Source organism: Falco cherrug, chromosome 10, assembly GCF_023634085.1.
Source record: "Falco cherrug isolate bFalChe1 chromosome 10, bFalChe1.pri, whole genome shotgun sequence".
NCBI classification, from domain to species: Eukaryota; Metazoa; Chordata; class Aves; order Falconiformes; family Falconidae; genus Falco; species Falco cherrug.
The window spans coordinates 1795179-2082500 of record NC_073706.1 but is presented as its reverse complement, the minus strand read 5'-3'; the positions used below and the strand labels follow the sequence as shown (position 1 = coordinate 2082500).

At 47.7% G+C, this 287322-nt stretch overlaps 2 protein-coding genes across 4 annotated transcripts; one reads left to right on the top strand and one right to left on the bottom strand.

Annotated features, from left to right (window-relative positions):
* Positions 1-129987: 129987 nt before the first annotated feature.
* RALY (RALY heterogeneous nuclear ribonucleoprotein) lies at positions 129988-254331 on the top strand. Of its 3 annotated transcripts, none has more exons than XM_055722818.1 (10): positions 129988-130147; positions 175259-175349; positions 236718-236982; positions 240269-240341; positions 246905-246952; positions 247207-247367; positions 247969-248082; positions 248624-248769; positions 253852-253900; positions 254156-254331. In XM_055722818.1, exons 3-9 carry the CDS (start codon positions 236727-236729, stop codon positions 253894-253896), a joined length of 843 nt encoding a protein of 280 aa, XP_055578793.1. In that variant the 5' UTR covers positions 129988-130147; positions 175259-175349; positions 236718-236726; the 3' UTR covers positions 253897-253900; positions 254156-254331. The 3 variants fall into 3 exon arrangements, with proteins under 3 accessions (XP_055578793.1, XP_055578792.1, XP_005433902.1); XM_055722817.1 differs by lacking the exon at positions 129988-130147 and adding an exon at positions 130727-130856; XM_005433845.4 differs by lacking the exon at positions 129988-130147 and adding an exon at positions 131748-131832.
* A 10552-nt stretch (positions 254332-264883) lies between these two features.
* EIF2S2 (eukaryotic translation initiation factor 2 subunit beta) lies at positions 264884-276342 on the bottom strand. The gene is made up of 9 exons (XM_055722573.1): positions 276184-276342; positions 271379-271559; positions 270347-270450; positions 269167-269302; positions 268760-268860; positions 268177-268325; positions 267223-267279; positions 266094-266179; positions 264884-265356 (listed from the first exon to the last, which is right to left on the bottom strand). The coding sequence occupies exons 1-9, from the start codon at positions 276196-276198 to the stop codon at positions 265181-265183; spliced, it is 1005 nt and encodes a 334-aa protein (XP_055578548.1). The 5' UTR covers positions 276199-276342; the 3' UTR covers positions 264884-265180.
* Positions 276343-287322: the final 10980 nt, after the last annotated feature.

The following is a 287322-nucleotide window of genomic DNA, read 5'->3' as shown; positions in this document are numbered from 1 at the left end:
TAAAATAAGAAGGCATCATGGCTTGCATTGGCACAAGCTGCTTAGATCTCAAGGCAAATAAATATTTAGCCAATAAATCTGATTCTTTTTGGTTACAAAATGCATCCTTGTACTTTATCTGCTTATTTGTGTTTTTAATTGCAGTTAAGACACACTAGGATCTCAGACATTAACTCAACCTCTTCTGTAGCGGGACATCCAATGTCTTTGCAGGAACTCACAAGAAAGCCTTTAAACTCAAGATTTCTCTACAGTAGAATAATTAGTCTGTAGCTATCGCCTCCAGAGCTGCCTGTCCTTATGTACATATATATATCCTCATGTATATATACAGTCCTTTTTGCTGTAAGTGGGACCTGCTGCCACAAGTAAGGTTTATGGACCGGGACACCTCATTTATTTTTCAATTCCCTCAGAGGAATTCCACCCTCTTCCATTACAGATCAGCATCATTTACAAGCTTCACTCTATGATAAAGATGATCTGATTAAAACCTTTTATTATCTGGATGTACTTACCAGAAAAGAGTGTGTAGAGGTGCTTACCAGATGTGGTAGCAGAGCAGCAGGGAGGCAAGGCGGCAGGAGGCAGGCACCAGACCTGCTGTGGGACCCCCAGACGGTTCATTTAGCTCTTCTGGTCCTGTTTCTCCAGTGTATTGTGAGAAGGTAAAACAGTCAAGCCAAGAGTGGGGTGGGAGCCTTAAGAAGCAATTAACTAATGAGCAATTAACTAATGTCACGCAGGTGGTGGAGGATCGAGTTTCACTGAGTGACACAGGTGCTGGCAGTTAATCCAGGTTCGTGGCAGGCTGAGCCGGTGTGATGCTTTGCCTTCAGAATCCCACTCAGCCCATGTGGGAAGGTAGCCACAGCCAAGCACTGGGTAGGCTTTGCAAGGAGATAAAAACAGCTGTACCGGTGTCCTGGCTCTGGCCGTGACCAGAGGCTATGGGAAGAAGGGTGGCACACACTGTACTGCCAGCCAGTTTCGTTTCAGGGTCTGCCGGAGCTGGAGCTGTGGGAAGTCCCTGGTCAGCTGTGCAGAAGGGAGAGACAATCCACCTTCGAGCAACCTGAGAGCAGGGACTAGTTGCTGATGTCCTGTTTCAGGGGTCAGATGTCCAGGCACGGGGGTGCAGCTCTGCGGTGTAGCCCTGAGGCACAGGGATGTTTCGGCATCGTTGCTGGCTGTGACTCAAGGATGAACCTTCTGCCATGGGTGGCTTCTGCTGTGCCCATTCAAGCCTCTGTTCCCTGCACTGAGAGGGGCTGGGAGGGTAAAAATAGTTGGGGGAAAGCAACTTTTTCACAACGACATACAAAGCCACTCGCAAATTCATGTCATGGCTCTGGGGTGTCTGCTGCCATACAAAAGCTTCTCTTTCTCTGCTCTTTGTGTAGCTCACAGGGAATGTATTATCAGGAGGATGCATTGTGACATTTTTGCAATACTATCCTCTGTTACATATTCCAGAGCATCTCCCTGACAGTGAATTTCCTTCACGTGTGGCTCCTGTTATTAGTGCTGTGTGCGCTTCCCAGAGAGGCATTCTCAGGAGTGATGGGTTTGAAAAGCAGTGACAACATGCAAGTTATAAAGGGGGACAAGAGGTTGTGCAGTAGTCTTAATGGATTTCAGTAGAGACAGGGTTGAAAGCACCGCAAGTCTCCATTACTGGGAACACATAGCCCTAGAATTCAGACTTTGTCTGTGCACTTCCACTTTTTTACATGCTGTTTCTTCTCATTGCTGTCATTTACTCTGAAAGTAAACTTAGTTACAAGGTAGATTGGACAGGATCTTTCTGTTTGTCTATATTTCACGCTTGTTTTTCTTCCAAGTAAGATGAGATAATACAAATATTCAATTTCCTTTTTGAAAGTATTGTAGAAAAGTCAGGCACACACAAACTCTGAAAGGAAAGCTGATGCAAACTCCTTGATTGCATATAGAAATATCAAATTGATAGGGAACCCTAGAATGGAAAAGATCCTCACTTTTATGCATCTCTGGTCAATTCTCTCATAAGAACTTCTCTTGGCCTGGGACATTGCCTTGTGTTTGTGAACAAGTGTGGGCATCAGAATGTGGTTTTATAAGTGGTTTAAGACACAAAGAAGAAGAAGAAAAAATAATCTTAAACATCGGTGGAAAATAGCGGATCACTGAGTCCAGTGTAGCTGAGAACTATCCACAAGAGGATGACAGAAGAGGGCTTGATTCTTTGTTTTGGTCCCAGCATCTTGGCTCCCGTTTTGAAGCGTTAAAGGATTGGACAGTGCATGTATTTGGAGGCCATCCACCTCTGCAAGGGTGCATATAAATGGCGGGTTCAAGCTTTGCAAGTGGCTGTCAGTACCTGCAAAAGGATTAGAGCTTAGCAGTTGTCGACTTGCCAAAATCAAACACTGAAAAAAAAACTAACTCCATTTTTTTAGGGCTGCTGAAAAAACACAGTATTTGTCTTATTCTTAAAGTGTTTTTCTATTTGAATCTTTTTATTATGAATTTTAAAATGAAACCTGCAAAGAGCACAGCCTGAAAAACTGTTCACTAGCCTTGAAGCTGGCCAGACAAAACAGGGTTTTTGGCCACCAAGCAAGCAGTACACACTGCCTCCTGCCCTGCCCACAGGTAAACAAGAAGCCTATGGGAATTAGGTACTCTGGAAAAGCAAAGGTTATTGACTGGGGCAAGTGAAGAGACATGAAAGGGTTCCTTGGGATAATGTAAAGGAAAGAGGGTGCACATTGTTGAATGGGAGCAGCGGGAACACAAAACAAGGGGTGGGCACTCTCTCTCAGCATTTCCTCTACAACCACCCCAGCCCAGCCACAAGCACATCATTGCTCAGTAAAATCTGAGATGCAAGGAGGTGGGGGGGGGAAGGCAAAAAAAACCCAAAAAAAAAAAGCTTGTCCAAGACTTGAGGATTCTAAAAGTCACCAACTACAAAAAAACCCCAAGCAAATCCATCATAGGATATGGAAGAGAACTAATCTCCAGCACTTTTCAGGAGAGCCAGGTACCCTGACCTGCCCCATCCCAGTGCAGCTAGGCACCTAATTGTTTTCAGTGTTCTATGTTTGTACAGCATCAATGGTAATGACTGGGTAAAGAGATGAGCTATTTTGTCATATTGGAATTCAGTTTCCTTTGCATTGCCATGGCAATGCAAGAAAAATTTTGATCACTAGCTGAGACACTTCAGTATATATTAATGCAGCTTTTGCCAAGGAGAGAGCTGAATGACAGCTATGTTTGTAAGTTTGATTTGAACCTTCTGCTTTTAATGCTATAGCCAAAGCCATGCACCGAGGGAAAGTTGGAAGGGAAAAAAAATAGATCTTACTTAGGGCAACTTAAGAGAAATGCCTGAAGTTGAGAGACTATGTTTAATTCTTACTAAAATGGCATCAACATCTTTAGCTGACTGCAAGGCAAGAAAGTCCAAACTCCCTTGAGGCAGGAAGTTCTAAAATAACCTTCTACTGCGGCACTTTGCTGTCAGAAGTTCTAACTCGTGTTTCTACTCATGTCTCCCTAACGTCTTCATGCTCACTGGGGCAGGAACTGCTATTTTATCCCTTAGTTCTATCAGGTGTGACATAATAAGTACACCAGACCCATGCCTGAGGCCCCTCAGGTCGAGAGAAGTGCTAATCGCCCCAATTTGTATTTCTAATGGATTAAATGTTCCTTATTCCTACTGGGGAAAAAAAAAAAGTTCATTATATCCCTAATGAATGTTTTAGGTCTGAGCAGAGAACGCAGGTGCCCGTGACAGCATTCAGCTGTGGAAGGAAGCAGAGGGTGGCAGGAACCCAGGTGAAGTGGGTCCTCTAAGCACCACGCTCTCAGGAGCCAAGGGTCACAGCCCTGCGCTCTGCACGCCAGCTCAGCCTACATTTGCCTCCCTGTCACGAGGGGAAGAGGACAAGCCAGGAGTGGGGTCCCATTCCCAGTTCCCACCCACTCCTTAGAAGCTGGCCTGGGGGCACATATTATCCCAGGGTCTGTATGCACTTTGTCCACGACGACCAGGAGGCAGTGGGGGTGAGCAGGGGCAGCATCCACTATGGCTGAGAAGCACCACAAGCAGCCAAGGAGCTCAAGTGGGCTCAGCAACCTGAGCTTGAGCGTAACAGTGCCGAGGAAAGCTCCCACCACAACACAAAATTTCACTGCCCCAATTATTCTGGAATAATCAAGGTTGGCTCAACCACTGGAGGCAAACTCCTCTGACAGTAAGATAAATGCTTTCCAAAGCCTTGCAAAGTCCAGAGTATGGTAAAGCCAACAATTCAGGTTGACAACGGTGTGGGATGCAACATTCGTACCCATGGAGCTTTCCCTGCGGTCATAAGAGCCGGGGCTAACACGACAGCTGTGACAGAGGTTTTGCCAGCAAAAACATCTCAACAGTTTGAACTGGAGCCGTTTGATTCAGTGCCTCCATGAAGATGTGCTCCTTGTCATCTGTCAGACTAGCCTGACACTGACACCACCCTACTTCCTGCTAACATCTTTGGGTTCTCCAGGCAGAGCCCCTAATGGTTAACGCACCAGGGTCTGCGATCCAGTTTGCTCATCTGGAACAAAGCCACAGCGTGTCCAGCCCATAGCTTAGCAGCTGTGACAGTGCTTGAAAGCCAGACTGACATCTCTCTAACTCAGATACACATTCATGTCAGCTCTTGTAAAGTCCACACACCGGGAGCTTGCTTTACACAGATGACTCCTAAGGGCACGTAGACTTTTGCCTGCAGACTCCTGCCAGGCTGGGGAGGGGGAAAAAGAAGTTAATTTTGTTCTCTAGATATGATTTCCTTCTTTTTCCCTACTTAGCACCTTATTGCAACAGAAAATGTTCCGTAAGGCCACCAGCCTCATTAAGAAGGTAGAGTCTAGATGCTGTTCTGAAGTATGTGCATTTAGTAGTTAACTGTACATGCAAAATAGAAATACATGCATATGTATATCTACAACCATTTTCCTGTTTTTGGCTGAGTGAGCACATTTTCTGGGATCAAGTTAGATTCTGATCTCTAACTAATTAGTGTGAAGGACTAGTATTTTCCAAGGGGGTTTAGCTGTGAAAAATGTATGTTTAACTGCACATTCAGTTTGCAAGTACACTCTTTGCACTGCCACGTGCTGATCAGGAATTGTGCAGAAAAAAGTCTTTGTCCATTTGCATTAGTGGTTTTTTGATTTACCAGCACAACCATTCATGCAAGCTAGACACTTGGCTGAATTTAGATTTTGTGCATGCATGTGTATAGCAAAGTCCCTTGAAAAATCTAGGTCAAACACTGTAGACAACATTTGGGCTGACTTCTGTATCCACACACTCCTTGCTCTGTAAGAAATTGATTCTAAGCACATTAGAGAAGGGAAGTGGCAAGAGAAAGTTCTGATCAAACAAAATGGATTTGAATCACCCAGTCTCCCCAAAATACAGCTATTGAGACTTTCTTAAGAGAAGCACTTCCCATTTTGTTCAGCTCTATTAAAATGGAATCAAGCAGTGCCACCACTGTAGCACAGTAACACAGCCCTGCAGTTTGATGGGCTTCCTGCTGTTTCTCTTAGAGGTTCAGACCTGAGGTTGAGCTTGCTTGGGGATTGATGTAGTTTTCCAGCTTTGCTTTTCTAAAGAAGTGCCTGGGTACTTATGCCCTTAATTCACACTTGCTCTTATCCTTTATTCTCTAGAAAGTTCCTCAGATTTACTTGGTAGGAAAACAAATAGACACTGCCAGAGAGTACCTGATGGCAGCTGAAGCCATCACCCCACGCTCAAGCATGAACTGAGTCTTTATGCCAAAGCTCAGCTTGAACAGGTTTGGTGGGGGAAAAAAATTGTTTCTCTTTTTTCACATGCCTGTCAGAGTTTGAGGTCTTTGATAAAATGACAGATCAAACCATCTACTTTTGCTCAGCCCACCAAACATGTCAGCATCATTACAGCAATTTGTAAAGCTAATTGACTGATGAATGTAAAGGAAGCTCTTGTTTGAAAATATAAATGGTTCGTAGGTATCTTTGGCTTAGTCCAAGTTGGTAATGTCTAGAAGACAGGCAATGTTCTCTCCCTCATGTTTGTTCGAGAGTGATCACTGCCAATCTTAGCTAAAATGACTTAAGCTTTTCTGTGACGAGACCCTGCTTGTCACTGCTTGTAGCTCTGCATAAAGTAAATTAAGTGGAGCGCCACAAACATAAAGACTAAGCCAATGGATACAGAGATTGACATGTTTGGAAAGAGCTGCCAGCATCACCTCGGTACAGCAATCCCAAGCAATCATGGTGTTGACCACTACTGCTACCAGATCCAGAGCCCTTCCTCTCCATACCTTCCCACCACTCTACAGAATGTCCTTCAGGAAACTCAAGACTCCCACTAAAAAGGTCAGCGGCAGAACCCCCTGAAGGCAAGAGTGCTGGGCATGTCTTACCCTGCTGAAAGACACAGGGAGAACTTCTCGCTTCCTCTGCTTCTTGTATCAACATGTCACACAGTTATTGCAAAATTCCAGGAATAAATAGGTAGTGGTCAGGATGCATTTGCCTAATCATTATTTCTGATGGCTTACGAGACATTAGCTAGCTGAGAAGAGGAAAACTCTGCCAGTAAGAAAGGGGCTGTTGGATAGATAACAGAAGTAATGAACATTTGCCTTGGTTTTCTTGGACCATATTTCTATGACAGCACAGGTGTTGGGAGAAACATGACTGTCCAAAGGGAAAAGCAGTTAGAAATGGCAAATATCAATAGCAAGTAGTTCCTGCTTGAGAGACCTGAAAAAATGTCCTGACTTCATTTCTGCTAGTGCAAAGCTGGGGTATGAAAAAGTCACTGAGCACCACAGGGGAACAAAGGCTCCCAGGGGACCAGGAGCCACCAGTGCTGAGGAAGGACCAAGGGAGAGGCTGGATCTGTGGCCAGGGAGAAGGGCTTTTCCACAGAAATGCCAGCTCTGAAATGGCCTGAATGAACACGCTGTGACAGCTGGATCTGAACTAAATTACAGTTTTATATTAATAGTAAGCATGCTTATTAGACCTCGTATTTTGCAAAAGGAATCTTGCTTCTTCCTTCCCAGTCTACGCCAGCCAGGAGGAACTTGAGGTCTGCCTGCAGCCACAGAGCTGTCATGTCACTGAGATCAGAGAGAGGTGGTGGGATAGCTCACACGACCGAAGTGCTGCTGGGGGTGGACACAGGTTTTTTAGCAGGAACAGGCTGGGAAGACAAAGAGAGTGCGGGAGAACATAAGCAGAACCGTGGGATGGGCTGCTGGTGGTGGAGGGACCGCCTGGCCCCCAAAGCCAAGTCACATAGATTTAGTGTGCCCAGAAGGAATAGAAATCCCTGTGACCATATTGAAATTCTCAGGTCAAAATACTCTGCAAACTCAAGCATGCAGTTTGTGAACAAAGTCCTCCACAAAATATGACATATATATATAATGTACATGTGTGTGAGTGTATGAAGAGTCCATTGGTGACATCATCCTTCTTTGCCCCATGCCCATTGTCTACCATACAGAACGCAGCCCCAGGGAAGCAACCCACGGTCGCCCTGTCCAACAGGCGCCTCAAAGAGGCCAAGACAAAATGAGCAGGGAGGCTGCAAACCCAGCATTTCCCTGAAGGCTGGTGGCGCTTGCTTCCTCCCACCCCTGGGTCCAGCTGGGGCGCCTGGCAGAAGGCAGGACAGGAGTCTGCAGGGATAAATAGCAGACCTTTGGCTACACGTCTTTCATTCCAGCAATAAAACCCACATTGGCAATTAATCAGGTGGCAAGCAAATGTGTCAATAGATCCTGCCAAGTAATTTTAAACTGCAGTTGTTGGGTCTTTTCTGTAACATTTTGATGTATATATTTGGCCCATTAGAAAGATAACTTCATTTTCAACCACAGTTTCTATAATGGAACAATTCCCTACTTCACTGCAAATCTCTCTAGGCTAAATAGCGCACGATGCTTGGCTCAGGTTGGAGGAGTAAACAAGCTGGCATCGCACAAAACTCCACATCTCAGAAGCCTGGCAAGACAGCTCGGACTCCTCCAAAGGGCAGCAGCAGCTACGAGGGCCAGTAAGTGGAGACAGCAAATGCAGCACCAGCATCCAGACCTGACCTACTGAAGCGTGGATCCAGGTTTCTGTGGAAACAGACTGGCCAAGCCCTCGGGGATGGGGACAGCAGGACACAGCACAGAGCACGCCTGCATGCGAGGGCAGCTACAGCCAGAGGTGCTCAGCTCCAGGTTGCTCACTCTGCTCCCAAGGCCCAGCCAGTCCCCCAGCCTTAGTACTCACCAAGATGATGTGCTGGAGGAACTAGTGCCCAGAAGCTGCAGAAGGGCTTCCTGACTGCATGGAGCATGTTACAACACCCTAGCAGGGACACCGCTCCACCGGTAAACCAATGCTCAATTCACGCCCTGTGGTAGCACAAATGCATCCTGCCTTGGGGTTGCACCAGCAAACACACACCCTCCGCTCCCAGGAGCAGGCTTGCTGTGAGATTCACGGATGAGCAGTGCCCACCCTCCCTTCTCTTCAGTCACAGCATCTACGGGATTGCCCCCTCCCCAGCCCTGGTGGCCAAACCCAGACCTTGAGCTGTGTGACGCCCCTCAGTGTAGGGGCTGCAGCCTGTGCCTGCCTGGTGGTCACCCTGGCCTAACCTGCATGGGTGAAGCCATTGTGGGATGCTTGTCTGGAGAGATGCAGACGGGATGCTCGTCTGGAATGATGCAGGCACCGCTGAGTCCGGGAGCCTTCCAGTGTAACTGCCCACTTCGTGAGAACACCGCAGATATAAAAGTAGGAGTAGCACCAAAAAACCTGAGGCAAAACTGAACTTAAAGACAAGTACTGAAAGCATGAAATATCTGGAAAGTCATTCCAGGCACAGCCACTGTATCTGGGAGCCCCTTCAGCAAAATGCAATCGCTTCCCTTCCCTCCCAGCCTCTCTAACATGGCCTTGGGAGATGCTGCTTAACATTTTTCAAGCCTAGGACAAGGCAAAGAATCATTTGGTTGAAAAATGGCCTTTAGTAGAACATGAAAGATTTTATGAAAAACTATTGGCTTTTTAGAAGTGTTTCCCCTTTTTTGATTTTTTTTGTGACATCCTCTATCGGTCTTTTTTACTGCAGGGTGCAATGTAAACTAGCCTTTGGTTTCTTTTCTGGAATTATTCCTATATTAAGATACTTTTTCAATCAAAAAACTATCAAAACAGTTCATCTACAGGAAATGTGCTTTTGGGAAGATGAGGTCTGCATTTTCTGGCGGCAGTCACATAGAGCACGGTCATTTAATTCTGCTTATTCCAGCTTGCAGCACAGGTCCGAGGCAGCCTGCTCCCAGCCTGCCCCATGCAGGCTCTGCAGGGTCCTACCCAGACCCTTCTTGTCCTGCTACCGGCTGCCAAGTCACCCCACTGCAAGCTGATCCTCTCGTTTCACCAAATTCCTTGTTCTTTCTCTGCTTGGGAATTCCGAATGCAGCCAGTGCAGCCTGCTCTCCTATGAGTTTCCAAGCCACGTGCACTGCTTGCTTGTTGCTGCCTCCCTCCCCAAACCTCCCCAGAGCTTTGGGCAAAGCCAGGTTCCGTGCAGGATCCCCAGCAGCCTGGAGAGCTGGCAGGGGCCGGCCAGTCACACCACAAAAGGCCTCGTTGTGCTAATCTCATCGAACGCTCTGCAGTTGATATTTTAGGAGCAATATCTGAGAAGAGATTTGAAGAACTGCTTATGTGATGGTTTTGTTAACAGCGGTGAGAACATGCACAGGGAAGCGTATTGATTCCCTTTATTGGGCAAAATTTGCTTCCTAGAATTTAGAGTTAGAGTCAGGCCAAGACTGCAATGCCGAACGGCTGCCTGGGCAGCAGCTCCGACCCCCCCAGGGAGGGTCAGGAGAAGCAGGAGGGGGGAACAGAGAATGAAACCAGAGCCATAGAAGATGGAGGGTTTGTGGAAGGTGCCTGTGGCATTCTGTGTGTGGAGGAATTGCCACCCTGCCCGCCGGCCTTGGGAGAACCGCTGCCCTTTGGTGTGCTCCACTGCTGTGATCCATGGAGGCATGGGATGTTTGCAACGTGCAGGGCCATAGCAATAAAACAAGTTAAATTTAAAAAAAAAAGAAATTAATTTAAGAACATAACATAGCCCGTCATATTATTATAGGCATGCACTGGCTTTACATTTGTGGCACAGTACTTATATTTTAATCCTTTCAAAGTTAGTTACAACTGTGTTAATGTTGAACTGAATCATTTCAAGGTAAAAATGATTTCTGAGCTGTTGTAAACATCTCCCAGGTTAGTAGTGAAAAGCCAAGAAACACAAGACCAGGAATGAAAACCGAACATGTGTGTTTCTTCTTCACTGCACTCACAGTGGCCATATCTCTGTCCACCTACCACCTGAGAGTAAATTAGTAAAATGTGAAAACAGAAACAAAACTAACTATGGCTTCTTTAAAACTCTTAGTTCAGTCTGTAGGAATAAACATCACCATGCCTTAATCAAAACTGAGTGCCCCAACACGGGGGAACTTACTAGGGCTTACAGTCCTAATAATCTGGATGAGACATATTTTTCTATTTTCCTTACGTTTAAACTTAACTCCTGAGTTTCTAACGCTTATTTGTGCAGTAATTGCAGCACTCCATGACGTTGCGTTAACTTTAGTTACAGATATGTGCTATCATCCTTAACTTCTCCATGGTGTTTTTGCAGAAATAAACATCACTTTGGTCCCAGCGCTGTCCTGTCTGCCAGTCCGGTTTCCACAGATGCTCTCCGTTTCTGCTCCGCAGTGGCACCCTCTGTCATGCGGCGTGTGCACAGCAGTCACGGCCAAATGCTTTCCAGCTGTGGGTTACATCTTCCAAGGGGATAGTATCTTAGGAAAAAAAACAACTTGCCCCCTTTCCTGCTCCGAATGGAGTCACACCAGCTTTCCTCTGCGGTGACCTGTCCCCAGGGACGGCCCAGGAGCCTAGCCCTCCCGTGCCCTCTGATGCAGAGGCAATTTCAGCCCTAGTGTGTTAAACCCAGTAATTTGTCATTAACCATTTCCAGCTGTCCCTGTGATGCTGTCACAGGGGAGGCCCAGCAGCTTAATGATATCAGCTGGGATTGAATATGGCTCCAGCACAGTTTCAGCAGCTTTGGTTTATGATGTTGAACATCTGGATGAAGATATTTAAAGCACGTGTACGGTTGCCCCACATACAGAGCTGCGTCACCTTCATATCTGAAAATGCTGCTGTCACCATACATGTCCCCTACCTAAGTCTGATTTCACAGGCTACATTCTTAATGTGATTGTGGATAATCTGGAGTGTCCCCAGACCAGATCCTTCTGCAACAGCAGTAAAAAGCATGCTTGATACTAATACTGTTTCATTATTACTCCTCAGAGACCGCGCGGTCTGTGTTGTGGCTGGACCATGCCAGGCACTCAGCTGCAGCAGTGGCCATTTCCACTGTGCAGGCAAACAGCAAGAGGAAAAAGCCAGTAGCTGCCAGGCGCTGCAACATTAGATGTCACCAGAACTTTCCTGCTATATTGCAAACCTGAATCTTTCCATCAGACGCACCTCCAGAGCTTACAGTTCATCCTTCATGGTCATCCTCTGCCACCTACGACTGCAATGAAGCAACTACCATCAGAGATATGGGTAGGAAATACATGCTTCTCTGGATAAAAGCCCTGTCAAGAAGTCTGTAAAGGGAACTCTGTGCAGAGTTGCCAGCTGACTGGTTGGGTGTGAACCAAAATAAGAGATTACCTCTGAGCTAGCTCTCCTCCAGGTGTGCTCCTCAGGGTATTTGCATTTCTATGACTTTTAATCAATCAGTAACTGAAGTTACTGATTCAGTTACTGATTTCACTCCAGTGAAACCAGACACAGATACCACGGTAATGTGACATGGCCCTCCGGCAGGCAGGCTGTGTGCCATGGGCATCACATTGCTGGATGCAGCCAAGTCCCAGGTGCTCACGAAGCCACACCAGCCTTTGAAAGCTTTAGATCAGGGATATGCAGAAGGAAGCACCAAGCAACACATGCTCCTACGCAGACACCTTGCAGGAGCGGCTCAAAATAATTCTCTTTTTTCACGCTTGAACCCTCAGCTCTTGGGTGTTTGCCTTTGTCAAGCAGTGTCAGCAAAAGATTGCTGAGCATTTAAGTACTCTTCAAGAAATAAAGGCCAGTAAATAACAATTGCCTTTGCATTTTCATCTCCCTTTCTCATCCTCCCTTTGCGTGGAGGCAACCTTGTCAGTTCCCAGGCATACGCTTAGGCCAGCTTTAACCTCCCATATCTCCATTTAACCATCCACCTTGCTCTGTCTCAGCTGACACGCAACTTCCCAAGTGACCCTTGGCACCCTACGCTTCACACACCCACCACAGACCTATTTGGGGCTGCAAAGATGGGGCACGGCACGCTGCGGTGGGACGGGTGCAGGCGGGCAGCTGGGCTGTCACAGAGCAAGGGTCGGCCAGGAGCTCAGCAGCGAGCACCGCAGCCACGAGCACCACAGCCACGAGCACTGCAGCCGCAAGCACCACCTGCAGTGCTGGTGCGGGGGGCTACAGAATTGCAGGTGCCAACAGCTGAGGGACAACCTGACCGAGGGGTCAGGACGGGCAGGAGCTGCAGCAGCAGAACGGAGCAAAGGCTCTGGGCTGCAGGGCTGCAAAGTACGGTGCCAGCCTGGCAAACCCTGCGCGCCGGCTCAGGCACAGCTGCTGGCATGCTGCAGCTGCAGCAAGGTCACAAGCTTCTCGTAGCAGCCAAAGCAAACTTGTGTTGGCTTTGAACACTCCTTGTGTTCACTTTCCTTTCCTCTGGGTGTGTTTTTCCTTTATTGTTAAAGGCTGGGCTCATGTTACTTCATTTTCATGGAATTGTTTTAGTTTTCTTTTTAAAAATCCAACTTTTCATGTTATCTTTTTACCCCCACAAGCTGAAAAATTGAAACCCTGTCTTCTCCTCCTTCCACTCCCAGGTTTGAAATCTTTATTTTGTGGGTAAAAAGAATTCCATACAGTAAATATTTACAGCATTTCAAACCCAATACTTGAACATTTTGCCTAAAAAAAAAATAATAAATTCCCCTATTCATGTTTTTCTGAAGGAGAAAACAAGACGCTTGCAGCCACATGGAAAACGTTCTCATTTGGGTCAGACTGCTATTTTGAGCACAGGACTGATAACCATCTGCAATTATCATCCACAGACAATTGGATGAATGTTCCCCTGCAGCCTGAAAGGGCAGGTCACTCACAGCATATCCTACTCATTAAAAGTAAAGAATAACATGACGATATGTCACTGGTACCCTCAGCAGGAGTGGCACACTGAACCTTCCCCCTGCACTGGGGCTGTGCAGGTAGTGACTTCTGTCAAAGAAAAGCCCTAGAGGAGGTATAATTAACAATTCCATCTTCATCTCATAAATAATAGGATTCCGGGATGATGGATGAAGAACCAGAAGCTGCAATACATCTTCACCTAAAAGCATTGCAGTGCTTTGTCTCTGCTGCTCCTTGCTGACTTCATTAGAGCAGCAGTGAGCTCAGAGTTCAGCCGAATACTCCCGAGGGTTTGGGGAGGCACGGCTGTGGTCTGAACGCCATGCCCACGCAAGGGGCTGCTGGAGGAGAGGGTGGGGGGCAACTTGGAGCAGCCCCCAATCCTCTTACTGGCTTTTGGGCTGTCTCGATGGAGAGCTGCAGTTTGCTCAAGTTTACCTGCCTGTTCACTGGACCTGGCATTTGCAGTCACCTGTACGCCCACAGAAAGCAAAAGGACTGCGTCCCCTCAGCCTGCCCTGCTGCCTGGGTCATCACGAGCCATACACTGAGGTCCTTCCTTGGGCAAATACCCCGCTGCGGTCAAAGGGACACTGCCAGCGTAATGGATGGGCAGCGCCAAGGCGGGACTGAGCAGGATGGGTGCCTTGGGAGCACGCAGAAGTGCCTTCATGCTCATAAATACAGAATTGATGGTGCTTTGTCCGTATCTTGCAAACTCTGCAAGTGCCTTCAGAGAGGCCCCTTGAAAATGCATCCCAGGTGGATAAACTCAGGGAGATGGGAATTTCTGCCTCCTTTCCTGCCGTGAACTTCTCTGGGTATGTCATCCTCATTACTTTCCCGAGATTCGCAGTTGTACGCGCCCACATAGCTACATATACAAATGTATAAACACACGCTTACACACACCTACATGCACCTGCACACCTCATATACATGTATTTTTCTTCTCCCTGCCGTTTAGGAATTATCGTCAACTTCTTCGTAATACATTATTATTCCATTAGGATCACTTCAGCTAACAAACATTCAAGGTAGAACCGCCCCGAGGTCTCCCAGTGTGGTGTGCATTAAAGTTTAACGCTCTATCGATGTGTGCATTGTGCTCCCTATGAGCCGAGCTGCGCCATTACCTATGCGCACAGGGCTATGAAGTTATAACTTTTATCTCTACGGATGCACCAGATTACTTTTTCCTGTTGCATGCCTCCAAGGCTAAACATCTAGTCCTCGATTTACGTAGAGCTGTTAAAATTTTTAAATCTTTGTAAATTATGAACAGTTTATCAATGTAACTGCATTTTTGTCAGACCTGGCCGGGGAGGATACAGAAATATTGGCAATTTTCCAATGGTCATTTATTATTATTTTTTTTCCTCCTTTTAAAGCATGAGTTGGGCAGAAACAATATCCATTATTAATAGATAAATGTTTTATTAAAAATATAAAGACCACAAAGATTTGTAACTTTAATAATCTAGTTTCTTATTTTAAATTCTGTAACATTATTATTTATTGAACAACTGGGGATACTCCTTACAGGATCACAGTTAGGCAGAAGCACAGCAAAATGGACAACTCATCACTATCTGGGGGAAAATATTCTGGCTGACTTAAGAGCTTCCCGACAAGATTTTTTTTTAATAATTTTTAAAATAAATTTGTCACTGGCTGTTTACAATAAGGCCTATAAAGTTTCAAAGGGAAGTCTTTTTTTCTTAACTCTACATCTACTGTTGTACATGCTGGAGTGTCCCTACAACACTGACCACATATTCTGCATTCCTGTGTTAAGCTAATTTTTTTTTTTTTTAGCCTTTGCTGTGCCACAGCAGAGTGGTAACTGCATTTTCTCTTCCCTGCAGGGTGGCCTGTTGCTCTCAGGTGACTGACGGAATTGAAAGAGGAAAAGGAATGTAATTTTTGTACTGTATTTCGCTCTCCCTCCTTGGATTTCACTTCATGGGCTTTTTTTCACATGTTGTTCTTGTGCTTATTAGACATCATGCTGGCCATGTAAATAATTGATTTCCTAAGAGTTAGGTCTGGCAGCTCAGAAAATTCAAAATAATGAAATAAAGTTATTTGGACTAATCTGATACATTTTTTAAAAAATTGCAGAATAAAAAATTAATGGTTATGTTTGAGCACTCTAAAAGAGTGGAAGGGTTTTGCAAATAAATGAGTTGAAAGAAGAAAATTAGTTAATAATAATAGCCATGCTCAACCATAGCAGACAATAAATAATTTTGCTACTAAAATCTCAAAACTTGCACTCTCCACCTCCAGTAGAAGTTGCAGGGCTTTTCCAAAAAGTAAGTGCCTTTTTTTCTGAAGTTTTGTTTTCTGGGCTTATCTAACTGCTTTCAAGCCCGGACAAAACCAGAACAAAACGTGACCCTGCAACAGTCAGCATTCCACATGTGACCAAACAGCATGAAACACCTGAAACTTAAAAGGTCAGAACGTTTTTGCTCGATTCAGCCCAGAAACCTGAGTATGAGATTCCTAAATCCCACATTAAAGCTCTTAAGACAAAATACTTTGCAATTTCAGGCTGCTCCTCCCTGCATGCTCATGTCTGACACAGAACTATGTCAGCAAAACTTTTTTTGTTGTTTGCCAGTTTAATTTTGGCTGTGAAATATTCCTGACCAGACGAGCAGCCTTCTGATGTAATATTCCATTATCTGAGATGTGTACATCTATGCACACTTACACTTCTGAATCTGTATACAGTCTATATTCAAAACTCAAATCACAGAGAATTTATTGTTATAAAAAAAAAAGTTTTGTTTACCATTTCCTACTGGAGATCTAACTGGACCTGTCTGAGGGTTTTGCATTAAATCTTTTCCACTGAATAAATACCAGCGACTGAAACCAAAACTGTTCAAGGGAGAGGGACATTTAGAATTAGTTTTTTCAATCACGTTTACCATAATAAAGTGTGAAATTACTGAAATATTGCATTTCAGTATTTTCTAAGCAAAACTATCTGCTTTTACTTTCTGAACATGATGATTTTTCAAAGGCTGCAGTTACAAAGAACTATTAAAACCCATCCATCTAAGCATTTATTAACCATTAATTTAACCATCTATGTAACCATTTAATCATCTAATTAATCAACTATTTTAAAACATTTCAACAGACCTGAGTGAAGAGGTCTTCTCAAGCACCAGCTTGCAGGAAAGCTGAAGATTTTGGATGTTACTCGTGATTCAGAGATGGAAATTTGGCCTTTTTGAAACTGCAGAAAATCCCATGAGATAACATGTCCCAGACAGCTCTGGCAGTTACTGGGAAGGAATTCTAGATCTTGCAGACATCATCTCATGTTCCTCCTCTCACTCCAACAAGTAAAACGAACCACTGTACAGACAGGACCGATAACAACTACTCCCTGACTCTGAACAAACACTACTGACGTGGCACTTGACCTACCAGGAAATTATCTGAGATAGGTATCAGACTCATTCTACACATTGCATTTGGCCAAATGCTACCCCAAAAATTGTCTTTGGATGCTGACTGTGAACAGAGGCTCGGGTGTGTGGGCACAGCCGGTGCGCAGCGGCACCAAGAGCCCCACCGGGGGACCCAGCCCCTGCCTTCTCCCACCCCACATATGAAGGGACAAGCAGCGTCTGTGGCCAGTGACATCTGCCACTTGTTTATATCCCGCATTACATGTGTAATTGGGCATCCTGGTCAGGTCTCGAAGCTCCCTCTGGACAGAAAACTACAGGTCATCCTCAACCTGTTTTGCTGACCCATAAGACAAATTGCGTTTCTATTAAATCAAGCCTTCAGGGAACATCTTCCCTGACTTGACAGTGACTAGTGAGTCTGGCTTGCAGCAGATAATTGTGGAGCGACAGGCAGCTGACAGTGATTTCTCAATGCCTGGGCTGCAGTTTTCTCCTCTTTTCCTTGGCAGGTCGCAGAGCAGCAACAGGATTTTGGTGTGTGCTTCAGGGAGGGAGTTTCTGATTTCTCTCCTAGCTTTTCCTAGGAGAACATTTCTCGACAGCAGAACTACCAGGTGTGGAAAAAAGCAGACCTTGGCTACATCAAACGTCACTTCAGATTCAAAGAAGGAGAAAAAGCTGCCTGCTCTGCATGGCATGGCAAGAAGGTTTGATTAGCAAATAATATTAGGAAACTTGATCCATTTACAAAATATACGTGAAGAAATGCTTGAGTAATTAATGCATTCAGTAGGTGAACATAAAACTTCAGTGGAAGGTGGGCATTCTCCGAGCTTTCTCTGGTGGCCCTGTAACTCCAGACCACTTAAAAGCAAATGAACCAGCAAGGAAACAGGCTGATGCTTTGATGGAAAAGTGCTGCACTGAGGCCAGTAATAGAAGTTATGTTAGTTCTGCCTCTTGACTCCTGCTCGGGAACATCTGCAATTTTCCATAATAATTTTTAAGATGGCAATCTAAACAAAAGTAATTTTTTATAAATTTTATATTTTTATATATATATTTATATATATATTTATAATATAAAATAAAATTAATTAGGCCCCCTCTACTACTGGACTAACCCAATGTTGATGGTTCTGTGTCTGCTACCATTGCTAATGGTAAATTTTGCAACATGCTGCCTGGTAGGTTTGGTCACGCTAATAAATGTTGGTTCAAGTGGGAATGCCCTGGTCCTGGGGGCTGGAGGACCCCACACCACGGTCAGTGATTTCAGTCTGGGGTTCCTAGCTGTCTGGTAAAACATTGGGCAAGTTGCTCAGGAAAGCCTTTTGCTTCGAAGGTAAAAAGCACTGAGGTCATCTGCTGGAAGATGCTGCAGGCTTGTGCAGTGTAATCTGGTACCTAACCACAGGGAGTTATTTCATAATCTAAATAGATCTTTGCAGGTAGAAGGATTTAGCTTCCTTTATAGTGAAGAAGTCTTTCAAGACCTCAAGAGATGCTTTTAGTAATCTTAGTAAAGGTCGAGCACTGGCATATCTTAAACAACTACTTCATACACTAAGGCAGCAGGCAAAGGAAGGCAGAAGCCAGAAAGCCAGTAGGAAACTAAGGTGAGGTCAGGGAAGACCTGGAGCTTGTTTCTGGAGAGAGAGAGCTAGGACTGCTGTAAAAGAGCAGCAAGGCTGCAGCAGGTGAAATAGTCCCCCCCTCTGCCAGTACCACCTGTTGCTGGGGTCCTGGCACCGGCAGGATAGTGGGGGGCTGGGAATCATGGAGCCTCTGCTGTCGCTGAAGGTTTCCTGTCCCAGTGAGCCCCCAGTACGAGAGAAATCGCAGTTTTTCACATTGGGATGCAGGGAAAAGGAGGAGAAACAAAAAAAAAAAAAAAAAAAGGATGGGGCTGGTAAAGCTTGCTTAGGTGTCATGAAACAGAAGTGATGAAAGAGCCAGGGATGAAAACAGGATGGTGGTGGGCTGGTGTTCAGGTGTGTGATTCTTCCCTCCCTTTCTCCACCTCGCTGCTGCTGTGAGAGTGAAGGATGCTCCAGTTCCCATGTGCTGAAAGTGCAGGCACTGCTGCCGTCAATCACATCTCATCAAGGAAAGACACCCCTCCACATCAGCTCAAATGCAAAGCCTTTGCTGGGGGTACAGGGATGAAGAGCAGGGACTCTGCAAAACTGCTGTCCCGAGACCTCACCTGGGGGTCTGAAGAAGGCAGCTCTAGCAAATTAAAGACCCAGAGCCTCCCCCCACATTAAGAACTCAAGCTTACTTAAGGAATTCAACAGCAGTGATGCTGGATAGCCTGGAAACAGTGGGGTTCCAGAGGATGCAGGTCTGCCAGACATAGCCCCCTCCAAGTAGCACCTCTCCTAGGTAACCTTTATCCCTTGTGTTCACAGTACTGGCAGCCCCAGGCAATCAAAATCTCTTCACCGGGATGTCACTCAGCTTTGCTGTCCCTCAGATGCTTCTTTTTACTTACCTTCTTTGTTGCTTATCCCATCAGTAATGACTCCAAGCCATTGCAACAAGCTCCAAGTGCAGATGCTGTTCCCATGCACGATGTGCCTGAAACAGAGAGATGAACCAATTAATGACCAGTCTTCAAGAAGTCTTTTACATCTTCCTCCTCTCTCTGGGTCATCAGACCCACCAGCTGTGCTTGCTTTCAAGGTCAAACACCTGGGAGACACGGTACCGTAGGAGACAGGAGAACCCCAGGGTAATCCCTTCAGGTTTTCAGCTGCTGACAGGGTTGGGGACCTTGCTGGTGTTTCCACAAGTTTATGACACCGGTAGCACTAGCCAGAAATTTCCTCTTGTGGGACCAAGTACTGACAGATTCTTTGCATCCTGGGGGTACAAAAACAGTTAACACCTCATCCTGGCAAGAGCTGTAGCTCTAACTCCATTTTCTGCTAGGATCAGTAGGATGTAATTCCAGCTATGACATCCATGGAGGACAGAGCAGGAACAGGGAAAAAAAAAAAAAAAAAAAAAAAAAAAGAGTGCTTAAGGCACTCTCTTGATTGTTATCATAAGATTCATTTCCATTTCAGTTCAAAACAGAACTGCTTAGAGCCAAGTCTTCACAGTATCAGGATCCATGGACTAGCAGGGACTGGGAAAGAATAGTGCTTATGCTGGAACTGCATAACATACCCAAGACATGCCTTGTGGCCATAGCCCAGCATGGGGACATCAGCACTTCGTCCACAACCACCCCAACAGTATGGCTGGGCTGCCCAGTACAGCTCCCAAGGGGAAGAGGCAATAAAGTCAACACCGAAGGAGGTTGAAGAGGGTTTGTCATGCTGAGCAAGTGCTATAAAGGTTTTTATTGCCACTTGTTGGGGACGTGCCTCACTCTTGACAGTGATGGAATCCTTCTGAGCTGAAGGTATTTATCCACAGGGATAAATCAGGACTGATTTTACTGAAGAGCTGGGGCCTGATCTCAGAGCACAAAGCCACCAAGTGTTTGTCCCCAGGGTTCCTCTCATGCCAGCTAAAACCCCCCTCAGCCCCCAGCAAAGCGGGTCTGCAGGGCAGCAACGCGACGGCGGGGGCCTCGTGCTTGCCAGGCTCTGGGGGCAGGAGCGCTGCCCTCGCGCCAGAATGGGGCAAAGACCGGAACACTTCGCACCACAGCAGCTGCCTGCCCATCACTTGCTCTTTAGTTATCGCTAATGTAAAGCACTCAGAAGCCTCCAACCTGAGCAAGAGGAGGAGGAAGCAAGCTGGTCCCATCAAGCCTGTCAGTCCCACTGAGGCAGACTGGCGTCCATCCCCACCACCACCACCACCCCCACCTCTGCTCTTTAGACAAGGTTTAGGGGCAAGGTGAGGAACCAGGGGCCAGAGCTGCTGTGGAGTCTGAGGCTGCTTTTGCTTGAGAGCACTGACACCGAGTTGTACATCTTAACACGTAGGTAAGCCCAGGATCAGGCCAGTGGGGCTCTGTCCTCCTCTTCGCTCCCTCCTTTTGCCCCATCTTGGGGCCGATACAAACGTGCTGAAAGGCAGCAAGTGGCAAATGCAGAAGTGCTGAATTGCAGTTTGAAAAACAACAGGGAGTGATTAGTGCTGTCCAGAAGAGAGGGATTCATACATCAGCCCAATGTGAGACTCTTATTTCGGGCAAAGTATTTTCATACAGGCAAGAATCTACATCAGTTTTCCCAGCTACTTGATTCACAGAAAATCCATGCTGGAGAAACAAGGGGGAAAATGGAAAATAAAGGCTCAGAGGGTATTTTATCAGTTGTTATATTAATGTGTGGCAAAGTACCCGTGGCAGGAAGAAGCTGATTCTCAGGGTGTGTTAATAAAAAGGATCAGGACGATGCAGAGGGTCTGTTCCTTATTTTCCCCTTTCTAAACTGCCTCTCCTCAGAGCGTCAGGAAAGGTGAGGGATCCAGCCCACCACTCTACCTAATGGGAAAAGGGGAGAAAAGGTCTGTGAAAGCTTGGATGGTGTGCTGCTACTCAGCCAGAGTGAGCGTGATGGATGGGGTGGTTGCTCAGCATCAGGCAGGGTGCAAAAGGGCCTCAGTAACATCTATTAAAGCAATCCATTTTCCAGGCTCATCTGGCACTCACTCTTTGTCACCATACTTGTTACCTTTTCCTGATGGTAAATGCTGAGGAACTTGAAGGTATTTGAACAGTCAGAGACGACAAATCCCTACTAAGAAGAAAGTGTAAAACAGCAGGAGAAACATGTTGGCTTCATCCTGAGCGAACATTAAATACACTTCACATTTGTCTAAGGAGACAGTTAATGGGGAAACGGGCTCTTTAATTGAACAGGCTGAGAGTTTCACACAGCTGCATATAACAAACGCGCAGGAGAAAGCCATTTTTCCATGCAGGGATCCTAGCCTGGGTGAGGCAGGAGGCAGCATTTCTTCCAGAGAATTAACAGCAAATGCAAGTGGCTGGCAAGGACGACCCAACGCGGTGCTGTTCCCAGCACAGCTCTATTTGAAGGAACAGAAAGGGGCCTTGGATCAGGCGTTCAGCCCAAAACTGGCCTAAGGCAACATAAAAGCAGCAGGTTATTTTTGTCATGCTTTACAGTCGCCTTGAAGCCCAGGGCATGCCAACTGGTATATTCAACTTGTCTAGGTCACTGGAGCCCTCTGCAGAGCGGGTTTTTTCTCACTGAGTGACTCACTGACAGCATTGCTCACCAGGAAGCTGATCTATCTCTGCAACATGCACTTACGTCGGCAGTGCACCTTCTGCGAGTCCCAGCGCACTTGGCAAGAAGCAGTTCATTTGATTTCATGACCCCTGTAAGGGAGAGCTCGGTATTACGGGGTGCCACACTACTCCCTCCACATCTGCAGCTGGCCCCACAGCTGGACTGGTCCCTCTTGGATCAGTATTCCTCAGCAGCCTCCGAAGTACAAGGTATCAACAACTGTTGCAATAAGGTGCCAGACACAGTAGCCCAGGAAATACTCAAATATAGTGTATGAGCTGTATAAACTGTATTTTCCCTGGCACATGATGCGTGCTGCACATGTCCATTGGCAGTTACATCAATCTTCCCGTCCCCCCTTGAATCTTCCCTCCCTGTGCACAATACTTCAAACTCGCTCTCCTGCAGCACAACCACTTCACAGTCTAAAGAGCATCTAAGATCCATGGATTAACCTGAATGTTATTTTCCTTTTACTAGAAATATTGTTCAGACATGGAAATCTATTCCTTCTCCAGGGTGTCCAGCGGGGATGGGGGCAGGGGGACCAGCGACACAGACAGCGACTTCATCCTTAACATAAGACTGCGCATCTTGTTCCCACTAATAGAGAAAGAAGAACAATTAGTCTTAGAGAGTATTAACGTGTTGGATGTGCAATGTAATATGGATTTGTAAGGCAAATCGCCTTATAAGACTCCAGTGAAGTGAGACCGGGTTTTCCAAGGTATTTGCAATGCTAATGCTTGGCAGTGCCACATATCTGGTGATACTGCATGACAGGGAGGGCTATGGGCGCTATGTTAATCAAGGGAAGAAGAGTTATTAAATATGAAGTAAGGTACATAGCAAATCAGTAATTTGCAAATACATACGAGATGTAAATGGTTCAGGAATTTAAGAAAAGGTTTTCCTAAATGGTGAGATGTTCTCCTGGGAAGACATCTCTGGCCTCTCTTACTTATCTTCTTTCTACTAAGTCGAAGGGGTTGTGAGTTTGATAATAAGCTCTCAGAATTTTCCTGTTACAAGATATGATACTAATAAAAAAAGAGAATTAAATGTGTGCCTTGTTGCTTTTGCTGTAGAGGGACTAAAACATTTCCTTAACCGTTCTGTGACTGTTTGGAAGGAAGGACCTTGTTGAGGAACAGGTATTTCAATATCTCTTCTTTACACAACAGTTCATGCTCCACCACAGTTCAAAATTCACTGGTTTGTGATGTTTCATGGTCTATGTGCAACAGGACAGAAAGTGCCAATCCAGGACCTGTCAGACAGGTGCCCACACAGTGCAGCTCATGACAAACTCCAGCGGTTGTGGGAAGCCGTGGGGAAGGACTTGATCGATGAAGCTCCAAACTGCTGCTCATGGTGAACAGAACTTGCAAATTTTAAAGCCAGCTGGGAGTTTTCCAACAGACCACATCTTCAGTGGAAAAGGTCAGTTATTCAGCACTGAAACACACTGCATGAACATGCAGATGTTGATAAAATTCTAATGGAAAACTGTGCTATTTTCACTTGTGGTAAGCTGGCAGGGAGCGCAGACTTCCCTGTAACAAACCAGCTCAACAGCTGTATTTTCCAGGGCTGACAGGTTTGTATCCCCTCGGCAGATTATGCTGGTGGCTAGAATCTGTGGGCCCTGGGAGACCTGGCTTCAGACACTGATTTCTGGGTCTTCTCTCAGTCTGTTCAGCACTGGGCTCTCTCTCCAGGAGACTGTCCTGGAGCTGGATCTACCAGAGCTTCTAGACCAAGCAGGATGCCAGAAACCCCAGATTTGCCTCCCAGGTTGCCTCCTCTGCTCCCCTCACAAGATCCTGGGCTCCAGGAAAGTTGGGGAGCCTCAAGAAATGCTTTAAAAAGTAAAAAATGAAATGTCTGATTTATATTTGTAAAACCATCCAAAAAAAGGTTTCTGCCTTCTCAGATGACTGCAGGTTCCTTTCCACATTATAACACATATCTTTTAAGTTATTTCAGAAAAGTAATTCCCATCTCCAGTTAGCCATAGTGGTTGTAAAGGTGTTAGTCTCAATGGGCTTTCCCTGGCAATTCTTACCAGCACTAGTTTCCAGAAATCAGCTCAAACCCCACTGAAATCAAATGGCATTCAGTTTAATACACTTTTGATCTTTCCTTAAAGAGGAAATTAAGTTTTACAATTACCAGGAAAAGCCATCTCTTTCCATCCCACTATTTACTTCCCTCTTGTCCTTCCACGCACAGAACTGGAGTCATCCAGGAGGTGCTAATTATTTATGTATTCCCTTAGCCCTTCCCTGTGTTAGTGGGAAATTGTATTTAAATGGCGTTTTCTTCAGCGCTGTTATCACAAATGCACTGTAAAGCAATTTGGCATGCCCTGTTTCCAGAGGCATTCTGAGAAACAATTTATGACTCCACGCTAGTGACTGGTACCATGGCTCTGTTCATGCCTTACTAAACTGATGTCTGCAGCTAAAACAGAAAAGAACCCGCACCAACAGACATCCCCAGCTGGTCACGTTCACAGATCTGGAGATTCATGAACCAGCGAACGCTCTCAATTTGCCAAGCAGATGAATTTGAACGAGTGTGCAGAAGTTCACCCTATAAACCGGGTAATGGGAGCCAGTTATTGTGCTTCATGCAGTAAATGCCCCCAATTATGGTGCCACATGGAAATAGCTCGAACCTGTGCCGAAGAATACAGTTGTGTGTACTCCAGTCACTGGTGACACACAGGTTTTTGTCCATATGTGGCCTCTTCGCAGCTTCCTACCGGTGACTCCAACCACCAGCTTCGCTGGTGTTTTCAGCTCCCGACAATCTGTACCTGCCCGAGCTCCCTGCTCGCCGCCAATGTTGAGATACAAAGATGCTGCGGCAAATACAGATAATGGCACTCAAAATTTGAGGTCCTATTTCTCTTCAGAAGAGTCCTTTTTTCTTCATGTGGGATGTAAAATTAGAAAATTATGCTCTCCAAGCATCCTTCTCCAAGGCATATAGGAACAGCCTGGGCAGTTTCTGAATGTAGCTGATAACCTTTGGATCCTTCCTCTCATTTTGCCAGCACAAAATATTTGTAGTTCCTGTCCCAAACCACTGTGTAGGAAGACAAAATAGAGTTAAGAGCTGTAATTTTCAAGAATATGGGCTCTTCAGAGCCCTTCAGTACAGGGGACAGCAGAATCTCCCTGGAAAGGAAGAAGGCATCAAAAACCAGTGACACTTTGTATTTTCTTCCAGCTTGCAGGGATGCATGACAGCCAAGAACGGTGGGTTGCACTGGCTTGGCCTCACATCCCAGACTTGGCAGTATTTCTTAGATGTGCTGCTTGCAGGAGTGCAGCTAGACTCTACTTTTAATTAACAAACAAACAACAAAAAAAAATGGTCCACAAGATTGCTTTTGAAAATGGTCTTCAGTGGCTGCAGAATTTCAGCTCCCTCTGATTCATGAAGCAACCCTGGCTCACTGATGTCTACCCATTAAAAACTGGCTGGATTCAGGCAGTTGTGGTACAGAAAAAATAGAAAGCAAGACGCAGAAGAGAGAAATAAATCCAGACAGATCCACCTTAGTCCCGCTCTTAGCATTATTTGCTCCTATCTGTAATATGTTTCATCAGGCAGGCTTGACAATAGACCACTGAGACAAAGTCATGTTTCATGGTGCATCCCTGATGCTGAAAGGTGGAAGGAAACAGATAAATATAGGTGGATGGGAAGCAAAGGCAGAGACAGAAGAAGGGAGGACAGGAGAGCTTGGCTTGGTGTGTGAAGGGAAAATGGATAAAGAAAATGTTTTCTCTCCCTGAATAACAAGCAGTAGAGTTTTGGACCAGTCATTTGCTCCTTTTTACCATCTAAGCTGCACTTTAGAAAAGCCTGCTGACATGATTTCTCACACCAGCACACTGGAGGCTGGCTCAAGGGTGCCCGAGTGCGCACAGAAAGAAAACCGGGAATAAAGGTGGCGCTTGGAGTGTTGACAGCTCCAGTACACCACGCTTGCCCTGGTCACCTCGGTATGCTCCTCCTGCCTCCAGCCAGCCAAAGGTGGGCAAGATCTTCTGAGGTCCTTCCTCAAACTGCTGGGTGCCACCAGGGAAGATGGGTTTCCCGGGCAGCCTGTGATCAGCTGTTTGTAAGGATAGGGTGGATGTGTAGAGCTGCTCATGGGCACACAGTGAACATCAAACCTCTGTCTTGTCCTGAAAGCAGATTTCAACGACCCAAGTTGTCAAAACCAGCTTTTCCAGGTGGAAACCAGTTCATAACATGCCCCTGCTGTGGTCAGGTCTCTGTGCAGAGGACGTGCCAGGCTGCCTGCGCAGGCAGAGGGCTGCCACGGGCACAGGAGCAGAGGTGTATGCTTGAGCTGCCTTTTCACATCACTGGCAGGTCTGAGGAATCAGCATCCAGACTGGTCTAGGGAGAATTCTTTTTTTTTTTTTTTTTTTTTTCCCAAAAGAGCCAGCTAGATTTATTTGAATGACATGTTTCATTCAATCTGGAGTGAAACATTTCATTTTGATCTTTGAAGATGCAGGGTGATGAAAGAGGAGAAACTTTAAAAATGAAAATTATTTTCAAAGGGAAAAATATAAAATCTTTGAACCTGAAAACACATAAATGACATTTCCATCTTGGGAGATTTCCCTTGCCCCTCTTTGTTTTCCTGGGAACATACATTTTATAAAGCCTGAAATTACATCACAGAATATTTCAGTATTGCCAAATTTGCATTATTTGTTGGGAAAACATTTCTAATGATGAAGGAAGGGTTCTCCAGGTGAGACACGTCCTGGTCTCTTGCAATGTTTCTTGGCAAAACAGGTCCCTTGCTCCCGCTGCTGAACGCACCCGCTTTGCCATCAGCAATGGAAACACACAGAAAAACTCACCCCCTCCCACCCCTCAGATGCCATCACCTACAGACCATGCTGCGGCTCTGCGGGTGGGTGACGGCTGAGGTGAGATCCTGGTTCTCTGCACTCCGTGGTAGAAAAGCCAGTTAATGCAAACCGGCGTTCACTATTTCTCCCACTGCAAAGGTACATATGCAAGACAACTTTCCTTTTAAAAACAAATGAACAAACAAATAAAAATAGGTTTCTAGGCCAGATGATAGGCTATACAGAACATTTCTCAGTATGACAAGTATGATGTCAGCCAACACCAAGGCTATGCATTTTTTACCGTGGCGCCTCAGGAATTTTTCCAAGGTCTGCTCAGCATCCTCTCTGCACAAGAGAACAGGAGCAGCCCACCACAGCTCATCCCAAAGAAATGAGGACAGCAAAAAGAAACACGGGAAATAGCTAAGAAGCCTAGAAAAAAAGGTAGTAACAGGTGATTTTGAAACCCCTTCATACAAGGGCTGCGCTGTGGCCTGCATAGTAACAGTCCATTAATCCTTTAGAAAGGACTTGATTATTTGCCATCAGACTTTGGGCTGAGTTTTCCAATGAGCTCTGCACATTAGCTCCACATGCCTCAGCTCCGACCTATGGGTATTGACCACTATAATTTACCATCAAGATCTTGAGATTTTAAACCTACACTACCAAAAAAGAAACACACCTCCATTTATCTCCCTGCAGGCTCTAGCCCCATTACATCATTCTGACAGTACTAATTAGTCAGAAACATGGTTTAAGTGGTGTGTTATAAGGTTACATATAGAAATTTCTGTCCCGGGCTGAACACTTAGTAAATGCATTTTGTGGTGCTCGGAGTCTTGCCCTTTCTCTTAATATCCGTGGTCACTATGAATTGGTACAACTTTTGTACATGTTTTCAGCCTACAATAAAAATACTCTCAAAGTAGAATGTGTTCCCTTTCCACACAGAATGTTTCCTTTGTGACAGCAGGTACATTTTCATTATTATCCATAATTTGCAGCAAACTTATCATTTTCATAAAAGCTCAGCAAGAATATAAATGTGCACAGGGCACAAATACAGATGCATCGTTATTCAAAATGTTCCTGCTTGCAGTTCTCATATGCCTGCCTGGTTCTATTTCCAAACTTGCTATTTGTTTTCTTCCTTGTTTGCTTCTTTGGGATATTTCAACATAACATGCCAGCTTGAACCCAGATACTCAAAAATAACCCCAAAATGATCAATAATTTTTGGAGGAGAAAGTGATGGGGGGAAAAAACCCCACCAAACGCACAAGGCAAGTTCAGAGTTTAAACTTCAGTGACAAATCAAGGGTTTTTTACTTTATGAAAATAAATTGTAACACGACTAATTTGAATGAATTTTATATTCAGGGCTTGTTTTAAAGGCTTTTCAGTGGATGCTGCATCTTTGTTAAAAATCTGGGAACGTAAAAACACAAGCGCCACTGCAAAGATAAGGGTGGTGAGTAGAGACTGCTTTATTTTCCCTGAAATAACCACCTGTGTCCTTCTCCCACATTTTCTCTGCCTGGAGTTCCCACCAACACTTTTCCTTTTTCCAACTGCTACTGACACAATTGGTCCCTCAAATTTTCTTTTCAAGAAGACAGGCTATCATGGTCAGAAGCAGAAGTCATGCCAGCAGTGCTTGCTGCCTCGCTGCCTCCCCACGGGTGCAGAAGCCATTTCTCCACACCTTTCAAAGTCAGTTATTTCCACTTGCAGAATTCCCAGCAGCCTGGGAGGATGACGCGAAGACAACGACAGCCACAGTTCAAAAGCATCTTGATTTCCTACGTTCCTCTGTGCATCCAGCAGGGAGGACTTTGGTCACACCTTAAGCTGATGCTGTGCAGTACCCAGCGCACTGTTAGCCCTTCCACAGAAACAGCTCATAGTGATGGTTTTTAAAACAATTTTGCAAGAAATTAACTCCACGTAACTCCTACACATAATTTCTGCACCCTCTCTGGCAGTGTGCACCTTCCTGAGAGCACTAGCAAATCCTCCCAAAAGCCCAGCAAGCAGGTCTTGGCAGGTCACCTCCTTCCCGTGAGGACTGGAGGTGGCAGGGGGGTGGGGGTGATTTAATAGATTCCGTTTGGGAAATCTCTTTTTTCCTTGCTGTATTTGAGATGGCCCTGTGTAGCCTGAGCACAGTGGGAAGCCTCTGCCTTCCTCCTTGCTACAATTACTCCTTTCTTCCCAGTTGCTCCATCTCAATCCTGTCTCATTTCAAAACAGAAGCTGGATGGAATCGATTCTGAAGTATTAGCTTCAGAAGCCGTCTGGGATATTCAAAGCAAGTCACAAAGCACTAGGGAGTCATTGCTGCGTATGCCGAAGGGCCAGATCAGAGAGCAAGCAAGGACCTCGGCATCCCAGAAGGTCCCTGAGGCGTGTGTTCCAGCACCACCTGCTCTGCTCCCTCTCTGGCCACCAGCGCCTGCCTGGAGCTTCCCAGGCCAGCCCCGCACATCGCCCGATGGAGGCCAGCACAGCGGGCTACAGCCTAGCCCCGTCCCGTTGCTCGGGCCACTTGCTTTTCACAAAATCCCACTGGCAAAGGAGAGATGTGTTTGCTGATGGATAGCTTTTCCCAGGGCTCTCATCACCATGGCAACAGAGCAGTTCACCAGCATTACTAGCACTGGCCTTAGCAGGGAGAGAGCAGTGCCAGAAGCTTCCAACACGGGGCAGCCAGCAGCTGTGTAACAAGTGGGACAAGCTCCTGCCCCGGGGTGGCCCCAGGCAGGTGCCTGCAGCCCAGGGCCACCCTGGGGCTCGGGGACATCTCCACACAGGGGAGCATCGCCACACAGCAGCAGAGGCTGCCTCCCGCCTGCCTCCATCCCTGCTGCCACTCACCCTGCCTTTGCCCCTGCCCTCCGTCGCAGCCATCCCCCTTCTAACCCAGCCGTACCCTAACGTGACAACCAGTTAAGAATGAGAAGCTGATTAACGTGTGGTGTCAACTACCATACTCAGCCTCTAAAATACCTTCAACTTTCTGCAGGGCTCTGCCCTCCAGGCTACCACAGAAACGACAGCAGTGGTGGGCATTGCCAGGGGAAGCATCCCAGGCAGACCCGTACAGACAAGCCCAGGAGTCTGCAGAGAGATCAGTTTGCTGGGCTGCATTGAGGTGGCTGGAGGGAGGCACCTGCTTTCTGCAAGGGAACATCAACCTTGACCAGGACTACTGAAATGCATCCCTAAGAAAGCTCTTCCCTTGCAGAAACTGAAATAAATAAATGTATAAAGCAAATGCTTTCAGCTGCAAAGAAAAAAATGAATTGTGACAAAAAAAAACAATAAAGCAAGCAGTTAAAAAGCACGCAGAATGCATTATCGCATGGACTTGCCAAGTGGCCACAGTAATTTTCATGTTTTTTAAACATTCAGGCCCATCATTTCAGGACCCACAGGCTGGCTGGACAATCACCGGCAGAACGGGTTACGGGGCAGCGAGGCGCAGACGCACCATTTCCCTGCCTGGGCGAGGGGACCACAAGGCCCCGCCACCCCTGCCCATGCTGCTGTCCCTGCTGGCACCACTCAGCCTCAGCACACATCCAGGCCAGGCCACTACGTAAGATGCTACGAGCTTGTGTTTGGTGTCCAGAACACACAGGACATGTCCCCCAGCTCTGCAGTGCCACAGGTCCTGTCCCACACGCACAGTGGGTGATGCATTAGCTGCCTGGACCTTCAAGCCACCTACCAGTTATCACACAACCATTCCTATCACACATCTTCTGGGAAGGACCTGCAAGTGCAGACCTGGCACTTAAAATTACAGTCTCTCCTTAAGGCTCCCTCAGGACCAGTTCTGCACCAGGCTGTGCAGCGTGGTGGCGGCAGCAACCTGCAATGCCCCTTGGTGGTGACCTAATCTGGGGACACTTGCAGGGTAAAGTTTCCTCTGCAGTTCATATACTAATAGCTAATAACTGCAGAATTAGCAGTGGAGCTCCTTTCAAGAGGAAATCTTATATTATAAGGGGTGTGACCACAGCACTTTGACTGTCAATTCCACAGAAAGATTTTAAGCAACAATTACTTTACAGTGATGCTATCTATATACAGGGCTGGAAAGCACCTGGTCATTGGTTTATAGCAGGAGGAAAGAACTGAGAAGCAAATTTCCATCCAGCCTACTGCCCAATCTTATATCAAAGGTATTCCTGGCTGCATACGAGGACTGCAGGTTGAGAAATTTAAGCTTTATGCTGCAGATATCTCCTTGCAATGCTTCTGCCAGTCCCAGCCACAGAGCTCTCTAGCTGGCAGAGCGCTCCCAAGAAGGCTCTGTGCTTCTGGAGGATGCTTATTTAAAGTTACTTGAATTTCGTAGTTTTCTAGACACTCAGTTCTGTGGAGCAATAGGGAAATGCTTCTCAGAGGCAAGACCTTCCCTGGGAGCAGCAGTTTGGCAGCAGAGATGCACCGCAGCGGCCACTGACACGCTCCAAGCACAGAAGGTCTGACCTGAGTGCCAGGGGCCAGGTAAAGAATTCAAACGCCTCATAAACAAACGCTTAGGCACGCTTTGTGTGGCAGTAACTTGATTTAGGTGGTTTGAATTGTAATTCATAATCCAAGTCCCTTGCAAATCAAGTAAACTCAGGGAGTGGCACAAAGACCATGCTGAACTGCACCGCTGTGCTGAATTACCCTCTGTTGCAAGACAGTACAGCAGAAGCATCACAAGAGCTTTATCTTTAGCAAGGTCACATTAGTATAATAGGAAATTCTTTTGTTACATTAACAAATTACAGTAATCTTGCCCAGCATCCCTTTAAGTAAGGCTCATATAGCAGCTTTATATATCAATAAATAATAATAAGCATCTTCAAGCATTAGTGGACAAGTCCACTTTATTGAAAAGTGATATTAGCTGCCTAATGCAATCCTAATAATGTCTCATTTCACAGCAGGAAAATCTGCCTCAAAAGCAGCTAGTCATACTTGGCCCCTAGTGATGATTTTTCTCCTTGTTTCAGAATAAGGGCCCCTTCCAAGTTTTCCAACTTCCTCATTTATTTATTTTTTTGGTCTCTCTTTGTTGGACATCTGCAGAAGCTAGCATCAGTTCAGGAAGAGGGTCCCACCAGGACTTTTACAGTAAATTAAAAGAAACCGGTCATTTAGTGCAGCAACCGTAACTGGGTCCTCTGACCCATCCTCCAGAGCAACCTGAGCTTAGTGAGCCCCGAGGTGGGCATCAGCTGCTGGGACCACATCTCCCAGGTGCTGGGCTGAGGAACCGAGCGGTGGTGGCTCTGGAGAAGACCTCTTTGCTTGCAGAAGAGTGACAGCCTGGCGTGGTGGCACGGAGAGACAGGAGCTGTGGTCCAGCAGCAAGGGACATCAAGAGGAAGCTCTGAAGACCTGAATTCATCTCCCTGAAGGCACCATGCTGAGTGCTGGTAACTGCTGGCAATCTGTCCTCACCCCATCTCTTTCAAAAGACACCCATGAGAGCGAGAGCCGTAGCCCTTCCTATAGTCCCCAAGGCCAAGCACGTCTGAGTCTGCTGAGTACGGGAGTGGCAAGGCAAAGTGCTGGCTGGAAGGCAGCTGCATTTCCACCCATCACTTTTAAGAACCACAGGGCTGCCCAGTCTTCACAGCTCATTCACTTGTTGGGTCTTCTGCCAGGAGTGCCAGGTGTGACACTGCTTTCCCTGTCCCCAGCTCATTTCAGCCAGGCTCTGCACGGCACGGTGGGGACTGCAGCCACCACTGGCCAGGGAGCAGTTCCATACTCCATTGCCAATGCCCTCTGCTCCATGCTTCCAAGTGCCTTGGTAGGACTATGTTACCAGCCTGAGGACAGCTACCCACGAACAACCTTTAGAAGCTGTCCACAGAATGAGATGAGAAAACACAGGATCATCAAGCCAACAAGGAGGCATCTCAGCAACAGGTTTGCTCTACCTTAGCAGAGCAAACACAATAAAACATTTCTGCCAAATAAATTTTCTGATCTCTTTATCACTACCTTAAAATAAGCATCAGTGTTGTTCAGGTTTGGGGTTTTGGTCATTTGTGGGGGTTTTGGGTGTTTTTTTTTTGCAAAGGCTGTAATCAGCTGTATTTAAATTGGTTTGGTCTTTTGCCTTGTGGCATCACCTTGGAACTTGTTCTGTAATGTGGAGGATGATTTTATGAGAGATGTACAGGCAGACACCTTGGATTCCTTCAGTTTTCATTAATTTGATTCCTTCCAGGCAAGAAAAGGCTGTAATAACATGACAAAATGAGGGAAGTAGTGACATTTAATATCATAAAAGAGCATAGAGGGGGGTCTGCTGTTTTTAAGTGTCACTAGCACACTTTTTGGAGACAGCCTGGCCCTGGGAATCAGAACACTGAAATAATTTAATCCGTGCATGATAAAAGGAATTGCTAGAAATAATTCACTCCTTGTCTTATTGCATATAGACTAATTTGGGAGCTCATTATTTATTTGGCAAGTATTTAGCATAACAAATCAATTTCTAGTGACACCTCAGATGAGGTAATTTATACTGAAAGTCAAAAGAAGATGAAAAAAAGGAAGATTAAACTTTGTTATTTTATAAGCAGGCTGTTTGGGTGTCAGCACACTCTCCAGTGCGGGCGGCAGGAAGGACGGGGGAGGCTGTGGCGCTGCCCGGGGTGGTCTGTGCCCCGCACCGAGGCAGGGACCGGGACCCCGTCTGTGCTCCAGGGTACAGGGAGCTGGCGTGGATGCAAGGTACAGTGAGGCATTACGTGAGTTGAGCTATACATCCTCTTAAGAAGACTTGACTTTCTTATTTGGACACAGTTCTTTTCACACCTGCTGTCACAAGCAACGAGACAAAACCATCTGAAGAAGCCTGCCCGGGAAGGAGCAGAGATACAACAGCTCCTGGGAAGATGACTGTGTGCACAACCTGCATCGTTGTGCACGTCCTTTCCTGTTCCTGCTTGTAGGAATCAGATGAACAAAAATGCTCTTCCACAATCATAATGTTGGTTTAAGAAAATTTTAATGGAGTCTAAAAGGCTCTGCCTTAGGCAAAATTCAGATGTCTTCCAACTATGTCTCAATAATGCAGGAGAGGAGTGATTTCTTAAGCACAAATCCCCACTAGATTTTTGTATAAGCTTGCACAGAGCCGCAGCAAAGGGAAGCAAGACAGTGGGACAGTGACTTCCCTGAAAGCAGTGGCAAATATATTTGAGATTCATCAGCTGCTGCTGCCAGCCCAACAAGGGAGCACAAACCCATGGTGCACTGGCTAGAAGGAGCCTGAGAAAACTGGGAAAGAAGGAGGAAGGAAGGAGTCTGGAGAAAGCAAGGGACACTCAAAAATTTGCTCAAGTAGTAGATACCCTGCAAGCTGGGAGGGGTGGGATGTATCCTGAGTGTCCTGACACAGCTTTGGGTTTGTGCATCTGCTTCTGTGTTTTTCATTGCAAACAGTCCTGAGCAGCTGCAAGCAGGTGATACTGGAGCACATGGAATCACGTATTCCCCATCTGTCCTTGCCGCGTGAGCCTGGTTGAGTGCACAGAGAAGGGCTCAGATCCTTGGCCAAAGCACCGCATCAGAGAGGACCAATTCAGCCACCCATCCTGCTGTGATATTATAGTCAGGAGTCAGCAATGTGGGTTTTTTGCCCAGTTACAGTCAATTCAATGAAAGTCAGGTTTTCAAAAGGCTCAGTGCCATTTGGATTTGCATTGTATTGGCAAAACAAGACAAAATGTTTGAAAGTAAAACTTTTCAGGCCAATTTTTTCTAGTGGAAACTTCTTCCTGGTTGTTTTGGGTTGATATTTTCAAATTAAAAAGAGGAACACTACAAAATAAGACAAAAGTTCTTATCAAGGAGACACAGAACACTTAAGGGTGACAAAAAAACCCACCCCAAACCAACAGCTTTTCAGAATTCAGTGGCAGCTGCTTAGTTTTTAATTACTAAAATAAACAGGATCATTTTTTGGTTTTTTTGTCCTGAATTTTTTTTTTCTCTAATGTTTCAGTTTGGATGAAGGAGAAAAAACAAGCAGTATTTATCTAGCTTTTGGCACACCTGGGAATTCACCGCCAACCTCGAGGTGCCCTTTGCCCAAAGTTGCTCGCAGAATAATATTCTTAGGGAGCAAAGAGCACATACCACGTGCCCCCACATGGCCCTGCTCCCTGCCCACACAACATGCCCTGCACCACTGAGTTACAAGTTAACAACAACCGGGAAATGTTCTGTCATGAAAAACCTCTGCATTGATTTCCCTGTCCTGTTCGTAACCTCACAGCATCAGTGCAGAGCTACATCTACCACTGCCTATTTCAGTATCCTGATGCATTATAAAAAAAAAAAAAAAAAAAAAAAGGCAACTTTCTGCAACCATCTGACAGAACATCCAAATGTGAGGTCAAAGCAGCCACAAGTGATCCAAGTAAGTGGAAAAGGGGCTAGTTTTATGGAAACACGTTATTGAATTCTGGTGAGTCCAGCTGAAACAAGTAAGTGGAAGACTACATTGGTCATTGATTTAATTGGGTGGTAAACCCTAAAATTAATTGCTATAGCCAGAATATGTTTTGTGTTAGTTTTCCCATACAGGTTAACTTTAAAAGTGAAAGAAGCACCAAGCGGTGCTGGCAGCTGGCACCCACCCCTTCTAGGAGGGCTGCTGGGTTCACCCGACTCAGAGAGCATCCGTGGTCCCCTCTGTAAAACCCAGCAGCATTTTCTGTTTTGATGAAACATCCCAAGGGTGTCACAGACATTTTATTTCCACAGTTGTATATTTTTTTCTTGTAAAGTCTCAAAACAATACACTGAAGGATCCCCAAACCATGCCAGGGAGGCAGAAATGGTGCCATCCAAGGCAATGCTGACTTTACAATCCCTCTCTAAAGGGTATTTCTGAATTGGGACCAAACATCAGTGTGAACCACTCTGAATTTGGCTTAGCTTGGTTCCTGTGCCAGGAATAGGGTTTGGCCCTTGCTTTATCAAATAAAAATGCTCTCCTGATTAATCAACCCCTCAGCTTCCCACAAACTCCACTGCTGTGCCTCGATGTCCAGCCCATTTCAGGGATCCTGGCCAGAAGTTTGCTTGGGTCCAGATTTCCCTGGGTATCTCTGTGGATGACAGCACGTTCCCCAGCAGCAGGACCCCGCTGCCACCAGCGGCCCATGGGAACGAGCCCCTTGGGGCAGGCACAGCCATCACCCTTTGTCAGAGGGACATCACCGGGTCCTGTAGGATGGCACGGGGAGGGGGGTATGAGTGTGCACCCACAGCATGTGCGTTCCCCCCTTCTACATATTTGCATCCAGTTGTTAATTAACAGTCATAAAAGCTCTGCAAACATTTAAACAGACTTTAAATAGCCATGAAAACAACTGCAACGTAAAGCATGCCCACCTAATTAATGTAATTAAAGTATCAATTCCAGAGTGTACACAGTGGCACACTGCAGCCCCCCCGGGCCCAAAGCCCCCCCGGTATAAGCACAGTTCAATCCTCCTGTGACAGTTTTTGAGGGATGGCTCAGTGGTGGCAGCAGCCCCGGGCTGCCGGTGGGGGATTACCACACCGGTGGCTCTTCTGCTCTGCCAGGGAAACAAGCAGGCAGGGCTCAGGCAGGGGTGCATCTGCTGCTCCCACTCCCGCTGGCTGCTGCCCTTCCAGTTCCCCACTCCTTGCCCCCATGTTGCCTCCTCCTGAACCAGGAGCTGGTGATTGCCTGTTCCTGGCCTCCTTGGTAAGAATTCGGGGCTGCTCCCCAGGGCTTTGAAGCACCAAAATCCTGGGGGAAAAAAATAATCACCAGATCACTGGCTTAGAGCTCAAGTGATCTCTTTTTAAATGGGGATGACTTACAGATGCCTCCAATTTCTGCATCTGTAGCATATGTGAAGGGAAGGTTCAAGATTTTTCCGAGAAATCTTGGGCAAAAAAATACTCTGCATTTCTTTAAAAAAGGAGAGATTCTCCAGGTCAGAGAATGCAGAGTTGAGATGGGAGAAGCATGCCAACCCCTGTGTGCTGGGAGAAACCCCAGAGTTAGGCTGCCTGCTCCTGCAACGATAGCACACATTTAACCTCAGAGCAGGTAGCATTACTCAGACCCTCCTTTTTGAAGGCAAAAGCAAGGAGTAAAAACAAATGCAAAATGCTGATTTGACTGTACCCTTGAGGGACATTTTGCTGTACAGCCGTTGAGCCAGTGTAACACTAACAGCAGCAGTAAAAGCTTTTCCAACAGCACATCCCCCTGTGCGGGAACAGCTGACCCCAGCGCTCCCCGTTATATCAGGCATTGTTTTGATTCAGACCGCCTGCTTGCCAAGACCACTTCATGTGAGGTCGCTAAACATTCCCTCACAGGAAAAAACTGGGCTCGTCACTGACTTGGATTAAGTTCAGACAGAAAACCCAGGAGACAAAAGCATCAGCTTTAACTACCTCCAGTGAAATAAATTCAACCTTAAGTCTCATTGTTAGTCATCTGGATCATCCAATTCCCCCCAGCTCTGCAAACGAATCAATCACCAAAAAACCCACGTAACCTCCAGCAGGGAAGGGCAAGGGGTCTGGAGAGCCACTCCTGTGCCACTATCCCTTTGAATCTCTTCGGGATTAATGAGCCTCTCTGGTAATACTTCGGAGCGCCCTGCCTCTGGATTAAGCTCTGTGCTATTTTCTCACATGTGTTGATTCATTTAGTCCTCTAAATTCAGAACACAGACTCTGCCTTGGCCCATCCGCTCTGTCCCCATCCCTGGGACACGGCCACGATGACAACGTCCTGCAGAGGAACAGAGCCAGAAGCTCTCCCTAGGTTCCATCCCCCACCTACAGCTGACTGCTGCGGTAAAAGCAAGTGTTTAACAAAAAACAGCTCCTGCGCCCAGGGTGCCATATTTCCTGATAAAGCCAAGAAACAGCTCCCAGTGGTCTGTTCCGATGCCAGAATTTCTCTTCTTCCACATGGAGCACTGGGAACCCCAAAACCTGCATTCCCCACGTTACCTCCCCACCGCCTCCTGCTAGCGCCCGTCACCCAGGGCGGCTGCTTGGTACCGGGGCCGGCGCAGCACAGGCAGAAGGGAGCAAGGCTTTAGACCCAAGCTCAGCTGTACACTCATCAGTCTGTGTGTGCATGATAATCACACCAGGTATGAATAATTAAGAATAACTAATTGCATGTCTCCTGGCAGATAAGCATGCATACTCTCAAGGTCTGGCTATGCCTCCCCTACATCATAGCAGCTATACTGCCATTCACAACGCTACTCCAGACATAATCCTAGTCTTCCCAATGCAAGAAACAAGCAGGTTCTCCACAAGCTTCTACTCACCTTTGGATAAATCTCCTGTATTTCTTACTGGCACTGAGCTGGCAGCACCGCCGTGCCTTACCCCCCACTCTGCCCTTGCAGCTCGGAGTGCTGGTGTGCCACACTGGGGCCGCGGGGAAAACCCCACACCAGTCAGGGTTAATTAGGTGAAAGAGCAACATGCAGAGGGTTGCCTCATTACATCTTTAGTTGTTTACGTAGTTAATAATGTAAAATGATAGCTCATTAGCTTTTGAGGAGGGAAAGAATAGGTGCAGATGTCTAACTATTAATGGGAGATAACAAGGAGCAACAGCATTTCGGAAGGCAGCAGTATTTATCACAATCTATTTGAAGCTGAACTATCTGAAATGTGCAATGTTGTTTTATAAGACTCCAGATGAGTGTTCTTGCAATTGTAAAACACATCAGGATCTTTGTGCTGCCTTTAATCTGTCAGTTCACCTTGAAGAATTTAATGAACTCGTCTACGTTACAAAATGTTTTATTCAAGACAAAGTCTGATATTATCATTTAAGATGTAAATCCTAAACTAATAGAAGATGAAGTTGATAATAAAATAGCAATTAATCCACGTTGAGAGTAACAAAAATTAACAAACTGCTGTTCAAATATTTATAGCAGGAAAGTTCTGTTCCTTGTTCATTGATGCAGTTTTGAAGACTGACTTTGAAAGTACAAAATCCAGCGTAACATGGAGCAGAAGGTTCTCTGGTAAGGAGCTGCCCTGCGTTTGCTGCAACAGAAGCAGCCCCAGCGGCAGCAACACCTACCTGCAGGGGGGGACTGTGGGAGCATTCATTTCTAATCTTCCCGATTTTCCTCCTGCTGTTTGGTGTCCTGAATATTTAACCTCTTCTCCATTATAGATGGAGAGCCGGGGCAGGAGGCACAGGGAGATGATTCACTGGAGAGCTGTAATTCTGCAGCTGGTGGGTACCACATGCACTTCACTGCACTTGCCTGGTCTGATTTAAAAGTTTGATATGCAATATATCCAGAGAAGCTTTCTAACCTTGGCAATAGACTTTTCTCTCTTAGGTTTTGCAGACTCAGTGGAAAGAAAAACCAGCAAACACAAACCAAGGAAATGATGTATGTCTCTATACAGCAAGGAGCTGATCTGTAGAACCCACAGCCACATCAAATTGTTAAAGGAGAGGCGTCAGTAACAGATGCAGATATAGATGATGTGGAGGTATATTAAGACCACCAGAAACTGGCAGGGCTAGAAAGGATCCCACCTCTGTCTGCAAGGCAGACGCTGTCAGGGACCAAGAAGAACCTTCCTGTATGGAGCAGTTATCCCATTTCTGACCCATGTGCAGTTTTCCTCTGGAAACACTTGAGGCAAAGCACTGGCCTGGAAATAGCTTCTTGGGTTGCAGAGGTGGGCTGTGAAGTCTCACAGCTGCTTTTCAAACACACAGCATTGGCAAGACATACTGCACCATTAATGGGAAGGAGAGAGGGAGAAGAGAGCATCGCTCCTACAACCCTACCCAACAAGTATGTCCCGACTAGATGGAGCACCAGCCTCAGCTGCTGCATTTATTCCTCGGCGTCTCTTTCTGGATTACAGACTGTTTAATCCAAATCTCCAAAGCATTAAAAAAAAAATAATAAATTAACTGCGCACTCCCAGCCCTTTCCACAATCTCTCTGCTGGAGTCAAGCACCCAAAAAAAGAGAAAGAGGGGGAAAAGAAGGTATGCGCAAACATTTGCAGGTGGCTGCTCACCAATGCATGCACTCATTTTCATCCCAACCAGTTCTCCCAAGCCAAAGTAAAAATTAAAGTTGGCATGTCACTCTGCAGGCAGATGTGTTTCATAATGCATGGGCAGGATATCTTTTATTAATTCTGTTTTTTTGTAGATCTCTGTTTGCATAAGTTTCATCCTTCCATGAAGCTGCTTGGCTCTGTGGGTTGTGTGTTTTTTTAATTTCTTTTTTTTTTCCCCCCCTCTGGGATGCCGTTACAGGCTGATATGGGGATCTGAACAGGTCCCGCAGTGCTCTCTGCAGGTGGGACAGAAGCGGGAGGGTCCTTGAGACAGGGGAAAAACGTCCCAGCCTCAAGAATCAGGTGCTGAAGGTTGTTGCTCTTAGAGTTGTGGAAGGCTTTTAGGTACAGAGTCACCTCTACTAAACAGCCGGTTTACAGTGCTCTCTTGATACTAACCTAAAATCCATTTCAGGGCATTTAATATTTTCCTTCAATAAGCCTTTTGGAAGTATCATTTGCTTATAGGATCTAACTGCTGAAGGGGAAACAAAAAAGCATGGAGATTTCAGTGCTGGGTGGTCCCAGCTCTCCCTGTTGACAGATGTGTGATAAAACCCCATTTCCTATGAGGCTGTGCTACTCTCCCCATCGCCCCTGCAAAACACATTCATTATATTTAGGTAGCTGGCAGTGTATCAAACTTCAAGACAGTAGAAAAGCAGCCAGAAGGATGTAGAAAAACTGGTGGGGTCAAGGGAGAGGCTTTGGACTGTGCTTCAGCCCTGCACACCCCACGTCTGCTGCTCCTTGCATTGCGGCGCAGCGCGCTGGTGCTGCCACAGCACGCCAGCCTGACTCTGATGCCAGCACCCAAACCGAGATCCCATCCTGTTCCCAGTGAAGCGCCATGCTGTTTTTCTGGTTCTCACACATTTTTTCTGAACTCTTTCAAGCAGTTTCCTCCACTCTGGTTTGCCCCCAGCCTTACCCCAGGGATGGAGGCCTGTGATGGAGCGTGCCCACCCCCTCATGGAGGCCCTTCCAGAGCACTGCAGGGGGGGCTATTGCCCCAGCCAGGAGCACCAGTGCAAACATCTTCCCCAGATGCCAAAAGCGACAGTGGAGCAACCTGGATCTTTTCCTCTCCTACCTCCCACGTCAGCAGAGCAGCTGGCTCGTGGGTACCTGGGCAGGCAGCTCTTCCCTTCTGAACCCACCACTTCCACTGCCACTTATTCTTTTTTTCCCCTACAGGTAAAAGCCGCACAAGGTTTGGGGGCAGGCAAAAGCACAAGTGAATAGTGTACTAGCCATTTGGAAGCAAGTCGAGCACGAGACCATCTGCAAATGGTACCACCTGGGGACCAGCACCGATTTTACATAAAGCATTTCGGGGCCAGGCTTTTGTGAGCTGAGCCTACCTGGGGGCATAGCACAACTGGTTATTTCTGGAGCAGCATTTCCAGGCTGGCTTTGTTAGGTGGGATTTTGTTGTTGGGGGAAATAACCTACCCAAAATACCCTCCCTTTTCTCTTCCAAAAATCTTTTCGACTATTTTTCAATAGTTTCAACACTCAAAAGCGTGGGCTGAACAGCACAGCGTTCAGTTATTCTTTCAGTCATGAAACTGCACCATTTCACAAGGTCAGCCTGCAGAAAGTGTAGAGAAATCTTCATGCTCTCCCTTTAGGGACGTTTTGCACCAAACAAAGGTACTATCATTCTCCTTCTCTTAAGAAAGGCACGCAGTAAGGAACACGTGGCATCTGGGAATGTGAACAGGCTCAGATAATGGCAAAGCTGTGCTAGGGTGCCAGGATCAGGGAGCCACAAGCTTCCTTTTAGACCTGCAAGATGCGTTTGGGGCTGGCTTTTTAAAGTATTTCTAGAAGAAACTGAAAGCTATTTCTAGAAAAAAAAGAGCGTCAAACTGAAATCATTGGTGTCTTATTTTGAAATGTCAAATCAAATCCGTATTTTTGTCCTCCATTTTTGCTGTTTGCTAACTCAAATTAGCAAAACATCCTAAGTAATGGAAGTTGATTCTTTTTGCCAGGAAAGGTTTTGCCGCCAAAATTAGAATCTACTTTGAATTCTGCTTTTTCCCCCCCAAGTCCTAACAGGAAAGATGGAAAATTACCACTACACACCCAATTCACCATAAATCTCCTTTATGGTGTTGAATGATTCAGATCCAAAATATATGGGCAGAGTGGAAAAGAAAAAAAATAATTTTAAGGGCATGATAAATAAATAAAGCAACGCAAATACAGATAGAAAGTTCATATAGAAAATGTATCTATTTCCCTCTACACGACATACAACACATAGAAGGAGACTTGAAAATGGAGTTCCTGGAACAAACTCCGTACAAAACTCAGTGCTTACTGCTAAAATAACTTCAGAAAACATGCTGGAGGAGACGCAGGGCTGAGGAGCACGATGGCTGCAGTATTGCAGACTGAACAGATACGATATTCTTACACTGACCCCTCAAACACAAGTGTAGGGAGCCAGGAGCGATTTCAAGCCAATGGCAGCAATAAATAAAGTAGCTTGATCACAATGTTAATTAAATCTTCAGACAACTTCATACATTGAAATCAACGTCTACTGTGCAGACAGACTTCATCTGAGCAAGAACAGTGAAGCGACAAAGGTTACAGAGATCTGTAATCCTCCATCCATCCTGTCCTTCCCCTTGAAGGCGCTTGTAGTGGCTGGGAAGTGAAAGCATCCCTGAACCTGCACTGAGCCCCTCGATGAGGTAGGGTAGGGAAGAGCCCCTTTTTGTCAGAACACCATTAAATTCTGGCCCATTAAATTCAGCAGACAAAAGCTGCTTTCATGTTTGTTTCACTAGTGTTGCTGTTTCACACTATGTTTTAAATGCAATTGGAATAGCCAGGCAACAGAATCAAGACAAGGCAAAGCAGAACTCCATCCTTCATTGTTATGAGCAGCACGCTGCTTTGAACAATGTGTACATTTTCAAAATGGAGAAAACATTTTCCTAATTTTTTTTAAATACAAGAAACTACTGACTATGCTATTATTTCATATAAAAAAGTCTGAGGCTCACTCAGGCCAAGATCTTTTCTGATTTCCAGTGCTGTCTGTCTGTATTCCTTTAGTTAGTACATTTCTGATTAAAAATATACTAGTAACCAAGTATTAGGATCAAGAGGCCATTATTTTTGAAAGACAGAACAACAAACAAACCAATAAGTAAAATTTCCAAGATAAAATTCTGAGTAAATATAATTAAAGGGTAAATTAACAGTCAGGATTCTGGACTTGCAGATAAACTTAACTTCACCCCAGGAAACAACAAAGTAAGAAAAACCCTGAACTGCTTTTGCACAGCTCCATGCCAAAAGACCATCAAGAAAACAGTTCTATTTGTTCAGAATTCAGCCATTTTTTTTGCTATTGCATCATGTACAAAAAAACCCCAAAACACTGGGGTTTTTTTTTAAAGCTCTTGTTCTGACAAATCCTGTGGTGCAAGCAGGTTGTTCACAAAGACTGAGATTTACCCCAACCAGCCCCTTGAATTCCATTTATACGCTTAAATAAGAAATTACCTCAACTGTGCACTGCCCCACTATTCTTCACACTGTTCTCAGCACAAGTTGAATCAGTACCTTGGCATTTAACCTGCCTTTTATTGTTACCCGGTAGCAAAGGTGACCTTTCTTCACAAAAACCAGGTGTAGATGGAAACATCCACTTTCCACAGACAGATTTAGCTGATCTGTCAGCCACCTGCATATGCTATTAACAAACAGATTTAATTTACTGCAAGAGATATTTGTCAGGTGGAACAGGAATTAGCCAGCTCAACAGGACTATTTATGTGGTGATAAATGAGAAATATTGATCAGTGTGGAGTTCCCTTCACATCTTTCTGTTTTTCCTGATCTTGTTAAACTTTCAGCTGTGACAGCCCGGGTGAGCTGCTCTGCTGGTGGAGCCCAAGGGGAGCACACATGCTGGTGGTGATTCACAGTGTTTCACACGAGTTGAGGAGCTGATGTTCAGATAATTTCAAAATTTCAAAAGGAGAAAGAACATCCTCCTTCTCTCCTCTGTTCTCTTCATCTGACTGTTTCCTGCAAAACACAGGCTTGACCCTGCTTCTCTTGGCTACTTATTAAATATGATACCATTAGTATCCGTGGTGTTAGGAAATGAGGAATGGGTGTGGGGCAAGGAGGAGCTATCTATGCCCATTTGCAACAGGAGCTCCCCTTCCTGGCTAACACATTCTGCTCGACTTACAGAAGTTAAACAATGTGCAGACAGACATTGATGGGTAGCGACTGAAGGTGAGTGTTAGCACCACACGAGCAATAGCATCTTCGTGTCCTCACTCTGCCTTTGAGCAGTTTTCGTAGTGGGGCAACTGCTGGGAGGGAAAATAGCCTTCTCCAGACCACTCACTCTTATTTTCTGATGGCAGCAATTGCATCCAGTCAGCTTCATGCTCAATTTGGCATTATTTAAATGACTGCAAGAGAAATAAAATGCTTGGAAATATGGATTTTCATGCACTCATTTGCTAATAGACTGTGCTGATCTGACTGCTGCAAACAAAAGGCAGATCTTTATTACACAAGTTCAAGCTCCAGGATACTCTTTACTTATTTCCAGTCCCTTTGATTTAATTACTTTATTTCAGTTTATTCAACAGCAAAGCTGCAGAAAAGCAGTTCCTAAAGAGAGAGTTTTATCCTCAACCTACAACTCCTGTTTTCCTTGACTGTCCCTATAAATCTGTGCCCTTTCCTAGATTCGCTGGGGTTTCTCTTACCTGGTGAAGTGCAGGAGGAAGCTGTGTGAACTCGCCTAGTAACTGCAAACACAAATAACAAGTTACACACCCAAGTAGGGGTTTGTGCAGAGCAGTCGGGGCACTTTCCTGCACAATTACAATAATTGCATGCACTGAATTAAAGGACATCTGCACATGTAACCCCCCTGTGATGGGGCCCCTCTGCCTGTCTCCTTCAGTCTCTATCTGTGGTCATTTCCCAGGAAAGCCTTGATTGGTATGTGATGTAGGTTTAGGGAGAACTAAAGCCTCCTGCAGAGGAGTTAACAGTATTCAGTTCAGAAAAATTGACTTCTTGCCTGAAATTTCCTTTCCCTCTAGAAGTGCTGCATGCAATTTTTTTTATGGCAGGTACCTGTGCTGACGAGATGATGGGGAGTAACACAATTTTGGTAAAATGGTGAGAATGTCCTGCACCATTATGGTCCTTCTCAGCATCATGGCTTTTGGAACCACAGAAATGTGAACCCATCTTATTACACTGAGACACTGTGCCAGAATTACTGCAAAGAAAACCACAAGAACTTATCCTGTTAGGGTCCTTATGGCTGAAAAAATGGAAACTTCCTTGTAACCATGGATAATGTTTCCTAATTCAACACCTACTGACTCATTCTAAGGAGGGTTTATACACATAACAGAGAAAAGAGACAGCATCAAAATTAGATTAAACCCTACACCTCCCCACCACCCCAGCAGCAGTTTCTGGGGTGCGGAGGGTCCACATGAGGACACGGACCCTCTTCACAAGCAGCACAAGAGTTTCCAGTATTAGGGTGTGAAGGTCAGAGCCTGAAAAGCAGGGGAAGACAAAGGACGTGGAATATGTGTCTTATGCATGCAGAAAAAAGTGCTGAAAAGAACCATGTGAGCTGAGAGTATGTTTAATTCTCAATGTCACACATATTCTTCCAACAGCTAAAATAAGAAACTATTAGCAAGGCTGCCAGAATTGGTGAAGGGAGTGAAGCGGGGAGTGAGGGGCGGCTTGCAGGAGCTGCTCGTAGGTGGAAACACCTCATGAGTGAGGAACAGCTAAGAAACACATCACTGCTGTGTTGTTCAGCCCAACGGGACCTTGCTGTCCTGCAGGACTTAATTCTCTTAAGCTGGAAGTGAAGGTCACTGCAGGAGGGCAAAAGCACAGTCCAGCTCAGCAACCAGCTCTCTGGGAGAGAAGACTATAGACTGCTTTGCTCAAATTCAGATGCTGGGGATTGTTATCCTTTATACCTTCCTTCTGGACTTTTCTCCCTTTAATAGAAATATGTTTGTTTAGTCATTTGGTTCTTTTTTGGCAAAAGAGGAAAACACATTCAGTGACCACAGGAAAATTAGGCACACTTTTGCCAGGTTTCGGGGTGGGTGCATGGGAACTTAGTCCTCATTAACAGCAATCATGTCCGAAAGAAAAAATCTCACAAGGAGCATCTGCAGCCCAGGCTTGTCATTGACTTCCCTACTCAGCCCGTGTTTCATCTCATTGTTTTCTCACACCTGAAATACTGCGTGAGGAGAAGTACATAAATTTCTTTCCCTGGAATCAGAAGAATTGCTCCCACAGCCCTGGAGAAGGAGACTCGGACTACACACAATATCCAAAGGTAAGGACAGACTTCAGAATTGTACTTTTTCCCCCCCCCCATTCACCTGCAAATGGAAGAATTGTCCAAAGTGGTAAAATGGGAACTTATTTGGCATTTTCAGAGAGGCCTCCCTTGGATGCTTGTGGACTCCTGTGGCCAAATGCATGCTCCACAGCTGCAGTCCAAAGTGGGTGACGGACAATATCAGCCTTTGCTTAAGCATTTTGAGGTTGCTGATACCCAGCATGTGAGAAGCTGTTTGCTTCAGTCTGAAAGATAACCTTGTCCCCTTGCACGTACCAAGTAATCAAAGCTTTGGATAATCTTTTGCTCTCACACTGGGGAATTTTGGTACCCTGCTGGTTGTGTAACCCCAAAACAAGGTCAGCTGGACATCCTTAAAGCCCTGTGATAACAGAAGGAAGTCCCTGACCACTCATTGCTCTTATTCCAGCTACTGCTTGGAGGGAGATGATGGTGACACAGCCCCTGGGGAAAAAAAAGCTGGGAGCAACCAACTCAGGTGATGGGATATGGCATCCCATAGCAATGGAGCATCCTTCTTGTGTGGCAGAAGACCTCTTCCCTTCAGCTGTGTAAACTACAGCCTCAAGGACCACTTAAAGCTAAAGTGAGTATGAGTCTATCACTTCTGCCAGCCCATCTGCCAGGTCACATGGATGCTACAGCCCATGGAGGGCACCAAAGCCTTCCCGAACAGGGGTTTGCACCTTCATGCTCATGTTATTCAAGGCCTTCACCGTCTGAGGAGGAAGACTGCTCTCCAGAGGAATCGGGAGGTGGCATGGGCTCCTAGCACCAGTCACAGGGCTACCTCCAGAAAAACCACTGATATTTTTATCTGGTTCCTCTTTGAGAAAGAGCGCCTGAATCCTGCTGCAGAAGGGCTGTGAAAGGTACCTCCAGAGACTAGACAGAGCCCTGCTCACAGCATGAGTAGTTTTATGGCCGCTCCTCTCTGGCAGCAGCATTTCTTCCATCTCACAGGTAGGTATTATCCTGATCATCCCACCAGGGCTCCCTATAGTCTTTGTCCCATCGGTGAAGTCCACCTGGCCCACATCTGACATGTCCCCCAGGTGAAGGAGTGCTACTCACAGGTGGCAGCAAGGGCAGACCCCAGCCCTAGAAAATGGCAATGTCCCTCTGAATGGCTCTGGAGTGTGGCTGGGCAGTAACCAACAGAACCAGGGTTCTCACATGTGGGAAAAGTGTTTGGGCTTTCCCTCTGGGGAGGCAGTGAGCAGGAAAGGTCCTTTCTCCTGAAGAAGCTGCAGATATTAAATGTAATGCCAGAAGCAGAGGTGGGACATGTCCCAGCTTTCATCAGCTCCACAGAAAAGTTTTGGCTACAAGCTGCAAGAAGCAAGGCAGAGCACGTTTTGCCACAGGATTCCTAATAATAAAATAAAATAATTAAAAAAAAAAGGCAAAGCAATTTCCATGACAACATGATATGATAAGAGAGGAAATCCTTATTTTCATGGAGAATGGTGGGGAAAAAAACCATTAAGATATTATGATAAGAAAGCCCCTATTGAAACAGAAATACCTCTTTCAGAAGGAGCAGAGATTGGGAAACTCAGCAATTGCTTCCCCACCACCACACAGCCATTCACATCCTGAGCCTGAGCACCTCCTTTGCAGAAACATAATTAGACCATATATCCACCAGTGGAAAGCACTGGAATGAATGAGGGTGCTATGGCAAGTGCATGGAACAATTCATTCCTCCCACAAAAGTGACAAATAAGTATAATTCCACCTCATTTCTGAGATGACTTTTTGGCCTGGCTGCAATAAAACTGTAACAATTGTAATAGCATGGGCACACAAATTATCTTTCGTGGAATTACAAACCTCTGAGGAATTAGGCACTTCCCTGCATATCTCTGCCGGGGCTGGGTTTCGGGGCACTGCGTGCGGTACAGGTCAGCCAGCCGCTTGCCAGGCAGCACACACAAACCAAGTGAGAGCAGCCACGTTGTCAAGAGCAATCGACACAGTGGGAAAAGGGACCGGGACCACAATTCAGCCTTTATTGATGGTAATGTCAATCCTCCTGCCCTGGGAAGGATTTGCGATAAGGTTAAAGATACCTCAGACTGTTCTTGCCTTCCCCTCACATAAATTTACAACCCCAAGAACACCTGTTAGGACGAGTGGAGATAAGAAAGGACAGTCATATTTCCTTATCTGGAGCGCTCTGCTTTATAGCACTTCGCTTTACAGTGCAGAAGTGGTTATATTCCCAGAGAGAAAGTCCCCATGAACTTCATGAACAGCTTTCTAAGCACTCAATAGCCTCCTGAGAAGATAGCAACTGTGATTCACACCTTTAAGAAATGGACTCCTACCCGGCAGAAACACAGATGTGGCAGCAAAGCCATGAGAGTGCATCCAGTCCAGCTCCGACTCAAGACAGGGTTTTTTCCCATCACGTATAAATACTCCAGGCTTGTTTTGATCTCGGATACCATCAAAACCCCAATTGCCCATCCAGGCTCTGGTGGAGGCTTCTGTGTGGGACACAGAGCGTCAGGAGTTTCGCTGTGAGATTTAGCAAAATGAGTCCAACAACAAGCTAAAAGGTCCTGCAGAGCCTGTTGCTGCATAAAATAGTCACGGTAATAGGAGCAACATCCATGGAGCACATAAAGCCACATGAGTTCCAGCAGGGACCTACATAAACTGCCACCTCTTTGTCTGGAATTTGAAACACCACCTATTTGCACGGCTGTTTGACACTGTGGTAAATACATAGTTAATATATCCCTTCACTATAACTGTACTTTATATATAAATTTTCCTATATAAACCTTACAACGATTCAGTCTATCCCTAAACTTCTCTGACTTTTGCTCAACTTGGGGTTGGGGTGCAATCTAGAATTAGTACTTAAGCAAGGCTTGACAAATACTGGAACTTTAAAATTAGATGGCACAAAAGCTGTGTTTGTGGTGATAATACCAAACAAAATATCGGAAAGGCTGAGATTGTATTCAAAACTTCTTAAAGGTTTTTCTTCTATCCAAGTAATTTATTTTTCCTTGCAACAATAGATACATAATTAGAATTGTTTCCTATGCTCAAAAGCACAAGGTCCATTGCTAGGCGTCATGTCCTGCTCTCACAGAAGGTACGCTAGATATGTCAGGGATGGCTCTCAGGGACTTTGCTCAATCCATGAGGAAGAGGAAGTGCCTTCAGCAGGCACTGCAGATTTTGGGTGGACTTTCTGTGACTCACTGGAGAAGCTTTCCCGTCCAGGGACTATGGCAGAGATGTCTCAGGTGAGATGAATTATTTGCTAAAAGGAGCTGAGCAGTCTCCTTTAGATGTGAGGGTGATTAAAGCTTGATGAGACCAATCCTGCTTTTAAGGTGACTGTGCGCATGTCTCTTGGACTCCTGATACTGTGTATGCTGTGGTTCTGTAGCCCTTGGTCATGTCAGTATTGTGCCTTGTGTACCAAGTCCTTGAATTCAGCCAACAACTCTCCTGTGGGCCCTAAGCATCAAGAGATGTGGAAGAAAAATAGAGCCCATCATGGTCTGCACTTGGAGTAATTTTAATGCAAGTGCTGGCGAAATTCCCAAATAAAAGAATATTGAACTGACTCCATCAAATAACAACAGTGATTGTTGATAGTTTGATAACAACAGCAAACAAAAGCACTCTGCAGACTCCCAGCAAAGCTGAATAGAGCCTTGACTTGTGACAACCCTGCAGCAGGGCTTTCACTCGTCCCCACTGGACGCTGTTAGAGAGATACTGTTCCTCTACCTGGCATGCGCAGTATCCCGGGCTTTCTCCCACACCTTGGGGAGAAAAAGGGCTCCAAGCTGAGAGTAAACTGCCCCTGGAGAGAAACTGCTGCCGCAAGCAACCGAATAACTCCATAAACCCCAATCCCCCACATGCAAAATGCATGGACAAGAACCCAGTTTTGACAGTTCCCAACACATGACATTCTGTTGGCTGAAATCCCCTGGCAGATGCAAACCGGGACTCATATCCTCTGAGGACAGATCCACCATAGGACACCTGATGTACCTCTATATGTACATCTGGCTGCTAATTCTACAGCAGACATTGTGTCATCAGCAGGTCCTGAGCTGCTTAACCCCAGACTTTGCACAGAATAGGTTAGCTTCCATGGGACGCCCATGCTGAACAGCTTCTGAAACCCAGGATGAAATTTCTGATCAAAACTGGAGCAAGACTGGCCCTAGCTAGACATATAAAACACAGATTTAACTCCCATTCTGGCTAATTATTCTTTCTTATTCCAGCTGAGGTTTCTTTATTCCTTCCAGTGCCACCTGAGTTACTGCTGCCAAACCCTGGGTTAAGGCTGCCCTACGCCTCTGGGCATCCGACAAGAATATCTGAAGTATATTCTAGTTGTGAGAGAAACTGAATGGATGTTTCAGGAAAAAGGGGGTTATAGTAAAGGCAGTGACCTTAACCCAGATCTCCCTGTGTTTTAGCACTGGACTGATGACCATTGCAAAATTTCTTGCTTGTGTAGGTCTCAATGTTTGGAAATAATATTTTGTGTAATTTCTGCTTCAGATCATGCTCCCAACTCACCAATTTACTCATAGGCATTGCCAAGTCATTGTAAGCCTGAGAATTAAGTTCTTTTTAAGACACTGTATTGTTTTTACAGATCCTGAGCAAACTCACTCCAAAACTCAGCTAATTTACACTGTCCCTGGGAACCCTTCCCAGGACAAAGCTGTCTGAAAAGCAGGTAAAAGCGACTCCCAGATCTGCAAAGCTCTGCTTCCAGGAGATCTAATTTCCATAACAGTGTGTTTGCAGGTAAATGTTGTTACAACATCTTGTACGATTGTTGTAAGACAGCAGACCCATGCCCTCCACACGTGGAGCCTTTGCCGTCCCACTGTGCTGGCTGAGCCTCCACCGCTGCAGAGGCTCTAAGCCCACCCTGCCTCACACAGCTCAACTGCTTCCAGCTTGCCCGTGTTTCAGGCGAAAAGGGTTTGGATCAGGTTTGTAATATCGGAACAGGAGGAGGAAGAAGGAAGGGAAAAGATAAAGGGGAAATCTCTGCTATTTGATCTGCTGAAATGAAAATATCTAAGAGCTCTTCCTTGAAGTGCACAAGGATGAAAGGAACAGAAGCACAATTTGGTGTGCGTGTTTGCTTGCATTTTAGACTAAAACTGCAAAGAATGGCAATAAAAGAAAACTCCTTTTGCTTCATTTTATCTGAGGACAGAACGCAGACAGCAGGGTCTATATTTACTTCTCATTTAGATTCAACAGATGTGTCCTGTGAATTCATTTTTAGAAACTATTTTTCTTAAAGAATCCATTCTTTATTAGTTGTTATTGCTCAATTTGTGCTGTTTTTTAAAGAACCCACGTGGCTTGTAGGGACAGGTGAAGAGGAATGATTCATGACTCATTGCAAAGATCTCAGTTTTTATCGAGCCCCATCAGTCAGCCATCTCGCAGGTTTTTAAGCCCAGGTGAACACACTGGCTCAGTTGTGGCTGGTCCGGGAATGCGCTGGGAGCAGACAGGGGGATACTTGACCAGACCTGGCTAAGTGCAGGAGAATCAGGCTGGAGGCTGGTAGAGACGGTCACACCAGCACGACACCACTGCAGACATCCACAGCTGTGCAAACCCTTGAGTCCCTTCAACCCCAACCCCAGTGGAGCTTTCCTTCCCCTGCTCCTCCGTTCCCCCTCCATTCCCACCACCATAGCTCGTCTGCTTACAGGGCAAACTTAATCAGGTGTCGATATTTCACTAGCTCATCCAAAGGGTCATTTGAGGGACAACACTTTTCCACAGCAGAACGTGTTTTACCATTAATATCTGAACAGCAAGGCTAAGCTGGAAACACCAGAGAAAAAAAGCAGAGAAAGTGTGTTCAGCTCCCCGATGCGCTCGGAATCAGGACATTTCAGGCTGTACAGGATCTTTGAATTTCTCCTTCAGTGATAATAACACAGTCACACTGATGCATAAGCAGATGCTCTGCAATGCATATTCTCCATACAAATATATTTTCTGTGTAGGGCTATATGTGAAAAATATTCTTGTGGGAAATACATCTCTCTCCATCTAAAGATAACATTCTGAATCGCAGAGCCATTTTCTTGGTCATGCTAAATGACTTACCACTGAAATAAATCTTTAAATTAAAAAATTCCATTTTCTTTTCCCATTATCCACTGGAGGGGGGGGGGGTGTGGAGCTGGGGGGAAAGAAAAACAAGTGAATAGAACAACTAAAAGGAAACAGAAAAGAAAGCAACTCCTGTTCTATCTACTCCTACTTCACCACCACCTGGAGGACTTTTTTCTCCTCCAAGTATTTTTGCGTCCTGCGCTCCGTGAAAGGTTTCATTGAGGGGGAATGACAACCTGGGAGCAGAGGGAAGACGTGCTGCAGAGTGCAGCCACCATCCCCTTCCCCACAGCCACCGGCCAGAGCCCAGCGGGGATGTGGGAGCTGGGGGATTCAGGCAGGAGCAAGCAGAGGATTGCTGCTGTTTCTCCCAGCCTCTGAATTACAAAACTGAGAAACACATCTTTTCTTTCCTTTTTTTTCCCCCTCTAAAATAATCACCCAAACCTACAGATAGTTCTCATGTACTAGATTGCCTCCCTTTCCTGTTCACCTTACTTGTAGAGCATTAAACAAATTGCATCGGAGGAATGTTCTTTTGTTATCCTTTGAATTCATTTGTATAGGGGTGTAAATGTCCTTTCATTTTTTTTCTGGAGGAAAATATAACCAAAAAGAGCATTTAGAAAAACATGAACTTGTAGAACATGAACTGCCCTACATGAGGAAGACTGTAAAATATTCATTTTTTCAAAAAAAAAGAACAAGGAGGATATGGCTTGTTGCAGAATTCTGTTACCAAGAAGTGCATATGCTCAATTAATTTCCTTTTTTAAAAAGACTTATATGGTGTTATAATTAAGGAACTTTTAGAGGTAGGCGCACATTTTAATTGTTAGATAATCAATGAAAAGCAACCACACTGTACCATGATGATTGAAAGACTGAGAGGTGGATGAATTTGGGGCGGGGGCGTGTAATGATGTTATATTATTTCAGAGAAGATGCAATAGGAAAAATGAAGGCTGAACCTGGCAATGTCTGATTTTTGTGTGCAGCCACATAGTCCATAAGGAACGAGGCTCAGCAGGAGCAGTGATGGGGCAGGGGGCAGAAGGATGAACCAAGAGACAACGTCCATTGCACAGACAATACCATTGCAGCTTCCCTGCCTGTTTAGGGAAGCTGGTGAAGCAGTTACACCCATCAATTCTTCTCACAATCAACAAATGTAGAGGCTGCGGGTGCCTGGCCAAGCAGGGGTTGTATTTTATCAGCTCCGTGGTACTCCAGTCAATTCCCGTGAGTATACGTGGAAGCTTATTCCTCTAGTCACTGCAAACACACTGAAAATTTTTCAAGTGACAAGAGCTCTTTTCAGTAGCAATGTCATCAGCAAAACAACCTTAGTAACAGATAAATACTGTGACAATGTCACTTTATAAGACAGAAGGGGCCTAGATCACCCTCCTGCCTGGGCTCTCAGAACCCTGGAAGGGGACCACACATTTCTATAAATTCTCATGGCTTCACTTAGGCCAAGGGAAGCCGGACGCTCCCCAGCAGTGAAAGACTTGCCCTCCAATGTTCAGCACTTGGTAAGAGCAAGTGAAAACATTTAACTTATAGGTCAAGTTTGCTGCAGCTCCATTCCCTGAAATATGCAGACAGCAACACGGTAGAACCAGAGAGAATTTCACTCTAAACGCTGCGTCTGCAGTTAGGTGCATGAGCAAAGCTCCCACAAGTGGGAATAAGAGCAGATATTTTCTAAATTGCGCTACACCACCCAATGGCAGGAAATCAGCTGAGGGTGCTGTCACTTGGAAACGAAAATGCAGCCTATGGAAACGGCTTTCCCTTCACCTTGAGCTCCTTAAACAAAGCTGATTGAAAGAATAAAGCCTATTCTGTAAAGTAAGAAGGGAAATGATGCTCTCCCATATCCCATGTCACTCACTTTTCTCCAAAATATATGAAGAGTCAGTGGCAAGTCACAGCAAATCAAGGTGATCAGCCCATCGAGGGTGAGAATGGATGTGGAGCCACACTGGGTTTTCAGGTGTTGCGCTCCAGCTCTGTACCAAGTTATTGCTCATCTCAAGCCCAGAAAGGTGAGGGTCTACAGCATTTGTTGGATATAAAATAATTCCAGTAAGGATTCCTTGTACAGCCCAAAGTGTGGGCTATAAAATGATCCTGAAATATGCTGTGGCTGATTGCCCTTTTTACGCTTGAGCTCTTGTGATTAAAACCAAGCAGGAAGCTGACAATATTTGCTCATCGCAGAGTTGAGATTGTGATTTTCTCCATGGATGCTTTTCTCCACAGATGCACAGCACAGCTCTGCTTAACCCCAGGCTCTGTCAAAGGCCAAGTCTGCCCAAACCTTGCATTTCTGTTCTCTTTGTGTCCTATTATCTTCTTTCTGTGACTCTGAGTCCTAGCTCTTCATTTGAGCTGGATGGAGGCCTATTCAGTGACATTATCATGCAACTGCCCTGAACAAATGTTCCTCAGTTCATTTTTCTTTATGCATCATATCACTTGCAGCCATGCTCATATACTTGAATTGTGGATGCTTTAATGAACGCATGCCATCAGTGATGCTCTTAGTTAGCTGTCCAGAAAAAGGCTGCTATGTATATGGCCTCAAAGTGGCTCTCCAGAACCACTTCCTCGTTAAGAAAGATTGTAATTCTGATGTCCACTGAACATCATTTTATACCAGTGCACCAGTGACCCATGATCAAACCTTCCAGCTCAACGGTCCCTGCCAGAAGACTCTATACCTGGTAAATCCCGTGAGAGCTTTTGATACAGGGTTACAAAGTGCTTGTACCAGCTCTGGCCTTTCTACCTGAATGACTAATGCATCACTGCTGCCAGACGGCTATGGCCCCAGCTACCTGGGGGAGGGCAGGGGGTGCAAGGGCAGGTAGCTAGGGCTCTCAGGCAGACAAACATGCGCTGTTGGTACTGGCAGAAACTCCAGAAGGGCTTCAGCTGGATGAAACATGAGGAGTAGTCATCTGTGGTCTCCTCTGAGCATTTCAAACATGGAGATGATCAGGTCCCCACCAGGAAACACATGGACAAGGATGGTGGATGCAGTGAACCTGGCAGAAACCCAGATGACAGCCCACGAATGGTAATCTTAGCCAGCCTCACAAGGCAGAGCAGCAGTCAGCAGCACTCTTCCTAATGCGAGATGATGGTCCCAGAAGCTCCTAACGAATTTTCTGATGTTGCTCCACGCTTGTACCCTGCAGGCTACATCTTCAGATAAGATAAAATATGCTTTACATAGTTTAAGTTTGCCCCGAGACAAGGCAAACCAAGAAAAGAAGCCAAGGTAAGCTCTCCTGTTCCCCATAAATGACAGAACTAGACTGTCTTGAGGCACAGAAGTTACATGAGCTTTTTTCTTGCCAAGGTAGAGTTTAACTTTCCATAAGAAAGTTGCTGAGAAACATTTCTGGGAAGATGTAGTGGGTGAAGGATTTATAAAGCTACATTTTTTCTGCCTCAGTTGCTGAATGCCTCCCCACCAACCTCTTAACCTCTTTGCTTTCCTCCGTGTCCAGCTCTCCAGCTTTACGAGGAGCTCCAGTGCTAAGTCAGTATCTATATGCAGCAGCAGAGATAAGCATGAATTTGACAAGACAGAGGATGAAAACAGGTACATTTACTATTACTGGCATCATGGCCTAAAGAGGGATGGAGACAAGTGCTGTGCAGAGTGAGAACCTTTTGAAATGTTCTCTTCTGTGTTGCCATGTATTTCAGGAGTCCTTGTTGTGCAGCACAGTAACCAAACAGCACAGCAAGTGAGTTGCAGTGTTTGGAAAGCCAAGATGCCTTATGTGGAGTTAGATAATTTCTCCTCACTTATCCCTGTATAGCTGTTATATTTAACATGTATAATTTATAAACCTGTCTCTGTCCTTCAAGGACCCAGAGTGCCAGGCTCTCTGGTAGCTTCTTGGTCTGTTGTATTAAAACTTCTTCAATAGGTACAAATATTGCACAAAAGAATAAAAGGTTCTACCTGGCAGGAGCTTGTGCTGGCTGTAATGGGAATTCTTAGAGAAAGTGTCCACACGGACATTAAGCTCTACACACTTCGGGGGCTGAATCAAAGAAACAGTGGCAGAAGCTTAAACTTGGATATAGTTTAAAATAAAAGAAACTCATATGAAGAAACTAAAAACCCTGCTAAAACACTGCATTTTCAGAAAAAGAGTTGCAAGATTGACCTTTTAAGTTACTTCCACATGGCAGGTTTTATTTTGAATCTTCCTGTCTCAAGCCTTCTTGACCCGTTCCCACCATTTCACTAAAAGATCATCCAGGCTCTTCCTATAAATTTTTCCTGTATTCCTTCCATTGTCATCTGGCTCACAGTCAAGGATCTTGATCATTTCAGCTTTTCTGTAATCTGCATTTGTTAATTAAGCAGAATAACAGTTTATTCCAGGGTGCCCTCTTCCAACTGCCAACTTTCCACACTCCCACCAGTGCCACAGAGCTGATACAAGATGGGACTTCATCTGTCAGGTTCCTTGAAATCACGGCAACAAGTACAGCTGCAAAGAACCCTCCAGGCAGAGAGGTTAGACCAGGGGTCCTCAAACTTTTTAAACAGGGGGCCGGTGCACAGATGAAGTGGCAGGCAGCCATCTGCGGCTGCTTGGTTTCCTCCCCCCAACCCCTGGCGGGGGGTGGGGGGTGGTGGTGGAGGGGAGCGGGGGGGTTCAGTAAATACCAGGGGCCGAACTGAGGACCCTGGGGGGCTGTATCCAGCCTGCGGGCTGTAGTTTGAGGACCCCTGGGTTAGACTATCTGGAAACAGGGAGTCCAGAAATCACATTCCTCTCTTCCGTTGTGTAACATTTCAATGTATCAATTATGTGCTAAGCTATGGATTCTCCAGTTGTTTGGGGTTTTTTATTATTTTATGCATCACACTTCTTTTTAGCTGGTTGTTTGGGGTTTTTTATTATTTTATGCATCACACTTCTTTTTAACTGTTTATTTGCTCTATTTTCATGCTAAGTGTAAGAGGAAACCCCATTCATATGTTATACTAACTGTGCAATTAATCATATCACCATCGCACGTAGACTGTATCATTCCAGACACCATACTCAGACATATCCTGGTCCATCTTCACTGTGCAAATGCCCGTCTGATGCATCAGACCATAAACCTTCTCTTTCCAACAGTTTACACTGCACGTGCCTTTCTCCCCCATCCAACGCTCCTCCGTCTCCAGCAGTTATTTACACATCTCAGCTCCTTTTTCAGAGGGCATACACACCTCTCAGCTCTCAAGGAGAGAGATCACTATCAGGTCGGGGAGAGCTAAATAGATACCACAACCTGCACAGCTGCACCACTCGATCATTTTAGTGGGTCTCAGTCTTGCCTAAAAGCACTTTGTCGCCTACATCTGGCATCCCCTGGGAAAGGGGAGCTCATGCAAACACAGCCGGCTCCAGAGAGGCGGTGCAGAGAAGCCACTCCGGTTTTCCCTTTAATGTAACTGGCGCAGGTAAACCCCAGTGGTAGATACAAAGCTGACAGAAATGAACGGTGCCCTAAACACGATTTGACTGATGAGGAAGCCCAACTCACTTTTCTTGTCCTTAAATGCCTTCCTCTCTCCTCTCCCACACAAAGAGCATTTCCAGGAGAACTGAGCTCCCGGGATGTCTCTTTCTAGTCAGCTTCCAGGACAGCTTGGAATTTCAACACATGCCTCTGAGGACCAAAAGGAAAGGTCACTAGGAGCGGACTTTCCTTGCTTTTTTTACAAATAATATCTGGCTTTTTCATTTGCGAAGCCCTTATCGTAACATTTGGGGAACTGAAAAAGTGGAAGGCAGAGAAGACATCAAAGTCTTCATCAGATTAGTCCTGAAATCTCAGAATTGTATTATAAATAAAAAGAAATCATTTCTCCTTTCTCAGGTGTGCAGGTTTGAAAGACTGAATAAACATTTCTACTTTTCATAAAACATTTCTTTTCTAGTCTTATGGTAGCACAGAGAATTTGGAAGCAGAGAAAAATTCAAAGCAGTCAACTTCAAGGTTAGATCAGGCCATTCAGCACCTTGTCCAGCTGTGTTCTGAAGACCTCTAAGAATGTACACACAACCCCCATGGTCAACCTGTTCTGGAGCTCCACAGCGCTAGGGGTTGAACAGCTTCATCCACGACTATATAACAGGTTCAGAAACCTGCAGGTAACCAAACAGAAATTGCAGAATAAATTGCTTTACAACAACCCTACGATTAAGGGAGCCTTCATCAAGTGTAAAGAGAGATGGCGAGCCAGTTCAAACTGGTTCAGTTTTCCTCTATTTATAGCCTGCCACAAATGGCTCCAAAAAGATAAATACCTGGTTACCTCACCAATTAATGTGCTTTAATGATTGGCTTTCTACAGTGTTTCATTTTCTTTTCAGCCCATCTCATCACTACATGTTTAAGTGGACACCTTGCCATGAATGCCTTTTGAATACCCTCAAACATACCCTCACATTTGAAGAAGCACAGAGAACGGTACGAGGGTGCAGCTTTATTCTGAGAGGTCTTTATGTGTCTATCCATCACCACAGGGCAGTCCCATCCAAAGACAAAAGGTATCTGCTGAAAGGCTCTACTGGCCTGAGAGATCTCTGAGAAAGCTGCACTAGATATCATCTTGCTGGCAGCCATTCCATACTGCAATGCCACGCTCCAACTCCAAAGTCTTTTTTGATGCTCTTATTAATGACTTTGTTCTTTCACTTCTCAAGCTGACAGTTCATTTTCCCTCCTACAGGTTCCTGCCGTTGCACAAGAGAATATTTACAGCCGTCTATACGCTGTGCCCATGCATTCTGCCAGGCAGCTGGCTCAGGGGATATGCGCTCTCACTGAAAGGTGAGGCAGAGAAATGTAATTTGAATTGAGGATGAGACTACCAGGGTGCAGTCTCCTTATGGTTCCCTTAATTTGGTCCCAACCTCTCCAAGTGTATTGAAAAGAGAGATCCCACATTAACAGAGTTCAAAAGCTGTTATTTAGAAAAGCACCCCACAAGGTGTCTGGCTGCTTTAGTCAACAGCCAGCTGTGCTGGCATCAGGCTGGCAGGAACGAGCTGTGAGGGCCCTTGGTGGAGCCACCCACTTTGCTCAAGCCCTCGCCTTCGGTCCCTGCTTGGGCTAAGCTACAGGCGAGCCTGCACCTGGCCTCCCATCTTGCTGATCCTGACCGGGCTTCCTGGCTGGGCCAAGGGTCTGTCACTGAGAACCTCTCTGGAAATGACTGGCCGTCCCTCGTGGCTGCTGCCAGACCCACTCTTCTTGGCCAGGTCCTGGGGGACCGTGGCAGGACGCTGCCCCACGCCTGCCTTCTTGTCACGCTTCCTTCCTGGCCTGCCACCCCAACCATGGGCAGCCCACTGCTGCTGCTCCTGCAATCTAGAGCTGACTGTACGGGTTGGAAAGCACGATGCAGAACAGGGGAGAAACGTGGGAGAGGGTGTCCCCTCCTCTCATTACAAAGCAGAGGAGAGTTCTTTCTGGGTTTGCAGGGCTTGCTGCTAATACTTTACTTCCTGTGCTTTTCCCTTAGGCTCTTCTATTTAATCCAAAAATTTCATCCATTTTATTGGCAAGGAGCCAACTGCTGGGTGAATCGTGCCTGCAGATTCACACTTAAGTCTGTCTGTCACTGTTGTTGTCCTTCTAACTTGGTAATTGGGACGTGCTATTTCTAATGCAAGGCAGTCTTGGAAAACGCCTGTTCTGCTTGCAGCAGCGACGGGTGCTGGCGTACAACATACTTCTCAGTTGTCAAGACACCACAGCCCATACCCCAACCTCTCTGTTTCTGCAGATAGGAAGACTGAACTGATGCTTTGTGCAAATAGAACATTAATTTTGCTGACAGGGTAATAATAAGGCTACTAAATCAGTACTAGGATTTTTACGTTACATACACTATTTAAATTACATGTCATCTTTACAAACTGTAAACTAGATAAATGACTAGTCAAATGTTTACATGTGTGACTTGCAATTGAGACTTTCTAGCCACAAAGTGACATTACTGAATAAAAATGTGCTGGACAGCGGTAGTCCTCAAGATTCAACAGTGGGGCAATAGGATAATTCACTCATGCTGAATAGGAACTGTCTTTTCTGAAGTGCATTAATGCTAAGATCAAAATATGATCTCCTAAGCCACAGTTTAACCTACCTCAAAAGATGAAAATTAGGAAATATGCTTGGGGATCCTAATTTTTTGCACCTTGATATTTCTCCTGGTGCACTTGGAGGGCATTAGATGAAAGCTTTACATGGGCAACACAAAGTCCTTTGCAATCAAGTGAGTTTTGTATCTATTTAAGCTGAGCCAGGTATTCCAGGAGGAGGTTTGCTTGAAAGAAAGAAACATTTCTTTCAAGCCTCCCATCTTAAGCCATATGAAAGCAGCAAATGTAGTGAAAAGAATGACCTGCCCCAACAAGCATGTGTTTGGTAACAAGGTCCTGAGTTCAAACAGTTCTGGCAGGGCACGACCATGACCTGTGGCTGGCAGGTCCCTCTCACATCCTGCCCAATAACTGTGATTTCAAGATCCTCATGTAGATAACACCTACTGCTCAGTTTAAAACACTTAGGGCTGTCACAGAGACTGGAGGGAATCACTTCTGGGACTAGAAGTTACTTGGAAATAATTTCTTAGCCCTGCTGAAAGGAGAAAGATTTAGAGCACATGGCTGGATGTGTTCCATGAAACATGTCTCCACTGGAAATGCCTGGGAGACCAGAAGACTTTGCTCCAGGCACCGTGATGGGACTAAGGTGGACAGAACTGTTCACCTTATACAGATAAGGTAGCACAGATATAAGTAGCAAGGACATAGGTATAGATGAGGCAGGAGACAGGGACTTCCCCTGTTCGCCCTTCCCCTCCCTGTCCTTGCAATTGGAAGCAGCCTGCTGGCTCATTGCTTTTGGGACAGACCGATGGGAGTGGAGTCTTCTCTAGTTTCTTGCCTTGTTCTGCCACTCTCCTGTGTTGACCATGCCAGGGCCACTGTCCTTTCCTGTGCCTTCAGATCCCCTTTCCCATCGTATGCGCCATATAGACTGTTCACTCACTGAGCAAGGACTGGCTCAAATACACAGCCATGGGGACTTAGACTTATGAGGTATAGTCCTTGGCTGCACACAGGCAAATAATTCCAATGGGAATCACTTGACGGCCCCTCTCTTTGCCAGATCCTTATACAGCTGCCTCTTTTGAGGGAGAGGAAACCGCAAAAGTAAGTAATGCTGTAAATTCATATGGACTCCGCAGCTGAGACCTAACTGTTTTGCTCTCCATTTAAACTTTGTCTCTATATTAAGCTGCACGTCTTTGATTCACCAGCCTTCCTGGGAGGTTTCCAAGGCTCCTTGCTTCTAGACTCGTGCTATGGCAGCGTTCCTGTTGCCAGCCAGAAAGATTTTTGAGTTCAAACCAAGGTGAAGTCACACAACCTGTATTAAAATAACACAGCAACAAGGTTCTACTTTTTCAGTCTCAAAGATAACCACTCTGTTCACTTCCAGGAGAAAGTCTTCCTTGAGTTTTCTGGCTGCATGAGCCTGAGTCCCTGGTTTTAATCACCAGCCCTCTCCAATCATGGATTCCAGCTCCTTGCTATGCCTGGCAGTTTGCACAGTAAAGCAGCAGTGATTTTTCATGACCACTCAACTGCTGTGCTCAAGTTCCCTGAAAAAGTATGTTGCACTGACTGGGACATGAGCCGACTTCTTCACATGAGTGTGCCGCTGCAGAGTGGTCCCAGTGCGGCAGCCATGAGCAGCACACTGAGCTGCCACGGGCATTGCGCTGCCTTAGCCGTGCAGCACATCAGGCACAGGCTCGGTCCAAGGGGAACGCTTTCCTCCCAGTAAACCACAGGGAAGCTGAAATGCTTCACAAAAAAAATAACACACTAAAAAAGAAGCAAGATTCATCTTGCTGCTCTTCCACAAAAACAATGCAGTCTCCACACAAAACAGCCACGAGTATCCACTGCGTTGAACAAAAGATCTCGCTTTCTTTTCTTCATTTTTTTCTTTCTTCTTTTTGTTTCTCGTGCGTGCAGCTGTTTCACTTAAAAAACTCTGCACAGCTTGTGCCTTTCAAAGCACCCAGCTCAGCCCAGCTTGCTCTTTGGTGGCATTTCTCAGCCCTCCCTCCGTTGCCAGCTGCTCCCTGTACACAGACCAACACATTCCCCAGAACTGCAGGAAGAATTGGGCTGTTACTTACGTGAGCATCATGTTACAAGCATTTGCGATGGGACTACTGGCACCTCAGCTGTTGCTGGCTTAAAATAAGCAGAGTTGCTAGGTCTGATGGTTCTGCATCTTGCTGCGACAGTGGCACATTAAAGAAAATGTCCCAACAAGGTTTTGATTCTGCTCTCAGCAAAACACTGCAGAAGAGCTAAACTTAGATACCATTTAACCACAGCTTTATAGACCTCTTAAAGCACCATGAAAGAAATACTTTCCATAGTCAAGGTACTGCATTTTATTATGCTCTTCTAACAGCATAACCTTAGCTTAACTCTAGGTTAATGGAACTTATGGTAGCACTGAAAGAAAGAAAATTGCCAGTGGACAGAAAGAATCCTAAATCTATATTTTTCAGAAGCTGGTGAAAGTTGTACAACCCTAGATGTGACCTCAGGAACAGAGTTGCAAAAGCCATCTGGCCTATAAGCTTCTCTGGAGAGCCCCAAAATCATGCTGAGTGCAGTGGGTGTTCCTGGGCACAGCTTTGTCTTCTACTGTGTAATAGAGTTCCCAATGAAAAGTGCATTTCCTTTCTTCTGCATCACAGTGGCGGGCAACAATTGCCCACCAAGCATGGAGCAGATTTCTAGTGCGCAAGTTAAATACATTCACCATTAAAATATGCCAGAAAGACTTTTCTCAATAAATGCTTTCATACGTTTTTCATAAACAACGCTTTTTTAAATGACTCAGGTTCATGGGAGCCATAAATTGCTGCAACAGCTGACAAGTTTGGAGAAATCTGCTTGTTCTTGGCTGGACCACGTGGTGACCTGAAGACTTTTGTAGTTAAAGGCATGAAATCACAAGGCTTAACATCCTTTCTGTGTCTCTCTCGCCATTGCAAAGCATGTACCTACCCAGGCACACCTGGAGCCCTGTGCCAGAATGCTCAGAGCAACGGAATTTGCAGAAGCAAAATAGAGGCACACAGCACAGGAGAAGCAGTCCTTACCTGCATACTGAATCCTGGTTTGGTACTGAGACACAGAAGTGTCCCCACAGCCCCATGCCTCTCCATCCCAGTTCCTCCAGAAACCTCCATCTCAGAGATTCAAGACTGTGGAGCCCTCAGCTCCCACATCCTCCACTCTCACATAATCCTCTCCTTGGCCACTAAAAACTCCAGAATCTGTCACTCAAATTATCCAAACCACCACAGATCCATCCCAGAGCTACTCCTGTCCTTCCACTCTATCCCAGATAACACCACTGTTTCCAGCATCTAGACCCAAATACACACGTGACCAAGCAAATGAAGCTCCAGCCACCCAGCCTGAGACACCAGCACCGGCTCAGCATCACAGCTACATCCTCCTCTTAGGAGCAGAATGGTCATGGTCTCCTTTATGTTAGGCCATAAGGACAGCCTGTATAAGAAGGGACTTGAATTTTAGCGTACTTGGCTTGCAACTAATGTCTCCAGCCCTGTGGCTTGCTGAGAATGAGTATCACTTGGCTTTCCCCTACCATGACATTTATTGAGCACTGCAGGAATGCATGGCAGACCTCTGGGTTCAGCTACACTCATCAGGCTGGGCAGGAGGTGTGAGAAGATGTTTCTGATTATGGATTCCTGCAGAATATGGAAGGGAAGGGAGGAAAGCAGGGAGAGACAAGCGTTCCTGCCCAGTTCCTAGGCAGCGGTGCAAATGTGGTCACAGCTTTGGCTTTACCTGATGACAAGCACTGTGGAGCAGAAAAGGAATCCAGCCCTGACATGAAGGATGCTGCGCTAAGCTCTGTCATGCTGCCTATGTAAGCAAAAGCCATTTACAGACCAGGGGACGCCTGCAGGAATCCTTCTTTCTAAGTCGTACTAATATCTTTGGTTTTTCCCTGCCAGTACAACCCCCTACAACCAGACTAACTACAACCCTCTTTGGGTGTTTAGGTTTTTTTGGGTTTGGGTTTTTTTCTGTAGTGGGTAAATATAAGCCATCCAAGCCCTTCTATTCAGGATGCGTGATCTGCTCAGTGATTAGTAAACACTGCCTGGCAGAGCAGAGGTTTGGGCTGTTGCAGCCACCTGGCCTCCTGGCAGGCAGCGATTTTACACCACCGGGCTGTGCTCCCGGGGTCCCAAGGAGAGCACGGGCCAGCCACCCTAGCGCAGGTCAAGGCCTGGGGAACACAAGGAGGGCCCTGATAGCACTTTTGTTTCCACAAAATATACAGAAAACAGGTAAAGGGAAATGTTTGCGTGAGCATGATCATTCCTGCAGGTTGGTAGCATCTGTGAGCAGAAGCCAAACCATAGCTATGAAGAACAGAAGCGCCTGACCACTTTCTCTTCTTGGTTTTAATTGTTTGAATTGTTTTTCCAGACAGTGGGAATCAGCTTTACTTTGTCACATGCATGAGCAGCATAAAATTTGAAGGATGATGCTTGCCACCCAGCTGAGTTCCTGTATCTGTGGGGTGGTCAGGAGCCATGTGCACCCTCAAATTACAGAACGCCAACCAAAATCAGAGCTTTGTCATGCCAATAGTAAGAAACAAATTTTATCATGCAGAGTTTACAACTAGTATGTGAGAAAGAGTGCATTTACCGTTTTATAGACTGGAATCAGAGATCGTAAGAGCCTATTTAAAGCATATTTAAGCTCCAGGAAAGACTCTCCTTGACTTCCCCAGATTTTGGACCATGCTTAGGGAAATTAAGCGAGTTGCCAAAACTCACACAGTGTCTGTAGAAAAGCCAGAACCCAAAAGCTAGATTTGCCCAGCTCCAGCATTCGTGCTCAAGCCAGCCTGCTGCTGGAGGTGCTGGAATGGCAACAACAATCTGCTCAAGTGTGAAATTCTGGCTGCCAACCTGGCAATGCTTTTATTTCTCTGACCTATTCCATTGCTCAGATCCAGGATTTTACTTGAGCAGAAAAGAAATACAGAGAAGGCTGGCATCATCACTGGACAGGCACTAACATGTCCATGGTAATTCATTAGACACAGAGGAAAAAGTAAAGAAACTCATTTTCGGGAATCGAGGCATACATTTGGGTCACCAGGGTGCTTACTGATGAACCAAGGACGCAGCTTTATGCAGGTCAGGTATCCAGCTTCCTGGGCTGCGAGCTCTGTGATGGTTTTGCCTTCCTGAAGGCTGCATCCCGAGGATGTTTGCTTTTGGGCTTGACAGCCACAGGGATACCTAGTCTTAAGTGGTCAGAGGCCACTCTGCCCGCTCTGGTCACTCACATCCCCACCCACAGCGTGAGAGAATAAGTTTATGGACATCGCCCAGAAAATATATTAAATTCATCAAACGAATTAAGCCCCAAGATTTTCCTCCTCTTTCATCTACAAGTGAGTTTGGCACTGTTTTGTTTGTTCGTTAAGCTCCACATTCTAGCTAAGGGGCTTCCCATAAAGAAAAATAGTTACTGCTGTGGACAATGGATTATTTGGAATCACTTCATATATCAACAAAGTGCAGCCTTCTCTGCAGGGAAATGCAGCAGCAATTTAACAGCAGTGGCCAGGAATGAAGACAACTGCACCCAGTGAAAACGGCAAAGAAAACTGTATATACATATGTGCATACAGAGGTTTGATTTTGCCTAAGGTATAACCGTCAGTTGTTAGAAAAGCATCACCAAAGGTTTTCTTACTAAATGTCCTTTAGTTTTGGATCTGATAAAAGCATCTTCTGGAGAGAAGGCAAGGTGCTGAATCTATTTGAAACAGCAAATTTGAAAACAGGGTATTGTGAGGGGTTTTATTTAAAGATCTTGCCACTCTTCTAGGCTCTGAATATCTATTTTTATGCCTTTGTTTTCATTTGAAAGGGAACACATTATTCCAACTGCCCCATGACTAGCAAAGATGATTATGAAAAAGAAAAGAAATGTGCATTTCCTTCTCCTCTTAGCCAAGGAATTTGCATGTTATAATAATGGATGCAAGTTTAACAGATTTTAACAAAGCAGAAAGCTCAGGCATCTGCTGAATGTGGTGGTATCTCCCCCCCACCTCCCCCCAGCCCTGCCTCGTATGGAGGATGCAAGAGATCAATGGGAGAACTTGAGAAAGGGCATGTATTTGTGGAGTGCATGTTGAGATTCCGAAACAGTAAATGCTTCAGAATCCCAGCCCTGCTTCATCATTATGGGTCTTAAATCCTGATTTTATAAATATCTGGGCCACCTTATAGGTTTCAACCACTGCTCAGAGCCCTGCCGTGCCAAGCTCTAGGGTTGTCAATATTTTTGTTTGAATGTGGCAGCCCAATGGAGAGTTATATTTAAGACATGGCTTTAAAATCAGTCATTTGTATGGTGTGTACCATATATGTGTTTTTTTCTACAGAGTCCAATCCTATATTACATGATTTATTTTAAAATTTCATATTTTTGGCTCTATGGCCAGCAGGAACCATATGTAATAGCATATGTAATGAATGGCAAAGATTACTAAGCAGTACAATGCTCCTACAAAAACCAGCATCTTAACCTCGTCAGGAACGGCCTGCTGACCACCAAGCCCCACAGAACAGCTAGCACAGGCTTGGCAGAGATTCACAGAGCAGTAATGGGAGTGACTTTTTCTCTTCTCCTACAGAGGCAGAACAAAACCATGAATTTACCTTAGAAAGGGAACAAGCAGCAGGTTAATCTGAGTCCTGGAAAAGCTAGGAAATGGAGAGAAAAAACTTGCCTTTCTGTTTCCCAACACAGGAACCAATTCAAAAAATCAGCAAAATACTAAGTGTCAAACTCAGGAGGAAACTGTCCCCCCCAAATGATGGATTCAGCCTGAGCTGGGTACGGGGAGGATGATGGAGCAGCTCACCTCAGTGCCACCGCAGCATGTGCGGGACAGCCCAGGGATCAGCCGGCCAGCATGGGCTCATGGAAGGCACGTCCTGCCTGAGGAACCTGAGCTCCTTCTATGACAAGGCGACCTGCTCAGCGGATGAGGGAATGGCTGTGGATGGTGTGGACCTTGGTGAAGCCTTTGACACCATCTCCCACAGCATTCCCTGGAGAAACAGGCTGCTCATGGCTGGGGTGGGTGTGCTCTGTGCTGGGTAAAAGCATGGCTGGGCTCAGCTATTAAAACGGAGGGTTGAGGACTTGGTTTAGACCCTCACACATTCTGTGAGGGATCCTTCAACTTTGCTCTTTTACATAAGAAAAAGATGAAGCTGAAGATGCCTCAGGAGTTACCAGATAGGGCCAAACCCATTTCTGGCAAAACCAGGCAAGAGCCAGATAAGGAAATAAGATGTGAAGCCGCTGAGCAGAATCAAGATTGGTGCAGCACCATGATTACATGGCTGCTTGGCATCAGCACATGACCTCTTTTAAATGTGTTTTGTTTCATGGGGAGTAAATCAGTCTAATAAAGTATCTCAATGAAGAAAATGTGATAGCCAGTAATGTATGAGTCAGTGTGAGCTTGTCACCAAGAGATGCAAACAAAGAAGAAGGGTTAGTGTTTGGGAAGAAATAATTTTCTCCCCAAACTTGCTGTTTTAGAATAATCAAACCCGCATGGGCTTCCACTGCGTCAGCAGCAAGCCCTGTAAGAAAAAGAGAAGGGAGATGGATGGGTTGATGTTACATTTCAAGTTTTTCTAGATTAAACATTTTGATTTTTCTAAAGTGGTTCAAAAAATGTTCTTACATTTGACAGACAGTGTCTGAAAAAAAGTACTGTGCCTGCTCCAATTTGAAATGTATGCTGTCAGTAAGGCAAGCGAGGAATAGATTCTGTTTGCCTCCATTTAAAACACTCAGGTTTTGGACCACAGGGTTAAAATGCCAGCATCTTCACAGATGGTCAGGAAGAATTTTCAGAAGAGTTTAACACTGGCATTACCCTTTCCTAATATTCCCTTGGAGAGCTGACCATCAGTATCACTGAGAGTCACCCAGATTATCCATAAAGTGATATGGCAAAACCAGCCTCCATGCACACACGTTCTTATTCAGTGATGTTCATATGCCTCAATTATCCTTGCACTCAAAAGACCTTGAGGAATAGGCTGTGCCTTTCACATGACTGGGTAGTTTTTATTCAAAAACTGAGCAACAGAAGCCCTGTAAAAAAGCAGAATTCCTCTGTGAGTCTGCCTCACACTTCTCTACAACCTTGGTTATGTCTCAGACACGAATTTGGAAGCTAGAGAATACCACATTCCTCCAAAAGCACCGCCAGCCAACTTCCCATACCAATTCACACTACTCAACATGACTGAGCATGGCAGAAAAATGGTGCTTAATCCTTCTGGCTCTCCCATTTTCTCCCTGCGTGACAGACAGAATTGCATGTGTTTTAACAGGGCAGAGGAAAGCCAAACCACCATGAGTGTGGGTCTTGCTGTAGGTCATAGAAAGGTACATTAGAAGGCAGAGGCAAAAGTTGTTCTGTACACCAGAACAAGCCCAGCCATCCTTGTGCCTCTGAAACGCACCTTTGCAGCTCAGTCCTGAGGCTCTCCAGAGCACAGTTTGACAGGAAACATCATGACTCACCAGCTCCTGCAAAAGGCTGAAACTTTCCCTTGACTTTCAAACAGGCTACTTTCAAAGTAGCAAACTTTTAAAAAGCTGATGAAGCACAACTTAAATGATTCATATCTTCCAGTTCTGCAGGTTGGATTGGGACTTCAAAACGAACCTGCTGCTGGTCCTCTTTCGCTCCTCTCCTGCTAGTTCACAGCTGGATAATGAACAGAAATTAGAGCTCAATGCAGAAATGGGAATGTGATGGTGAAAGAAATCAATCTACATGAAATCTACATGAAATCCAGAAAAGAAAGTTTATTCCCAGAGATGAGAAGAGCAAGGTGCCTTCTCAGGGTAAAGAGAAAACAGGGACTGGTTTAATAAGGCACATAAATCAGAAGCATAGCAGGAAGGAGCCAGAGCAGAATCTCACAGCAAGAGGAGCAGCAAAGGTAACCCTGCGGACTCGGAGACCACCTTCACTCCTGGAGCAGGGCAGCAGTATCAGGCACGCTCAGGGCATGCACCTGTGAGCCTCGCCACATTCTTGCCATGCTCCTTCAGCCACCAGCTCCCATGTGCCAAGCACAGCCCAGGAGGGCAGGCTCTCCAGGGTCACTGTCTACATGCTGGGAGGGGGTTGAGTGTGAAATACAGAATTAAACAAACGCTTCTTGCATTCATGCAGCAATGAGCTCCGCCTTTTCACCAGGCTTTGTCAGGAATCACGCTGTGCTCTTTGCCTTTGTTCCCCTCTACCTTTTCCTGATTGTTCCAGGCTGAGGACATGTGTTTTCTCTTGTGCAGATACACGTGTCCACTTCACATGGAGGAATGGGGAGTTCTTCATTCAATAGCACTCATTTGCTTTTCCCTCTTTCAGTGCTCTTATAGCTCTGCTTCACCATGAGAGAACAGTGTTGAAGGTTCTCTAATTCAGTTTCTGAAGTAGGGGAAAACAAAGACTTTTCAATATTTAGAATAAAGACAGACTATATAGGAGAAAATGAAATAATGTGAATGCCCCAGAGCAGAGGAAGGAGGCTGAAAATTTCAGGAGTCAGAGAAGAACAGACAAGAGAGCAAAATCAGCTGACTCTCTCAAGGAAGCTACCATATCTTTGGACACACAGATGTCTAATTTAATACTACCACTGTAGTAGTCATCCTGGCTCAAAACAGGGACAGCAGAGACTGCAAGAATTCAGAGAACAATAGAAGAGCTAGAAAACACTCATAAAGGTAAGCTTAAAAGGACAGGATCATTGCTCAAAAAGACAGAAATTATTTAATTGTAAGTATTTTTATTTAAAGCAAGGAACTAGTGGGTGCCAGTATATTAGGAAAATTAAGGCGTTCTGCTGATTATTATCCACAAAAGAAAACAGTTCAGCAAGTCAAAGGCAGGAATGCCGAAGGATGCAAAAGGAACCCAAAGACTCTGGCCCCATATCTTGTCCCAAGTGAGTTTGAGCACAATCAGCACTCACCAAGACAGGAGAAACCTTAAGATCTGAGAGCAGTCTTGACATTTAAATTAATGGAGAAGACTCAGAGGTATCAATTACAACATCACTATTGTGGCAGGGCTATTCAGCTTTGTTCATCAGGCCTGAAAAGAATTCTTAATCATTACAGATAGGGAAGATGCGTTGTGTAGGCGAGTTCTCTCATACCTGCTTCCATCTAGTTCTCATGCTTTGCTTTGAAGCAGCTACTTTTAGTTTTAAATGACAATATAAACATAAGCAAGAATGGTCTGACCCAGCCTGGCAATTCTTATGTTCCTTCACTGTGATTCACATTCTAAAGTTGCATCCTTATCCCAGGACAGCTCCTTTAGATACAACCATTAAGCGAATTATCTGTGGCTAGCACTCTGTGAAGAAGTCAGTCTTCAGAGTTGCTTAGTTACATTGCACTCTGTGCACTTCCATTAATAAACATTTGATTTCAGTATTGCCATCTAGTTTGTTTTTAAGAAAAGGGAAGTCTAAAATGGGATGTACAGAGGACTTTCTACCCTGCTTGCCTTTTTTTTATGTTAAAGCAGTTATCCTTCTGTGGTGACCTGCAAGTCATTTAGAAAAGGGCTGGCTTGAAAACCCAGGACAGATGTCAGGCACGGCAGAGGAGAGAGGTGACTGATCTGCTCTGCAGAGCCTCCACGAGCACTGTTGATTTGCTGCGCACACCCAAGCTAGTTCTGTACTCCATCACCGTGGCAGCTTATTGACATCCAGGCATCTTCACAGACACCCTCACAGCATCTTCTCATGACTGCAAATGAGGGGAACAGAGGTGCCAAAAGACATCCTAAGTAGGGGAAAGCACATAAAGGAGCCAATGTAAAGTGGGAAAACATTCAAGGGAGTAGTCAGAATTATCTCAGCACCTACAGCAGAGCTCAACAATGAAAACTGTTGAAAGAAGGTAAGTCCTGAACATGCCATGGGTTCCCTAAATGCAAAAAAATCCAATATTATTCTTCTGTTGCATACATCACAGTCAGATCAGGCATAACTTCCCCAGAGGAGAGCAGTGCAAGAGCTAGTCACAAAGTGACATCTGTCCCATCACATACATGAGCACATTACCTGTGGAGAGCGAACGAGAGAGAGAGATGGTGGCCGGGGAAGGATTCAAGTGCAGCATTTCCTGGCCTTTCCTCAGCACATCTGCTATCAAGAGATGAAGGAGAAAGTGCTGAGCAGAGACATGAAAAAAGAATGAAAAAAGATCTCTCTGCAGGGTCGCTTCTTTTGAACAGTCAGAGACTGCCACAGAAGTTTCCATTCCTAAAAGCACAAGAACTACAGTCTAGAGAAACATTTTCTTTGGTGACACAACAGAAGTCATTTCAGTTGCAGAACTTGATAAGGAAAAGCCAAACAAATCCAGTTGCCTGAGGTTTCAAGCCAAGACTCCCCATTTTCTATCAGACACCAGCTTTATCTTGTCTGCTGCCAACAAAGCCCAGAATTACGAACATAAAGCGACAGGAACGCCTCAGAATGCTGCCCCCTTCCCCTCAGTCTGACATCTCCTCTGCTGCTGGATACAGCACAGACAATTCTGAGGTCCTTCAGGAGCTCCCATCAGATCACAGAGACCCCTGCTTGGCCTGCTCAGTTGTGAGAGAGGGTAGCAAAGTTGCAAAGAGGGTTATTCAAATAAAATGTATTCAAATAAAAGCTAGAGAGAAGCAGGCCCTAAGACTGGAAGTCTGCACCATACCTGCCTCTCACTGGTCCCCGACAGAGGTAGCACACCCAAATACTCTGGCCTCCAAGATCAGCAAGCCACAGTAACTTTAACAGCTAGACGGGTTTTGCAACAGTATTGTTCACCTGCTTTTAACCATAGTTATTTTTAGTAGGTCATTTATTTGAGAGCAGGCTCTGGGAATATCTGTTTCCTAGTCAACTGGGCAAATTGGGCTGTTTGCTGTTCACTGAATTTCTGATCAAAAAGCTCTTAGGGGAATGGAGAAACATGAGCAAGGCAAAGGGAATCAGCCTTCCAGGTCTCACTGATACCACAGAGCTCACTGCGATAATGCCATTTTGATCCACTACCCTCCACACCTTCACATGAGTTTTGCATGGCCACTGACAACATGTTGCATCTATGCTGGCATTGCATCTGTTGAGGAAAGATAAGGAAAGCAGCAGGGACCGTCTGCATATTAGCAGAAAGACAGTACATCAGTTACAATGCCTGACCCAAAATCCACTGCTGATTTAGCTTAGAGTTGTTTTTTCCCCAGTATGACTCTTCAACTAGAGCAAAATGGCAGACTTGTAAATATTCTGCACTGTGTCTTGGAGGAGGATCCAACCTAGCTCTGTACGTAAATCATTCCTGTTTTGACAAATTTACATGGTGTACAAAACCAGGGGCACAAAGGGCTGTGCCCACTCTCTGGAGTCCTCCCGACTCTGCTGCTGTTGCTAAGCTATGTACCACGTACACCATCTGCAGCTCTGCACATGCTGCAAGTTACACCAGCTGGTCACAACTGCTTCTTGCTCGAGAAAGTCCAAACCTCAGCATCTGCAGTGCTGGTCCATGGAGGACACCAACCACAGGACCCTTTGAAGGCTCACAGAGTATGGCACAGAGACAAATCCCCATGCTGCAGCTGTACCCTGGGCAGCTCTGAACAAAGCCAAGCTGGGCACAGCTTGAGCACCACTATGGCCAGCACACCCTTGTCTGTAATCATGCTATTTAAGCAACTGCAAAGTAGACCTCCCCTGCCAGCACCCTTTGACGATACATAACAGATTTGCCCCAGTTTCCCATTTGAATGCCACCAGTAACTATCCTGCCTGTTATTTATACAGCACTCCAGCTGCCTCTCCCTTTTGAGGATAGCACTGTGGTGGTCTCTTTTGTCTGAATACCCCCATATACCACCATGCACTATCTCCCTGGGTTCCAGTCCACAAAAGAAAATTCCCATCCACCCCTTACCATTTCCTCTCTCAAACACATCTTCTCCTCTCCAAGCCCTTCCCATCCCCTCTGAAATTCTCATGGACAGTCTAAGAGGTACCCCCATCTCAGCAAGACACCCCTGCATCCCAGGGTTCCTGCCTCCTCCTATGCAGTTGTGCCAGGGCCAGAATGCGGAGGGGTCCCCCACTGCCCCCTGTGCAGCAGGAACCCCAGGACGCATGCTGGGGCAGCCCCCTGTGTGTCAAGGGAGTTATTTCTGCTGATCTCTCAGTCTCCTGAATTCTGTTTTGCAGCTTATTAGTGTAGGTAATGAGGTGCATTTGGTGCTGTCTTTCTGAATCTTTGTGGAAGAAAGAAAGAAAGAGGCCCAGATCTAACTATGGCTTTCTGATTCAACACTGAAACCAGAACAGTGGCATGGATGTAAAACTCAAGCCATACTGAGGATCAGTTCTCCATCTTACTCTGCTGTTTCCTCCCCTCTAAAATGACTCAGGTCTGAATGTTGACACCCTGAGTCCCTTTTGGTTGGCAAACACAAGCATTGAATGCCACTGATGCCTCTTGTCTCACTATTATTTCTATATTAGTTGACACAACAATTAGGGGAACACAAATGTTTTCAGACTCGGCTGATGGCAGGAGATGTGAAAGGGAGAAAACCTCCCTGAACCTTCCTGAGGCAGAGTCTGCTCCTTGGACACCGCAAGCCTTTACTTTGTCTCACTTGTCTTTCATGCTAAAATTTTCCAGGGTCAGCGACATGTTGAAAAGAAGGGTCAGGTGCCATGTATGCCAAGTCCCTGCCACTCACCTCCAGACATTTCCCACCCTTACCCCAACAGAAAATATTTAAGGCAAGCTTTCAAACAGCCTGTGTGAATAAAACACAATGATCTTTCTTGCTTTTATCATTGCCCACTTTGTTCCTTGCTGCGTGGCATAGACAGCAGGCAGAAGGGTGAGCTGAGCACCTTGATGCTCACAGACCAAGAGGCATCACCTGAGTGAGCAATCTATCCTGCGTGACATCTACCTACCCTCAGTGCCCAGAAATCTTTAAAAAGTCACCCGGGGGGGTGTGGGTGGGGGGGCGTGCAGGGAGTAATGTAGAGTTTGCAAGTTCAAATCTCAAACCAAAGTGCAACCAAGAGGACTAGAAAGTGACTTGGAGGAAAGAGAAAATGAAGAGGAAAAACTGGAATTCATACTTAATCACACTTCCAAGAGATGCGATGTGAAAAGAGAAGAACAAGTTCTGTAAAGAGATGAACAGGGACAATGACACTCCTACAAAGGTTGTATTTCACGTATCTTTTGGAATATGTCGTGTGGACCCCGGTACATTTTGGTCTCCAGTACTCCTGCAGCACGGCCTGCAGTAAACTGCATTACCGAGCACCCCAGAAATGCAGCTCCACTATTCTTGCCTCAGCACAGAAGGGAAGACCGGATGCTAACCTGTTTGTTTCAGGAGCTGAGAAAGCCACAGAGCAGGAGCATCGGTCAAGGCAAGCCCATAGGAGCACCTGTACCACTGCGTGGCTCAGCCCGGCAGCTTCCCACTCCCCTCCTGCGTGAGCATGGTACAGAGAGCGCTAATGCAACAAACAGAGTAGCTCGCCCACTCGCTCAGTCGATGACAAAAATACACCAGGAACAAAAAGAACAGGATCAGCAGAAACAGGCCCCTGCAAGAGGAGCAGTGCTGGGAATAAGCAGCAGCCGCAGGGTAGCAAAGCCACCGAGATCCAAAGATAGCAGCTGCTGAGCGGGGCGTGCAGAGGGGCCACCGCGGCAGCTGCGTGGGCAGAGCAGTTTGCAGGCACTGTTTGCCTGCTTGCTACATCTCCAACTGCAGCCAAGCAGTGCTGTGCTCAGAAAATCCCCAGCTTCTCTGTCCGATCCATTCCCTTCCACTTATGGAGGGCAGTACAGAAACTTAAAAAACTCCCACGGCTGTATGGGTGTTGCTGGGGGCACTTGGGTCATACCGAGCGGCGGAGGCAGAAGCAAACTCCTCCAGGCTGGGAAGGGACCCCATGACCACTACATGAGGACAGTCTTTTCTGATTTCGGCATGTAGGCACAAGCTCCTGAGTCAGCCCGTCGGGCAGCAGCACAGACATAGCTAGCACTGGATCCACAACGGCACCACAGCCGCTGTCACCCACAGGAGCACTTACACACAAGAGAACACCCCTTGCCACTGCGCTCACACGCACCAGCCAGCCATGGTACTGAGGAAGCAACTTTTACATGACTGACCCCTGCGCTCCCCCTTCATGCCTGAATCTCTGCACCCACAAGAGACCTGCAGATCCTGCTGGGCACGTACGGATGCATTGTGTCCCTTATAGACTCCTGTGTCCCAGCAGAACAGTGCTGAATGAGCAACTCCCCTTACGTTTAAGTCTTTTGATGAGCAAGATGCTTGTCTGCAGCTGCCTGTCAGTACATCAGGCTCTTCATTATGTTTTAAAATATGAAAAAAAGGAACTGACTGAAATGTCAGGCAGCAGCCCCTTGTCCTGCCTTTCATAAAAGAGTAAGTTTAAAATAATAATAAGTAATAATAAAGCCCTGTCATCTCTGCAGTTCTCTCCATTATGTATGACTGGATGTGAGAAGAATTTACAGAAAGAAAAATCCAGCCAGAGACAGCACGGCCTTACCAATGGCCTTTGGCAAACCTTTCATCCCAGAGGGACCTACCAGTACCCTTCAGCTACCCCTTGCAGAAGGGCAGTTTGCAGAGAATCACAGCTGCACCCCTGGGGCCAGCTCAGATGGGGGCCTGGAGGTTTTGTTCAAGTCCCACAGACCGCTCTGCCTCCGCCAGCAAGCCCAGACCGTGCTCCCAAAACACATCAGGTAACATCAGAGCAAGAGGAACTGCTAATGTCTGGGCAAGATTAGACTGGTGAAACTCCCAGGAGTAGAGATTAGGCAGCACAACATTTACAAATAGCCATGCTAATTACCAACTATTGGGACAGTAAATCAAGTTCACCAGCTCCATATTTCAAAATTTGTACCAATACAGGCTTGGCAGAAGCCCCTTTTCTTTGCTTTTATTTCAGTTTAATGAGATGAAAGTCCAGCCAGAGGGGGCCTGATCCTGTGATGTTGCTCAACAGGAGCATGGGGTGTTTTGTAGAGTGAGGGAACAGTCTGTGGTTTGGACACCTATTCATTCAGACTGAAGCTGTCCTCAATTAACCTTGAAAAAGGAATTAAGGCATTGGAGGTGCTGGGAGCAGATCTGAGGTACCATGAGCACTTCAAGAGCTGCAGATTTAGCACATTAGTCTAGAATTCAAAGCCCTAAATATCCTCAAATCATTTAAATTACCAGAATGTTTAGATCAAAAATCAAAACAGACAGTGGAGAAAATTTAACTTCTTTTACACTTCATTTCAAAGTGCTGGGGTTTTCAAACTGATAAAATTTGACCATTTGAAATTTTAGCTTTATGCAGTACAGCAGAAAGCCATGCCAATTAAAAGATGAAAAAGATTTTTGTCATTTTTCTGAAGATATCAGAATGGCAGCTTTTTAAGGGGAAGATGATCCGAAACAAAAATATCATCAAAACAGCAATGTGGCGAAGCATTACAATTTCAGCAGAACTACCTTTGGCTACAGAAAGCATCAGAGCTCATCCTGGCCAGCGCTGCTTTGGGAAGTTTGCTTTTTTAGAGGAGTTCAACTCCAGACCCAAGGTCTGCAAGGGCAAAGATCTGACTAACAGAGCAGCTTCCCTTTTGAACTGAACGTCAAAAATTTCTGACTCAAGGTAGATGCTGACAAGCATGAAGACTAAAAACAGGGCTTGGAGGCCAATGCTATTAATCAGTGTTTTGTGTAATTGACATCTTTCACAGAAATTCCCTGGGTCTTCTACCTTCAGTGAGAAGATTCAGACTTGCTTCAGTTTAGTTATTTTAACAAGACAACATCCAAGAAAATCAGGAGAACAGAACAGTATTGCTGGCAGTGACAGATGCCTGCACAAAGCCAAGACAAAGAAGCCTGACAACTGGTAAGATGTGGCCAGACATGCCAACGGTCCTGGTACGAAGGAAAGGAATGGCTGAAAACAGAGGGAAAAACACTAACTTAAAATTGATGATTTGCAGCACCACGCGTGAAGCTTAAAAAAAAAAAAAAAAGCAGTTTGCTACTAGACTCATTTGAAAGCAGGGAAGCTGTCAATGCAAGAAAACATCTCTTTCATTGGAGTTATCTAGCACTGGTTGGGCATTAACAAAGGGGGAAACATTTTCTTCCCCAACTGTATACATGTCCTATGATTTATGTTCTTTACAGCATTTTTATGAGCTTCTTTAGCACATCATCCAGTGTAATAACAGCATGGTAATTGTGTTGGCTGCATGTCCTGGCACTTAATTATAATCCTGTCATTGTCATTTCCCAGCTTGTCTAACAGAATAACCTTGCCATGTGGCTGACATCCAGTTAAGAAAAAGGAGGCAGAAGGAAAGAAAAAAATATACAAATATGTTATCAATATAAAAGATGCTTGATGGCTTTGTGATAAAGTCCCTATGTTACAATTCTGCACAACAGTGTCCACTTTCATCTGCAGGATTTTCACACAGGTTTTGTGTATACAAGAAGGACCTCCTGCAATTCAAGGACTTGGTTTTCTTGAAAATGACTCTTCTTCCTTCTGGACCAGCACAAGCCAAACTCCAGCCTAGTTCTGGCAAACATTTGTTGTCCTCACATGAATGGAGATTTCCCCCTTCGCTAAGTGCAGGTACAGCCCCAGCTCCAGGCCTAAAATAACTGTCTGAAAACAGCTGGTGGAAGATTCAGAAGGGGAACTATAGGTGAAGAGTGAAGTGACATCTCAGAGAAGTTTAAAACTCAGTCAGAAGGCAGTAATAAACGCATCCTTAGTCCTCTGCATTTTCTATCAGAAGTCTATCTGCCCATTCTTGATTCTGTTGGCTAACACAGCTGATGAAGCTGGCACCCTCCTCCAGCGCATCCTTACTCACCAGCTCCCATCCAACATCCAATTGAGAAAATCCGATAAATCCTTTAACAACTCATCTACCACCTCCAGGATACTCAGCATGTTCCAAAACCCAAATCAGTCCTCAAGGCAGTCTCTCTCAATCAAAACATCTGACACACAGAACTATATTTACTTTGGTTATCTTGTCTGTCCTTTCTAGCATGGGTGTCTCAAGGAAGCTTGCTCCAGAATCACTTACACCAGCAAGTTACAAGTAATGGTGCATAGACTGTGCTACTACAACCATCCACATGTACTCTTAGCTAACACATGGGTTCTTAAAACAGCTCAGTTCATTAATGGTAAGTCATTTGTGCTTTGTATGTGAGCTACACAAATCCAGGATGTCCTCTTTAGCACAGATGGACACAATTTTTCATACCATCGTAACCAGGCATTAAGGGCTTATGTACATTAGTAAATGATCCTTATCTTATCCCATGGCTGAGCATCACAAGAGCTCAGGAGACACTGCAGCTGCTTCACAGCTGTAGGAATTCCAGACCTAGAGGCCTCAGTGAATGCAAGATTGCTGTGTACATGATGTCCTTTTCCACACTGATCATTCATGTAACTAGGATTAATAGAGAAACCAAAAAGCTCTTGACAAATAATATACCTGTAAAATAATAAACCGTAGTGCTCTAAGACACTAGGATTCCTCACTGCTGAGCACTTACTTATACAGGATCTGGCCCTAAGAAATTTCCATAGCTTTTCAGAAGAAAATTTCCTCTTCCCATACTTCTTTCCTATTTGAGCAAGGGATGCACAGTGATGCCACCTTTCACGTGGTCCTCTTGATTTTGTTTTATCCCTGAACCTGCAAACTTTCAGCAGTGCTGCACCCCAGGGACTGCCAGGCTCTCAGACACAGGCAGAGAAGTAAGCAGCAAGAGCAATGTGGCACTGCAAATCACAGTTTAAAGGTTTAATAATTTGCTGTGGCTGTGTTTATTATACCCAGACTGCTTTGTCTGATTAAGAACAAAAAAAAAACAAACCCAAAGAAAAACAAGAATTGAAGTAAAAGTGAGAACCAAAGGGTTTGGGGTAGGCTTTCACCCAGCATACTCATTGCATTCGTCAGCCAAGTAGAGTCTCTGCAGGTGGGAGCAGGAGCAAACAAGTGTCCTTTTTTCCTTCTTTCCATGATTGATCACAGATTTCTTCTGAGTTTTGAAGCATTTGCTTCTCTCCCCAAGGAGCCATAAGAAGTCATGCAGCCTGCAGAGTAGGTGGGCTGAGGCAACTGAGAAGGAAACTCCACTCATGAAGGTTTAAGTTAATGAAGCGTGGCAGAGAGAAGAAAGGCTTGTTTTCTCCCTTCCCATTCAGAAAAACTCATGAGGATAAAATCGCTGAATCAAAGCTGGATTTACAAGAGGCTTGAGGTGAAAGCACTAAGATTTGGGGAAGAAAGGTAATCTGCAGCTGGCTCCGCTCAAGGCAAAGCTGACATGGTCACACCTGGCAAGAAGGGATTAACACCTTATTGCAGCTTGTGGTGTGTTAAAACAAGGTGGGACACAGCGGGATGCTTTGGGGCACTGACCAAGAGGAGACCTGCAGCAGCAGCAGCTCCGTTTCTCTGCTGAGGAAGGCAGGACCCCTTAACTACCTGCTGCAAACAGTTCCTCTCCATGAGGTTTCCGCAGCCGTCCAGGGCCCACCTCTGCTCCTCTAGGTTTCAGTGGCAGTGCCAGCCCTTGCATAGCCCAGTGCCTGGGCTTGCCCTTCCAGCTCCCACTGCACACAGCTCCCCTCCCTTGCAAGACCCATCTCCGCTCATGATTCCACATTGGGTAACCATATCAGCAGCTACAGCACAACAAAGAGGCCAGTGCTGGAGCAATGTGCCACATGCCAGGGAATCTGGGTCACTAAGAATTCTTTCCTCTTGGGTTTTGTTTTTGTGTAAAAGGAAGTCTGGTTAAGTGGTTGTTGGGGTTTTTTTTTGTTTGTGGGTTTTTTTGGCTGGGAGGGGCAAGAATTGTGCTGCTTTAATGCAGATTTCACTAACATGGTACAACTTGCATTTAAATTGATTTATGAGTACGCACACTGAGGTCCACACAAGCTTAACCAAGGCAATTAAAAACCTGATGTTAGCTTAATTGGTTCGAGGTTTACAACAAGCAAAGCTTAAATGCTGAGGTGGTTCTCCAGAAGAATGGCACACTGAGTTACTTGTCTGGTGTTTTTAGGCACATGCCCATGGTAATGTCCTTTGTCCTTGCTGAGCAAATCACTACAGCAACCGACCTAGACACCTATGTGATAACTGACAACTCCTCCCAGGGTATTCAATTTCTGTAATGCTGAATTCAACTTTTTCAAGTAAGATCCATGTCCCCAGTTGGAATCAGTTCACCTGTAATGTGATCCTAAGTGCCTGCACTTTCTAGCTATTATAGTAAAACCTCGTTAGCTTCTGCAAATACAAAGCCAGGAGATGGTTAAAATCTGTGTTCATTAATATCCCCAATTGTGAGGTACAGAGGCTTCAATAAAAAACTTTTGATTTAGCCCATCTCACTTGGTACCTTGCTTTTCTTACTCTTAATAGTTATTTCTGTCCTGCAAACAACTTTCTTTTCCCCTAGTGTAACCTAAGTAACTTATTTAAATGGATATGAACTGGACCACATACCTGCTAACAGGGCTGAGCACACCAAGCTGGCACAAATAGTGTCTCCTGCTTCACTGATCTTGGGCTCATTTGAGATCTGAATAGGAGCCAAGTCTTTCACAAACATGCTTTCACTGCTATTTTACAGAAATTGCTACATAGTAACATCCTACATGAAATCACTAAGCAGGCATTTCTCAACTACAACAAAATATTCTTAGCCTTAAAATATTTTTATCTGTGTAGCCAATATACAGTCTACATATAAGACCATCTCCCACCATGAAACACCCTTCTTTGCTAATTAGAGGCATTTTCCTGAAAAAATTATTCTTTGATGCTGAGGTGTGTAGAAAGAAGCTCTTAGTCTTGGTCAAGTAAAACCAAGGCTAAAGAAAATTTATTAAAGACCTAAATTTCATCTGATCTCTTTAAAAATTTGTCCATGACCACTGCCTGATGACTGTTTCCCTTGTATACATTTCCATTTCATAAGAAAATCTCATCTGATTTAATTCTGCTTGGAAAGATAATGATGGTAGCATGCCAGTGAGAACAGGCTTTGCTTACATCCAGGCATGCTAAAAAATGAAAAGCCTTTTAAGGGGCCACTTCTTGAAATACTTTTAAAAGTCTTTACAAATCTCCAGCTCTTGCAAGATTGCCAATCCAAATCGTACAATCTCAAGTAGCTCAGAAAAAGAACTTGCTTTTTCCATATCCTACTTCATGTCTTGATGTGTACCATTAATTTATTTAGACATCTGCTATGCAAACACACAGGCATCCTCTCAGTACTCCTTAAACTGAGCTGTGTATTTGCCATGAGCCAAGACATTTGCCTCAGTTCCATTCATCTTCTAGCAACCAGGAGCGTTAGTTAACACACATGAACACATGCACTTTCCTGGGCCAATTTATGGGCACTGATACCAGAAAGAGGAAAGAGAACTGAAATGACCAAGGAGAAGGACCTGATCACACAGACAAACAAGCAGCCTGTCTGTCCTCAGGCAGGCCAGGTAGGTGAGGATACAACCATTAATGGCCATACACAGAGTGTCAGGAAAGGACAATCTACCTGTCCACAATAAAGATATTTTAGAATTACTTTGTGTTGTCTCATAGAAAAAACAGTATACACAAACAATTATCAAGAGTAATTGATTTTGCTATTATCATTTCAGCTTTTGCACTGAGGTTTGGTCTCACCCAGTAAGCCAGTCCCCCCTCACCTCAATATTCGGAAATCTGTCTTTACCCTAAGCTTGTGTTGAGGATTTATTGTGTTTCTACCCCTTTGATGTTGGAAGCATTACTAGCCCACATCATCCGTTTCTTCATGCTAGTTATTTAAGGGGACTTCTTCCAGCTGACCCAGGCAAAATAGGGTTTCACAAGAACACAATTAAAAATATATCCTCCCAACTATAGTTACATTCTCAGAATTGCAAACAGGTGAGAGAAACAGAATAAGTATCCCCTACACCAGATTCCTGTACGGTGCCTATCCAAGGCTCGGATCCTGCCCCATGTGCAGGCCAGCACACAGAAAAAAACAGGAGAGTTCTGTGGAAAATAAGTGATGGAGATCCCCTCTCCATAACATACTGCACGAACCTTCAATCTCAGATTAGCTGTTGCAGACTCACTTTTCCAAAAATAGAAACCTTTTATTTTGGAAGGCCTGGAGTTCTTTCAGCAACTGCAGAGCCGACAGGAACACAAGAGGTTTGCACATTTTCGGGCACAGCCTAGGTGTGTGCTCAACAACCCTACACGAGTGCTGGCTTGTGGGGTATGCTATAGTCACAAAATCTGCCATGAGATTCTCAATAAGTGCTATTGAAAAAGACTATATCCAGGATGATCGCATGGTATGGCATTCTGCTTACTAGAATTAGTCAGAAAGCTAACCATGTGCTTTATTTTTTAATTTTTAAAATTAAATTGTCTTCTGTTTTAATTTTAATCTAGTTTTGCCTGCTGTTACACCATGTGAGAGCAACTTTGCAAGGAAACCTCTGCATAAGGCAGAGAAAAATCTTATCAGAACTTGCTTATCTCTTTACCCCACAGAATCATGAAGGTCTCCATAATGTACCTCCCTTTGGTAATGATCCATATAGCCAGGAGGCGATTTCCAGGCTGGAGTCCAAGCACAGAAAGCTTAACACTTCTGTATTAACCTTTAGCACAGCTCTTACTATGCTGTACTTCTCAACTCACACAGTTTTCCACTGAGAGTCACAATTCTCCTGGATCAAGGAGAAGGAAAAAGCCAAAAACCTGAGTCCTGGTGCCTTTCAGGCAAAGCCTGGACTCTTCCCATTTAGTTCAAAGGTGGGTTTAGCATCATCTTGAGATTCACAACCAGGATTTTACAGATTTCTTCATCCTTCATGGCTGAGAATGATCTCATGGTAGATTTTCATTTTTCCCTGAAGTAACCAATGAAATACTTTCCACTTTATCCTTAAAAAAGGACTTAGAATTCTTTAATTTTTAAAGCTACTTTTTGATTTTGTTCTGAATGTTTCATCTAGTAGTCAAGCGAAGAGGAGCTCTCAGTATAGATTTTACTTAAAACCTGTCTGCTCAAAAACTTGGTTTATGTGTCCAACTGGACAGCTAAAGCTTGAAAAGCTGCCTTGGCAGCATGCGAATCAGAGGAACTATAGACTGGGAGGTGGGAATAGAAAGAAAACACGCCAGTGTCAATAGTATTCCCTAAATCTGTGACACTTCAAGAGAGACTTTGTCAACGCAGCTTTTGCCAAAGTACACAGTGAAATCCTCTTCAGATGTTTTTTAATAAAAGATAGCTAATCACTGTCCATCAGTGCAGATGTTGCACTGATGAACTGTTAGAGCCGTTCCTGAGACATTTTTAGCCTAGTTTCCTAAGGAAACTGGATCTTTATAGCTATACTGCCTACGTGAGTCCTCCCAGCCCAATTTTCCAAAGAGTTTTCCAAACAGCTGGCTAAGCCTTAACGAAGTTTGACAAAGGAGTAGGTGTTTTGTAGGTATGTTATTTTGTCCTCAGTCTCCTGAAAATCACAAGCAGGACTGAGGAAAGAGACCTAATCTAGCACTTACTGGAAAAACCATTGAACTCCCCATTACCCTTTTTATTACACCAGTTGGCCAGGAAAGGCTTGCTCAAAAGCAGCGTGCAGCCTCTTGCTTTGCTAATAGCTGCAGGATGAAGGACAGTGCTGGAGGTGTCAGGAGGATAAGACTGTAAAGGGACACAGTGCCAGCAGAATTGTGTGGAGACTCAAGAAAACACAGGCTTGATAAGCTCCAGTGTTTCTACTGTCCTGTGGTATGGCCTCTCTTCAATAAACTGAAAGTTTTATAGAGTCACATTGCCTCCAGGACCTGTGAAACATCAGGTATCACAGGGCTCACCAAGACAAATGACAAGCACTGCCTAGGCCTAATGTATTTGCTTATCTGCACTTGTTCTCCTCCTTTTGGGCTTTTAAAAAAAGTTTTTTTTAATGCAGTGGTCTGCCTTGCATCAGCTTCAGGGGAAGAGCTATCAGTTTAACAGCACTGAAATTAACCTTTACAAGTGCTCTCTTCATCAAAGGGCACAAGGCACATAAGGGGGTGGGGTGGGGGGAGTGTCAGGTAGACTTTGACTTGAAAGACTGGCAGTCTAGCCATCAAATTCCCCTCCAAAAATCAAAACACAGATACACATTAGATAACAGGTTGTTTTATTATTTAGTCCTTAAGGACTGCCCATTGGTGTACTGTAACAGCTAATAGCTTGTGAGCATGCCCCAGTTATTTGCTAAACACTCTACAGGAGAAATTGAGCATGGATTAGGAGGATAGTCAACACGTGGGAGCTATGTTTATGTCACTGAATACCCCTGAGCAATTCATGTCACTTCTACATGCCTCAGTTTCCCTACTGGTAACTAGAAGTCAGTGTTTACCTTGAGGAAAGCTGGAGGAAATCTGCTCCAGTTCCCCACAAAAATTTGGTCCTGACTGAAGGGAAGCAGCATACAGACTACAGGCATAAACTTCTATAAACTGGTCAAGGATGGGGCTTGCCACAGTCACCAAACCAGCACGATGCAGGTGTGTCAGTCCAGGAGACAGGTCTTTCCGTTCCCACCCATTTACACACACCACCAGCAAGTATTTCTGTGCTCCCCAGCTCCTGACGGAAGCCCCTTCAATGGGGAGAGCAAAGCCAAAGTACAGACCTCTTCCTTTTTCCTCCAGACTAAGAGAACTTGGACTGGCACTTCTGCTTGTTCATGGGCACTTGCACACATATGCTTTCATGCACAATCTGTTTTCCAGAGGGGAAAAAACAGAAGCTGTTTCTTGAAAATAAAACTTTCACTTTTTGAATGCCACCTCCTGCATTTTGCTGCACTGCTTCTCTGGAGAGGACAGCCATTCCCACAGCCCAGTGCAAGCCATTTGCCATGTTACCATCACAGCACATCAGGAGGGTCCCTGCCCTAGGTCAGCCACTGATGGTCACCAGCTAGCTGAGAACATTGACCTGCAGGAGAAAAGGAGGACACGGGACACCTGAACTACAGCTCCCAGGAGACACATTGTTTGGATCTGGGATGGTTCTAAATCATTCCCACATCCTTCCTCACACTTCAGTTTTCAACTAAATGCCCGCAGCCTGCTCTGCTAGTGCACCCAGTTCTCCCTCATAAAAAAGTGCTTTATGAACATTTTGCATAATCAATACAATTTTCTGTTCCTTTCAAAAAGACTTGACCAACATCACAATGAGAAACTGAGGTCAGATCACTAAGTTCACTATCTATAACAGAAAGGCATCATCTTCAATAAATATTAGTCTACAGTGACTGCTCTGGCAACCTCTGCTGAACTACTATAGAATTTACAGCATATACTTAATTTGCAGGTTTGTCCATTTTCCCGTAAGGCTTTTTAAATAGGTATCTAATATTTATATCTGCATATACAGTACTTTGCTGGAAGCGATTAAGCATTTATAATGAGACAACACTAAAATGCATTTACTTTATTTGGTGTACTAACTATTTCATTTTTAGTGATTTAGTATATATTGTAATTTCTGTTTATAAACACTATTGTCTGCCTAGGAGTTTCCACAAAGGGTTTGCTCATTAGTTATAATGTCATCAGTGGGTGTAAACAGGGAATTCTGAAAATGCTCCCTGTGTGAGGCAAGGAGAGGGAACAAGGTCAAGATGCTGTTGTAGGGCTTCTTTTGGAAAAATTATGCTGGTTTATTAAAGTCATAAGCCATGCTGTGAACTTATATCAGCACAGCTCTTCAGACACACAGCTCTTGAGTAAAAATAAAATGCCCCTTGCCATGAATTCAATACTGCACATACAAACATTTGTGCACATCAGCATTAGAGCAGTTCCAGCCACTTTGGGAGCAGATGTGGAAAATCTTGCCCTGCAAATATTTTTGTTGATAATGTGTTCTCTAAGCAAGAGAACAGCATGAATCATGTGACTCATCAGGTCACTGCAAGAAACTATGACACAAATTGTCCCTATTGCCTGCGATCAATCCATCGAGTAAACATCTGAAAAGAAAAACTACAATAGGAAAATTAATGAACTGGGGGGTGGGGGGGGGGGGAGGATGCAAGTCATTCAGATGCACTGGCTTTAATCACTGGGGTCCTCATCTCATGGCAGAGAAAGATACAAGAAATTAACAGATAAACTAGTAAAGTTCTACACAAATCCTGTTAAAACCCAGCATAATTTAACAAAACGCAGTAATATAATTCTGGGGAAAGATTCTGAAAGTTTATGGGTTGATTTCTTGGTAGATGAAAGGGTATTTCCATATGGGTTTTCTGAGATCCTAGAAATTGGCCCTTTCCCAGGACACCGCTGCTAAAGAAACCCCTTTTCTGGGCACAGATTTCCACAGATCACAAATAATGCCTTGCTCCCAGCACTGCTCAGAGAACCTGGGTGGTCAGGGCATGGACTTTACAGGGGCACAGAATACAACAGCTGATGCTTGTAAATAGATTTTACACTTTTTTTTTTTAGGTCTATACAACATCATATTAAAATTAGTCATTGTTTCTTTAAGAAAGTTCAGGTCAGGATCCTAAAATACAAATTCTCATGATCACAGAACACTTGCAAGTCAAAGCCCTAGGCTTCTGATGTCTGCTCTTGTCTTCAGCCCTTTCCTTTTACTTCTACTCCTCTGGATTCTGGCTTGCCACCAGGAATTTTGCAATACATTCCCTCTTCCACTACCAGCTGTGTCTCTCCTCTTCCTGCTCTGGGACAAGAGGGCAAAGAGCTTGGCACAGCCAGCTCCTACTGAATACTCCTTGTCTTTGTGACAAGCAAGAAATTATAGCCAATGGGCATTATGAAAGTGCCAGGAAGAATGCAGCCTCCTCGCTTGAAGCGGAAGGGATGTAGGACAGCAGGTTTGGTGTATCTGGAGCAAGGAAAGAGCCAGGAGTGAAGAGGTGAGCCAGGAGACCACCGCAAGGCAGGAGCAAGACAGAAGGAAATGTCTTCTGATAGTGACAATCACAGAAATGGTAGAAGAGCATTGGAGAGGAAGAATATTGGCAGCAAAGACAGCTAGAGGAAGGGGTATATTGGTCATGAAAAAAAGAGTAACTTACAGACCTGGAAGCAAATGTTACTCTAGAAGCTAGTACAAGAACCAGGTTTATTTATGCCCTGTGTAGTTTCCTTGCCATTTCCTATGGCATGACAGCATCAGGGAACAGGCATGAGCTGAGCCATGCTTGCACAGCCCACTCCAGTCACACCCCACCAGTAAACGTACCATGTGCAGCTGAACTGCCACTCAGCCTGGGATCTGCTGTGAACCCACCTGGGGACAGTTTTGCCCTTTCCAGTCTCTGACTCATTGTATGGAAACTGCATTATACAAGCGCATGTGAAAACATAGTAACAGCCGCTGCAGTAAGTGCTGATGTGAGATAACCGCTTTGTTCATTTTTTATGAGGATATCTGCCCAGGAGTGCTTATTCTAAATAAAGCACCCTTAGCAGCAAGGCTTCAGAAGCATATGGTCAGTGTAAAGCGTTAGGTGTTTTTTGCTGAAACATGTGTATAATGATAGCCTTCCTCTGTCCCAGAAGCCAGCTTAGCCCAGTTGTTCCTGCCCTGAAAGAAATATTAATTTTAAAATGTACAGCAAGGGAGAAGATTTTTACAGGCAACCTACAGTTAGGTACCAGAATCCCACAACATGTCAGTAGGAGATGCGCTTATGATGCCTCTGTGTAGTCTCTGAATTTGCCTTTATGTGATTTAAAAAACATATACTCTTTCCTAATTACCACTTGGCTTTGTTACTTTTTAAAAGGAGCAGAGCTCACCAAGAATATAGGAAAGGAAATAGTCCCAGTATTTTCTGTACTTTAAGCTTCTGAAGAACAATTTTTAAAGGCACCTTTTTTCATACATTTCAGATTTTCAGAAGACATTTTGCAGATGAACTTTTGCAAAATTACTAGAGAAAAAAACCTCAAAACCCAACAACTTATTGAGTAAAAAAATCCCAAATATGACAAACAACAACAACTGTGTCTTCTACCAAAATCCCCAAAGGAAACTAGAAATGGACAGAAAAAGGAAGGGTGAAAATGATAACATGGACATTTGAGGCACAGAATATGTCTGATATATTTCAGGCACAGCAGAGACCAAAATGTTTAATGAAGATTGGCCACAGAATATACAAACACAGAAATAAGAAAAACTAAGAAGTTATGATGTTCCTTTTTCATTGACCCTTGCAGAAAACCTGTAGGATGTTTGGAAAACGGAATATCCCCCATTTGGTCACTCTGAGGGAAGTGTTACAGGATTCAGCTCCTGGAGTCATGTGATTACAAATGTTATTGCTGCCAACACTGATTTTCTAGTACTTGCAACTGCAAAGAAACCTTCAAAAATAATTTCATTTTTTTTCCAGAATACTATGTCTGCCTCATTGCAAGTCCACAAAGAATTAGAAAAAAACCTGTTCTGTGCCAACAGGTATATATAAATGATGAATGAGTATTTATATATATGTGGTCAGATTTGTCTGGAGCCAGCAAGCAGCCATCCTGCCCACTGAGCTTTGAGATCCTTCCAGATAAGTAATAATGAAGAAGGTACGGTAGCATTATCATTATTTTCCACTTTATTTCTTCAATTTAATTTCATGCTTCACTTTTGTTTTGTTGGTATTTTGTGCACTGGAACATTTGTAAATCATTCATTATTCTGGTTGATAGAGAATGCATAATGTTTTAGGAGTGATATGACATTTACATTCACTTATGAGTTATTAGATGTCTTCTTATAAGTGATGAAGAATGTCAGATCTTGACATCTTGTATTTTGTGTATCAACTAAGTTCCCTTTGCAGCTTCCTCTCAGTTACTCACTATCAGTCCCCACCCTGGGATAGAAGCAATCACACTGACTTCATAACATGATCAGGAATAATAACTAGAGCATCCATCCGATAACTTACATGCTGCATGTACAATACAGATGCAAGACATGATTCTGCATCTTTGTTCATGTGACTGTCTTTAAAGTCAAGGAACCTACTCCTGTGAGAAAGTACTACTCCAGGACTTGAATATGTTGTAAAGTAAAATTATAGTACTATTTAACTATCATTTATAAACTGGAACCTACAGAGTAAAGAAATGGGTAGCTTTCTCACCTAATAAAATATTACTGTCATTACCAACCCTGAAAACTGTTATTAAAAACCTTACGCACCTGCTAGCTGCCTGCAGCCTGCTGCTCACAGCACCTCCACACACAGGGAGAGTCAGTAACCTAGCACACCCTGATACCCTGCTGTGCACTCTTCCGTGAAGGATTAATCCCAGCACAAATCAGTGTCCGGCACTGCACAGATGCTTTGTGGAGACATCAGCCACTTCCTGATTAAGGTACTGTCTCCATTCCTACAAGATCCAGTAATTAGGGATTAGAGAGTCCTACAGATATTTGCATGCCAACCTCCCATCCCAAAGTCTCAGAAGTGGCACTGGAGTCTCTCTAGGTGGCATCTTTTATGTCCCCCAAGAAACCTACTTCTGAAAGACATTAAGATTTCTGTCTCGGTCCCATGTGCTTTCAATTGTGCAAGAAGCCGCACTGAAAACAATTTCCTATGACCTGTCTATATAGCCTCTCCCTTCTCCTGTGGGTTAATGCATAAATTTTTCATCAGAAGCACTTAAACACATAGTGGCAGGAGGTAAAACTGCACGCAAACGGGACACACTGTTCCCTTTATCTCTTTCTGTACCTGAATGTTGCATGGAAGAAGAAGCAGCGTTTCAAGTCTAATTGTGTATTACCACTGACTCTTAGCGAGACTGATAAACCAGCTCAATATACATCCTCACTCTAGAGTGCCAGAAGACAAGCAACACTTAGACACAAGTCATTTTTCTATGTCAAGCAATTTTCTACAACCTGCTCAGCTGCTAACACGTCTTTGATTTAAGCCACTGCTCCTCCTCAAAGAAGCATCAGAGCATCCTTTCTCAAGGCTGTGGGATGCTGTAAGCAGTTTCATGTTGCATTCATCATAGATACAAACATGACAAACAACGGTATGAAAACTGTTAGTGAAAACAACGGGCAAATAAAGAACTGACAGAAGGAAGGATCGCACAAAGGAGGAAGAAAGAAAAGCAGCTACATGGCATAACATTCTTGTCAAGCAGGTTACATCCAAGTAATGCCTTTTCACTGCCATTTATTTGTTGACAAGACTTTTCTCCCCAAGTCAATATTGGCAGCTCTCCCTAATTTTGTACCAAAAGGTGGCAGCACTCTAACCACCTTTAATTTCATTGTTTCTGTTCCTGTTTCTATTTCCCAGGGCACTGTAGAGGGAATGACCTATGAACACAGCTTTCGGAGTCAAGCAAATATTTCCAAATGTTCCCATAAATTTACACCCCATTAAATTAACTTCTCCCCTTTCATAGGTTTGTTGGGAGTTTTATTATTGTTGTTGTTATTATTTAGGAGCACTTTACAAGCAACTTTGTTCAACCAGATGTTACATCACACCCACAGCGAATTTGGAGCCTGTAGGTTCAGAGAATACAAGAAGGGTGGGCCATTCAATGAAGGAACAGAAGCAGTAATACAGATAAACTATTAGCACTCTTTCAAAGTGAAATTAAATGAAACAGTTTCAAGCACTTTGTCATTCAGTATGAAAAAGAGGTGAAGGGCAAACATCATTTAAAAAAAAAAACAAACAACCAACCACACCTTATTTTGAAAAATACACTCCAATGGAACATACACCAAACCAAAACTAGAGCAGCCCAAGCTGGTTAAGCAGAAATCTTGCTAAAAATTCATCTCTAATTCAGATTTAGTTGGAAACTCAAGAGCAACCATGTGCAATACCAAAACTTAGGATAAAAGGATTAAATACCACACAGTTTAATAGTACATGCACTAACAGCACCTCAGCATCAGGATGATCACCCCACTGATGATGGGGGAGAAGGAGGGGGGATGAAACAGAAATCACAACATCTTGGTCAGGCCACCTGAGATTACATGTATTCATGCAAAACAGGAAAACAATTCTGAATTCTAAATATTTGATTTTTGTACCTACATTAGTATCTCTCTCTCCCCATTTGGAGACTCATTGCTTTGCCCCATTCATTGTCAGTTAATTCTTTACTTGAAAGCAGCAGAAGCAGCAGTCCCAGGCCCAAGCATGAAATTCTGCGCAGTTGTTCAGTCACAGGATTAACTTCTAAATTCAGCTGGTTTGTTCACGAGTTGTGCTTGAACGGTTTAAGGTGAAAACCTGACATTGTTGAAGTCAGTATGTGTTTTCCCCACTGCCTGCCCTAACAGCCTAGTAAAATATATGTATATTTATTTCTGAACTAAATGTGGTAGGCAAAAGAGATCTAAGCCGAGATTTCTCCAGAGTTCATTCAGTTTGAATATTTAGCTATTCACTGCCTGTAGGGTTTGATCAGACATGTGATGCTATATTTGCACCCATACTTGTTACTAGAGATGTTGCAAAACTGTGCAAAATCAATCAAGATCACACAATGGGCACCCATACAGATTTTGCACACACAGTTGCATGTCATTTCTTGTAATTCCCATTAATATTCATATGCTCCTTTTCTCGGAGAAGTTCTCACAAACAATATCTCCTTCTATGAATGTTGATGAGGAATGGACAGAAAGGATCAAAAATAACTTGCCAGAAAATTTGTTATTTTGATTGGAATGAGTGTTCACACACATTTCTTCTCTTTCTTCATTCAGGCATACACTTGCAGAAGTCATCCTTTTTTATTATTAATTGGGTTTAGTTTCCTGTATTTACAGAAACTACCTTTTTACCTAGCAGTACAAGAAGCAAGTCAACATGACACCATCAGGAATAATTACATCTCAGTTTCTGCACAGAAATAACTTATTACTCTGGCAGCTGAAGCAAAATACGTCAGTCACAGATAGTTTTACATCCAAGACACTGCAACTTCCCTCATCAAAAGCATAACAGGCAGGATCTGATTGCTGCTTGCAGCCTGACTGGCAAGGGATTCGTGTTGGCACTTTAGCAGCAACTGATGATACAGATACACTGCAAAATATCTTAACCTGTTTTACATCCCTCTGAGATCATCACCCAGCCACGCCAAAGCAAGTCACTCCTCTCAGGTTGCTAACACACCATCAAAAGCCTCTGAGAGATCATGCAGGAATAAAAGAACCTGTGCAGCAGTATCATTACATCGCAAGAAACTGGAAGGAAGAAATTAGAGGCTGATTAGGAAAGTCATCAGCACTTGTGGGCAGAGACCTAACCTGTGTGCTGGGCAGGCTTACATTACATGTGCTGTTGTGACAGATGCTTTTCGATCATATCTTGAATAAATGTGATTTATATCAACTATTTTACTCACACTGGAGATTGTTAAGTTACTTACATCCAATTCTGACCTAACCTGGGACATGATTCCAAAAACATTTCAGCACATGCTGGGATAGTTGCCAGTCAAGGACAGGTATCTTGAATCCCAGTTAATCAGCCGTGTAATCTCCTATTTCCCAGCTATGAAGAAAGTAGGTAACCAAACACCTGCAGGGGCTATGCTGGCAGGAGCACAAGGAGGCAGCAAAAGCAGGTACAGGTCAGCTCTTGCATGCACATGAACAGTTCATTAAAATTAATTGCATCATGCATCATCGGAGAGGTGAATTTAGGATGTATAGGCAGTGCCTAACTTTTGAGATCTTGATTTTGCCAACTTACTGATGCTCTCAGCTCATGGATTCTTAAAAAAATTAAAAGCTGAGAAGAAAAAACATCCTATAGTCCAGCAGTACTGATCTCTCATCTATTTAATAAGCAGGATTTAGATGTTCAGATCCACAGCAAGTCCTTCAGTTAACCTATAATGAGGAGCAGTAGAAACCTGTTAAAGCTCTCATGGACCTCCAGTACAGAGGGATGGAGATGGTGATTATCAGCTGTTTATGAGACAGCAGATATAAATGCCTGATTAATGGCTCCGGCTCCTCATGCATCTGATACATTTTGCCATCTCCAGCCTCTCTCTAAAGTCCTCTTCAGGTCCTGCCCATCTCTTCTGTCACTTATCAGCTCCTTCCCAGGCTACCTCCCACCTCCAATACCTGCTTTTTCACCCACAGTTCTTACCTATTCTCTCTTTTTCTCTACTCTTCCTCACCAATCAAACCCCAAGACACAGATTTTTTTTTGGCAGCTTCCTCCAATATCTGGAACAAAGGTGTTTCCAGCCACCCAGAAGCTCTAAGTCTAAAATGGTTTTCCTAAATATACATTTAATCTATTCCTTGTGCTTTCTATAATGCAAATATAGCCCCTTTTGAGAACGTATTTGTTCTCACGCACCTGTCACATTTAAGTTGCTTTATCCTTGTGCTAAGCACAAGCTTCCACACAGTTCATGCTGCATTTTAATGCTGTATTTGGACATTTCCCAGTCTGCACATTCTCCTCCTGTACCACCCCAGGGGTCTTGTACCAACATCCACTAGGCCTTTGATGGAGAGCAGCCAGACTGCTCATTAGCCCGTTATGAAGCTGCTCATCAGTCCCACTCCCAAGCTCCCCATTACTTTGGTGGTGTAGTGGCAGTAATTGGGCTGCATATTTTCAGGGTCAGATTAGCACTGCTTCAGCCAAATGCTAATGGCCCATCCTGTGGCGTATCCCACCACATCTCCTCAATGCCAATGCAGTTGCGGTTTTGTCACCGCTTTCAGGTCCATCCTGTTTATTTGTGAGGCAAACAGAAGAGCTTTAACGGCAGGCCCGGTGACCTTTGTTCTCAGGGCTGCCTCTTGCCTCGCCTGGGCTGGACGAGAACAGGGGTAACGTCCTGCTCTAGGAACAGCACCCGGTAGCTCCTTCAGATCTCAGGCAATGACTTCAGAGGATTAGAAGCAAGGTTCAAACTTGGCCAGCAAATACCTAAAAGCTTCAAGCACCATTTATAAAACCAGTTTCATGTTAATGAGGACGGCATGGTGGGGATCCTGCCATTTAAAGCAGCTGCTTCTCTGTGCTTGTGCCCACACAGCCCCGGGGCTGGGGACTCCACACACTGCCTGCTCCCCCAGCCCACCGAGCGCTTTGTCAGCATCGGAGCCACCTTCCATTCCAAAGCAGCTGGGATCCATGGAGCGGGCGAGGCTCAGGAGATGGAAAGGAAACATGGTGCGGTGGTGGCAGGTGGCTCTGCCAGGCGGCTCCCCTGGCTGTGCAGCTCCTCCACCCCATGTGCCCCCGGCACAGGCCCGAGCCCACCCTAGCAGGGACAGGCCTGTCACAGGCACCCCCAGCCCAGCACGGTGCTGGGGCCAGAGCCAGCATGGAGGCCTGGGGGGAGCCCTGGGGAGGCTGCCCAGGGCCGCAGGGGCTGGGGCGCCCACACTGTACCTTTCCAAAGGGGAATGGGCAGTGGCCAGGTGCTGTTCACAGTGTCACTGGCCCAGCAAACAGGGTCCCTCGTCCCTGTGTCTCCACTGCAATAACCTGTATTTGATATTTCTGGGAGACTGGAGAGCAAGCTTAGGCTGCCCAGACTGGCCCACACCCTGGCAAGTGCACTGTGGGCCAGGAAAGCAGCCTCTTCTAAAACCAGTAAAACCAGAGGTAACAACCCTCACCTCCAGGCCATTTTGTGCTTAAGCTGGGAGCCCACCGTACCCTGCAAAAAACCTACACGGTCATTTCTGTCTGCAGACTGTCAACAAGAAGATGGAAGCAACTTGCTTCTGGCTGGTTTGACAAGAGCAGCTGTGGCTTGCAGTGGGATCCAGCACCGTGAGCCTGCGACCACAGGGGTGCAGCTGGACTCTTCATTCAGGACACTTTTGAGTTGGCCAACCTTTGTTACAGACAAAAAAACCAATCTTCCACAAATGATTGAAAGGAGCTGGACAAGCTCTGAAGCCCAGCTCTAGGAATATGCAGAGCTGGTTCAAAAGAATATTTGTGAGTAGTTTCTTTATACCTCAGATACCCGGGTCTAAAACTTACAAGTGGAATTCAGCCAAGTATCTTTCTGCGTGGTGAGGAGAAGCAGCAAATGCTTTTGTACTCCGTGAGCTCAGGTGTGCTGGAGGGTCACAAACTCTGAACCACTGAAAATTAAATTCTAAACCCCATCAAGCTAAAATAAAATTCCTTGCAGGGGTGCTGGAGGGCTTGTTACAAGCAAAGATCAGGGCAGCAGAGTTTGCCATTTCCCCTACAACTGCACTAACAATAGGTCAGAAAAGGAGGAAATAACTTCCAGCTCCTGTTCCATAATATTTTTGTCACTCTGAATACCCTCTGGGCTTTCAACCTTTGACTCAGCTTCTCAGCTGCTCAGGGCTGCTTGGGCTTGTCAGCTGCACCGGTGCCAAGACAGAGAGCTCAAACCTGCCTTCAGAGAAAACTTCCCTAGAGTATCCAACAGCATGGTGAGAAAGACAAGAAAGCAGCCACTGAGTACGACAGACCTGTACCTGCCATGGGCCTAAGAAGCTGAGTAGAAAAATTGAAGTTCTTAGGTCTAGTCCCCACTGAGCAAGTTGGACTTCTTTATTTGCTAGGAAATATGCTGATTGCACTGCAGTTTCTCAAAATACAGAGTGAAACTGGGTTTGTCGAGGTGGGACTCTGCTGAAGGCAGGTATGTAGGAACATGACAAATGTATCAGAAATACTTTCTATATATATTTGGTCAAAAAATCCCTGCACTTCTCAGCCCATTCTTTACTGTCATGCAAGCAATGTTAGCATATGGAGGGCTCAGAGGGCAGGATGCAGAGATAAGAAGATGTCTATGGAGCAAAACTGTGCCCAGGAAGCAGCACTGACAGAGCTGGTACAATGCAAAGTCATCAGGGTTCTGGAAGGGCTCGGTAGGTTGGCATGCTACACCTTCACAACATTATTGATTCAGACCACATCAACAGCACAGGCACTTTTACACTGCAGCTACTCTAACAAGTTCTTATGGGCTGCAGTCTGGTCTGCGTAGCTTTGCATGGGTGTTGGAAGCCCACCATTCCTTCCCTGCTTTGTTCTTGGCACAGTGCTGGACCAGTCCTGAATCCCTGAGCACATACCTGTTCCACAACTAGGAAAAGAGACATTCCCTGCTCTGGGCTGCCGGCTTCCCAGCATACCTCATGTGCCACACCAGCACATCTAAGCACACTCCCCTGAAAGTCTCTGTAAGCCCCCAAGACTCTTCCAAACTGCAGAAATAGCCTATCGCTGCTATTGCCATCACACCCTCTTTTCCCACTGAAACCAAGCTGTGCAGCTGACCATGTTTATACATGATACAAAGCGTGCTTCAGTCATGGGGTAAAACTTTCAGAGTCCATTTGTGACAACCTTTCCAAGAGTTGTTTGCCTACCTCGATTTGTGGTAAGATGTTCAGATCTTATCTAAAACACTGGAAAATCTCTATTTCCTTTAGGATTTAGTATTTTGAGTACTGACAGAGTAAAGAAGGAACTGTTCTCATAATTTTGTACATCGATGCCAAAATTGGTATGTACTTCCAGACTATGTAAATAAGGCCATTCATACCATATACATTCACTTGGTCATGGTGATGCCAGAGGTGAAAGAAAGGGTTTTGGTTCCTTCTGCATGAACTTTGCAGAGATGTAGAGAGCATGCATGATTTCCTCACTGTTCCCTCCTGATGCACCAAGTACCATTTGCTACTACAGTGGTTATGGTGAAATCTTCTTGGAAAGAAGTCCTGAATTGTTTTGTGTTTGCCATATTTTCCCTTGCACTTCAATAGCTCTTTTACTTCTTTGGCCTTCATCCATTGTTCAAAATGCTGCCAGGCAGTGGCTGGCCACATCCTGCATATACATTTGTAACCAAACAGATTTCCTTGCTTATGTCTAAGCTCCTGCTAAACAGGACCTTTGGGTGCTCCTACAGAAATGAGCTCTTAATGAACAAAGTGAAACATCCCTTTTGTCCTGGAGCTCGGTGATGCTGCATGCATGCACAGCATAACACAATCTCCTACAACTCCAATTACATTTTCAGACTTCTCTATACACACCTGCTGTAGATTGGTTATCTCAAGTCTGCTCTGTGGATTGTACAGGTGAACTTGCTTAAAGCCATTGATTTAGCTGGAGATCAATGTACTGAAAATGGAACTATCAGTTTCTGCAAAATGTGACATACAGTGGCATTTAAGGCAGAGCTAAGTAGAAATCCTTCCATTGCATTGCATACAATACTAACAGGAATTGATTTCACCCTGTGAAGGTCTGTGTTTGTTTATTCAATGGCTAAGCAGTTTGCTGGTGGTTGTTCCCGATTCTGAATACTTTGCCTAATCCCATGTTTGAAGCAGATGAAAGGGAGATTCAGAACACCCTATGGAAAATCAAGCGAAGACTGCATGGGCAAGGAGGATTCAGCTCCAAAAGCAGTCTTAGAAGCTGGAGCCCAAAGCAACTTCTACATTTTATGTCCTCCTTTGCCAGCTCAGTGCTCTCTAAAGTGAGAGCTGCTCCAGTCAGATGTACAACGCAGGAGGACAGCCCTGTTTTATGAGCATATCTCAGAACAACATACTAGAAGAATACATGCTCTAGACAAGCTTCTCATAAAACTGCCTACCTGGCGCTGCATGTCTCAGGGATTGTGCTGGTCTCTCAAAGCTCCTTGTGTGAGGTAGCACTTTCATCCTCACCACTCAGAAAATTTTCCTTCCAGGGTGCTACCAGCAGAGTCTGACAAGAAAAGCCCATATAAAACCTGTCTGAGATCAATCAATCAACCAATCAAGGAAGAGGATAAATGGCTGCAAATGAGAGATGCTACTGTATTAATAACACAAATTACACGTTCAGAAAATGACCAAACTATTAGTAGTTACTGGGCTCAGAGAACTAAGACTGAGAAAGGAACTTTTCAGCTTTTCCACCTCTGCTCAGTTCTCGCCTGGGTCAGCAAGGGTCTGAGCCTGCAGAGTACCCCCTGAGCACTGCTCGGGGCCCACAGGTCATACTGAAGTGTTACAGAATGCATCTGTCTGAGTTAAGACCCCCAAAATCTGATCCAGTGTCTACTGGGGTTAGTGGAAAAGCTCCCAGTGACTCTGCAGAGTGTTCCCTGACCACAAGCCCAGATCACTTGCTGGCTGCTCAACAGGCATGCACTGAAGTCACCAACATAGAGCGGTGCTCTTAGTATTCCTTACATGACAAATAAGTATCATGATCTGCCTGACATCCCTGATGTCCAGGTTAAAAACTAATTAGGCCCAAGATGCCAAACTCCCATTTTGTTGAGGAAATGGTGCATTTAGGTAACAGCTCAGGCACACAGAAGCAGTCAGAGGAGAGGCTCATAATGCTGCTGCTGTTATCTTATTAACCAAAAAGTGTAACTCCAGCCTCATGGGCAGGGGAAGCAGGTGACTGTGTCTTGAGATATTTTTTCTGCCTCATCTAATAATGATTTGCTCATCCTTTTCTTTTGTTCAGAGAATATTCATTAAATAGGGAACAGAAGCAGGTGGCAGTACTCTAGTTTGATACATGCTGCAATCCAGAAGGGATTCATGTCTTTGCTCGGTAAGGTTTGTCTTTCCCAAGTCATATCTGTTGCACTGTGTCCCTTCGTCCTTTAATGCTGTAGGGGCTCTTGGGCCCATCACTAACTGGGTTCAACAGACAGCTAAGAGTATGTTTAGTCACAGCTTTATCTCATTAATCTGGGGAGTGCTCAGATCTCACATGAGATGGATGTCCCTGTCTGTGATTATGCACACATATTTCTCCTGTACTGTGAGACTAGAGGAAAACATGGCCCATTTTTTGCATCCCCTGAGGCTAGAGTCTCACTTCATTCACACTCACAAAAGCCTAGAGTCACTCCATTAGCTAGAGTAATTCCAGCCTGCCTAAAATCAGAGGGGAGCCACGCACCAAGTGGGCTAGGAGCATACCTCTGCTGTCAACAGTGGGAAAGAAAGAAAGAAAATAATCCACTTCACTGATTACATCTCTAACATGATGCAAGGCAATATTTTGCAATAATCTTGCTCAGAGTGTTTTCCACAGACATTCTGGTGTGAGCTGCTGTGCCAACTCAGCTGCTGTCAAGTATTTCCATAGCTCAGCTCTGCAAAAGAAGAGAGATATTAGTGTCACTGTTGAAAAATTCATACCCAGATTCACTGCTTTAGCTTGCCAGCGATTTTAAGGCCAGAATGGACCATCATGATTATCTAGCCTGATCTTCCTAATAACCCAGGCAAGCAAAGTTCACACCAGGATTTCTACATCAAAGGCAGTTACTGGCAGCAGAACTGGCTGTTTGAAAAGGACGCTGGACCTCAGTTCAAAAGGCTCCATATCCTTCTTTCAGTAACCTGACTCAGTGATTTAAGTACTGCCACTGCCCAAATGCAAACTTTTATTTCTATTTGGATATATCTGGCTTTTATCTACAGCCAAATTCCTGTTGTTTACAGATTTTACAGAGTAACTTCTATTAAGTTAGATAATTTCCTGCAATAACAAATGAACCTACTGCTTTAGCAGTTATGGATCATACCTGCTTGTCAAAAAAGGAAATTAGAAGGCATTTCACCTGACAAAAGATGAGTTAGAGAATGCAGGTCATCCATGCCAAGTGCAAGGACATTGGTACTTAAAGCAGTGGAAAGTGTAGGAGCAGTGCTTCTGTGGTTGTTGTGAAGATCATGATTGATACAGGTGTAATCCAATGAAGGAAAAATGATTGATATGTTTATTATTTGAAGTTCAGTTTCAACCGTTTTGACTCAGCCTTAAATGCGTTAGGCTTTTTTTCCGCTTAAGGGAGACACTGCTCAGCTAATTGCATTTGGAGGCTGTAGGTTCTGACTCTGAATTTAGAGAAGTTCCAGCTCCAAGAAGGATGGAGTACTTCCCAGTAAGAAATTAGTCAGGCTCTATAGCATCACAGTCTGTTTCTGTAATGAATAATGTTCAGGAACATGCAGCAGCAGTTTCCTTCTAAATGGGATATTGTTTCAAGGAAAAATTGAAATAGGAAAATGAAATCTTGTTTTCTACATTTGTAAGACTTTTTATCTGAACAATCCACCACAATCACTATCAAATGTTTTGTCAGATCAAATATGATTTTTCACGACAGAAAAAACAGGCTTGGGTTAAAACAAAAAAAAAAAATCACCCAGCAAGGGTTAAATACCCTTTTAATGTCTCACTGCTGTGCCCTCTGGGCCACTAATCAACACAGTTACCAGCCGACCTTCCCAGATTTTTAAGACAATCCTTTAGGAATTCATGATTAATGCATAATCTTGTTCATGAAGCAGTTCCTGCTGCAACACCAACATACTCACAAAGGTTAGTCAACTAATGAGACTTCATCACAAAACCTGTGAATGACAGGGAGGAGGGAGATGATTTATTTAAGTGGGTAGATGGCTGCAAACAAAAGAAGGCATCTTCAGCAATTCCTTAATTTATTTACTTCTTAAGAAAAAGATGTTCAGTCTCCTATAAGGATGACACATCTCTGACAGGATTTCTTTTTAAATGCTATTTTGTTTAATAAATCATGTAAATTCCAGCATGTAAACTAGAGCATTACAGACAGGCTTGTAAATAATTAACTGCTCGTTTGCATGGAGGGGGAGAAAATACCCAATTCAGCAAATCAGGCAGGAAGCTGATTGTTTATCCTCATAAGAAATGAAGAGTTGGCTCCTAAAATTCTTGTGGGTTTGCTGGTGTGAGAAAAGAGGTGGTTTTTCACTAAAAGTGTCAGTTTGAGATGGGGAATCTAGTGTGTTTCAAACTAGCTAGTAAGTCTCCTTTATATTTAAGATTTGCAAGGGGTTGATCATAAAGCTTTTTTTGTTTGTTTTTCTGCCACCCTTTAGCTCAGCTTTCTGCTTTGGGAATGATGGGGTAGGAGACATGGCCAGCAAGGCGATGGTTCTGGTAAGTGGAAGCTAGTGGTATTAAGAACAAAACAATGTATGTAGGTATTACTAACAAATATATGAACCTGCATAACCATCCTAAAACCAACGAACTCAAATGTGCCTTTTGGGGGCATCTGTCGCTGGCTTTAGAAAATGAATTAGTTATAATTCTCACAGTGGTGGTGCATTTGGCAACAAAAGCGTTCAGGGCTTCAGAGAAATCTGTGTAAGAAAAGCTCCCCAATGTATTTGTCAGTATTTCAAAAAGCACCAAGACCTTTATTAGGCTTGAATTTCAGGAATGATGAGTTTTGGTGTTGTTGAGTGAAGTGTTAAGTCAGTTAATGCTAAAGCTACTAATGTTTTCTGTGATGCTGGATCTTGTTCTCTCCACCTTGAAGCTTCTAGTCTTTGAACCTGTGGTAACTGTAGCCTCTTATTTGAACAATAAAAACAACTACATAGGGAGTTACATAGACTGGAGGGGAAAAAAAAAAACTGCTTTGCCTTTGCAGGGCTTTCTGCGTAAATGCCTCTAGACACATTAAAGTGAAATATACCAGCCAAAGGTGCTACCTTCGCAGTTAAATTGCCGTGATGTGATTTATCTGTCAGAAACACAAGGTTCTATGAAGCCACTTACTGTAACATCTCAGTGAAAATAACAAAATTATCAAGAAGCAAAACTTATTAGAAAGAAAAACTTGCTGTTGCCTAAAAAAGACCTTGGCTGCCCCAGCACTTTCTGACCAAATGCTGTGTAGTTGATGGCTCTGTAATGCATGTGTATATTATTTGTACTGATTGGAAACTGGATGTGGGAATGAATCATAGTATCATGCCAGGCTACCTGTAAAATGTGTTGTTCTTAGGACAAACAGCATCTGCAACATACCTTTAGAGTAAGAGAGTTGTATCTATCGGCATGACAAAGCTTTGCATTTCTGTAGTGCTTAGTAACTAAGGATTTAAAGGCAGTGTCTAAATATTGATTAGTCTGTGGCTAATTATGGAGCAGTCTGGTAGGTCAGTGTTACTAGCTGCTGCCTTTGGAGGACAGAAATAGGCTAGTGAGGTGATATGGGGATAGAGCAAATATCTGGCAGGGCTGTGATAAGAGCTTACACCTGCTGATGCGTGGTATGTAAACTGTCCTCTGCTCTGCTCACCTCTAGCTGGAGGGCTGCAGCCCCTGAAGGGGCTCCTCTGCCTCTGAGGTACCTGTAACATGTCCCTTTAGATAGGCAAGGTGTCACAGCAAAGGAGAGCAGAGTCAGGATCCCTGCGCTGTGCACAGGCAAATCAAGATGCAGAGGTGTGATTTCTGCAGAGTTTGTGTCTCCCTAGCCCCAGCCTACTGCATTCACAGCATCCTCTGCACAGGCTTCCTGGTGAATCCCCTTTCTTTGGGACCTTTGACCAGCTGAAGCCTGGTGCTCTGATTACAGAAATACCCGTATTTGCTTCTCCATAGCATTTTGTGCGGTGTTGTGTTTTTGCTACTCCCTCCTTCCACCTGCTCTTCCAAGGGGACCACAGTCCTGCTAGGGAGATCAGTCTGTTGCTATGGAAATCTTTGTCACAAATGAAGACTTCACAGCAAGGCGGTGGTATTAAAACTAGACATTTACATATGCCTCTGGCTCCAGAGGGATTTGGCTCTCATGAAGTGCAGTGAAAGATGCAGCTGCTTTCCTGTTCCACCTAAGGTGGTGCTGGCCAGCGAGAGACAGGCTGTTGGAGGGACCCTGCACAGGCAGCCAGGCAGACCTCCCCAGTCGTGCTGTGTGCCTCTTGCATCTGTCTGCTGGAATGTGGGTCAGCGACCAGTCCTGCAGCATTAACGCCTCCTCCTCAAAACACACTTGAGCTTTTCCTCTGAAGTGCTGTGTTATAAAGCAGCAATGTCAGCAGCCCACAGAATGAAGTCAGGGAACAACATTGGAAATGGATCTGTAGAGAGGGCAGCTGTTGAACCCAAACGTGTTGGGGGGGCATACAGCCTCCTGAACGTCAAAGTGGGGGATTACATCTGCCCCCTGGGAAGGGGGCTGGGGTAACAGGAGTAATCCAAATATGCCGTCTTCACATTACTTCCCCCTAAGCGTTACTAAGTTTAGCTGCATCGCTTCTGAGAAGAACTGCTCATCTAAATCCCAGGGCCTGGCTTTGAAAATTTCAGCACGTCCCCTGTACTGCAGAATCAAAGCTCCTTCCCTGCTGAATACACCTTTGATCAGAACTGTGAGGAATATTTGCAACCATGTGAAACTTGAATGATTTGGGGTTTCATTACACACTTGAAACTCAGACCATTTTCATCAAAGGCATTGCTAAAGTTCACCAACCCTTTAACAGAACCTTTGATGGTTTATGGCTTGCATTTTGTGTGAAACTCGCAGGTTTGCTAGACTTTTTTTTTTTTTTTTTTTAGTGAAACTAGCTGAAAGTGGCTTTGACTGCATTTTGAGTCATAGAAAGAACAGGCAGCTGAATTTTGTTGTGCTTACAGCTGCTGCATGCTGTAATCTTGCCGTAAAGAGTAATTCTGCTGAGAACCAGTATTCAGGGTTTGTGGTTGTACCTGGATGAGAAGGTGGCAGAGAATAGTGGTATGGCTGTCCTCTGCTCTTGTTCCCTCCGGGTTAGATATCCCACAGCAGCAGCTGGGCTTGGCATTTCTCAGTGCTGATAAGTACCTTGTCCTAGATCAACCTGGGGGGCTGCCCCTAACCTTCCATCAGAACCCTTAGTGAGGTCCCAGCTTCTGGAAGCACAGGACTCCATGGAGTCTAAGCATCCTTGTCCTGACTTTCAGTCCCTAGCAGCATCTTTATCATCCCTAACGGCTCGGTCCCCCAAAGCATCACCCACTCCCTACTCTCTTGCCTCATTACTAATTTTTGTGCCTCCTCTCCCTGCCTGCTGCAGGCACCCTCTGGCCTGTGAGCTGTGACCTGCTGCTGCTTGTTCAGGACTGTGCTCTCTCTCTGTCAGTGAGGTTCCTTCACAGATTGGCAGCCAGGGCTGCCCTTGACTCTGCTCATCCCAGAAACAGTCTTTTCCAGGCAGACTGGGTTTTCCCTGTTCCCCTTTATCACTGGCAGGGAGGAGGGGATCTCTAACTGAGCACAAAATGATCCAACTACAGCATTGCCTAAATGGTGCTAAAACTACTGCTTAAACTCTGCTCTCTTGCTACCCTTGCTAACTAGCAGTGAGAAGCATGAGGGGAAAAGCAGTGACTTATAGTAAAGGGGCAGAACAGATGGATAAATGCTAAATTTGCCATTTGCACCGGCATTCCCTGTGTATGTATTGTATTTGCAAGTCTGTGTTCTCTTCTGTAAATCACTGAAATATTCTGAACAGTGTTTCCTACCTAGAACCATTTGCAGACCTTCAGAAGTCAGAGCAGCCAGAGCCTCTGCTACACGTTTTTATTTCACCTTTTTAACTTAATGGAACTCGGTTCCCTTTGGAAAAGCTGGAGCTTGGTTTTGCTTAACCCTCGGTCCAAAGGCACAAACCTGAGGAAACTGAGATGTTACTATTCTCCTCTGGTTTGGAAGAGAGCTGGGAGAGTTACATTTCCATTACATATGTCTACTTGAGAGGCCTTTGCCTGTTTAGATGCAAACTTCTGATTCAACCAAAATATAAGCCTTGGAAAATCATGTGTGTAACTGCAATACAGCAAATGATGGTACCTGCTGCTGGGAGTGCTGCAAGGGATGCAGAAATGTCCAGTACATTGTACTTTCTGTAATATGTAACTTCTATGTCATGCAACTTGACCTTCATCAAGATTTCCTTATCCTCCACAAGCAAAGTACTAGTGCTTTATTTTAATTATGAGTGTACTTAGCTTGAATCAAAGTATCGTACTTTGAACAGCAGCACTTTTTTCAAATGTGAAATGGTACCTCTCTGGTACTGATAGTTCTGTGAGGACACTGCTTCCTTCTCTACATTCTTCTCCAATTGTTTGACCAGCCCATCCCACCAGGCAGTTGCTTCTTGTCTCAGTTAAAGCGGCAGTGCATTATGGCACAGCTCACAGCACTCTTCTTTGCTGGAGAGCAGAGGTGTAAATAAAGCCCTGGGGAAGCATGGCAGCAGACTGGATCACAAAACAGAGGGGCCTCTTTGATGTGCTCCACATGATGCCTTCTCCTATAGAGAAGAGGCAGCTGTGGCATGGACACGGTGCAGAGCACCTCTGACACAGCAGGCTACCTCTGAGATGCTACCCCAGCATGCAGGCTCTGCACCAAAGGAAGCTATCAGGTTTCAGGGCAAGCTGAAAAAACTTGCACCTGCTCATGGTGCTCTCGTACTCCACAGTTTAGGCTTGCACTGGACCTGTCACTAAACCCTTCTTCTCAGATGTGCCCGAGTGCAGTGAAGCAGGCACACAGATAGCCCAGAGCTACCAACGCTGTCTCTAATGAGGGCATGAGGGACATGACCTCCCTGTTGCTGATGTTAACATACCAAGCAGACAGGAGCAAACCTGATTTGCATCAGCTGAAGTGACGTGAGAGCAAAGTGAAGTCACATGTTCTCATTAGGAAGCTCAACAGACAGGGATGAAAGTCATAAGGGACAGTAAATGCTGCAGGGCTTGTTCAGGTAATATGGTTATAGCCAGCCTCTCCATCTTCTTTGTGCATTTCCTTCTCTCCCATTACAAGAATGCTTTCCTGCTTTATGCCCTTTCCTTGTTTAGTACATCAGAAGGAAAGCTACACTGGTTTACCACGTCTAATCCTCTTAGACTGACTCCTCTCAGCATCATACCTGTGCTGTGAATGACCACTGCTTTGCATAATAGCCAAACGTAACAAATAAATAACAAGTGTGTGGCAAGAGATAGGCTAGGTCTTACACCAAAGTAAATTCAAGGCTGAATTTTTTGAGTCTGCATTGGAGTAGGCAGTCAGGAAATATTGTTTCTATCTTTGTCTACCCAGGGCATTGTATGACTGGTGAGTCTTGAAGTCAGAGGAGGCAGATGGTGCTTGTGGAAGCCAGGCCAATGCTATGTAATGGGGACATGGCCAAAATCTTTTTCTCTGGCAACCTAATGAGATAAAAACTTGGGGGGGGGAATAAAATCACTCTTTAACTGCATCTGAATAAACTCCCCATTGCTCACTTCCACTTAATATTTGAGGATGCTAAGGTGAGGGTTTCACATGCGGGTTGTCCCCAGCGGGTCTGCAAAGCTAGAAAAGCTAGAAAAGCTAGAAAACTGTGGAGGTGCAGCAGCTGGGGGGACATTCATTTCTGTGCATAATGCCCGGAGTGTGCTGAAGTCTTTGCATGCAGTGTTCGTCAAGTGTGGGCTTTGGGAGGTGCAGTCTTTGCAGCCAAGGACTGTTTGCATGAGTGCATTCCTGGCCCATTACAGCCATGCTTTTCTGCCTTGGAGATGTCCCTTCAAGCATGAGGATTTGTTGCATGTGTCTGCACACATACACAAACAGTGCACAAGTATTATTGGGGGGTGAGGGGTGTTTATATGTGGAATTAGGAGTCAGACTAGGAAAAATTGTTCTGCAAATCTAAAAGCACAGGGAAATGCAGGCAGCAAATGTAAAAGTCGAATGAGGGTCAGTTATTGTTCGTCAAGCTAATCTGAAGTGGGTGAGATGAAGAGAGATAGCTTCTGTATTACCACCAGGATGCTCGGCATGCACTGGGATGTGTGAAGGAGGGCATCTTGGCAAGGCAAGCTAGAGATGTGAGGACATTATGGGCTTTTTAACCTGGCAAAAAACACTACAAAAAGCCACAGGACATGGTCTAGCAACTCAAATTAACAGTTCAGTATGGATTCTCAGTTTTTAGAGTACACAGAAGTCACCTCATTACTGTGGATGTTAGCTGAGCTGATGAGATCAAAGCTAGCAAGGGACTGACTGCCGAAACTGCATTCCTGCTAGATCGTTACCCAAAGATGTCATTTGGCCAAGCAAGGGCTCAGCAAATAAGAGAGTGCAGCTGAGGAGCTGTAGAGGAAGGGAGAAGGTCAAGTGTGCAGGAGGGAACTGGTGATGCCAGTGATGATCTCAAGACAGCTGGCGTGCCAGGAAGGGTGCTAAGACTGATTGGAATCAGAATCTGAAAACTGGGGCTAAAAGAATTTGTGATGAAAGTTAATAATCTAGAAAGTGCTAACTAACATTTGCTGTCAAGACTGTGTCCCAGAATAATGGATGTCTATGTCAACAGCAACAAAAGGCCGTGAAAGGACATTGCACAATATTGCATGCATGCAGGATGGAAAATGGAAGAGGGCAGCGAAGCATCTTTTATCTGCTGCTCAAACAGTGCTGTGTAATCCCATATGTGACAGTTTAGGGTGAGGCCACTCTGAATGAAGCATATAGTTTATAGCTGTGCCAGGTTTTGTGTGGGTGTGCACACATAACATGCATCCAGATTAGCTGTGATGCACATGTGTGTGGTTGCTAACTAGTGTGTGCAAACCATATGGCAAATGCGAGCAAGTCAGTGTATGCATTGTCAAGAGGACAGTCAGAGAAAGCAATCCTCCCCTCCCACTGTGAAGAATTTGCACCCTACCTTATGCCAGAGGAAAGAAATTCAGAAGGAGCTACGAGAAAAGCAGCCAGTCCATTGGGAAATGAATGCCTGTCAGATTTGGAGATTAAATGGAAGCACGAAAAATCTGGCTTGTTCCTGCCAAAACCAACTTTGATTACTTTATAATTCAACATGTGTTACCAGCTCCTATTATTAGAAAGCCAAACTTCCTCCACTGTGGGAAGAGGCTGAGATGGAGCTTTCTAGCCTTGTGTAAGTTAATTACAGTACACATGTTAAAAGCAGCATCTGTCTTAGTCAATCTAGTTGATTATTGCAGCACTTTATTTTTAGTTATCATCAAGGTGAAGGATGACACTAATATAAGTGGAGAGCTTCCTGCAGATCTTGCTCAACTATGTATTCTCCAAAACCAGCTATGCCAGGTCTAGTGGGTCTTGTCTTCTGGAGCTAGGCCAGGAGAAGCCGTTGATGGGCTTGTAGCAAAAGAGTCTGCAACATGCGCTTTGACTACAGAGTTACAACAAAGATACTAAGACCTGGCTATTAAAATCAGCTGTGAAAACAGTAGGGTTGTTAGATCTTTGTGGTAGTCCAGTGGCCAAATTTTTTGATGCTCCACTTCTATTCTCAGCTCCCTCTAATGCAAATGTTTCTGGTCTCATGACTGGATGCTTTGATTTATCACTTGATAGTACCCTGTTCTTTCCCTTATGTCTAATTTTGCTGCCTAGTGTTATTTCAACTTCTGGACAGGATCTACAATGTGTGAGTGTCAGGGTGACTGACAAAGCCAACAAAAGCATACCAGATGAGTTTTCATTGCAAATGTGGGAAGCTTCTGAACAACTGAGGTCTTGAGGTCTGGCCTTGGCTAAAAGCTCAAAGTATGGAAACAACTCCTCCCTCCTGCATTATGGCCAGTGGGCTGGTGTGCTGCTGGTGTCCCACGGGAGGTATAGAGTTAGCATTCATGGTATGTTTGAGTGCTCTTGCCTTCCACAGTGCTGATGGAGCTGGGAGGGTGGCACTGACACCATTCCTCATGAGATGCAGGCCTGGGGAAACCTTGGGTTTCTTTCTATTCACAGTACAAATGAAAAGAATCTGTCTCCCTCCTAAACTAAAATACACAGGTAAACAAGAAATGAAAAATCTTGAGCAGAAAAAAACCTTCCCTTTGGGTTTTAAAGCAGCAGCCAGGCAGACCAGCAGCACTCAGCAAGCCCAGTTAGCGAGCAGCTTGGAGAAGCAGCAGTCTGATGGCAGTGACTGTCTCCAGGGATGTTCCTTCTGGACATGGTTTGTGATCTTATGGTCAGGAAACCTAGTTAGGTGGTGATGGGGAATGGAAAGAGCATTGACAGATCCTCACCAAATCTAAAGCAGTAATACTCATGGACCTGGGTTTATTCTTGTAAGAATACTTCTCAGAGGGCTTGGCTTCCTGAGCTCCTATTTATAACAGCCTAACTGCTAGCAACGTATCTTCTGTGTGCAGTTTCAGCAGAGGTATTGCAGGTGCCAGCTGTGGTTTTTGTGTGACAGTCGTGTACACAGACACCTTGTGCAGCAGATCAGGTATCCATTTACCAGATCAAAAGGAAATCTAAACAGGCTGACTAGCTCTGTGTCCTGTAGCAGCATGGTAGGCTGGTGCTGTCTGATAAGAGATCAAACTTCCCTGGGTTTTATGCAAGGACCATTCCATTCTTATGATTCCTGTCTTTTGCTTTGCTGCTTATCTTTCCAGAACTCACAGAACAAAATGTAGCTAGAAAAAAAATGCCTGACTCTTTACTGTAAAGTTGGATTTTAAATGTACAACACAGGGCATCAAAGCGTGGCCATGATTCCAGATGCTTCTTCCCCACCTCATCAGAAGGAAATCCCCACCATCACCACTTCTCCAGAGCAGGAAAACACAGGCCTGGGCACAACCATCAAGTGCCTCTCTGCTTCTCCAGGTCCCCATGCATGGACCAAAGTAAAAGCCATCATGCTCTATGGATGTGGTACTTGCTGGGATGCACTGACTCTCTGTTCACCTCCTTCTAGCTGAGAACCCAGTATGGACCTACAGTTCATGTGATGGGGCATGCAGTTTATAGCAAGAAGTGCCATACCTGATGGTACCATAACTGAACATAGTCTCCAGGTTACTCTGCAAAGATGAGAGGTGTGAGCAAACAGGTCAGGTGCTGAAAGAAGCTCTTTGAGTATTTCTGATTCAGCTGAAACAGTGGCTCTTGAAATACTTTAAGGAGTCAAACACTCTGAAATACTTCGAGATGTAATTGTGAAATACTTTGAGGAGCTACCAGCTGGCCTTCCAGACAAAATGCAGGCAGGTTAGGCTGGTTGGGGGGGAATTAATGTCCCTTGGGACACCAGCAACACGAGATCTCATAGCCCTGTCCCCTTTAGTCTTTCTATTTAAAGTGGGCCTGGACCCCACACAAAGGGTGTCTCCAGGATCAGTACCACAGGAACAGCTGGAGCAAAGCAATCCTCATGAGCAGTGGAGCCATTGTGTCCAACTCCCACTGACTACTGAGGGAATGTGTTCATTATGAAACAATTAATGGTTGTATGATTAGAGAGAACTATTACTCAGTGGAAGATAGCTTCAAAAGGTCACAGTTGCTGTGTGTTTACTCCCAGGAGGTCCGCGGAGCCACTCTGGTATGAGAGATGGAGAATACCACGTCCTTGCTCACTGGGGGGAATGGGCTCCCACAGCCTGCACGGGGCTCATCTTACTGTGTTTCCTCATCCACCTCCAGCCTTGTGCCAGGGTGACCAGAGCATGAAGGGAAGCTCTGTTCTTCCCATGGCTCGGCTGTTCTGTGGTGAGTGGCCATGGTGGGTAGTGCTCCTGTTGGTGCTGTAGCTGCTCAGCACGCCAACCATCCTGGGCAGCCAGGCAGGCAGCTGCTGCTGGCAGAGTGTGTGTGTGTGCACCCGCGCACAGCGGGGGTATTAGACTTGACTTTACTGTTCCTGTAAGCCAGGAGGAGTGACTGACATGGTGAAAATGCCTCTGCTCAGCATGAGTCTTTGTAGTGCTGCAGCCCAGGGATAAAGTGTTCAAACATACACCCCAAAGGGAGCCTTCTCCCAGCTGACATAAGCTGAAGTCATTTGCAGAGGCTCCTCACCTGTGGCTGGATGCCTGCCTTCCTCCTCCACTCCCCATCACAGTGAAGTGGTGCCAGGTAAAAGCAGATAAAAGATTGCTTCTCGTTTGGCAACAAATAACTTCCAAGCGCATCCAAGAGACTTTCAACTTAACTGCTCTCTTCGCTCCTTTCATGTCTTCTCTTTGTTTGCCAAGCACGCTAATGCAAGCTCCAAATAAGCATCTGCACTCATAAGACAGGAACAAATAGGGAAAGGATAATAATATCCAAAGGTTTTACAGGAGAGGTTAAAAACGGAGCCAGACTACAGAGACTGCTGAATAGTGGTTTGCTTGACTGATGCTACAAAGGCAAAAGACAGAAAAATCTTTGGAAAATGCCCCTGAGCAGTGATTGCTTTCTCAGAAAGCCTTGCAATTAGCATGAAAGGAGTCTTTCCAAGCTTCTAAGATGCATTAAAGATGTTATTATGAAATAATTAAGCTACATGGAATAACTTGAGATCCACTCTGTCCCCTGCGCCTCCATCTGTTGAGGTATTTATGCAGAGGCAATGTACCAGGTCTTCGCAGCCTTCAGACCATTTGTATGGTCCTTGCTCCCTGCTGCCCTGTACCAACTGTCTGCAGTACACACTGGCCTGCCTAAACTGGACAGGAAAGGTGAAATGAGCGTTGTGTGTTAATAGCATCATCCTAAGGTACAAGCCTGCATAGCCAAAGCCCTGATATCCTGAGGTCAGAAGCCAGTGCTCTATGACCTCAGGATGCATCAGGGCTGCTTTCCCTTGCACCAGTTAGTCACACTGCACACACAACATCGGGAGCACGCAAGTTCTCCAGGGGGCTTTGTGTAGACTGAGGATTGCTGAACAGAGAAATTACAAGACTGGATTAATCCATTCACTAGTTGATTGATGCCTTCTCCTATTCGTCCTTTCCACATTTACTCTGCTGCTGAGAACTAGAAGCCAGTGTTTTCTCAAGCAAATGTTATGTGTGATTGTGTGTTTCTGGGAAGCTAAGAAAGAAATATTTAGTAGCTTGAAAACCCACAACGGTGTCAGTGTTGAATTTGAGGTATGTAGAGTAAGTCTTTCCTTTTTCCTTCCCCCTTACCGCGTGCTCCATGGAGACCCACTGTCATGTCTCCCTGGAGAGGCACAGGCTGGTCCAGAGCAGCTCCATCGGTGCTGCGTGCCCGTGAGGTGCAAGTGGCTGCAGGCAGCGATGCAAGAGCTGTGCCCCCATATAGGAATGCTGCCCAGAGAGCTGAGATTTATAAGCATGAACGTAGCTGTCTGCACAGCAACATATGGGATCTTTTTACTCCCAGTGGCTATCTGATGTGTTTCCCGCAATGAAACCCTGGCTCGCAAGGAGGAGGATGAGGCAGGGTCAGAGTTATGCCCCTTAGCCAGCCCATGGTCCCAGCCAGCTCTGGCACATGTGCCACAGGGGCGGCTTCCAGCCCTGAGACAGCGGGTGCCCTTTCACAGGCTGCTTGATGCCAGGCACTTCATTTCCCTCTGTGTCCCATCAGGACTGAGCCTGGGGCTGTGCTTTCCGTCTCTCAGATGTGAGTGCTCGAGATGAAACTCAGGGAACTCATTTACTGATGGTGAAGAAGGGAGCCACGCTGCCACTGGTGGAGGGGGTCTGTGTAATCCTTCCCACTGTCCTTTTGTCTGGTCAGGTTTTAAACCCCACACCATCAAACCAGAACCCTGTAAATGGCCTCATTTGTTGGCAAAAGGAATGAGCAATACAATTGCACTACACAGCTATAAAATGAATTATTGAACCTACAGAAGCCCCATAAAACCAGTGAACTAGCAGTTAATATCAATTGACTCCCAATTCCGCTCCAGAAAAGAATTAGGCAGGGCACAATCCTGCTTGGTACAGAAAGCAGGGCCAGCACTGTTCATCCCATGGAGTCCAAGCTCTGGGATTACTCTTGTGACTGCTGCCGCTTCCTAAATCTCCAACCTGTTACAGCCTCTCTTTCTTCTTTCTTCTCCAAGCCAAGTGTCAATGCACTCCTGCTATTTTGTTATCCTTACTTAGTCTGTCTCATATCACAAGAGCTCAAGCCTTTCCACCTCTTGCTAGAGACGCCTGTACAGTGGAAGTCTTTACCGAATGTAGAGATCATCAATATTTACAGTGAGCGTTGCCTTAACTGACACAGCTCTCATGGTCATGCTGTTAGAGATGTCTTGCAGCTATAGCACCTGCTGTAGCAAGTTTTATTTCACACCGTAGCTTCCAACCCTCTCCATTTGTTGTAGGTCTGCTTTTTCTTGGAGACTGGGGTAGTTACCGGAGCCACTTCCATATGATCTATTGTCCCTTGGAAAAGCTATAATCCCCAGTGACTACAAAGTCTCTCCAACTTACCCATTTTTCCAGGAGTTCCTCCCTAGCATAAGGGACTCAGCCCTGCGCAAAATCTTGCACTATTGCCACACATGAGATGCTGGTGTGAACACCCAAGCAGAGCCAGACCTCAGCGCTACATCTCTACTGTTCACCAGCTGAATCCTCCTTGTGCTTGTGTCAGCCAGGTAGGCAAGCACATCTGCTGTGTGTTTGAGGAAGAATTTCTGCATTGCCTCCTCTGCACTCAAATATTCTGCATCTCCACCATGAACTGCACTGGGGTGACAGTCTTTCCCAAGTGCATTCCCATTAAAGTCAGTGGTGCTGAACCCAGAGTCCTTACACAGGGTTTTCACACTCACAAGTTCAGTGGGATGAGTGAAAAAACAGGGTTTGGCACAGAGAATCTTACTTGGGGGTGAGGAAGTTTCTTTCTGGGATTTGCTGCTGAGGTGATATATTACAGACCAAAAGAGTTGTGTATGTTTCCTGTCTGATATTTTCTTCCGTATCTTGAACTCAGTTGAACTGCGTGTACTGTCAAGTATTTCTTTTGTAAATGCATAGATTAATTAGCTACAGGACTTAACATGTGTCATGAGAAAAACACTTTCTGCTTTCTGATGCCGCCTTTAATGTAAAGTCTATTTGACAGGAGGTTTTCAGGAACGTTTGCCTGATGACTCATCTAAAGCACAGAGGGGAGCCTGCATTTCCATTTACCTTGGTGGAGAATGATACCCTCCTGTTAGTGTGTGAGCAGTGTTTGATCACTTTCTTTGAAAAGAAATTTCATCCCTTTAGAAGATTTTAAGTCTCTAGGGCAGGACTTACTGATCTAATCTAGGTCCAGCCTTCTTCAAGTCAGTGGCGATGTTCCCAAGCCCTGCTGATGGGAGCTGGGCATGGCACCTCATGTATTTGTAAAATGCCAGCCCTTGTCACCTTGTGCTTGGCACACTGCGCCCTCCGCTGAGCTGCTCCATGCTGCTGGACCGCTGGCAGGACTCCTCAGTCATGGGTGAGACAGCTGCCTGGTGTAAACCATCCTCTGGGACAGTTCTGCACAGTCTCAGAGGACCTCCTTCTGCATCCTCTAAGAGCAAAAATCTGTCTGCAGAAGGAGAGAAGGCAGGTCCTGGAGGAGATCTATGGGAGAAGAGACATTAATTTTATCTTTAACCCTGCAGAAGTCCAAGCAGAAGGCAGCATTGATGCAGAGAAGCAGATCAATATCCTTCACACATTGGAATGTGATGGAAGTGAGGACCATGCACTGCTCAGCTGAACCTGCTGAGAGTTCGGGGTGCAATTGGGCCACCTGGGACAGAGGCAGTGATGGAGGAGCTGTTCATCCCTGTTGTGTTCGCTCCAGATCATAAAAAGCTGAAAGACAATAGCACAGAGCTCCTAAGTTATTCTGCTTTGTGCTAGCAAACGTCATGAGGCACCTGGAGTGTTGGCAGGCTGTCTCTGGTGTGAACAGCAGCAAGGACTGATGTCCAATCTTGACAACTTGTTATTCCAAGGTCCCAGTCACCAAGGAAAGACATCCCATTTCAGCACAAGTAGCTTGGGAAGGCTTGGTACTACTTTAGATGAAGAAAATTAGGTTTGCCATCAGAAGGGCAAGAAACCTCTTTTTTTCTTTTCTCTTTTTTTTTTTTTTTTTTTAAATGAAAGGCATAACTCTGAAACAAAGAATAAAATCCATGGGGATACGCTAAACCCTCAGAATTTGTGGATTTTCTCCATGCTTGAACATTTCATGTGCTTCTGCCTGTGCAAAATGAAGCAAAGTTTCCAATCCAGCTCCTGGTGGAAAAGTGCTCACATCACAACTGGCACTAATTGGCTCCCTTGTTAGCAGCCTCGGAGAGAAGGCAAGGAGCAAACTGCCAAGTAGCCTGCATCTACTGCAAGCACCAGCAAGACCTGTGCTCCCACCCCAGCACTTTGTGTGATGGGCTGGGAAGTAGGTCCTGATGTTTTGCCTCTTCCCAGGAACATAGCATTAGACTCCGCTTTCTAGGCCTGCCAACTTAGCATTAAATTCTCTTATATTTTGTTTGTGATGGAAGTGTCACCCTGACAGATTAACTGAGCTATAACGTATGCAAAGTAATGGGGAAAAAAAAAATGCAGTTGCATTACCCAGTGTTAATGCCGCAAATAGGCACTGCTACCTGCAGTGCTGACTGTCTTGAATGCTAACGGATTGCAGTCCTGGGTGCAGCAAATGAGGCATTTTAATGGGGAAAAAAACATCATTTGAGGTTCACCTACAGCTAAAGGAAGGGGAACCACATCTGGGAAGTGGTTCTGTGGTGAGTACAGTGGTTCATCTATCAATATTAATAATAACACATAAAACTGTGCCTTGCATATTATCTCCCAATGAGCAGAAGACAGACACTGAGTTCCATGTAATTTAATTTCAATTAGTGCATTGGAGCTTTTTAAAGAATGGACTATATATTCTTCTACAGTTACTTGCAGACTATTAAACACAATGCAGAAAAATTATTATGTAAATGAGAATTATCTTATTGGCTTTAGTATCTTTCTCCCTCTTCCTTCCCCGGGTAATTGGGCAGGTATGTGCTGGAGAAAAAACAGATGATGGGAAATGTGAATAATGAAATCTCTGCAGCACTCTCTCCCCTTAGATGCAGAAGCCCAAAATACATGTGTGTGTCATTTTAATTTAATTTGCTGTTAATTAGCTTAAACAGTAGTCTTACCTTCCTTTGCTTTCACTGCATTTCTGTCTGGGCTCTCATTAGGCAGTGTGATAAAGCAGGTGCTTGTTAAAAATACCATAAATGCCTATTTACATTACAAAGCTATTCCTAGCACTTGTGGTAAAGGAAACTGAAGTCTGGTCCCTGGATACAGCTGGTGGGAGAGGGAAAGCAGCACCCTGTTTTCACGTGTTTAAACCCCAAAACATTAATTCCCAATACTAATAAGACAAGAATTTAAAATACAAGGTGCAAAAGCATCCCGTAAGTAAGTAGGTGTTTAGCTTTCTCCAAAGTGAGGTGGACAGTAGACATTCAGAAGTCTGCCTGGAGGATTTAGGTGTTCAGTTCCCACCAATTTCTAAAGCATGTAAGGAACTATATGAAGATCTCCCTTAAATGAACATAATTCAGAAAGGAAACTCCCAACTATTTAATTCAGACCAACAAAGGAAATATAAAATCTAGGGTGGATTTTTATCAGCATGGATAAAACTGGGAGACTGCAAACTGTGAACAGACAGGGAAGAGAAAGAAGAGGTGGGAAAGAGGCAGCAGGGATGGAAAAGGACATGTAGAAAGAATTCAGCATAGGGTAGCGTGCTTTCAAATATTGATATGGAAAAGGTATAAATAGAAACAAACGCATGCTTGTGGAGCTAATAAAGGTCTTGTTTACAAGTGAGCAGAGCAATTCATTAAGAATGGGAACAAGCACCTGCTCTGAAAATAAGGAAAATACTTAATTAAAGCACTGAGAGACTGGAGAAAGTGATTGGAGTACAAGTGTGCTCAAGAAAGACAGAAGTTCAGCACCTTTCATTGCTCACCTTCAGCATTTCTCTGCAGCGTAGCTGCCCCACAGCAGAGGCCCGTGGGAAAGCCAGCCCCAGTGCTGGGCAGCTGTTTCTCAGGACTTTATTCCAAACACTATGAAGCCCAAGCAAAACCCCCCACCTCAGCTCATTTCTCATTTTCCATTCGGTAGCTTCTCCAGCTCCTTCTTTTCATTTTACTTATCTACAACTAGAGAAAAAATGCAGGCAGGGAGCAAAGTCTGAACTTCCTGGTGAATATCCTGGTTCCACTTGTGGAGCAGACGTTCCCAGCCACACCTCAGGTCTGCAGATGTAGGGAATTAGGTTGTGGTGCTGTCAGATTAAATCCTTCCTTGTCTTCATCTTCGTGAGGACCCAGCTCTTCGGCCATGCCCATGACACCTCTTTACAGAGCCAGATACATTTGATAAGGTTGTGAGACCTCAATGCTGGCTAAGAAGGAAGGAAGATGGTCAAACAACCTCAAAAATAACTGTGGAGGTGAGTGTGGAGGGCAGCAAGAAGGAATGGCTGGCTGTCTCCTCTGACCTCCCTCCAGAAGAGATCTCTGGAGCCTGCCTACTCCTGTCATGATGGGTGTCTCTTTGAGGCTGAGATGGACCCCAGTTCGCTTGGCCTGGACCCTGCTGAGCAGCACCATGGCGCACATGGCTGCACAAATGCAAAGAAGGCGTTTTCCCAGCGCAGGTCTGTCTTACCAAAGCAAGGAGGAATTGCAAGAGGCATTACTCAGTGTGGTAGAGCTGGTTTAATCACCTCCAAGGTGTGCTTTGCCAGAGCTAATGCTAGTCATCTATCTTTCTCCTTCCCAGACAGAGCTGCTATTCATTTTTCTCCTCTTTTGCTTAGTAGGAGTTGGAAAAAACATCTAGAAATTGTCCTGGTAGCATGATGCCATCCTTGCTGTGGGAGCCAGCGTGCCATCCGCCCAGGTGCTCTCTGCCACTTGCTGTCGGGGTGTGTGATAGCTCTGCAGCACTGCTCTTAGCACCCCTATTCCTGTCATCTGGAAAAGGGGGGCTTCTCTTGAGTTCAGTACCAATGGAAGACAAGTATTTTTCCCTGTTACATTGAGAAATCTCCTTTTTCCTCCCTGCCAGTGAGCTCTGCCTGATACAGACTAAGGAAATAATTCAGCTGTGACTCCTGGGAGAGCTGTGGATGCTACTGGAAAAGGGTTGGAAACTGCCAGTTGGCAAACCGGACTTCCCACCAATCCATCTATAACCTAACATTTGGGGTGAGGATAATCAGGCCCCATACCTGGATAGCAGTCCCGAAGCAAGCATTTGCTTTCCATGGGGCACAATTCAGTAACCACTGGTGGCAGGCATTGCGCTGGGAGGCAATATCTGAGTGAGGGGCTGTCGTCTGACCCCTCATTTCTTTGTGCACTGGGGGACAAGGAAGTCCCATGTCCTTTGTTAGCCTCTGCCTGCTTTCTGGCCGAGTTCAGCTGTACTAGCCCATGCTGTTTCCAAAAAGCCTTGAAGATTGTTGGAGCAGATGTATCTATATAGTCAGTTCAGCCCAGGTTTGATCCTGCTCTTGGGACCAGAGCATCAAACCCTGAAGCTCATGCTAAACTCCTGCCTCAGCTGGAGCTCTGCAGGGGTGGAGAAGCCCAAACCTTGATCATGGGAGTTGCACTGACAAGCTGTTGGCAGGGCTGAAAGCTCTCCAGATGTATCTCTTTTGAGCTTGTGCTTCCCCTTCTAGTGCAAATGACCCCAGCCAGGCAAGCACACAGCAGTGGTGGGACTGTCTGCTTCCCCACTCATCTTCTCCTGGGTTTGCTGGGACCATCACAGGGGTGACTGCCCATCTTCAGAGCAGAGCAGCCTTTCCCTGCCCCAGCACTTGGCGCTGGGTATTTACACTCAGGGTGGAGAGGGTCTCTTGCAATAGCTGTGTTGGACACTTCACACAAACTGGTCCCGATGTCCCTGACAGGCAATCACCCCATGTCTGCTCAGCAAAGGGATCATGTTTTCTCAAGCTGTTAGGAGTTGAAGATGGGCTTGGCCTTCCTGTAGGCCGCTATCAGGGATGGGTTTGTAGGGCAGACAGAGACCAAGCTGCCCTGGTCTCCCCTAACATCCCAGTTGTGAGGACAAGGCGTAAAGAGCCCATTTGTTCAGTCTGCCAGTATGATCTGATCTCATACTCTGTCTTTAGCAGAGAAGCCGTTTCCCCTTGAGCAGTGTTATGCACTTTGCAGTTATTTCTTTAAAACTACTTAGTTATACATTTGCTACATGTTATTTTGAATTCTCTTGAAGATCAAGGACGCTACAAAGCCAGCAAGATAAAATTAGCATCTGAGCTGTAGCCTTTGCTTGGTATAAGAAATGCAGATCAGCTTCACTTGCAGTGAATGCTGGAAGGTGAATTTCATTTACGTCTTCCTTTCAGCAGACCTAGTTCTGCCATCCTTGTTTGGTTTGAGTGCCACCACAGCCCGTAAGCTGTCCTGGTAGTTTCTGTAAGGCTGCTTCCACAGAAAAGTATCAGCCAACAGCATGGGTGTTGAATTGAACCTCAAAGTGACAAGAAATCAGTTTGTTCAAAATCAGTTCTTATTTACTCACAATGTGATCACTGGGTGTTCCAACAGGGAGTCAAGGGGGAACAGTCAGGCTGGTTTAAGTTTGTGTACAGCTCTCAGGAACCCTAAGCACAGCACCAAGCCTGGGGTTTTAAAAGGCATTTGAAGGTGAGAGAGTGCGTGGAGAAGAGCTGCTGAAATGACTTGAAGATCGGAGGAGTGCTGTGAGGTGGGGGCTGTAATGGCCTATCAGTTTGGGTTGCGCCAAGGCTCAGGAGGCATCTGATTGTGGTGAGTGCTCTCAGGGGGACAAAGCAGTGGGTCTTGAAGGTCACTTCAGCTTTGCAGAGGTAAGCTGAGCAATCCCTGGAGGAAACAAGACACGTGTGTTAAAAGTGAGCATAACCATCAGGAGGGTTGATCAAAATGGCAGCCTGAAGACTTTGTCTTGATACCTGTTCCTCAAGGCAAATTTCTAAGTTGGGTGCTTTTCAGGGACGTAAGTTTCATAGAATCACAGAATACCTTATGTTGGAAGGGACCAATAAGTATAATCCAATAAGGATCATCTGATAAGGATCATGAAGTCCAACTCCCTGCTCCTTGCAGGATTACCCAGAACTAAACCATGACCGAGAGTGTCATCCAGATGAGCCTTGAATTCTGTCAGACTTGTGTCGTGACCACTTCCCTGGGGAGCCTGTTCCAGGAACTGGCCACCCTCTCAGTGAAGAACCTGTTCCTAATGTCCAATCTGAACTTCCCCTGATGCATCTTCATTCCATTTCCTTGTGTCCTGTCACCAGAGAGGAGATCAGCACCTTCCCCGCTGCTGCCCCACTTGGAGTTTAATCAGTTTTAGCCCTATACAAATTCATAATACAGAAACAAAAGAATAAAAGAATAAAAGCTCATTTCATGTACCAGACATCAAATGAGATAATCTATGGCCTCTTCTACTTCCAAAATGTCTAAGCTTCTGGCTTTCAGTCTCAGTAAGTCAGGTCACTCTATGAGGGCAGGTTCTCCACCAAGTCGACGGTAGGAAGAAACCAAACGCTCCAGCTCTCTTCTCTGATCTGCTCTGGGGCCCTGCTCACTTCTTGCGCACAGCCCTCACCGCATCGCCAGCACAGCCTTGGGTCCCTGCTCAAGTCCAACCTTGCTTCATGCCCCATGGCTGCAAACTAGTGCTGGACAAACTTCAGGAGACAAGGTCAGGGCTGTGTCCCCCAGCCCAGCACCACTCCAGCACAAACCAGCCCCTTCCTTGCATTCAAGTGAGGGCTGGAGCAGACTGGGCCAAGGAATGCTGGGCAGAAAACCAAAGTTTAGGTCCTTACTTTTTTCCTCTGGCCACCATTTAAGCCTTCACCTAATCCATCCTCCTATGGGTCTGCTGGTGACGTACCGTGTTATCTGTTGGTGAACAGGCCTAAAATTGACAGCCTTCACAGCATTGCCTTGGCCCCATTAGGTCTTATAGATGAAACATTATCTTCTCAACCTGGACCAGGAGGTGACTGGAGGTGCACCTATGTGATGGACACCTGAGCTGAACCCTTCAGGTTCCGCAGTCTTCCTGTCCAACAGCTCAGGAGTTAAAGTGTCAACTCCAGAAGCAAAGGCTGTGTTTGAATGTAGTACATTCTCATCTTCTCTTCTTCTGTTCATGGTGGGTCATCCAGGGGGACAAAGAGTCAAAGGAGGAGGAAAAATTAGAACTGCAGCAAAGCTGCCTGGAGATGTAGATGGGGTCTCAGAGGGGACAGTCAGGATTAAAAGACCCATTTTCAAAACTGGTAAATGACTGTGGATGATTTATGTTTACAGATTCTGCATCCAGAAGCTAAGGAGCCCTATATTTCCAGTTGATTAATTCCCACTGAAATAAGGGATGCATTTTCTGTCTCTCTATTTGCAGATGTTTCAGAATATTTCTGAGTTTTTCCACAGATTTTGAGGTGATTTACTGAGTAAGATCTAAGTTGGGTTGTCAGTGAGCATAAACGGGTGTCAGTCCCTTGATCTTCATTGATTTATATCCATTTATGCCAACGCAGGATTATTCTTTCAAGAAGGTAGCTATGAGTCCAAGCTTTAAAGCCTAAGTTGTTTTAATTGGACTCATAGGTAAAGTGTTTCATGTTTCCAAAGTGAATACTCAATAGGATGAATTCAAAGACACTTTCACAAAGTTACCAATACGTGCTTAGAAGTAGGTGTTTCTGGGAATACTGCTGTCATTTACGCTAGTGTATTTACAGCAAGCCAGCAAGAAGCAATGCAAATGCAGTCCATCTGGAACCACTGGCACTAGCATCCATTCAATAATAGCAACCAGGCAGATCTGGATGCTTAAAAAAGATAATGTCATATGCAACCACTTTCTTTGTTAAAAAAGGTAAAGTTGCACATTGACCTAAAGATAGATGGATGCCACAAACATCCTGATCCAGACTTCAGAATCTGGGTCTTCGTATCCAAATATTTTTTGTTTGTTTGTTTGTTTGTTCCATTAGAGAAATATGACTGCCAGTGAATTTTAGTTCTGGAGCCAACTTCTGCAAAATCTGAAGGAGGTGGGAAGCTGGATTCTGTCTACTTTGCTGAACACACCAGAACACTGCCCTCATTCAGAAATCCCTAGACTATAGCTGAAAGAAAATGCTCTGCTTGTGAAACAGTCCTGCATTGCCTTTGGTCACAGGACAATAAAACATTAAAATGAGAGCCCAGAGGAACAGAGCAGGGTGCTGCTCATGGCCCAGCAGAGGCTGGTCACCATTGCTGTGTTTATTAGAGAAGAGAGCACAGCATAAGCTGTCATAGCAGCAGGTCACTGTCCCATCATGGGAGGGACAGGGACAACTGATGAACTGCTGATATTTTAAGGATTTCTGTTGATACAGTCAAGTCCTTTTTTCCTAGGGAAACGAGTAAAGTCCTTAAGGACCATGGATGACCAGGATTCCCAGTAAGTAGTAGCAGCACCCAGTAAGTTTTCTGCCTTACTGGTTTATGGTCAGGTTAATATTCCCAAATAAAAGACAACCAAGGGAGAGGCAGGTCACGTGTCATCTTCCATTGCACAGAGTTTCACTGTGAAATACATAGAAAATTAAGGAGCCTACAGTTTTTGCAAGTAGGTTGCTTGCTTGTCTTCTCTTCCAATGGCCATGGTTAAAAAGAAAGGCCAGGAAGAGAGGGAACGTATTTCCTCTTTCTAGCATCTGTCTGAAACACCCCTGAAATGGTTTGCTTGGTCCCCAAGTCACTCTAACATGAGGTTCACACTTTTCTTTCTGCTGTTATTTTACATTTCATTACTCCAGTGTTTTCAGATGAAAATAGTCCTACTCCAACAGATGACTGGAAGCGTGGTTTCTCTCTGTGGCAAACACATTGTTTCTCTGCTCTTCCTCAGCATTCAGGTGAACCAGGAGCACTCTGCATCCTCCATAATGGTTCCTCCTCAGATGCTGGGACTGATGTGATGGCAATTTCTGTGAGTTCTGTTACCTGTCCTAACACAAAATGCATACATGTGTGCGTACATCCACACACTATTTTTCACTGCCTGCTTCCAAGCTGATGTGGGAGCTGTGGGGAAAAGATGAATGTTATTTGTCAGTTTGGTCTGCTAATTACAGGATGTGTTTTTTGGAGAAAAAAAAAAAATTGTTTTCACTTGCAGTCTTTCCAATCTGTTTTGAATTAGGAGACACTCAGGATTAGAAAGTGTTTTCTCATTAGAACAAATGTCACAGAATTAAAAACCTCTTCATTTAAATTCCTCCTAATGTTCTTTGGCTTGAACAAGTGAGCTCTTAATGTCCATTTTAATTAAAGCATTTCAATGGGATTTCAGCTGGGCACCTAATGACAGCAAATCTCTGAGAAGTGGATGTGGTCCAACTAAGAAGGGGAATTCCAGGGTGGGAACCTCAGCAGAAGCTGTCCTTTTTTGGCTTTTTAGGGAAAAGTGTTAAAGGAAACACAAATTAAGATCTGTCTAGAAAAATGATCTCATGCTTACAGTGGGCAGAAATACTGCATGGTTTGGGAGATGCTGGCTGGGGGTGTTAGGTTTTGCAAAGGTGATGATCTGCTTTTCCCTGAGCCTCTATGAACTTTTCTCTTTTTGCTGCTGTACTGGTTTGTAAGTCATCAGCGTAGGCTCTAGCAGCTAAGCAGGATTGCTGGCCGCAGGCTTTAGCACCCTGCCTCTACTGCCAGATTCCTCCTCTCCCCCACCCACTGACCCCAGATTTCTCATTTCTATTCAGGTAAAAGTTTCATCCTTCCCCCATCTCCCCGGCCAGCTCCCACGATGCTGGATCCATGTGCCAGTCACACCCACAACTGCAAGTGCAAAGGACCTTGTTACCTTTCTCGGGAAAGAAGTCCTTCGAGATGCCCGATGATTTGGGCAAAGGCTGCTGGACAAGTGTCTGGTGGTTACAGGAGGGCGGTACATAAAGTACTGGGGAATAAAGCATCATTCAAGCACGTTCACATTCCTTTCCTAGAGCACAGAAATGGCAGAGGGAAGCACACTGATGGGGAAGTGGATTATCCAGCCCCTCAGTGCTCTTCTTTTCCAGCTACTGCCTGGACAGCACCACTGCCCCTGCTTCTCCCTTTCCCCCAGAAGCAGCTTGGGGCACCACAGAGCGAAGAAGCTGGTCCCTGCCTCTGCTTCACCGTGTGGCCACCGTCCCAGGTGGATCTAAGGGCAGGAGAAGGATCTGAAGGCCAAGAGCCAGCAGGTAGTGAGAGCAGCATGTGGCCAGTGTTTCTCCATAGTCAGTGTATACCTTGGAAGAGAAACAAACTGTAGGATCAGATCTCACTGATGGAAATCTGACAGCTCTATTAAAGTCAGGAACTTCCCCTGGGTTCACACCAGTAGTGTCTGGCTCACCATCTCCCTCCTTGAGTGACAAATAAATCTGGAGACAGTTAATAATGAAAGACTATTAAAATAAGATTTAGCCTTTATTGTTCTTGTGCTTTCACGATTTGTCAGGCACTTGAACCAAACAAAGGAAATGTCAATCTGGGAAACACTGCTCATACCCATATGGTAGCAGATTTATTGGTGTTTGTGCCCAGGCACCACCCAAGGGGGGAGGAGTGCTACCTGGGCACGTGCTGCCACATGTCACTAGCATTTCTGCCCCCTTCCCTCGGGACAATCATTTAAAGCAGTCACCTTGACTTGATAGCTCAGAAACAGTACCGCTATTGGAGCTGGGCATTTCTGGGCCAAAAAGCATCTTGACAGACAATGTATTGTTTTCAGGAAGAAAATGTTGTCAGCTTGATGGTTTAACCTCCAAAATTCAGACAAAGAGGTTCATTTTGAATGATCCTTGGAAGTAATACTCTTTGTTTGCTTCCCCCTCCCTATCATGTTAATCACTTCTATTTCTTTTTAGAGAGAATCCTGTTTGTGCTCTCTCACATTCACAGCTTATGAGCTGCTTCGTATCCTGGGTGAGGTAGAGTGAGTGCTTAAGAACATATCTTTGGTTTTCTTACTTTGACAGCAGTAAGAAAACATGAAAATAAGCACAGGTTTTGTTTTCAGACCATCTTCAGCTGCATGTAGTGTGCAGTTCCTGGAAGAAAAGGTACTTGGATACACACAGCATACACACAGGAACAAAAAACAATGCCAGTATTAATTTTGCATTGTGCAGGAGTTCCTGCACTCGTGGCAGCAGCAGCGTGCAGGAGACTGGCATGAAATGTGCCACCCTTCCCCAGTTGTGGGACAGCAGTTGTATGGATACAGCACAGCCACGTTAGAGGCATCTGGGTTTTGAGATTGTGTTCACTGAGTTTTTCTCCTTCCACATGAAGTTGGAAGAACCCCAGCTCGCCCACTCCAACATCCTTTTATTGTTTTTAGACTGACTTTGACATCGGGTGGAAAAAGAGAATTGACAGAGGTAAGATCCAAGGTCAGAGCTGCTCACCCGTCTCTGTCATCCCGCTGAGCTCATAAATTGGTGTTAATACCTCCTGGAAAAAACAACAAATATAAAAAGAGAACCTTGCTCACACTTGGAAGCATACCCATTACTGGGGCAGCCACTGCGGAGCGTGAGTCCAACAGGACTGCAAGTGCAGACAAAATCCAAAGGCTGTTCAGCGCTGTTCAGTCCAGCTATGGTGCCCAGCCCCTGGCAGCATCCTGCCCATCTCCCAGTGCAAGCAGGAAAAAGCTGCCTTTTTAGCCAGCTTGGTTTCTTTAAACATCATAAAGCACCTATATATTTTTTGTTACTCTGCTATTAGAAATCTACTTTTGCAGAATGACCTTTTTTTCCCACTTGTTCTTTAAACAGCTACTTATAATGGGGCTGCGTGGTGTGGAACGCACAAATGAGTGAGCAGCCTTTGAGATGCACACCCGTGTCCCCTCCACTAATGATTCTCTTGAGTGGGATTCATAAAATCTATTGTTGTTGCTGCAGATTGGCCACGGTGTGACTTTGGAGAAAATTCTTTCTGTGTTGACACTGTTGCTTCATTGTTATTCTTTCTGTATCGGTGGAACAAAATGAAAAATTCATTAAAAACAGAGGAAAAAAGGGAAAGAGAGAAAACCAGCAACATTTCTCTATCTCCCAGCAGAGTGATAGGGGAGAGAGGGGTGAGAGGGTTAAATGTCTGAAGGATTCATAGCCACACAGCAGTGTCCTGGACAAACATGTAATAAAAAGGACCTGTCACTTCCTTTACAGCGTATGCTATCACATTAGGAGCCAGAGAAGGACCTCACAGGAGGACTTGCTTTCTTCAGGATGTTTCAGCAGACAGGAACCCCTCGAAGGAGCTCCAGGAGCTGTGCTTTGGCCACACGGAGCTCCCCAAGCAGTGTGCTCTGCTTTTGGCCCCTCTCTCCAAGCCTGGCAGGTCCCCATGCGCTCTCCTTTCCAGCAGGGCTGGTACCCACGGTCCCCACGTGGTCTCAAGTTCCCAAGGACATCACTTTTTCTCTGGCCTGCCCCTAGCCGAGGAGGTGTGGGAAACAGGCATGGACAGGTTCTGCCAGCAGTGAGACCCAAGGACCAGCTCCCCCACCACACAGATGCTGTTGATGGGCTCCCAGCACCTCATTTTCCAGCAACAGCGCTGGTAACTGGGAGACTCTGCAGGCAGCTGCCCACAGCCCTGTGTTGACTTCTAGGGCCTGACTGAATTTCAGAGTCTGCATTCTCCAGGACACATTTTAAGGGATATCAGCGGTACAGAACCTATTGCTAGGCACAGCCAGAAGAGCTGTGCCATTCCCTGGAGAACTTCCTCACCAGTGGGACCACAGCAAAATTGCTCTGTGTTAGTCCTTCAGCCTTAGGACCAGCACATGGCCTCTGTTCAGGGCAGACTGACCAACAGGCTTGGAACAGCAGATCCTCAGCTCTGAAGATCAGAGTTCCCCCATCCACCCTTTCCTGGGGCGAGGTGGACAAGGAGCATTGTCCTAGTGACAGAGGTGAACAAGAAGTGTTGTGATTCCTTACACGGGATCTCACAAAACGCCATTTACCTTGGTGCTGGTAAGGATTTTGGCAGAGTCTCCCAGAGCATCCTGGTACCCAAGTCAGGACATCACAGTCCAGACGGTGGCTTTGTAAAGCAGCAAAAGGCTGGCTGAATAGCCAGGCTCCAGGGAGGTTTGGGGTGGGTTGTACTCTGCCTGGAGATCAGTTACAAGGGGCAAGACCACCTCTTACAAAGGGAAAGACCCCTCAGTGGTCTTTCCTGGGACCTATTCTAATAGCCCTAGCAATGGCCTGCAGAGGGACAAAATGCACCCTCAAGTTTGCAGATGGCACCAAATATGCAGTCAACGTGTGAGGGCAGGGCTGCCACCGGGCAAGGGCTGCATGGGCTGGTGGAACGGGCCTACGGGGATCTTACAAAACCCAGCGAGGACAAGTGTGAAGCCCTGGACGCAGGATGGACTGTCCCCTTGCCTTGGGTTGGGAACTGACTGGCAGGAGAGCAGCTCTGCTGCAAAGGCCCTGGGGCGCCACTGGGCAGCAAGTGAAGCTTGAGGAGCAGCGCACCCAGCAGTGAGGAATGGTCAGTTTACAGCGGGTGATGCCTGCTCCCTCTCCTCCGCACGCACCAATCACATCTGGAACAGCACATGCAGTTGGGCCACCTCCAGGACAAGAAATGTGGTGCTAAACTGGAGTAAGTCCTGCAGAATCCCAGGAGATCAGGTGAGATCGCCAAGGTCCCTTCCAACCTGAGCTCTCCTGGAATTTTGTAGCACCTCAGTCCTCTTCCCAAACGTGCTGCAGGTCTGCTCTGTAGCTGCAGCTTTTTATTCTCATGACAGGTCTCAGTCTCCATGATTATCACTATGTTACTTTTCCATCCGACAAAAGTGACATCCCAAAACCCAATTATGTAAATATTTTTTAAAAATAAAAATGATAAAACATTTCCCAGGATCCCTGCTTAGGAATTTCACAGGGAAAGAATAATTCTTTTTGTGATCAAGAGACTTAACTTCAAAACACCCAAACTGTAGGTCTCCATGGGGCACCTTTCTGCAGGGTTATTAATAAGAAATAATTGTTTTAAGTGCAGAAAAGTATGTGTACTTTCTATTCCCTTCCACAAGCCCTGCATCACTTGTCCTTAATGAATAATGAAAAACGCTTTTGTACTCTATTGCTTCTCACCCATAGATCTTAACGTGCTTGTTAAGCAGTTACAAATAGGACCTTAAAGAAAATCAGGTTTTGATGAAACCTTAATTCTGGACTAATAGGAGACACACCTACTTTTGCAGAAGTTTACAGATGTCACTGGGGCTTTTATGGGTTGAGAATTTTGGTCAAAAAGCCGAATGCCTCAACACTGGAAAAATATCACTAAATTATTCTGAAATGCTATTGCATAGCTCCATAGGAATTATAATGTCATACCCCTTGATCCTCCTTCTGGAAGGAACAGGAGACTGCCTTGCCCCAGACACGCACTCTGAACGCAGGACCGCCCTGATTCTCTGCCTCCCCTCGCTCTCAGGGGGTGACTTGTCATGGGAAGCAAAACGTGAGGAGACTGTTTTCCGAGGAGAGAGGGAGCGCAATGTCCCATGACAGACTAAGGTATTTGGATTCCAGTGGAAAATCCAATGAATTCCACTGAGAAGCTGACGTACTTTTGCCTTTCAACCCTTCTATAGGAAGCCCACTCTGCAGGTGAAAAACTGAAGCTTGGAAGAGATGTGTGAGTTGCCCGAGAAAAATTAAGCTGAAAGGACAGTTAATTCTTCACGTTTGGGTTGGTAGGTGCCCAGAGAACTCACCTCCAGCCCACAGGCAGACAGGTCTTGGTGCTGGCAAGAGCATTCACCTTGTGAAGGGGTCTTCCACCACCGAAGAACCCAGCCTTCAGAGGTGTCTCCTGGGCACCTCATCACTCCCACCAGCCTCAGCAGCAGCAAGCATCGTGCTGGGTCGTTTTGTGTGAGCGAGTTACGGAAGTGCCGCCGTAGTTACGCTGGCATCGGTGGCAAATACTTCAGGGGGGACGTGTCTGCGCCTGGATTGCCAATTAACACCCGTGCCGCGGCGCCGGGCCAGAGAGGTGGGTCGCGCCTGCAGGCGGGCCCTGGCCCTCCGGCAGCGCCGGGGGGGGCTGTGCCGGGGGCGACCCGCGGGGCGTCCCACCGAGCGGGAGCCGCTTCCCGCGGGCCGGGGCCACGCGCCCCCACGGTGCCGCCGGCGCGTCGCTGCTCCCGCGCGCCCCGGGGATGACACGGGGACATCCGTTCCGGTAAGCACATCTGGTCCCGCGGGAATCGGGTTTGTCTTGCTGGGGAGCGCGAGGAGCAAGCGAACACCGGGCGGAGAAGCCGGGCTGAGGGTCGGTCTGCACGGCGGGCGCCGGGGAAGCGCGGCGGGGCCGCAGCCCAGCTCCCGGCGTGCCCGCGGGCTGCCCGGGGCCGGTGCGCGGGCGGGCGGACACACGCGGTCTGCGGCTCCCAGCCTCGGCCGCCGCTGCGGGCACCCGGCCTCAGGGGCGAAGAGCGAGCGGCGCCGGGGGAGCGCGGCCCGGGCTGCGCCGGAGGTCGAGCCGCGGGGCCGGGACCCGCCGCCCGCACCGGCCCCGGTCCCCCGGCTCCCGCGGACTCTTCCACCGCGCCGGCTGTCGGGGGGGTGCGGGGCGGCGCGGGGCGGCGGCGCTCCCTGCGGGCCAGGCCCGGTGGCGCGGCTCAGCGCAGCGCAGCCCCGCCGGGCAGGGCCCGCCGCGGCGGCACCGGGGACGGGCGGCGGCCCCGCCGGGGTGGGCAGCGACCCTCAGCACTCCCGGTACCCCCCCCCCCCGCCCCCCCCCCCCCCCGGCGCGGTGCCGTGGTACGGTCGGCGGGAAGGAGCCGGGGCGGCGGGGCGGCGCGCAGCACTGTGCCGGCGGCTCCCGCGGGGCGAGGGCGGGCTGCTCCGCGCCTCGTCCCTCCCCGTCCTCCTTGGCGCCGTCCCGCTCGGTGAGTGCTGCCGCCGCTCCTTCCCGGCCGCTGCCCCGCGGCGGGGTGCCCCCCCCCCCCCCCCCCATCCGCCCCGGCTGCCCCCCGGGCCGGAGGTGCTGTCCCGGGGGCTGCGCTGGCGGCTGGCTGCCAACGAGTTATTGCCGCCTTTATTTTTTTTTCCCTTTACTTTTCTCCTTTCCCTGCGCCTCACTGTTTCTCCTGTGTTTTGCGGGGTTTCGTGGTTTGCTTCCCCCCCTCCCCGTCTCTCCTGTTTAACGGGAGGGAAGCGCGCAGGTGCCGGCACCCGCGGGATGGGGAACTCCGGCGTTTGAACCGGCGGCTCCGGGACGCCCGTGGCGCTGGTCCGGCGTGGGGCTGGGCGGGGCCGTGCCCGCGGACCGCCCGGGGCTGTGCCCGGTTCCTTGGCCCCTGGCAGGAGCGGGCGGTGGGAGCCCCCCGCCCCCACCAGCCGCGGAGCCGTTCCGCACCCCCCGCATCAGCGCGGCGCCCCAGCGCCGCAGGGCAGCTCGGTGGCGTTCTGAGCGCGGTCGGTGCCGGCAGCCGCGGGGTGGCGGGTCCCCTGCGGGGTCGAGGCGATGCGTGGGCTCCCGGTTGCGCCCCGGCCGGGACGCGCGGCTGCCCCTGCCCCCCGCGGCGCGTTCGGCTGCGCCTCTGGCCGGGGGGGGGCTGTAGAGCCGGGGGGGCTGGGATAGCCGCCTGCATGGAGAGCGGTGCGGGTGCGCAGCTTCGTTTCCCCGCCTGTGATTCAGCGCGTGATTCTGCAGTTCGCTTTGTGGCAGGGGGCAGCCCTGGGCGGGCGGGGGGCGAGGGCAGCGAGATTCTGCAGTTCGCTTTGTGGCAGGGGGCAGCCCTGGGCGGGCGGGGGGCGAGGGCAGCGAGCTGGGCTGGGCTGCGGGCAACCGGGGCTTCCCCGCATCCCAGCGCCGCTCTGCGCCCCGCCGCCTCTGCTGCTCGGGCTCTGGCAAGGACTGAGGTTAGTAGCATCGCGGGTGACTTTAGCTTACTACTTTCGCGGCCAGGAGAAAAAAAAACCCAAACAACGAAGTAACGCTCTTATTTCATAGGAAGAAGGGATTGTTGGCTTTCCGCTGGAAATGAAAGCCGTGAGGTGATGGATAGCTGGTGCCAGCGCCCGCAGGGCTGCCGCGGGAGCTGGTGTGGACAGCGGCTGCGGGTCCCGCTCCCTGAGCTGGGCGAGCTCTCGGGCCGGTGCTTGCGGTGGACCCTGGTGTCCAGGCTGAGCCTGTCACCTGGCTCTGGGCATCGCTGGCTGTCACTTCAGGTGAGCGGTGGCGTGTGCAGGCAGTGTCGCAGGACCGCGGGGTTATCCCTGCTGGGGGGAGCGTGCCTGCACTCTTCTACAGGTGCTCCCACTCCGGCTCCGCTTCCTCAGCCGAGGAGGGACAAGGTGGCATTTCCACTTGCCCTTGTCCTTTGTTCTGATTCGGGCTCTTTGCATTATTTTCATCTGACGTTAAGAGTAGGGAAGGAGTTTGTTTTCTAGGCAAGGCCAGCGGCAGAGCCCCTGGGTGAGCAGCCTGTGCTGACTCGGTGTGCAGGGAAGGGCTGCTCTCTCCTCACCCTCACGGGTGACCGGGGGGGTGGGGAGCCTCTGTCACCAATTAAGCCCAGCACTGTGGCTCTGTAGCATCCTTCATGGGCTGCTTACCCTCAGTGACGATTTGTGACGAGGTTTATCGCTCACATTCCTGGAAGCCTTTTCCTGACTCCTGTTTTTGGTGAGCGGCATTCCCCTTGGCTGTGTGTGATACTTGTCTTCAGGAGGTGTGGATGTTTTACCATGCCGTGCCCGTGAAGGACTGCTGGTATTTTACTTCTCTCAAGTTCATGTTGTAGATGGATTTCAGGGGAATGGCAAAGCAGAACATGGGTTTCTTAAGAACCACTTTCTTTAGAAAAGGCAGATAATAAGCGATGAGTTTTGGAAGGATGTTTTATTTAGGGATTGTAAAGAGAGGATTAAAGCTCTTGACAGAGAACTGTTTATGTGGAATAAGTGATGGGACTTGATCATTCAGAAAAATAAGACTTTAACACGTTCATATCACCAAGAGAGCTTTCAGCTGTTCCTTGTCCCAAATCATTCAATAAAAGCAACAGAACTTACTTTGATTGGAGTTCTTTATTGATGGCTGCGTAAGTAGTTTTCAGACCTAGAAGTAAACTTGCATCTATTCAAAGAAAATGGTTTATGGATATTAAATCCTTGGTATGCTAAAGGTACTGTAGAGTTCTCAAGTATGTTAATTACAGGTATTAGAAATAGCAGTGTCTGTCTTGAAGAGAGCTGCAGCTTTTCCTTCCTTGCCCCCTCCCACGAAGTTGCTGCCTTGCTGGCGCGGTGCTGTGCTCCTGTGCTGGTAGAAGCACAAAGGCATCGCCTGCGGGATTACCGAGGTGGGGAGGGGTTGTGGAGGGGAGAAGAACCAAGGATCTAATTTTTCGGCCCAAGTTTTCATTCCAAAATGGGTTGCTTGTTCTTTTCACAGCTTGTGGTTTGTAAGGGAAAGGTTGAAAACACCCAGAGAGAAAAACATCCTAGGAAAAAAAAATAATCTGAAATAAGTGAAACAGAGTGTGGAACTGCCCGGACTGTCATTGGGGTGGTCATAAACCTACTGAGAAAAGGGAGGGAGGAACCATTCAGATCAATAACAAGGTCTTTTTTTTTTTATGTAACTGTAGAGCTTTCATTATATAGTTTAAAAAAAATAAATTCTAAATGTGTGCTTTTTATAACTGTGTTGGTAGCCGAGGCTAAATCTGCAGAGTTGGTGCTGATCTGGGTAATCTGAATCAAGCTGAATGGTAAAGAGGCTCTTAAGAGAATCTGAAACCCAGGAGGCATTTTTCAGACCTGAGTTATGTCACTTTTTTTAGAGGTGCCTCAGGCAACTGCATTTTAAGAAGACAAAGCTTTTGTTTTCAAGCTGGCCTAGAAAAATGCCAAGGATGAATCCAAAGTAAAGGCTTTCAGAAGTTGTCATTTGTGATTAAGTTGAATTTGCTGTTGTGCACAAGAATGCGGCTGCCTTCCTTGGTGTGATGTGAACAGTGTCTATTTTTATTTTTACCATGAGTCCTAGTGTACCTGTGTAATTCAAGTGAGTAATAATACATGGTGGTTCTCACCTTAAAGTGTATATTTAATTAGAAGGTCAGATGTCTGCTGGCTCCATCTCCAATATAAAATTAATTGTATGTGCTTTACGGAAGGCAGAACTGAGGTGATGCCAGGGCAGAGATTGACTCTGAACCATGTTCTGCAGAATTAACATCTGCTTATATCTAGTTTTGCATTTAAGATGCTGGAAATGTCAAAGCGAAGGCTTGTAACAATGACCAAAGACTCTTCTTTTACATGTCATAGGAAATCCTCAGCTTGCGTGGAGACGAGTATGCATGCAAATAGTGAATCTAAAGGTTTTTCTTATGACTTCTCTTGTTTCTTGCAGCTTAAAACAATCAGAAATAGTATCCTGTTGTTGCCAGGCTGTAAGCAAACAAGAGGAGCTGCTTCTGTGGTGCCTGAGATGGGGGATAGTGTGCACGACATAAGAAATGATGCTGAAGTGTATACGTGGAAAAGTACGTCGCCTGCTATCTGTGGGTTTGTAAGCTCCCAGTGAGGCCCTTTCTTCTTTAAGAAAGGGGAAATAACGGGGAGTATTGTAATGAGTTCCTTTCCTTAAATAAAATGAGAACAGTTTCTGTCTTAAAATACAACCATCTTCAAGCAGCTTTGGCCTTACTAACAGTGTCTGAAGCGGTGCCGCCAGGGCAGGAGGAGGTATCCCTGGAGTTAGCCTCACCCTGAGAGACAACTGCTTTCTGTAGCTGTGCCTGGCTCTGTTCTGGATATCCAGGGAAAGGCTATAAGGGCAGCGTGAGTCATCTTTTTGACTCTTTAACGCTGTTTAACGCAAACAATCCTGTTTGTTCTGCTTACTGAGGTCTCTTGTGCGTCCAACCTGAGCGGACCTAGAGGTGGATGTACCCCCCTTCAGGGGGGACCTGCTGAGCTGCCGCTGCTGTTGTTGCAGCGGGTGGATCCTGCATCTGGCACTTGGGCACCTAATAATGATATTTTTTTTAAGAGCAAGCCTTGAGAATATGAAACCAAATACCGACATAGAGCAAGATGTGCTGGGGAGCAGTTCCCAAGGCAAGAGGTGGCCTTGCCTGTGCAGGGAAGGTCCCCCAACTGATATAAGGGCTTTTGAGATTTTGCTTCTACCCTGACACTGGAGCTGAATGGCAGGATGCTGAGCTCTGTTTCCGTAGCATTTCTGCACCTGCAGCAGAGTATTTCCTTTACTGAACACTCATTTGTATACTGCCAGTAAAGTTGCATAGCTGTCAATTATTTTTTGGGGTAACAAAATAAGTGAGTTTTTAGAATAGAGAACATAATGCCAGTTTTTTCTTTCCCCCTTTAAGAAAATGAGGTAAATAGCATGAGCACCTCTGGGCTATGTCCGTGTGAAATCAGTGATTCCCAGGTGAAGTCTGCAGCATCATCTGAATGTGGTGTGTGATGGTACTGAACAATAGGCACTGAAAAGTGCTGTAGCTTTATCTGATGCTTTTGTAAGCAGCTTATATTTCGACAAATACAGCCACAGTGGAAATGAATGTGAACTCATCTTCTGATTGATACTACAAGCAGAATAAGAATGGACTGGCTAAATGTATGAGCAAGATCCATCAGTGAGGCAGTGCAGCTCCAGATCCTCCTGTGTCAGGATTAGGTAGCTTCTGCTGGGTCCCACCATCCTTGGAGGGGGAATGTCCTTCCACGTAGGGTGTCTGCCTGCTAGTGAGAATACCTAAACATGGAAATAGGGCTGACAGTTTCTGCCAGAGAAAGTATTGTGGAAATGGTGGCAATGGACGCTTGTTCTGGAAGCTGGGAGTAGATCAATGCTATTACTAATTTTAATGTATGAATTCCTGTGTTCAGGACTAGGCTGGCGAAGGACACAGGATGGACGGAGGAGGTGGTTGCAGAGCTTCCTTTCCCACGTGGGCTCTTGATGTCTTTATTAGTTGAAATCTCATGCCTTTCTTCTGCCTTTAGCAGTTTTTTTTTTTTGAAAACAGTCTTGGGAGAGTTTGCGAGGAAAATCCTTCTAAAAGAAGGACATGGGGACCACTGGTTCTGTGTAGCACAGGGAGAAGGTACCTCTGCTTGGAGGTGGGAGGCTTGTTTGAACCGAATGTGTAGATGAAGCTTGCTGTCTTGAAGAAACAAGAACAATCTGGTGCTCCAATGAAGAGGTTTGGACCTTGACAACATGGGGCTGCATGGAAGCAACGGCTGCTGTGGATATCGTGTGACAGTCAACTGGCAGGCAGTGCTGCTGGCGTTCATGTCACCTTTTGCCTGGCCTTTGCTCTCAGTCGCATCTTGGATTTGCCAGGACTTCAAGGTGACTCTCCTGGTCTGAGATATGGCCCCTGTGTAGAAGATGGTGCTCAAACGTTTTTGGTTGGGGTTTTTTTTGATAGATTTGAGAAGCTCTGTGGTCACTGTGGGACATGATGTTGCAGAGCTGATGGTGCTGTGTGGCCTGACTGAGCGTGTTCCTGCTGGGAGGGCAGTGTTGTGATGATTTGGTGGTTTGACAGCTCCTGGTGTCTGTCCCTGGAGCTGTATCTGCTTGTAAAACAGGTATTGCCTGTGACTGTTGATTCTGCAGCAATGTGCAATGCTTAGAGCTCTACCAGCCCCCAAAACTCTTCTGGGAGTTGGTAAGAACTGTAAGCGCTGCAAAAATCCTCTTAAGCTCCTCTAGTAACTCAGGCTTAATTTTTTTAAGTTTAGAGTACAGCTCTTTTTTGTGCTCCTGTGTTTCAACAGGCCAGTAAAACTTTGCCTTGCATGTGTACTGCCCACATCTGTGATGGATTTGAGAGGTCCCGTACATTCTCACCCAGGCTGGTACCCAAGCCCGGGGCAGACCTCCTCGCATCGCTGCAGGCAGTGCATCCGTGCAGACACAGGCATGGGTTGCTGTAGATCATGTCCCGGGGATGGGGACCTAGACCATGGAACTAGCTTTGAAATTTCAGTGTTTATAAAACTGTTGAAAAATCCTTGGTACAGCTAATCTCAGGCAGCCAGTGTTGGTTCTTTACCTCCACTAGCATCCTGGCACTCAGAGCACAGGTGATGGTGGAGAGAAACATGTCTTGGTAAATTCCACTGGAAGGATGCCCTGTGAAGCTAATGGTGTTGAACAGCTTCACGAGCACATGGGGAATGACTGCTGCCACTGATACACATCAAAGGTGGGCTTTGTGGGTTTTTTCCTCTTAATTAGGAGTGGAGTGCTTTCCTGCAGATGGGCTCCCCAGCCATTTGATCGCAGTATAAACAGCATTTTCAGGGAGGGCATGTTAATAAGACAGAGTTTGCTAATACCTCCTGTGAGCAGAACCACACCTCATGGCAGGAGAGAGGCAGGAAGGGCTTAGATGATTTTAATTAAAGTTGTTGTGAGGAAGAAATTAAATTTGGTCTCTTGCCCTGCTCGTATTACAAGGGGAGAGAGCTCAGCATCTCTGAACTGAGCTATTAGCTGCCTTCTGTTTGCCTAGGAAAAAAAGTAATTTCTTTGTCAGCTTTTACCCTGGCTCCTGGGCCCTGATTGCTTGTTTATCTTCAGCAGCTCCCCAAATCACTTTGAAGATGGGCTTAAACATTGATCATTTCTTACAGTCCTTCATCTTTGTTCTGCCAGCAGATATTACAAAAGGTATTTTAAGTTATCTCTTCTGCAAGTGAATGGGCTGTGTGTATGTGGTCCAGGAGAATAAAGCTCTTTCAGCTCAAGTATAAATCAGCTGATGTCTCAGCTCCCATGTTTGCTCCTAGTTCTTCTGAACTCGCTGCCCAGCCCAGCCTAGCCTGGAAAGCAGCAAGGATCCCAGGAGAGAAAAAATGCCAGTGCTACTTAATTTTGAGGCAAAAGCTACCAGTGTTCTGTTGGGTGAGCAAGATCCTGTTGAAACATGACTTGCTATTATTACAACGGTGGGATCTTTTCTTTTCTTGCTGCACCCTGAAGAAGGGATGGGAAGGCCCTGCAGGGTGATGCTGTGCAGCTGGTGGGATGCAGCAGTGAGATGATGCCTGGCACTGGTAGCTGCTGGCAGGGTAGTATGGGGAAGAAACTTTGGATCTCTTCCTTTCCCGTTTGAGCACTGAGACCTGTCAGGGCTGGGAAAAAATATCCCACAACAGCAAAACATTTATTCTGTATAAAACGGGCAGGAGAGAGTAGAGGTCACTAGTTCAGTGTGGAAAAGCCCAGGAGCTACAGTTGAACAGGAAGCAAGATTTGCTAAACCATTTAGTAGCATGTTTCTGATGGCTACTTTATGTATGCAGATACTTTGAGGTTTTTTGTTAGCACTGGAACGGTAACAGCTTATACCCGCCTCTTTCCTGGTGTTAGCCTGCAAGGGAGTGCACCACTGCCTTTAGAGGCATGATAACCTTGTTCCTGTGCGTGTTCCAAAACGATGGTGAGAGGAGCTGCGGGGGGGGGGGGGGGGGGGGGGGAGGGGCTCAGGCTGTGGAGGGGTTTGCCCAGCAGCAGGGTGCTGAGCAAACAGGTGGCCCAGCAGCCTGAGCCGCGGGGGAAGAGGCGATGCGCGTACTTGGGCTGTGTTCGTTCCTTTTATTATCGTTTCCTTCTGCAGTTCAATTTGCAGATGCTGTATCACCATCCTATTTTGTGTGCTTCTAGCTGATGATGTATGCCTGTTCAAATACTGATTTGCAAGAGGAGGAAAAACACAGTGCTTGTGACCTCAGAATTAATAAATTTTTAGCCATATATGTAGCATAAACATCTATATTTTATAGTGGGTTGGGAGGTATTGGTGCATGGATTCCAGCTTGGCAGGTCATAGGCTTTTACCCGTTAAGCCGTGTGAGTGATTTATGGCTAGCCCCAAGTCTTCACAGCTGGGTTGCCAAGCTGTAGCATGTGTGGGGAGTAAATAGTGTGTGTTTACACAAAGCCTTTTCTCTGGAAGTCCCACAGAGGAGGATGAACTCTGTGCTTCAACAGGCTGCTCAGGCTGAAAAGTTGCCGTGTCTTGGGGCAGAGCACAGTTAGACAATACAGCCCAGCAATGTCTATATTATATAGAAACTTTTTTCTTTCTTCTCTTGGCTGTAACAGAAGGGGAGCGTTACCAAGCATCTCCTCAACTTGCAATGACGTGACAGTGATTTGAGTGAGAAGACTTCGTGCAACAATGGAAAACGGCCTTTAGAACCCACTGCGTTACGCTTTGAGAAAAGAAAGTGCTTTTGGAAGCTGGTGCCCTCTGCCACACTGGACTCTGCTGTCCTTGTCTCTAAGAAACAGGCTGATGCTGACGAGGTGCACGTGATTATAGAGACCTGGGGACTTCTCCTAGTGACTGGCTTTAAAATTTTCAGCTAAGACTGGGCAGTATGTTTGGAATTATTTTCTTACTCTGAAGTTTGTCAACTTTTTATTTCACTTTCAGCTCCTCAAGTCATGAGCAAGGGGAGTTTCTAGCAAGTAGGCTGAAGACTAGCTGATAAAATAATGTAAACCAATTAATTTGCTTTATTCTTGTTGATTCCTTGAATTCTGTTTGTTTGAAGTTTTCTAGTAAGAATAAAAGAGAGTAGGAAGTATTGAGAAGGCTTCCCACCTTCTAGAATTGCCACCATCCTGGTTCTTGTTCCTTGCCTGGAAAAAAAACCCCAGGCAATCTTTGACATCTTTCCTTACAGTAAGGTAGTATCTGAAGCTCTGTGCATATAGCTAGTGAGAAGCAGTCGTGGCTCTGGCGTTTATGCTCTAAATATATAAAAGGTAGGAGGGCATGTGACTTGGCCTGACCTTGGGTGGTAGCAGAGCTGGGAAGGAAGCCAGGTCTCTTTGCTCCCAGTTCACACTCTTCAAAGTTACTTACACTGCTCTGTTGTCTCTCCTCCCCCAAAACCTGCCTGCAAAATCCTCACTCGCAGCTGAAGGAGTCGACAGGGTCTTGCGTGCCTGAGCCAAGCCTGCTGCCTCTCCCTGTGATCCCCATTCCTAGGGGCTTTACCCTGTCACAGCTGATTTCCTCGCAGAGGGGACCAGGCTTTGGGAAATACATGCCGTGCGGTGTTTAGCTCGGTGCAGGAGCATAGCAGTCATTTTTGCAAGGCTTAATGTTGGCTTGCAAGGAGGTAAACCGCTGCTAGGCTCCTTCCTTGCTGGGAGCCTGGCAGATCTGGCTGGAGTGCCTCAATTTTGTTTCATATTGCTGCATCTACTTATTTTACCACTCTTTTGTCTCAAGAGTAAACTCTGGGATCTCCTGTGACAACAGACACCTAATGATCTGTTGAAAAGTGTATGTAAAAAAAAGCGGACGTGGTGATACAGAGTTCCAGTCTGAAGCCTGGTGCAACACACTGGTGTACAGCTGGCTTTTGTTCCTGCACACTTCCAGGCAAAGCAGGTGGTGTTTAATTTTTTTGCATTAAAAAAAAATAATCTATGGAGTGCTATGTGAGGCTACTCACATCTGTGCACTCTATGTAGGTCAGATGTGTGTTCACTTCTTTATGAAGACTAAACTTGACAGCCTTTCCTTTTGGCAGCCAGGGAGGGAGAATCACAAAATTCGCATGCCAGCTCTGTAAGGAATGTCCTTAAGGGAAGATCCCAAAGGGGATGCGTGTGCAGGTGAAGTATGTTAGTGTTACCATGTGCTTCAGGTTTGTGACAATGAGCTTTATAGATGAAAGATTTATCTAAGCTGTGTATCCAGCGTTGATGGAGCGTCATATCAGATTAGCCTTACAGCTCACAATACTAAATGCTTCTATGCCGTGCTTCCAGCAGATGCCTTTTGCTTTGCTCTGACTAAAAAGCCTGTCTCCTGATCTCTGAAGCCTGTGTTTCATTGCTGTATTGCTTAAAATGCAGCTCACTTGCTCTCCTCCTTCCCCCCAGCCAACCCTGTTCTGACTCTGGCTGTGGTGAAGGATAAAGTGAGTTGGAAGCAGACAGCCTGTCTTGCCCGGAAGCATGTTAGGAATCGGATCTAGCACCCTTTCAAACGGCTGAGAGTCTCCCTTTGCTGTATGAACACAGCCTCAGATCCAGAAGTGTTTGGTTGTGTGGAAGATTCACTGCAAGGGTCAAAGTGGTAGGGACCAAGGATATGGCCCCTACTAATGTAGCTACTGGAGCACGGTCCTCTGATCTCCTCCTCCAGTCCATGGAGTAGGGGACCTAAACCCATCTGGCTGGTTTCTACAGGTTGGAGTTTGTTTTCAGTCCTGAAGCTGTGTGATGATGTAGGAACTTTGCTTCTCACAGAAGGAAGCTGCCAGCTTTGTGGAAGAAAAACTTGAAAATGTGACACCATGGGCCCCTAAGCATCCAGTAAAAATGGATAGAAGTGTATTTTAAAGCTGCAGAGGGAACTTAGTCTGCTACCCAAATTATTTTTCCTCAGCTGAGATGACCTTGCAAGTGACCACGATTGAAATGGTGGCAGAGGAGGACTGGAGTAGATGCAGATGGATATATGGATGTCCTTATGCCACCCAGTGCAGCGTGGAAGATATTTCTAGTGTTAAAGCTGATCTGCCTGCTCTGCAAGTCTATCAAGAAATGTTTGAAATAAAAGAAGGGCTGCACCTGTCACCTCCTCCTCCAGCAAACCACTAGGATCTGCAAGCAAATGGTTATCTGTAGCTCTTCCTTTTGGCAAATGAATGATCATCTACAAGCACCGCCAGCCTCCTGGGAGACTTAAAATGGGATGTGAAGTTCTGTACTCTCAGGCAGCTGGATGAGTAGCTAGTACTTCGTGACCTTGTGGCAGGGTCACCTGGACAGTAGAGAGCAGTAGGTGGTCCACCCAAAGCTGCGTTGTCTGTGATGGATACATGGATTTAGGAGCGTTGATCTTGGAAACTGGGTGGGGGTTGTAGAAGGCCTCCCGTGTGGGGGAGTGGACTCTACTTTTCATGGGAATTGCTCAGAGCTGCTCAGAAAAGAGCAGTATTGGAGCACTTGAAGGGAAGTTGGAGTAAAGCTTTTGTCTGTCCTATTCTGCAAGATTTCTAGCTGGAATCCTGGTTCTGGGTGTGTAAATAGATGAAGTGAGTGTGTGAGGACATCTTGGAACAGACGTCTCCCTGGAGAGACCACCTTGGTAATAGCTCCGTTGCTGTGCTCAGCGGGAAACCAAGGGACGAGATGTTTCTGATGACTGCTCTTCTTCTTAACGAAGATGAACAGCACATTGTTCGGGAAGCTCCTGAGTGCAACCAATCTCTTACATCCCTGCTGACCAACTGAAACCAAGAGGAAACTAATGAAATCCCCATTGTCACAACATACATTGTTGACCTTTTAAAAGGAGAATGTGCTGGTGAGTCAGGAGACCCACTGGGAAATCTGTTCAGCTTGTTTTGGGCAGAAGGTGAGCTCAGATGCGGCGGTGACTGTGGTGGTTTAAATGCAGAGATTAGAGCTGTGTATGAATCTACCGTGCTGTTGTCGCTGGTTTATGCATGAGCACAGAAGTGGAGTCCCTGGAGCTGTCAGGTGTCTCTCGGCTATTCCGGTTATGAAACAAACAGAAGCTGAAGTGTTTGGCAGTTTTGTTCTGACATGATTTTAAAACCAGGGTGTGAACTCCTTATTTTCAGAGGATAAAAGAGGGAGGGAGGAAGAATGCTGTTTCTTGCCCTCCACTCACGTAAGTGAAATGACTGTTTTGGTCAAAAAAAGTGATGTTGAGCATTTTTGTGGCAGTAAGTTGTTCTGAGAAAGGTTTGGATGAAGTTTGTGCTTTGAGGGGAGTGAGCCCAGCTGAGCCTTGCAGCAGCTTGGCAAAGCCTTTATTACTTTTGTGTAGAGTTAGATGGGAGAGGATGGGATAAGGCTGGGCTCAGACGCTGCTGAGAGCCTCACAGTTTGGAGGAGAAAAGGATTTTGGTAGGCTCATGCATTCATTAGGACCTCTAGACATGGATAAGTGACTGTTGCTTTACCTAGCTTGTAAAGAATTGACTCGCCTCTCAAATGTTGGGGCTGTTTTCTCTTAGCAAAGTCCTTTGCCTTGAAGGTCCCACTTGCCAAATGTGCTAAAGCTCCGGTGTGGGGAGCACAGCCTCTGGTCTACAGGCACTTTCAACGCATCTGTCCCTTACTGTGGTTGTGGCTGCTGCTTTGGCACCGCTCTGGATCCAGCAGAGTGAGTGAGGCTCAGCCCCGTGCTGTCACCAGTTCTGTGGTGATGCATGCAAGCTGTGGGTGCCCTTGGGGTGGTGGGCACGGTTGTGCCTAGAGGAGCCCAGTAACCAGAGAGCCTCTCCCAGCTCAGAGACTGGGCATGGCTGGTCTAGGCAGCCGGTCCTGCAGTGACAGGAAAGCTGTGTTTGTGTGGCACACGTGGAGGCAAATGGCCCTGCATCCAGTGTACTTGCAGTTACTGGGTGGGGTGGCCTCCAGAACGAGGGTGCTTTTCAAGCAGCCCATTCGTTCTCTCCATCCTTATAACTAGAAGGAAGTAAGTCCTGCACTTGAGATGTTGTCATATTTGGTTTTCAGGGAAATTATTGCATCTCAGGTAGAGCAACAAGGGCTGTGGAGGTCCTAGGACTGTCAGAAGTCTACCACACTGTTCCTGATCCCACCAGCCATGCTATGCATCTCCAGCCCTTCATTGTGAGAGGAATCTATTAACCTTTTGCAGCTATTTTCTGTCCAGCTGCTCCCTGTCCAAAGTAGCCAAGGCAGTGCAAGGCTGTGTAGGAATGGGGGTGAGGCTGCCCCTGCCCTCGGGGTCTCTTTGGGGCTGGGCTCCGCACCCTGCCTAGCTACAGAGCCTTTGCATGGGCAGCCTCTCCATTGGAGCTCCATGTGTCCCTGTGGCTGATCCAGGAGCAAACCATCACGGTCAGAGTTCAGGAGGCGTTTTGTGGCTCCCACACTTCACTGAGGCTGTCCCCACTAGCGGGTAGCATTAAAAGGAAGTAAAGGTTGCAGTGTGGTGCTGGGCTGGGGGAGTCCTGGCTGCCAGCATTGTCCTGCTGCCAGCCCTTCTGCTGGTGCACAAAGAAGTGACAAGGGCTTACTTTGATTTGCCTCTGTGCACACACAGATTATTTTGATCTTAAATCATATGGGAATGCCACAAGAGCTGGGAATCCTGCATCCCCTGCTTGCTGCAGTTTATTAAAATAACATATTCATAAACAAGAACTCTTCAAAGCAGTGTGCTCCAGAAGCTGCAGCGCTGGTTCATGTATAAAACATGACCCTGCGAAAACCAGCCAGTTCCTCTGTGGGCAACTTGTAGCCCTGGCCATCCTGGAGATAATGTTCAGAACAAGGTGTCTCCTGCCCATGTAGCTGCAAGCGACTGGGGTGACCTCTGTGTCCCAAGTTTGTGGGGAGATGAGCTTTGTTACCTGGATTTGAATGGAGAGGCTGATCCCAGCTGGGTGACAGGTTGGTGACTCCCAGGGCCGATGCACCGAGCCCTGCAGGCAGGCGCTTCTGCAGGCTCAGCACCCCGCAGCTTGGCAGGGTGCGCGCACGTGCTGCTGCGAGAGCGTTGTTTGTTGTTGTAATGCTGCCTGGTCTCTGCTCAGAGGGACCCATCCTGCGTGATGTTGCACCAGCAGTGGCAATGGCACTTCCCAAGCCTTTAGTTTGCAGGATTACTTAATTGCTTGTTGTGAATGCACTGGAAGTGTGTGAGCCTCTCCGAACCAAAGCTATTGAAGCCTTTGGAAAGTCTCACTGTTCTTGGATGTGATTCTAGCTGTGTATGGAAAATTCGAGGATAGCCTGCCAAGCCAGTGCACGTTGGCCTGAAGTCTGTAACCAGATGTTGTAAGCCTCTCTGCAGCATCCATGAAAAAGGCAGGACAAACCGTACCAATGGGGTCTGAAATGTGCTGTGTTTTCCAGGTGCTTCCTCTTCTCTTTGGTATCTTGGATGTTCTCCATAGTAAAGAGGGGCTACCCTTAGCGCCAGCAGCTTTCTGATGAGCAGAATCTCTGGAATGTGAAATTCAAGAATTAAATCCCTCTACATCCACATTAGCAGATGCTTCTGCTGTCCGTCCAGGCCAGCTCTGGTCAAAGCCGTGTCGCTTCTGCTCTTGCTAATGTGTAATGCTGAAAATTCTGAGCTATTTTTGCAACTACAATTAATCAAGGAAGAATACCTGATTATTTTTTAATCCAGTATTCCCCCACATCTTTAGGGAGGAGAAGGTTTAGTGAAACTTCATTTCCCTGGGTGTCTTTGTCCTGTGGTTGATAATGATTTTTAAACTGCCCATCATGTGGCGAGTTGGGTAGTTGTAGTTTTTTGCAGTTGTCAGAGTGTCAATTCTAATGAAAGTCTCCACAGACATGCTGTACCTAAATGATTTAAGCCTTTAGGCTAAGCAGGCTGCTGATAGTGTTTTCAGATGAGTCAGAAGGATGTGTGTGTGGGTTTTCTGTTATATTTTTGTTTGGTTGGAATGTCTTCATCAAAATTGGTTGTTGAAGCTTTTTTTTTTTCCTTTTTGAAGGCTAAGCTGCTGCCTGTCAGCTCACCACAGAGCTGTTTGGAATTCAGCATCTTACACAGCAGCTACATTGGGGAAAAAGAAAGTGCCTGTGTAATAACAATAATTGAAAATTAATAGTAGATTAAATTAATACATAATTAGAAAACACTAATGCTCCCTGTGAACAAAGGCTGATTCCTGTAGGAGCCTTATGAATTGAAGAGGAAATGTATATGACTCTTTCCCTGGGCCCTGTCTATTCCAGCCTGCAGATCATTAAAACAATTATAATTTCACAGAGGTTTGATCTGGAATTGATTTCTTTGTGATAATTCAATTTAGAGGCTTGCCTCCTCCAGGGTAGAAAATGACAGAAGATGAAGTGTATAAATCCTTCGCGCTGTCTGCCAGCACGTGCGCAGGCTGGCGCCCGGCCAGCGAGGGCTTGCTCTGGAGAGTGTGGGCTTCCTCGGCGGGCCTGGCTGGGGAGCTGGGCCCCTTGGTGCTGAGCTCGGGAGGGGCTGGTGTCGGCTCGTGTCCGGATGGGTTGCGGCGGGGGGCGGCTGTGCTGGGGTCAGCTCCCTTTGGCCTTGCTGGGGAGTTATCGGGGTAGTCTCTGGCCGTCCGCTCCACAGCGCGTGGTGGGATGCTGGAAGGTGGTTCATCAGGCTGGTCTATCGCTGAGCAAAACTTGGTGTCTCCCAGCCTGCTGGCTGCTTTGGGCATCACCTTGTCTGTGGGTGCTAAAGCAGGATGGCTTGCCCCGGTGATGCCGGCTTAGCTCTACTCATGCACAAGGTGGATCTTCAGCTCCTCCAGAGCTGGACCACTGATTCAGCCTGGCTTCCCCTTGCCCTTCAAGGTGCTTCTTCACTGTGTTTAGCAGAAATTCCCTGCTGGCTGCCTCCAGCTGGTGCCTGGGTGGGACAGGCATGCCCTGCTACCCTTCCCGGGAGGTCCACTACGTGCCCTGCCTCCTTGCTGGAGGCTCAGTGCCCAAAGCCCCTTTAGGTGTGCTTGGAGGGACTGCTGGTCTCCTGCTTCCACGTGGCTCGTCACAGGACTGCTAAGGTGGAAGTGCCTGGTATTTTCAGGCACAAGAGGAGGGAGTTCTGTCGGTGACAGTCTGCTGCAGCCCTGGCAGACTGTCCCAAGCAGCTCAGTGCCAGAGATGTGCACGACGGAACAAGAGAAGCCATGCCGGGAATTAGTGTTACACAGACCATGCTGGAGTGCCAAGTGGTGACGCACTGGTGGCTGTGCCACTCAGAGCATGCTCCCACGGTGGGGTGTGCCTGCCATATGCACTGGTGCACATATAGTCTGATCGGGTAGCTAGTGCGTGTATCTTATGCCTTAATCCTCTGCTGGACTTGGACCTTGACCATCTTTAGATCATCTGCTCTTGCCGTAAAACAGGCATGTGTAGGGTGCCTCTTTCCAGATGTGCAAAGCCATCAGCCCTGTGGCTTGGCGGAGGCTGTGGCAGAGGGGGCTGCCCAGTCTGCCGTCCCGCGTGCCCTGGAGCAGCCGTGCTGTCCTGCTGCTGCACCCCAAGCAGAGCAACCTGCTTGCTGCTCCCAGTAGTCACGGGCTTGCAAAGGCTTTTTTTTTTTTTTTTAATGGTAGCCAGACCTGAGTGTTGTGATAAAATGAGTAGAGAGAGATGAGGAGGAAGAGAGGAAAGAAAATAAAGCAGAGGACAGCAAAATACACCGAGGCACAGTGAATCCAATGTAGCAGGGAAAATTGGGACCTCATGAAAAATAATGATAAAGTTTGCTAAGCAACTGCTGTGCTACATGCCTCCCCTCCCAATTAGACTGCATTAGCGGCTTGTGGGAAGTAACGCAGCCAGCTGAAACTAGTACAGGCAGAAAGAAAAATCCCCTTGTTAATTTGCTTTCTTCTTGGCCCAACACAACATTTAATTTTTTTTGCAGCTTTGTGCACAAACACCCTCCATTTCCCTGATCTCTGAGGCTGTGTGTTTGGGAATCCCGGTGGAACAGTAATTCGGGCTGGGGTTTTGTTCCTGTATATCATATTGTATTTGTTAAAGTTGTGACTTCAGTCACTGTTCCATTTAAGGGTGCTTTGTTTTTGTTTTTAAAAAAAAAAAAAGGAACCTGTGCAGAAGTAGGGAAAGAAATTAAGAGACTTCTAGCTTTAATTGCATTTGTTAGGCTTGGTGGTGATCCTAAAAGGAATGTCAGGGGAAGATGAATAAAAAAATCCATTATTTCAATCACAGGTAGGCAGGAGGGGTTCATGGTCAGTTTAAGTAACGCTTCTTCACCATGGCGAGCACTTATTCAATTAGTGCATTTATTTTGATCTTACCTCTGCATTTAGTGAGGGGGAAAAGCAGTCGCAGCCCTGCAGGCGCTGTACCTTCCAGCTCTCTGCCAGGGCAGCACAGAGGTGATATCCCGGTTAGGTCCCACGTGGTGGGTGCTGTTGATGTAGGGAGCTGGGGGGTGCCCCGCTCTGCTGGGTGCTCCCCCAGTGCGATTCCCAGGAGTGAAGAAGATGCTTCCAGTCTTGGGGTGGTGTGGGAAGCCCTGAGAGAGGATTTCAAGCACCCAAGCCCTGTGATTAGGGGATGTTGCTGCTCCCAGGTAGCAGGTGAATGTGGAGAGGTGACGTGACGGCCCGTGGGCCCCCCTTGTGTGGGACCTTGCTGGGGTCCAGCAGCAGGGCTGGGGGCTGCCTCTCCATGAGTCAGAAGTGCAGTGCCCCACTCGCAAAGAAACCAAACCAGCTGGAGCTGCAGCAAGGGATTCGAAGGCTGAATGCCCTCTGGTGTAGAGGTGGACTTTTTTCTTCATCTCTTCTGGATCCCTTTGAAGGAGTCTCCTTCCCCTGCACGCCACGGGCTGTAGTGCAGAGCAGCGTGCTGCCCTGTGGGGTCTGACGGGCAGCACCCCACTGCTGGCTGGCTGCAGGTTCGAGTTCAGCTGTAAGAGTAAGTAACACTTCAGTATCTGACACTTTGACAAGAACATCTGTCATACTGAATGTTGTAGTCACAGAATAAAACCAAGTTTGGAGAATTTGATGTTTTCCGCTTCCGTATTGGGTGTTGCAGTACCATTCTGGAACATGTTGCTGGGAATGTCAATAAAATAACACCTAAACATGGGCTTATTTTGATGTCTTGAAATAATGGTTCAGAAAAAGCAAACCTTTTTTGCTTTCACATAGCTCACTGGAAAATAATGTGTTTGTACATTTTTCTTTCAGGAAAATGGAAACGGCTTTATTGAAGAGTCTGTCATTTTTGTAAAAACCCCAGTTGTTGGGGGTTGCTGCACACCTGGGTGGGGTTTCTTGGTCCCTCTCCGACCTGTGTCGTTCAGCTGCATTTGTGACTTGTTTGGCAGAACCTGCATCATCCCTGGCTTTGCTCTGTCTGCTCTCTCCCAGGAAACCGCTTTCCTGTTCCCGCAGTTTCTTCCTCAACTACTAATCTTTTCTCGCTTCTGGGATAAGCTTACTCTTTTAAGAGCTTCCTGCTTTTAAAGAGAAGAGGTTAACATGATACAGCTAACATCTGTACCTTACATGCCTAAATATTTTGATTGTTCCTGGTGACTCATATTGGAGTTGTTGGGATCTGAATGCGTGGTGTGAGGTCGTCTGCTCGCGCTGTAGATGTTACTGCTGCTGAGCAGTTGCCCCTTGATAATGAAAAACTATTTCAGCTTTGGCATTTTTGCACACTTTTTGCCGTAGCCTTCCCTGTTTCTCTTCCTTTTGTTCTTCCAGTGAAAATGGGCAGAGTAGGACCATTTCTTTCTGCAGGTGAAGTTTGTGTCCAGAAAAGGAATTTTGCTCAAATCCCAATTATGCTGTCGGTTTTAACCTGTCTGGGCAGCGGCAGCTTCGTGGCTGCCCTTGCTAGGGTTGGGCTCTCAGCATGTAAAGGACATTATTAAACTCAGGTTGTGTCCTGACCCATTATACTGGAGTGGGCAGGACAGAAAGGAGTGGTGAGGGTCTGTATGCTTTTCCATCAACCAGCAGTGGAGAGCCAGAGGCTGTTCCTGGCTGGAGGATCTCCTGACTCCTGAGCTGTAAACGCAAGGCTGGTCTCTCCTCTTCAGCTGTCTATAGCTGTGCATGTTGTCACCCACAGAAAGGATGAAAATACATCCTGAAGGGTCACGGAGGCACACCTGGAAAAGCTGCTCCAAGATAGATTATTTTTTTTACCCAGTGCCGCGATGAACTTGTATGATAACACGCTCCAACATTTTAGAAGAATGTTGCTTAAAGCATCTGGGTCAAATTGAGCTAATTAGATCTAACCTCACTAATTCAATACCTCAATTAATAGGCCGTGCTCTGAAGAAACCTGTGGGAGGACTGTGCTTTTCTGTTCTCTGGTGTAGGGCGCAGCCCAGCATTTGACTGTGGAAAAGCAGCCAGACGTTTGGCAAGGACTTTGGGACCAAAATGAGTGATGGCCTTTATACATATAGCTGCCTGGGGCTGCAAAGTAACTACATCAAACATGCTGTTGCATGGAAGGGAAAGTAGTGGTGGCTGTTTGCTCAGAGGCTTGGATCTTGGCGCTCTCATCAGCTGTTAACTCAAGACTGGACCCTCCCCAAACTGGAAATGGGATAAGCACAGAACTGCCCCAAATACTGTCTTAAGCTATTCCAGATTTTTCAGCCTATAAAGTTGCTGGGAAAAGAAACAGTCATTGTGCAGCAGAATGGTTCTGAGACTGCGGAGGGGCTCTTGTTTACGAGAACCAGTGTTCCTAAGTGGGAGCCCCCAGAGCGCTCTTGGAAACGCAGGTGCGCGGGTGCAGCCCCTTGCTTTGGGGCACCACCGTGTGCCTTGAATACCGCAGCTGAATCCCAGTCGAGCTGTGTGTGTGCAGATCCTTTCCAGTGCCGCCTCAAGCCCTGCAAGCCACGTGCCCCCAGACCCTTTCCCCCGGCACCCCTTGTGTGCGCCCCGCTGCGCCGACCAGCGGGTAAGCTGGTGGGAATATGCCCTTTGCTGTTGTGTTCACAAGCTTTGCTTCCCGCTCTGTGTGTGCTGGGGGGTGCTGAATCAAAATGAGATATCGTGCTGCTGGGGGCAAGGTTTGAATTTCATTCCTGCGCCATTTAGTAAAACTAGAGGGCAGCGTGTTTATGGAGAGATCCCCAGGTGAATGCCCTGCACCCAGCTTCTCGGGGGAGCAGAAGTTCCTGGCTTTACTGACATGCTTGCCTTGCTTTGACCCCTTGGTAAGGCACAGCGTGGTTATGTTAAGTGATCTGAAGAAAATTGTTTAAAGACAAGGAGAATTGAAAGTTTGTAGGTTTAGGGGCTGGATCCGCCTCTGGCTGGGTGTGAGGCAGCTGAGCTTACAGAGCTTGGGGTGGGTTAAGAGCAGCAGCTTGAGGACCTCACAGGGATGCTCAGGTCTCTGCTTGTCACAAGCACTGGGTTGGGAGAGGAGGAGGTAGAGCCTGTAGATCTCAGCTGCTGCCTGCCCTCTGATAAGGGGAAGGGAAAGTCTCGATCGCCTCCCTTCTGTGTGCAGATCTGTCCCCTTGGACCAGTCTGGATCACTTGGACAAAACTCAGTCACAATTCACTGTGACCTTGGGAAGTGGTTGCTTTAGAGGGTTGTTTATAAAAGCAGCAGCCTCTTGGGGTGCCGGACGTGCTCTGCCTCTGCAGGGCAGGGAGCGGAGATGGCTGCGGCGAGGGAGCACTTGCGTCTGCTCTGCCTTTTCTGCATGCTCTTCTCCATTGCCTCTGCCTGCCAGCTTTTCTGCCCCCCAGAAACCTGCTTCTTGAGCACTCTTCTTGCTTTATGATGGGCACTTTTATGTTTGCAGCCAGGGAGGTGGCTTTGCTAGTCACAGGGATCTCTGACTTAAAACGTGGGTACGAATGTACCCATGGCTCAGCAAGTTGTTGCCCCATTACCTGGCAGGGATCGGTCTGAGCCCCTCAGAAGCCTTTTTCTGGTGTCACAGAGGACTTGCAGGCTCCTGGTGTAAGGGAATTGCTCATCTGCGCAACTCTATTTCTGGCATGGTGGAAAAATACACGTTGGAGACTGCTGAGCTAATAGACTGGAGTGACAATGATACAGATATGTCTGGCATCTCTGCAGCACTTCTGCATCACTGATGAGACAGGCAGAAGATCACAGGAAGGTTTGAACGAGACTGGCACAAAAATCCTCAGGAAGCATGCTGCTCTGCTGCAGATATTAAGGAGACGTTACAGCCACAGTTTGGGTGAAAAGAAAGCTTCATGTTGGATGATCTTTAGGATCCAGGGCGAATTTAGCTACATCTTATTGTAAAGAGGTAAGGTGGACAGCATCTTTCCTATGAATGGGAAGAAATAGGGAAAATTTTCAGGTGTCATCAAGCTGTTAGGGTTGCTGTGGATCTCCCTGGGTTGCAGAGGAGGCATGGTACAGCAGCCAGAGAATGCATCGAGTATTTTATCTGATTTTTTTTTTCTGCTTCTGTGAGCCCTGTGACTCCATGCCTGGCCTTTGGGAGCTTGGCTGTGCGCAGCAGTACCAATCCATTCATAGTCTTCTCTGTCTAACACTGTCTAATCCACGTAGCAGCCCAGCACAGAAGAATGTCTAATGCACTTTGGGGGTTCATCCAATTTGAACTGGCACCATGGTTTATAAAGACTAAAAGTTGATTTGTGGTATCAGAAAGATAAAAATCTTGCAGGTCCACATGCAAGGGTGGGTACTGATGCCGAAGAACTATCATGTTTTATATGACGTGACTTGAGCATGGCCAGTAACATGGCATTTAAACCAGAAAAGGGGGAAGCACTTCTAGTGATTTAAAATATTTCCATTGTCCCAGTGCTTCATCTTTAAACTAAATGAAACTTAACACCCACATGCACTAGAAATACTGCAGGTTTTGGATTTTATGTGGGTTTTATTAGAGTAGGAAATAGCTGCGTGTCAATAGTTGTTATTCCTTCTGTCCATACACCCCGGGAGGGAAGCCAGCCTTGAACTGCTATGGTGGTTGTATGTGAAAAAAGACTCTGTGCCTAGTGAAGGGATGAGTCGAGAAAATTGGTTGAGTGTGATGTCTCAGAAACTTTTTCTTGTTGAAAGATAATGCTTTTTTTTCAAGAGGGGGGCAGCAGGGAAGTAGGGCACCAGGTGGGTGACAGGGATGCTGTCATGGTGGCACCTCTTGTGTGATTCTGGGGAAGGTCGGTGCTGAACTGTGGCGGGGAGGTGCTGAATAACAGCCATTCTTAGTCCAGGTATGCCTCTGCAGGTACAGATGGGCAACGTACATCATGCTTGCAAAGTGCTTTGGGCTCCCTTGAAAGGAGAGGCACAATAGGAAGGTAAGATTGTGTTTAATATGCTATGTTTAATGGTAGGTATTGCAGTGGAGCCCAAGTATCTCGCTGGCTTGCATCTCACTTGCCTCTTAATGAATTCCAAGGGTATTTGATCACCTGCCTTCCCTAGGTGTTTTTGAAAAGCCAAGCCTAACAGCAGGAGGGAACGCAGAAGCATAAGCAATGTGTAATGCCAGCAGTAAATATAGGTGCTGAGCCCTATATAGAGATATTTATCATATAAAGATAGGTGGCTCTCTCTCTCCTCTAATGTATTCTGCAGTATGTTTCATATGATGTAGCTTTAGTACCAAGAAAGTCTGTTTTAAATTGGATTCTGGGAAGCAGGCAGAAAGGCAAACATAGCAAGAACCTGCCCTTTGAGTCGTGCAGTCCTCTCCTGGCTGGGAGCAGGCATGGTAACTCATGGTTAAAACTGGCCGTGGTCCTGCCTTCCTCTTGAAAGCATGGGGGGCACTAGAGGAAAAATTCCTTCCCCATGCACAGAAGTAGGAGTCCCGGGTTGCTGCCTCAACAAGACCATTACGTTTTTTAAATGGCATGGATCTGCTTAGCTGCATGAATTGGAAATACTCTTCCAATCTGTTGTCCTCTTCTCTTAAGCCGGTGGGAATGGGAAATCAATTTAGGACAAATTGGGCTAAATCAAACCAGGGATGATGCTCTTCGAAATCAGGGAATTGCTGATTTAAACCAGGTGGCTGAGGACTTGTGTAAAATTGCCAGGACCATCATGAGGTACTTTGCAAGAGGATGCTTAGGAACAGCACGCTGCCTGTGCTGCCAGTGCCTGTCGGCTCCTGCCCCTGGAGCATACTCGCTGCCTGGGCAGGCCAGCAGGGAGGCATTGACCCTTTGGTAGGGGTCTCTAACAGTGTCTGGGTGGGCTCAGCTGTGTTTTTCTAGGTACAGCCAGGCACAAGGTAGTACAATTTTGCTAGAACTGAGCTTCTGCTAATGAGCCCTTGGGACAGACTGTGTGTTAGTGTGAGGCCAGCACATCCCTCTGTGTCCCCTGCCTCTGTCCTGGCATCGCTCTGGGCAAGTGGAAATCCTCAGTGTGTCTCACCAGGCAGCTGCAGCCCCGCTGAGGAGGGAAGTGCTGGGGCTGTTCTGCTAGCTGGGCTGGTGTTAGGAGCTGCTTTGGCAAAGGGAAGAGCTCAGGACCCGAGTTAGGTCTTTCAAAGTGGTGGTAGGTAGGTACTTCACAGAGGAGAGAAGCTCGTGTTGGGTGCTGCCTGAGCAGGACCCTCTCCAGAACATTTGGGTGCGTGACTGACACTGTGCCCTCTGTCCACCCAGCTGCCTCTATCTGTCTTGGCAAGGAGAAGCCGTGTGTGTATGTCAGTAAAGTGAGCCAGGAGAAGAACCCAGCTGAGAGCTGCTGAGCAAGCAGGGGACAGCGTTAGTTGCCCGATGGCTTTGCTGACCCCAGCTGAACCATCCAGCCCCCTCGCACATGGCTGGTGCGCAGCAGAGCACCTTCACATGCAGCACTGTCCCGGTGCGGAGCCCAGTTTGGAGCCACGGAGCCGCTGCTGCCGCGCGATGGGGGTTCGTGCCGGCTCCCTGAATGTTAACCATCTGCACAATCTGCCACGTAGTTAGCAGGCTTTGTAAGCAGCTCGTATTTTGGATTTTGTGAACGTTCTGAGTTGCTCTGTGGGCAGTGCACCATGCAGAACTGGGAGGGGGGTGGGGGGCAGCAGGCAGCGGTTCCTGCAGCAGGGCTTGTGTTACACGGAACACACATGGTGGGCTGAGAGAGGGGCTGAGGCTTCCTCCAGAGCTCTGGCATTCCCACTGCTTCCAGCAGGATATTCAGGTGGCAGGGGACACCTTGTTGTCCTTCAGAAAAGCCATTCACACTTATTGCCAAACAGGTACAGTTCCCCGCTGGTTTGCTGGTTCTCCTGCAGCCCCAGGACTGCTGTCCTTCAGGCATCTCCTGTGGCCAAGAGGGAAGTGCTGACGTCCTGATACAGTTCCCCAAATCTCTGCAATGGAGCAGTTTAGGTAGGAAGGGACCTTTGGGAGGTCTGAGTTGCGGCAGAAGCTGAAAGAGATGTGTCTGGACTCAGCCGAGATCTGGGAATGGTGGTCTCTGTCAGGCTTCCCAGCTTGGAAGGACTGGGGTTTCACAGCATGCTAGCAGAGGGCTGCCTCGTGCTTGATCCGCGGGGTTCCTCCTTATCAAGCCTCTCTGTCTCGATGGTCGCTTTCCAAGGATCTACCCTCCCTCTGATCTCTTCTCCCCTTTTCATCCTTTAGAGTGTAGTAACCTCCCCACCACACATCCCTGCGGGCAGTGAACGTCCAGAGCTCCGAGGCTTTTTGTCACTGCGCTGTATGTACCTTCGGAAAGCAGCGCTGGGTTTGCTCGTCCCGTTGTTCAGCAGCTCCATCGCTCTGGAGCTGTGCCAGCACACCCTGTCTGTGCCATGGGCTGCCTTTGGCCAAGTGCAGGGTAAGGCTTGCACACAAGCTGGGTCTTGCAACTGGAAAAAAGACACAAATGTGAGGGGTGAAGCTGTTCTGTGTCACCTCAGAGCAGCGAGCGCTCTCCCAGCAGCCATGGGAATTGCTGGGGATGGGATGGTATGTTTCCAGCAGTTAGCAACAAAAAGAAGAAAAAGGAAAAATCAAAAAATGAAGAAACAAAAAAAAAATCTGAGTGCATTGAAACAATAAATAAGATCACTTTACTGGGCAGGGAAACAGACAGGGAGAGACCTATTCTGGTGGCCCTGTGGCCCTGTCATCATATGCCATGTGGGATGTGCTGCTGGGAGCATGCATTTCTCCCAGAGTGTGTCAAAAGCTGTCCTCTTCTAATCACCACCCACTTAGCACTGTTAGGTAAATCAATACTTACTCATCACTGTAGGATCGTTTTGCGCAATCAGTCAAGAAGAAATCCTGAACAAGGAGATCTTTTTCATAAATTTTTTTTTCATCAAACTTAAAATGTTTGGAAAAATATAGATGTGCCAGGAGAAATGTTCCATTCAAAAGTCTTTGAAACTCCTTTGTCTCAAACTTCAGCTTGTGATGAAGTCTTTTCTTAATGTTTCTTCCTATTATTAGGACATCATGGTGAATCCAAGAAATGTGTGAAAGTCACCCTTATTTCAGTCCTGGTCAGTAAAAAACCCATACTTTGTACCAGAGGAAAAGCAGAAGATAAGCTGAACACCAGAGAGACAGTTTGGGAAGTTTGAGCATCTGAATAATCAATATGCATTCCTGGGTGTAACAGATACATTAAGTTCAAGGTCTCTCAGCTGCACAGGTCAGATTTCTGCTGGGATTGATTACTCAGCAGTGATTTGGGGTTTTTTCCAAATTTCTATTTTCTTCCTTTCAAAACTAGTCACCTCGCATTTTGTAGAGACTGGTTTGATGCATAGTTTTGGACTACTACTAAAGCAGTTCTGCTTTTAAGTGAAGTGAAGATGACCTTCCACGCTAAGCCAGTTTGCCCCTGTACTTTGCTGGCAGAATTCCTTCCTCCCGCCGCATGTGTTGGGTGCCCCTCGCCTGGGGTTCAACGCAGCGAGGCAGGTGCTGTCCCTGCCGTGAGCGGGAGCTTGTCCCCTTCACATCTCCAACTCGGCTGCTGCTGCTTGTCCTCGTAGCTCTGAAGGTCGGCGGTCCCATCCTGCCCACCCCAGGCAATGGGGTCCTCTCCCAGCAGCGGGTGCCGGGGGGAGTTGCTGTCCCAGGCTCAGCTAGGGCACCTGGCTTCTCATCGCCTCTCGGGAGATTCACTTTGTGGAGCATCCTGAGGATGGTGTAGGTGGTGTTATTTGGAAGAAGACTGACTTGAAACAGCTCAACTCGTTGATGGCTGACAAGGGTTTTGGTGCTGCCTTGAAGGTCGGTTCTCAGGAGGGAGATGTGATGCGCAGAGCAGCTGCCGTGCATATTTCGAAGCCGTCGCTCCTGGGGGATGCAGCTTCCTCCGCCACTCCAGGTGTGAGGCTTCTCCCAAACTTGTTCAAGTGGCTTTGATGAAGAGCTCTCAGAGTTGTTCAGCTCCAGAAAGTGTTTGAAATTCAAGCTGCGCCGCTTATTTGCAATTGGACTGAGAAGTGAGAGAGTCACTCAGGGCTGTGATTGCAATAAGCAAACAAGCACTTCTACCCTGGCAGCCTGCAAGTGGGAGGGAAAAGTTTCATTCCCACAAATAGGACCGGGAGAGATCTGAGTAGCAGGGACTGTGTGTCTAAGGGAAGGCTGTGAAACAGGAGGAAAACAAGGTTTTGCTTCGTAATTTGACTCTCACCTGGTTGTGCAAATAAACATTTTGTTTAAATTAGCTCCAGACATGACAGCAAACATATATTAGTGGTCCTTCAAATGTTTGTGAAGGACTTTCTTTAAAGTGTTCCTTAATCAAATACTCTCATTGCGAGTTGTTTGCATAATTGTTTCCCCCTTTTCCCACCTGCCAGCACTGCTGCTTGAGAAGCAGTTTAATGGAAAAACTCCGAAGGAGAAGGCTACGATTTTAGGAGCTTTGTCATCTCTGCTGGTTAGAGCTGCCTTTTGCTATCTCTTCCAGCTTTTTTTCAAATTCTGCCATAACTTGTGGCAGCTGGAGCCAAGCCAGAGTATACATGTTCTCTTCTCAGCGGCTCTGGGCTGTTTGGCCATCCGCAGCCCAACAGGAGAAGGGGTGGGCTGTCCCCTCGGGCTGGCCTTGCCATGCTGGCCATGCTATGCTATCCCTGCTGAAGTGGGAGAAGTTACTTAAGGAGCAAATATTGCTTGAGTAGTAAGGCAGCCGTGTGTAAATATGATAGTAAAGCTGGCTGTTCTCTTGCCAGTAACTAACTCCATGGCTGGGAGCCATTTCTTGTCTCTGCTTCATTTCCCCAGCTGTAAAAATAGTCTAATGGGAAAACCTCAGGCTCAAGTCTCACAGGAGAGCGTTTTCCTGTTGCTTTCCCGAATGCTTTGTGCTTTTGATATTTTCCTCTAGGGTGCAGAGAGCACTCAGCCCATTACAGGTGCCTGGTGCAGGTGTGCCAACAGCTATCGTGGCGGAAGGAGCTCGGGGAGCTTTTCTAAGCAGTGATGGGATGTGTCCAGATTCTGCTCCTGGTTGTGCCACAAGATGCTTTTCTGCCGTGGGGTGAATTACAATGACTTCGGGTTTGTGTCCCCACCTGGCTGGAGCGCTAACTGCATCTGTGTTACAGAACTTGTGGGCAAGGTCTAGGAAGACCATGTGCTGGCTCTGAAAAATGGACTGGTGATGTGGCACTCCTCTCCAGGAGTGAACTGGAGAGGTGGTACCCAGGTGCCTGATAGAGCTACCAGGTTTGCTGGGCAGGGCTGCCGCGTGGTGTCCCGCTGGTATGTCCTGGCTGCTGCCCCTCATTATGGACAATGTGCATACTTGGATTTGGGGTACTCCTGCCCCTGCCGGGAAGGAGCAGTTGATGCTCAGGTGGGCAGAAGACCTGTGGCTGTTTCAGTAGGAGGGGGTGAGCACCTGGCTTAGAGATGTCACATGTTTCAGGGGTTGGGGGCATGAGACTGAAGGCAGCCGAAGCCTTGGTGAATGTTTTTGAGTCACCAGTAAACATGGGGTCAGGTCCTTTTCAAGTGTGTTTGAGGCTAGTGTTGCTCACTATAGTGCTGTTACATGATGCACATTAAAACAGAGGGGGGGGGGGGAATGTTGAATTTACGCTTTCCTGCATCTTCAGCTGATGCTTCCCCTGCTGCTTCACCCTTTTCTCCTTAGCTCGTGCAGTGTACCATTGGTGACCCAGTTAAGCCTGTTTGAGAGTCAGTGGGGTATTTTTCGAGGGTGGGTGTGAAGGATGGCCACCAAAGGTCCCTGCATTTGCTCACCAAACAGATTGACAGGGGATGAGCAAAGAAGCAGGGGGTACCGCCTTGGTCTTCCCTCCGTGTTTTTGGCCAAGCACAGCGGTGTTTGCAGTGAAACACTGTTTCAGTGGTGGCAGGAGATCAAAGCTCTTGGCAGTCATTCAGAGGGTGACTTGTAGCATCACCCAGCTCTTCTGCAGGGGCACTCACCCACATCTGTGTGTGAGAAGATGTGGGGGCAAGATATATTTGAGTTACACAGCTTTGCTGTTGGTACAAGGCTAGGTGAAGTCTTTTCCAAATTTAAAAATATACCTTCAAGAAAGAGTGGATTTAGGGAAATGCTCTATATTCAGGTATGTCCAAAGAAGAATGATCAGATAAACTTCATAACATAAAAAGTTTTACAGTTTACTGTGAGCTGTTAACAGCTTCTTTGTGAGGTGGGGAGGGGCAGCATCTTGAATTAATAAACTCATCTCCTACAAAGCCTGCAGTTATCTGGGGATCCATATGAGACAGAGGAGGATATTGCTATGAAGAAGTGGTTGTTTCTGAAAGGACAGTGCTGAGATGAAGTGTAGTGAAATGTTTCTGACAGGAGGTCATGGGGGAACTCTCTCTTGTGTGTGCACACACACCCAGGCTCCAAGATACAGAGAGAACAGCTATATTTATGTATATAAATATAACTGGACCCTAAGCAAATACCATATTTGTTGGAAAAAAATATCGGGAAAAAGTCCTCTTTCTTCCATCTTGGTGATAGGATTTGATGGAAGGACAGAAGGTGCAAATGACCTCAGAGAATTTTTTTTCTTTTGATTACTATTGCCATGACAGTAAAAAACAAAAACCCAAAACCCCCATAATTTTTTTTTTTTCCATCTGTCTGAAACCTCTGGCTGGTCAGGCTAACTTACTTGTGTAGCAGTAGCAATGCCAATGGCTGCAGCTGCTTGTTTTAAGCTCGATCCATTTCAGGGCACCTGAATGTTGGTCTGAAGTGAGTCAAAAGTATTTCTTCTTATATGGCAGCCTCGTGCCTGTTGCATCCTGTGGTCAGGACAAGTGTGGTGACACTTAAACTCCAAGATGTTTGTCTTCCAGCTGGATGTTCATCATGACAGTCAGGAGAAGGTAAAAGCTACCTCTGAAGACTAAAGCCACTAACCAAAGCAAGCGTGGCTGGGCCAGCCCCTTGCGCTGGTGCACACTGGACTCTGGCTTAAAGACTGCAAGGGAGCACCCAGCCTGGGGAGCCTTTTTTTTGTTCTGACTCGTAACTGCTCGTGAATAACCCCAAACATAAAAACCTGGGCTTTTTTCTTACAAGTGGCTTTGTCTTGGGAGAAGAGATGGGGAGCTGGCATGGCCCCTCTGTGCTGTAGCTTAGGGCTTTATTGCTCAAGTCTGTTCGCAGCCAGCTTGTGGCCATCTCCCCATGTGGCAGTCTGTCCTTTAGCTCAAGTGATTTTCCATCTGGCCTGATGCTTGACTCTGTGGAAGGCAGCTGTATTGCCTCTCAGCTTTCGTTTGCTAGGATAAACAAGCCAAAAATGGGGAACCGACTTGTTTCATGCTTCCCAGCTGGTGCAGCAGTGGAGCTGGATCTGAGTTGCATGGGTCTGCACCTCCATCTGCCTGTCTGGTCTTTTCAAAAGCCTTCTGATCCACTAGGCTTTTTCAAAATTACTTTCTCTGCATTTCTATATAAATGTCGCAGTGGTTACTTAGGGACATTCCCTCCTCCTGGCCCCATCCATCACAGTGGACCCAGCCAGGTATTTGGGGCTGGAGCCTCTGGTGCAGCACGAGGGGCTGCAGCATCAACCTCCTGGTTACCCTGGTTTGGGTGGGTGAATTTCTTGGCAGGAGAAGAAATTACCAGTAGGAACTGATTGTGGTATTTGCCACTTGCTTTTGCCTAATTTCTACCTCTTAGCCACCCAAAATCTGCCAGAGGTTAGGTGTTACGCGCACCTGGTGAAGGTCTTAAAATCAAAGATGTCATTTCTTTTGGAATATCAGTCAGCTCTGGGAGCTCCAGAGAAATCTGTCGATGCCTTACATAACCCCATCCAAGCAATATTTTTTCCACTGCGTGAAATAACTCAGTGAATTTCTAATTACACAGATCTAATTAAAGGCTGAATGTAATGACTATGCCTAATCATAATGATACACCCATTTCATTAAAAAAAAGAAATTGCTTGTGTACAACAAACCACCTAATTTAGTACAGAATTAATAATCAGCCTCTCCGGCTATAGCTGTGCAGGCACTGGCTTGTGTGGGCATCCCTGGGAGGTCCGTGTGGCCACGCTGGGTCTTGGGCGGCTGCATTGGAAACGTTGCTCTTTTGTAAGTAGGTTTTCAAGAGGGGTCTGTGTAAGATGCGGGTGAGAAAGGACCCTCCTGGCTGGCCAGAGCTTGCAGGGACTGTGTTCTGTGCGCCGTGACCAAGTGTCCGGGTTTAGTGGATTCTGTGCCTGAAGCTCCACGGTGGTAGAGCAGCAGAGATGCCTTTGCTTCATTCTCATGTCAGCTCTACTCTATCGTTTGGTCTGCTCGCAGAGACCAGAGCTGCACAAAAAATTGTTTATCCCACATTGGAGATCTTTCCTTCTGTGGTTTTCACTGCGCTGCACCAAAGCCTGGGACAGGCGGCACCAGTCTGAGGGAAGCCTGTTTTGTGAAATGTCTCAGACTTGCTTTTGCTGTGAGGTGCATCTGCTGTCAGCAGCGAGATAAAAGTGCATAACCACTGCAGCGGGCAGAAAACCAAACCAGCTGTGTGTCTGAGTGCCATGCAGCTTGTCAGGGCTCTGCAAACTGGTGTGCTGGTCTATCAATCCGTCCTTTCAGCTCCAATGCAGGGCCTGCATTTGCAGCAGCTCCAGCAGCATTCCTATCAGGAGGAGATGGTGTCTTACAGCAAGGTACAGACCTTAATCCATGCAATCGAGTGCAAGTTGCAGAGGGAATGGTCACACTTAACAGGTCTGGAGTTTTCTATTAGTATTTTTGCAGTAGCTTATAGCTGAGATCACTCTTGCAATAGGAACCGTAGCGTTATCCTTGCCTTGCCTTGGTGAATGCAGGGGGAGTTCATCCTGCAGCATGGACACTGCGCCCAAATGTCGGGTAAGCCTGCAAGAATTGAGATACCGGAGGGGAGCCAAATACAGGACAGAGGGAATAATTACCAGGGCAGTGAGGTCAGATAGAGACATAACTGATATTTTTTGTCGGTGCTGGTCTTGGGTGTAAAACCATTGAGGTTAACGGAGTAAGGCAAGTGCCCTGTGTGGAAGCTTAGCCTGGTATATAGCTGGCTTCAGAGGCTCCTCTCGGTGTTTTTAATGCTGCATCTTGGTGTCAGCATTTTGCTCCTTTACACCAACTGAGAGGAGCTGAACTCTGATGGCTGCAACCATCTTAGCTTGCAACCAAGAAAGCAAACTTCCTATCTTTTTTCTTTACTTCAATACCATGGATATGTGTGTTCACTGGGGTTTGTTTGTGGTGACCTGCAGTTACATGGACCTCTGGGTCGCTTGCCCTGGTGGTGTTGCAAAGCCCCTCCTGGCTGGAGGCGGCACAGCCCTGAGCCTGCTGCACTGGGGCTGGGTTTGTGCAGTTCCCTGGGAAGCCTTCCAGGGCATCGTGGTCAGTAGGATCTTTTGGCTGAGGTGTCAAATATTTGTCACAGAAGCACGCGTGGCATTTTGGCAAGTGTTAGCTCTGGAACCCGGATTAAATTCTGATAGAGGATTGTTGTATCCTGCCAGCCCTCCCCTGAGCTGACCTGGTGGGGGTGTTGGACTTTCCAGCCTGAGCAGGTGGGTTGTGGATGCGTGCTGATGGCAGCCACGCAGCTTGGGTGGGATGGGATGAGAAGGGATGCCTGGCAGGCTCTGGATTGAGAAGCCCATCGGGATTTGGGTGGGAGGTGATACACAGGCGGGTACAAGGTGGGTTTGCTTGGAGGATCCAGCCATAGCTTTGGCAGCAGAGATGCTCTCCCTGCCAGAAGGGCTGATGCCCCAGCTCACAGCGCTGGGATCGTGTCATGCCATGCCTCTTGCTCCAGGCAGGGAGGAGTCCCAGCTCTTGGAGATGGCACCAACACGAGCTGTGACCTCTGGGCCAGAGCTCTCTTGGCCCCCACTCTTGCACCCCTTGCATCCTGGCCAAGCATTGCCCCAGCCGGACTGGCCTCGCTGCATACTGTAATGCCCGCAGCCTTCTGCAGAGGATGCTTCACTCTGGAGGTACAACATGTTGATTGTGCCTGGGTTTCCAACAGAGGCGGCCCAAGAGAAGGGGCTGACGTTATGTCTCCTCAGACCATAGAGTTTTCTCTCCTGCTGGCCTCAAATCTTGTGGGAAGGACATGTGTCTCATCACAGAAGCAGGTCTGAGGGTTCAGTCACCAGCAGAAGGTCACCTGTCCTTTGCACCACTTATGCCTGGCTGTTGTCAAATTGTGTCTGTCACAGGTAATAGATCATACCCGTTCCATTCCCTGGCTGTTGATGCATTGCTCCGTACAGCTAATTCAGCAGGACCTTTTGCTGCTCGTGGCCAGACTTCTGAAAGCTTCTGGAGTCCACTTAGCTCAAGATTCGCTGTTCTAAATTATGCTGACAGCGAGCAGGATGCCTCTGTCTTCCCCGCAGCCCCCCAGCTGCTGCTTCCCGACACCCGCCAGGCTCAGGCACGGCACTGTTTAACCTTGATAAACGAAACTTCGCAGGTGTTACTGGAGAAAAGGACTCTGCCGAGCAGCTCTCCCCAGGGTCTCATCCATGCTTCTGTTCCTGGGCTTTCCTTGTGCTTACCCAGACGCCTCTAAGAGCAACACAGGAGCAAGATCAGGCTAAGAAAACCTTAAGCTTACCGTGGCGTTTTGCAACATTTTTCTCAAGCTTGGAGACCTTTGGGAAGAACAGAAGAAAGCTTTTCAGACCACAACTTCCATCCCAGTTAAACTTCAAGTAAGGTCAGCCCTGGTTCTCCCAGTATGAACTGGGATGCACTGGTATACAGTGTTACACGTGCAGCAGGTTCTGCAGAGAAATTGGTCAGTGAGAGGTGCTGCCTGAAATGCAGGAAGAGATTCCTTTGGGCATATTTGCATCTTCCTGCCCTTTTGTAGCGAAGGACTTCGGCAAAGACAAAATTCTCATGGCAGAGAAGGCACCTGCCCAGGGCAAGGCTACTTACCCAAACAGCCCAGCTGTTCTCCTTGCCCAGGTCTTGGGGCACCCCGCGTTCCTGCGCGGCTGATGCCTGCGTCCTACCAACCGTGGCCGGCCACCCGCAGGCTGGTTGAGCTGCCTGGGACGTGGCTGTTCTGGAGTGGGCTCGGGACTGTCCCTGTGCCTGAGGACTGCCACCTGCTAGCCATGCCACCTTGAAGTTGTATCCTGCTGCTTTTGGTGATGGAGCCAGGAGCTCTGGCCCTCCGGGCTGATGAAGAACCAAATGCAGCAGATGCCCAGAGCTGGTGCAGGGCAGGACCCCTGCGGGAGATGTGGCGGGAGTACTTTGGGCAGCACTGAACAGCCCAATCCTTCCTGCACCAGGTGTAGGACACTCCCACCCAGCTCACATGCTGGTGGGGCCTCTGGGAGAGATTTGCATCTTGGATCCCACAAACTTCAGCCAGGTTTAAGCATGGACCCTGATGAGGCTCAGATACTGAGCTCCCTTTGTGGTGGCAAGGGGGAGAGCCTTTACCAGAGCAGTGATTTCCATCCCTTGCCATTTCCCTCTGTTCCTGCATGTTATCCTGCTTTGTGCGGCAGCTAAAAAAAATTGAAAGAAAGGTGTGAGCCTGCAATGAGGGAAGAGGAGAGGGAACCCCTATGTCTGCATGAGAAATTGGACTCCTACAGCTGGCAGGAGCCTGTCTGTCACGCAGGCAGCATGTGCGCGGAGGTTTCCATCTCTCTTGCTGGATAGTCGCTGGCTGGATAAACAAACAGGCTCTGGTTTTTGTGTTTGGTCACCCTACTAATGCCTCTTGCTAGCCTTGACTGTTTGGTTTGTGCCTGTATTTTTAGCTGCAGGACACCCTGTCCCCCAACTCGGAGAGGACCTGAGTTTTTTCATACCTTTCTAAGCGTGTGAGGCTAGCTCTCGCCCTTCTCTGTGTTCCAGTCAAGAAAAGGGGAGGGCAGCAGTGCAGTTTCTTCTCACTTGTACCGATGCAGCTAAGCTGAGGGCCTGAGGTGTGAACAGCTGTTTGCCTGGGAGTTTGATGGTTGTGCTGAATAAGTCTTCAAGAAAGGATGAGGAAGGCATCTCTGAGATGCAGCGACGAGCCCTTGTGTGGAGGCTGGTCCGTGGTTTCAAGGCAGGGACCAAAGTGTCAGGCATAGACTGAAACTGCTCAGTGCAGGGGCTTCCTCCCTCTGTGTGCCTCCATCAGCGTGGCTGGTGGTTATACGTCTCTGGATATCTGTAGGTCTGCGGGGTGTGTGCTCGTCCAGGGCTGCACGTGCAGGTGCTGGTTGCACCAGAAGTCTGATACTCTTGGGCTGGGGCAGGTTCAGCACAGCATGAGCCTCGCTTTTCTCCTTGAGCTAGAACTCAGGGGGCCCAATGTGATTTTCCCCTTCTATCTTTTATCTCGTTTATATACAAAGAAGTGGAGGAAAAAAACCCACACTTCATTATGTTCAGCAAAATGTAGTATTCCTTTGTATTTCATTTACTGAGAGCAGATGAGTTTGGGAGTTTATTCTCTTTTATTTAAAAGTACAAAATGATTTAGCACAATGCAAAATTAAATGTCACTTTGAATAAATGATCAAATGTTCTTCCATTTGGCAAGTGCTGAAACAAGCATGTGTTTTATTGTGCGGTAGTTTCAGTCACGCCGAATCCACGTTTGCATCCTTCTCTACTCAAGCAGCAGAATCCGCCCTCCAGCCAGCCGAGCCTTTGCATTTGCCTAGTCCTGCTTTTGGAGCACCCTGCCCCATCCAAGCATCTCCACCCTGGTCCTCACCACCGGCTTGGTGGGGCTGCAGGCTCAGCTCCTTTCCATCCTCTTTGCTTCAGCTTTCTGCACCAAAGTCCTCACTCAGACACTCGCTTAGGCATGGACTTCAATTTAAGTGTCTGAATGGCTCCCTTGATGTAATTAAGGCTATTTGTGTGCTTGGAGTTAAGTACGTGCTGAAGCACTTTGCTGGATGGAGGCATAAAAGCGCAGGAGCTTCAACCGAGCAGTAAATAGGTTTTATAAGGCACTGGGGGCTGCCAGCCCCGCTCCTTGTCCCGGTGGCTGCCCCTGTAAGATGACCCGGGAATTACGACGGCTCCCGGCCCTCTGCCGTGGCAGACCAAACGTCCTGAGGTCTGTTGTTTGCGCCGCACTGACGTGTGTCCCTGTAAGATTGTATGACCGCCGTCTCTCCTGGGAGAGCCACTCAAGGTCACGGTGCTTTCCGACAGCTAGCGAGCCTGCAGGACCCGCGCTCGGAACATGCCACAGGGATGCTGTCCCGAGCCGGGCGGGATGCAGAGGTGCTGGGGGGGAGTCCCAGCCAGGGTGCCCCTGCATCTCCATCCCCACGTTACAGGTGCCAGTGGGAAGCAACACGCAGGGGTGGCGGGGGGATTTATCTGGTCAGAGAGATCAGAGGCAAGGCTGAGCAGATGCAGGTGTGTTACTTGGCAGGATCAGGCTCATGTGAGTGCAGCTGCTCCCCAAGTCCCAGGGCTGGTCATGCTGCCCCTGCTTCTGGTCTGGCAAATTTGGGGACAGCTTGAGCTTGCCCTTCTTGTCCTCTACCAAGAGAGGGTGGTGTGGGTTTATGCTGTTATCCCACAGCAAACCAGTCTGGGAGAAGGCAAGGCTTAGCTGATTTTCAATTAAAGCAGAAATATGCACATATTCTGGGGGGCAGCGATGCAGCTCCTCAGTGAGAGGCCACTGCATTTGTGTGGGCAATATTACCTGACCTCCCTGTGCAACCGGTGCTACCCAAGCTAATAATTTCCTATCTGAATGCCAGTCTGAACAGCTGAGATATTTTGCATTTTTAATGGTGCTCTTCCGTGCCTGCATTAATGGAAAAAATGGACTGAAACTATGATGAGAGTGTTGAAGGGAGAGAGTGACAAATTGGCTTTAGAGCATGGTAGCAGCAAGCACTGTCAGGGGTTCATGCACTGACCTTTATCTAAACAGAACTGTATGTAACAGATAAGAATATTTAACAATAATTAATGTCACATCAGCAGAGAGAACAAAATGACTACATCAAACAGGCAAGAAATCCGCTGCAAATTACTCAAAAGAGAAATGTCAGCTTCTTCATATCTGCAACCTGCCTTGTGCTGGTGGTACTGGAATTAGACAGGAGGGCATGCACGTAAAGAAGCTATTAAAAATGATTTAGTGACTGGATGATGTATACATAAATGAGAGAAAGAGGCAGAATCAAGCAGAACAGCAGCAGGTCTGCTGGACCAGAGTTGTGTAAAATCAAACAGTAAACTGAGCTGATAATTGGGTGTGGGGATAAATTGTATAAACCAATTATCGCCAGGGCTGAAGTTTTGACAGGCAGCTTGGGGTTTCCCTTTCCCTCCCCTCCTGTCTCAGGGAGGGGGGGTCCCGGCGCTCTCTGCTTCAGCAGACACCTCTTTCCCTGGGAGCTGAGCCCTCTCTCTGTTTTATACATGGGAGGAACCAGCGCTGGCCAGGGATGCTGAAGTGTTTTTCACTCTGTTTCCAAGATGGGGTTGCCCAAGCTTCCCAGGGGTTGTTTGGAGGGCAGCTGAGCTGGGATGCTCTGGGGCTGTCTGGAGGTTGGCATGGCTCTCTGCTTGCTCCAGCTGCTGCCACAGGCAGTGTCAGTGCTGGGCAAGTGATGGAGAGCAAGGCAGCTCAGGCTCCAGGGGATGCCTGTGTTCATGTCGCAGGGGGCAGCTTGCAATCCCTAATTTAATTTATAAAAGAATGATGGTCTGTCAGTGTCTGTTCACCAGGATGGATTTCATCAGTCCAGATGACAAAATAAGCTGAGTGAGGAGGAGTTAACCCCCTCCTAACCTGCCTCCTGCTGTGGAGCTTCCCCTGGCCCTGCAGCTTTCAGGCATGGGGCAGACGTTTGTTGGAGCAGTTGGCACCCTGCTGCCCTGGAGTAACTGCCTGCCCAAGCCACGCCAGGGCTTGGGAAATGTGTGTGCCTGATGCTGTTAGCAGTCCAGGCATGTGGAAGCAGTGTGGTGGCTTGAAGACTTTTCATCAAGCAATTTGGTTCGCAGCCTGGTAGAATCCTGGGTGATGCTTGAGCAGTCCCTGGTGAGCCCCTTTCCTGCAAGTGGAACCCCTGTGGGCCAAGCCTGGCAACCTGGCAAAGCCTTGGTTGGGTCAGAGAGGGTGCTGGGCAGCTGCTGTTCCTTAGAAATATTTATTGCCGACAACTGGCAGCAGGTGATGGGAGGGAGTCCTGGAGCTGAGCGTGGGCTCATCACCTTGCTGCGCTTTCTGTATTGATGGCCACGGATGCTGAGCTCATCAAGGTGCGATCTGCCCTCCTTGACTGAAGCAGGCTGTGCTGCCACCTGCCAGCCCAGAGACACCCAAGTGTCCCTCTGAGCCTCGTACCCCCTCTTAAACTTCAGCACGAACCATCAGTGTAATTCGCTCAGCACAGACTTTGGGAGGTTATTCAGCAAATTTACAAATCTAGTAAAAAGCCCAGCCCTAGGTAGAGTGGGTTAATGTTATTCTTGGCTTCATTCCCTAAAGCCAGTGGTGATCCAAAGGAGAAAATACCTGGGTTTATTCTAAAAGGGCCCTTGTGCCCATTGTGATACATTAATTTATGTTTAGGAAATAATCTATCTGCATGGCCACCTGTGGGAAGTGTCATTAGCCTCAGTTAGTAGAGGTGAGCTTGAGACACAGGGCTGGAGCCCCAGGTCAGGAGGGGAGCGGGGGGAGAGCCGGGAACTGCTCCTGAACCTCCTGAATTTCTGGCAGGTGCCTTAAAGGCCAGTCCTGTCTGCACTGCTGGCTGCTCACCAGTTTTGTTGTCAGCATTTTCCTGGTGGGAGGAGGCAGTGAGGTGCCTCCAGATTAGCGAGGCTGTGAAAAATAGCTTTCCAACTGGCCTGGTGCCCTGTTGACAGTGGGAGAGAATTTACAGGCAGAAGATGGAGACGTTGTGATTTAAAATTAGAAACGATGGGGAGCTGTATCTTTGCCCCTTGAAGTGGAACAGGAAAACTGACCTGTCCCTGATCCCATCCTGGGCTGGGACGTGGTTCAGGGTTCCCTATCTCCATTCCAGAAACGCTCTGCTCTGCTTGCCTCCGGCAAGGCACGTCTTGCCACCAGCCACCTGCTGCTGGGCACTGGGTGGCTGCTGGGGCAGGACGGCATGGGAGCTGGGAGCAGAGCTGCTCCATGAGCATCTCCTCTGGCCCGGAGCTGCTGTGTGAGGTTTGGCTCCCCTGGCTCCGTCACTGGAAGTGTCTGATGCGCTCGGCTGCTAAACAAACCTAGCCCAGGGCTGGATGAGCAGACAAGTTCCAATTAGAGGATCTGAATATTGATCACTGGGGAGAAAATATGACATTAAAGGATCGCTGGAAGGCTAAAGCCAAACTGACGTATTGCTTAAAATGAAAGGCCATGAATTTGCATCAGAATATGAGAGCAGGGCTTTGACAACAACAGGCAACTAATTAAAGTGCGTCAGTTCCTCCCTATTTTATCTCCCGTAGTCAGAAGTATAGAAAAGGCACTTGTTAGAAAAATAGGCGTTGTTTAAATCCAGGATGTTACTGATAACGTCCAGAAAGGCACAAAAGGTGCACAAAGCAGAGATCTCTGCTCTGGCTCGCAGGCGTCTCTCCCAGGAGGAAGGTAGGTCCTGTCAGGAACGCTTGTGCTCTGAGCTGACCGCTCCGTGTGCGTCTGGAGGTCAGATGGTTGGGTTTCTCCATGATTCCTGCCAGTCTGTCCCCACACTTGGGTGGCACCCACCCACAGCTGTTGGAAGGGCCCGGGAGGGCAGGCAAGTACCAAGTCCGCTGTTGTGCCACGGAGGGGCTGGGGCATGTGGGGGTCCAAGCTCCCAGCCTGCATGGAGAGCCCACGCCAGAGGAGATCTCAGCATGGAGGGGCACGTGTGATGAGTCTGATTTTGGGCTTCCTCAGATGAAAAAGCCTCACTGGTGGAAGCTGTTTTGGGAAGGCTTGAGCCAACTGAGCTGCCCTAAATCCTGTGGAGTCTCTCTAGCAGCTCAAAAGATGCCCTCCAGGTCTCCTTTCCCTCGTAATGAGCAGCACAACCCATCCGCAGGGCTCTCCTTGCTATTCCTTGGTTCTGCTCTCTACAGAAGGTCGACCGAACCCCTCAGTAGTAACTAGGCAAAAGTGTGTGATCACTTTGTTCCTCCTGGTGCTGGAGCATGGAGAAAGGGGCTGGGTGACCTGAGGGAAGCCAGAAACTGTCTCCCACCCAACTTGGCTCACAGGGCAAACCTCAGCACCTTGAGGTGGCTTCCATGGTGGTGCGCTCCAGTCTCACCTGCAGGCACAAAACCTCCAGGATGGCAACGGGAGACAAAGTGATACCCAGAGAGGGAGAAGCAGGAGGAGCAGATTTAGCACTCCCGTCCCAGTGTCACACGAAGGCACGTGGTGTGCTGATGTCCCTCCCTTTGCCCAGCCTCTCCAGCACCACCCGCCCTTGCCCGTGCTTTGCAGGGGCTCTTGATGTGCCCCAGCACGTGATGCTGAAGTTACCTTCCCTTCCTTTCAAACCACTTCGCTTGGCAAAGATGCTGTTTCTTCTCTCCCATTTGGAAAGGAAATTTTTCTGAAAAGTTTGAGGAAACAAGGAGAAAGAAACCAAAGAGAAAAGGAGTTTTCACTTACACCGTGTGGTTCTTGCTGAGGCGTGCTGCTGGTGTCAGCCTTTTTTATGTGCATCCAGAGCCGTTACCATTTCACACCTGCTCCATGCTTGTTTTTAAATGATACATAATGATGATAGGCAGTGTAAAGATGAAGCTTCATCCCCAATTAAATTGCATTTTCTGTCTTTTCATTTCCTGCCCCCGTTGAGGAGGAACCCCTAGAGAGCAAGATATTTAAGTTTAATGAAGTAGGAGGTACCTGCAAAATTAAAGGTGATCTTGTTTATTAGAAGAAAGTTGGTGCTGGTGTATGGTGTTTCCAGAATATTGTGCTTCTGTGTGATGCCCTGGGGAGCGTTTCAGGTTACTGGAAATGCCGATGTAAGAATCTCAGGTCATCAGAGGAGGGAGCATCCAGTCTCTGATATCTGCTGTTTGGGAATGTTATATCCCTGCTGCAGCACTGGGCTGGTTCCTGTTTACTTTTTCTGGATTTCTCGATCGATCCCACTGCCGGTGCCAGCGCAGGTTTGGCATGTGGCCCTGGGAGCAGGTGGGCAGCACCAGCCCGGCGGGTACATCCCCACGAGCCCCCTGGGCGAGCAAGGAGGGCTTGTCTCCTCTTCTGTATGAAATACATTCAAACCTTCAGCACGGACTTTGTTTGCAGGACTTCTGGATCTCAGCAGTTAGCAACTGGTGCAGACTTGTGGCTTTGGGGAAACTGGAAGGTGTTTTTGTTGGGGTTGCCATCCCTGCATGAGGTGTGGTGCTGATGGGCCATGTGCCGTGCTCTGAGCCCTGCAGGGCTGCGAGCACCTCGTACCAGCCCCACCGCCTCGCTGGGCAAGTTCCCTTTGCTGCCTCATCAAAATTCAGCCTGTTGTGTTGAGTCCCCTGCCCTGAGGACAAGTCTTGGGTTTTTAAGGGTCTATGATATTTCTTAGTCAGTATCTACACTATTTCATCCTTTATTCTTTCCCCCAACTTCCTCTGAATGCCATCCAGCCCCCATGATTTATTACCCTTCAGTGCATTTTGCTTTTTGTTGGAGAATTTATATTTAATTTTTATGCCCGTTATCATTCAGGGAGAGAAGGGAAATGCTTTGGGAGCCCAGAGTGAAAATAAACCAGCACATTTTAGTGCAGTTACTTTGTTTGAAAGATGTTGTTGTACTTCGGCAGGGTGCTTATCTCCTTTACTTTTGCATCATGGGTTTTGTGGTTTAACCCTGGCCGGTAGCTCAGCCCCCCGCGGCCGCTCCTTGCTCCCCGCCGGTAGGTGGGAGAGGGTCGGGGTGGGGGGGGGTGTAGAAGTGAGACAGCTCGTGGGCTGAGCTAAAGGCAGTTTAACAGGGAAAGCAAAAGCCACCGGCAAGGCGTTCATTCTGCACTGCCCGTCGCGGGGCGGTGCTCAGCCACCCCCGGGACAGCCGGGCTCCATCCTGTGTAACGGGGACCTGGGGGACCAACGGCGTCACTCCGAGTGTCCCCCCAGTTTATGCACTGTGTGATGCCACATGGTTGGGGTGTCCCTGGGGTCAGTGGGGGTCAGCTGTCCCGGCCGTGCCCCCTCCCAGCTCCTGGTGCCCCCAGCCTGCTGGCTGTGGGGTGGGCGAGGAGCAGCAAAGCCCTTGGCCCTGTGTGAGCTCTGCTCAGCCCTGAGGAGAACGCCCCCCTGCTATCAGCGCTGTTCTCAGCACAATTCCAAATCACAGCCCATCCCGGCTGCCACGAAGAAAATTAACTCTACCCCAGCCAAAACCAGCACAGTGGGTTGAAGTGATTCTGGAAGAATCCCAGGGCGGTGCCCTCGGCTGAATGACTCCAGCCCTTCCAAGGGCTGCAGTCTGCCGCTCCTGCTGCCCCAATTCATTTGGGCTCGTGCACTAACGAGAAACTCTGTGTAAGGGCAGGACAGTTTGGTGTTTCATGTAGCTGTATGTTTGGGAAAAGAGGGGATTATGCAGCAGCAGAGGCGAATGACTTTTTCTTAGCTGCCTTGACCTTGTTAGTGCCAAGGTGTTTTTGTGCCACCTCCTGTGCAGCTTCCACTTCAGGTTATTGGTCAACTTTGTAAGCCTCATCTGGCTCTTAACAACATTCTCAGGGACACAAAGAGATGCAGTAATTTGGCCCTTGGTCTCAAGGAGGTGTACAGTGGAGCCAAGAGCAGAAGTCAGAGCTTCTGATGTGCTTTGATGCACCGTGTCCCTCTGCCCCCCATACTTCCCTTCCCCTTCACGCCTCTGGGGTTGGTATTGCCAGCAGGAGGAGGCTTAGGAGTGAGACAAGCACTTTTACCTCATTTGAGGTATTTAGGTGAGTTTGGGAGGGGGATGGGGAAGGCATTCAGCACTTCATCCGGATCTCAGGTAAAATCTGTGTTCCTCCTTCCTTGCTGGGTTTTGCTTCTGTAATTCTCCATCTGCCCCATTCTGTCCAAGCAGCGGCGAAGGAGGGTCCTGCAGGGCTCTGCAGGTGTCATCAGAGCTGGCTGTAAGCCGCTTGCTTCCCTGCTTCCCCAGCATCTCTGGGAGTTTTGATGTTCAGGGCCCTGCTCAGACCTGGTTTGGCCTCAAGTTTCTCTTACTCTGTCCCCTCTCCTGCACCTCTCCTGCACGAAGGCCAGTTCTCCTGACATCGCTGCATGCATCGTTGCTTCCAGCACTTCACGCGTTCAGCTGAACATCTGAGAGATGATACCAGATCTCTGGAGAGAGTCAATAAACTTGAATGATGGGTCCATTGAAATGGAGGGGAACTGAGGAAACAGCACTGGCGAGTTCATCATGACTGTTTTGTTGGGTTCTTGGATGATGGGAAACGTGGCCACGTGGCAGCATCCCCTACTTTTAGCCTTTGTCAGTGTGGTGGCTTTTTCATGCAGAGCTTTGAACCCCAGGGCAGGAGGGATTATCCTTCAGTGCACTGCCAGAGTGTGCAGAGGCTTCTGCTGTGAAAGCCAGCATGTCACCCCTGATCAGCTCGTTAGATATGTGCGACCTCGTTGTTGGTTGAAGCCCAGTGCTTCATTTCTCTGTCTCTTTAGTGCTTCCTCTGTTTTAATTAAAAGCTTCATTCCAGTTTGACCTTTTGCAATGCTGTGGCATAACTGAGGCTGAATTGAGCTTCTAAGGATGGAGGGTCTCTCCTGGCAGGCTGAGCAGACGAGCTATAACCACTGGCCCTAACGCTGCTGATGAGTAGCAGGAGCCCTGGCTGCCCCTCCTGCCCTCCCGGTGGGATCGGGCAGCCCGCGCATCTGGGTGTTTCACAGAGCAGGGTGGGAAAAGTGTTGTTCTTTCAATAAAAGCCATGGTTACTCGGGAGACATTGTTTGGAAGGCACGAGGTGGAGAGCATCACCAGTGTGATGAGGATGGAGAAAGCAGGGCAGGAATCTCACAGTGATTTATTGCCTGTGTTGTACGTCATCACTAGCCCAAGAAGGCTGATTTGAGGGAATGGGTTTGAGTCACTGGACCTTGTTAATGCTTAGGCGTTGGAGTGGGAGTATGGAGACCTGGCTCCAGTTCCCATCAGCTCTGGACCGTGCAGGCTGTGAGCTCCAAGGGACAGTCCTTGTCCGCAGAACCCAGGGCCGGAGAGCACAAAGCATGGAGGAGGTTTTGCTACCTCCCACCTATTCAACTACAGCTCCCAGCTTCTTGCCTGGAGTGCTGGGACCAGGGGAGGAGTCGGTGTGCATTTGGTTGTGGGGAAGTGAGGAGCTGATGAGACCTAGATCCCATGTCCAAAGCAGTTAGCCCAGTTCCGACTGCACCAGCAGCCGTGCCCTGCAGCCTTCCCTGCAAGGAGCATCACCTGCCGGTCTGGCTGTGCCGGCACTGCTGCACCAGGAGCCTGTTCAGCGGGCGCTTGTGTGTTGCCCAGCATAAAAATGCCATAAAAAGTCCTGCAGCTCCCACTTCTGAGCTGTGATGTCCTGGTTGTGTTGCTGCCTGGCAGGTCTCTCGAGGTGACACATCGGTGCACTGTGTGCAGTCCAGCCAGGTATCTCAGCCCCTGGCAGGGAAGGGAAAGCACCTTATTTTAAAGTCTCAGGAGGAATCCTGGCAGCTCAGGGGATGCAGAGGAACAGACTCTAAAGCAGAACATTTCCATTTCATCAACATAATGTTGCAGTTCAAATTTGCCTGACCCAAAGCAAAATGTTCAGTTTCAAAACACATTTCCAAAACAGAAACAAAACAGAAGAAAAACAAACAAAAAAGAAAAAGTTTCTGCTTTACTGTGGGATATTTCAGTTTGAAGAAGCTCTCTTTTCCCTGAACAAATCTCAGCCATCATGACCAGAAATTCTTGCCTGCCTCTCTCTGTTGGTTACCTTGTTCTCTGCAAGCATTAACATGATGTAGCAGTTCTTGTGGGATTTCTCGTGCCCGAGCCAGTCTGAACCACCTCCCCAGCAGCTCTCCTGAGTGCTGAGCCCTGTGGACACAACTAACTCTGTCTGCCCTGGTTTGAGCTCCTTGCTAAGCAGCTCAGAGTCTTAGCTCAGAAAGTCCTGAGTCTGATCCTTGCAGACAACCAGCCATCAGCTTTTCTTTCCAATACAGCACACCCTTCTCTGCCGAGGGTTAGAAAGTACTGGATTATCTGCTTACCACGACTGGCAAAAACCCCTCTGTGTCCTGATTCTTGCAGGGTGAAGCTGAGACCGTAGAGAGGTGCTGCGCCTGCTCCCGAACCGGTGACGGGAAGGACTTACAAACCCCAAGTGCCCACACCAGTCCCGGTAAGTAACCGTGTCTCGAGGTACCTTCAGGCGTGGTGGGAGAGATCCCTGCGATCCCCAGCTGCTGCTGTTGGTCTGCGCGAGGTGGGATTTGGGGCAGCCTCACTGGAGATGCTGAATTGTGTGCGTGGGCTTTGTGCTGGGTTCAGGGTGAAGGTTTTCTCTCTTTGAGCCTGTTGAAAGTGGCCTTATCCTGGTCTGGCCTAAGTGTTCCAGGAGCGAAAGGTTCGTGGATGTGCGGAGAGTCTGCCACTCCCTTGTGTGCTATTGGCAATAGAAACAAAATTGCTTTAATTATACCCTGACGGGCAGATTGTGATTGTTCTGGACATGGCACATTTTGGCATGTTTTCATTTCTGATTTATTGCTTATATTTCTTCTACAAGTTATATTTGCAGTTTGTTGTGAGTGAATACGAGCGTGGCTTCTGGGTAACGCAGAGGTGGGCTCTGCACCTGACTGTTCTGGTGCACCCCCTGCGCAGGAGGGTGCAGCTGGGCAGGGTGCTGCACCCGTGGGACCTCGTGCTCGGGGCGGGCACGTGCCGTGCAGAGCTGGTGTGGTGGTGGTGGAGGTGCCCAGAGTCTGATTGAACCGTGGTACTGCCTCTGCACAGGGAGAGTGGGGCACCTTGAAAAGGGGCTGGGAGAAAGCACGCTCTTGGTATTTCCTTGAACGCCAGCAAATCAGGGCCGTGTTTCTTAGCGCTTTGATCGGGACAGAGGAGTTTCCCCATCCCCAAAAGGTACAGCAGTGTCCTCAGGCTGCAGTTAAGGAAGATAATCAACTCCAGAGTGACAGCAGACATGGCACTATCAGGACATGAGCTTTGACATCCCCCAGACCTGGCTTGGCCAGGTAGGCTGAGCTGAAAGCACCTCTGGGAAGAAGAGGTTTTGTGGAGGGATAGGAGAGGGTTTCGGGATCAGGTCCGGTGATGTAATGACCTAAGTATTGGGAAATGCTGGCCCAGGAATCACTGTGGCTGTTAGAAGCTCACTGTCCTTCCCGAGACACGAAGTCAATGAAGACCTGAGCTGGGAGATCTCTTCCTGGTTTTGTGTGAGTTTTGTTTTGGTAAGACTGGAGTAACGGGACTCGAGGTGAATGAAACCTGGAGTTTGCCTCAGCAGAGGGTGAGTGAGGATTTCAGGGTGTGATCGTGCCATGCGCAATTCGTGACGTGAAGGTGGAGCAGTGTAACGTTTTCAGCAGTGGACGTGGACTTTCCCCTCCCGTTCCCAGACAGATGGATAAAAGCAGGTCCTCCGTTTCCAGTTCTGCAGGTTTTCCCATCCTGATGTAACACATTTGTTTTTAAATGGTATTGTGGTTGGGTTTTTCCTTGGGAACTTGCATAGGAGGGAGCAAAAATAAATGCGATCAGGTAAAACTTCTTATTGTGCAGGTAGGAGCTCTGCTGTTCCTTGGTGGACCCCATGAGGTACCATGTGCGGTAAATAAGAATCCCAGAGTTTTACGCTTCTTACCTCATTTGGAAATGGAATCAGGAAATGCCAAGTAGCAGAGAGGTAAAGATTCACCTTGACTTTCTCTCAAACCATAATCAGGCAGTTGAAGCAGAAAGGCAATTCGAGTTTGCTTATGATTTGTCTAAAACCATTTTCTGCTTCTAGTTTAATATACCTTCTTTAGTAGTACTGAGAATATTTTGACACAAAGTAGGACCAAAAAATTCTGACATACAGATATGTTAAACAAATGAGCTGGCTAAAAACCCTTTTCTGCATGAATAAGAGAACTACTGTGCCCTAATTCCGTAGACCAGGATTTAACTCAGCAAATGAAATTACAGGCTTCGGCAGCATTGAAGAAATACCTTATTTTTTTTAATTTTCAAGACATTTTAAAAAGGAACACTGCCAAAAGTTTTTCAAAGTTTTGGTTTGGCTGTTGGCATTTTAAACAGTGCTTTTCAACTGTGGAGGAGTCTTCTTGTACAAGGTATTTACTGTAAGTGGAGGGAAGTGTCTTTTATCCTGTGTGCACAGCCTGCAGGGCTTGAATTGCAGCACCTTCTTCAATCTGTGGGTTCTTCCCTTTCACAGGACTTCTGAATTCTTGAACACTGCTGGTTGATTATTTGCTCTTTCATTTTTCACTTCTCCCTCCAATTATTGGCAGTGCACAGAATAAAGGTTGATTCCAGAGGGAGCTGTGAAACTACCTGTTTCTTGGGGGATGCAGAAAAAGCTGTGAAAATATCTGTTATTCAGGCAATTGGAGAAGAGCATCGAGAGTAACTCTGGAGAGCTAGGAGGGCTGATGAAAGTGCCCATTATTTTGGCAATGCAGGGAAAGTCACAGAAATACCTGTTATTGAGCCCTCCTATACGGGGTTGGAAGTGTCCCATAGTGAGAGGACACAAAGCATCCTTAGGTAGCTCAGCAAAAACTCGATAGTTGAAATTTTCTGTCTACCTTCGAAAAATCGCAGTGTTGGAGCGGGCCATCACAGTGTCTAATCACAAATAAATCCAGACTGTAATCACTTGTTCAGGTCATTTAACAGCTCCGGCAGTTCCTGTCCTTCCAGGATTAGGATGGCACTCGGTAGCCCTTTAAGCTATGATCTGGTAATGACCTTCTTAGCACCCCGTGGGCCAAGGAAGGAAGCGATGTAACAGGTTTCTTAATTTAGAAGGGGCAGTGCGGGTCAGGAGGAGGTCGCAGGTGTCGGTGCCCAGTGCGGGTGCTGGTGGGCGCAGGCTCAGCTAAGGGCTGACACAGCCTGGCAGTGGCACCCAGCTCCCCTCTGTGTCCAGGGTGCCTTTGTCAAGGAAATGATGGGCAGTGGTGTAACTGGGGTGTCTGACCATGGAGTTGTAATTCTTCCCAGAGGCTCCACAGGTGTCCCGAACCCTCGGCACCCAAGCTCAGCCCTGCAGGAGCGGCAGCAGTGTGCACAGCCAGGAGAGAGGGGCAGCCTGGCAGCTGCTGGCTCCGCTCTTTGCAGCGCTCACTTTGCAGCTCTAACGTTTCAGCAGGGTGGGCAAGTGGCGGCGAGCGGCTCTGCCCGTTGTGGCGTGTTTTCTCTGGGTTTTTTAATCGTTAATTCCTCTGCGGGCAGTTAGATGGTGTGGGTTCCGATATGTGCATGCGCAAGTTTTTTATTTTTTGCATACTTCTGCAAGCATGCGCTGTGAAGGTTATTGAATGCAATTTCATCAGCAGCACCCCTTCCCAGCGCAGGGGTTACGGTGGAGGAGCAGGTGAAGCTGAAGCACTGGGTAGCTCAGAGCAGGGTGCAGTGCGCTTGGCTTTTGGAGCCCTGTCCCCAGCCCCGTGTGTTTCTGAGCATGGACAGGCTTCGTGAAATGCAAATGTTTGCAAGGATGCAGTAAAATTCAGCCATCCTCAGTGGCTTGTGTGTTCTTGAAAACCTCGAAGGAAGGGAGAAGAAGCCCAGATAATTGAAACTACCCTCAGACAGTTCCCAGCAGATAAAACAAAGTATGTGGTTTGTTCAGTGATAAAAGGTAGAAGAGGCGTCAGACCTGTCACTGCTGCCTGCCGCAGAGCCCAGAGCATGCTCCTAGCAGGGGGAGCCATTGCTGGCAGCTGACGTGGAGGTGCAGAAATTGGGATACAATGCCCATTCGTACCATGGCTTCTGCAGATGGAGTGCTGGACATGTGTGCTGTCACCTGCAGCCTGCTTTGGCCACGGGTACAATGCAAACCGCTGGGTCAGAATAGGGCTGTGTAAAAGGCAGCAAGAAGGAGGTCCCTTCTGGGCAAACTGAGAGGTAAGGCAGGGAGAACCAGTTAAAAATCTGCCTGGAAGGTGAGCCCAGAGTCTGTCACACCCATACTGGCTCTCTGTAGACCCAGTAGGGTCCCCAGGCTGTCCCAGAAAATGAATGGGAACTGTGGGGATAAGCAGGTTCAAGCATGCACACACCCAGCATGCTGCAGCAATGAGAGCATTGAGACCCAAGAGAGGATAGATCTGTCTTGATGATTTCTGCCAAAGTTCTGGGAATCCTGGTGTGTCTGAAGAGGTTTTGCTTTGCTATGGACTTAGCGTGGTGAGGTCCCCTATGAGATAGGGCCAGAATTCTTGTCTCAAGGCAGAGCTGACACGGGGGCTGCGAGCCATGGATGGGGAGAATGGTGGTCTGGGCTGTGGAGGACAAGAACAGAAATTCCCTCCAAAGCTAACACTAACCACTCCTCATCTCCGGTAAATAAATGCAGAGACCCACTTAAAAATAATTTCAAAGTCGGGAAGGATTGCCCACGTGTCTGTGCTGGAAATAATCTAATGGCATGTGCGATATTTGCAAGCGGCTGGCTGGAGGATGTTCCCAGGCAGCTGGTTCATCTGGGACAGGTTTTGTCTTGAGTAGGTTCATGCTCACCTGGTGAGAGCAGGCTGCAGGGCCCAACAAATCCAAGGTGAGAGGAGCACTCTCCTCACACAGAGATCCCAGTCCGTGACCTCTCTCTGCAGGGAAGTAGATGAGTTTGGGTCTGGAAAAGCCATGTTCATGCACTAAACTCAGCACTAAAGCTTGTCGTGAAAGCAGAGCGTGTCGAGGCTTGTTTGGATTGAAGATAATTTGGAGTCATTTAGCAGTTGCAGGCACCAGGAGTGTGGTCTGCAGGCTCAGATCCTGGTGTGAGCCAGCTCTGAAGTTCTCCGTGATGGAGCGGTCCCCTCCCTTTGCCTCCACATGCATTCTGCCTATGCGGAGCTGGGCTTAGCTGGCTTTGAGTGGGAACCCAAGGAGTTCCAATAAAGGATCAGGTTTTACAGTAGGAGCCAAGCCCTGACATGCTGAACTGCCATTCTTCGTGCTGGAGCCTTCAGAGGGGAACGCCAGGCGCTGACCTTCCCTGAGAAGCTGTTTCCTCACTTCTGCCCGTACCAGGCTTGCAGAGCTCTGCTGGGGCTGAGTCGGTGGAAGATGAGATGGTAATTAACCCTTTATAAACAGCCTCATTGCTCTGCCCCCGTGGTTGCTTTTAAATAAGGCAGTCAGTTGCATGAAGGTCTCAATCATGCTGCTGAGACAGCAGGAAAGCTGTGGCGTTTCCACATGCCGAGTGATGATCACATCGGAGGCCATGGCCAGCAGCTCCACCTGGGCCATCCTCCGGCTCTGGGCCACCCGCCGGCTCTGGGCCTTCCAGCTGATGGTGTCCGAGCGGGAAGTTCTGTAGCTCAGTCATCTCTCGATATGTGAGAAGAGCAGAGCACTTGGTGTTATCAAAGGACCCCAAGGCTGGACAGAAAATCAGAAATGTCTTCACATGATCCAGTATGGTACTGTACCTGGTTTGGCATTTAAAACCTTGGTAAACCAAAAAACCTCAAGCATGTGTCTAATTTTAAACCTATGAATTTGGCCAAAACTCTTTTGCTCAAAGAAAGCCATTGGTTAATAGTACCTTCCTGGATCAACGATTAATTTCTAGAGCTGAGCTGGTTTCCTGCGATCAACCAAAATGTTTGATTCTTTTAAGAGCTGAGCAAGTGATTCATAATGAATACTGTATCTGAGAATTAAGTTTTCTGCAAATCTTGATCTTATCAAAATAACATGTCAAATTAAATTATCTGATTTGGGGATTTGTTTTTTTTTTTTTCTTATCTGGATTTGCTTTTTGAAACTATCTGTTTCTCAGAGCTTATCAAGATTTGAAGGTTAATTCAGATTAAGGTAGTGCATGAACAGAAAGTGTAAAATCTTTTCCCAAATAAATGCTGGTGTAAGCACCAGCTGACAGATGATCACACAAGTCATTTCTTCTGCATGGATGAGGATAATGCCTCAGGTGATAATGTTTGCAGAACGAAACCTTAGAAGTTTCCGAGTTGCTCCAGAGAGAAGGCTGGAGCTGCCCTGGGTGTTGGTGGTCCATCACAGGTGCATCCCCCGGCTGTGTGTATGTGTTCGCTGAGTGGGACCCCAGCTGGAATGAATGTGTGAAGAGCTCAAGGGAGTGCTTACAGGCTTGGAGTGAGGTGGGTTGTATTTACTGACACCTTAAATCCCTCTTAGAGAAACTAGCTGGTGGACGGAAGGATGAGAATGGGTTCGTCTCACCTCTTTCCGAACCACCAGGTCCTACCAGCTTGGCTTGTTTTCCACATCACCTACGAGGTGTTTTCTGCCTCTCCTGCCAAGAACCACGTGCTGTCCACTCAAGCAGTATTGCACATTATGGAGAGAAAGGCCAGAGGACAGGATTTAATACTAGATGGAGACAGGTTTAAGTGCCTGCCTCAGGGTTCAAGTTCTCCACTGCAATTTTCCCCGATTCCCTGGCCAGTGGGCTGGGCTTCAGCTGTCGGAGTCAGCGTTGAGGAGCTGGGCCTGAATTTCTCAATTCTCAGCCTCCAAAGGGGAACAGTCTTTCTGCTCCGGTTTGAACTGGTGTTCTGACCATGAAAATGTTGCTCCATGAGGTGCTCAGACACTGGGGACAGGAGACGAGATCCCCAGTGCTGCTCATTCACTCTCCTCGCCTAACCAGATGCAGCTTTCTGGCTGCACTTCTCAGTACCAGAGCTGGAAGGTAAATCAGAAAGCAGAAGTTCAGGGGGTGCCTTAAAATGAAAATACAAAAATAGATCTTTCTTTGCACATCTTTTCTCAGCTTCCCTTTGCAAGGCTGTGTTGGCGCGTGCTTGATGGGATATGATGGCTCTGACCTTGTCAGATGCATCAAATATGACACGTGAGCATGGATTTTTTTCTGTTTTTTTAAGGAGAGAAATAAGGGTTAGCAAGAAATGCAGAAAAGACAAACAGGCAGATGGCCACATTCCTTCATCAGTAGAAATCCAGGCCTGAGATTTGTTTCCAGCTTGGCTTAAATTGGAGGTTTCAGGAAATGAGCCAAAAAATTGCTTATTTTACTCTCCCCCTTCTGTAGCATTTCATTATTGTATGTGCTTCTTCTGTGAGGCACTGACCTTTGCAAGCAGTGGTGTGACACACAGACATGGTGCTAATGTAAGGGACCTTGTGCTGCCTGGAGACGTTAGGCTGGATTCCTTTCCCTGTGTGCTGTGACATCCAGAGGATGCTGGATGGTACCATGCACCCTGTGTTTATGATGTGAGGTAGGTTTTGTGCAGGGCTTTTTTTGTGTGCTAAAATCCTCTCTTGTTTTCTTCCTGAGAGTGGAGGTTCAACCGAAAAACCCAGGGTCTGTGGATCAGTAAGGGTGACCTTGGGATGTGCTGGGTAACCTTGGAGGACTGATCTGGGTCCCCAGCTTTCCTCTGGTAGGTAAGCTCTTGGTCATGGGCTCTTCTTACCCCCTTCACAGGAGGGACAAGCGGGGACCCTGGCAGCTTGGTCTCTTGCCTGTTCTCTCCTGTATGCGGGGGGAAAGCCCCATAATCAAACCCAGTTTCATTCCTCTGCATCTTTCCCTAAAAGCCTGGTTTTGCCATGCTGTCTGGGAACGAGAATGTGGCACCTGCGCCCTGCTCGCCTCCCGTGGGTTGTTGTGCCCCATCTCGCCTGCTGGCTGCAGTTACAGATTGAACATGTGCCTGGGTTGCAACGAGCACAAAACGGAACCTGGGGTGTCTCTGGGGTTCCCCCAGCAGCGGCGTCATGGCTTGGAGCAGCGGTGTCGGCAAGCTCAGCCTGGAGAGGTGGTGGTGGGTCTGCAGTGCCCACCTCAGTGTGCCTGGCCACGGGGTGGATGTGTGCATTATACCTCAATTTCTTCCAACACGCACAAACCCAGGAAATAGCAAAGCTTCTGAACTGAATCCTCTTGAATAACAGATTTCTGCTTTGAAGGTGCTGTGTGCAGGGCAGTCTCAGGGCGCTCTGAAGCTGGGTGAGCTGAGGGTGTTGTTAACACCATGCCTTTGAACAATGACTCTTTGTAGTTAGGAGGGTTAGTAATTATAGGAATTAGTGTTTTAAAGAGCAAAAGCTTCAAATGTGGTTATATTTGGAAAAATAACTTGGGAAAGGAACGTCAACCTGCTCAGCAGTTCTGCCTGCCCCGTGACTCTGGGGACACGCAGCTTAGTGCAATACAGGTCCAGGGCAAACGTCGGTGACAGAGTCCACGCGCGCAGGTGGAAGGGTCTGTCCCCAGCAGCCTGCCCAGGTAAGCTGCACAGCCTGACCATGCTCTGACACCCAGCCTGCTCCACCTGTGCACTCCCTGGTGTTAATTTAAACCACTGGGAAGCTAGTTGCCAACTGCTGGGCTATAAGTGACACCCCCGTCACCTCGCAGTGACCCAGAGGCTCTCGGTCACTTGCTTGTTGTGCCTTCGTATGGAAGAACAAGGCAGCTTTTGGTTTTGCTGTGTGCCAAAATTCCCACTGAATCTCACTAGCAAAACTAGCAGAGGTGTGGGAAATGACTCCAGGATCTGTGGAGACAGAGTTCATTAATCATAAGACGTGCTCACAAAATAAGGACCGGCAGCGTGACGGTGAGACGCGGAGTGGGGTGGTGGGAGCGGCACGCTCAGCTGTGGTTCCAGCGCAGGCAGCCTGTGGCCGGAGCCCTGCGGTGCCCAGCTCCGCACTGCGCTGAACCCAGACTGAGGTTTGGTTGGACAGAGTCCTAATACCCCCTGTGTCTTTGCTCTGGTATGTTAAGGAGTGGAAATACACACTTTTCCTCCTCTATTTATGCTACAGCTTCCCTGAGACCTTACCTGCTTCCTATTATGTGTAGGGTACAATGAACTATCACTTTGCTCTCTGTAGTCCGGTTCAAAGAGAAGCCAGAGAGGTTTGTTAAGGCAGGGAGAGAGGTTAGGGAGCCCACTTTGCCTTCTCTGATGTTGTTAATTATCCATTACTTCTTCTCCAACCTGCCTTGCAAGCATTCACTGGAGTGCTTGGTCGGTGGCCACTGAGACCCGTGAAAGTGCTTGTGCCATCATGATGCTCTGAACCTGTTCCTTGTCCAAATTTGGCTGCATTGTCAGTGTACTGATCTTGTTTGTACCCCTCCTGGAATATCTAAAAAGTCTGCTTTGCTTTTTTTTTTTTTTTTCTTTTTTTCATTTGCTTGTCATAGCTTTGAATGCCTTTATTATTTCTTCTTCCCTCCTCTGGCATAGATCCCTTCTGCTTATAATCTTCTTAGCCGTCTCTGAGCACCGAGGCAGCCTGTTCATTTCAAAGAATGCTGCTTTAAAGGCAGGTGTGATCCAGACTTGTCCAATTCTTTATTTTCCCCTGTGATTTGAAGGGCTTGAAAATATTCATGTAATCATTTCCCCCACACATGCCCCCAAATACTCTTTGGCTCTTCTTCTTGCATCCCTACTCCTCATGAGACATCCTCCAAAGGCAAAGTCCCACATGCGCTACAGTACAATTAACGGTCCTGTAATGAAATACTGACACAGGGAGCTTGGCAGTGATGGGCACCAGCAGCTCACAAAGCTCATTGCTCATGCTGATGTGATAACTGGAGGAGGCTCCTGTGCTCTTGGGCAGCCTGTGAGTGCACCAGTGTCCTGGGCTAAAGAGACAGACGCGTGAGGCCAGAGGCGGGACTGCCTGTCTGGGCTGAACAGTGCGTCCCATCCCACCGCTGCAGAGCTGACAGCAGGACCTGAATTACAAACAGAAAATCTGTCAGTGCAAAACCAGCGGTGTTGGGACGCTCCATCCTGCTCTGCGCAGAGCTGATGAGCTGCTGCTTACCCTCTCTGGCACACAACAGTAAATCTTTTGAAAATTGCCATGCCCCCAGCCCATGACTAACTGCTGCCTTCCCGGTGACACACCTGAGGCTGGGAAGCAGGCGATGGACTGCAGGGTTTTGGGCTGACCCCACACAGCTCTCAGCAGCACCGTGCCCAGCACAGCAGCCCTGGGGCCCTGACCGCACAGAGATCTGGTGCCTTAAGACAGGGCTCAGCGCAGCCAGGCTGCTGAGCAGGGAGCCACTGGGGAGCTGCCTCGCTCCTGACTCACAAAGGTGGGCAGATACAGGACTTCAGGGGAGCCCGCGTTCCCGGTGCTCAGGTGAGATCTGTGACTGCCAGGCTGCTGAGTCGTACTCTCTCCATCCACCCCCTTCTCCATCTCCAGTTCCCCCAGTGCATGTCATTAATTTGTTCAAAGCGGAACAGCTTCAGCCTACACGGGTGAAGGGGGCTTCTCCCAGGATAACCCTTGAGGGAAGAGGGTGTTCCCCTGTGCAGTCTCAGACCTGACAAATTCAAGTCCCTGATGGCAAACAGACCCCACAGGGGCCTGGATGTAAGTCTGCGCTTGGCACAGAACTCCCCTGAGTCCTCTGCCCATCACCCAAAGGCTGCCAGTCCCATGAGCCTGAAGAAGGCACAGGGTGCATCCACGTCAGGTCATGGGCTAGACTGAACTGCAGTGTCCAAAATGTTGGTGAATTTTGCACGGGGGCTGCAGGGAGCCCGTGGTTTCATTTTGGAGCGCCAGAGGGGAGTCCCAGTTGCAGCCAGCTCGAGCCTGACCTGCTCACCCCTTTCCTCGTGTCTCAGCAGACATGCATTTTAGATACCCAGCTAAGATACGCCACCTTGCAATGCCTCATCCTGCAGGCAGCACCCGTGCCCTCTCCGTCAGGGGCAGAGGGGTCAGTGGAAGGAGACCTTTTGCAGGCAGATGGGGGGCGTCAATACCCCCACCGCATTTTGGCTGCAAAAGCCAAGGAATGGAGCGTGGTATACCAGTGCCTCCACACTAGCAACACTGCCTCCTGCGAGATGCTTCCGTTCTTCTTCAGTGGTCTCCTGCTTCTCATAGTCTTGAAAATGCATCTACATTGTTTATCTGACCCTCACACACAATCACAGCCTTTACAGCCTCTGCCTTGGCTCCTATTACACTTTCCAAAACCTTTTCATTGCCTCGGTCCTCTAATCTTTCCGCCAGCAACCATGTTTTATGCCTTGGTTATGCCTCCCTTCCTTTTAATTAATTTTTCACACTACCTTGCTTGTCCCTGATGCCCTCTTTTATTTAATTTATTGCTCACTAGCCATCATAACACCTGGGCAAGCCTTTAATTTATCTCTTCCTGCGTCCCGTCACCCCCTCTGTCCTTTCTCTTTATTGATTTCTCCAGTTTGATTTCACCCTGTGCTTGCCACAGCATGGTCTCCTCCCCTCCCTTCCCCCTCAAAATTGCTTGGGTGAATTTCTCCCCCCGTTAGTCACCTTGCTGCCTTGTAACTCCTGGCCCAACAGGGCTGAGGCTGCTGTTGGTTGGGTCCCCACCTTGCTGGTGCTTGCCTTCACCCCAGTCTACAAGTGTCTCAAAACTAAATCTTGGTAATTCCCACCAGGCTGCTGTGCTGACGGAACAGCCCTTTCCAGTGACCCGCCTCCCCGTCCAAGGGGTTCGATGGCTGCGACCTGGTGTAGCTTCTCTGCCGAGTTGCCTGCGGACAGGCAGTCGCTCCCAGGGGCAGGGGTGGACTCACTACTGGGTCGGGCTGCACCAGGTTTCAGCACTGATCAAGGGGAGAAGTTTGTGCAAGAATGTAGGCAAGCTTACAAACTGGGGAAGAGCACCGCCATTTACTGTTAGACCTAGAAAAAGGAGCTTTTGCTTTATTTTTTGTGAAGTTTCCATCAAGACAGTAACTGACAGACAAGGATGCATAACTGTTTGGATAAATTTTCTTCTGTTGTGAATTGTTGCTTTTTTCTGAAATACCCCAGCCCCCTCCCCATGGTGATGGATTCAGTACGTGTCTTCCCTTGTGAATGACATCTCTTCTCGTCTCCATAGGCTTTCTGCAAATAAGGAGCTATAAATAAACAACATCATCTGTATTTGCAGGGGGTCAAAAGTTGCACTGGAGCTTTTCCTTTGTACATTATAAACAAAAATGGTGATTAAGGGATACTGTAGCTGTGCAGAAATCAGGAATGCACACAGACGCGGCTTGTGGCACATGAAACCTATAGGATTATAAAAGCATGTGATACTGTTTTGTAGTTTGAGAAAATCATATATGTGCATGGAGAGTTTATGATAGGGAACAGCCGAGCCTTTCAGTGAGCTTTTTCTTTCTCATAGCCAAAACAGAGTATAAATGATGGCATTTGTGGTCCTGGAGGTTCGAGGCTTGATGGACTGGTGAAAGCGATGCAGCGAGTGGAGCTGAAAGCCTCTGCTGGTAGCTGGCCCGGGGGGCTAGGGGAAGCTGCACTTGCCTTTACTGGCTGTGGAGAGCCCGCTGACGCCTGTCTGCGGGGAGATGGGGGGCAAAAGCTTGTTGTCGTAGGGCTTTGGTGCTGGGAGCTAAGGTGAAAGCCTGGGTAATGCCTCCTATGTACCGTGTGTGATGATACAGAGAGGAATTAAGGATTGCACATAACATAGCAGCATTAATTGGAACTGCTGGAAAGTCTGATGAGCAATGTAAAATTTGGGTTCTTCTCTGATGTTTGGCTTTAGGACTCTGGAATGAGGGAATTCCTGCAGGCATCCTCACCCTGCAGGTGCAGCTTGTGGGCACCCCTGGCACGGGAGGGTGGTTTCGTGGCTCACCACCCAGCCCGTGCACCTTACTGGGGCCACTGGGGCAGCACGCAGGGCTTGTAAACACTAGTGTGGCAGTTCCTGTTGCCTTTAGAAGGATTTCCTGACCAATGGGTTATGAAAAGTGCCTAATTTTGCGTAAAAATATTCTGATTTAAAAATTAACCTACAGCTGTTCCACTGGGGTTTTGCAAACCAGCCTCAGACAATGTTGCTGGCTACTTTGCGATGACCTGCTTGACTTTTTGGGAGTGTTACTCGTTTTGCGCTACAGTCACAGATGCATACGAGACGCTTGTGGCTGTGGATAAGTCATTGGTAAATGCTTTAATCAGAGAGGGGGGCTTGTGTTGTGTCAGGCTCTGTGTCTGGCAAGTGGGGTTTTATTCAGATGAGCCTTAGTTCAAAAGCTGAAGGTCAGAGCCATGCCTGGCTGTTCAAAACATCCTGGATTAATTTGTGGCACAAGCCCAAATATTGCGACCATCTGCCAAGCTGTAGTGGACCTCAGAAGTAAAACCATGCGGCTTTGTCTTTGTTTCTTTGCGTAAGTAATTGAAAGCAAGCTGAGCCCTGTTTGCCTCAGAGCAAGTTCTGGTGAAGGTGCTGTGAGTTGGGTCAGGACATGGACCTGGCCAGATGAGTATGTCGGAATTGTCCTGCTCGGAGCCAGCTGCAAAGTCACTGGTGCTTGGTTAAGAGTCTGTCTGTGACTTCATAGGGCTGTTTTTCTAAGAGAAATGACCCCAGAAAATGGTTTCCTGAGCTTTTCTTTACAGCGGTGGCATTTCTTCCTCATAAGCATTTTTCCACAGAGCTGTCTCCTTGGTAAACTGTAATCCGTAGATCAGAAACTCCGTCACAGAGCCGCATGTGGCACAAAAATCCTTCACCATCTCTTATCAGCATCTAACTCAATTGCAAGAGAAAACAAAGCCACAGGAGGGGCTTTGCCAGCCGCTCGCTGCTCTCCTGTTTGCCCTTTTTCTGTCCTTTCAGTCCTGCCTTTAAAAGTCCTAATAGTGGCATCCAGAGAGGTGTCACACGCTTTGCAGGCAGGGACCTGGCTGACGTCAGCTCTGTGTGCAGCCTGGTAAAGCGTCTCCAAAACCTGCTTGGGAGCACAGCAGACCGGGCACCACACCTCAAGTGTAAGATCTGGCGGCCAGTGTCATGGTGTCTGTGCTGGAAATCTTTCATGAAGGCAGGACAGGGAGTAGAGCTGGAGCTCCTGCCTCTGGCCCTTCCCGTGGCCGCCCCCGCGGAGCTGCAGGGGAGCAGGGAGCGCCCTGATGGCTAATCCCAACACTGTGCCATGTTGAAAGCCCCTGCGGGACTGATGCTGCAGCAGCATGGACAGCAGCAGGGCTGAAGAAGTGCATGAGGTTCATCACCGGGACCTGGTGCTGCCTCACGCTGCAGAAGTAGGATCCTTCCTACTGCACCACAAACCAGCTTTGATCTGGTCGGTGAGACCTCGCGTGTGCCTGCCTTCCTCTGTTCCTCAGTCCTACGGTCTGCCTAACCTAATGCACTGACACAAGTATTTCTGTAGTGCCTGCAATAGCGTGTCAGTCCCTAGGGCATGTTTTGGGCTTCTTTACCTTCACCTTTTGTAGCATCTGTGTCCACTGCAGCAGTGCCAGAGCTGCTTTACTGGTGCTGTGAAACTCATTCTTGGGCCACAGCATCGCCAAACTGGAAGAACGTGTGCCTGTATTCAGCTGACTTGTATTTTCTTCTTAAGCCTTGGTATTAATATCAAACTTGCAAAACTGTTTCTCTATTAGTTTTTTTTAGAGACGCTGCTCTTTGTGTGATGAGACAGCTGATGGAAGTCTTAATGCTGCAGGTGGTGTGCTGCCAATCCATCTAAAGCTGAACTGTATTAGCACTCTGATATCAGAAATATCCCTCCTGGATATCAAAAATATCCCTCCAGTGGAGAGCTTTGGAAAGTAGAGTACATCACCTTTATGTCTGGGCATGTGTATGCACGCTGCTTTTCTGGCTTCATGTTTGAATTTGCAAAGAATCCATCACATCAATGATGCCTCCTATGAATCTGGATATTAGTGTGAAGAAAAAAAAAAAATAAAAAAAAGAGTAACATCCCATTTCTGAAACTGCCAGGCTGCAGGACAGCTGCCGAGGCACGAGGAGGGGCTGCGGCCAAGGTGGCCATTCGCAGCTGTCCCTGTTGGGCTGTGTCTGCAGAACTGGGGGCTCTCAGTAACTGACAGCCCCACCTGAGATGATGTTCACTTGTTTTTCCTCTACTGTCCTCCATATTCTTCTTCCATACTCACCTTCTCCCTTCTCTGGTGTGAGATGAGACCATGGGCAAATGTGGCCATAGGCACTCTGGGGTCCTGAGCCTCCCCGGAGGCTGAGGACCCTCCTGGCTCGGGGGTCTTGTACCCAGACCCTCTTCCAGGGCAGACAGTGGAAGGGATGCATGGATGTCTGCAGTGGGATTTGGGCTGGTAGCTAGACTGCCATTGTTTTAGTACCAAAAACCTGCTTTCTGTTGGGCCATTTCTATTTTTCGGTTCTAAAAATAACCCAGAACAGTAGGCAGGAAACAAAATGTATAATTTATACAATGAAACTGTTGTGGTTATTGTGGACGATAACATTTTTAGAAAAGTCTTTTTTTCTCATAAAAATTCTCCATAGCGAACAGGCTGGTTTTTCCTCACCTTGTTCCAATCAGCAAACACAGCTTAGTTCAGCGTAAATCCTGCTCATCCCTCCATGATTCATCATTCCCTCACCCTGTACCAGATCCATCACTTGTCTCAGTGTTTAAAGACAGGAGCACGGCTGGGATGAAGGGCTGGGGAGGCAGAGATGCGTTGCTCTAAGAACTCCAGCATTGTGTGGTATGAACGGTTAGGGCAAAGCGTGCAAGTGAGTAAATATGCAATATGTTACGTGAAGTAACTTGGTGATTCTCAATTAATACTCTAATTGCCTTTTCTTTTAATTATTGACTCCAGAATTACTGAGCTGAGTTGCAAATGCTATGGAATATAAAAGTGCAGGACTCTTTATTGACATTTTGGAATTAAAATTGTTTGTTGTGAAAAAATGAGAAACCGTCTGTTTAATTGGTTGTAGGTTGCAATTTGTGTGCACTTAGGTAAGAAAAATACAGCTATCTAGGGGATCATTAAAGATCACTTTCCTTTGAGTCAGCAAAGTTCAGAGCCGGGAAGGAAACAGATCTATATTCTATAAAACTTCAAACTAACAAGTAGCTCTGTCCGAGAGCTTGCTCTTGGCAGAGTGAGAGATGTGCTGACTCGGGTGGGCAGAGAGAGGGAGAGGGAACGTTTGGGGTTTCAAACTCAAAAAGAAAAAGCAGAGTATCCCCTAGCTAGGGTGGCCTCACCTTGCTTTACATTACCTTCTGGAACGTGGGGTGAGCCCCCTGGGATCAGAAGTTGTTTCTGGCTGCAAAGAGGAATTTGGGGCGCATCTCTCCTAAAAAATGGATGTCAGAGGCTGACAGGCTTATCCAGCGTGCCTCCTTGGTCTGATGGCAGAAGCAGTCATTCCTCCCACCTTGCATGGATTTCCCAAGGAAAGGAAAATCTGAACCGTCTTTGCCTAAAGCAGCTCGTGTTCCTGTGGAGGGAAGCGAGAGCCAGCCCAGGGAGCAAAGCCGTGCCGCGCTGACGGCGGAGGCAGGTGGGGGCTGCGGAGCAGAGCTGCCCTGGGCCAGGTCCCCAGCCCCGGGGACAAAGCGGTGTGTGTCCCAGCACAGAGCGGGGGCTCTGCTCTCCGAAATAGCTTCCCCCAGGAGTGTAACGTGATGCGGGCGTCTTCTGACAAAGCCCTTGGAAAAACACCACTGAAAGCTTGCTAGTGCGGAAAGATTCGTTAACACCGTTAATTAGAGTTGAAGCTTGTACTCCAGGTGGCAGAAGCCTCTGGAGATTAAAGATCAACATTCAGACTAGGAAGGGGCCCTGCTCTTACTCATTTGATGAATCACAATATTTGGCACAGGATTTATTTGTGGAGAAGGAAATCAGGGCTGCCTGGTGTCATCGTTTTCTGTTAGGAGGAGGAGGGGGGTGCTGAGGGGACGGGTGTAAGAGCGGGGCAGTAAGTCAGGGGGGATGTGGGGAAGCGAGCAGGGGGAGCTGAGGAGAAGGCATATGTGAATAGAAACTTGGGTCTCGCGACTGCTTTCCCCCCGACAGCGCGTGTCCTCCTGGGGTCTCTGTGCTGTGCCTGCACGTGCCGGGCGGGTACGGCCAGGGCGCTGCCACGCTGCAGCTCACCGCGGTGCGGGTGCTCTCTCCTCAAACCATACCTGTGGTCTGCTGAATGCGGCAGGAGGTCGGGAGGCCGCCATCTCATCACCAAGCCATCTCCTGTCTTGGTGAAAATTAAGGTGATGCTGAGGCAAGAGACCCTCACCTTCAGCTGCTGTCAGGTGCTGTCGGTCTCACAGCGCAGGCAAGACAGACCCCCCCTGCCTAAACCCCTGCGGCTCCCCGGGGGTCTGGAGGGGTGCCCCCTGCCCTCCGAGGCTGCGGCGGTTTTAAGGGCTTGTGATTGCAGAACGAGTGGTGGTGGTGGAGCCAGGCAGGGAAGGTCAAAGCTCCAGCCCTCCATACGGTACTGCGCCGTGGCCAGCGCTGGCAGAGGCCACCAGGCACTCCCCAGAGAGGTGGCACCTGTGATGGAAGGAGGGGTTACTCCCGTGGTGGGCGCCAGGGCGCTGCGTTCCTGCAGTCCTTTTGCTCTCCCATTGGCTTTGCAAGCTTGCGGAATAGTTTGCCTCTTTAGACTCTCTTTCCCTGACCCTTCGGGCCACCTCTGCATCTGTTTGGGTGCTGGGGCAGCATCGCCTGTGTACCACTGCACCCAGCGCCAGGCTCTGCGGAAGCATTTAACCTCTGGTCCTGCGCCCTGAAGCCAGAGGGCTGTGCCATTGACTTCGGTGTGTGTGTGGTATCGAGCTGCAGCTGGAGAGTCTTAAATATTTACCATCCCACTGCAACTGCCTTTGAAACAGTATAATTAATAGTAATACCCCCTGCCCCAGGCTGAGATTTAGTTGATGAGCAACTGTAAGTTCCTCCTGTGATATTTTTTTTTTCCCTATTTGTTTTAACCAGATCTAATCAATGCTGTAAAGGGCAAAGCGGCAGTTTTGTTTATTTATCATGGGAGCAGCACAGCAAACAGTCTATCACTTTGCAGTTTGCTAACCAGCGCTACAGATAATCAGTGCTTTTCAGTCACTGTGCAGGGAAGTCCTGGAGTGTGTGACACATTGATGATGCAGTGCTCATAGGATTTGGTGGGAAGTCCACCTCTCATAGATTTCATAGCTCTCCATAGTGGTAACACTGTGGGGCTTGTTCTACAGAACAAAAATAAAAAGGGTGAGTTTTAATTCAGGTTTTTTAGGTTAAAAGTGACTTTTTCAGTGTGAATCGTCATAGAAAGTATTTTATTTCAAAGCTGTCATGTTTGTAATAATAAGAATGAAAGCTGTGGCATTTACTGAGAAATAGTAAATTGTGACTTGGAGTTTTAATCTAAGAAAAAAGTCATAGTGGAAATGTTTTTCTACAGGCTTTGTGATTTCATTTCACATACTTCACGGGAAACCCTTTCCACTTCCCAGCCAGCTGCGCTCCCGCACTGTCAGGGGGTGATTTCTAACAGGTTTGGGAGGGCTCCTTTGCAAGACCCAGCTCCCTGGGGCGGCCGCTGGTCCTGGTGCAGGATGGCATGCCTCGCTCCCTGGGGACGGCCGCTTTCATTCCAGCGAACATGCGTGCATCTCATTTGGGAGAATCTCTTTTCACAGCACACGCTTATTCTTCAAGGGCAAAATTTGCTTTCAAGCCCCACCAGAACAGCTTGGGCTGCCGAAGATAAGAGTGACAAATTGGCACATGGGGAATCAACTCGGGTCCTTGAACACCATCACCGTGCCCAGCCTTTCCTCGGACGGGGCACAGCACGTTCGCAGATCACAGGTTATTAAATGCCCCCCTTAAGATGCTGAAAACATTCACCTTGTTTCCATAACAAGGTGGTTCACTCTGTCCCTTCCATCCTTAGTGCCAGTCTGTGCCCCCGCCGCCTTTCTTCTCACCTGGTTCCTATCTGGCCTCCCTAATTAACAGTAATTGCTTGGTCTCTGGGGTGGCTGGGCTGGAGTCCTCTCTGGGTGCAAACAGGGGCTCTCATGCCCCCGCAGCGCAGGCAGGAGCCTGATGCGGGCCCGAATCCGGCATCTCTGGCAGCTCCCACTGTGCGGGCGGATTGGCAGGAGTGGGCAGGAGCACTCCCGGCCGTGGGGCCGGGGGACAGATCCCATTACTGACCGCTGGCGTTCCGCAGGGGTGGGAACAGCTGGCTTCAGCGGAGACCGCTCCAAAGCCCACCGTCTTCTGGCTCAGAGAGCCAAGAGGAGCCTTGCCCGGGAGGTCTCATGGATTATGTCTACAGAAAGACTTTTTAAGCCTCTCGCTTTGAGCTGGGCTTTTCCAGAAGGGAGTTATTAGACATTAGTTGTGTCCTCTCTGCTGAGGGCTGGATTTGGGGCAATCCCTGCAGCATCCTTTCATTCAAAACCAGCCCTGTGGCAGCAAGGAACAGCCTCAGAATCCCCCCATGAGGGTACCCTGAAGGTTCCCAGGCATGTCACCCCTGTGGAAAAAGACCTGTTGGCCTCTGCTGGCGCTCTGGCTGTTGAGGAGCAGCCTCAGACATGCAACTACCTATTGATCCATCTCCTGATGCTGCTGTTCGCTGTTAGTGGGACAGTCGGGGTGTAACACACAAATATTTGCTCTGTCAAGAAGCACTTGGCGGCCTGAGGGTAAATATTATTAGAGCAGTGAGTGTCAGTGACTCTATTAATGCAGTCCCAGAGGTACGGGCGCGTCCTCCGCTGGTGTGAATGAGTCCTGGGCTGAGCAAAGCAGCCTGTGCCCACACCAGCTGAGGGTCGGACTCCCCAGTTCCCCCACAGAGCCACGTGCAGTCCCTTGGTGGGTGATGTGTGTCCTTGGGGGACAAAGAAAATCTACCTTCCTTGTTTCTTCAGCCCCTGGAGAAATAACCACACTGGGTCTGTGCTGTCCTTGGAAATGGTCTGTAGAGGAGGTAACCCACAGAAGCAGATACCCCGTTGATTTCAGCTGGGGCTCCCAGCGTACACAGCCACTCAGCTGTGTTGGTCCGTGGTTTTCCCAGTACATCACTGGGACGGAGGGTGGCACCCACATGCGGTGGCATAGCCAGGGTGGGATGCTGGGCGGTGGGTGCAGAGAGGCGGTGGTGACCATCACTGACCTCAGTGGGAAGCCTGTGCCTGCTTGGGCCTCTGGCTGGGGAGGACCAGGCAGCTTGTTCGGTGGCGGTGAAGGGAGCAGCAGCAGGGAAGGGCTTGCATTAGAGGAGGAAACTTGGATTTTAGTGAGAGGGTTTGCAATATCTCTGTAGCATGCAGATCAATAATATGATGTGCAGCAGCTGCTATCAGTAAAGTGTGTCGATGAGCCTCATTAACGTTGGCTTATGAATGCAGTTGAATGTAATTGTTCGCTGTACTTAAAAACCAGAACCAGGAGAAATTGCCAGAATATATTCTCTGGGTGTGAAATGCTGGATATAATGGAGCCGAGGGCTAGACATTCGTGTTTAGAGCAGTGTAAAAAAAGCAGGGCTGTGATTTAAGGATGCAAATAAAACATTTCACCTGGTGCTGCAGTTTTACACGGACAATCTTACAGCTTCTTCTGTGAAGCACGTGTTAGAGCCCAGTGGCAGAGGAGACAGACTGCATCTGAGCTGGCGTTACCGAATCTGGGGTCCTCAGCCAGCACCCCACAGCAGGCTGGCATCTCCCACGGGTGCAGTGTTAACCTGCTGCCCCTGGGCAGTGGGCAGGGATCCCTGGGGATGGATTTCCTTAAAAAGAAGCCTGGAGGGATCTCTAGGGTGTTGGCATCAGCCCATCACCATCACGCCACCATTGCTCCTGCCTCCTGGTGTTCACTCACAGCCTAAGTCAGGACTGAGCCTGGGAACCTGTGCATGATTAAAGTATCTTTCAAAAAGAAATGCGGTTAAGATGTTAACAGTCAAAGACTCCCTTGCCCCCCTTGTCACATGTGCCTGTGGTTAATCATCTCCTTGTTAAAATTTGTGCCCTTTATCTCATTTGAATTGGTCAGGCTTGGGCTTGCAGCCATTTATTCCTGTTCTGTTTTTACCCTTGTGATTAAAGAGCCCTTTCGTATCTGGTATTGTCTGCAGATGAAAGTTCTTACACAAAGTAATCACGTCACCTTCCCATCTCCTTTTTGATAAGCTAAACAGAACGAAGTCTTTAATTTTTGCTTTGTCAAGCATGTTCTTAAACCCTTGAATCATTTTCATGGCTGTATTCTGCACTTCCTCCCTTTCTTTTTAGTCCGTAAAATTTGGATGTTGAATTGAGTATTTATGTTTTCAAATCAGAAGTGCAAAAGTCCTGCCGAGACTCGAGTCCTGCGCATGGAGACTTGCCCATCCCATGGCCTGGATCTGAGTCTCTGCCACGCAGACCTCTGGCCTCTGAGACCCTCCTGTGATGCTTGTTGAGCGGGAAGCCCCCAAATGCCAGGGATTTAGGATCCCAAGGGCTGGCAGGAGGATGCAGCACAGGTCTGAGCGGGGTCCATGTCTTCAAACCAGCCTTGCTAGAAGCTCACCTCCAGGCTGCAGCCTCCCGCTGTGGTCTTTGCACTGACAGGTGCCCTTGCACCCTGCAGGCTGCGAGCACCGAACCCGTCTCTTGCTGACCACCACCTCATGTGGTGGGAACACAGGATGTTGGAAGAGGTCTGGTCTTGGCTTTGCCGGGTGGTCGTTCAAAGCCTTGCTGCTCTCCAGTCTGCCCGTGAGCAAAGGCAATCCTTGTCCATCTGTAGAGCCACAGCAAGTGCCGCTGAGGTCCGTGTTGCTCTCTCTCTTGCTGAGATCAGTGTCTGGCCCCCCTGGCCTGCGCTGACCCATCAGCATGGTCATTTATCACACAATCACACCTGTCACCCTTTCGGATGAGAAGTGTGAGGCACTGCACAGAGCAGAGCTTCACAGCGGGCAGCCTGAGTCTGGATTAACAGCTCAGCGCTGACTCTGCTCCACTAATGCCAGCTGTAAAATCCCAGTCTGTGTTCCTCCCATTGAAGATGTAGAATGAATTTCAGTTTAAAGTCAACCCAGTTATTATTGCCTTTGCAAATAAGCCCCTGGAGAAGATTGTAGGTCAACACCTGGCTCAGTTTTGGCATTATTATTCTGAACTGAGATCTTAAATTGAATCAGTGTGAGTTACCAGTTGATATAAGAGCTTCTTTCACATAACAAAGCCAGGACAGAGACATCTCTTTTCTTATCTGGTGCCCCACTAAACTTCCCAGGCATGTCTCTCTAACCCCTCTGGGAAAGGCCAGCTCAGGATCTGGCTAAAGGCAAGCGCATGCAGGCATTTGTGTGGATGTGACGTTCATTTCTCCTAGCCTTGCTCCCTGGTGCTTTTGTGACATTACTTCTTCCCCTTGGCTGTGCTGGGGACGTGCTGTGCTCGCAAGGGTGGGTTCAGACGGGCAGTGCTGCTGAGGAGGGGCTTGCCCAGACCCTCGCTGAGCAGCTACCAGGCTGGAACCACCAAACTCCCCGTGCAGAGCGATGCACCCAAGGTCACCATTACTGAGGACACCTCCAGCTCTATCTGGGCATTTTGCTTCCTGATCCTCTTATCAGAATATTCAGGGGAGAAAAGGAGAGACCCGAAGTGACTCAAACTTCTCTGAAACTTTCTCAAAGTTGCCACAACAGCTGTTGGTTACTTCCCGGCTCTTCCAACCTGGATCACCTGAGAGGACCCTTTTCCTGCTGGGGAAGAGACCCAGGGAAGGTGGGCTGCAAGAGGCGGCACTCCGGTAGCACAGTCATTTTAGCAGATGGAAATCTGGGGTGTCCTCTTGAAATCAAAGCAGCTGTGGCACTCTGCAGCCATTGAGGATCAAGCCCCTTAATAAATACTCCCATCATTGTCTCAGCAGCATTCCAGCAATGGTGCATCCTCGTTTCTTTTCCACAAACCTTACAGTGGACCCAAAGAAGGGTTATATTTGCATAGCCTTCACTTTTTTTATCACACTCCTGATTTTTGAAAGCTTAGCTATCTGGAGTGCTTAGCTCGGTGTTGAGTGTCTCATTAAATTTCAGAACCCTGCTTTCCTAGGCTCTGTTAATTAGGCACTTGATTGAAAGTCTAAATCTGAAGGCTTGGGTATTGACTACAGCTTTGTTAACCTGAGGTGATCTGTTCAGTGTAGTTAAAGCTTGCCCAGCCAATTTCTTTTTTTAACATCCTTCACCCTGCTATTAAACAGGCATCACAGATTGCTGGAAAACCCTTGTGTTTCTACTGCATTGGCTGGAGAGAGTCTCTAAGATTTATTTTAGCTCTTGAACTCCATTGTCGCTTGAGTTTGCTGCTGCAGTTGTTGTTAATAATGACTGCCTCACCCTTTAGCAGACAGCAGTTAATGACCAGCAAGAATTTTGTCTTGAATGCTCAAGTAGCCAGTTGGGTTTTTGTTTATTTTTCTTTTTTTAAGAAGAGTAGAATATTTCATGTATTTGCATAATAAACAAGGAACCCACTGTCAGGTGCCAACATGCTTTTTATTTAGTGTTTCCCTCTGCCTGCCATGGAGGTGTTTAGAGCCGCTCTCCCCACAGATACGCAGGTTTCTAGGTGGGAGTCAGGTAGTGTATGACATGGTGGACCTGACCCTGTGGATCACCCACCAGCGCCCCTTTGTCCAAGCAGTTATGGAGTGCGTAGCAAGGACTCCGGGCAGCCGAAAGCAAACCGACTGGCTTGCAGGCATATGCTGCTCCTCCACCCTGCATTGCTTTCGCATCAGCCATGGGGAGACACCAGCCAAGCGAGGAGAGCAAAGGACAGGAGGTCTGAGAGGTCCATGCTTTATGCTGAGCCTGCACTTCCAGGCTGTGAGGAGCAGGCAGAGGAATACTCCCAAAATGAGCTTTCCTGGCTGCATGGCTTGGACTGGAGAGAAAGAGGTGCTGGGTTGGAAGTGGGTGGTGCAGAGCACCAGGAGAGAGCAAGGCTGTGTAACGGGAGACCTCCAGGGTGATGAATCTCAGTGAGATGTTTGCAGGTGGGACATTCATTTGGGTATGTGTGTGCTCCCCCCGTTTCTATCAGCCACATGCCGTTAGCACGCCAAGATATCACCCAGCTTTGGTATCGGTGGCCAACTCCTTATGTGTGAAGTGTGAATTGCAAGTGGTGTTTCAGGGGCAGCTGTAGCCACTAACTCTCCAGCTTGCTGCTTCCCAGTGCTGCTCAAATCAAGCTGTAACCTCCCTGCAGATTGCCAGGTCAGGCGGTACTGCTCACCTTGCTGGGGACCGCTTGCTGCTAAGAGTGTCTCTCAGTTTTGAAAGGAATGACTTTCTGGGTTATGTTGTTCTAGGCTCTCCTTGTCTATCTCATCCCTTTCTTTAAATTGTCTTCTGCAGCTGGTATGTTCCAGCTACTCCCGTATCTGCTGTACGTTATACACCTCTTGGCTCTGATCCCTTGATACATAGCCTTTTTCTTCCCATTCTTCTCGCCCCCCCCCCACTCATACCAGCTTGTTTCCATTAGCTGGCCCAGGCGGGACTCCCTCGGCATTCCCGTTTTGTCCCAGCAAAGGTGGCAATCAAGGTAGACTGTAATGAAATTTAATTTTCTTCTCACACTTTAAGTGGGATAATCCTAGAGCTTCGTCTTGCCTCTGAGTCACGCCTGTTGGCCTTGGTCACTTGTGAAATTCTGGTTTTATTGGTTTCTTGGTCTAATCAGCATCTCTCATTATTTACCGTCTTTGCTCCTGATAAATATTTTTGACCTGTTTGTAGGCAGAGGATTGCTAAGACTGCACAGCCCACTCTGAGCGACCCTGGTGTGTGTGTGCATAGGCAGAAGGACTCAGAAATGGACCTGGGGGGGGGGGGGGAAATGTTACTACTCCGTGCAAATGTAGCATTTTTCTTCTCTGAAGGTAGTAGGCTTTTTCTGCTCTTCTCTACCCGGCTCCAGATTTTAAAACACGTTAGAAGGGGCAGTGATGTGAATGTGTTAGAAAGTCTGCACAGAACTGTGTCCAAAGTGAAAAAAAAGTACGAAGAACTGAGCAGCACGTGGTGTGGGTTTGCTGTTCACTTGTTGACCTTTGCAAAAATAATTTCAGGGTAGGAGCTGGTCTCCCTGCAAAGGGGTGGCGGTGGCGTGTGGTCATAAACGGTTGATGAATTAGCAGTGGGCATGCGAGCCGTGGCTGCATTAGCTCCATTTATAGATGGGAGGGAGGCCCAGCGAAGGTTGAATAGCTGCCCTAGGGTGGCACATGAGGCCGGCGGCAGAATAAGGACCTGAATGCACATCCCCACATTCTCCTCTGCATGTCCCCAGGGGCCTGCTCTGCTACTGGGCTGCTGGTCCCGGCTTGCGGGGCAGCGGGGCAGGAGCCCCTGTGCTGCAGCATTGTGGGGACTCACACCGGTCCAGCACTCAGGAAGGGATGGGCTGGTGAAAGTGGCTTGAGATGAATGAAAAACTGGGAGGCAGATGCATTCAGAGTAGTAAATTTGGTGAAACATGGTAGTATTTATGTTCAGAGCTCGGTTTCCAGTTTAGCGCTGACCACTCACAGTGCGTTCAAAGCAGGCGGCAGCGTAAACCTCCCTAAACAGGCTGCGTGTTAAAAAACCTGTGAACGTACTGGTGGAAACACACAGGAGGAAGTTGTTGTCTTGTGGAAGCCGAAACGCTGGTAGTGCCCGTCCCAGCGGAGAGCCCACACCAGTGGCAAGGGCTGGACACGGCACATCCCTGCCCAGCCATGCAGGAGGGGCCGTCGGCACCCGCCGCCCTCACTGGCTTCGGGATGCCTTGTGCTCTGCTGGCTTGCGATGCTTTCAAGTACTGGTCTCCATAGGTTGATCTTTGGGAAGTGGGGGGGATTTGTGACGCGAGGTTTGTTGGGGCTGTCAGCAAAGCCCACGTTTCTGGGGCTGTGCCTGCTGGGTTTGCGCCGTGTCCGCAGTCCTGCTGATGTCTGATGATCACTGGGTCGCTACCATGGCTGAAGTCTTTGCTGCTCTGCAGGCTGAGGGAAAGATGGGTAGTTGGTTTGGTCATTGCAAGCGTGTAGCTGGCAGGTCAGGTCTGACTGTCGAAGATTTTGGGGTGTTGATTCATATGGGGAGGGTTGGGGGGAGAGAGGTGGGCGGTTGCTGGTAGATTGAGGTAGTTCCCCTTTCCCATCCTGCCTGCTGGGCAAGGTCAGCGCCTCCGAACCGTGCAGAAAGCCTGTCTTTACACAGGCAGCGGCTTCCCCGTGCGCTTTGCGTGGCTCCGGGGGGGGTTCGCAGGGGACCTGGGGGTGGCTCTGCTCAGCTGGCGCAGCCTGTGCACGGCCGGTTACTCCTGGGAGGCAGCAGCTCAAGGACCAGCTCTGCAGGCATGAGCTGCTCCTCCAGGGCATCCGCAGTCCGTCGGGAGGCCTCCGTCACACAGCGTTGTCCCTCCTTTGAGGAAGCACAATCCTTCAGGTTTTTTCTTTTTGACTGAAAAGATGAGACAGGGTTGATTCCGCTTTAGGTTTCGTGTGAGCGCGTCACAGTGGGCTGAGGGGGGGATACCGTGGGCAAGGCAGATCTCCTTCCTTCCTTCCTTAAGACCATAGCTCACAGCTTTTTGGAATATAAATTGTAAACCGAGGCGGGCTTTAAATAAAGGCTACATTTCTTCCTCCCTCCTTCCCCGTCAGAAGAATTTAATCAAAATCTCTCTGTATTCTGCACAGAGCCCCTAGCTTTATACTTTATATCAAGGAGCCGGTCCAGCAAAACACTTAAAGCTGGAGGGGTGTCCTGTTGCATGTAATTAGGTTGCTCACGTGCTTGGATCTAAGCAAATAATTAACTGATTTCCTGGATCGGCACCAGGGTACTCCAATGGAGAAGCTCTGCTGCTGGGGCCTGCCAGAGCACCGGGGAGTGCATCCCTTCTGCAGATGTCCTACCTCCCAGAGAAGGAGAATTCATGGAAAAGTTCATAGTCGTGCTCAGAGGGCATGTTTAAATGTGCTGCTTTGCTCAGCCAGCTCCTTCCTCAGCTCCTGCTATTAGACTACAGAACGTGATCTCCACTTGGCTCCATCCAGTCCCCAGCACCGCACGCTAGTGGGAGGCACAGTTTGCATCTAGCCCAGATTGGAGGGGCTTGAATTTCATCATTTCCATGTGGTAGATGTTCAGTGACCCCTGTTAAGCGAATAGCATCATTGTGGTAAAATTGTGAACGTGTGTTGACTCGTATTTATAAAATTGAGTTAATTAATATACTCACTTTCTGGGTTTCATGAGTTTTTCACCCTTTGGGAGGTATGAAAAGTGGAGTAAATGAAGGTTGTCTTGATTTTAGTGAAAGCTTTGTGGACATATTTTCAAAAATGCCTGTGCTTTGGGTAATGAGCCAATTGGACGGTGTATTTTCTCGGTGCAAAGCCTTGGAAAAAGCCTGTTAGTCTGGGAAATTATACACAAAGTGAGCATGTGTGGGGTACAGGGGAACTTTGGGAGGTGCCACTGGATGGGGTGGATGAGGCAGGACATCCATCAGGATTCAGAAGTACCACCAGGGTTATCCTGAGGATAGCGAGGGTCAGCTTATAGCAAAGACTCAGAGTTAAGATCCCATCCTATTTACTGTTTCCACTGAAAGAGCTGAGAGGGGTTGTAGTGTTTGAAGCTGGGAAGATGCTTAATCACAGAATATTCGGAGACCAGAATTAAGACGCAGCCTGGTCTGGCAGCAGCGCCCAGCCTGCTGTGCTAGTGGCTCTGGAAATCGATGGCAATTTAACTGAATGCTCTGGGCTGCGCGCGAACGGCAGCTGTGGAGGTGTCGGCTACTTTTGTTCTCCACTGTGGAGGTTTCAGCCTTCAGACGGAGGGCAGAGCCATGCTGGTGGAGGGAAGAGATAAAGCTGCCTTAGATGGAGAATCAGAAATCTGGGAATTCACTCCACTGAGGAGAGGTTTGGACCAAGCAGCACCTGAGCCCATGTTATTTTATTGTTGAGTCTGGTGCTGTATTTTGTTACAGAAGTTGCAGAAGCAAACACGCTAGGAAGTTTTGGAAGAATGGATATCCTACTTTTTAGTGCATCCTACTAAGCAAGGAATGGTTTTAGCAGAAGTGATGCCATGTTATTTTGCATCTGGTGTGTTACATGCCAGAGTGGCACCTGGACCTGTAGATGGTTATGTCAAAGACCGGGTCCATGGTGTAATGACTGTGCAGCCTGGTGCGTCCCTCAGAGTGCTTAGTGCCATGGGTTCTCAGGCTTTCCTTGCCTCTCTGTGGATGAATGTCTAAGTCGTGTTCAGGAGGAACAGCAGAGTGAGGAGGTCAAGGCTTATGTCAGGCAGCAGTGTGGGTAAAGAGGGGAGAAAATGAAGAGCTGGCAGTACATAAAGTGTCAAGAAACTCTTCTGCTGTGGAGGACAGGAGGGAGACAGGCTGGAGTCCTTCCCGAGAGCGAACTGTCTGCAATAACTCTGCTTTCCCAGGACCTTCTCACGGGACAAGAGTGTTACTGCAGTGCCAGGGTTGTGCCAGTTAGATGCTGTGCCCGGATTTGGAAGGACAAATTGGTGGCACTTCAGTTAGCAGCAGCAGAGCTCACCCAGGTCACGCTGGTAAGGGACCGTGCCACCGTGGGCTGTGTATGCTCACTCGTGCCAGTGTAGCTCACACAGAAATTAGAGGGTAGGGTTTAGTTCATTTGTATTTTGCATGGCTTCACCCCTTCTCTGTGAGAGCTGCTGCCACCTCTGTAGGGCTGCGGTCACCCATTCTGCCTTCTCTGCCATGTTTTCTGTTAAATTAATGGATCTGCTCAGTGCTGCCCTGCACACGCTGTCCCCTGCGCCCTTTGTCGAGCCGCCTGTACGGGCAGCTTGGGTGGATCTTTGGTCTGACCCAGGCCAGCACTCTGTGTTCTGGTGTATATCATGTTTCTCTACATGGTTTTGAAGCTGGCTGACTTTCTGCTGGGATTTTGGGGGGCTGACACAACAGACACCCAACAGCAGCTTCAGGTTCCTGTTGAAACCCAATGGAATGGGTGTGCACATGGATCCTGTCACTGCGGCCGCCTTCTGTGAACATCCTTGCTGTGAATATTTGGTTTGCACAGGTACACCTGGGACTAAAACATGGGCATGTTCTCTATGCTTTGGCTCCAGCGCTTGCTTCATGCAGTACGATACCAAATCGCACTGTGAAGGGCACATTTTGCGACCTGTGTCGGTAGGACCTCCTTCTGTAGGTATTCCAGCAATGTTCCCATGCCTTCGCTCCCTGAGGAGGAGCTCTTTTTACCCAGAATGTATTGAACATCTCTGTCTGCATAACGTGCCTGCAAAAATCCCTGGATAGTTTCAGAAATCAGTGGGAAGTGTTCATTGTGGAGGACATTTATCTTTTTTTCTTTTGTAAGTAATAACACCAAAATATGTATTATAAGCCAGAAAGAGAAAGCTGCTCCCCAGAGCTTTTTGCTGGGGCATTCAGCATCTTATCTGAGTAAGCAAAATCGCAGCTAAGCAAACACAGGCAGGGTCAGGCAGCGTATGGAGCAGCTGGGAGCTGCAGAACAAAAGCCTCCTTGCACTCCCAATAAATTGGTCCCATAGGAATTTTGCTTTGAAATTATAATTGACCCAGGGAAGAAAATTATTTCATGGACTTTGAACTCATTAAAAAACTCCATCATTCATCTACAGTTTATTCCTGACACTTAATCAAAAGAAATTTAATGATCTTTCTAATGAACGTAATTCAATGTTGCTGGGAATGTATCTACTCCAGAGTACATGGCACTGATTGTAGGAGTGGAAGCTGTTTATTAGCTGTTTGTCACAGCTACTAAGCACCTCTCAGGAATTTCAGAAGTTTCCATCATTAGGCACAATCATTTTGGCATCTTCTTTTAATCACAGATTCTTGTGAATTTGTGGAATTCCATCTTTTGTGGAATTCCGTAGCTTTAAAACCTTCTTTTGTACAAATGAAAAATATCATATAGCAGTAAACCCCAGGTTAGGAAATATTTAGAAGAGATCTTTTTAAATCAAACTTTGAGGGACAGTTTTAACTCAGACTTTGAGTGCACATACATTAAATTACAGGACACTCAGAGCACAGCAGGATTTGGCTTCAGCCAGCAAATGTTCTAATACAGCCCTCGTGTAGGAAAGCATCTCTATTCAAGAAACGATTTTCTTGGGTAGCCAACTTAAAGCGGGGGATTAATTCATCTTACAGAACTGCTGCGGTTTTGTTGACTTGAAGTAGCACAACAGTAGTGTCCTGCCCCAGTGGGAGATAGGCACTAGTCAGAGCCAGCACGGGGGTCCTGGGCTCCCTGGGCACATCGGTCCTGTCCCCAAAACCAGCACGTGCTGGGGCTTGGTGGCATCCTGCCGGGGCAGGGTGGGCGTGCAGAGCCAGGGGCTGCATTTCCCCAGTGCATCCTTGCCTCTCTCCTCATGGTGAACCTTGCTGATGTTCAGACTTGGGCGCTGCTTGCAGCAGGCGAGGGGCAGGTTTGTTTCTCCCCGTCCTTGGTGATCCCAGCGGACCGGCAGGGCCAGCCATGTGCGAGGCACTGAGCGGCTCTGCCTTCTGGCTGCCTTTGGCATCAGTGCTGCGCCTCCGCTGCTGCATGTATACTCTTCTGCCGCTCAGCAGGTTTTGATCGATGCTTTTTCACTCTCAGCAAAAATCACAAAGTCAGTAACGAGTAACGTAGGAACAGCTGGTTGAGCTGGTGTTGGAGGTCCATTCCTTAAGCAAGGCATACTCCCCATTTATTTTTCCTGGCATTTAGCTCAAGACACTTCAGTGAGAGAGAAGATGGTTTTGCTTAGGAAGGTCCTCAAGGAGATACAGTTTTGGGGAAAAACCTCCTACTCGAATGATTTACAAGACCTTGTTCTTAAATGCCTTCTAGGTGGTAGGTTGTCTCTTGAACAAGTGATGTCAGACTTGGTCAGAGTATCATAGAATTACAGGATCATTTAGATTGGAAAAGACCTTTAAGATCATCAAGTCCAATGGTTACCCCAGCACTGCCAGGCCCAGCACCAACCATGTCCCCAGGCACCGCACCTGCGTGTGTTTTAAACACCTCCAGGGATGGGACTTCACCACCTCCCCGGGCAGCCTGTTCCATGTGCGTTTGCTTCGAGCCATACGTCGGATTTCCTACATGTGACTGCTCTCATCTCCCGCTGTCGCTGGCGAGAGCTGCCCTGTCGTGACAGATGCCTTCAGCTCCACGGTGCGCATGCAGAAGTCACCATGGTGTGTCTGGCACCAAAGGCCATGGGGACCCCATGGGCATGTTTCACTGGGGTGCACAGGAGAGAGGTCTGGTTTTACTCTTAATAAATACCTTTAAAATAATTTTAAAAAAGCGTGCTGCTTGCTGGCCATTAATCCTCAAGCTGGGTGCCTGCGAGTGCACGTGCAGATGTGAGGCTGGAAACCAGGTCAGTAAATAGAAAATGACACTTATTAAAGGAAAAAAATGTATAAATCTCATAAGGTTTCCTTCCCCTACCTCTGTCTGTAAATCCTGCCTGTGCTGGGAAGCAGCAGGGCTCCCCTCCGGTTTCTAAGCTTCTCAAAATGACAAAAAATCCCTCAGTGGCAAATTCCGAAGTTTTTGGGGCAGGAGGAGCGTGAAAGGGCTGATCAGATTCGTATTGTCATACGCAGAGTCAAGAGGTGCCGGGGGTTTATTGTGCCTAGCAAGGGGGGCATTAGCTACACGGACCTACCTGCACCTTGAGCATCGCTGAAAGAGGACAAGTCATTGGCCAGCATTAGCCATGTGGGCCATAAAATGCCCATCACCCAAAATGGGCCAGTGTAGGACATGTCCCGTAGCCCCCACCCCATAGAGGAGCACTAGCACTGCCAGTGGCAAACAGTGGCTTCTCGCACTGCTGTGCTCCCAGTCACGGAAACCTGGGGGGCTGCTGAGCTGGGCTCCGATGAGCCCCAGGCTCCTTCCCCCCGCACGGCCACCAAGGTGGGCGGCGGGTGCTGCGCTGTGGGTTAAACCGGCTCATCACACTGCTGAGCTCCCACTGAAACGTGGGGAAGGCGGCTGGTGTAGGCTGCTCCGTTGGCATCCCAATGTTAGAAAGATTTTTCTTCCTGGACATGGACACAGAGATAGGATTGACCTGAGGAATGTCTTTGGGGGAGCCATTTGCTCTCCCCTGGAACGGTGAAGCCTGATTTTGTTTTGATTTCTTGCCTGGATGTCTTTACCCAGACAAATTAATTCATTTTTTGGCTTTGCAAGAGTGTGACTGATTCAGCAAAGAAGCCATGGAAGATAGCGCGGCACAGATGAGCATCAGATCAGATTCAGGCTGGTGCTGACTGTCTACAGCAGCCGATACCAATCTGGGCTCTGCCAGCCTGCTTTCACTGAAAAGGAGATTGTCCCCAGATAACCAGCTAGGTCCCCTTCAAAAATCCCTTTGTCTGATCCACTCATCCTGTAGAAACCCCAACCCACTTAGATTTTCTCTAAATGGAGGCGTTGCTTGTACACATTCTGTCCACTGCAGAGCAGCATAATTATCCGTGTGTGGCTTGTGCACAAAACCCTCAGTCATATTGTGAACATCTGACATTTTTCCAAGAATAAACAATAGGATAGTTGTGAAATGTTCGCAAACTTTTCCTTGCCACTTCCTAAACCTCCAGGGAGCAAGCAGAAGTATTCAGTGCTTTCAAATGTTAATGAAATTTTGTATTTTGAAAGGGCAAAAAATAACAAAGAGAAAAATATCCCCCAGATGATGCTGTGACTCTGTTCCTTCATTCTGCCATCTCCGGTCACTTTGTTTCTTTCATCTTGTTGAAAGGTTTGTCCTTTTGTCACATGTTGCTGTTTCTGTGGGTGGGATAAGTAGCTGAACTGTTTAGAACAGAAGGTAATGAAGTTTACTGTGGCCTTTGCAGGACAGTCAGTCTGTAGTGGAGATGCAGGAGGGAGGAGTGGTATGGCGTAAGGAGCACAGGTCGGGGTTGGACTGGGGACCACTCAGCCCTGGGAGACAGGACCTGTCCGCTCCTTGTGCATCATTTGCTATGCCCTCACATCTTTTGTTCTGTCTCCCAAAAGCAAAAGCACCATAAACAGTAACCAACAATAAATGGGAACGTGGTACTTTTAATTAAAAAAAAAAAAACAACAAACAGTGCTGTCATGTCCATCTGCCACCTTCTCCGTGTTGAGCGGAAAGGAAATTGGTTTTATCATAATTAGGTTCACACCTGCTCCTATTCTCTCATAAGAGAGTGTCTCATTCTCATCTGGCCCCAGTTTGTACTGGAAAATACTGTCACTGTCAGCTTTGCTTTTTCCTGCTGGATTCAGTGTCAGAACGACGGTCCTGGCAAACCCGTCCAGGCAGCACCCCAGCCTGGGGACCAGCAGCCCGGGGACCCCGTGCCGCAGGGCACCCGCCGTCCCTCCCTCTGTGAGATGTGGCGCAAGCTGTAGGGTGGCACGGGAACATCTTTTTGTCTTTGTAAAATCAAGGCAGGTTGGTGGTGCTGGTCCGGACGACAGTGGCTGTGCATCCTTATGTATAGTGGTGCAATCCGGCTGTTGCTATGGTTTCAGCACTAACAGATCGGTTTGTAGGAGGCAAAGCAACACCTTAGAGAAATAAATCAGTGCTGCTTTGGGAAGGGATTATTAAATATTATTTTGTTATCATTATTGCTGCTTGTTTCATCTCTGTAGCTGCTGGGTGTTTGTAGGGGTGGTAATTAACGGCAGCCCAGTGTGCTGTACAGGCAGGCTGTGCTGTGCTGCCTCCAGTGCTGCCCGCGGCCCCTGTAACCGCTCCTGGGAAGAGCCTGGGACTGGCTGATAACAGTCTCTGTGCCAAAATCCCAGCGACAGTCCTAGTCCTCCAGCACCTCAGGTGGGTCTCTTTGCTGGTGTTATGCTGCAGGACAGTGTGCCCATTGTACAGATGGGAAAACCAAAGCACAGAGCTGTGAGGGGACTCACCGGGGTCCCTGGGCAGCCAGCTCTTGCTCTCACTAATCTCAAGTCAGTGCTCTATTAATTTCATTCAGCCGAGCGCCTCTCTAGTCTCTTGCGTCAGCCACTACCCTTGGGTGCAATTCAAAGCTTTAGGCTCTGTTGGCCCTGGAGTTTTGTCTGGGATGCTTGCCTTTTCTCACCTTGGCTAGGATCTTGGGATGATGTGGGACAGCATTTCTGAGTGTCTCTAACCTAGCAGTGAATGCTGCATCTGCTGCAGGTCGCTAATCTGTTAGAAAGACACGCTTCTTACTGCTTATTTACCTCCGTGTGTGCTTATGAAAGAAAAATAAATGCTAAGGGATTACTCCCCTAATGAATAGACCTGTGTGTGCATGCATGTAGTGCACCGTCTTACAAGTCCATCTTAGTAGTTTTTAAGTCTAAGAATGAAAGTTTTAATGAGTAAAATATTGATTTCCCACAAAAGGGTTTTAATCAAATGCCCTGACACCCCAAGGGGGACAGAACTTTGCTACAATACCAAATTGCACTTCATACACCATCTATTTTTCAAACCCTGTATAAATGAGCCTGCCCACTGGATATATGAGAGTTCCCAGATGTCATACATCACCGGGAACAGGGAGAGCCAGAGCTGTCTGGCTCGGGAACGGGATGGTCTGGCAAACCCCCGGGGGAGCCATGGGAAAAGCAAGGCTTGTTACTCCCTTTGGCAGGACCTGCCATCCATAGGAAGGTCTGACGATGAGGGGCTTGCTCAGGCCTTTGGAGCCCCCGTGGCCCTGTGCGGTGTGAAGGGAGGAGGTGTGGGTTCGCTTTGCTGGGCGCCAGCCAGGCTTGCACTGTGCAAGGGGCAGGAGCTTATGGGGGCACACGAGCAGCGTGTGCTCTGCCCCACCGGCATGTGCTGTCACCCCATGGGGCTTCTTACTTTCATAAAGCATTTGGCAGGGACCTCAGGATGCATTTCGTAAATGCCAGGTGAAGGCAGGAGATCCACGGTGCAGACCAGAGACAGGAGGGTTGCCTTTAATTGCTGTCACTGCCTTTAGATCCTGCTGGCCCGTGACATCAGCTCAGGAATGCATTTTTGCGTGTTCCTTTTCCCCCTTTATCCTTTGCCTGCGTGGTTCTGGTTCTGTATGTCACTTCTGAGCTCTCTGTCCGGAAGGTGCTCAGACATCCCCTTGCATGGGCAGCACGTGTTAGGGAGATCTTCCCTGCCAGCTGAGAGCCAGTGCCAGCTTGTCACCGGCTGTCCCCTTACACTTCAAGCAAAGGGTGAGCCTTGAACAAGGCTTGAAACAACAGAAAGCAGCAAAACCCAACTGTTAGAAAGAGAAAGAGAGAGGAGAGGATTCGGTGAGCAGTCCAGTGTCTCACAGCAGTAGCAGCAGACAACCAGCCTTCTGGGCTTGCAGCAACCACAGTGCCTGGTGCCAAGTTCTGCTTGGACTTGGGTACAAGGATTTGGAGATGCTGGGGTGGGAGGCACAAGCTCTCCTCTTCTGCACTGGTTTGCTGCAGGGCACTGGGTTGGTTGCTGGTCTTCTGGAGGGCCAGGATGCTCACTGAGCTCAGTGGAGATAGCTCCTGTGTTTCACCATGCTTTCAAACTGGAGTGGCCCCAGTGGCATTCAGGTCACTTCAGGGGGGGTTATTTGGCCATAACTGACTTTGAGCTGAGGTTTGAAGTCCTTGAGGTCCTTCTCCAGATGAACAGTGATGCCAACCCTCTTCTGGGGGCCCAGGAGGAGTCAAAAGCTCAAAGCCATGACTTTGCTCTCCTGAGTGCTGGATCTGTGTATAAAAGAGGACACACTGCGTTTAGAGGCAAAGAAACACTGCACCAAGTCGGGTCACCAGCCATGGTGCAGTGCAGTGCGTGGCACAATGAACGTGGCTCTGTGAGAACAGTGGCCACGGTGCTTTAGCTCAGCTTCCAGTGAAGCAGCATCTTCCCCTCTGCTGTGCCTCATCCCAGGCTGGCATCGGGGCTCCCAGCTGGGCAGCGTGGCTTTCACCCCAGGAGAGGAGTGAGACCGCAGCCTGTTTTAATGCTGGACAATGAGTTTTCTGTTCTCTGGACCCTGAGACACCCAAGCACCACCACACCTTGGCAGTGCCGCATTTTGACCCCCTTTCTTCCAGCACGTCCAAAGCAGAGCAGCAAAAGCCTTCCTCCTCCTTTACCCTGGCTCCTCTCACTTCAGTTTTTCTCCGCCATCTCTCCAGAGATGATGCTCCAAAATGCCACATGGGTACTCCTGAGCAGAAACTACATACATGAACTCTCTTTGAACTCTTTATTTTCTACTATTCTACAGTTTCTTTCTTCTTCCCAGCGCGACTCTTCTGTCTGCTCTTTCCCTCATCACCAGCACAGGACCACAGCAGTTCCCTAAAACTTCAGGACACGGAGTTCCCTGCTGTTGCCCAACAAAAGGGTTACTCCCTGCGTCTTGTCTACTTAACATCTTTTTATGGCAGGAAGATGCCGTCTGGGCTCTTGGCCACTGGTGCAGAGCTGGGGGGTCCTGCTGCAGCCAACAGCCAGTGCTCAGCGGGTGCCGATGCTGCTGCTGCATGGGCGCGGCCGTGCAGTGCGTGCCGCGGGCTGTGCGCTCACACACAGCAAGCCCAGGAGATTGAACACGCTGCCCACATGCAGAGGCTTCTGTGATGTGCAGTTGCAGGACCCACAGCTTGCCTCACCTTTGCAGTGAACTCTAAGATCCCCTGCCTTTTTTTTTTTTCTTTTCCTAAATGGATTTTCCAAGATAAAGCTCCACCATTAAGACTCCAGTTTTTGGAAAGCATCTGATATGCTTCTCGACTGATAAAAGTCAGCATGTCACTGCTGACTTCAGCTTGCACCACTGGAAATCTGCTTGCCAGTCCAGTCCTAACATTATAGAACTTACCAGCCATGGCCAATTTTTCTGCCAGTGTAAACCGGTACGACAATAATTAAAGTCACCGGTAGTCCTTCAGTTTGCATCAGCAAAGCATCTGATCCACAGGTCTAGCTGCTTGGATTGCCAGATTTTTATTTCTTGCATTTTCATTAGTATTTTCATATGTTTGTTAGAGTTATAGTCATGAGAATTGTGTGTTTGGTAGGAAGACTTTTTAATAATAGAGTTCTGCTAGAACAAATGTTTGTTTTATGAATAAATTATTTCAGTTCTAGAATAAATTACCCAAAGGGAAGAGACGTGTTATGCTGCAGCCTCAGTCTCCTGTGGGTTTGCCAGACTTGTGGTTCTACCACGGGCCTCAAGTCTTTATTTTCTTAAAACTTCAGTTCTTGTAGGGATATCAGCTGTCAACATCTTCACTTTCAAAAAAGTAGTAGTGTATTTCTGGCCTGTCATGGTGAAAAGCTTGAAAATTCAGCCTGAATTAAGTCTTAAAAAAAGCAGATGGCTAATGGAAACACTCAAAGATATATTTTTCAGATTGTCAGGAGTCCAAATTGATCTTGTAGAGGGAACCGGGAGGTGACATGGGGTGGCAGGGATGGTAAACCCTCCACATTGCACAAACTGGATGGGAGAGGGTGTTCAGCACTGTGTCACGCTGCATGGCAGACCCAGGTATAGGATCTGCGTTTTAAGACGGAGCTGTTCACAGCGGCTCTCAGCTGGATTTCAGTCCATCCCCGCTAGCCTCTGTGAAGGCTGAAGGCTGCCAGTGTGAGAGGGCTGGACCTCACAGCTGGACCGAAAAGCTGAGCTCCTCTGGCTGCTGGAGACCAGCACTGCCCCCAGTGAAAGACCCAGAAATGAAAAAAAAAAAAAAAAATAAAATTAGGAAATCATCATACACTGGCATGGTCACCTGTGAGCATGGGGCAGGGAGGAGCGATGCCCACCTCCTGGCTGACTCGGAGGGTGTCACAGCTGGATTTGCTCTGCAGAGGATGGCCCAGTGCTCAGCCTGCTGTTAGCATGACATGCACTGTCGACTCCTCGTCCACAGCCAGACCATGTGGACTTGGCCAAGTCACTTAAGGTGAACGTGGCAAAAGAACATCCTGCTCGACTCCAGGTTTTGTACCTTGTCGTAGGCAAAGGCAGAACATCAGAGAGCCTTTGCAGGAGGAAAATCCTCTCTGCCCACAAAGCGTGGTCTGCTTGGTTATGCACTTTCTCCAGAAGAAATCAGACTTAAGACCCAGCTGGTTTCTGGAATAGCTGAAGTTAAACAGACTCGAAACATAAGGATAGATTTCAGCATGCAGATCACTGTGACTTTTCCAAGTGGTCTGATTTAGACTCGGGTGGTGCCTGGTCTTTGCTGTATGATCTGAATGGAGATCCGGATCTCTAGTTAAATACTCATCTCTTAGACCCTGGATCTTCTCTGCAGCTGTTCCCCCAGTCAGGTTTTTAACAGGGGCTACCAGCAGGTCCCCAGGTAGGGATTATTGCCTAACTGCAAATGTAGTTCAGGCTGGTAACGTACCTGCTCCTTCCACAAGAAGATAAAAACCTTTCTGGGCCTGGGGCTCGATCCCTGCCCGCACAGTGGCACAAAGGAGTTCATTCTGCTCAGCACTCAGCTAACTTGAGAGGGCCCTCAAGGTGATGCTGTTGACCCCAAGGGTCACATTTCCCTTGAGGAAAATGAACAGCGCATTGGGGACCCAGATGAAAGCCTTGCCTTCCGGAGCCATTTCAAGCATTGCTGGGAGCCAGTCATTCTCAGCAACTTGCATTATTAGCTTTTGTTTTCATTGCTTCCATATTTCCTCCCCAACCTCCTCTTCTGCCTCACCTCACCCTGCAGTTGGGAAGTTCTCATTTATTTATTAGGCTTTGGCTTAAATCAAATCACCTTGGCTTTGTAGCAGGGAGCCAGAAAATATTAGCACTGGGGAATCAGTATTCTGGAGGTGCATTGCTTGCTTTTTGAGTGCTTATTTATCCATCCCGGAGGGGGTGAGGGTGTTCAGTGTCTGTGCCTCATCGTCCTGCCAGGAGCATCCTCCCGGCCCAAGATCACCCACCAAATGGAGTTGGGTGCCGGTGACAGGTTTCTTCCAGGAGTTATCTGAAGCGCTGTTGTTTTGATTAGAGCGGTTTGTCCTTCCCTGTCACACGTAATTTCTGTTACGATGGCTCATTTTTCTTGGCTGTAAGTGGAATTGCAGAAAACAGATAAGTTGTCTTGCTCTTCCCCGCTGATGAATCATGCTGCTTGCCTTCCCCTATCCCCCACTCTCCGGGCTCCCTGTCGCCTCTGCTCCACAATAAATACTTCCCTGTGCCCAGTGCTCTGTAAATCTCACCCAAAGCCTGGAAAGTTTTAAAAGCGCTCTGTCAAGTCATACTGCTGCTGCTATTAGAGCCAGCAGAGATCGTGCCCGACGCAGGAGTATTTCAGCCTCCTCACTGAATCAGCGGCGTTCCCCTGCGGAGGCTGGGGCTGGCTCTCAGCATGGGGCAGGGCTGAGCACCGCTGGCGGTGAGCAGCATCCGTGCGCACACCCAGGGCACACGGAGAGTCGAGGGGTGTGGGAGCCACCCCCAAGGGCTTGCACCCGAGGGAGAAGGGGACTCTGCGCTCAGCCAGTGATGGGCAGTGCCACCTGGCACTTGAAACGGGGACACTGTGTTTGTCTCATGTGCGATGGGGCGCAGGGTGCTGCCCCCTGAAGCTGGCAGGGAGGACCACTGCCACACTCCCACCAGCCACCAGCACGGCTGCTGGGAAGGTGATAGGTGGCAACCCTGGAAATAAATTGTGAGTCACAGAAAGCAGCAAAGCTACAGCACCTCCAAAATTAGGGTAACGAGAGACAGACAGACCAGGAGCACTGCTAGGGTATCATCACAGTGATGACTGATTTTTGTGCAGGAGTGAACGACAGATCAGAGCGGGACATGCAGCCCCTTTCAGCCAGGAACAGCGCAAGTGAACCAGGGGCAGTCTGACTCCAAAGACCTTAGGACGGTGGTCACGCTACTGGGAACTGGAAAACCCAGTGGAGCATCCTTGCTGCCCATCTTCTAGGCTTTATGGCAGGGATTTTGTAACTTAACTGAAACACCTGAAACCATTGAATTCCATTAACAGCCCTAATCTGTTTTAATTTCTTTTAACTTTGCATAGGGTTTTTGAAGTATAAGTAGGTTAACAGGTTTAATACTCTAGTTCATACCCTCTGGCATGGACCTATTTTCATTATGGTTTATGACACTGCAGGGGAGGCTGAACTACATAAAAACATATATCACAATTTATACCTCTCTTCACCCCTGTTGCTACTTTAAACCAAAACCTATGTTATCTGTTTGCAGCGGGTTGGTTATGTTGGTACACAGCTGTGAGCCAAGGGCACCAGCGTGGCCTGTGAAGTGCTGAGGGATGTTTAGTTCTGCTGCTGCTTTTAGCGTTGCTGCCGTCTGTGACCATCAGTGGCTGGGAGCGTTCCTCGGTGGGATTGCACATAACAGTCGTGGGATTTGTGCCGGGAAGACTGAATGCTGTGGTAGCCACATGGGTAGCGGAAGACAGGCTCCACCAGGCTGAGGATGTAGAGGTTGTCTGATGAAAATCTGGCTGCGTCTGCATTAGAACAAAAATCCTAAATCAGTTAAAATAAAATTCTGTGCATCTCAGACTGTGAGCCATTCAGAAGGGTCACGAGGTTAATTGTAGAGAGCCAAATACTTCTCACTTGCTAATTCTCTTCTGATGTCATATTCAGTGTCTACTCTGCACTGAAATCTCTGGACTCGGGTTTTACTAGCAGAAGTAATGTAAAAAAGCCACCGCTGCAGTGCTGTGCCCTGGGACCATCTGCCCGCTCCCCTGTGGCGCGGAGAGACCAGCTCAGCCCAGATTCAGCTGCACCTCAGTCTGTGGCTGAGGGAAGTGCCTGCATTAGGGCAAGAGCCCTTCAGCCAGCCAAGCCTGGTTTCCATCCACCTTGCATCTCAGGGATGGATTCTGCTTTCTGATATATGTCAGAATCACGCAACCGCTCTGCCTTGCTGACTTGACAGGGACAGTGAGCCGCCTGTATTACAGTACCTTTAGCCCCGCGCATGTTAATCTTCCTCTGACTGTCTTTGTTTTTCATGTCAAATGCAGGGGAGGCTGGGTGCTCTTTGGTGTTATTCTCACGCGTGACGGCGGACACAGCAAATTCCAAGCATCTCTTCTGCCCCAAGAGGTGCAGGACTGTCAGGAGCACCCTTGGGACCCTGGGCGTAAGGGATACGCAAGCAGAGTAGATTCCTGCAGAGGCGGGGGCCCTGGCAGCCTGGCTCATCAGTGTTGAAGACAGGGGTCTGGCTGCGAGTCCCTTTTGGTGCTGGGGTCTGAAGTGTTGAGAGGGTTTCTAGAAGTGCTGCAGCTCTGCACAGTCTTGGTGGGTGTTTGGAGACAGGTCTCTGCAAACCCATGAGGATGAGTCTTCCTTGTTACATTTCTCATGAGAAATTATCTGGGGTGCACAAGTCAGCGGGAACTGAGGATGGAGAAAACCATGTTTGAAAGAGTCAGCATGGAAAGACACCTGCGATGGGAATCGCTTCCCGTTCTGCAGGAGCTGTGTTCAGGGCCAAGGACAAAGCTGCAGAAACAAGGCTGGGGAAGACATCTTCTGGGCGCCTGTACCCAGGGCAGGGACCCTCCAGCCTTTGCAGGCTGCTCAGCACCACCCATCCTGCCTTTTCCTTCTCTGCCAGATCCGTGCCTGGGGAAAATGGAAAGGGAAAAATGTATTCTTGACTTGTAAGCCCCACTTTGGAAAACCTTCAAGGGCTCTTCCCATCCCCTGCTTTTTATGGGCTCAGTTAAATTTTGTTTTAACCAGGATACTAAACTGGCCCAAGCTACCAGTTAGCGTGAGAAATAACACAGCCCTCCCAGAGGCAGGGATGGGGGGTGAAAGAAAGGGGAGAGCTCGGCAGGGTGTAGCCGATGCTGAGCTAAAACATTGCCCATATGGCTGTGGAAAATAAGATATCTGGACTTTATTCTGTCTGCAAGTGCTCCAGTGGGACTTTCTGCATGCTTTGGGAGTAGTGTTCAGCCTACTCCAAAATATAATTTTTAGTCAATGAACTACTCATCTGGAAATGTGCTTCCCAGCTTTACTCTAGCAGTGCTTTATTCACTGTGTTCATAAAACCATATTCTCTACCCATCCTATTGCCCCCATTCTCTCTCTTCACCTAATTTGTACAGGAGCAAATGAGAGATGCCTTTGTCTCTGCACCGTATAAAATATACATTAGTACTTTCACATGGGATGAGCCAGCCCTTTTACTGGTCAAATAACCTTGCTTCAGAATAAATTTTCCCACTTTCCTGTGGGAGAAAATCCTCACTCCATTCATTTTTTAAACATCCCTTGTAAATTAAGAACTTGGTATTTTCTAAAGCCCTTCACTTCCCTGGCTCATCATTTGTAAGCTTCTAATCCCTTTAATCTTTCTAGTCAGGAGACGCCCAGGCAGCAGGGAGCTTTGTAAAGGTGTGGAAATTTCACCAGATTCCTGTGTAATGCCCTCCTGCTCTGTGCTCAGGGTAGCCCTGCGGTGGCCCATTACCAGGCTGCTGGAGGCAGGTTGAGGAAGGGCAATGCCAAACGTGCCGGAGATGTCATGAGGTGAAAGCTAGTTAAGAAGAAAGGGATCTCTTTCTAAACCCGCTGCGAGTCCCTTTCCCACCTTCTGGGACTTTTATCTGTCTCCCTCACAGCCTGTTCGAGGTGGACCATCCATCTCCTTCACTGTAAGCACCAGCAGGGGCCAGGGACAGCATTGCTGCGCTGCCCGTAGTAGATAGCAAATTCCACGTGAGAGCTCCAGGCACAATCTGTGCAGAGCATCAAGGTGGCCAGATTTGAGCTTGGCTGTAATTTTTATGTCTGTAGCTATTTAATGCCTCTATTTGCCCATCTCCTCCTTGTTCAGCTACGTTGTGTTTCCAGAGGAATCAGTGAATTAAATAGTGAATACTGGAATTTCCAGAGGTGTTTTATTGCCCAAATGGACAACTAACTCGAAAGAGTACACCTGAAATGTGATGAAGGCACGAATTCTCTAGTTCATGGCTTAGCAACATAACTTCTGCAGAAATAAACCAAACTCTTCGGTTTGGCAGCGGTAGATCTTTGTTTTAGCAAAACTCAGTCCCAAATTCTAGGGCATTTTGCCTGAGCGAGGATGACTAATTTGGCAGCCTGATTCCCAACAGCGCTGCTGAGAGTTTGCCAAGCAGGCTGGCTGGGGAGATCCCCCACATCAAGCCAGTCCCAACTGGCCGTGCTCTGGCAGGTTGACATGTCAAAGAAATGCAAGTATGACAAGGAAGCACAAGAGTGACAGTGAGGGGATGGGGAATGGTTCCCACGATGGGGACATGGCCATCTCTTAGTAAGCTGCTGGGCAGGTTACAGGTTCCCACCCACCTTTCATATCTCCTTGAGCTGGGGGCATCCTTTATGCCATGTTGGCTGTGCAAGAGGGCCAGTTGTAAGGTCCCGTTTTCCTGTAGGAGCTTTGTTGGGCAGCCAGGCAGGGAGCTCTTACACCAAGGATTAGCCAGCTCGAGCAGCTGAGAGTGGCTTTGCAGCCCCGGAGCTGTGGGAGCTTTGTGCTTTCTGTGGCAGTGGGGATGCTGGCGGTGGGAAGGTGCACCACATTTTCACCATCTCACTTAGGTACATCTCATTCCACATATGTCAGCTCCTGAGGTTAGCCATGCTAGCTCAAGAGGCACTCCTCCCATCTTACCCCCCTGCTCTCTGAGTGAAGCCCCTGTGCTGCAGTGTCTCTTTTCCCACACGGCTTGATGCCCTTCAGCAGCATCATTAACTCTGCTCATATAAAGATCCACCAAAGGGAAATAAAGGTGGAGGGACATGGTAGCAGCAAGGCATTTCCATAATCCTCCAGGGTGGTGCAGCCCTGCTTCCACCTTCTAGGTTCTGCCTTTTTGTATAAGAAAAAGCTCCGTTATGAGTGGTTGCGGCAACCAAGACTTCTCTCAGCCTTCTTGTCTCTGTGCCGTTCTTCCTTGTCCATGAATAACCGGTCCAACAGAACATCTCTGTTTTCTGCCAGATGAATGTCTGTGCAACATCCCTGGCTCAGGCCCCTAGGCAAGCAGCTAACCTGCGGAGACATCAAGTCACATTGGCCAGTGGGTACCCCTGTCTCTAGGGAGTTGTCTCCAGGAACTTTCACCCACAGCTTCCTTCTGATGCTAGCGCTTGATCTAGCATCTGTGGCTCCCAAACTTCTCCTCTGGATCTTGCTTCTCCTTACCTGCTCGCAGGGCACTACACCCGATCTATAACACACGTGTGCAGGCAGAAGAGGCACTGTCAGCTCCTGCTTGTGCATAGCACAAGAGACACGTGCCATTCATTGCAGCCCATTCCTGTCCCAGAGAAATTCCTCTGCAGAGTACACGCACGCCACATGCTGCCTCCTGAAAATGTGGCTGCGATCGCATGCATTTGGTACCACTGCATACTCAGCACTTCATCTTCTGCTCTGCAGCAGAGCCAGGAGAAGCCGCAGCTGAATTGATCTCAATGCAGGACTGTAGAGCAGAGAAAGAAATGGCATCAGGCACGGTTTCAGGCAGCAAAAAGGAAAAAAAAAAGAAGTCATGCTGTTAATTCACATGTTCTTACTATATTTTTGCTAGTGATCTCAACAGAGCAGTGATAGTTGCATCAGGATCCGCCTCTGTGTGGGCATGCAGGAGGGCAGTGGCTCATGAGCCAGGAAAGGAGCGGTTCAGAGCACCCATCTCTACTCGCATAGCTGGCTACCTGAAGTATAAACTAACAGGTTTTTGTTCACATGGAATGAGAATTGAACCGTGAACAAAACAGCGCAGTGTCTCTTCCCTGCTCAGTTTTAATGATGCCAACAGCATCACTGGCATTGGACTGAAATTAGGATCCATCTGGTAATAGCGACTGTCAAAAAACGAATGAAAATGTGGATTTAATTTCAAAGAGAGTTGAAAGTGGATGTCCTGTAAATGGGGGAACTAGTAATTTAACAGCCAAAAGCACATTCTTAAAGGTGTTAGGGGGCTAGATAAAAGTGGTACAACTGACATGAGCTTTAGCAAGGCAACTGGATCACCTCCTGCTTCTTTCAGCACATCCTGTTGTCGGTGGAGGGAGGAGAACTCCTCTGGCAGTGAAACAGGAGGGAAACAAATGCAGCATGTGCATGAGCAGTCATGTGTATGATAAAGTGCTGAATAAATTTATCAAGTCAAATTATCCCTTAATCTGACCACCTATATAAATCAGGCCCTGGGACTGCCCTGAATTCCGTATTGAACTAACATGTAAACAGTAGCAGGTTTTTCAGGAAAATAATCTGCCTTCCTTTAAAAACAATAGAGAATCTATCAAAACAAGCAGTCTCTCAGGCTGATTACCCACCGTGTTAAGCATTTGTACCTTGCTTATAATCTGAGTTTCTCTAGCTTCATCTTCCAGCTGCTGGATGCTGCCATGCCTTGGTCCAGCCGATTGATAAACTCTCTTTTCCATTTGTGCTTTCCATAATGGCACTTACAGCCCCTGGCCAAGCCACCAGGTAAATTCTTCTTTGTCAAGCAACAAAGATTTTGTAAGAAGTATGTTTTCCAATCCTTGAATAATTCCTATGACTGAGCTGTCTCCAAACTGTCTGTGTTTTCCTTGGATTCTGAGCAGGAATCGTTCTGCCAGAGCCAAAAGCAGAATTACTGATGCCTCCTCAAACCGTTGTCTGGTCTGATCACCCCAGGACTTACTGAGCCATTCTGGGTCCAGGTAGTTTTCTGCAATAAGCTCGAGCACTTTCCAGAGCTTTTGCTTGCCGAAAGAGGGAAAAACATGTGCGCCAAGTCAAACATCTTGAAGTCTAAGTTCATTGATACTATTATTACCTCTGTAAACCCAACTTGGGTTCTTATTGTAAAATGATCTCGCTTTACTTGACAAGGTGCATATTCCGATTGGCATTAATGATCTTACAGACATTATATATAGCAACTATCACTGTCATCATTTGCATTTACAAGTTGCTTTTCATCAGGGTGATTTGCAGCCATGAACAAATGTTCATGACTTCATATTGAACCCAAAAAGCAACCCCTTTATGCTGATGTGGACTATGGCACAGGGAGGTTAAAGATCCTGTGAAAGAAAGGATTTCTCCCAGCTTTCCTGTGTAAGGTGTTCTCATGGATGCTTTGAAGGATGAGGTTTTCACCTCCTTACATGAAGGATGATCAGCACCCTTAATGCAGTGCCCTCCCAATTTCAGCTGTCCTCCTAAACTGGCAGTCAGCTGCAGAGACAAAGTGTATGTGAGCCATATAGACAAGTTAAGAAATTAACTTTGGAGAAAGTGACTGCAGTGATATTTACTCCTCTCCGCTCAGGAGCGAGAGGTCAGCTGGCCAGGCAGGGCTGTGGAAAAATGCCTCTGCAAAGCCAGAAAGATAAACATGACTGTTTATGAATTCTGCCTTTGGAAAAAAAAAAAAAAAGTTTTAAATAGCCTGATGTGATAAAAGCTGACTTGATGCCCCATGAGCTGCAGGTATCAGAAAGCAAGCCATCTTTTTTGCCCATCACATCTCTGGTCTGTCCCAAACGCTCCTGTGGGGCACTGCTCTCAGGGAGCTGCAGAACATTCCCACGGGTGGGACATCCTCAGCCGGTGGTTCTCGGGGGGGGGGGGGGGGGGGGGGACGGGGGGGACGGAACGGACGGACACCTGTTCCCTTGGGGCAGATCAAGGCAGACCCCTGAGGGCCGACACGTTCAGTAGGTGACCCTTGATGAAGAGCCTCCTGAACCCACACAGCCTCTTTGAGAAACCCACAGAAGGTTTCTCCAGGCTCCTGGAGTTCACCTGCCTCGCACCAGCTGATGAAGAGTCCTTGCCATCCCCATGGACTCAGCAGCTGGTCTTTCCCTCCCTCACCTTCTTCCCTAGTTGGGTTTTAAAAAGATGGGATTTTTTTCCTCTTTATTTCTGCCAAAGTTTTTAGGAAACATATGCTGTTGTCCACTGCAAAGGTGGGGGAGAGAGTTGTGTTTTGCAAAATCAAACCAGGTTTCACAGTATCACCTGGTGCCACGAGAAGGTGCTGGTTGCCAGTGGCGTCCCAGTATAGGCATGAAGCGTGAATGCCAAATGCTGCCCCTTTGCATTACAGTAGTCCACCTGCAAAGAACAAAACAGCTATCACTTTGACCTAACAGAATTAAAGTCTTGTGGATGGATAGAGGTTAGGAAAACACTTAAAAATGGAATTTTCTTGATTTCTCTGTCTGTAATGCTGGTTCTGCAGTAGTGAGTTCCTAAGCAATAACTGTGTGTTGTGGAGAAGTGTTGGCATGTTTCAGACTCCTGTATAAAATATAAATGCATAACATCATAAAACATCCTCCTTGCCTTTCCCAGAATCAGGCTCTCACAAGATCATTTGATGTATCGCATGGGTTTATTTGTGCCGTGGCTGTGGGTGCATCAGTGTGTGTGTCTGCATGCACAACCAACACCCTTGCAAAGTGGAACGTGAGGGAACGGCTGAAATGCCACCACAGCGAACCATGAAGGTTTCGTAAACCAGCTTGAATTCCCCATTTAACTTCATTAGCTTCAGTTCATCAAAGAGCCTGTGCTCGGCTCTGGACTGTCGGCACAGCAATGGCACGAACTCCCTCGTTATTTATGACGTGGTGCCCAGTGGAACAGAGCAGCACAATTCGCACCCAGCTTGTTTAGCATTTGCAGATGAGCACTAACCAGAGATGCAAGTGTGGGTTGGTTGCCCAAGGTTTATCAGTTAGTCAACAGCATGTTCCCTGCGAGGGTTCGTCATTCGTCATCCATCAGACTGGAACAAGCCCTGGGCACCCACGTGCTTCAGCGTGCGTGGAAGGTGCACAGTGCGCTCTGTGGCAGGAGCAATGCGGCGGCTGCGTTCCGGGGGGATGAAAATAATGCAGGCAGGCTCTCATCCAGGCAGGGCAGGGGGAACTCAAGGTTATGAAAATGAAATCATTCTTCTTTTGCTTTTCCAATGACTGCTACTGTTAAAATGAGTAATTGTGGAGCAGTTGTGTTGAGACAGATCTGTTTCTGCTCACAGTTCTTGGTGATAGTCAAAGATGTCCTACGCAGCAAGGAAAGCAAACACCCACTGAAAATCATGCTGACTCAGGCAATTCTTCAGAGATCTGGAGATCAGTGACGGTGGACACACCATTGTGGTGGTGGCATGATGGTGGCAGCCAGTTTTGCTGATAAAAGATCAGATTTGGTAGGGTTAAATAGGATAAAATAGGGTTAACAGGATAGACGCCTTACTTACTTCTGTGGGTGGTTGGGCAGGGTGAGTGAAAGGTGCGCGTGGGGGTGTCAGCCGCACGTTTTCGGGGGACCAAAGGCAGTTCTTTCTGCCGAGCAGGCACATTAGCCCCGTGCTGGCATGACGGGCAGTGGTTAGGTGCTGGCAGATGCAGAGCTCCTGACACAGCAGACTGGTCCGTCGGGCCAGCCCCACCACTGAGTCACGGCCGCAGTGCCATGGCCCTGCTCTGGTGTGGCTCCTTCAGGGCACCTCCAGTGGGCTCTGACAGAGAAAAGCTTGGGGAGAAGCTTGTCCCAAAGATTTTAGTGATAGCTTCTGTGGCCTGGGAAAGCGAGATTTGCCATTGTGAATGCTCCCTCCACCATGCCCAACAAATTAAAGCCAAACAGGCAGTAAACTTCCATGGGCCATTACCTGTCTCACAGAGGAAGTTAAGTGTGATGAGGGCCAAATTGCCATTTAATGTGATCTAATTGATTTTATTAGCTGTTGTGTTAACAAGAAGCTCTGCGGTGTTCCCCCGACATCACCCAGGCGGTAAGGTAACATGTGGTGCGTGCCCTTCCCCAGTGGTGGGCGAGCACTGGGAGTTGCTGGTGGTCATCAGCTCTGGCTGTAACCCACCTGGGGCTGGTCCCCAGGGCAAGGGTTAGGGAAGGGATGCTGCAGAGACCTGGGGAGTTTCTACCTTCCTGCCATGACTCAGGGGCCAGGAGCTTGGTCCTGACTTTCCTGGGGTATTTGGGAGCCCTGTGTGGGTGGGAGGCAGCAGGAGTGCCCGTTTGGTGAAGGCAAGCTGTTCAGCATCCCACGGGAAGGGCAAGGTTGAGCAGCCCATGCTGGTGGGAAGCTGCAGAGTGCCCACAGAGCCAGTGAGTGCTCGGTGCCTGGCATGGAAATTTGGCTTTAACTGGATGCCTTCATGGGGATGATATGTGATGCCCCATCCCAGAGCTGAGACAACGGGCCATGCCAGGCTCTGCTGGCTTTGCCACTGAGATAGGAAAGGTGGCCCTGGGTCCTGCACCTCAGACAGCTCTCTTGTACTCTGTACACCGCTGGCTGCTCTGCTGGCAAGCCCAGGCTCTCCGTGCTTCGTGTTCCTGCTCCTTGTGCCATCAGGAGCCTCCCAGGGCGGGGGGGTGAGGCACAGCTGGGTGAGCTGGGCTCTCCCACCTGCTGGGCTGGCCGCACTGGGGCAGGTCACTGAGCCCTTCCGTGTCCTCAGGGCTTTGTGGCTGCCCCAGTGTGAAAGGCTTCGCCGGCAGTGGCAGCCAGGGCAGCACAGCCCTTGGCACTAACTGTGTCCTTTGCCACTGTGCTGCAAGCAAAGGGAAAAAAAAAAAAAAAAAAAAAAGGCAAGCTGAATTTTTAATTTAGGGCAGCCCTTCAGTGTGCCTTCTGCTTGGGAAGCCAGGAGCTGCTCCACCTCCCCAGAGGAGGGCCCAAGGCGCAATTAACGTTGATAAAGCCGCGTGCAGTAGCCAGTGATGCCCTGCACGCATGCAAAGTGTTATTTATTCCTGACTCCCTCTCAGCCTGGTGCTGTGGCAGTGAAACCCGCCAGCTCTGACTAATGGTCCCAGCAGCTGTGTAGGATATTTGAGTTGCTTTTCGTTTACGGATTCAGTGGGTCCCTGGTAATTGGAATGTGGCAACTTCTAACACATAACAGATGATACGGTGGTGGAGGGAATTTGTCATTGCTTCACTCCCCTAGGGCAAGAAGGGCTCATAAGTCACAGCTGACAAATCTTTTAATGACTTTTAAACTTCATTTACAGAAAAGAATGACCATAATCAACAAACAATGATGGGTTACTAATCTTTCTGTATTATTAAAAAAGGGGCATGTGTCTTTACCCCTTCTATGGCAGCTTCACATTGAGAAGGAAAGGGTGATGCTGTCCCAGAGAAAGGCTGGCAGAGTATGAAGGGATGAAAACTGCATCAAAGGGGAGCCCTGAGAGACCACACGGTCCTGAACCATCACACATAGTCACACTATGCAAGACTGGCATGACAATATTCATGGGGAAGGAGAGCAGTAGATGATGTACTTTCAGCCCGGGCTTTGACTCAAAGCCCACCGATGTCAGTGGGAAAATTACCAGACCCACCAGTCACCTCTGGGCTGTGGGCAAGCCGGTGCTGGGGGCAGCACAGCTCGTGGGAGCAGGTGTATCCTCTCCGAACCCAGGCTTTCCTTTAGCCTTTGCACCCACGCAGCTGGAGAGGGAAATACTAGCGAATGGGGAGCAGGATTTATGATTTTTCAGGAGGAAGGGAATGGCTGCCAACATAGGTCTTGCTCTAGCGGTCACCTCGAGCAGCTCAGCTGCTTTTCAGGTCTCCCTCTGCCATCACTGCAGGCTGCATCCCTCCCATCTGAGATGCTTTCCCTGGGGTGAAGGTGCTTCCCCTGGTCTCTCTGGAGCCTTGGAGGTGGCATTTAGGGCAACCAAACCTCACCAAATCCCACTGGAAGTGAAGTAGGAGCCCACATCCCAGCGAATTTACAGACATATGTATCTTAATCATTTATGTCATTCTGCATATTTAAAGTGTCTGCAATAATTTTGAAAGGCAGTCAGCTGATAATTAACTCTGAGAGAGGAAAGGAGCATGTCAAAAACCTCAGCTGTTAAAGAATTGAGGGTTAGTGTGCCAAGAACCAGCAACTTGCTCCTGCTCTGTGCTCCCCAAGGCTCCCTATCTCCTGTCCTCCCTCCCCCACCAGCACAGTCTCTGGGGAGCGGGTGCCTGCCCTCGGTGATACCCATGACATCGAGTCCTATGAGGGGGGGGAGGGGGACATGACGACAGTCAGCTGGTTTTCTCTGTAGAAAAACATGGACAAGCATTTTGGAGGACCAGTCTGGTCTGAGTCCCAGAGGGACCCCTTCGATCTGCGGGTGGTGACTGTGCTGGCGGTGTCCTCAGCTCATGGGTTTGTCCCATCTCCTGGCATTTGGGCTTTGCTAAAATGCCCAGCAGCGGGAAGCGCGTGGTGATGTGGAAATCCCTGACTTCTGCTAGGCCATTCAGACAAACCAGCCGTAGCCCTCATGGCTTGGAAGAGGCAGGGGCGGCCACAGGAGCACAGCAGAAACTGGGGGGTGAGCAGGACCAGATTGGCTGGGACCAGAGCAGCATTTGCGTGTTAAAAAAGCCGTGGCACCAAGATGCAGGGCTTCTGCTTAGAAGACACCGGTGGAGCTAAATGAGAATTGGGTCAGTGGGCCAGAGGGTGCTGTGCCGGGAGCTGAGCACTGGGCTCACAGACCGGGGCAGGAAGCGCTTCGGCAGCCGGACAGGGAGCCCCACGCTCCCACCGCTCCGGGTCCCCTGCCGCACGCAGGAGATGCAGAAAGCAGCGGCAAAGATGCCGGTTCGTTAACAGCTAAGAAAGTTCCCAGAAAGTTCACTTGTTTTTCCTCATAAATAAATCATTTGCTGTTAAAACAACATTTGGGCTGATGGAGGGGGGGGGGGGGGGTTGTTCATTAAGGAGCATCAAGTCAATAGGTGGCTGATGAGAACCTGTCTCCACTGTGTACAAGTAGGGGAGAGGGGGATGGTAACATTGTGTTTTCCTATTACACTGTGAATAATAAAGAATTAAAGAATAATTCTCAAGAAATTAGTCATGGCCAGCCATTAATGAGCATCTCGGTAACACACTAATGAGCTAGCTTCAGATGCCTGTAAAAAAGGACTTTAATTAGATTAATACATGTAGCATTGTCCATAGCCCCAGTAGGTAATCATCAGGTTTTGCACCAGTGGGATTACAGATGACATTCTATTTAATTGCTGTTTCCTTTTCATTTTCTTTCCTTTTGTTTTTGCTTTTAAAGATTCTTTCCTCCAAAGAATTCTGTTTCTGTTCTCGAACATAACCTAAATGTTATCCATGGAATTCTGCATGTGAAAGTGCTGCCAGACTGGGCTTATCTGATTCAATTGACCTTTAAAATTTATTTTGCTGCTGTCAAAAAGAATGTTAGTCTGTTCACGAGAGATTTCCAAGACGATTAGAAGCAGAGACTCCTGAAAAGTCTACTTGTTGCATATTCTGCAATCAAAGGATGATCCTAGCAGGGTTTTTTTAGGAGAAAAATGCCTTCATTTGAAATATATTTTCATGAATAAGCAGAGTCCAGAAAAGTTCCATGCGAATGAGGTATCCATGTTCAAGTAGACAGCCAAAGAGCTGCTGAGGAGCTCTCCTGGCAGGTTGAAGCCCCGGGAGTTGATCCATGTAGGCTTCAGAAGAAGCCCCAGTTCGTGCTTCTAGCGCAGTACTGATGGTGGGATTTCTTTTTTGGCCTTGTAAACCATCAGGACTCTCATGTTTTAAATGCAGTGTTGTTAGCATGGGAACCCCAAATTTAACCTGCCAAGATTGATAGCTGCCTGAAAATCCTGGTCAGTGCATGACAGACACCCGTGTTTGCAAAGGAATTGGGCTCTGAACCGAAGGGCAGGGTGGGGGGCCAGGCACTGTGGGTGCTCCGCGCTGTCACACGGCACTGCTGGTGGGACAGCTTTTGTCTCTCTGGCCCAAGGAGGGACTTCGGCTTATCAGGCAGACGGGGGAAGGCATCACCAGGTCAGCAGCACTGCCGGAAAGGCAGAGCATCGTGACCCCACGGTGAGGGGCACGTATATGTACATACCTCTGGTGTCTGCCTTACGGGAGCCGTGCCCTGCCCCACAGTGAGCCCTCGGAGTTCCAGCATGGCTGCAGGCGTGTGTGCAGTGAGCTGTGCAGCCTTTGGAGCGAGCCCCACAGTTGTGGAGACAGGCAGGGTGAGGAGCAGTGCTGCTGCAGGGGCTGCTTGGATGGATCTCAGGAGTTTCCAGCCATAGGTGATCCCTTTATCACACTCATTAGGAAGGATTTAAGGCTCTAATGAATACATTTTTAAGCTTTCTATAGGCATGAATAATATGTAGGACAGATGGTTATGAGCCACAGCTATAAACTATATGCTGACCTGATAGACTTTGTAACCATTGTACCTTTAACAATTTGATTAAATGCTTGTTAAAGCAGCTATTGATTATTTATTGCTCCTTTATGAAGGGCTTACCAGTTGCACTGAAATTTAAATCAGAGCCAGGTTTGCAAAGGATTGGCAGGATTTCTCCAGTTCACAATGACTTGTTGTTTTAATTAAAAATTAAACAAGGAGGCTATTTGCATAGCAAGACAGATAGTTGAAGGAAGATTATGAGGGAGCTAATTCTGTTCACGCTTCTGTGTGCTCAACATCAATTTGTCTGGGCAGCATCACCCTGCATCAGACAGGAGTGAATCCCAAATTTGTGGAGATAGCACTCAAAACCAGAGAGGTGAAGGAAACTAGTCATGCCTCGCTCCCCACCGTCGGGCACAGAGGCACCAGCACGCCCGCGTTTGCAGGTCCTGGTGCTTCAGCAGTAGGTGGCATAAGCCAGCGTGTCGTGGTGATGGTGTGCTGCAGCTGCACGAGGCCGGAGCGGCTCTGGGGGAGGATGCGCCGATGTACAAATTCACAGTGCATCAGACACGGCATAAAGCAGGATGGATCAAGGGGACAGTCAGCCCCTCCTGCCAAAGCCCTGAAAAATGCAGAACTTGGCATCTGCCACAAGCTGATGGTGTCAATCTGGATTATTTGCTTACGTCCTGCAGCAAATGTGCTGTAATGAACCCGACTTGGCTGCTGTTTTCTCTCCCTCCCACTCAGTAGCTTTGCTTTTTCCTCCATACAGCCCAGGTGGGCAGGGTGGGCGCAGGGGGTGGGTGGGCAGCAGCTACTCGCCCCGTAAATTATAAACGGAGTGCGGAGTGCTCAGTGCAGGGCAGGCGGCGAGGTCGGGTTATGAACACGGCTGTGACCCCCGCTGCCAGCAAGGCAGTAATTGCTGGGTGCTTTGCTGTGGCCCGGGGTGGTGCAGGTGCTGCAGGTGCATCGCTGTGTGTGTCGTTACAGGCAGTCCCCGTCCAGAGCTGTTACAACAGCGCTGTTTCCCGTCGTGTCAGGAGTTAACACAATTTCATTCTACCAAGGAAAACAAGACGTGCAGGGTGGAAACTGGGCTTGAACTGGGCTCGCCGCCTAAGCCCACAGAGCCTCGTGCTCGGGAGGAGGAAACGCTGTCCTCAGGCAGAAAGTGGTCCCCACAGCAAGAATGCCCGGGGGGCTGTGGGGGTGCACGGGGGGCCGCAGGGTGGCATCAGTGCCTTCTCCATCTCTGCTACAGCCACACTCACACAGCCCTGATGGGGTGGCTGGGTATGGAGAGTGGAGGGGGGGGAGTGTGTGACAGCGGGGAGTCCCAGGCTGGGGGGTGTGAGAGGTGGCCACCTCTGCGATCGGGTCGGTCATTGCCGCTGGCGCAGCCTGAGTCTGGACAGGTCTGGGCTGACTCCCCTGCAAAGTGGAGCCCTGGGAAGCGTTTGGGAAAATTCACATACCCTGTACAAGGAGCCCCTTATCTGATGGGAGGTGGGACACCCCAAAATTGCACTTAAGGGACCCAAGGACCTTCCCTGTCTTGCAGGAAAAGCATCATCCCTTACTGGGCTGTGCTCAGTTGCACTTTACAGGGAGAAAAAGGTTCGCAAAGGGAACCCACAGCTTCGCAACAAGCTGGTCTGGCTCCTGCGGAGCTCATCTCCAGCTTTCTGGCCCTTCCAGCTCACTCAGCGTAATGGAGATTTCCCCAAAAGGCAGACCTGGTCCTGCAGAACTAGTCTTATAATTGTGACATCTTTTTCTGTCGCCTTCTTTAATAACTTGCTGGTGCCTTAACAGTCACATTTGGGAGAATCGAAGTTGTTTTCCCCATAAAACCCAGGGACACGTTTCCTTCCAGTTTATCCAATTTATTGAACCACACAACAGTGAACAGGGACTTTCCGTTCTCTGGGAGGAGGGCTGAGCCCCTCTGGGTTTCTGAGCAGGACTTGTTGGGGACTTAGAAGTTATTAAAAAGATTGCAGGGTTTGTGTTGGTTATTAAACTAATGCTTTGGAGCTTGGCTCTGGTGTTTGGGGACTCACTAGCAAATTACTCACAGCTCTTGGGGGAGGAATGATTGGCACCTGGGGTAGTAGGGACTTTGCTTTTAAATGCATGCGCTTGCGTTTCTGTGCTATCAGTGGTGCTGTGGCAGTGCAATCAGTGGGGTCCCTCTGTCTTGTAGCTGGCCATGTTTCTGTTTGAAACTGCTTTTTTTTTTTTTTTTTTTTGCTACAAGAAGGACTGTTTTAGTCAGAAATCCCTCAGAGCCAAGGTTCTGGGTTGATCGCTGCCCACAGCGAAATGCTGGCCATGTGACAGCCATGCCAATTGGTTTTTGCTGGGGCATGTTGACTGCCCTGTTCCTCCCTAAAAATTGTCTTTCTGGCTACTGGCAAGAAAGTGGCAAGGAAGATGTATGGACATTAAAGGTTAGGGATGAAAGCAGCGGATAACCTCCACAAAGCAGTGAGGTGGTGCAGAATTGGGTTTTGTCCTGTGCAAGAGTAACTAGAGGGTTAAAGAAGACCCAAACCAAGCTTCAGCTGTCACTCCAGCCTGCGAGCTGTGTTGCACCAGCCCTGGCAGCGGAGCTGGGGACCACCCAGCTCTCACTGAAGCATAGCGGATGCACCACAGGCTCTGACATCCATCACATCTGCTTGGTTTGCTGGTGCTTTTTTCAGCACCCCAAATGCCAAATTGTCCCCAAACCTGGCAGGGAGCAGATCTGGCCCTTTGCCCCATGCCAGAGGTCCCTGCAGGGCATCTGCATTTGTCATCTGACTCCCAGTGGTAAGCCACCAACTTGGGAAAACTTGTTACTGGATGGAGATGGGGACAGGATGAATAAACCGCATCTCCCCTTTTGTGAACAAGCGTGATAAGAGGAGAATAACAGCCTGGCTGCATGTTGCCGTCACGCTGAAATAAAGAGACCTTTCTGCAGGACAGAGTGGTGGGGCTCGGTCGTTTTTCTTTGCCGATGCCGCCTTTGACAGTTCGTCACTAAAACGGAGGCCCCTGGGGTTTTCAGACACCTGGCTCTCAATTAAACAGCTAATCTGTGAAGCAAGGCACTTAAAGCAGGGAGGAAAAATAGCTTATCAAGTGAACCAGCTCTGGCCTTGGGCTGTTACCGGATTGAATATCAATATTTTTAAGGGATTCCTGAATGTTAGTGGCAGCAGGGACTGTGGCATTTTTTTCCAACCATGCTGTCCTAGGAAGAGAGGAGAAGGGCTGGCAGGGAGACAACTTTGTTGGTGGGAGCCTGCGTACCTCCGAGCGCTGCAGCACCCGGACGGGGGCACGTACGGGCAGGCTCAGCCTCTCCTCGAGCACAGGAGCTTCGTGGGACCTCAGAGCCGTCCTCACCATCCCTAAGAAATGGCACAGGGTATCCTTGACTTTTGGCGGTCCGAAGCTCAGTTAATCCTGTGTTGTGTTTTCTTCTCAGCCTGGCAGTAGCAAACAGGTTTCTTTGTGCCATGCATAGTGGGGTGGTAAATCCATGGAGAGCTGTGGTCCTGGGGTCTGTGGTAGGGTCAGGGTGCAGGGATGATGGTCGAAGGGTGGTTGGAGAGCCCTGGGGCGTTGCAGCCTAGGTGCAGATGGATGTGTTTCTGGAGTCACCATGGTGTGGCTTGGCTGCTGTCCCCTGTAGAGCTTGCAGGGTCCCTCGCCATGTAGAGGGATACGGGACACACAGGACAGAAGGATGGATCTTCTGACAGTCTCATCCTTAATTCTCCCTAAGCCTTCGGGGTTGTTTGGGAGTGGGAGATATCATTAGGATGTTTCTGTAAGTGTTGGTGAGGCTGGTGGCACAATCCCCTCCACCCCAGACCTCTCCTGTCTGCGCCTCAGTTTCCCTTGCAGAAAATAGGGATAGTCATACTAATATTTCCTTGGTGTTCCCTAGGGTCCTACTGACAAAGGACCCCTTTATACATTCATTTATCTATCTCCAGGCATTATTACTGGTTGCTTTTTGTCTTGTTCTCTTTTCCAGTTTAAGTTTGTCTTGTGGCAGTTGTGGGTTGAGGAATGAAAGGTAAAATAATAGCTGTGAAAATGCATCTGCTAAGACAGTGATAGTTACTAAAACATTAATCGGTTTATTAACCAGTAATATGTCTCTGCTGTGTATATTTTTCTAATCAGAGATATCACCAAGATACTGTGCTCTGGCTCATACCCAGGGGGTTTTACATGGCGTATCAAAGAGATAGTGGCTTGAGAAGACCCTGTACTCCGTAGCCCTGCACTGGTGAGCTGTGTTGTTCCAGTGGAAGGGACACTGTGCCGATATGCATGGTTGCTGTGCTGATTTAGTCTGGGCACAATGCAAAGTGCTCTGTTGGAATGCAGTTAGGTGGAGTATGAAATATTAATATAAAATGATTAAAATATCCTTTTCCAGTTCTTGCAGTAAGGGGGCCAATAAGTGATGCGAAATGAATATTGTGTGTAAGAAGAAACGCTAAATGAAGGGGACAGGGAAGGCAAGGGAGGCTGTTTTCTCCAGGGGGTGCTGGGCTTGCATGGCCATTAGTAGAGCACTTTGCACAGGGTTATTGAACACACAGTGCTGAGTGTTAGAAGCTGCAAAATGAGAGCCGTGCAGGCCAGTTGTTAAATGGAGGCCATCAGTGATGGTGCGCAAAACCTCAGAGCAATGCCATGCTAGAAGTCCAGAGTCCCAGCCCCCCAGCCTTGGACAACGCTACCTGCCAAACCCCTGCTCCCTGCCTGGGCAGGGCAGCGGCCGGAGGGCAGATGGTGCTGGGAGAGCATCCTGTCTGCAGAGGCGTTGGTCCCCGTTGGCTTCCTCCCAAGTCTTTCCCAGCTGCATGGCCATCACCTTGCCTGACCTTGAGTTTGCCATCTGGTGGCCCCGTACCATCGCTCGGCAGCCACAGGCACGTATCCCGCACAGACCTGCGTGTCCTGAGATGGCCCCAGGGATGGAAGGCTGCCTGGTGAGAAAGGATCTGGGGTGCTGGCTGGCAGACAGCTGAACATGAGCCAGCAGTGTGCCCAGGTGGCCAGGGAGGCCAACAGCATCCCAGCAGGGCCAGGGCAGTGCCCGGCCGCCCGTGCTCGCACTGGTGCAGCCGCATCTGGAACCCTGTGTGCAGGATTGGGCCCCTCGCTCCAGGAGGGATGTGGAGGGGCTGGAGCATGTCCAGGGATGGGCAGCGGGGTTGGGGCACAAGGCTGACGGGGGGTGGCTGGGGGAGCTGGCGGCATTCAGCCTGGAAAGGAGGGGGCTCAGGGGGGACCTGATTGCTCCCTACAGCTCCCTTCTCCAAAGAAACAAGCAATAGCACAAGAGGATCCAGCCTCAGGTTGCCCCAGGGAGGTTTGATTGGATCTAAGGAAATATTTCTTCTCCAAAAGGGTGGTCAAGCACTAGGACAGGCTGCCCAAGGAGGGGGTTGAGTCCCCATCCCTGGAGGTTTCTAAAAGATGTGTAGATGTGGTGCCTGGGGACATGGGTTAGTGATGGACTTGGCAGTGCTGGGTTAACACTTGGTCCCAATGATCTTAGGTGTCTTTTCCAACATAAATGATGCTAAGATTCTATGATTTCTGCAAAACAAGTCCTTGAGACTCAAGCTGGGTACCCAAAGTGACCAAGCAGCTGAAAACAGCCTGGGCTTTCCCACTGTTTCTCCACCTCTGCACCAGGAAAGGGGACAGTTCTGTTTGTGAACCTCTTCTTGACTGCACTGCAAAGATATGTTCAAATAGATAGCATTAAACAAGTGCTGTTATATAGGTTGGAACTTGGAAGAACCTGAAGATGTTGGGCAGCACTTGCCAAAGATGTGAGAATTTAAATCACTTAGATACCTTTAGAAGTCCTCTCCTTTGGTTATTTTTTTCTGTGTTTTTAGTAACACTGTCTGCCAGGAATTGTTTTTAAAGTAATAAAACAAAGTCTCCAGGTCTTTTAAGCCGTAAGGTTGAAAGGGAAAATATAATGAGCCAAACTCAGACAAGTCTAACTTTTTTTTTATTGGATTTAGCAGGGAGATCATTTCCAGCCTCAGTGGTAGGTTAATAGAGTCACAGAGGTTAGAGCTGGATGGGATTTATTGTGCCATGACATCTTCCCCCTGCTCCACGTGGAGAATCAGCCTTGCCAGGTATCTCCAACACTCTCTGTGGTCTGGCTTTAAATGTTCAGCCCTTTGTGTTCTCAAAATTAAAAAAGTGGAGGTCTGCACGTCGCAGCTTTGTCTGTTGAGAGCTGCTTGATTGCAGTCGGTGTTCAAAGGCTCCATGTCTGCCCAGGCTGGGCTGCATGCACCATCTGCCTGCGGCGCTGGGTGCATCTCCCCTGTGTCTCCTCACCTCATGCTGGTCTGAAGGTCTAAACCCTCGAGCTGCAGAGGCAGTGGCTGTGGGCACTGCATTTGGTGCTTGTCTGCATGGGTGGAAGTACCCTCGGGCAGGGTGGGACTACAGGCAGGAGCAGCCCCTGCTGGTATCCCAAGGGGCTGGTACACCAGCTCAGAAGGACATCCATCACCTGAGGAGCCAAAATGGGGTTCACCTGGAAAAGGGGTGAGATGGATGGAATGAAGTTATCCCCCATAACAGGTTTAAGAGGAGATGGAAACAACCAGAGATTTCATGTTCTGTGGGGAAGGTCTTTGCAGAAGACAAGGAAGAAGGAGGACCTGGGGTTTTTGAAAATCTTGGGTGCAACCCCAAAAAGCATGTTGGGAAATGTGACCATTTCCCAGGCTCTGCCTGCCTAGCGAGGAGTGTAGTAAATACTTAACTGTGTGTTTCAGGGCTTGGCAAAGCCAGAGCATCACACACTGCCAGTGTCAGTGTCTCGGGCTGCAGGCAGGCAGAGCCTGCCAGGGCTTGGGGACCAGGGTGGCTGGGTCCACAGGAGCTGTACCCATGCAGTCGGGGACAGCTGCCACTGTCCCCAACTCAGACCAAGCTGCTCAGACAAACCTGGGCTTTGAGCCCAGAGACTCAAAACCCCGAAGCCAGGCAGTGCCTTAGCTCTTCCCAGTGCCAGGGCAGACACTGGGGACCACCAGGGAGGGGACAGCATGGCCCTGCGGTAGCAGTGTCGTCCCCTGTGCCAGGCGTAGGGACTGCCTGGAGTTGTGAACACCCTGGTGGCATTGCCCGGGGGCTGGGAGTACCTGTGGGCGCTGCTGGAAGGGGCTGGGGAAGACCAGCACCTCACCGTGCATCGCAAAATACCTTCCACAGCTCTGAGCTGGCTTTTCCAGGTAAAAACCACAGTCTATGTGGGCAGGACACCATAGTGATCCCAAAGCATCCACTCTGCTTCTGGAAGATGAAAATTGAACTGATGTCTTCGGGCAGCTGTAGTTTTTGCTGCAGAAATGTGAACGGGCAGCCTGGTGGGCAGCCAGACTAGCTTTAATTTCACACAGTTTCCAGCCCTGTCCTTTGGTCCTCTTAGTCCTCAGAGGTGGCGCCCATTCCCAGGGACTGCCTATGAAGTACCCCAGGCGAGAAACTTGGAGGATCAGGCTTTGCAGCTATGGGAAGCTTGTGGCTTCCCTGCTGATGGCTGCCTGATTTCCAGGCTAACAGTGACACCGCCTGTTTGCACAGATTTCAGCTCAGAGCCCAGCGTGTAAATGCGCTCACAGGCAGCAGGGTGCAGATATCAAATAGGAGCACGTGAGCTGCTTCGTTTCTTAAATCTTTTCATTTGCATCCGGAAAACTCAAGTCCTCTTCCAGCTGCAGCTGCGGATCGGAGGGGATGAGGCTGTCCCTGTGCGCGGTGAGAGCTGGGGGGTGCTGGGCAGGGGAGGGCCCAGAAAGGTGGGCTTGGACCAAGGCACTGAACGCAGACTGCTTTAAAAAGAGCAGTCCTTTGAATTACAACTAAGTATAGAGAGGTAAATGCTTTTGTATAATAGCATTAAAGCTTTTACTTAGATGTAAAATACGTTTAAATCTTGTTTTGTCCCCTAAAAGCAGCCAGCTGCCACCCAGAGGGTCAGCCTGATGAACAGCTTTCCAGCAGGAGCTCTGCGCTGGCAGTGACAGTTGCTCCCCGACACAGAGGGGCTCTCAGAGATGGGATCCCCTCAGCTTTGACTCGTTGGAGTTGAGAAGCTGGTTCCCTCACTCCAGGCTTGCTGGGAGATTTAATCCCCACTCCGTTTTGTAAGACAGGCAGTTCCCTTGCACACCTTCCTGACTCCCGATTTCTTCATTCAGGTGTTCAAGATGTCATTGAAGGTGCAGACAAGCAACATCACGAACAAGAATGACCCCAAGTCCATCAACTCCAGAGTCTTCATTGGCAATCTCAACACAGCAGTGGTCAAGAAGTCAGATGTGGAGACCATTTTCTCCAAGTACGGCCGAGTGGTGGGCTGCTCCGTTCACAAGGGCTACGCCTTCGTACAGTACTCCAACGAGAGGCACGCACGTGCTGCTGTCCTGGGCGAGAACGGGCGGGTGCTTGCTGGCCAGACGCTGGGTAAGTAATTTCTTCAGACATTTTGAGTGTCTGGGTGCAACATGAGTTGGTTGCTCTATAGGGTAAGGTCAAGGGGTGGCCAGTCCAAAGTCCAACTGAGACATGGATCTCATGATGGACCCAGTGATGACTGAGCAGGACCATAGTGACAAGGCAGGTCTGGGGCCAGGCTGGGAAGTCAGGCAGTGGGTCGGGATCAGCAGGGTCTGTGGCCAGGCACAGCCACCGCTGTGCCAGAGCGGGGGACCAGCACTCCCACTGCACAGCTTCAGTAGGGCTGGAGGCTCTGGGGTCACACATGGGTGGGGGTCAGAAGCGGTCGTGGCCATTCAGGCATGTTCTCCCCTCAGGGCTGTGACACTGTGGCCCAAAAGCTGATGTTATGGAGTGTGATTATAGAAGCTAAAACACAGTTCTGAATCACCCCACGTCCTTGTCCTTGGTCTGGTGGGGAAGAGCAAGGGTGGGAGAAGACATTTCTTGGTTCCCTTGCCACACCAGGTCTTACCCTTTGCCTTTCAGGAGAGGTGACAGTCTAACTCGGACTAGCTCAGACTAACTTTAGCCGGCTGATATTAAATGAGATAACTTCCCCCCCCTAGACACATGAAAGTCTCTGGTCCGCACTGCTGTGTGATAAGAAATAACAAACAAAAAGATCTTAGCGGCTCCCAGCTGCATCTTATTTTGCAGATTGCTCTGAAGTGTCACATGCTGAGAAGCTTTTGTCACCAGCTCTAAGCTGAGAATTGAAACTGGAAGCAGTATTTTAATGAAAAATTGTTACTTCCCAGCCTGCTGTAGGCAGTGGTCATTGGGCACCCGGGAAAGCGATTTGCAGCCCATTCCCACCCTGCTTCTGTCCCAGCAGTCTGAAATAAAAAGTTGCATGCTGGTCTGATCTTTGAGGCTATTTCCATCCGTGGGTTATTCATATACCAGAAACTTCTTTTCACTTCTCCTATGGTCCAGAAAGCGGAGCTGCAGACCGAGGCGAAGCGCAGTGTGCCAGCCCAGGCATCACCCATGTGTGCATGTGGATGTGACAAAGAGGGCCTTGGGGAGCGAAGGAGCTCGTTTTGATGCTCCAGACAGATACTGAAGATACAGCTAAGAGACAGGCAATGCCTGCCCACTTAGCTGAAGAAAGAGATTAAAGGTTTACCGTGATAGGAACTTGTTAACTCTCCTCAGTGCTGGTCCCAGAGGTCTGGCAAGCCAGCAGGACAAAAGGACTGTATTAGAGCTGGGAATCATACCTGTGCTGGACAAAGTGCAAGCTCAGCTCCCTTTCATCTGCCGTCCCTTCATGGGCCAGTCCTACCACAGAAGAGCTCAGCAGCCTTTCCTTGGCTGCTCATGGACCTCTGTAAACAGAGGGACGCTCCCCTTTCAGGAGGGTCCAGCAGAGGAGAGCTGAACAAGGTGATTAGAGAATGTCTTTGCACAAATGAAGGTAGAAGGTCCCCCATACAGGAGAGGAGGATATGCCTGGATATGAGCAGGAGGGATGGATGGTGCCTTGGGGTGGTGGGCAGATGGATTCAGTGATGCAGAGGAGGGAGCCAAAATGGGAATGAGATGCAATATCTGTCCAGGCTGATGTGTATGCTGAACTCTTGTCTCTCCTTGTTCACTGTCACGGGAACCCTGAGGAGTCTGACTGCCCCATCACCACTATAGGTTGAAAGTATAAACCTCCTGGTCTGTCCGCACGCCCTGACGAAGGCTCTGCAGGGCTATTTCTAGCAGTGCATACCAGCAAATTGAGCTCCTTGTTGTCATTATCCACCATTGGGCTTTCATTGCGTCTCCCTTGAAGGGTGTTAATCAGCATGGTGCTGTCATTAGCTCTCTGTTTTGCAAGAAAAGTGACTGGCAGCTGGCAAGACACATTGTGACAGCAAAAAGGGTTCACGACAAGGGAACTGGATCTGAGCAGGGGTGTGTTCTGGGGTGCACCAAGGAAGAATTTATTCCTCTCTTCCTTTACAGCAAACAGCATGGCCAGAAGCACTGCATTGCTGGACAGCCTAAGGCAGCCGCATGCGTAGTGCTCACGCGGGCAGCAGCTGCCCGTGGACCTGTCCTGTGACCGTGCACGTCCTCGGTGGCATTCAGCTCGTCTGCATGCCCCTTAACACTTGAGGATGGCAGGGTGGAGGGTGAGAGGCAGCAAAGAAAACACACACGCTGATCTGAATGTGCCTCCAGAGGAGCATTCAGTGCAATAGCTGAGCGACACCCTAACACCACACTTGCTATGCAAGTTTATAAATAGGCCAAGCTCCAGCTTCAGTAGGGATGATGTCTCTTGGCAGTCCAGGGAACTGCACAAGACACCTGGGCAGTGGGAGCAGGTCCATGCTCCTCCAGAGCCATGTCCCACGTGTGCAGCCTGTGCTCCTCCTGCTCGGGTTGCTTCCGCAGTGCTGCAGCTCGTGCTCCCAAAGGTGGTTTTCTTGGTTATTAATGAAGTCATCCAACTGTTCAATTGGGATCATTTTGCAAGCTCTTTATTTTGATGGGGAGTGGACCAGCCTGTCTGTGCTGGAGAAGCCGGCAGGGAATTTGCTTACTCCTGGGCCAGGAAGCGAAGAGGAGGTGAGGCGGCGTGCTCCCAGTAGCTCACCTCTCGCAGTTAGATTGCCAGGCTCTCGGCAGCCTCCGCAAAATCGGATGCATCACTTGACTGTCGTGTGAAAAGCATGTTTGGCACCAAGGCCAAGGAGAGAAATTTCCTCAGTGGATTAGAAGAGCTCGTTCTCACCTCCCCTGGTAGAATATGCTCCTCCAAGATCAGCCAGGGTGGCTGCAGGCGTGTGCCTACAGCCCGTGCAGCTTCTGACACGGCCCAGTCCACGGTGATGCCCGCTGGCTCATGCCTAGCATTCATTTTTATTCTAGAAGGAGCAAGGAATAAATGGTTGGCAGTTAGCAGCATGCAGCGGGCTTATATATTGTCTGTGCCTTATCATAACCGCACCGGATCCTCCTGAGAAGCCTGTTCTGAATTTGTACGTGCGGGTTAGACCATGTGCAGGGCACTGACTTCAAAAACAAATGGTCAGTAGCTTTGTAAAGGAGGAGAGGCTTGCCGAGTGTGAGGATGTATGTGCCTTCTTGTGGAGGTCCAGCAGGGCCCCAGACACGCTGGAAGCAGGTGGAAATGTGGTGGGAGGGTGGAGGAGCCCATTCCTGCCGCTGGCAGGGCTGTGCCTCCCTGGCTCCGCGCGTGGGTCCGGCTGGACGTGCCCTGTCACAGCTGCATGTCCGTTCGTTGCAGACATCAACATGGCCGGGGAACCGAAACCCAACAGACCTAAAGGGCTGAAGAGAGCAGCCTCCGCGTTGTACAGGTAGGTCTCTGCCGCGCCGCCCCGTGTGGCCAGGTCTCCCAGCTGCTGTTTGCCTCACCTGGGGCAGAGCTCAGTGGTCTTCGGGCAAAGGCAAACCCACCAGCACTTCAGCAGCCCTCCCGCCAGCACCCACAAGGCATGTGGTGGGACCTTCCATGAGTCTCTCGGCTGAGGTCTTCCCTTGTGGCTTTCACCAGGCAGATTTTTCCTCCCGTCTTGCCCCTTCACCGGGACTTGGCCCTCTGGATTCCCAGGGGATGCCAGCTGAGGGGAGGTAGACTGCATTACCTGTGCTGATGTATGGAAATAGAGATGTCACCGATCTTTCTATGCAGCTGCATGTATACTGCTTACGTGGTGCTGGTAGCCGTAATGCAAATCAATTCATTCCATACGTCTTGCAATAAAGAGCATTTCATTTACTCTTCATCCCTTCCTTGACCGCTAATCCATTTCTGTTGAAATGACCGATATTTCAGACTTCCAGGCTGCCATGCAGATGAAGAGAGAGCAAACGAGAGATGTTTGCTTCCTCCCACAAATACGGATATGCTAAAATATGGGCCAGAGAACTACACTGCTCCAAGCTCCAGCAATACTTCATCCCAGATTGGCTGTCAGAGTTAAACTTTGCCATCTGGACTAGCAGAACTTACGGTATCTCATGGAAAGCAGGGAATCTGGGTTTGCAGTGAGCATCATAAATTTTTTTAAATGTTAGCCTTCAAAAATCACAGCACTATAATTTATAGAAAGGCTGTGTTAAACACGTAAGATCATTTTTGCAGAGGTTGGGTTTTACTGTGCCTAACTCCAAGTCTGGATTGGAGGGTCAGGGGGAAGGGAGATCTCATTCTGGACATAGAGGAAGCAACAGTGATCACAGTCACTTGATCCACCAGCCCAGGGGCGAGCTGGGTGGTTAATAGAAATCCTTCAGGATGTAGCCTCCCATCTACCTCCAGTAGGTACAACATACACACAGGTTCACGCCATCATAAATTTTCTCAGGTCTTTCCACAAGAGGGACCTGCAGTTAATATAAAACCTTGCTGTCATCACTGCTTTCCCCTGCTCTCTCGGGATCTTCAGGACCTCCCTCCCTCTGCCTCTGGCATTTGCCACAGCATCCCTTTGCACATGGAAGGGCCCCTGGGTGCTACTGCTGAACGTGGGCGTGGCTGGAGGTGCTGCAGATGAGTTAGTGAGGATGGCTGGAAAATGAACTTGTATTTTGACCACGTCTCCCAGGTATTCACATACTGTCTCTCAACATCTTTTGCCCTCTGGCAACACCTTTTTTTGCCTGCACAGCAAGTGTCTGGACAGGATTTCCCGGGGCATTTTGGACCAGGTTCAGGCTGGTGGTGCTGCTGTGCTGAGAGGTGGTGGGCTGGGAAGGGAAGGTGGCTCTGCCTTGGGGCAGCGGGGTCTGCCACCGCTGCACTTGACCTTTGGAGGCACGAATCTCTGCCTTTCCCTGTAAAGCTGGTGCTAACGTTGCTCTGTAGCCAAAAGGAACAGTGAAGACAAGCTGAGCAAGACCTGCACGAGCAACCGAGTGTCTGGTAGCTCGGTGGCCCAAGGAACTGTCTCCAAAACTGACAGACGGAAAGCACTGCTGACTTACCTTCACAGCTACAGCTGCAAGTGGATGATGCCCTTCCAGCTCAGCTGGCATTCGCATCCCTTGTTATACAATATACATACTGTATAGTTGTGTGCATATATATATATATTATATGTATATATATATATCTCCCATTCAGTCCCTGCAGAAAGCTGGTGTCAGTGCATCTCCAAACAGATCCACTCCTCCCACATCTCGGCAGCAATGCTGGGACAGGTGCCACCCTGGCAAGCCTTGGTGCCAAATCCACACAGACAGGGCTGAGGAATAGCCACGGGGCAGGGGAGGAGGCGAGCAATGATACCCAAACCCAGCAGACCCAACATCGCCAGTAAGGGTGTGCATGCTGTCCCAGCCTGCAGCTACAGCCCCAGCATCTTGGAAATACCAGGCTCCTCTCCCACATTTCTCTCCCAGCTTCTCCCTACCTTGGCTATTCGCAGGAGGAAGGAATCTCACACCAGACACACAATATTGTAGAAGCTCACTATTGGATCAATGCTGGATTTTCCAAGTAGCTTTCCAGTGGGTATTACTTCTGCTGCTGCAATAATTAAGGTTGTGCAACCATTAGTAGAAGGATGTGAGTTGAGCACAAGGTATCACTTGTGATTATCGGTTCAGGACTGTCAGCCAGTAATTAAAAGCACAGCCGCCCAAATGTGTATTTGCTATTCAGGTCCATGCTCAGCAATAGCATCACAAGCATAATGTAAAGGCAGCAGATACAATTGCCCTTCAATTATGACTATTTGAATTTTGAACCTTTGTGAGTCATTAATAAATGTTATTTAATTACTAAAGAAAAACAAAGCAGAAGAAATGCATCAGGGAGTGGGAGCATCACACTGCTTGACAGAGCCGTACAGCCATCTGCTGCCTCTCACTCTGATTGTCTCTGCTTTATTTTTAAAGGGTGCAATGTCACCAACTGATTGAAAAATGGCAAAAATTATTCCTGTACACAAAGGAAGGCCTGCCAGGTCACTGAAGAACGATCCATCAGTCTCAGGAAGGTTTATCGTACGTGCAGTGAAATTTTAAGGCACGCAATGTCCAGATATAACACCCACGCCAAGGCACTCACTTCTACTGGCTTTTTTTCTGCATTCGTGGTGGAAGACCTGCCTTTTGCTCAGTGCCTGACTTCCAAGGATGCTGGCAAAAGCATCCAGCCACTGCCTCCCTGGCATCATCTATTAAGCCATGTTATTGCAGGGTCATACAGTCACAGACTTCCAAAAACCCCTTATTTCAGCCCGCTGCCTTCCTTGAGGGCTGTCTGATGGTTAGCAGGTATTGAAAATGGCACTGCCAGAGGCTGAGTGTTTGCTGTCCCAAGTCTAAAGGTGGATTCATCTCATGTGAGTTCAGCCCTCCATGCTGTCAAGGCATGTGCTCTGGTTGTCTGGACTCCCTTTGTGCTTACTGGATAAAACCCCCAGTTCCTCACCTGACAGTATTTCAGATGTGCTGTGCCATGACCTGGCACTGCATCTTTACCCCCTGGCTTGGATTTAGCTCTCTACATTCCCAGTGTCTGATGCCAAGTGAGATGAATCCCACTGTTCTGGGGAAGCCGAGACCAGGTCCCCAGGATAATTTTGCCCGTAATTCCTTTTGAAACGGGTGGAAGCATTCAGGGCCAGGGCAGGGGTACCCCTTCCACCCCCTTGGTTTTCACCTACAAATATTAGTAGATGCTCTTGGACTGCCTGCCCTGTGGATCAGACACGTGTAAGCCAGCTCCACTGCCTCTGTCAACAAGCTGCAAAACAGAGCCAGCAGCAGTTGCCACCAGAAAACACAAGGCTGCCCAGCTTTGCTCGCACATTCCCTCCTGCAAATAGCACAGTAACATTTACAGTGTTTGTTAGCTACTTTCTGTACCAAACTGCTGTTTTGACTAGTCTTGAAAGAGGGTTAGTGAGCTTTTAGGCTTCCCCGTCCTTCTCCAGTCCACACCAGGTTGGATCTACAGGTACTTGAGGCTGGGCTTCATCCTTTGGGTGCCGGAGCCGAGCCCAGGAGTGAGGGTCAGTGACGGAGGTGGAGGGTACCCACCCCGGTTGGGGCTTCATTCCTTGTTCCTGGATGCGAGGCTTCGCCCGGGACAGTGCTGACAGCAGCAGAGCAATGCCCATGCGATGGGGCTGCATCCCCATCTCTGCAGGGAGCCGGCTGTGTGCTGAGCCCACCGTGTCTGCAGCTCTGGCAGTGGGGCTCCCACCAGGGAGCGAAGGCTTGGAAGAAAAGCTGGCTGAGACCTGGGGCATGAATAGGGTGAGAAGAAAGGAGTGCAGGTATTTCAAAACTTTGCCAAATGCCCCCAAGCTTTGTGTTGTTTGTGAGCAAATGGTCTAAAGCTGCCTTACCGTGTCCAAGCCACAGTGAGCTTCCCAGCAAGAGCAACAGCACGCCGGGGGAGTTTTTGCCATGAATAAAGACACTGCTTCATCCCACTTGGGAGTCCTTGAGCCACAGGGCGATGCCACTATCTTCTCTTGCCTGTGGCTACAGAGAACATTAGCTCCAGGGCACTGCTGGAGCTAGCCAGAAGCAGTTCACCAGAGCCTGTCAGGATTGATAAATATTACAAAACTGCAGCAATTTCATTTAAGTTGCATCTAAGGGAAAAAAAAAAAAAAAAACCACCACCAAATAAAGAAGAATGGGGGAGTCTGACAGTGTTGAAGCATCCTAGTTCAATTTTCCTTTCAAATTACTTCCTGTTTTGTTTGCATTCTCTGTTTATTGGATTCAAACAAAACTGGAGTCAAACATCCTTGGTGATCAAAATAGATTGGCAGGCTGAGGGAAGCTATTTTCTTTGAGATTTTCTGTATTTCCAGGTTTCATCCCAGCTTAGAATGAAAATCAAGTTACCAGTCACAAAAATCTCCATGAAAATACATTTCCTCATTCCATACTGCCCATCTCCTCAGCCATACAAACAGGCTGGTTATGTTCCAGCAAGAGCTGATGTGGTAGGTATTACGTTTCCCTTTCAATTTAGAAAAGCACACAAGGGAATAAATCAAGATCGCTCTGTGCCTGGGACAGAAGGCTGCCGGGATATTCATTTCTCCTCTGTGAGCCCAGCAGAAACATTGTCTACAAGTCAGGTCAGAAGGGGAGGATGCAAAGGCTGAAAAGATGTTGAAATTAATCTGTGCTGAGACTCAGCAAAACGGTTGTTTTTCATCATGCAGTTGAATTCGGAAGGCTTACAGTGATAACACCTCCACAGTCACATCTCTGCCCACCCCTCCCCGCTGGCACTGCTGGCTCGGCAGCGAGACCCTGCGTTCGGTGTCCCGGCCAGCCGGCGTGCCCTGAGCCCAGCTTTAGGAAATACCTCCTCGCCTGAAGCCACCACGTGACGTGGCAGCAAACCCCAAAAGAGGCAGTAGCTGCAAATGCTGTCTGGTTGTCCTTAGCCCCTTGCAGCCTTTGGCCCCAAAGGAGCCCTGGTGTCTCCAACGACACGGTGTACTTCAGGTCCCCCCAAGGCGCAGGCTGTCTCTGCATGTTGCCACAGACTTCTGGGGAGCCCAAGGAGCATCCAAGGAGCGTGGAGAAGACCGGTGTAAGAAACCAGCTAGGTACTGAAACTGAACATTGGGTGGAAAGCCCAGTGCCGGCAGCGGCAGGACAGGTGTCCTGGGTCAAGCCTGGAATTTCTGGTCCCAACCACACTTCCCACCGGCTGTCCTGGCCAGCCACATGTTCTTGTTGTCGCTTCTTGCCTAAGGTGCAAGACACCAGATTTACTCTCAGCTACTTACTTGAGCGCTCATCCTTCCCTCTCCCCACGCCCCACTTTCTCCTGGCTCAGAATCCTTCCCTCTCCCCATCAATCTTTCTTCCCATTAGATTTTCTGGGGTTTTTATAAGCTGCTTCAAACAGTTTGACGATGCAGGACGGACTCTTGCTTTCAGGGGCTGCAATAACCATTCTCTTTGTTCAGAGCAGAGAGGAGGCAACATCAGCATAACTTTTTATTTCACCAGCATTAACTCAGCCAGCAGCACACGAGGGAATCAGACACTGTGTTTTGCTGGGAGCAGCTGGCACGTCTGGCAGCGCTGCTCTTCCCTGCTGCTGGGAGTGTGTTGGGACATCGGGCAGCGCCAGTGCTGGCCTTGCCTCTGAAGGCCTGTGACTGCCCGCTGCAGCCACCTGGCATGCATTGCCTTATGCAAAACCAGCTGCAGCAAGAGAGAAAGTGAGTTACGGGTCTGCAGGGAGTGAGAAATGCATTGTTCCAACTTCGGGTTAAAATGCAGCTCAAGCTCCAGAATACAGGCGTGGGCAGTGTCTCACTGGGAGAAGAGAGTTTAAACAACTTTGACAGCAAAGATGCTGAATTAATAAATATCCTCTTATTTCTGACTTCTACCCCAACAATTACATAGGCTATGACAAAAACCCATACGCGGATGGCAGCAGGGCCAAGCCCTCGTGCCAGGGGCACGCTGCGCAGGAGGCAGGACGGAGGGACACCAGCAATGCTGTGACAATTCACCAGCCCTTTCTAGGCACAGCCCGTGCACGGCCAGCCAGGGATGGAGGGGCTGCTCCCCATGCCCCACCCTGCCCTTCAGCACACAGCACACAGCCCCCCGGGCATTTCTCCCACCCCAGTTTGCAGGTTTGAGCCCACCCGCACACCTTCTTGCTCCATCCTGGAATAAGCATCACCCTGTCCAGCGCGTCCAGCCACGGAGCTTCCCCCCGGCTCAGCCCACCCCTGCAGACCCCCGCAGCCAGGCGGGTGCGTGCGCACGTCCTCCCAGGTGGGAGGACAGGGGCTGCCCTATGGAGGGGGGATAAATAAAGGACCGGGGGGGCTCAGCGGGCAGTGAGGGAGTCAAAATAATAAAGCACCAGCACTAATTAACTCGTGCTATCCTGCCTCTGTCTCTGCAGCGGCTATGACTTCGACTATGACTATTACAGAGACGACTTCTATGACAGGTGAGCAGGGGAGGCATCAGCCAAAGGGGTTTCTATGAGGCAGGATCTTCCCTGCAGCCCAGCATCTGCTGTGGGGAGCAAGGTGGGGTGCAGGGTGGCCCAGCCCAGCGCGGTGGGGTCCAATGGCCAGGCTGTGCCCGGCTCACCACCAGCGCTGTTTGGGCTCCGGTTGTGGCAGCCGCTGGTAGCCATGGCAGAAATGGGGGTGCTGCAGGGCTGCTCCAGTGCCCCCCATCCTTCCCCCCACCCTCCAGGCTCTTTGAGTACCGGGGCCGAGTCTCTCCGGTGCCCAGGGTGGTTCCTGTGAAGCGGCCGCGGGTCACCATCCCCCTCGTCCGGCGCGTGAAGGCGGCGCTGCCCGTCAAGCTCTTCGCCAGGTCGGCTGCCATCGCCAACAGCTCGGCCAAGTTGAAGTGTGAGTATGTGCATGGGCTGGCACGGAGACCGGTGTGCACCTGGGACTGCCACCCCCAGGGCAAGGTGGGCCGGACAACCTTAAAAAACCCAAAACATCTGGAAACAACAGCACAAGCGAGGGCCTTGCAGCTGCATATGCAGCAGGGGCAGGTGCAAGTGCAAGCTGAGGGTGCCAGAGCCTGGGGTCATCCCCTGCAAAGTGCCTGGACAACGGACCCACGGGCTCTCGGGTGCAGCCCCCACCAGGTTTGCTTGCCGGTGCTGTAGCAGGCAGCAGGGCAGTGAGGGCTGGCGATGGAGGAGGGGGTGCTGCTGCTCCCTGCAAAGCCACCCCCCCTCGCGTGCCCCCTCGCCCCTGTTAGCTGCGCAGGGGCCTGCACACCCCTCGGGCGGCTGCGGCCAGCACAGGCAGAGGCACGCCGGTGGCATCACCGCACAGCCACCCCAGGCTGCCAGGGGGTTGCTCCTGGCGCGGTGTTTCTAGTTCTTTTTTGAACCTGCTCAGCGAGGTGACGTGGGCCAGGCTGAGGGGTGAGGCAGGCGCCTCGGGTGCTCTGCAGGGCGCTCAGTAAATGCCTTTTTTCCTTCCTTCCTCCAAGTGAAGTGCAGTGAGCTGCAGACAATCAAAACTGAGCTGACACAGATCAAATCCAACATTGATGCTCTCCTGGGCCGACTGGAGCAGATCTCCGAGGAACAGAAGTTGTCCACAGGTCAGCCGGGAGCGCGTGGTGCCTCGGGGCCGGTGCCAGAGCAGCACGGAGTGCGGGGACCCACGCCCTGCCGAGCCACCCCCAAAACCTCGGCGGCTTAGAGCATCCCCAGGCTCTGATGGTGGTGTCACCCCCAGGTTCCAGGGTAGAATCACAGGCCAAAATTACATGCCAAAATTCCCCCAAATTACAGAACTGGGGTTTTAAGGGATGGGATTTTTTTTCTTTTGTCATATAGTTGGGGGGGGGGGGGGGGGTAGTTTGCTTTTTTTTTCCCCATTATTCTATTTATTCTATCCTGTCTGCCTCCCACACTCACTCCGGAGGGATGCAGAACAATGACCTGCTCTGCCCTCTCCAGGGTTGCTTTAGGCAGCTGCTTCAAAATCAGCAAAACTTACCATTGCAGGAAAAAAAAAAAAACCTAGATGTATTATTTACCTCCCAAGTGAATTTGGGGGCCACTGGATTAGTGTCTTCAGTCTCCAGACATTGCCTCCCCCAGCCCCTGATCCCGATGGCTTGGCTCTTGCTCTCACAGAGGTACGGAAGAAGGCAGACAGCAGCAAAAGCGAAATCTCGCAGGAAGACACAGCATCAGAGGCAGAGGCCAACACGGAGGAGCCGCTGAACGGGGACGAGGGTGAGGAAGAGGGTCTCGCACGGGATGAGTGTGAAGATGAACTGGTAAGAGAATTTGTACTTTACATCCCTCCAGCCAGAGGAGTTCAGTAATAGACTGTTGTTTCACTGGAACTTACTAAATCCCCCCCAAAACAGTTTTCTTCCTCAAAAGAAATTGTTGCCGTTAAATCCCATTGATTGTTCACAGCTTGTTCTTTCAACCTGTTCTGCTGCTTGCAAAAGCATTGACCTAGCAAATGCATGTGGAGATGCTGAAGAAACACGTCTGGCTCTGGAAATTCAGACCACACATTTATCCTTGATTTCACAACTATTAATTAATGGTTAAGACAAGTTGCTCTGCTGCCAAATAACTCTAAGATGGATTGAAACATACGGCAAAGACAGGCCATGTTGTATGAACGGCACTTCCTGAACAACATGCATTTGCAATGCCCTTTTGTCTGGACTGACAGCAAACAGCATAAACCTAGTTGTAAGTTCTGAGCAAGCCACAACCACTGTGCATGAAGCTGTACGTCCCCAGCAAGGGCAGCACGCTGACAGCATGCACACATCGGCCCCGCCGGAGTTAGTGCCTTATTCCCTGCCTGGAATAAGGACACCCCCAGTGACCAAATCTTGTGCCTAAAAAGCATCTGGATGGGAGCCCTGTTCTTGGCTACTGGGATGGCCAGGGTGATACAGGGCACCGTGTTACCGCTGACAGCACTGTCATTTATCCCAAATTAAGACTCCTCTGAGAACAGGATCAGCTCCAGACCCAGGCAGAGGGCAGCAGGGTGCTGGGGTGGAAGGACAGCCCTGCTTGCCGCCTCTTCCGCAGGACAGGAGCCCTGGGAAGCTGGGCTGGCTGGCACAGCTCTCCCGCAGAGACCTGGGGCACGTCAGGGCAGCCTCGGAGCCTGTGCCGAGCATCCCCTGCAACAGCTCTGCTGCTTCCCCACCCCGGCACTGTTGGGAGAAGAGTGAGGATGAAGCTCAGCGTCCCTTTCTTCTTCCTCACCCCCTCACCCTGGGGTGACCATACCTCATTGCACTCTCCTATGGCCAAAAACCTCCTCTAACTGGAAACACTTCCCAGCTTGCTTGTACTCTTCTACTCTGCCCTGCCTCAGTCGTGATGGATGAGGGATCTGAACAGGGTCTTTCAGCTGTTCCGCTTTCTGGGGCCTCCTAGCTGAAGTCTGTGACTCCTGCTAAATCTAAGAAGAGCCGACTGAGGGGACACATCGTAACAGGCGCTATGAAGAAGAAAGGCAAAATCTGGCCTCCATCTCTGTGTCAATTAGGATAAGGAAGGCCAGGTTTGAATTACATCAAGGGAAACAGATGGTAGACATTAGGGGGAAACTTGCTGATGCTAATGATGATAAAGCAGCACACAGCCTGTCAACAAAAAAACGTGGAATTTTCTGCCAACAGTGGGATAAGAAAACAGAGCGGACAGACATCTGCTGGCAATAATTTAAGAAAAGCTGGGCTTCATTAAGAGTAGATGAACAACATTACTATTTCAGCTCCCTTCCATCTCTGTTTTCTGTAACTGGTCCTAAAGTGGCATTGAGATCAGAAACATTTAACTGCCAACATCAGACAGGATCACGCGTGCTTAGGATGGGGCAGGTTAACACATGCAGTTTGTCTGCAGGGTTGTTCTCTTAAACGCTGCAAGGCAACTCACAAAAGTCATCCTTTATATTTTGCTCCTGACCTTACAGAACTACACAGTTTTGAGGTCTTTCCAGTTCCTGGGGAGTGACTCCTTTATCCCACATCTCTGGCTTACACAGGTCAGTGTAGCCTGCTGTCCGTGGGCATGGTGCCCGCATCAGTCCCGAAAACCAGCACCTACCCTTGGCTCTGGGGGGCAGTGGCATCACAGGAGAAGGGTCAGAGGTCACTCGGACAGGGCTGATCTAGTAGTTAGTTTATTGAGTTCTAATCAATAAATTAGGTATGTAAAATATTTAATAAGTACAGTTGGACTGGCAGTCAGTACTCTACTATTTACTACACATAAAGCTAGTATGGGGTACAAAGATTACCATGTAAGCTTACTTTACATATCTTAAACGTCACATGCATGCAAAAAATATCACTTACCAACCCATCAATACTGGTGTGTCAAGTAAGGGATCTCTTGGCCTCGAGAGGTCCCTCCTCACGGGGAGGTCGCTGCTGCACCGCCAGCTTTTCTGATGTGTTCATGCGGTTTCGGTTGCTTATCAGCCCAGTCTCCAACCCAAACTGGTTTTGAGGGGGTTTGGTGCTGGCTTCTCACTGATCGCCTCACACCACAGGATTAACTTTGTTTAGACTTTCTGGCTGAGCATCTGCCTGGACCAGCGTCCACTTAGTTCAAACAGGAGAAGTGCATCTGGCACAAGTAAGACACAGTTTGTGCAAGGCAGGAACCAGACCTGCCCACACTGGGCAGTACCCAGGTCCCTGCCGTGAACCCCTTCCCCACGGTGACAAGTGGGAAAAGTCCAGCCAGACTCGGGTCTGTGTCCGCCTATAGACAAGGGGAGGATGTCTCCTGGGGACCAGCAGGCCTGAGCATCCCTCTTTGTAGGGGGCTTCACTGAGCCAGAGCTCACGTGAAAATACTACAGCTTGGCACAGTGGTGCTTCACAGTGGTGTTAGCCCCAGCTGGGCAAGGGGCAGCATTTTAGACCCCACGGCAGCCAGGCACACAGTTTCCTCTGAGTGTCAGTGGGAGCTGGGCAAATACTTCCTTTCAGCCCCACTCCCAGTGCAAAGTTGACCGCCCTGGTTTTGTGCACAAATCTCTGCTTGGCCTTGGTGAAGTTTCCAACATCACCTGGGGGAATCAAGTTCAAAACAGATGCTGCAGCCCACAGGGAGAAGGATGAAGGGAGCCCCCCCTCCCAGCGTGAGTTTGTGCCCTTTTCATAGAGGGTGGGCAGGAAAGGAGCTCTGCAGAAGAAGGATAAAGTAGCTAAAAAAGCAGCATGGAGAAGGCCAAGGTACTCAATGTGCTTTGTCACCAGGTCCCTTGGTCCCCTGCCCCAGGGGGCAGTGAGCTTACACTTGCCTTCACCCTCCTTTTGCTGCTGCTGTGCTGACAGATGCTATTCTAACTCCATCACTGTGCACTGGAGGGGTGGCTCTCTGTTGTTCGTGGGTGGCTCAGCTGTGCTTTCCATCTTCTAGTTTCTGCCTTTTGGTGTAGGAAGAAGCTCAGCTGGGAGCTTGTTGTTCATCCACGCTGGCCTCCTGCCATACCTGCCCTGTCACCAGAACGGGCCATTCTTGTGCGTCAAGGCAGGTGTCCTTGAAGATGACCCAGACGCTCCGGAGTAGTCTCCCATGGGATTTTGCCAAGCAGATCCCTGCATAACCCAAAATCTGCTTTAAGTTCAGGGATTTTATTCTGCTCTTTTATCTTGGTCCCTTCTCCCAGGATAATCAGCGTCAGTCTCATGGTCACTGCAGCCAAGACCTCTCTCCATCCCATCTTCACATCTTTAACCAGTTCCTCCTTGGTCGTCAGTAACAGTCCAGAAGAAAGTCTTCCCTAGTCAGCTGGTCGGTCAGTTGTGTCAAGAAGTTATTTGTGATGCACCCCAGAAATCTCCTGGGTTGCTGGCACCCAGCTCTGCTGCCCACCCGCCAGACGCCAGGGTGGTCCAAGTCCCTCAGCAGTACACGGGCCTGCGAGCAGGAGGCTTCCGCCAGCCATCCAGGAGAGACTTCATATCAGGCAGTCTGTAGCAGATGCCTGCCATGTCACCCACCTTGGTCTGTCCCCTGATTCTCACCCACAAGCTCTCAGCTGACTCATCACCTGTTCCAAGGCAAATCCCTGTGCATCTGGGCTATTCCTTTGCCCAGAGCACATGCCACCTCACCTGGCTTTCCTGAAGAGCCTGTTTCCAGGGTGCTACCTGCCCAGCAATTGCAGAGACAGAGCCTTTGTTCTGTTGCCAGAAGTCACAAGCCTCCAGACTTGGCGCTCTTGGGAGTCTCCAAGCACAGACATCCTTCGAGCATAGTCTCCAGGTGTCCCTTCATCATGCATTGCACTCCTGAGCCTTTTCCCCTGTGGGGTCTCTGCAAAGACTCTGTTGATCTCCGATTGTAAAAATCTATTTACCTCCCCCAGTTCCCTGTAAACCAGCCGGCTGCTAACAAGGTTGGGACCTTGCCCTTCCTTTCAGATTACCTAGCATCCCTGCAGACATCTCCTGGATCCATTTCCATCTCTAAACTAGTCATTGCAAGATTTGGCCTGTGCAGGAAATAAAATACTACCCTGAGCACCTAATTCTTTTAATGATACTGCATTGCAGGATGGCTCTAGGAGGGAGACTTTCCCATGCTGTGCTTTCAAAACCACTGTTGCTTGGGGAGTGGTTCAGCACACCAGCGCTATCATTGTGGCCTTTGGAGTGATGAATATTATGGCTTTTACCATTCTGGATGATGAGTTCTGCTGCAAACTGGGACCAGTTTCCATGTTCAACAGCAGAGTCATTACATCATGCACGATTTGCCACTGCAGACTGACTGCACCTTAGCATCCTTGGGCAGTTCCAGTCATGCAGGAATGCCTGTTCCCTGGTGTGGACCAAGTCCCAGATTAACTTCTGTCAGTGCTACAAGGCATGAGCTGTGCAAGCACACACGGTAAACTTGATGAAAGTGCTGAGCATGGACTTAACCTGCCCATGCAGAAATTACACATCCAGTGTAACATGGCAACTCGTGCCACAGGCTCAAGACCTTCCAGGGGACATGCCTGCTGGAGGTGCTGACTCTGGTGTAGCCCAGATCAGACACCTGACTTTACACAAGGGAAGGTGGGATTTCATTTCATCCCAGTCCCTTTGAGGTTCAGCAGGAGCCAGACTTCAAAATCCAAGAGGGAATCACACATCCCAGGTCTGTTTGGAAAAGCCCTTCCGTAATAAGGAGCCAGAGGAAATTTTGGGGTTTGCCTGGGACTGTGTCTGCCAGAAACCACAGCAACGGCTCCCGGTGTCCACATCAGCCGTGGTACCAGCTGGCCACCACATGTGAGGTGTCACAGTGTTCCAGGCAGGGCAGGAGGGACACGTGGTGATTTACTGTTTCTGGTTCCCTTTTCCCTCCAGGAGAACAGCCATTACACAGATGTGGAGGATGCCAGACTACAGTAACCAGGTACAGCTCACACACTGCTTTTTAGAGACTGGTTCTGAGCAAAAGCTTTGGTTCCGTGCATGCTGGGGCAGGGGAGCTGCTGCTTCAGAAGGTGTCTTTTCTGCTGATCCTCTGTGTTTTCCTAGCACTGAACCTGGCTGATCAGCTGGGTCACTGATCAGCCCCTCACTCCCTTCCCAAAATCACAAATCTTTGAGGTCCAAGGAAAAGTATTTACCTTTTCCCTGTGCACCCCTCTCTCCGCTCTCCTTGCAGCCCATTCAGAACAGCAGTGAGCAACAGCGTGAGGAAAGCACGAGGCTAAACCCTGTCCTGGCACGCTGAGCAAGGCAAGCTGAATCGAAGTGCTGCTGTCATCTCTACCTGGCATTCAAAAGGAGAAACACGGCCTGACATCTTCCATCCATCTGTAAAGCAAAGACAAAGAAAACTCATCATCCCAGTGAACCCCCACTGCCCTGTGCAATGGCTTCAGAGCTCTGCAGCCGGCAGAGGCAGGAACCAGACCCTGCTCAGTCCATAACTATCACTGACTGGATAACGGGAGAGCAGTTGTGTCACCAAATGAGTCAGAGATGTTATAGAGCTTTTTGTAGGGGAGGAGGGAGAACTAAGCCTAACCCAATAAAGACTTTTATTTTTGTTTTCCCCATGCTGGGTGAGAGCCAGAGCATTTGCTAACTGGGGGAAAAGTACTGTCTCAATTTGGACAATTTGTGTTCTCACGCTAAAGGTCATGTTGAGGAAGAGGGTGTGGGGTGAGTTGTCCTCCCAGAATGGTCACCTCCTGTCATGTCTCTCTTGCCCCGTGAGCTGCCGTGGGTACACCATCACTTCCGGGTGGAAAGGAGTTGGTGCTGGTGCATGTGCTGTGCTCTGTGCAGCTGCTTAAAGAGAGGGAAAGGGAAAGAAAGCTGCCCACAGGAAAGCAAATGATCTCAAGCAGGACAAACAAAGCATACTTCATCTTCAGTGGCTTGGTCTCCTTGTTCTCCACTGGTAAATCACTACATAAAGGCTGAGCAAGTCTCTGCAGAGGGAGGGGGTGCAAGCACGTATGGATGAGACCCTTTTCTTGGACCAGCTACTCCCTGGAAGGGATGTGATCCACCCACTTCTCCAGCCCAGTGCCAGAGGCATCAGCCCATCCCCAGGGGTGCTCACATCTCCTGCCCCAGCCTCGCTGGCTCTTCACACTGACCTGGCATGCCAGGAGAGTGGCGCCACAGCTCCTGCTCCCGACTGCTGAGGCTCTGCTCCATCACCAGTCCAACAGGCCTGCGCAGCGCGATGACTGGCCTGAGCACAGCGAGACTGGTAATGGCGAACACCCCGAGCACGATGCATGTGGGCGTGCAGGCACCTCCCCACCCACCCAGACTCAGGCTGCTTTTGGCCCGTGCCACGTCCTGCAAGCAGAGGGCTGCAGCAGCCAGCATGCGGCTCGTTGTGGGAACTCCCTCACGCCACAACACCCAAGAGATCTCTCAGCCTTTCTCTTCCTGTTTGTTCCTCCTTTGTGGGCTTAGCCAGTTTTTCTGAGTTCAGGGGTAAATGGGACTGAAACTCATGCAGCACTTTATTCAGATCAGATGCATCCTGCCCGTCTTCCCTCTTCCCTTCCAAAACACACACACACACACACACATCAGTGTTTTGACTCCAGAACGGTGTCCACACCTTCTCCTTGGTCAAACCCTCCCACAAAATGCGCGGCCTCCCAGGTCGAGCGGAGCGCTCGAGCACTCAAAAGCCAGACCTCATCTACGGCATCTGTCCTTGAAGGTTGAAGGGGAAAACAGGTCCTGGGGGCAACACTTCCCTCCCCAAGGGCCATCCTGGAGCAAGCATGGCTCTTGAAGCACAATGTTTTGTTTGCATCTCTTATTTTCAAATAATTCATGAGGGATTAAAGGGATAACCGTGCTTTCCCCTACCTTTTTCCGGTTCCTGTACAATTTACCCTTTGTGTTGTACTGAGCCGTTGTAGAGCTGTTTTCTAGGCTTTGAGAGATGAGCTGCAGTTTTTGCTATGACTGTGTTGCTGATGTTTGGGAGAAAGGTAACCTTGTACATACAATCCTGTATAATAAAAGAAAGAAATTAATTAATTTGCTTTTGCTCTCTTCTCTCTCTGTCATACGTACACACACACGTTTTTTCCTCCATTTCAGACAAGTAAGTCTTCTTTTCCTTTCTAAGCTTCAGCTCTGCCCAGGGGATTTGCTTTCCCTTACACAAGGTATATCCCAGCAGGCTGAGCAAAATCTCTGGGGTTCTAAGACTTCTCCTCTGGAGGCCTCGAAACTCATCTGATGCAGGAGAGCAGGGGACAAATCCAGGCCTTTTAATCTCTGGACTTTGCACTGGTCCAGCTCTGTATAACGGACTGGAAAAATGAGGCTGCTGTGCCAGTTTGCAGAAGCCACTGGTGCTCACAGATGCTCCTTAGGCACAATGTCTTCTGGCCATCTCCCCAGCCCCTTCCCCAGCAAAGCTCATACCAAGTTGCCAGCTGTGCACGTGTTCACTGGAGTAATCATCCAAACCCTGGCACGTGTGGCACCTGAGCTGTGTCCATCCATCCTGCCATCAGTCACCAGCTCACTCCAAGGTGAGGAGAGCAGCACCGTCAGGCTGATGGCTGGGCGTCTGCAGCTGGGAAAGAGAAGGAAAGATGGAGGGGAGGGAGGGAAGAAAAAAAGCAAGTCAAAAAGATTAGCTATCAAAATCAGCCCACCCTTAGGTCTGTTGAGCCAGGTGCCTGGGCTGCAAGACCAGCCATGGCTCGGTGCCTCGGAGAGGGCAGAGCGCACCCTGGCTCCGTCCCACCCCGAGCCCCTGCCTCACCGGCCACACGTCAGCCTGGCTGGGCTGGACCATGCAGCTCATCAGCCTCAGGCCACCAGAGCACAGTCAAGGTCTCTAGCAAACAATGGTTTGATTCGGTTATTTGCAGGTCTCCTAGCAAACAACTGGTTTGATTTGGTTATTTGGGGGAGAGAGTGAGGGACTTTGTGAGCTCTTACACAGGCCCCCGTACAGTCATTAACTTTGCTCTTGGCTGTAGATGGGGCTTCAACAAAGTGAGTTCTGGGGGTTTGAGCTTACCAAGTTCTGTACGGGACCATCCAGAAAACCTGCGCGTGAAGAGGCGAGGGCACAGCAGTGGGGTGGGCAAGGGGCTGCACACCGGCCCTCTCACCCCTTAAGGCCACAAAGCAGCTGCCAAGTTTCCTGCTGACTTTGCTGGGTCCACCAGGAGAGGAGGTGTCACCCCCTCCCTCCAAGCACTGCTTTCCCAGGGACAGAGAGGGAGGGCAGGGGGAAGGGCAGATGCCCACTGCAGGGGCACAGAGCATAAACCGCTCACCATTTCATAGTGAACGTGCAGAGTGCAGGCAAAGCCACCAGCGCTATTTAAGCGTGCACCTGAGCTCCTGTTCCCCAGCTTCCCCATCCCACCTTTCCAGACACTAACACACACGTGAGCTACTGTGTGGGGTGCTGCATGCTCAGAGCACAACGCAGTGCTTTAACCACAGCCCATCCATCCTCATCCTCAATCCCAGCCCAAACCACACTCTGCTGTCACAGGGAAGCAGACCACAGTGAAGAGCAGAAGCCCTATTACTGAGCTTGTCCAGCTTAACAGAAAGATGTGTGGTCCTCTCCAAGGCATTTTAAACATCCATGACACAAATCTGTCAGACCTCATTACCTCTTGAATGAATATAAAGGGGTCCCACCCTATGTGCACCCAACCTCCTTTTCCATGGTCCAGAGTCCCTCCAGAGTCATTTCCTGTAATTGTCCCTGCCCTGCTGGGATGTGGGAAGACAAGGGCTGGGTCAGTCCATTCTCCCCAGCATTTCCCCCAGGGCAACATCTGCACATTCTGAAGAAAAAGGACCAACATAAACGGAGCAACTCATCTGAACATAAACAGTTTCCATCTTGTGAATTGAAAAAAAAAATGCTTTTGTTAAAGGCTTTCCCCACCACCCACAAAGACAAGATCTCATTACCAAGTGTCCTGGACCTCACCTGGCTTGTCACATTTGCTGCTCTGCTTGTTGCCATCCCATCTGCGCTTGGAGGCAACAGCAGCATGGTCTTTGTTGGAAACAAAACCAAAGGTCTCAATCCCCGCTGCCTTGCCTGCTCCTCTGCAAAGGAAACATGAAATGTATGAGGTTGCCAACACACTGGTGTGCTGCTCTGGGTGGGAATAGCAGATGTATAGGAACTTTTGGTGCTCTGCTTTTTCATGTGCCTCGGTAGTCATTAGAGCAATAGAGCAGAGTTACCCCAGTCCCAAATCCTCCTTTTATTGTGCTTCTGGGCATGGAAAGACAATCTGTTGGCCCAAAACGCCTGTAATCTTGCATTCAGTTTGAGTCAGGAGATGCAACAAAAGCCCCCCCAGGCTTTAATAAATCCTATTAACTTTAATGAGCATCACAGTTAAAATCCACGCAGCACTTTGGAAATACTTCAGTTATTGCAGCTGTAATAGGGCCCGTTCTTTGGCAAATTTGTAAAAGCTAGTGACTGCCTCTGTGAGAGTTGTCATATCCCTCCTGCACTGTCTTCCCAATATCCGCAGAAGATTTAATTCCATATTTTGACTCTTCTCAAGAAAGTTGTGGAAACATTTGGAGATGTGGTCGAGAACCCCAAGGGCTCCTGGTGGAGTCTTTCCATCCTCTGCCAGGAAAAGCCTCTCAAGCCTTGGCCAGGGACAGCGCGATGCCAAAGGAGCCGGCCACCTCCAGACCCGCTGTGCGCGCCCGGCAGTGGCTGGAGCAGCCGTTCCTGCCTGCACTGAGCCCCACGCACCAGCACTGCTCACGGACCCATCGCAACGGCGTGTGGCCACACAGCCTCAGAACAGACACACTGTATCAATTTAGCAAGAAAATCCTCAAGTTCAGCACCCTCTCATTGCCCGGACTTCCTAGCTGGTGGATTATTTGCTCTGACAGGTTTGAGAGGGCTCCTCAAACCCAATTTCCTACAGGCCCCAGCTGTCACCCCTTCCCTGGACTCACAGCCCCAGGGAGTAGCCCAAACTAGTTGCAAAGACGACCCACAAAAAGCATGACTGAGATAGACAAGATGCAAGAGGGCGAAAAGGGAAGGATAAGGGTGAGAGATACAGGCAGGGGCGGGAATGAGGGCCCCCAGCACGTGAGCCTCCTTGCTGCTGCCTTTACTCCATTTGCAAGCAGATATCACCAGGGGTGAAGCGTGGACTGACGCTGCAGCCTGCCCCATCTGCTCACCGACCACTTCTTCACCCCTCCTGCCCCGCCGGTGGGCAGCTCCTGCAGCTCCTCCTCAGCCCCCGCAGCTGCATTCACCGCGCCGGGCAGCCAGCGACGGCCCCGCTTGGCTGTGGGTGGGCGCGAGCAGCCGGCCGGGGATGCTTTCAGACCACAGCCAGCACAGCGTAAGCAGCCCCTTGACGCCCAGGTGAAACCCACCTGCATTCGGACCACACCTGAGACCTGGGAGGCTTTGGCAGATTTAATCTGCACATCTCCTTCAATAAAACTGCTGTGGGTGCAACAGGGTGGTGACACTTTACATATATCCATTTAAACTGCTCGAAGACCAGCCTGGCTGCGGGGCCTAGGGATGCAGCATCCTGCCCCATCACGCTGCGGGAGCCCGGCAGCACAGCAGACTCACCCTCACAGGCAGGTCCAGCCCCAGCCACGGGTCCGCAGAGCTGCAGGAGCAGCCGGAGCGCGGCAGCACCACAACGCCAGAGGCCAAAGCGGCGATGGGCAAGTGCCACCAGAGCTGGCTATTCATCCTGTGTCACTGAGGGAGAGAGTGCGTGCGCATGCTGTAAACACAAGCAATTAGTAACTTGTTTGTATATCAGCATCTAATATAATATTTCAGTAAATTCAAAAATAAAAGTGAATTTTAGTCAAAGAGCTTCATGTGAAAGGAAGGGAAGCTCGGCAGGCAGCAGGCAGCCAGCAGGAGGAACAGGGGCAAAAGAAGAGTAATCTTAAACATACCATAATGAACTATTCTTTGTACCTAAAAGCTCTTCTAAAGTAATTTACATACACCTGGATATTGGGTATGAAGAGGAATCAGAAATCATTCTCACGCACCCAGAGCACTTCTGGCTGATACAGCCTCCTGGGACGTGCATTTGCATTCAAAAGCTTAAAGTTCAAGAAACACTAGAGATAAAAGGAGAAACAAAGATGCATTAAGAGCAATGTGGGAAGGTGGATTTAAACTAAAAGGAAAGAAAAAAAAAAGCAGGAAGAAATTAAGAGAAGTAACAGCACAGGCACTCGGCCCTCCAGGATACCTACAGCCCGAAGTGCCACCTGGCAGACAGGTGTCATCAGGAAGTCTTCCCGTTCTCACAGCTTGGACACGCAGGGCATCCTAGGAAAAAAGCAGCACAGCAACTTGAAAGGTATCCAGGGGTTATGGTGAAGTAAAAATGTAATTCATATCACTTTTACTTGTAGTCATTTGCCCTCCATCTATTGCTAACGAGCCTGGCCTTAAACCCCACCACAGCGATCTGCTCACCTGACGCCGGGGCAGCCCAGCGGCTGGTACCCAGCAGCTGGTACCCAGCGCCGTGGCCTGGGCGCCCCTGGCAGGGGGCAAAGCTCAGCGCCCTGGCGAGGGGACGCAGCTCCCGGGGCCGTGCCCGCCATGCCAGTGGGAAGCCCAGGCTGGGCAGCATCTCCTGCCAGGCAGCAGCTCCATCCCTGGGGCACACAGTGGCTGGTCTTTCATCTGATGTTTCCCCTCCTGTCCCAAAAACAAGTGGTTGATTGAGCAACACGCCCTTGCTCCAGCCTCGCCGCTTACCTGTCACATACCTGCACGGGTGACACAGTTCTCCCAACAAGGCCACCACACATTTCTCTTCCTTCCCTGCAGCACCGGGAGCATCCCGCAGGCTGCGGGGCTCAGCGCTGGCTGGCACAGGAGCGTGGGGATCGGGGCAGTGCTGCCCTTGCGGGGACACCAGCACCACTGGCCCCACCACAGCTGAGATGAACGGTGCCGACACTGCCAAACCAACACCAAAAGTCAGATTCTTCAGAACCGTAATAGCAAGAAGTCATATCCATGATTTGGGCTAACTGCCAAAATGCCCTATACACGCAGAAAGCAGAACGCGAGGCAGAGCCACGTAGGTCCAACCTACCCCTGGCCGATCCCCACGAACACTGAGGGAATCCAACACCTGCAGAGCTGAGCTGCAGGTCCCCTTTGCACTGCTGAAAAAGACCAGGAGAGGCTTTCATCAGGACAGGCTTGTCCTGGTACGCCGACCACCACCACTAACCTCAGCGTTTCTGGCTGTTTCCCTCCAGGGACACCAAACTGCCTGTTTTCCCATCATTTGAGTCCTTCATGTTTCTGGGGAAGAGTGAGGTTAGTGGCTGAAAAAAAACACCAGTTAACAAGACAGTTCAGAAGCAGGATAAGTCAACCCAGACTTACCACCCGGGGTCACAGCCCAGCACATCCAGCCTGATGTCCTGTCTCCGGCAGGGGCCAGGAACAGGATGCTCAGGGAAGAGCTTGCACTGGAGCAGCCAGGGTTCAAACCCACATATTGTGAGGGCAACCACTTGTCAAATGGAAAGCTACAGAAAATGACATTCTGCTACTCTGGCAATGTAGGACTAACCTTTACTATGGCAAAACCAACTTGAAAACAGAAACCCAAGCAATTATTCTGGAAGCCGGTGTGGCTTTGCAGTTTGTTGCCCATACAGGCTGAAGCAGAACTGGCAATTCTTGTGCAGCTCTGGTTTTCTGCTAAGTATCTGCCTTCAACTCTTTCCAAAGCTTGGCATCTCACTTGCTTGGATACTCTTCTGTTAGTCTGGTAATCTGGAATAAAACTCTAGGAAAAAACTGAGCAGAGGGGCAGAAGAGATAGCTGGAGAAACATTATTTAAAATATTAACAGAGAAGTTCTAATGAATCTTAGCTGTCAGCACCACACTCAACTTCACATTCGCTTGACTTTCAGAGCTTTCCTGCTGTTTCTATTTCTGTACCTCCTCCACTAAATACCATCATACGCACTTCCACCTGACTGCAGCAGAACATCCCATGCAAATTGTTACAAACCTTGTCCTGTTTTCAGCAGCAGCTTTGAAAATGTGCTTTTTCTTCTCCTCGCTTACAATCTTAGGTGACCAAGTTTGCAGGCCCACAGCTGACACAAGCCAGGGACCTCAGGATGTGGTGTACCCGTCTGGAGGACACAATGCACTACAACCGTGCACAGCACTAACCAGACATCCCCCACTCTCAGTGGGAACTTGTAATACACACTTCTCCTCCTTTATACCGTTTCTGGTTATAAAAATATCACTGCTTTGATTCAATCCTTGCCTTGGCTAGAAGCTTCTGTGAAGTTTGGTCTCACTTATTTTCGTAATAGTAACCGGTTATTTCAGCACAACACAACCACCCCACCCCGAAGGCAGCTGATCCCGCTGCATCTGCACTGACCAGGGAACTAGATCTGTTTTCATGTTGCTGGTTACTTTGGTGACCCATGCAAGGTCACCTAACCCTTAGAGTTCCACCCCTCACTAGGCAACAGAAATGAAAGCACTTTCCTGGCAAAAGTGGGTTATAAAGAGAGTATCCTTCTTACAAGGGTATCGGTAAATTCCAAGTGGACTGACCGCAACATGGCTTCTTCTGTAAAGCTCCCCCAGGACCTCCAGTGACAAGTCTTGGGAGATTTTCATTTGCACACTCTGGGCTGAAAGATGTATTGCATCTTTACTGCCAGAAAGGAACAGATCTGCAACAGCTTAGATTACTGAGATAAGGTGTATGAGAACTCCAGGCATGGCAGGAGCCTCGGAGAGAAGCAACGCAGCTGCATCACTGTGCTTTTTGTCACCTCCCAGGCTCCTCCCCAGCCCACTCAAACAGGGATCCCGAGCCGCTCTGCAGTCTTCCAGTACCTAAACAAATCTGGCTCCCACATCTCCACCGGCACTATGCAGCCAACATTCAGCTCAGAGAAAAAAGCATGGAGAAAGAGTTCTGTCTGCCTCCAAACACATGCCTGCACGCAGACCCAAGGCCAAGCTACCACCGCAGTCTGTTACAAACTCCATCCTTAAGCTGCTTACTTAGATTCAGCTTAAGTACAAAACTTTTTTTGCCTCTGAACACAACTGCACTTCAAACTTACATCAATCTTACCAGAAGCAAGAGGCATTTGTGTTCATACACTTGTAGTAACCATACTCCTTTTTGAATGTACACTGGAAGGCGTTGGTTTTTTTTTAAATAAGAATCAAGCAGTATCTGCTTGTAGACACAGAAGACTTCATGCATCAATGAGGTTGTTCCACAGCCAAGAGTACAGCTCAAGATGTTTCACTCAAATACTAGCCATCAAAACCAATGCCTTCAGGATTTCACGTACAGACCCAGAATACATCTATGAAATATAAAGCTCACCTGTGAGCCAGGAGAGCTCACAGGTGATTGATTCAAACAATCATTTATTCCTTTATTAATTTGGCCTTTTTGACCCAAATATGCTGAAGTAAAACTTTGTATTTAATACACTATAACAACAGCACCAATTCAAGGCCATACTGTATTTTAAGTACGTTAAAGGTATGTGACCCAGGACAAAGCAAGCATTTAAAAATAGAAAGTATCATTGTTTAGCTACTTCAGTGTCTGAAACAAAAAGACAACAAGCACTTCTCCAGAAAGTTTTACCTCCAACAGAATGCCTATTTGCTAGAGAAAAAACCAAGAATACAACAACGTTACAAGAGGCACTGATCCTGGCTTTATTCACTTAAAGACACATCCAACATTGTTATAGCTCACTTGAAATTCAAAATGCTTTTAAGAAACCAACCATAAAACCTTGATTTTTGCCTTACAGTGCTGTCAGGTTTTCAAATAGCAAGTGACTTCCCAGCAAGACTGTGTTCTGTATTAACATACATACAAAGATTAAAACTTGGTAGAAACCCTTCAGTTTCTTATATTTGATGAATTGCATTCAGAATGACCACCGTTTTCCCTGAGGAGGTGGCTACTCTGCTTACCTGCAGGGATGGGTGCCCGGGGTCCTGAGCTACTGCATCTTATCCTGACCCTATGCCATTTTGGCATCAAATGAAAATTGTCCCCCCTTACAGTACTCAACAGGGACTTCACTCCCCGTTTGCATCTTTGTACTTGGCAGCTGTAACAAAATTTCTACAGCACTAGAAACACTAGTTAGGACAGCACTATGCATGTCCCCCAGAGATTACTGATACTGACTGCTAGTGGACAGAAGTGCATGCTATGATCAAGAAGCATAATGTGTTAATTTGGAACTCAAAACTACTTGGCAGTATCTTCTGTAAATTCAAGATTTATGTAAAGACATGTATTGCAGCCATCATATAATGATGTTACTATATCCATTTTTTTCTGCATTTAGTTAGATTATTTTTAAAGTGATGAAGAGTGCAGGACTTAAGAAATATAAACATTTCTCTATTAGAAATTGCAAAATTTAGTACTATGACACTATGAAAACTTACAATACAGTTTATCAATTCTATGTTAAGATTCAGCATCAATATGCTGTCTGATCTATCTCAGAGCTACATTCTGCCAAATTAAGCAGTATCAAAATGTCCTGATGTCACTTTCTGTGCAAAGTGCATTCCCATACAAATGTGGCTATAAAAGCATGAGCAGGTCTCATGTTGATATATCATCCCCCCCGTCTTTCTGTGACTGCTTTCTCTGTTTAATGACAGCCTAACCAAAAGTAAGCTTGTAATGTAAAAGCAAAACAACCATTATCTTGAACTTTATTCTGGGTCTTGGACATAGTTCAGTGTCATAATCAGCACAACACCACATCAACCATTCCCATGAGCTGTCTAAAGGAAAACTGAAGGAAAAATCCAAAATCAAAGACACTCACTGTTACAGTATCTTTAATTTATCTTGTGTTTTACAGAAGTCTGAATGGATTAAAAAGCACCTCCTTTCCCATCACGTTCCTTACAGTTGGTAAAATATATTCAATGAGCAAATGTATGTGAACAGCTTGAGGATCTGCATCTTGCAAGGATTTCACAGACCAATCAATCAAAAGCCAAATTTCTTGTAGTTTTACAATCTTGTTTTAATACAATGGTAAATCCACTCCAACTGTAAACCTGTCCAGTCATATCTCCCCAGAACACTTTGCAAAATCCAGTGTTGATTAGCAAACTAGTTAGCTTTGGCACGGAGCTGTGCTCTCTTGCCTGTGACAGCCTGGAAACCAGTTTTGATGCTGGCGACGGAGCAGCGAGAGTGGCAGGTCTCACACTGCAAGAAATATAATCTGGTGTCCTTCTGTAGGATTGTGTCTGGTGACCGACATGTATGACAGGTGACATACTCCTCTGCAGAAAAGGAATTAAGTTGCAGTTAAAAGATAACGCATGATCAGCAGACAAGTCACCACTTCTTCAGCCTTAATTTTACAGTTGTCTTGAAAGGGTGCTCAAATGCATCTACTGACTTAGAAGTGGCTTACTAAGAAAAACACAGAGGCTGAGGCAACCTAACAATTCCTCCTAGTTCCCAGGTTCATAAAGACTAGGTTTCACATGGTACATTATGCACCAACACTGCCATTTTAAAAACAGCAACAACCAGTTAAGACTTCCCGCTGGTGTTCCGCAACTTCCTCTGCTGAAACAGCATTCCCCTATGCCATTGTACAGCACAGCACTAAAGCAGGACTTTTTTGTTACATATAATCTCAGAGTGCTTTGACCAGCAGTGACACACACACCATATGTGTTGATGTGTAAAAAAGACTAAAATTAACAATTACTGTTATTTTCTATAGCCCTCAAAGCCAAGAAATGAAAGTCAGATGAAAACAAGCAATTCTCAAACGCTCTTACTGTTTTCCTTGGTATGTTTTAGTGCAGGACAGAGTACGACCTCTGTGCTTATTATAAACGTGGCAGAACCACCTGTTACTTGCATTATTTCATTATAAAGCTGCAGCAAAGTTGTAGCGTCTTAGCAGACTCTCCACAGCATGCACATACATATGGGCCATACACGGGTCACTGGTCATCAAAAGGGGCCTGAGAGAAATCTGGAGCGCAAAGGCAGTTATACTTACTGATATATCTTCTCAAGACATTTTCTATCTGTTTTTGCTGGAATCTTCCTTTGATTACAAGTTGGTTGTTACCATCTATTGAGCCACTAATTTAAAAGAAAAAAATAATTATTTGGTTTGCAGAAGATGTCAAGCATTAAAACTACTCAGGAACATGAAGCAAGATAACGATGCATGCTTCAGGAGTAAGCCAGCATTACTTTGTGGATAAAAATACAAAATTCTGAAGGCACTTAAAAAACCTATAGGAAGATTTGCCCAAGTATAGCCCTCACTGCAGTAAAAGCAAACTCCAGCAGAGATCAGCCTCACAGTCAAGCTTCCCAGTCAGAAGAACTTTACAGAATTGAGAATTGACACCTGCTTATCTCATAGAAATGACCAAACAACTCCCTAGTAAGATGCAATGAGTGATACGATCCTCTTCTAACCATTCTAATGTAGCATGTTGAATGTTTTTTCACATTATGATTTCTAAGTTCTTGTTTAAGTTGTCTGGAGCTGAAGGGACTCCAAAGCCCAATCAAACGGGCATCTGTTGCACAAACATTGCAATTAGGCTCCTTGATTCTCTGCCTACATATAACAACACTGCAGTCTAGAACAGAGAAATGAACAGACAACAAGTAGTACACTACCACAGCACGAGATCTTCAATAAAAGGCATATGAAATCAACACTTTTTTATGCTGACAGGTGGGTTTAACTGCAGCATTAGACAGAAGAACTAGCTACAGGCCCACAAGACCTGCCATTAGGCACAGAGGCATTCTCTCTTCCCTAGCTATTTATCATCTGCCTTAGGCTGATATGAGCCACAGAGCCACCCTCACCAACTACGACAAATGGCTCTGCTATCAGAGCATCTTTGAGAAAGGTCCCAAATAGGGAACTGAAATCCTTATCCAGACTGTTCTCTGGGAGTTATAGTTTGCCTCTGTACCTCTTCCCTAAGATGGTATCTCTCCAACCACCCAGCACGGCATCCAAGTCCAGGGAAGAAAAGGCCGATGTTCGCGCACATACACACAGATCTAAACCCAAGAGTTCTATTTTTTGTCAGATAACGTCAACTACGTTGGCGTTGCGTCCTACATGCATAAGCATATACACAGCCCAATAGCCTTACCTTGTACCCAATTCTGCCAACAAAAATGCCAGAAGATGTTTTGGCTGACGATGTAATCTAAAAATAAAGTAAGGATATGTTTAACCTTCCCCCAGTATATTTATACAGGACTGGCAAGCTAAAATGATCTTAAATTACCACATTTAAAAGGGGGCAGTGCCATAGTATCTGCACCAAAGAGCACAGACAATGACTGAGGACACCAGAAAGCTGAGCAGTCCACAAAAAAACCCTGCACCACATCTGCCCCCCCCCCCCCAAACTCACAATTACAGTAACTATTAAAAATAAGTTGTTTATTGAGATTTTCCATTCATACTCTCCCATCCCTCTGCCATTTCCTGAAAAGTGTTACTAGTGACCATTAAAAATTCACTTTAGTATACTACCCAGATCCTCAGCATGATTTCATCATAACTGTTTTCTGGCACACTTTTGAAACAAATCAGATATACATTCCCAGAATCACCCACAAAGAACTGCCCTGACAAGAAATAATTAAGACATAGAAAGCACTGCAGAAAACCGTGGGAAAAAAATTACTGAACTCCACATCGTTTTCCAAGAGAATAGTATTTCTAGTCAGTTCAAATTAGAAAGAACTTTCCCTACCCAAGACCTGCAAATAAATCACACTGGTGACCAAGCTACAGACTTGACAGAAGCCAGTGAACTCACAAAAACAATAGTTTAGTTTCAGTCCATGAAGGCGACATAGCAAGCCTATCATTTTCATAATTTAAGTATAAAATAAGGAATTATCTCAATAAGTCATCTTCATAAATACCTTCTCAGAGAAATGTAGAGGAAGTGAGCGGTATGACTGAAACAGCTTTCAGTTTACTTCTGGTTTGCTATAGCCCTTTGCCAGAAACATGCATTCAACACAACAGCTAACAGCACAGGTAAGCACATTCATCTGCTATTCCTGGGAAATCTAAAGAGGAAACTTACAATTTGCAGATATCTGTAAAGTTGACAAAAGATGTTTTCTTGGTCCCTACTCTTACAACCTGTGGAGGCTTCATGACAAATTTTCGTTTTTCTCCAGCTACCATATCTGGGTTTTTTTCCCGCATGATGTTAAATACTCTATTGAGCAGCTACAAAAAACAAGAATTCACATCAACGTATCTTGCATTTCTCAAATAAAGTACATCAATTCTAAAACACCTTCAAATACCGTTCACAGTGAATTGTAGATTGTCTTTGCCCTTTAGCATTTCCCCGTATGTTTTTGAACACACCCTTAAAAAAATCATTCTGATAAATGCAAAATATAAAAGCTGTTTCCCCAAGGGTTTACTTCATCATCTACAAGCACCTCAGCCTATTTGCAGAGGTCTTTTAACTATCACTAATATTGCCCTATATGAAAATTAACTGTGATAGAAGATGCGCTTTGTTATTTTTCTGTTCATGAGCTTCTGACTACAAGTCTTAATTTTAAGTTGGAAACAGGACACAGGAGCATAAGGCCCTGCTCTACTGATGCATGTCAATACAGAAAATATTTTTAAAGTATTTTAAACAGTACCTCATCATATGTGTAGTCCCTTTCTGAGCCTGCCCACGCAGGTCCTGACTGAAGGCTAAAAGAAATTCCATCGTCTTTTTTGCTGTCTTCATCCTCAAAAGCTGCAAAGAAAGTTGTTTTGGATTCATTAAGAAGAAAAGAAACGTTATTTAACCTCATGCTTACACCATTTCTAAAAGTACATCGAAGAAGGTTCCAATGTGGACACAAGTCTCTGCTTGCCTGCCTACAAGGGTATCAGCACTTACGGAAAATTTATACAGTGCTTTTTTAGAACATTTTTCTGATAAATAATTAGTAGTAAAGGTAACAACATCAATTTTGAAACAAAAAAGGCACCTGAACAGAACTTATTCACCTACAACATTTCACTTTCAACACCTCACTGAGCTAGGTTATAGTTTTACCTTCATCCTTCTCCATTATCTCATCTTCATCTGGAAACTTCACATTCTTCTTTTTCTTCTTTTTATTGCCCAGCATGATATCAAGGTCATCTTCAGGTTCTACTGCCTCTGGCACATCTCCTTCAATTTTCAAGTCCTGAAAAGAAATAAAAAAGACTATAGTTTACAGTATTGAACACAAATCTCCATTGCACAGCATGAGAAATAATACTTGTAGCACACTATACTAGATGAATACTAGTATATATAGTATATATATTGCTCGTACTAGTAATACTAGGTGATATATACCACAGTCTTGAAACGTAACAGATAAGAACGGAACTAAAGCACACTGAAGAGAGCACTGCACTACTACCATGAAGCAGAGCTAGATTTTTATCTTCTGGTCTAACTTGTGGCTTGTCAAGAACAAGGTCACACTATATTGACCTAAAGGCCTCACCCACTTTACAGCATAAGGGAACAAAACACTCCCCATGCCAGGCCATAAGGTAAGGGAAAAGCCATGCTACCTGCAGCTAGTCCAAACTATCACAATCCTGCACATGCAGAGAACACAGATCAAGTATTCCACCTATCTGCAGCAGATCAGAAGGACATTTTCTTCCCCAAAAGGCAAAATCTAAAGATGATGGTTTACACATAATTTATTTCTCAGTTCTCTAGGTCTCTGAGCTTGCCAGCTACGCTGACGTGATACAAAACCACAACTTGGTATAAAACTTGAGAACAGTAGAAATACCTCACACACCTTCTGGAACACAGAACAGTAGCCAATCATTTCTAAAGAAAATACCAGAGTAAAACAAGATTTCTTTATTTGAAGGGCTGGCCTTTTGAGGACTACTCTGTGCATGACTTCTGACATCCATTTAGTTGTTTCACCGCAAAAGACAATTAGTCTTGATGCTAGTCAACCCTTACTACAGACTGCAGAATTACTTGCTCATTGTGCAAATCTGTTACGATTTTTTCACTTCTGGGCAAAAAGCCCTGCAGGAGCAAATGTTCAGCAGAACCTACTATGTATGAAAAACACAGTGAAACATAACTTTCATTATTATCTGCACAAAGACACAATGACAGACTCAAAACAACTCCTGTGCTGCCAATCCCAAGAAAATGAAAGCAAAAAAATTTTCAGCCATAGCAAGATAGCCTAGTTACGTAAACAAACCTTTACACCTTCTTCTGCTTCATCTATATCGAATATCTTTTTTGGTTTTTTCTTCTTTTTTTTTTGATTGAAGAAGTTTAAGTCATCCAGGTCATCTGTTGCATCTAAAAAACAAAGGATTGCCAAAAGAAGCATAACTGTAGAAACAGTTTAGACATTAAGGTTTCTAATTTACATCCAAATCTTCAAAACATTACAGTAAGACATAATCAACGATCTGTAGCCCCTACAGATATCCTTCAGGTTTTAAAGAGGTCATTCCCCTCCTACCCCCAAATACTGCAGTACCATTTTACAGTTTCTGCATCTTCTAAATGCATTTTATCATTTTTTTAAGTGCTTAATCTTTCTTTCTGCTGTGCAAGAGAAACTAGCTACTTTTGTCATTACAGTAGAGATGCTTGAAAAAAACTAAAACTGTAGGACAAAGGTGTAGTTTCTCTGGTCTACTGCAGCAGCCAATTTATTGCAGTCAAAAAAACTGATTTAAGTTAACAGCATTCCCAAATCAGGTCATCTTGAAATGACACTGGCCTCAATTTAAAAAGCAAGGTTATATACACAATCACAAGCTTATTTCCTGAAAGATTCTGAAGAACACTCCAGTTCTCACATTCACAGCTGTCCAAAAACTAGAAAACCTTTTAAACATATTTCTGTTATTCACACTATTGTTTAATTGTTCGAATGAAAAACAGCTATAGTTGTGGAATTACTGCAATAACTGCATGTGAAGATTTAAAAGTTCTTGCTAACTATTTTAGGGATTCTCTTTTCACTGCCTCACACAAAAGACTCCGAGTCAGGAAAGTGGAATTACATAAGCCACCGGTAGCTTGCTGGATGTTTGTGAATGTGATTTCAAGCAGGAGGCAAATACACCCTTCAAGTAAGTAGAGTATTAGTCACAAGCCTCTAAACAGACTAGGGCCACAGCATTATACACTGCGATGCGAAATTCTTGAAACGGGGCTTGTAGTTTCAAGATACAGAAGGACTACTTTTAGGAGCCTATCTGCTGATTCACTTTACCTTTCTTCCTGCTGTCTTCTTCATCTGCTTCAACATCTTTGTCTTCTGTTGGCTCTGGTTCAACTTCTTTTGTTTCAGATTGTTGAGTCTCTTCCGCTTGTGTATCTCCCCCTTCCTCATCCAACATAAAGGGCTTCTTTTTCTTCTTCTTCTTCTTGCTCATAGTGGGATCGAAAATCATCTGTAAAAGCCAAGAGTTCCTTAGCAGCATAATAATCACCTAACATTTAATATTTGTAACACCTTCAAGCTTCTCTCAACATTCCCTCAGTTACCCAAACTGTTCCTCTGTTTCAATCTCAATTAGGGATTTTTCTAGATCTGTAACAATGTAATACAAATTAGCTGACTCAAAACAGTGATAACACAGGCTTCTTTAAACAGGGATCTTGTCCCAAGGAAAAACCCATGTGACCAATTACAAGAGAATATTGCTTGACACTTAGCTTCTGCTACTTGGCCTATAATAGTCCAAGCTTCCTGCCAACTATTTATTAGCTGAAAATACATTAAAGCTGTGAATCTTAGACAGACTAGCTACCAGCTGCTTCTCCATTTTACTGACATTATGGACTCAAGTTCTGAAGTAAGACCATGTGAAACTATCACTGAACCACTCAGCAACAGAAAAAAAAAATTAAGCACACCTATACCATACAGCTTATACCACATATCAGCTACACTTTGTACTTCCATGTCCAAGACACATTAATTTCCAAATTTATTAAAAGGCAAGATTTACCAGCACTCTTGACAAGAATGCTCTGGACTAGGGAAAAACCTAGAAGGGGGCTGGTGATACAGCAAGATCTGTATCAGCTCTCAACACTATGAAGTAGCACAGGTCTCATCCTTTTCCCCAGCAGGTGGGAAACTGAACCTCAGAGACCAAGTGGTAAAAAGCTGTTAATGACTTTTTTAACCAACAAAGAAGCTTAATTCACCTGATCTGACTGAAGAAGGCACTACCCCAAGACTAATTTTTAACCTATTCATCATCTGCAGATCTGAGATATTTAACACACAAGCTCTTCAGTTTTCCAACACAGGAATGCTTTGTACTTTTTTTCACTTAAGATGCAAGTTTGACATCATAGCTTCTGGTCAGTTTTGTTACATCCATCTGGCCATATTTTCACACAGTAGTATATCTCTAATACATCAAAATTTTAAACGCCAATGAGACTCTCCAGTTTTTCTTATGCAGTGATTGAAGAGTGTTCTCACAGATAGTTGAAATTCACCATCTGAAACTCCCTTACTTATGAAAATAACACTTCATCAAAGCAGCACTTCTCCAACTTCTCGATTTGTTACACCCTGCAAGTTTGGCGGTTTCCCTCTCTCCACAACGCAACCTTTTCCTCACACTTCTCATTCTCCTACACACAATATTCATGTGATATTCTTCCATTTTTCTGAAACTTATGCTTCATAAAGGCTCTATTGAAGGCAGTGAACGCCACATATGGGTGTTCGCAGCAGAGTATCCCAAAGTGTCCACATATATGGGACACTTAAGCTTGCAGCTTCCAAACTGCTGAAGCGTGTCTTTAGTTGTACACAATGCACTATATTTTCAAAAAAGTTCTCCTAGAGGGCTTTGCTCTAATGCTTAGACACATGTATGACTCATGCTCTTGTAATGCACAGTAATCAAAGAATATGCACCTGTTACGCTATCTGCTGGCTTCCTCTTGTAACTTCTACAGTCTGGTGAAACAGCAGGAAAGCTGCCTGCACTAGCAGGAGTTCACAGCTTTGGGAACAAGCACATGAACACCGTTTTCAAAATCATGACTCACTTCAATGAACAAGCTTCACAAGACTCCAAAGAGTCTTGTATTTTCTCACACGATTAAGCAAACATAAGGTTATGCTTAGATGGGGCATAGTAATTTCTAAGAAGGAACCAGCCCACCCACTCCAAAGCACTCTTCTCTTTGTGAAGAAAAATACATCTTTCATCCTGGACCACCATAAAGCACATCTTGTGTCTACCAGAGACAGAACGTGTCTTCAGTAGCACCACATTAAACTGCAGTTAACACACAAGGACAACTTCTGGATCCAGGAGATTGTTTTTTCAGCATTAAAACTATGTAGCTGGCCTGGAACACAGCACTGCTCTGAAGGTCGGCTCCATCCAGTCCAGTCAAACCAAGCTTTTGCAAACCTAAGACCTAGTCATAACATGCTAAGTGCTCTCAGGAAACTAATGGAAGAGTTCCACAACCTCAGAAGATCTATGCCTGAAATATTTTTTTTCATTAAGGGCTTCAATGAAAACTAAGGAGTCAAGGTCACACATGCTTCAACAAGTCATGATGTAAACTGACCAGCCTCATAACTAGGCTATTCTGTGTTTTGACTTTCTGAGCTAGATGTTTCAGAAGTTTTTGTTCCTTTTCTGTATTCAGCACATTTGATTAGTCAAAGCATTATCATACCATTTAAGCACTGAAAAACTGTACAAAGTTGCAGACCCTCTACGGAAGAGATTAGAGGCCCCAGCCCAAATATACCAAATCCCATGCCTTCCCCGTGTAGAAACAGTTATAGATTTCCATTCTGTTTCTGCTCTCAGAGCCAAACTCCCTTATGGGGTTTCCTCTTCTGTAGGCCACACAGTTCCTTCTCACATCCAGTTCCATACACCTACTCCTTATTTCAAATGCCTAGCCAGTCAAAATCCCAACTTACAGAAAATTAGCAAGTGAAAGAACAGAGGGGAAAAAAACCAGAAAGCATCAATGCTTCGTAGTCCAAACGCAATTCTCCAGACAGAAGCCAGCATTAAAGTGTTGTGACAGTGACAAATGATGGGGATTCAAATAGAAGTTGCAAATAAATCCCATTTCATTAGCTTGAATAAATGCAGGCATGTCTACAAAGCAGATAGCAACTCTGCACTGATAAAAGTTAGTTCAGATATCCTTATACTACACTGAGCTGAAGCCTCTGATAGAGTGCAAAATTATTAACACCAATCTGCACCTAAACCCTCAGGCAGCTCAAAATATAGCATCCTCTATTATTATTTCCTGGAGCTTCATAAAACTACAGGGCCGGAATAACTCTTGGGTATCTAGTAGGATTTGATATCTATAGTAGGATTTTAGATAAACCGAATAGATGTTAACAGACTGCTGCTTCTTGCAAATAGGGCCTGTGTTGCCTCTGCCGTGCCACACTTCTGGGCAGCACTTGGACAATAGATGTTTCTACCGGGGCATTTTGTTTTGTATACAGCCCTAAAAAAATTGAAGCTACAGTCCAATACCAGAAAACAAAGTTTTCCAACATCTACACCAGTTTAAAGTGCACATTTGTCTTCATGCGACTTCACTCCCCTCAACCTTAGAGGATCACTGGCTTTAAAAAGTTTCACCAACTTAACGTCAATAACAAACTACTTGGCTCCTAACAACCAGATATACAGAAATTCTGGCAGGCATGCACACTCACCCACTCTCACAGACACACTAGCCAGAAGATCTAACAGCAACAGTTTAGTTAACAGTTTAGTTGTGATATCTGCTACCATTTTAATTCTCAGTCAGTCTGCTACATAAAGCAATCCAGAGGTGTAACTTTACTGAACTAGATATTCCTGGTATCTGCCTCAATGTCAGAAAAAAAACCAAAAACACATTAGGCAAAAAAAAAACAATTTTACTGACACTTCAGCTAAACCTGAACCAGGAAAATCCAGATGAACGCTCTATGGTCTTACGATCACCTGGGACAGAAAGCATCTAATGCAAGGATTCCCATGTCCAAATTTCTGGAACCAGAGTAAAACCTAGACATTAGAACTGCAGTTCCAAGGACACGATTAGGCATAAAAATGCAGTACATTCATTCTAAGATGTTAAAGCAGCTAAATAAGTCAGTCTCAGCCTCCATTAAAATAGTTAGTAATTATACTGGCTCTCCTTTATTACATAGGCCAAATTATGACTTGCCTGTCTCCAAGGCCAGATTGATCACTTTGCTCAGAAGGAAACAAGCCACACTGGTATTTTAAACATCAGCAGAAAGAAGATACAAGACCAAAAGCAGCCACCTCACAGACTCAGCCAGGGCAGTTTCCCACAGGCGATGCAGTCATGCATCAGGGTGCATATAGCCTCCTACGTGTAAAGCTTTCCTTCTCCCCGCGAGAACAGCTGCAATGAGGTTAGTCAAGACGCCACACACCTATAACACTTCAAAAATGTCTCAGAGACAGACGTATGTACTTTCCGGAAAGTGTGCCTAAGCAGCCGCCGCCGGCTGCGGGAAGCCTGCCGCTCGGGCTCGGGCAGCGGCTGAACCCTTCGCACCGCCGGAGAGGCTCGAATGGCGATGGAGGGGCGGCGGCGGGGAGACCTGCCCCTCGGCCGGCCCTCCCTCGGCGGAGCGGGCGGTGGCAGCACGGGGGCCGCTGCCTGCCCACGGTACCGGGAGCCAGGCCGCACACCGGCCCGGCGGCCGCTGCCTGCCCACGGTACCGGGAGCCAGGCCGCACACCGGCCCGGTGGGCCCCGGCGGCGCGCGGAGACCGGGGAAGCTCCCGGCCCTTAGACCGGCCTCCGCCCGCCGCACCGGCAGCTCCGGGACGGCGGCGAGCGGGACCGGGGCGGCGGGAGCCACGCCGCGCCGCCCGCCCCAGCAGCGAGGCGCCGGCTGCGGCCCGGGGCGGAGGCCGCGCTCGCCGCCCGCCGCAGGCCTCAGGCCCAGCCGCTCACATGGCGGCAGCCCCGGCCGCAGCACAGGCCTCGGGCGCGGCCCCCCGGAGGGTGGCGGCCGCCGGGTCTCACCTCATCGCCCGACATGGCTGCGGCCGGACGCGGCGCGGTGCGGGAGACGGGCGGAGCGGCGGGCGCTCAGGGACGCGGCCAGCCGATGCCCACGACCGCCGCGCTCGCCTCTTGCATCAGCGCTCCCCTCCCCCGCCGCGCCGCCCGCGCCTGCGCCGCCCCGCCGCCTGCCGGGAGTTGTCGTTCCCCGGCCGCGCCTGCGCGGAGCGGAGCGCGGGGCTGGCCGTGCCGCGGGCCCTGCCCGGGTCGGTGCCCTGCGGGGCTGCGGGGCGCCACTGCCGGTGCGAGGGCCGGCGGCGGGACCCGGGCGCCCCGGGGCGGTGTGCTCGGCGGGGGCTGGCCGCTCGCGGGGCGCCACAGCGCTGTGTCCGCCATGGGCAGGGCAGGCCCGGGCCGGGCCCAGCGCAGCCTGCTGGGCTCGGGGTATCCCCGAGGATGGGAACACCGGCACCGCTCTGGGCAGCCTGCTTCACCACCCGCACGGCAAAAACGATTTTTCTATTTTTTAAGTAGAATATCCTGTATTCCAGACTGCGCCTGCTGCCACTTGTCACCCAGAAGGGTCTGGCTCTGCCCCATTTACCCCCTCTACAGACACTGACAAGGTCCCCCCAAACCTTCTCTTTTACAAGCTCAACAATTTGGAATCTCTTGGCTTCTCCTCATATGTCAGATGCTCCAATCCCTTAGTCCTTCTTCCTCATTCCATTTCCCTAATGCTAGCTAATAAAATAATATGGCACCGATACACAACAATTACTTACCATGAAGTATGTGTTAAAATTCTGCTTCCCAACCAACTCTGAAATTAAATGCAAGACTTAGTGTTAAAGCAAACAGAGGCATCAGCCCAAACATTGTTACAGGGTGTTTTACATTTCATTTCCAGACCATTTGCTTTCTTGGAGTCCCATAACTTCCCATTATATGGTGTAAACCTGTACTATTCTTTTTACACTAATGGGAGACTATGGACACTTCATCATTTAAGTTTTTTTAATCACCTACAAGAAAAGACTGTCCATCTCATTACCCTTGGTCTTCCTTTCATCTACCCTTCTTGCTTGCCTCAGTCACGGACGAGGACATCCAGCACGCTCTGTCTGCAAAGCCATCAGTTTGGATGCATAGTAGGCACCAGGACAGGATCAGTTTTAGCTTTTCTCAGTAGGACCATGGTGTTTTCTCTTAAATCTCTGAAACCCAACTTCAAAAGATTTTTCTTTCTTGCTTCAATACCGCCACATTTCCCTGGTTATTTGCAGCATTTGTGTCTTTGTCACTTGCCATTAAGCCACAGGGATACCATGGATTTTCTGCTATAGCAGGCAGCTGTTATTTAATGCCATTGATAAACTGAGTAGACAGATTCGGTGTTGCTGTAACACTGGAGATGGTCTCCCCAAAATTCCTCTTCTTTCTTTTGCTGCAAGTGTTTGCTTCAACATCACTTTCATATGAGACTGTTCACACTGAATCACTTTTCACTGGCATGAAACTAGGGCACACGGATTGCAAATGACTATGCCTGCACTGGCCTGCCCACAGAGCAACACCCCACCTCACTTCCCAGAGCTCACCTAGACCAACCTCCTGTCCTGGGATGCGATAACTGTATTTTTATATCACCATATCACAAATTACATGTCTAAGCTGTTCTTAAATATCACCATGGACAGAGATTCTCTCTGCAGCTGGTTCAAGTGCCTGACAAAAAAATTTGTCATCTTCCTTGCTGTGACTTAATCCAATGCCAGTTGTAGTGTCCCCTTGAGGACACAAGTTCACCACAAAACCCATGGGCCTTTGGAATATCACTGTGCCCTTCCTTGTCTTGCCCCCATAACCTTCTTTTTCAAAAGATGCAAATCCAGACCCTCCAACCTTTTTCACAACATCGTAACTTTTTGTTCTTATTTCCACTACTCTCTTCTGCACCTCACTTACTTACGTACATATTTCTTAAGTGCAGTGCCCAATAAAGGGCATAGTACTTTCATCAGATGCCTTGGCAGTACCATACAGAGCAGCATAATTCCCCCCAGTGTCTCACCTGTAACATATCTGTTAATCTTTGTCAGTAATACTTGGGGACCAAGTATTATTAGTGACAAACACCCCAAGATGCTTGGTGATCAAAAATCCTGAGATTTGCTCCCTCCAGTTGTCTGCCTAATGAATAATACATAACATAATGTTGTGCACATATATAATACACAATATTTGGAAAACGTCAGAGGAAAAGCTAGCGGGAGCTGCTGGAAGTGCTATGCTGGAGTTATGACCAGATCTTCAGATAGAAACCAAAACACTCTTTGAAGCTCTTGGCTGCAGGCACTGCAACATCAAAGGCATGCCTGGGAGACCACCTTATATTGATTTTTTCCCCTCCTCTGCTGCCAGACTATGCAGGATGCAGGATTTTGCTGTTCTGTTTTCTTCTTTGCTTTCCTTGTGAATTAAATAAGTTCCAGAAACTAGCAGCACCAGAGTGCTTCTACATTAGTTGTTAATTAGTTGTTACCAATTACAGCTGTTGGTGAAGAACAGCTGGAACTAGTATCTTTGATCTGATACTTGGGGGGGGGAAAATCCTACATGAGTTTTGGTAAGGAAAGCAGTCTGGGTTAAAGAGTTTGCAGACACACACAGATAAAAAGGATTTGTTGTTGTTTCTTTTTCCTTATTTTGTTGATGAACAACAGTCATGACATATTTAGAAAGAGGCATCTGATGCAGCAAGTAGAATTTTAACTAAAATTCAGATACTCAAAGCTCAGAAATTGGGTGCACTGGACATATTATGCAATTATGCAAGTTACAGTCTGAAAGCGATGAGCAATCACAGTCTGGGATGAATAAACTTCAGATGCAATCCTGAATTGGAGGGATCACACAATGAAAAATTACTATCATGTGAAATACGCTTGTGGAGCTGTGAGTATGTCTTCCGTCTGGGCATTACCCAGCCCTCCAGAAAAAGAGGGGGAGTTTGTGAATTTGCCTACTGAATTCTAGAGCTGCCTGTGATGCTGGTGCCATATTTTCACACAGTGCCAAAAACTGAAGACATCAGATACCTCTTTTAAGCAGGTATTACGCACATAAACTGAGATTATAGAATTGTGCATGACTGTTTCTGTCTTAGCTGTGTTTGTATGATTTCCTGGCCACTGCTGGGTGATGGCCAAACACCTCTTTCTATACAGAGTGAGGGTCACTCTTCCATGGTGTTGGTGTAAGTCTAGGCACAATTAAAAGCTTACACAAGCACTGAGTTTTAAAGTGGATTTTGCTTGAAGTTTTATGTAAGTCAGTTTTTACTGTCTTTATATAGCACTGAATTTTGCTCTCAGTGACTAATTTCATTTTTACATATCTAGTCTAAAGGTTGCTGTGGAATAAGTGGTGTTAGCAGCTGGGCTTTAACTCACTGACAAAACCCCAGAGGGGTCGGGGTGGGAAGGGACCCCTGGAGAGCACCCAGCCCAAGCCCTGCTGAAGCAGGGTCACCTCGGGCTGGCTGCACAGGCGCGTCCAGGCGCGTTTGGAATGTCCCAGGGAAGGAGACTCCGCAGCCCCTCCGGGCAGCCTGTCCCAGCGCTCTGGCACCCGCACATCAAGACGTTTTTCCTCGTATTCGGATGGAACCTCCTGTCCTGCAGCTTGTGCCCGTTGCCCCGTGTCCTGTCGCTGGGCACCGCTGAGAAGAGCCTGGCCCCGTCCCCTTGGCACTCGCCCTGAAGGGATCTGTAGGCATTGATAAGGTCTCCTTTCAGTGATGTCTTCTCCAGGCTGGACAGGCCCAGCTGTCTCAGCCTTTCCTCACAGGGGAGACGCTCTGGTCCCCTCATCACCTTCGCAACCTGTGCCGAGCGAGGCCTGAGCACAGCACGGCCGGGGCACAGCACGGCACAGCACGACCGGGGCACACTGCGGGCCCAGCGCACCAGACGCCCCGGCCGTGCCGCTGCTCCCCGTTCCCTCCCCTTCAGCCCGGGGCCGCGCGGGAGGAGGGGAGCCCCGCGGCGGCCGCCAGGGGGCGCCGTGGCAAAGGCGTCCGGGCGCGCGGCGGGCGGGCCCTGGGCCTGAGGGTGCCCCGGCGGCGCTGCCCGCGCCCTGCGCAGAGCCCCGCGGAGCAGCGGGGCAGCAGGCACCGCGCGGGTGGAAGGGCTGGCGGCGGCAGTGCCGGCAGGGTTTACTGAAACACTCCGAAAGGCAGAAGGCGGCCGGGCGGCGGGAGCGGCCCCGGGGTGGAGGCCGCGGCCGGGCTGCTCGGGCGGGGGCCGCCGCCGTGGGGTGGCGAGCGGCGGGCGGGGGCCGGGCGGGGCACGGCTGCCCCTCGCCGCCGGGAGCGCGCAGGGAGCTCGCAGCCCTTCTCCGGGCGCTGGAGGTCAGCCAGCTCTCGGGGCTCACCTGCCAGAAACAGCCAGGTGTGTGCTTGCTGCTTGCCTGCGAGGGGGAGGTTCAAACGCCGCTACGGGAAGGGGCCAAGCAGCGTCTTGCTCTCCTGTCCCCGGCTCTCCGCTGTTTTGAGCATGGCATTTGCAGGCATCTTCAACGCGTGCGAAACAATTCAGATACTCAAAACCCACCGAAAACCGTGGAGAGCCTGACTCCTGTGTCACAGCTCAGTTTTCTAAACTTTCTGCTTGGATCTGCACGGTGTCTCCTTTAAAATAAACATTTTGTTCAGCATGTGAGAAATTCCCAGGTTGGGAGCCATAGCCCCATAACATAGCTTTTGTTGTCAGATTTTTGCTTACCTGATTTGGTAGCTTTGGTAGCCGTAGCCTAGAGCCTGTCTAGGAGCTCCTGGAAATCTAAAGCACATGCTGTTGCTGTCTTTTCTATTGCTTTGCATGACAAAAATTACAGACAAATCCATTTGGGAATGAAGTAATATGCAGGCAGAGGTTTTGCTAGGTACTGTTTTCAATACAGATGGAAAACAGGAGGAGAAAGAGCAGAAACATCTTTTGTCATTAAAAAAGTCAGAAAACTGAATGCACAGCCTGGACAAGTTCTTAATGGTTGAGAAAGAGCAGGTGAAGCAAGGCTTGGTCCTCAAAGCCAAGACCACTGCTCAAGTTCAATTCCTCCTGAATACATAGGAACAGCAGACCTTGTGCCTTTGTTTGTACATAAGCAAAATTGCATCAATAGTACCTGTGTCCATCAGCCTTTTTTTCTTTTACAGAGGTGCAGAAACCACCCACAAGACCGTCACATTTGCAGAGGTGTCACATTTTTCACTTAAGACTTTCCTGCACTTGAGGGTTAATTGAGATTAAAGGCATTTAAAGCACCATTGCTATTCTTGAGTAGCATCTCACTCAGGAAAAATCGTCAGTAGGTTTGGTCAACAACACCACCATGTGTATGCAAGATTTTAATTGCATCCATTTAAACAAGGAATAAGTCCTAACTTAATTGCCAGAAAACACTGTTTCATGTCTATTTTCAAAAAGTTGTATGTGGATAAAAATGTCAAAGATATGTCTAGAAACGATACAAGTCCATAAACAACCTTTTCCAGCTTTGATGGAAATGCCACCTTCTGTCACAAGTTTTGATCAGGCAAATACAGGAAGAAAATTGATATGAGCGTATGTTTTAGATTATTTTATCATCATAGCCTCTTAACTGGTAGTTGACACATACCTATCAGTGATAATTGACAAGAATAATCAACACAGTTTTATAAGTGTTGACAGAACCGAATTGCATCTCAGTTCTGGAATTCAAAGAAAGTCCCAGGAAAAAACAGAAAGCAACTAGATCCACTTCTAAACGGTCACATAGGCGTAGATCTTGTGTGTGCGTATCTTTCACTGAAGCTCATCTCTCTACTACCTACATACATAAATGATTGACTTGAGCCCAGTCAAAATAAATCTCTCATAAAGGAAAAGACAAATGTTGAGTGGGCTTTAAAAACCCATTTCAAGCAATCCACCATCTCACACAGCCCAAAGGTCCTCCGTTGGATGTGCAGGCTTGCCAGCGTAACTGCACCTGCAATAGCAGCTCTGCAGGGACAAATGCACCAGTTACAGAAGGTAACTAATATCAGCATAAGCTCTACAAACAGAAGCGTGCAGTAGGCTGTAGTAGAAAAATCAGAGGGATTAGTAAAAGTGCTGTTCAGCCTGTTTTTTAATTAGCACATTGTACAAGCTAGTAGAGGTTTTCAAACACTGGAGCGGTCAGCTGGGTTAAGTTACACTGTGCAGCTCATCGTCACATTCTGAAATAGGGTTTCTGTACCAGCATGGTTGAAAAATGCAGGCCCAGTGGTTTTGGTTTTCATAGTTTTCTGATTTGCTACACAGTAACAAAAAAAACCCAAAACAACCACCCTGGGAAAAAAACAAACAGAAGTGCTATTCTAAACATATCATGGTGTTTGTTACAGAGAAGTTGCCACCAACAGGCTGAAGTCCCGTTGCTGGCCTGAAGTTATTTTTCATCAGTCTGTGAATTATTTAAGAATCAAAAAGTGCAAAATAGTACTTCATTCCTTGAACTTATTTTCAAATGCTGATATAACAGAAGCAAGCTGCAAATACCCTTCCTTCACAAGGTGAGAAAGACTGTTCAATCAATAAAGATCAGTATACCTGGACAGGCATTCCTTTAAAATCAAATGCCTTAATGATGACAGCAAATCCACAGTGAGGATCAGAGCCATTCAGTAAATTAGAAAGGAGCTGATGTGGGTAACGTGGGAATGGGTTCATTAGTCACACGTTTTGATAGACTCCAGTGCTTTGGCAGTCACTGTCATGGGTGATCAAAAAAAGCCGTTCAAGACTGCCTGTGTGACTGCACATAGCATTATGCTGCTGCAGACAGACAGTGGTACAGACCCGTTGCTTCACGCAATAACTTAACTGGTCCTGGGAGCAAGTAATGCTGCCACTGTGAGGCTCTGATGCCTATGGAAAGTCAAGGAAAGATTCTATCAGTGTGTGAGGATGGGGCTGCACAACTGTTGTGACAGTTCCTGGGTCTAAATCCTTCCTCGCCTTGCTTTTTGGCCTGCAGAAACATGGAGCCAGAAGGAAAAGCCTTCAGAAACCTTGCAGAAGAGGAAGCAGCACATTGCTTTCTGGGTTTTGTATCCCAACTTGGCCTTGCCTTTCTGTACAGTACAATGGAAATGGCCTTGGGCTGGACCTGGTGGGATCCTCAGCCCCCAGTTAGGTTCCCAGTCTCCCATCACAGTGCACAAGAAGAGCAGGATCCTTGCAACCCAGCCAACATGATATGACCAGAAGGCAGCAGCTCTGCTGCCCACAGACGTAGAACCAGGGCACTCAGGCTGGGGGAAAGCAAATGGTCTCTGATTCCTTTCTTCCTCCAGAGCACTGGGCTGATCTCAACACCCATTTCTTCAGTGCACACCCTAGTAACGGGGCAGGTGGACAGCAGGGTCTTCAGTGGCTTCCTTCAAAGCTGCTCTATGTTGCATAAAACACTGAAACCATCCAAGCAGAGGTGGTTGTTCTCAGATCCCCAAGGAAAATGCTTTTACCGGAGGCCATTTCTCTCATTCCCTCTGGCTCAGCAAGTGCACAGACCCCCTGTGGCTGTGCTTGCACCTGCTGCAGAAATACAGGTGGTATGGGGAAGTTCACTAGTGGAAACTTGGGCAGGGCTTAAGCAAGGTTTGAAGGATCTCAGGACTGCTGACATTTCATTTTGCCCCAAGCTATAAAAAGGTATGAAGTGCCCAATTCCCATTAATTTCAGATATTCAGATATCATTGGTAACTCAGACCTTTGCTTCTGTGCTTTTTCTTTATCACCTTTTCTGTCTGTAGGAGTTATGAAGGTGTTGGAAGAGAGCCTGTTCCTAAGCACATGTGTAGGTTGCACTTATCACTGCAGGACCTGACAGTTGTGTACAGCCCCTGCAGCAGATACACCAAAATGGTCAGCCTTCCTTGAGAATAAACTCTGACAAATGGGCAGTTGTTTAAAAAAAAATGGAAGTAATCATGTTTTTAGTTATCCAAGAATTCAGATGGATCTGAGGGGTGGAAGGTGCTGAAAATATGAAAAATAGCTTTGTAGAACAGCCAGATACAGTGAAACAGGATAAATGTGTCTCAGATGAAGATCAGGCATGGCTTTCTTTACAAACAATAGTATGTTTAGATTGTTAGCTGCACAAAATTGCCTTATGAGCCCTAATTTCAGGCCAACCTGTCTTCAAGATGCTCAAAAAATTAAAAAGATATGTTGGTCCCAGAATGTGGCTTCTGTTTCTTAGAAGCAGCATGAAAAGAAATGCACAAAGAAGACTGTTTACAGCCTGAGTACACAGGGCATAGCTATGGTTATAATCTGACATAAGAGAAATAACACTTGATTTGATCCAGGCACAGCCAAATTGCTAAACCTAGTGCTTTAACAACATACTAATCTTTGGGAACTGACAGCAGTTTCATTGCCTATTATCACCAGAGAGACAAAAGTCTGCAGGAGCTAAAAATCTTGGGATTTATACACAAGCCTATACTTTTGCATGACAGCAAAGAATGATTTCCCAGAACACTCTCCGTAAGGTCAATCATGGCTGTGTTTACTTTGCGAAGCCTACATTTGGCAGAACGAAATTTCAGCACCTAACACACCTGGGAAGTAGGTGAGCTTGGCTGAGCTTTCTCTCATGGAGTGTTCCGGCTGTGTAAGCACACGTACGTTCGGCTTGACCCGGGGGGGCAAGGGACCTCCAACCCACCATGTGGTGGGCTGTTCCTACAGCTGTAATCATGGCATCCAGGTAGCACTGACTGTAGGTGTGACCGGCTGCAGCTTGGTGGAAGAGGGAACACCAAAGGCAACCTCATGTCTCCTCCCTCATCTTGACATGCTCTCTCAGCAGCAGGTTCTGTGCAGCCAGCTCAGTGCCTGGTGGTTTTACAGAAGGGAAACTATTGCCCCGCTCAGTGTTCAAAGGGAACCCAAATCCATGTAAAGGAAGTATCAGTGCTCCCTTTCCCTCACCTGTAGTATGTATGTAAGTCCAGAACTCACCCTATTTAACTGCAGAAGCTGACCTCCCCTTTCAGCAAGGGACACGACAAGTAAGTGTGGCTCTGGTCACTGCTTCTCTCTTCAGTCTCTGCAGATGATGGACATGTGCCTAATACAGTTGCTGACAAAATACTCTGTATTACATCAATAAGCCAAACAGAAAACAGATTACCAGTCACAAAGAAAAAAATTAAGAAAGGCACAAATGACACCACTCTAAAACAAAAGAAAGAAAGAAATGAGCAACATCCTTGTGGGGACTTGACCAGAGGAGGAAATAGTCTCATTAGTGGCTATGGGGTACTCTGCAAAGGGAAAGGCTAAGCCTTTAGATAGCCCAGGCTTTCTGACCAGCCATCTAATGATTTTTGTGTTTGAACTACAAGCACAAAACTAAATACAAGTTAGTTCCCAGCTCTCTCTGGGTTTGAACATAGGGATGCCGGTCCAGAAAAGAAACACATTAGGTGGAAATTTTTCTGCATCTGCCAGCAGCACCACAATCTTCACAGTGAACCCATCTGGAAAACCATGGACTCCCCACAAATAGGTTGAGGTTTCCCACAAGTGTTTCTTTCATGGTAAAAAAAGCCACTAAATTCTTAACAAGTAAGCTTCTGCCTTAGTATTGAATACTTTTGTTTATATTGAGCCAAGTGAAAAAGAAAACAAATCAGGAGCCCAAGTTTCAGGAGAGAAAAACATATTTTTTCCTCTGAACACCCTGATCCTGATCCATAGTCATCTGAAGATGTAGACAAAGCAGCTGAGACGGTCCTGGAGATTTACAAAGCTCTGACTCACACCCAGCTGCACTAGCAGCCTCATAGTGCTGTATTTTCTACTCCACACAATAGATGTTGACTTTCGGTTGCGTGTTAGTGTAAAAATTTGAGTATCAGGAAAACTTATCCATCCCCATCTGTATCTTCAAAATGATGAAGCTTTTTAGCTAATAAAATCTGCTCTAAGAGGCTATGAGGTTTGTACTGCTAGAAGGCAGGGTGCTTTGCAGCCGCCTGACTCTTTAAACACCCTTGGGAGCATGTTTCATGTTTGCTGGGTTCCCAGGTTATGGTGCAGCAGTCACAACCAAGGCTGGAGCAAAGCCCTGCAGAAAGTGGGTGTTTATTTGAACCACTCTGAAATTAATTGGTCCAGGTGGCTGGTTTGAATCATCCCCTGGTGAAGGGACAGTTTTTGGCTTAGTGGAGCAGCTGTCTGTGATGAAACCTTTTCTCCACAGAGAAACCCCTTAGTGGACAGCCTGGCTTTCAGGAATTCCAGCAGGTGTGTCCATATTACCATTTTAGCCATTTTCTCCCTGAACTGCAAGCAGCACCTCTTTGTCAGCAGCACATCTTTGCCAGCAGCACTGGAGAAGGAATAAAATCCCTTTCCACATACCTATTTCCCCTGAAAAGCTTACCAAGAGTTGGGAACCCCATGCTCTAAAGCATCTTGGGCCATTTCCCTTTGATTCCATTACCTTTCAGCACATATGTTCCACAGCTTTGCCCCCACTGACACTGTTTTTGTGGCTATGTTCTGCTCTTGATTACACATTGCTCCCAAACCACAGGCTGGAGAGCCCAGGGATCCTGATGTTCAGTGTTTCCCTGCTGCTTGCCCACAGTCCCTTTGAGCCTCCAACATGCAGTGAATCCTGCCATGCTTCCAGAGACAACGTGGATGATTTTCTCTTGGGAGCAGTGGCTACCGCAGTCCAAGTGGATGAGGTTAACAGAACACTGGGCAGAAGATAACAGACAACACAGCAGAGCAAGTGCACAGCAGGGAGCCATTTTGAAAGAGGTATCTGAGAGGGACAGAAGCTCCTGGTGTCCATTCTGTACAGGAGAAGCTGGGAATCCTTCATTTGTTGAAAAATTTTACCATAAATTGACTTGAGTCTCTTGCTGTAAGCAGTCTGGCATCCCAAAGTTGCTTAAGTTTGTTGCCAGGAGCGGAGAAAATTCAGTTTACTGTCTATTGTTATTACTCCCTCTTTCTAGAAGAAATAGTACTCTGCTTCATGACCCAATTTACGACTTCTATTATTGCTGCAGCAGTGAATAAACCAAACCACAG

What these genes read in the sequence shown, in the direction of transcription:
- RALY (XM_055722818.1), top strand. Translation starts at nt 236,727, where the DNA reads ATGTCATTGAAGGTGCAGACAAGCAACATCACGAACAAGAATGACCCC. An exon ending in CAGCTCGGCCAAGTTGAAGT is followed by an intron (nt 247,368 to 247,968) that starts GTGAGTATGTGC and finishes CCTTCCTCCAAG; the next exon opens with TGAAGTGCAGTGAGCTGCAG. An exon ending in ATGAGTGTGAAGATGAACTG is followed by an intron (nt 248,770 to 253,851) that starts GTAAGAGAATTT and finishes TTTTCCCTCCAG; the next exon opens with GAGAACAGCCATTACACAGA.
- EIF2S2 (XM_055722573.1), bottom strand. An exon ending in AAGCAGAAGAAGGTGTAAAG is followed by an intron (nt 269,303 to 270,346) that starts GTTTGTTTACGT and finishes ATTTCTTTTCAG; the next exon opens with GACTTGAAAATTGAAGGAGA. An exon ending in GGGACTACACATATGATGAG is followed by an intron (nt 268,326 to 268,759) that starts GTACTGTTTAAA and finishes TGTTTTTTGTAG; the next exon opens with CTGCTCAATAGAGTATTTAA.